The 245,099-nt window shown below is 36.9% G+C and overlaps 13 protein-coding genes and 1 pseudogene across 24 annotated transcripts in view; 8 read left to right on the forward strand and 6 right to left on the reverse strand.

Annotated features, from left to right (window-relative positions):
- The window catches only part of LOC135690632 (xylulose kinase), an 11,036-nt gene extending 3,964 nt beyond the window's left edge, over positions 1-7,072 (forward strand). The window contains exons 2-5 of the mRNA XM_065208236.2: positions 1-139; positions 1,550-1,823; positions 4,725-5,036; positions 5,453-7,072. The exon at positions 1-139 is cut by the window's left edge and continues 188 nt beyond it. Of these exons, the coding sequence (XP_065064308.2) occupies positions 1-139; positions 1,550-1,823; positions 4,725-5,036; positions 5,453-5,745 (1,018 nt within the window). The 3' untranslated portion in view covers positions 5,746-7,072. The remainder of the gene's footprint in view (positions 140-1,549; positions 1,824-4,724; positions 5,037-5,452) is intronic.
- LOC135690833 (uncharacterized) lies at positions 6,794-18,138 on the reverse strand. Its single transcript, XM_065208510.2, has 5 exons — positions 17,944-18,138; positions 13,376-13,447; positions 12,636-12,737; positions 12,242-12,370; positions 6,794-7,922 (listed from the first exon to the last, which is right to left on the reverse strand). The coding sequence occupies exons 1-5, from the start codon at positions 18,094-18,096 to the stop codon at positions 7,809-7,811; spliced, it is 570 nt and encodes a 189-aa protein (XP_065064582.2). The 5' UTR covers positions 18,097-18,138; the 3' UTR covers positions 6,794-7,808.
- A 12,272-nt stretch (positions 18,139-30,410) lies between these two features.
- LOC135690608 (protein CBFA2T2) lies at positions 30,411-59,950 on the forward strand. 6 transcript variants are annotated; one of them, XM_065208209.2, is made up of 9 exons: positions 30,411-30,559; positions 50,838-51,199; positions 52,522-52,611; positions 52,992-53,170; positions 55,490-55,548; positions 56,043-56,131; positions 56,774-56,921; positions 57,437-57,666; positions 58,317-59,950. In XM_065208209.2, the coding sequence occupies exons 1-9, from the start codon at positions 30,532-30,534 to the stop codon at positions 58,608-58,610; spliced, it is 1,479 nt and encodes a 492-aa protein (XP_065064281.1). In that variant the 5' UTR covers positions 30,411-30,531; the 3' UTR covers positions 58,611-59,950. The 6 variants fall into 6 exon arrangements, with proteins under 6 accessions (XP_065064281.1, XP_065064279.1, XP_065064284.1 ...); XM_065208207.2 differs by having other exon boundaries at positions 30,412-30,559; positions 57,437-57,693; XM_065208212.2 differs by lacking the exon at positions 30,411-30,559 and adding an exon at positions 41,330-41,845 and having other exon boundaries at positions 57,437-57,693.
- LOC135690609 (uncharacterized) lies at positions 58,403-73,954 on the reverse strand. 2 transcript variants are annotated; one of them, XM_089114199.1, is made up of 2 exons: positions 73,175-73,954; positions 58,403-64,760 (listed from the first exon to the last, which is right to left on the reverse strand). In XM_089114199.1, exon 2 carries the CDS (start codon positions 64,688-64,690, stop codon positions 63,809-63,811), a length of 882 nt encoding a protein of 293 aa, XP_088970325.1. In that variant the 5' UTR covers positions 64,691-64,760; positions 73,175-73,954; the 3' UTR covers positions 58,403-63,808. The 2 variants fall into 2 exon arrangements, with proteins under 2 accessions (XP_088970325.1, XP_088970319.1); XM_089114193.1 differs by lacking the exon at positions 73,175-73,954 and adding an exon at positions 69,526-73,153.
- A 10,181-nt stretch (positions 73,955-84,135) lies between these two features.
- Positions 84,136-85,931, forward strand: LOC148960286 (uncharacterized; annotated as a pseudogene).
- LOC148960287 (52 kDa repressor of the inhibitor of the protein kinase-like) lies at positions 85,824-88,525 on the forward strand. Its single transcript, XM_089116106.1, has one exon. It carries the CDS (start codon positions 85,954-85,956, stop codon positions 86,749-86,751), a length of 798 nt encoding a protein of 265 aa, XP_088972232.1. The 5' UTR covers positions 85,824-85,953; the 3' UTR covers positions 86,752-88,525.
- A 1,510-nt stretch (positions 88,526-90,035) lies between these two features.
- On the reverse strand, positions 90,036-111,041 carry LOC135691405 (solute carrier family 22 member 15). Its single transcript, XM_065209257.2, has 8 exons — positions 110,644-111,041; positions 106,581-106,684; positions 105,653-105,976; positions 100,500-100,715; positions 98,331-98,465; positions 97,945-98,036; positions 97,039-97,147; positions 90,036-91,192 (listed from the first exon to the last, which is right to left on the reverse strand). Exons 1-8 carry the CDS (start codon positions 110,953-110,955, stop codon positions 90,952-90,954), a joined length of 1,533 nt encoding a protein of 510 aa, XP_065065329.2. The 5' UTR covers positions 110,956-111,041; the 3' UTR covers positions 90,036-90,951.
- A 15,449-nt stretch (positions 111,042-126,490) lies between these two features.
- LOC135691404 (solute carrier family 22 member 15-like) lies at positions 126,491-143,567 on the reverse strand. Its single transcript, XM_065209256.2, has 8 exons — positions 142,820-143,567; positions 138,222-138,325; positions 136,863-137,186; positions 135,908-136,123; positions 134,233-134,367; positions 133,841-133,932; positions 132,900-133,008; positions 126,491-128,369 (listed from the first exon to the last, which is right to left on the reverse strand). The coding sequence occupies exons 1-8, from the start codon at positions 143,129-143,131 to the stop codon at positions 128,066-128,068; spliced, it is 1,596 nt and encodes a 531-aa protein (XP_065065328.2). The 5' UTR covers positions 143,132-143,567; the 3' UTR covers positions 126,491-128,065.
- Positions 143,568-149,195: 5,628 nt separating this feature from the next.
- LOC135691403 (solute carrier family 22 member 15) lies at positions 149,196-200,109 on the reverse strand. The gene is made up of 8 exons (XM_065209255.2): positions 199,098-200,109; positions 165,528-165,631; positions 154,236-154,559; positions 153,307-153,522; positions 151,562-151,696; positions 151,186-151,277; positions 150,578-150,686; positions 149,196-149,647 (listed from the first exon to the last, which is right to left on the reverse strand). The coding sequence occupies exons 1-8, from the start codon at positions 199,407-199,409 to the stop codon at positions 149,341-149,343; spliced, it is 1,599 nt and encodes a 532-aa protein (XP_065065327.1). The 5' UTR covers positions 199,410-200,109; the 3' UTR covers positions 149,196-149,340.
- LOC135690525 (uncharacterized) lies at positions 152,009-153,312 on the forward strand. Its single transcript, XM_065208110.2, has 2 exons — positions 152,009-152,032; positions 152,449-153,312. The coding sequence occupies exons 1-2, from the start codon at positions 152,009-152,011 to the stop codon at positions 153,013-153,015; spliced, it is 591 nt and encodes a 196-aa protein (XP_065064182.2). The 3' UTR covers positions 153,016-153,312.
- On the forward strand, positions 178,173-185,730 carry LOC135688639 (uncharacterized). Of its 2 annotated transcripts, none has more exons than XM_089116104.1 (16): positions 178,173-178,976; positions 179,260-179,371; positions 179,813-180,033; positions 180,192-180,241; positions 180,625-180,679; positions 180,967-181,143; positions 181,531-181,676; positions 181,775-181,889; positions 182,021-182,113; positions 182,644-182,824; positions 183,079-183,168; positions 183,517-183,600; positions 183,775-183,844; positions 184,086-184,157; positions 184,500-184,687; positions 185,020-185,730. In XM_089116104.1, exons 1-16 carry the CDS (start codon positions 178,650-178,652, stop codon positions 185,661-185,663), a joined length of 2,625 nt encoding a protein of 874 aa, XP_088972230.1. In that variant the 5' UTR covers positions 178,173-178,649; the 3' UTR covers positions 185,664-185,730. The 2 variants fall into 2 exon arrangements, with proteins under 2 accessions (XP_088972230.1, XP_088972231.1); XM_089116105.1 differs by having other exon boundaries at positions 183,517-183,597.
- LOC135688637 (uncharacterized) lies at positions 188,551-199,091 on the reverse strand. Of its 4 annotated transcripts, XR_016145302.1 has the most exons (6): positions 194,887-199,091; positions 194,503-194,667; positions 193,709-193,862; positions 192,694-192,887; positions 190,472-191,531; positions 188,554-190,118 (listed from the first exon to the last, which is right to left on the reverse strand). XR_016145302.1 is itself a non-coding variant. In XM_089116108.1 (4 exons), exons 1-4 carry the CDS (start codon positions 194,662-194,664, stop codon positions 191,397-191,399), a joined length of 645 nt encoding a protein of 214 aa, XP_088972234.1. In that variant the 5' UTR covers positions 194,665-199,091; the 3' UTR covers positions 190,153-191,396. The 4 variants fall into 4 exon arrangements, 1 of the variants encoding a protein (XP_088972234.1); XR_016145303.1 differs by having other exon boundaries at positions 188,551-190,118; positions 194,509-199,091; XR_016145301.1 differs by having other exon boundaries at positions 194,503-199,091.
- Positions 200,110-225,099: 24,990 nt separating the features above from the next.
- Positions 225,100-234,883, forward strand: LOC135691406 (uncharacterized). Of its 2 annotated transcripts, XM_065209260.2 has the most exons (7): positions 225,100-225,859; positions 226,021-226,152; positions 227,639-227,730; positions 228,543-228,858; positions 229,622-229,709; positions 232,364-232,598; positions 233,412-234,883. In XM_065209260.2, exons 3-7 carry the CDS (start codon positions 227,711-227,713, stop codon positions 233,806-233,808), a joined length of 1,056 nt encoding a protein of 351 aa, XP_065065332.2. In that variant the 5' UTR covers positions 225,100-225,859; positions 226,021-226,152; positions 227,639-227,710; the 3' UTR covers positions 233,809-234,883. The 2 variants fall into 2 exon arrangements, with proteins under 2 accessions (XP_065065332.2, XP_065065330.2); XM_065209258.2 differs by having other exon boundaries at positions 225,100-226,152.
- Positions 234,884-242,071: 7,188 nt separating this feature from the next.
- On the forward strand, positions 242,072-243,412 carry LOC148960288 (uncharacterized). The gene has a single exon (XM_089114797.1). The coding sequence runs from the start codon at positions 242,447-242,449 to the stop codon at positions 242,891-242,893; it is 447 nt and encodes a 148-aa protein (XP_088970923.1). The 5' UTR covers positions 242,072-242,446; the 3' UTR covers positions 242,894-243,412.
- Positions 243,413-245,099: the final 1,687 nt, after the last annotated feature.

Here is a 245,099-nt window from a genome sequence, read left to right on the forward strand (position 1 = left end):
ATGTGAAAGAATCTCCCTAGTCAGCAGTTTTGTTGCATCCTTATTTATTGGAGATTATGCACCCATTGATTTCAGTGATGGCTCTGGAATGAATCTGCTTAACATTGTGGATAAAAAATGGGATTCAGTTTTAGCAGAGGTACTCTCTATTTTATTTGTATAGTTGTCTCTAGAAAATAATTGTACCTGCCTGTAATTGATATGAATATAGTTGCAACTTTTTATTGGTCATGCATGATTGAATGTGGAAAATGGTTACCATAAGAATGGAGAACTTTACCTTTCTTCTATCAACAATTCAGCTTATTATGGTTTTCCTCTACAATACCTCATGGCTGGCACTTAAAGAACATAATAAACAGGCATATCCTCTGCAACCCACAACTGCAAAAAATGAATTGTCACACTTATCATCATCATGAGGTGAAATATTAGTGTTATTTCTCAAATATGTTTCCAGAAAACAACTGGAAAATAAGGCGATGAAAAATAGACCAACAAATTCCAATCGAGAAAAAAACTCAGTAGAAGCTTATTTTTGATACAATACAATAAATTTGCCTGTTAGAGTCCTGAAAACATTACGAATCTACTGTTGTGAATCTGAAGAAGGCTATCCAGTAATGCTGAAGGTTTGAAGCAAGCCATATCTTTAGAGGAATAGTAGACAAGCATGCCTGGTAATACATAGGATGTTCAGGTTAATGCTAGCCTGCTTCACAGACATGACACAGGCTAGTTAATGCTTTATATTTTAATATTTTAATAACAATGAATACTTGAAATAACTAAGTTTGTTCACGAAAGGAAAAAGAGAGAATATATCATCTAGCGGTCACAATGATTGCCTCAGTGCATATTCTATTCTAATTGGGAGAATTAAAAAAAAACCGTGGAAAACTTTGTGCAAAATGGATTACCAGTTCGGTACATTGAAAAATATCTGATCTAAACCGAAAAAAATGATATATACTTCGGCAAGCAAGGCATTTAATGGCTTGGGAAAAGAAATGAAGGAGCATCTGAGTTGACTAAAAATAACATGGATCTAAGAAATTGTTTTCAATTAGCCAAGTAGCCTCCTAGTGTGAATATGTTTCGATGAACCATATTTCATATCAACCATTTCCCAGATGATTAAAGTCTTGATTCAAAGTGTAGGAACCATAGATAGAATGCTGATATGTCTTCAAATTGGCTTAACTCAACCCAAGATGTGTCGGTGCACAAGCAATGCTCTGTGGTTCTGAAAGTAGAATGGGGCCTTTTGACTAGATTCAAAGTATAATCTGAGGGGCAGAAAACATGAGCTGCTACGAAATTTACATTGTTGTCCCGTTAGATTTCTATGCTGGGCCTATCATTCCAAGGAGGGGAGTGCGGTGATATTTTAAAATACTATCGAGGCCCAAAAATGTGGCATTTTTTAAAATGTTTTTTTACCAAACAAGCTGGCAAGTTATACCTGAAATTCTGCCAAACATTTTCTTTTGAAGTGTTACGCGATGTATTTGTTCTGTTTAACGGAGCTTAAAAACATTTTATGCAGGCATGTGCACCAGGTCTTCCTGACAAGCTTGGAACCCCAGTTGCCTCAAACACAAATATTGGTAAAATTTCACAATACATGATAAAAAGATACGGTTTTGCCAGTAATTGTACAGTGACGGCGTTTACGGGTGACAATCCATCGTCATTAGCTGGAATGAGGCTTCATAAAGGGGACGTCGCTGTTAGTCTTGGTACAAGTGACACGCTGATTTTCTGGCTTGAGGAACCAAGGCCATCTTTGATTGGCCATGTTTTTGTGAATCCAGTTAATGGTGAGTGGGATATTTTGTAATTCGATTTAGTTCGGTATCATTTGTTTATGAAAATGAACTGCTGGCAAAAGCAGCTTTAGCCCCCCCCCCTTTCAAGAAGATAGAAAAGATTGCAGCCCAAACTATAGAGGTCTTGCTCAAAATTGTAGGTCAATATTTCACATCTGTCTTTCCAAGTGTTTTGTTTCTTGTATATAGGTACACGAGTTCCTGTTTGAAAGAGCTCAGTTTAGTTATGTTAGCGAAGTTATGCTATATGTGCTTACTCAAGATTCAAAGTCCTCCTCTTACTGAAGTTAAGTTTTTGAATGCATGCCAATTTGCCATTTTTCCTATATCTGTTTTGACTTTGCTATGTCTCAAATTACAAGCTACGCTTTTCCCAGAAATTCTTTACGGCCTTCCTAAAATTATAACGAAAATCAATTGACTTAAATTCTTTAGTTTACCCTCTATTGCTGATGGTAGCCATTGGAACATCGCTAAAAATTTACCCGCACACTTAATCCAAACAATTTTTTTCATACCGAAGTATTGATATCTAAAGTCATTTATTGCTGCTTTATTGCATTTCAAGAAAGGAATTGAATGAAAATTTAGCTTCCTATGTTTTTCTTTGTACTAGGAAAAATATGATCAAAATCGATACAACCATCTGAAAATGGTTTCATTTAATCCCACAAGCTATCGTCACATCAGTTCCTTAGCCTGTGGTGCACCCCGTCCTTAACATTCAATCGCCACCGCTTTTTTTTGTCTCATGGTAAGCCTGCAAACCCTCTAGTCCGGTCCAATATCTGATGTTGTCTTGCCACACTCGCATTGGCCTTCCCTGGTATCTTTTACTTTGCAGTTACCCTGCAATAGTTTTTTCGTCCAACCATCCCTTCTGACCTGATGGCCAAAGAATGTCAGCTTCCTTTTTTTGATGGTTTCTACCAGTCTCTCTGGCATTCCGTCATTTGCAGCAGTAATTTTTTCCATCCCATTTTGGTTTGTCTTCTTATCTCGCCATGATATTCCGAGTAATCTTCGGTAACATTTCATTTCGAAAGCTTCAAAGCAGCTTTGAATCTTATCCGTCATCGTCCAGCTTTCACATGCATATAGCATTATACCGTTCACGACTGCCCTCAATAAATTGAATTTTCCCTTCAGCTTCTAAACCTTTTCTAACTTTGCCCGTGCACTCGTTGCTGCTCCAATTTTTCTTAAAACTTCTAACTCGCTCGTTATATTCTCAGTTATAGTTACCCCAAGGTACTTGAATTCTTTTACTTGTTCCAGAGCATCATCTTTAACCTAAATTAAGAATTTTGCTCTAATGTTTTTTTCTGTTACCATGCCTTTGCTTTTCTCTGTGCTTAGTTCCATCCCGAATCTGCTAGCTGTTGTGTCTAATTTGTTTGTAATAATCATTATTGGCAATGTGGGCAATCAGGTACATGTCATCCGAAAAGCGGAGGTTGTTAACTGTAAGCCCTCCGCAACCGATTCCACCATCATAGTTTTCCAGTGTGCCAGACATAATTATTTCGAGAAAGAGATTGAATAGGGTAGGAGAGAGAATGCAACCTTGTCTCACTCCTACAGTGCTCGTGGACCAATCACTGTATGTGTCTTCTACTAAGACAGTTGTTCTAGCTGTTTCATAAAGTTGTTTAATGAGCGATATAATGCCTTTGTCGATTCCATAATTTTCCTTAGTGTGCCATACCCCCGTGCCAAACTTTGTCAAATGCTTTTTTAAAATCTATAAAGTTATGGAACACGTTATTACTGCGATTGCGGTGGATTTCACAGATAAGGCGCAAGTTCAAAACGCGTTCTGCAGTACTACGATCTTTTCTGAAGCCAGAATGTTCTTCATCAAGATTATCTTCTACTTTTGACTAATTGTTCTGTGTTCACTGCATTTTTTGCTAACTTTCTTCTCGGGATTGGAATTAGTAAAAATTCCGTCCATTGTGTTGGTCACTTACCAGTTTTAAGAATTCCATAGCAAAGTGATAGCAAAATATCTACCATCGTGTCACCTCCTGCTTTTATAAGCTCCACTGGGATATTATCTTTTGTTATCTTTCAAATGTTTTACAGCATTTTCCACTTCTGTTCTTAAAATTTCAAGTGTATTTTCATCTTCTTCTACAGTTGGTTCTGCGAATATTGCGTGGTCAACATTGGATTGGTGTTTGTAAAGTTCACTGCAGTATTCATGCCTTCCCTCAGCTATATCTTTTTTGGTTGTTAGAAGTTTTGCGTCTTTGTTTTCAATGACATTGATTCGCCTTTTTTTTCTTGTGTTAGTGACTTAACAATGTTGTACGCTTTTCGTGAGTTGCTTACAAGACCTTCTTCGATTTTAGTTTCTTTCTTTTCTATCCAGTTGTTTTTGGTTTTATTTGTAAGTTTTTTTACGTTTCCGTTTGCTGTTTTGTATTCCTCAAGAGTTTCTTGACTGGTGAATCTCGTTTGTTTCTTTAGCCTTTTTTTCACAGGCCTCGAAAATGCCTTCCATCATCCATGGTTTTTCTAGTGTTTTGCCTCTTCCAATGTTAATGGTTGCTTCTTCTCTTACAATCTCTGTGAATTCATCGCAGAAGTTTTGTGTATTTTCATTATTAAAAGGTAGTAGGGGTACAAAGCGGTTGTATAAATTTGCTTTGTATTTTTCAGCAATTTCTCCACCTTTCAGTTTTTCAAGATCAAATCTGGTACGCTGAACCATTTATAGTGTTTTTTTGCTAACAGGGTCATGATCATTTCAAATATATGGCTTTTTGAAGCTCCGTGTTTAGTGTGTTTATAAGCTATAAACACTCTAAAAGATTTTGGTATTTTGACTTTTTCAGTAGTTGCCACTATTTTATGTACTAATACTAATTCATCTTTATTTTGTAGAAAATAGTTATATGGCGTTACTTTGTTACAAAAATGGCTCGCTTACAAGAGAAAAGATCAAAGATCTTTCAGTTAAGGGAAGTTGGGATGATTTCAATAAAGCTTTGCAGAATACACCGCCTGGGAATAATGGGAATATTGGTGTGTATTTTATTGACCAGGAAATAATACCGAATGCAAGGGGGATATATCGATGGAATTCTGATGATGAAGTTGTTGATTCGTTTTCTCCTGATACTGAAGTCCGTGCTATGATCGAGGGGCAGTTCATTGCTAAAAAAATACACGCGGAAAAGCTTGGTTTCCATTTAGGTATGTGGATGTAAATATTCGTTTATTTTTAGAATGGTGGCATTGAAAGTTTTCGTTAGCTCATTAGTTGAAATATTTTGTTGTAAACAGGTCTTTTCCAGAAAATCTTTTAAGTAAATTTAGTTTCAGATTCCAGACTTTAGGATTTTGCATAAGATTTTCGCAAAATATTATTGAGAACAATAAAAGAAAGGATTTCATATAGTACTCTTTATGTTTGGGATGGAATCCCTATCAACATAATGGAGCTCCCTGCTATCCATCAATTTTGAAAGAAACTTTAAAAAGACATTTGTTGGGTTGAGATCATAAAACATTGTTTTTCTGTTGTGTTGTAATCTCATTCTTTTAAATTTTAGCGGAATAAAAACATCAGCTTATACCAAAATAAAGGTCAAAAATTGTTTGTTTCTTAGATCAAAATTCAAGAATTCTGGCAACAGGAGGAGCATCAAAAAACCCAGAAATTTTACAAATTTTGTGTGACGTCTTCTGCTGCTCAGTGTATGCCATAACTGATACCGCAAATTCAGCATGCCTGGGCGGAAATTACCGAGCAAAGCATGCTTTATCTACTAATGCATCCTTTGATGAAACAGTTCAGAATGCTGCTCCTTATTGTCTCGTTGCGTCACCTAACAAGGATTCGCAAAAAATCTATGGAGAACTTTGCCAAAGATATGCCAAACTCGAATGTCTGCTGAAATAAGATTCTTAAAAAAAACTATACTCATATTTGATTTCCTATGACATACATCATCAATTTCTGCTCTGCCAGAGCACTTTGTTTCATTTTCCTAATGCAGAAGATCATTAAAACCGATTAACGATCAGGCTTACTATGTCTTTCACATATACACAATACTTATTTTATATTCCACGAATTGATCATCAGCATTAATTTATCATGCAATCACCTTGTTGTCAAATTCATTTAAAAATTGTCAAGAAAATACATACATAATCGTAATGTTAAGGCAAATATACTTTTCAGAAGTTTATACTCGGTGTACAGCACACAAAAATCATAGCGTTCAGTTGTAATGTTATCGCGGGTGCTTTGATGACATGAAATTAGATTTATCCAACGAATAGTATTATAGCAAAACGGGTGACAGATTATTTTTAAAATTGTGGACGTATTGTAAAAATAATTGAGAGTGATAATTCAGTTATTTCTAGTTTTTCTCTGCCATCAATCTTCATTGGAAAGTAAACCTCGAGTATATGTTGGTTATACTTCCAGTCCCTGTCGTCCTTTGAACGGACTGTGCCCCCTCCCCACCCTATAATCCAGTAACTGTCATCCTTTGAACGGACTGTGCCCCCTCCCCTCCCTATAATCCAGTAACTGTCATCCTTTGAACGGACTGTGCCCCCTCCCCTCCCTATAATCCAGTCCCTGTCATCCTTTGAACGGACTGTGGCCCCTCCCCTTCCTATAATCCAGTAACTGTCATCCTTTTAACGGACTGTGCTCCCTCCCCTCCCTATAATCCAGTCCCTGTCATCCTTTGAACGGACTGTGCCCCCTCCCCTCCCTATAATCCAGTCCCTGTCATCCTTTGCACGGACTGTGCCCCCTCCCCTCCCTATAATCAGAATCAAAATAGAACTTTGACGGTACTTGTGGCTAGTAATAAATGACAGGACCAAGAGACAACGTTGTGTTGTTGAACTTTTGTTGTCAAATAAATTTAACAAACCGGAATTATTAAAAGTATAGAAGAGAAGAATCCATAATGAGATACTTCATCTACTGATTGATTTTCAGCAATTTTTATCTTTAATTTACCTCACACATGTTACAAAATACAGAACTTAATTTTGGAGTTAATGACCCTGTAAAGAGTTAAGTAAGGCATCATATTTAGGAAAATACACAAATTAGAATACAAATTTAAAGCCGTTATGTCTATTTACAGTGCTATGACTCCCGTGTCTATTCGTTTGCAAAATATAATTAATTTGTTTTCAAATAATTAGGTAAAATTGAATATTGAAAATTGAATATTAAATTGATAATGTTATCCTAATATTATCTTTTGTTTCTGAATGATGAATTAAAGAGTGATGTTCTGCTTAGAAAGTTGGCATGGCACTAGACTGTTTATTCAAATTAGCTTGAATTTCGCTTAAACTTTTCGAATTTGAGGAAAAATTCTACAAAAGAAGGAAATGTTAAAATCAGGGCCAATCTTAACTTCAATTTAGGGGATTTTTGTCTTCAGCAACTTAGCGATGTTTTCTGTATTGTCAACTATCTTTTTAAAATAATGGTGCTTATGTCGTCAAAGTTTACAACCAAATTTGGCAATTAAAACAGAACAAGGTAACATCTTGCTAACATGTCAATTACATTATCGAGAATAATGCAGGGAAAATATCGACAATGAGATAATTCTTATTAATGCTAAGGTGTTGGAGGGGGGGGGGGGGGGGGCTGGGAGACTGATGAACAGAACAATTGTTTCAGGCAAAGGCAAATATTTTTTTTATTTATTAAAAATGAATGTGTAGGGGATGAACCTGAAGTAGCTGCACCATGCTTAAAGTCTTGTACACATGGGGGTGTATCGCGCCTCCCACAATATTTTGGGAGCAAATAGTTGGCCCATGTGTAATTTGGGGGCAAATGTTTAATGAATCAGTTTCAATTTTCAAGCAGGGCCAGTGAATCATAAGATGATGTCCTATCTTTCTTTACTGTCTGCTATTCCAAGTAGAACCAAATTTAACAGCTTGTGAAATAGAAACTCCTGTTTAATCCTTTTATGATTCGCTGTCGCCAGTCTCAATGTAATCATCTACTTTGAAAATCTGAGGTATTTGAGGATCTGTGTCCTTGACTTCTGCTTTCTGGTGGCTTCTAGCTTGCTTCTTTTGCTGTAGAGCAAATTCAAACGTTCAAATCTAAATGAATCTATGAGATGTAAAATTATCAATGACACACCTTGAAAAAACTAAAAATTCAGATAACATTAAGACAGTAATGTTTCAAGAAATTTCCATTCAAATGGACATTCTACCAATAATTTGTTGGTTTTCACTGAAAAGGATGTAACAAAGAGAGATTTAAGAGAAATCCACCATTTCTAAATTGGGGACAACATGGCGTCAACAAAGAGTTTTCATTTATATCATAGCATCTCTGTTCTGCCTATTTAGATAGTTAGTCTTTTAAATGATTTGTTCTTAGTATCGGAGTTTATATGTTTTCTTATAATTGGTTTCTTAATCGATAAATGTGACTTCTAGAAGTAGAACCTCCGCAGTATCCTGGGTATTAATTCCTTTGAAAAGTGCAAATGATATTTCTGTCAAAGTTTATTCCTTGAAGATTTTAATAGTAAATGCTCGTCCTTGCCCCACTTGCCAGGAGTTTTGATTAACTGTGGCATTCGTTAAGGGAAACAATATCCCCTTTGAGGTCCTAATGAACGGGGTTATAATGTACTACCGTTATACTATGCATAAATTAAAACTTTCAACGAATGGGACAAATCGCTGGTTGAAAATTTACAAAGGTGATAATTTTCTCTATCATTTTAAAAAACCAACTCATTTGCCCCCGATATCAAATCCAATGTTTCTGTTATTTCCTTTTGCACGTGTGATGTAATATGTTTTTATTCTTCGTAGCCCGGTAAAGCTCCTTTCAGAAATGGGCGCAGGCATAACAAGTAGCAGCTTCAGAACTATTATAACTTGTACTAAAAGCGATTTGTGATCTTTCGACATTTTCTTGGAATTCTCCCACACTTCTTTGAAAGAAGAGTCTTTGCTGCAGGCTTGTTTGCTCGTAAAATCATCAAATAAGAGGTTAACAGCTCTTTGTCTTAACTATCCTTGTAAAACGTACAGACCAACTCTAATTCTTTCTTAAAGTTGTCACCATTCCATGGGTGAGTCAACAAGTTCTTCAATTCAATATACTTTATGTAGCCATCCTGATCAAGTCATTTTTTTCTGGAAGAGGTAATTCAGTCTAAAGCTTGGTAGTAAATTTGTCGGCAAAATTCTGTATGAAATTCAGCACTTGCATTGCCTTCTTCATAACGAACAGGTCTCTTTCTGGACACATGGATTGCTGGCGTCAAACTGAGACTTCTATATCAAAGACATCATAAAAAGGGTTTTTAGTTGGTCTTATAACTGCAAGTAGCTTCCGTTTAAACTCGGATATGGATTGTGAATTTTTGATGTCATCATCTAGCATGTTGAAAGTAGGTATGCGAGAATCGAATAGTTCTGCCGACATGCTGGTCGTATAAACGCGAGTGTCTTAGGTTGTAAGATTGTTCGCGCTCTGACGGTATTTCATCAAAAAGGTACCCAGGTGAACCTGTTTTCCGTAGATTATAAAAATTGCACAAGCGTCTGTACCATCTTCTCTGATAGAGATCTTCTCAACCGAGTTCGTCGTATAGTCTTTGTCTATTTGTGCCTTTCCATGCTCCAGTTACGGCCAATGCTGCATGGTACTGGGTTTGTTCAAGTCGTTTTGTAACATTTAGTCTCATGTCAGGGTCATACCTATGATAGATTATGTCACCATAATCAAAATGGGGTCTTGCGTAAAGCTTGTAAACTTGATCAAGCACATTTCTAGAGACGTGTTTAGAGATGAACCTTATTATTCCGATCCCTTTTCTTGCCTTGATGATAGCCTCCCCGATTTGGCTTTGAAAACTTAATTTAGAGTCAAGAACCATTCCGATGTGTTTGGGCTCCGTTTTTCTATCAAACTCATCATTTCCTAATTTAAAGGGATCTTGATAGAGTACATTCCTTTTGGTAGCGAAAATCACTTCTTCTGTTTTGTCTGAATTGAAGTGCATTTTTCATTGCCATGACCACAATCGCAATCTCGCAAGATCCCTGTTTGGTTCCTCACTGCTTCTATTATTCCGAACAACGAAGAAGATTGAAGTGTCGTCAGTAAAAAGCGTAATATAACATTGAAAATAATCAACAATGTCATTAATGTAAACAAGGAACCACTGGAGATGCGGTAGCCCATTGTGAAAATGTTCCGTTTAACGCAACGCGTTGCTGACGATTAGTAAAAAGTTGCAGATTAAGTTAAGAGATCTCTAGATATCCCACTACATTAAAAAGTAACCCCTCATGCCAAACTCTATCAAATGCTTTAGACAGGTCCAGAAAGACTGCTCGTGTTTCTTTGGAAGGAATTTCCTCAAAAGCACTGTAAATTTTATGAGTGATGGATAAGAGTTGGTTCATCGTTGAATCACCAGGTCGAGACCCAGATTGATGTGATGTTCGTAGCCCATGGTAACAAAGATGACAATAAAATACGTCAAAAATGATATTTTCGAAAACTTTCCAAAAATTGGCAGTAGAGAGATTGGACGATAGTTCTCTTTGCTCTGCCTACTTTCCTTTTTATGAACAGGGATGATGTTTGCTTTCTTCCACATGGAAGGGTAGATTCCTGTTTCAAGGCATTTTCCAAAAATCAAGCACAAGGCTCGACGATGGAAGTATCGCAGATCTTAATCATTGAGATTTATATGTCATCACACCCATGAGCCGTCGTGGCGTCCAGTACACGAATTACTTTTTCCCAGTCTATGTCAACACTTTGCAGAAGAGCGTAACACACTGGTTGAAAGTTTGGAAGAGTGCTGCTATTCACGATAGTGGAGCACTGTTGAACAAAATACTCATTTAAGATATCTGCTTTTGTTTGTATGTTTGTCACAAAGATTCCATTCTCAAGTAACGGAGGGATATTAAAGGTTTTTTTCTTATTCACAAATCTGTTTAAAATAGTCCAGTAAGCCTTTATACCTTGGTAAGGATCAGACAACTTACGACCGATGGTCAAAAAGTAGTTTTCTTTAGCCTTGGTGATCTAAAAGTTTCATTTCGGACTTCTTTCATGAAATCCAGTCCTCCAACCTTCCGCAACGATCTTTGTATTTTCTGAAGATTCTATGTTTGCGTTTAATTGCAGTTTTTAATTCAGGAGTAGTCCATGGTGGATCCTTGTCATTGTAGTTAATGATTTTGTTTGGAATATTTGCAGAAAGAATTACAATAATGGTGCCAGTGAACACTTCCGTCATTCCATTCGAACAAAGACCTACAAATCTTGGTTACCAATCAATTTCACCTATGAGATGCCTAATCATCCGGGTACTAGCCTTTGAATAGTCCCATATCGTCCTTTTATATGGGGGTAGATGGGGTATTGACATGTTCAGTTTACCGTAGACTATTTGATGTTGACAGTGATCATCAAAGAAAGGATGGACTCCTGATTCTACAAAAATGTTGGGTTGGTCTGTGATTACAAGATCTATACAGGACATACTTCGCCCTTCATGTTAGTTGGCTCATCGATTAGCTGATATAAATTATTTGTTTCTAATAACTCATCCAGAGCAGTCCCCTCCGGATTTTAGACAACCTGCTGGAAACGACAGTTCTTTCTCGCTGCTTTTCGAAAAAATATTTCAAAACCCCTTTCCCTAACTTTGACGCGGTAGCTATTTAAGCAATGATTTGTAAAGGGTATTGATTTCCTGCCAAAATACGGTATATAGCAACAGCAAGAAAACCTTAGTTCATGCATGGCCCAGTAATACGTGTTGATAATTATCCTGTAGAATTAAAAGTGTCAACGATTTATATCGCAGACGCAGGTACACTAAAGGAGGACCTGCTAACATAAAAGAATTATCATCGTATTCTATAAACAGTGGTACATGAACAACGATGTCCCCTCAACCAGCTATCATAATGAGCCTGTAATTTTGAATTAAACATAGAAATATAAACTATGAAGTATATAGGCTCTGCTAGTATGGGGGGTGAAAATAGAAATTGAATTAGAGTACTTTATCTAATTTTTGAAGTACTAAACAATAATACAAATGTGTTTTACTCAGGGTACTTACATTTTTTTGGGGGGTGGGGGGATCATTTCAGAGAAAAATTATTTTTTGTTCTGCATCGATTCTTTGCGCCATACTATCTACAGGTATGGTTAATATGGAGCTAAAATTAGGGCACAATTGGTTCTAGTGAAACAGGGAACCAATTTCTGAAATTCAGCTAGGTCTGGCAGGGATGTTGCTTGCTACTGTAGGAAGTAGCTGAAGAGAAATTCTGACTGCATTTGCTTATTACAAATTTTGACAAATGAATTCAAATCACACAAATGAAAAACTTACAGCAAAAAAGCTGGGAATTGGAATTGATGACATAAATTTCTTTAAATTTTTATTCCCAAGTTCTTTTTCACCAAGTTGCACACTCTCTTCCAATTGTTCAACATTTGCTTTAATAACTGAAATGAATTCCTGGAAAAAGAAAGCAGTTGATCATTGTTTGAAGTTTACACCAAAAACCAAAGAAATTCCTTCATATTGAGGCATGGTGAAACATTTTGAAACATTTTTTAAATTTATAAACAGTATCCTTTGTCTTTACATTACAGGCACTCCAAATCATGCAGCTGTTTACATATTGAATAAGAAAACACCAAATGAGAATCTCACAGCAAACCTGAAAGCGCACACAGTTTCCATTAACAAAATAATATAATAGTGTGGAATTCCAAATTACCTCTAAACAGTCAATTTGTTTGAAAATGGACTGCATGGCTGCTCTCTTTTCATAAAATTCAGGTAGTGCCGCAAATAATAGCTTTTTCGATTCTTCTCGGATCTTTGAAGAACAAAAAGGAAACATGTGTCACAAAAGAATTCAGTCAGGTAGAAATAACAATGTAATCGCATAACTTTATAATAAAAATTGCAATAAACAGAATTACTATACAGAACTGGACAATTCTAAGTTGCTACTCTATGTTTCCCACTTAAAGATATTATTATGAGGTCATTTGATAAAGTACATGTTAGTTTGCTCATGCTTGGTGATCAAGGATCACTTTATCACCTAGTACCAACAAGCATCAGAGCAGCTTTGGGGCAATCTAAAGCAAAAATAGCAAAAACAGCAAGTTGACAAAAGAAATGAGGCATTGGAATTTTGGTATAATTGAATGGCTTCTGTTTAGTCAAATAGATTGTTCACTTTTGCAAGAATGTTATAATATCTTACAGCAGGTGAATCCAAAGCCTCTTTGCTTTTAATAATTGAATGGAAAACCTACAGATTGCCAAAAGAGAAATAAAAAGCACTGAGTCATGTAGCTAAAACTGAACCTAAACGAACTGCTGACTAGGAAACTTTACTATCAACTTTTTGCCTAAATCTAGTGCAATTTTCAAATTTCAGCAAATCTAGTTATCTATCAGTGAGTGTATCTTTGTACATAGAACTAAGATGTAAACAAAACATACTTGATCAGTCAATGCGCAGCATTCTCCACAATAAATCAGCAAGCTTTCAATTATGTTTTCCAACTCATCCAACTAAAATAAAAAAGGACTTTCATAATTCAAATACACCTTTTCAATTCATCTTTTTTCAAACTGCATTTTTAGAAATAACTTTCGTAGTTTCTAACAAGACCAAGCGTTAGCTTTGAGATACCATAAATCCTCAACACTTCTGAACAAGTCTCTCTCCCCACCCCCTCAAATTAATACAGAACAGAAGATATCTCCATGAAATTTTCTCAAGATTTTGTTCATGCTTCAAGTACACCAGAGGATTTGAAGAATATCAACCATAAAATTATTTAGGCTTCGTTATGAGAAGCACTTTGAAATTGCTTTCTGCAAAAATAACAGGAGAAGTTATCATGGAATTGCATCAACTGTTGGCTGCTTAAAGAACTCAGCTATCAAGGTGTATAAAAAGGTTTTTCCAAACAACAACAGTAAGGGATTTACTTGGGGTTGGCAGACCAAAAAAATTTAGGAAGCCAACAGATGAAAGGTCATAGAAAAGTAAGAAAGCTCAAAGGAACTGATCAGTTTAAGAAGGAAGGTATAAACAGAAAAAGTTTCACTATGTTCAACTTCCCAAACATGAGATTTCAAACCCTTTGGAATTTAACAAATTACGAGCGATTAGGACTATGCGTATAGCGGCTCTCCCATCGACCAGTCTGATTTTTTTTGCATAGAGAACATTTCCAAGCGCTAAAATCTCTACGGACTAAGAATGACATCTTTATTACAAAACCTGATAAAGGGTCTGGAGAGGTAATGTGGAACAAAAAGGACTACATCAAAAAAATTAGGTGATGTAGAAACACATGACAAAACAGCCAAACTAGAGCGGAAACTCCAAAAATGTTTGTTGGAACTGGTGAGCTCAAAAGTGTTGGCTACAGAAATTTATGATAGGATAAGACCCACAGGCTCTCAATGACCACAAATGTATAGCCTTCCTAAAATACACAAGCTGGGCGTCCCATTTAGACCTATCTTGTCTATGATTGGCTCAGCACAACATGAACTGCCTAAGTGGCTTTCTGAAGTTTTGGGCCCTGTTCTTCAAAAATATTCATAACATTACGTCAAGGATTTTTTTACTTTCGCTGAGCTCATGCAAAACTTGAACATTGAAAATGAAACATCTTTCATGTGTTCTTTCGACATTATAGTAGTCTTTTCACAAATGTCCCTTTGAGTGAGACCATCAAAATATGTGCTGATGATTTGTACCAGAGCGAGCTTAATAGCCCGCCATTCCCAGAGGAAGTATTCATTTAACTGATGGAGACTGCAACACGTTCAGTTGAATTCAGTTTTAACAATGAAATGTACCAACAAAAGGATGGTGTCGCTATGGGTAGCCCTCTGGGACCTGCATTGGACAACATCTGTGTTGGCTTTCATGAAGAGAGTTTGTTAGACAACAACCAAAGCCAGGTGTCTTTTTTCGATGTGTGGATGACACATATACCATTTTCAAAACAGAGGCTGAGTGTGATGTTTTTCTAAAACACCTTAGTAGCCTACATCCAGCCTTCCAGTTTACGTTTGAAAAGGAAGAAAATGATTTCTTGCCATTTTTAGACGTTTTGGTCGAAGAGTCTATCACTGTATTTCTTACCAGTGTATACTGCAAGCCTACTTTTACCATCAGTACATATGCTGAAATTCATTTTGTCAAAAACAAGGCAAAGTCAACCTTGTCAAACTTTAGTACATAGGGCGCTGATGATCTGCTCGAAATCTAAATTGCACTGAATCTAAACTGCATGCTGAACTGGAAAAACTTGAAACGATCTTTCTGGACAACGGCTATCCAGAAGATGTCATTTTATCAAGTTTTTTGGCCGTTCAAAAGTTTGGGCTGCAAAAGTGCCCAGTTTATTTGAACTTCCTTGCACTCCCTTGCGATTCAAGAGTCAGATTAGGCAATCCATCACAAAATGTTTCTTTGCTGTCAATCCTCCTATTGTTTACAGTAGGAGAGCCCTTCCATCCATTCAAAAGGATTGCGTTCCTACCAACCAAAAAAGTTATGAATTTATGTGCCAGTGTGATTCTGGCTACGTAGGACGCACAACCCAAAGATTGGGGGATAGGATAAAACAGCATGTTCCTTCCAACATAAGAAACAAAACTGTCCCTCAAAGAGAACTGCCTCCTTGATCTTGTAGGTCTAGAAACACTGTTAAATCAAGTGATTCTGCCATCGGTCAACATCTTTTAAAGACAACCCAGATTGTGCTAAACTCTTTAATGACGACATGTTTCTGATAATTAGCAGAGCCCTGTTGTCCTTCCATCTAGCAGTTTTGGAATCGATCTACATACATACAAACAAAAAAGCTGCCATTGTGTAGACAAAAGGAGTTCATTTTCTCTCTTGGACTCCAGTGGTAATTTTTCTATAGGCTCGCAGCACTGATTGGTCAACTGATTGGTCATCAGCATACAGACACGGTTTGGGGTTGCGTTTTTCAGATTGGCCTATTTCGATCCACAACTGGTATATTTTTCATTGTGTTCTTTCAGACCTTCATTCTGACAATTTATGCTCTGAGAAGTGTCAGACGAAAAAAGCTTTTAATCAATATGTTGCAAAATGTTTGCTTTTTCAAAGCCACTTTCAAGGACAAGTTTTCTATATTAAGACAATAAAACTTCTGGTTAATTATTTTACAGTCTGCCTATCCATATCTGTATGTTTGTACAGGAAATGGCAAGCTTGCTAATGGGTATTACTAAATTGTGTGCACCCTTTTGAAGCTCGAGTGTGCAAAACAAAAGGTTGCAACCAACAATGGGCCAAGAGAGGTTAAATGAATATTGAGCTTGACTTATTTGTCACCAAGTTATGATGAAGTATTCAGCAAAGTTGCTGACACATTATTGCTAAGGAGACTTCTCAGGCACTGAAAATTGTCTAGTTGTTCTTTAAGATCTGAAGATATGAATTATGAGTCCTATTAGGAGTTTTACTGTTCATCCATTGTTTGAATACGGATGCTGGCTTTTATCTGACCAACTAGCTTTTCTTTGATATCAGTAAATGTGATTCTGCAAAAGATACATTTTGTTTGCCATGTCTTTCTGCATTTAAAAAACAGAGTGTGCATGCGCTTAACGATGTCATTCTTTTAATTTAAACCTGTTGTCGTAAAAATTTGCAAGCTATGCCCCTCCTAAATCACTACCCACAACACCCCTGAGAACTAATGGTCTACTAAAGCATGGAATCTTAGCACCACTTTGCACTTTGCCTTGGGGCAAAATCCACAGTAGTGTCATAATCTTTTGTTAATTTCACCAATAGCAAATTCAGTTAAATAAGGTAGACCAACAAGATAACACTGAACAATAATGGCATCCAAGGTGGGTACTCCCATTGAGGCCTGACAGGGGGGTCCAATCAGGGTCAAAGAGAGCCAAAGCTCAAGTGTTGAAAAATTATCTTTTAATGGTAGTCTTTTGTGACAATAACCCTCAAATGGTGGCAGAAGCAATTGTGCACTTGGTAGCATCCATTTTTTGTGCTCACCTGGTCCTACTTTGACGAATTTCTTCTCCATTGCCTGTCGTCAATTTTAGGAAGATAAGATCTTGTTCATTTTTCATAATAAATCAGAAACTAAACTAAGCAGCTGATTAATAGTTCCCCCTTAGAGGTAGCAACTACTTGAAATACCCCCCAATTGGTAGTGTTTTTATCGGAACTGGGCCATTTGGTAAGACCCTGAAATTGACTGGACATCCCTGTCAGGCCTAAATGACCCTTAATGGTAGTACCCCCCGGAATGGCATAAACTCTTTTTCATAGAAATAAAATAGCAGGGGCCATATGGAAGGCCCTTCCCCCAAAAAACCAGGGGAATATTTCCCAAAAAGTTGTTTACATTATGCACTAGATAAACTTTAAATGAAAAACCTTTGATTGTTATATCATTTTGTTGAGAAACACTCGTATTATTGTTTTGGGTGATTGTACGCGCTTAATTGTCTTAAATCTGAATTTCAAATTGGGGCGTACCCTGCACCATCAATTCTTCCACAGGAAAAATAGCTGTTAAAAATAGTTGTTACTATCATTAGTTTATGTTTTAACTTCAATCCTTCTTTTTTCTTTAACAATTTTAGAATACATAAACATTATTTGACAGTGCCGTCGGAACAAAATTTATATTGGGGGGACTACAGTTTGACAATTATTGGGGGGCTCCAGCCCCCGGTTCTGACGGGCCTTTTTGATATAAAAAATATAAAAATCCGAGTCGTCAAAAATAATCTAACTCCTAAAAAAGTCGTTAGTCACCGTCAATAATGAATAATCTCATTTGTTTGCTTTCATAATTTTCCTACAACTAAATAAAAGTATTGTTTTCTCAAACAATGAAAAAATGCCGACGTCTGAAATTCCTTCCACACACCTAAAAATAGCAACATACGTAAGGGCAGGTTCGGACAGGCCAAATCGGTTAGAACCCAACCTTTTCAGTATCAGTGATAGATGAAAGATAAACACGCACCTGATACGATGGGTTAACCGTAAAAAGTTTTGAAAATCCATTAACGACATCAACAAAATCGAATACATGCTCATCTTTTGAGGGCTGGCTTTCTTTCTCCAGAATATTCTCGAACGAATTTTCTGCTGTCTCATGCATCGAATGATCCGCCATGATTGTTTTTAACCAAATAGAGGCTATAATGACATCACCTTCCTAGAATATCTGTCACATGCTACATGATGCAACGATTACAGCGTCATTGTGTAATTCTGATTGGACAAGAGATTCTGTCATGTGATAGTAATCTGAAATTTTTTCGCCAGGGTCCAGAAAATTTACTACATATAAAGCTGCTCTTGTCGAGGAGAGGACCACAGTTTTGACAACAGAGAGCAGTTTTATAACAGTACTTCAGTACAAAGAAGATAAGATGAAGGATTCCAGGAGACCGACAGAGGAAGATTACAGAAAGTCAAGAGTCAAAAACAATATTGCTGTACGAAAAAGTCGTGAAAAGTCAAAGAAAAAGATTGAAGAAACTAAGGAGCGTGTTGCAATGCTTAAAAAGGAGAATATGGAACTGACAAATCAATTAGAGGTGCTAAATAGGGAATTGAAATTCCTGAAAGAATTGTTTGATACAAAATTCTGCAACCACAAATGCAATGATTTTGAGGACATCTCTCTTGCTGATTTACCTGAAGTCGACAACATATTTATGATGCAAGCTCTTGATGTATGAAATGGCTCCTAGCCATGCTAGTCACACTTATTTTCCTCAGACCAAAGAACAATGGTCCTTGCTTGTGAAAGGTCGACGAACAATCTGAACCGAATGGTATTAGCGTGTATCAAGTGTATTATGGTCACTTTCGGACAAACTTTCCACGATATCTCATTCATTCACAGCTTGTTAATGTGTACAATTTAACAAAGTTCAATTATCGTATCTACACAGTAAAAAAGGAAAAGAGACAAAACATAGAAAGTATGGTTTGAGTAGAACACTGTGATTGTTAATTCAAAAACTAATAATGATGATCATATGACAATTACGTTGTGAGGCAGACTGGCATTTTCCGCTTCGCTAGAGTCAAAGCTGTGTAATTTGAACTCTTAGGGGATTGTAGAAATGTTTGAATGACAAAATGTTAGATTTTCAGAGATTTGAATTGTAAAGGTTTTTCAAGGGACCTGAGAACTTTATTCGAATTACACGAGAGTTTTATTCGAATTACACGAGTTCAAATTAGGCAGAGTTAACTGTATCTGTATTGACATGTTGTTCGTTTGCCATAGAAGAGGGTCATATCTGTATGCACTTGTATATTTCCGGTTTTTTGGTAGGGTCGTCGTACTGACCGAGTTTTAGGGGGGCGTAGTGATCGAATTTTAGGGGGGGGCGTAGTGACCGAACATACTGTATCATAAGTAAACACGAAACAGTCCACAAATGTAAACTTTTTCTTAAACATATTGCTTCAAAATATTTCATCTTAACTTTCTTCCAACCAATCTGATAAGTTAACAATTGATGGCCCCCTGGTACCCCGCTCCCCTTCGGCCACATATCCACTGATATTATGGTATGATCGTAATTGGTTATGACACGCTAGTTGCCTGAAAAGACCTTTTCGAATAACACACTTCTCTCTCCCTCCCCCTCCCTCCCCCTCCCCAACACTATTCACACTTTGTACAATTCGTTGTTTTATCAAATCCCAGACCCCCCTTTCTCCTCGAGTGGATCTATGTAGTCTCCCACAGAGTCATGCATGATTAATACGTAAAAAAGTAGTGGATGTAGTAATTAAATTGTATTTATATTTATAGTCAAACTAAACGCGCACCTACTTTTGTAACCTTAGCTCTTGCCGTGAAGTAGTAAAAGAGAAAATAGCCTAAACGTAAAGTGTATTTTTATGGTAATGAAAATTCCACCAAACAGCAATCGTTCATTTTTGTCGTTGCTGTGTTCCTCAAATTAAAACATTTTTTGCAGTACATATAATAATGCATACATAAGAAGAGCGCAGCGTTGCTAATGAGGGGTACCTCGGTATTCCTGTGCCGTTGTCGGCAAGCTGCTAATGTCATTAACAATATTATAGATTAAAAAGGGTTTAAGAATATGAACCGCCTCTACCTAATTTACTTTTATACATGTCTAGAACAATTTGGTGGATCATGTTGCGAATAAAGTAGAAGGGTAGTTATTTCTAAAAACTTCCTTTGTTGCAAACACTATTGTTTGGTGAATAAAGTAATAAGAAATTACGTCTAGCTGGAAAATCACCTGTTGCTTTAGATGATTTTAGAAAGGGGCAAATGCTTCACCTAGGTCTGTCTGATGTCACAGAATATAGAACAGCATTACTTGAAAAGCTTTATAATATACCTTATATTGTGCAAAATGTTTTAAATTGGTTACAACTCCCTGCTATACGGCTTTTCCCTCATTAAATCACAATATTTGATTCTTCGTTATAAAATCTATCAACCAGGCTAAAGCAGCAATAGCACATGTAACTACAAGGTCTTGATAGGGTTCCTCCGGTTATCTGGTTCAAATAAAACACTTTCGATATAACACTTAAGAATGTATTTTGTCAGGCTGTCTATATTTTGGTTAGAATTTTCATGGGATAGCAAATAGTTACAAAATAAAGTCAGAAACAAATAAAATGAAATATTATTTCAAGGATTGGATGGATATGTATAACGTTGCTTTATGAACAGCTACAGCATCTACAAACAGGTTTAACTCTTCGGAATGTAGAGCCGAACTGATTTTGTCGTTTATTGTTATCTAACTTGAAGGGAAATAGATAAATATTCCCTGTCCATTTACTAAGAATTATACAAATTTCCTAATACCCAAAAACAGTTCTTCTTTCTCTTCAAAGCAGTAAGTCTCAGTGGTAAGCTTTCTGAACATATGTATTCTAGGTAAACAAGAAAGTCCTTATGTGATCAAAGTTTGTGTCAAAAGCAGTGGTCCCAAATTGGCATAGACGTTCCTATTTAAAGCTTGCTACGGGTTTTTCTGAGCTTGTTGCAGAATTTTTAAAAGAAAAGGGATGATGATAAGGTATATCTCTAGCTCTCAAAGTTTAGAATGTCAGAGAAAAATAAGGTCATTGTGTGTCGTGTCATCGTGTGTCATCTATAGTGTATACAAATTCATACTTACGACACAGGTAGAAGCAGAGGTGGCGCCAGAAATCTACCGACAGAGGGGCTGGAGCTTCCGACAGGGGGGCTAAAATGACTAAAATAAGCAGTTTTCGTACGTTATTTTGTCAAATTTGCTCCGACAATAACCTAAATTTTCCTCCGATGGGGGGCGGGGCTAGATGCATTTGACAGAGGGGCTGTAGCCCCCCCTAGCCCTCCCCTGGCGCCACCACTGGGTAAAAGTAGTTCTTTCACGAGAGTGAAGTATACATATGGTTGTTTTCTGTTATTTAATGACAGCATATCTTGCATTCTCAATTAATTAGAACTACTGCCTTGCAAGCTCATTTACTCTGATTCGTTCTTGCTGTCTTTTTTAATTTAATTCAGAAATAAGCTTTCTTCATGTGCAGAATTTGTGAAGAAGTTTGTTTTCTGGAAATTGCATAAAACCAAACCAAACCAACGGTCAGTTATGTGAATTGTTTATGACACAAGGCCTTTTATGATTTAGTGATGGAAGTTAGGTTTTCTTTCATTAAAGTGTTTTAGATGAAGATAGGTGCAATTTTCATTGTCACTGTTCATTTTCATAAGAGTGTAAATGTTCATTGTTCATTGCATTGTTAACGTGAGATCTGTAAACCACAGTAAACTTTGGCTCAATGATGTCAATGCTATCATTGCTCCATTTTCATTTCTTTAAACCAATATTGTTACAAGCAACGTGTCAGATTTGTTTTCCTTATAGTATCAAGGGAACAGTAGATGAAGCAAAACAGAGGAGAAAATTAAAAAGAGGGGACAATGAAGAGATAATTCAAAATAAAATTAAAAAACGGATGCATCTACTGCAAAATGTATTGAAAATCGATCGATCAATCGAAGAATTTGAGCTTAAAATTCAACTTAGGAATTTGCTTGCAAACATTAATACAGTATAGCTAATGAATTGAATCTCTTCTGTCCACTCGTAAGCAGGTCAATAGAGGCTTTCCACTTAAATATGAGTCATAAGCATCTCGTGAGGCACAATCATTCTGAGAATGAAAGTTCCGCTTGGTCACTGAAGTTCCCCATTTCATTGGAAAATTTCGTAATATTGCATAAATGCCACTTGTCTTTAGATCGAGTCAGTCAGTATTTTTGGCACATTGTTTTTTGACAAAGTACATCGATAAGGGTCCTCCCAATACGATTTATCAGGGGGGGGGGCATATTATTGGCAGTTTCGGTGTTTTCCCCTCCCCTTAAGCAATCCCTTAGCCTTACGAGTGGTAAAAAGGTAATCCAGGTAAAAAGGATTGAGCCGTTTTGGTTCAATATAACTTTTCAGTTTTTCTTAATATGACAGATGGCCAATTCAGATAAAAAATTACTACATATAACCAGAATGGAAAATGCATAAAATATTTTGGACATGCTTTCTTTGAGTGTTTTCCGGTACGATATTTTAACATGTCTGCAGTTTATCATCTTAGGAAAAGTTTGCCAAGAATATTTTTTGAGGGAATGTCCAATAATGATTTTTGAGCAAATACCTAAGAATGATTCCTGAGTAAATATTGAAGAATGATTTTTCAGGGAATATGCAATAGCAATTTTTGAGGAAATGCCCAAAAATATTTTTGGGTAAGTGTTGAAGAATCAATTTTTAGGGAATTTCCAAGAAAGATTTTTGAGGGAATGTCCAAGAATGATTTTCGAGTGAACGTCCAAGAATAACTTTTGTTGGAATGTTATAGAATGATTTCTGAGGGAATGTCCGAGAATCGTTTTGGAGGAAATGTCTGAAAATGATTTTGTAAGGAAAGCTCAAGAATGATTTTCAAGGGAATGTCCGAGAATTAGTTTCGAGGGAATGTCTGAAAATGATTTTGGAGGAAATATCCAAGAATAATTTTTTAGACCAGTGCTTTTCTCATTAATAGACAATGAAAATTCATTTAAAATATTGTAAATCTTGTTTTATCTTTTCACTTCTCTTTTGCAAAAGTGGTAGAGTTCAAGCGCTGTTCCGTTTATTTCAAAATAGGGAATTTTGCCTACCTTCCGTTGCGTTACTTTGCATCAAGACATCCAGTATTTTGCCCATCTATGTATCACACTTTTGTAGTATATAACTGAGAATCAAAGAACTTCGGTAAAATTTCTGAGTATTCACATGCTTCCATCATCTGCAACATGCACATTTTAATTTCTGCAAGACTCTCTTTGTTTCCTTTCAATTTAAGCACGCATTGACTAACATTTACCTCTAACCGTTTGTTGCTTTGTTAATTGCTTTGTTTGTAAAATTATCTCGAAACCCAGTCTCCATAACTATATATGCTGTGCACACGTTTTTCGGGCGTTATATTCTGGTATATCCATGGATATATCCCTGAAGCAAAGTCATGAAGAGGTTAAAGTAAAAAGACACGGAGGATGTTGCTTCAAAGCGGAAGACTTATTTAGTGGGGGCACGTGTACATAATATAGTTGGTCATGCCTTGCAACTATAGTTTTGGAGGCAAATAGATTGTAAGTAATTTATTGTTCTTAATTATATTAGCTTTCGTTTTTTCATAAGATATTCGCTTTGTTCAGTTTATTCTACTACTTTAACTTGTTCGTGTATTTCTTACTAGGCCTAACCTATTTCATATTGACTATCTGCTTTTCCTTTTATCAACTGCTAATTTGTATTTAATTTTTGTTGTAGCCAACCATGTTCTGAGATTTATCAACTATAGTCAACTATATAGAATCCTGCAATATTGTAATTCTGGAGCGACATTCAATAGCGATGTAATATAAAATATTTAAAAACTTAAGTATCGTCTTTTTTCAAACTATGCCAATTAGAAGGGGAAAACTGATGACGATAAAGCAAGATATAAATAGCAATTGCACAGCAGCTTGAGAAGTAAATTTTAAACTGTCTCTGATTCAGTTGTCGGTCTGTTTGTTTGACCATACCACTGCAAATTTTAAATTCGAAACTGGTAACATGATTTATTTTTTCTCTGAATTTTATATGTTCCCTGATTAAACAAGGTCCTGCTTGAAACAATCAATTTCACTCTTCGTGTGTGTTTGGCTCTAACAAGATATAGCGACTATTATGTTTCGTAAAAATTACATTTCCTCAGCATTGAATATCTTTCCATATCTATAATTTCTATATCCTAATAAATCTTTGTTTAATCTTAGCGCCATCTTTATTATCTTTGTTGTGTTTCATCATTTAAAATTTGTTTGCTTTTTCTCTGCTAAAATTTCCTTAATTTCATGGTTATTGAGTAGAATTTTAGAACTGCACAGATTTTTCTTTAGAACTGCACAAAAACTTTCATAACTGGTTTCTTAGAGAAAACAAATCTAGTAAGTTTGATATTGTGCCACCATGTGATGGTAAGTTGTAGATTAAACGTTCTTTGTTATTATATTTTACAGCATTTGAAACCTCTTGGTATTGTGGTAAATGCAGTACTTCCACTAGGAAGAAAATTTCTTTCTATTCGAGCTTTGTAAAGGAAAAAATTGGAAAGGAAAATTGAAATAGAAAAAGAAGAAAATTATAAGAATAACAAAAATATTTGTAAGATATCATTAGTATCGATGTAAGATAAATCATTATAGACAAAAACACTGACGTTGATGTTGTATTTTGAAAAAGACACTTATTAACTATGTCAAAAAAACGAAGGAATAAAATAAGCAAGTTCTGTTTTTGCAAAGTGGAAGAACTGGATAAATTTAAAATGGGAGATACCCTCCATTGTTTTCTAGAAGGTGATTTAAGGGTGCTGCGAGAGAGAAATTAACACTGCATAAATTTAAGGACTTGTAAGGTTAAGTCTAATTCAATTTGGACAGGATTATGCTGAATCACTGATAAATACTTTTTTCTGTTTCAGCCTCAAGGCTTAGTCAGAGCCATTCTTACCATTAATCATAAGATCATAAGGAAATAAAGTGAAGTCAGAACGTCAGAAAATATAACAAGACACTATGCTAGGAAATTTATATACCAAGTTATGGATCGAAATAGGCCAATCAGAAACACGAGCACATGACTGTTGAAGTTGCCCAATCAGTGCCGCTTGCCTATTGAAAATGTTATCAATGGAGTCCTAAGGTCAAAATGAACTCCTTTCAGGGGCTGGCGGGAATTTTTATGGACCGGGAAAATCGTGTGCTAGATTGTCTCAAATTTGAATCTATGATAACTCTGAAAAGCTTTGCTGTGTCCAGATTGACTATAACGTTTACGTCAAGAAAATATCTTTTAAATTTCCTTGGGTGTACACAAACTCAGTAATGAACAAATTGAACATAAAGAGCCCAAGAACTGAAGATTGAAGAACACCAGATACTATGCAGATCTACTAGCCAAAGTACAACCTATCTTAACTCTCTGTTCCCTGTTTGAAAGGTAGCTCTGTTTTTAGATGAAAAGTCCAGGTTCTAGCGTTGCATTAGTAATTTTTGGCTGACACAAAGGAGGTGGTGTAACGAGATTGAGCCTTGTTATGTGCGATTCGTTCACTAATAAAACCATCCTTGACTAACGTGTCATTTCCAAACCCAGCGAGTCTTATTTTACGTGCAGAGAACACGGAGCCAGTGAGAGAGACAGTGTGTTGCCTGTGTAACTCTGATGTGAACTGAACTGAACTGAACTGAACTGAACTGAACTGAACTGAACTGACTTACATAAAAATTAACATGCTTATATACAGAAATGAATATCTAAAATTAACGCGAATGATGTAAGGAAAACAAAGGATAGGAAGGGCTAGGCTAAGTGTGAATAGTTTATGAATTGAGATTTAGGTAGATGTGCAGGGTTGATGATGGCCTAAACAAAAGAGAGGAAATGTTGACATAGTGATATGCTCGTAGAGTGTAGTGATGAGGTAGTGATGTGAAGAAATTACTGTAGGTAAAATAAACAAAGTAAAAATGGATGGCGATAGGTGAGGAAAAATTAGAATGAATGGAATCACTACAGTGGCTCAAAAAATATATAAAATTTCTGGGAGTTTTAACACCTCGCTAGTAAAGTTTCTTAGCCGTGAAGATCCTTTACTAGTACATTTTTACAGAGAAGCTTTCCATTAAAAAGAAGGGGTTGGTAACTAGTTCTATTTTCCATCAGCTGCAGATATTAATAATGATCCCTGTTGTATTTGAGATAGCAAATTTTTTAGCATTTATTTTGCCTGCAGATCGTGGCTTTTGGCTCGATTGTGGCTGCTTCCCTCTCCTTTCTTTAGAACATCAAAACACCCGCATTCCATAAATTGTTATGCGTTACATCGATTTGACATCTGTACAGTTTCTGACTGTACAACTCTCAAGTTTGATGCAATATTAAAGAGCTATTAGGAAGCTAGCTGGTAATATATGCATAATGCTCTAGACACAAAGACTGTATCTTGTCAAACCACTTTCGGCTCCTGTGCAGTCTCCTACAGCTAGAGTTGTCCATTTGTAATGCGCAGTGGAACGCGAGGTACCAGTACTGTGCGGCATGACTATGCTTGATAAGCTGTTTAAACATCACGTTATCAAGGTATGGTCATGCAAACTATGATTCATGATAAACTACGATTCGATGTATTATCTACTTGCTTTTCTTGGACAATTTAAGAACAATTTTCAGCTTCCACTTTTATCTATGACTGCTAACTTAGAGATAAAATCACATTGATGTAGATGATCTACTAATATTTCGATGTCGAGAAAAACATTTACAAAATTAGGTTTAAATATAGATCTGTCGTCAAGGTGATTTCTAAGAACGGTTCCCTGCGAGGCGAAATTCAGATCGGCTCTAGAGAATTCAATTCTAGTTGATTTTTTCCTACCTTCACTTTGCAACGATAATTTCTTTGGAAAACAGAAATATTTTCCCGTTCAAAAGCACTTGCCTTTTTATAATCCACTAGGAAAAAGTTTTTCTGCATTTTCAGGATAAATTTAAAGCTTCTTTTAAGTTTATTTGTGTCACCTTCACAAATTACAGCAATAATCTGTGTGAAAAAGTGTCAGGTAAATTTTTCACTCAGCTGAGACGATTAATTCGAAAGGATTTCGACTCTAGTCATCTCTCGAATTTTTCTTTGCATTTTGGTTTCCCTATCAAGGACTGTGTGAATTATTTAAGCATGTATGTCTTTTCGATTTCAGCGTTTCGTGCAAATTAATCCGTGGTTCAAAGAGCGATATGTTTTCTTTGATAAAGAGGTAAGCACGTGCATGCATATTTTATATTTTGTGCAGGTGGACCTTAATCTAGAGGCTATTAAAAAATTAACAACTCCATATGATAATGTTTACCTATCCAAGCAGGTTCTCTCTTGATTCAATGAATCGTGACGATATTTCGAGAAAGAGTGGACTATCATCTAACGTGTTTCTCACTTCTTGTCCTTTGTCTAAACTTGCATCAAGAATGCTAATGATTATTAGATTTTTGCAAGTGACAAATTTTATCAAATTAAAGTCATAGAATTTCACGATTTTTTAAAGAACAAGTATCCTATTGCCTTGATATCTAATTTCTGAAAGAAACGTAAATGAAGAACAGAGAAAGAATCAAAAAGAGACCAAAACTCAAAGCCTTTTAAATGAAAATGGGCGATCCAATATTTAAATTTTGGAACCACTGTTTTAGGTTTGCAGTCGACCTTCATGCCATTATCAAGGGTTTTCCATTAATGTCTTGAGAATATTCTCAGGCAAAATTGCACTTTATCAAAACAAAACAATTTGCTACAGTAGCCATCTTTTCAATTACATTCCAGAACTGCCTTTTCAAGCATTTCGATTAGGAACCTTGAAAATTCCCAACAATTGAACCCTTTGAAGACGGAATGTAACGTGTGATGACGTCCCGTTCTTGTGCTTTTGAAAAAGATGACAGTCGTATGGATATGCTTCTAGGTTTACACATGCAAAGAAGAAGCACCACTTGATTAAAATTTGATCTCCTATTGAGTATTTCCTGGCAGACAACGACTTCTTGCTGCACTGGATATACAAAAAAAAATAATCTTATTTGCATTCCGAGCTCTTTGCATTTTATGATATGTGATTTTGAGTATGAAATCTCACTATTGCAAATTAAAAATATTGCAACTTATAACAAAATCAATTTAGGATTATTGGAAGTGTTTTTAGCAAAGCTGCAGGGACAACTCTTCTCCTATTCACTGACTATTTTGTCAAACACTTTCGAAATTGATGATTCCTTTTTTTTGCATGCTGTTTAAATAAATTGGTGATGAACATGTCTGTAGCCAAGTTACAGATCAAATAATGTATTGTTCGGCAATTTAATACCAGGATGCCGTGCTTGCCTTTAGCGATCCCTGATTATGGCTCGATGTTTGCTGCATTGTACAGCTGCAATGATTTGGAATAGGCAGGTGGCTGCAAATAGCGAGTGAAAATCAGCAGCTGAATTTGCTAATCCTGGCCTGCAGTCTGAGCCTTCAGATTTTAACAAGCAGGGGGGCTAAGTATCCATAACAAGGACCAGTTTTTTCAATCAGTCTTTATTTGGTTGTGTTACAAATGAACCCATCATTTTGTCTTTGCTTCATAGTTTGTCTAAAATTTCAGATTAACGTTTCACTTCATATTCTGCTCAAACGTTTTTAAAGCCTTGACATATGCATATTTGACATTATTTTTGTTTTCCATCTTTTATCAGGTGTAGGATAAAATTATGACAGTTATCAGCCTGAAAAAAACTTTTCCATTCTGCATTAAGATTTACCACTTCATTCTTTCAGTAGAAAAGTCGCACCTTGAAATGTATTCAAATATTTTTCAACTAATATTGTCAAATGAATTGAAGTAACATAAATCATAAAGCTTAGAGACTCTAGACTTACAGCGTGAGTCTTGATAAAACTTTTGTGTAATATGCTTCTGGCAATAGTATGAGGGTAATAATAAGAAAAACTAAATGCTGCGCTAAATTTATGTTAAAGAAAATCAAGCCACGTTTCAGCTCATATCTAGCACCAAGCATCAAGAATAATACAGTAACGAGAAGACAGCTTCAAAAACTTGTGTCCAGCTTTTGACAACGTTTTGATTAATCAGGCTTTAAATCACATCTAGAACAAAGGGAATCATCGAATTAGCACGATCAACAAGCTTTACACATACCTATATTGAATCTAGTTTTATTGTTTTTGAGTCAATATGGTTGGAAATATGAATTGATTAGCTTTTACAGCAAAATTTATTTCTTTAATGTACTCTTTGGTTAAATAATGAATTTATCTAGAGTCATAGCTTTGTGAGTTGGAATATCATATAAGATTTACCACTAATGGTTCTTCACTGATCAAAATTATTCTTTCGTAACAAGTGAAAGGGTTTAAGAAGAACCATCTTAAAAAGGATGATACTCGACTTCCGTTTTCAAAGACACATCATCCTATTGTGATTCATTCACTCGCTTTTCTAAATAATCGTTAGACATTTTTCTATTCCAAATCGATATCCATGGAAACATTTGGAGTATCGAGGCAGCCAGTTGCAGATAATGACATCCAAGGATTTGAAAAATATATTACTGGTACATGTGCTGGTTTTCATTAAGCGCGAAAGATTGGCGACTACTTCCTTGCCCCAAGTATCTATATAATTGTGCTAATTCATTTTTCTTTGATGACTTTATCAAAACTTCGATGACTTTATCTATCCATTTTTTTCTTCAATCAGAAACGTTCATTGAATTTGCACAACTTGATTTTGAGCTGTCCAATTTGACTCGTAAATCTTTTGAGTGCATTGTTTTTCTTTGATTGGCGCTTCGTGATTAATTGAACTTTTGCTTAGAAAACAACTAAAATTGATATATGAATGGGCAAATCTTGGCCTACACTGGAACGAAATAATGTACGCTTGTACGCTTTGCTTATATTGTGAGTGCCTACATGATCGATATAGTTATTGATAAAGTGATAAAAATAATATGCATGTAACAAGATAATATTTCATAAAGTTAACCTAATGTTCGTTTTTGCACAGTAAAACAGAGAATCTATTACAAATGTTTTTTGTCATTTGTTGTTTCTTATTTCTAGTTAGCTATAGCATCTTTCTAATTTCAAAGATGAATAAATATTTAAAAGTAGCTTAACTATTTAGATGAAGCATTGAGTATAATGACAATATGATCAAACAATCTCATTTTAGCGTATATCACTTGTTTGTACATTCGTGGCAAAGTATTCTGCTCACATCTGACCCCCGTGAAACTCTTGACTCACAATCTCATACGGGTGAGAATACAATAGCCCATACCAGCTGTAGATTTAGTATTGAAGGATTTTACATCTCATCTTCCCCATACACAAACAACCTGGAAGAAGATAGCACGTGTTTTTATCGAGTTGGCCACTGCAGCAAGAGCTCATGATTTTGCGCCAAGGAATGCGTAAAGGTGTGTAAGTTATATTCTAAACTTTATCTCTACAGGTATCTAAAATAATTTGCATTTAGCCAATTCGTTTGTATGTACATATATAGCTCTTTAATTCATATTTTTGCATTAAAACTCGCAATGTCTTGAAATCATATAATATTGCACTCCGGTTGTACAGCTCTGATATCACATTTGTAACGAAGAAAAACTTTATATGTATACACGTATTACGTTTGTCATTAATTTATATTTAACATCTAACGAATTACGAGTACTAAAAATTCGATCAGTAATCTGTATGAATAACGAAATAACCCCCTTCAAAAATAAAAATAACAAGCGTTTGAGAAAAGCTCTTTACAAATGTTAAAATTAACTCTGTTTAATGATAGAAACCCTACTAGCTTCTACTAGATGTACCAATGAGAATTCATTCTATATGCTTCCCTGCGAATTTCCAATAAATAAACAAAAACATCTTGATTTAAAGCAGAAATCTAAATATGCATCTACATATATAGAAACCAGGCTAATTCTTGATGGAGTTCTGTAGAATGTTGGAGTTATTAAAAAATGATAAAGACAAAATTTATTGGCAGTAATAATAAAACATATTTTGGAACAAAATTCTGCTGTTGGTTTAGTTGTAGGTCATTAAGAGCCACTTTGAATCCAATTTAGTTATAAACAATTTGAGCTCTTATGGTTGATATCTTTCTTAGCTGCTTTTTAAAAAAATTCTGGAAAATTTTTAATATTCAAATACGTTACGTAAATTATCATAACATGCTCAATCTGAAACAGCCACCAGCAAACTACTAAGTTTCGTATGTATGAACATGTTTGTACAAGAAACCTAATTTTGCGGCCTTCAGTATATGATTCGCCATCAGCAAGCTGGTTAAACAATGCTCTACTGATTTGTGTGGACAGGAATTAATTGCTGTTTTTGTGTTCTTCTATGGTTTGCTATCAAAGCAAGAATAATCTGGTAATCAAGATTCCAATTTTTGAAATCGTAGAAATATAGCTAATTAAACTATAATAGCGATTTTGCCTGAAGAATATAATAATTAGAATGCCTTTGAAAAACTAAACTCGCAAACGAAGAGATTTGCAATGTAGCTAAGCTGCTTATATGAAAATAGCTGGACTTTTCCAGTTTTGAAATGCAAATGATTCTGTAGAAGTAAAAATATATGGAAAGATCAAAATAAGACTGACATGCGTTCAGATTATATTCAAGAAAAGGATGAATGACAGGTAGCCTAAACAGCAGTTGGCATCAAGTTATCGCTGAAAATCAATTTTATCTAGACAGCTCATCTTCTGGACCTTGCAAATGCTATTGTGCTATTCCCTAATGACATGTGCCCTACGCCAGAAGCCTGTGTTTACTTTCTATCATCTCATGCAATCTTGTCACTATTTCGGGACAATTACTTTAGCCGGTGTTGAAAGTTTAATGAATCTACCAGACATACAAGCTGGAGATCCATAATTTATGTCCATGCATATTTAATGAAGTATAACCTTTCACATGGTACATACAGGTTATTTCATCGTGTTCTTCACCATGTGATTTCAGCCAAGGAGGTCATATGTATGCACATCTCTTAAGCAATAGTACACCTGCATGACCTGCAATATAGAATGTGGATAGGGTAAATAAAAACACACCAATTCCCTTGGTGGTGAAAAACTCCAGTGTTTTAACTCAATGCACATTTAATCAGTATAGAGCCATATTTACACATTATTATCCACGAATTTCCAAGTTGACGTTCAGTGTTCAGATACGCTTTGATAACATAAGTACGTTAGCACGTAAATGCGGGCATTATTCGGAAATATTTTTTATGAAAGGTCATATACATGCCTTGCATTGATGCCGTTCAAAGTGCAATTCTTAAGTGAGATTGTAGCATGTAATTCTTATTATCTTTGGCAGGTTTGCTGTTAAATGTACCACCTTGATCAAGAATAAATTTATCAGGGAAAATGTTAACAGCAACATGTGCTTAACATTTTCAGTATGCACTATTAAATATCCCAACAATTGTTTGCGCTACAGGCCCGGGTCTTTGCTCAGAACTGGAGAAAACAAACGACACAGATGTTTCCTGATTCAATGTAAAACTTTGATTATTATAGTATGGTGATATCTACTCCATCATATGATGTCACCTGCATTCTACCAACAGTTATCTATAAATGGCCATAATGTTGCAAAAAATTGATCTTTTTACATCGTGTTTAATATCGAACACAGTATGCAATCAAATTTAAAAATATCTGATCAAAAGATATTATTTTTTTATTGTTCCGTCAATCGAAAGAAATTACCGTGTTTAATTTCGTGATATCGTTTTAGGTTCGTATCACAAATATGCCACTTTAAAGAGGGCCAACGCCACCAGGGGTCGGTGGGACTATGACCTCCCACTCCTTTGCGAATCATTTAGTTCAAAGCTGCGGTAAAAGGGGAAAGCCTTGCCCCCTACTCTTGCTAGCCTTGCTCCCCACTTTCAAATTCGTGGCGTAGGCCTTGTTAAAGCTAGGAAGATAAAGCTAAACATCTGTTTTTTCTCGTATTTTCAAGATACGCGATGCTTGGAATGTAACGGCGAATCCTTCCTGAAGATTTCCAGTTGTAACATATGCCATTCAAATTATATAGTTATCTAGCTTCATTCGTTTAAAATTGGCGAAAGAAATATAACGCATACTTAATACCACTGAGGCAATCTTTGATTTTGCAATTATCCAAAGACAACATTTAAAACACAAGCAAAAGACAGAGGTCCTCTATCAAAGCGACAAATCTATGCATAGGCGTAAGAAGAATTTCAAAAGTTGGGGGTCGGAGGAGTCAGTTGGCAAAATGAGGTACCTCTGTTGGCTGCAAGTGAGAAACTTACCTTTGTTTCTTAAGGGTACGTGCCTCCTGGTCTTCTTCTTGATTCCTTCATCCATGCATCTATGTGAAGGTTTGTTTGCAGTTGTCAGCCTTCGCAGGAGGTCTAAGATAACAAGTTCTAAAGTAAAATACTCAAGCTTGACATATGTTCCAAGTTACCAAACAAAAACCGTTAGTAAATAAGGGTAAGATGGTCCTCAGAATATTTTACCATTGTCAATCATACGACTGAAGGTGGCGTTCTCTCATCATTTTGACCATTTATCTTCAGCTATCGGTGCGCCAATCGCAAAGACTGCCGTGAATAAAAAACCCTAAGTGTTTTTTGAGGAAGTGAGAAGAAGAGCAATGGCCTTCTTTCGCTGATTAGCAAAAAGTAGCAAGCCATACGGCCATTAACTAATGCACGAAGAAAACAAATAGAAAGTTAACATGCATGTAAAAAAACCCTGAAAAAGTTTAGAATAAATGTTGGGTTGGTAGGGACGCGAAGTAAAAACTTTTCCTCTCCACAGTCCAACTTCAGGTGGTTTTGTAACGTGTGAGAATGAAACTATGCCAAGACAAAATTTATATACCCAAGGCCAATGCACACTTGCACGCTTGTTGCTTAAGCCGTATAAAAAACACAATGTAAAGCTTAATTGAGCACTGCTACAATAAACACAAACTCCACAATCGTGCAATTAGGGCATCAAAGGCGTACCCTGTCACATATCAAAACGTGATTAAATCTCATTCAATCAAGTTTTTTGCGAAAAATCTTATGGGTCAATGAAAAGAAAAAAATCAAAAACGTATATCAATTGATAAAATTAAAGATGCAATTAATGACCAGTATTTGTACAAAAAAGCCGGTCGTACGTTTTTAAAGAGCTTGATGGATGTAATCTTTTCCAAACTCAATTCCTTGACATGCTCCTGCGTTTTTTGTCAAATTCAAACCTTTAATTATATTCTTGCTATATATTGTAAGAATAAAATTGCTGTTGGGTCTACGATAAAGATAATAAAATCAAACACAGATGTTTGAAGTAAGGCTTTATAACAAAGCCTTGCTGGTGTTCTCTTCTCACATTTTTCAAAGTTTCATCGATTTTCTCAGCAATGATCATATGAAATGTTCTTGGAACATACCTACTCTCTTCGATATATGCACCCAGTATTTCCCGAAGCTATGAAGGACTTGACCCTCTTTCTGCCTGCTTTTCGTTTTTTTATATTTTTTTTTCTTTGCTTCTCATCTTTTAAGGGTCTCAAAACTCTGTTTTATCAGGGTTTCTGTGACGTTGAAGATATCCTCTCTTGTTGTCAAATTCATCGCTTTTATTTTTAAAGTCTTGCCATATTCTTTCAGATTCATTCATTTTAGAAGCAAATGCCTGTTGTAGCATGATGACGTTAGTTTTCGCTTTGCCAACAAGAAATAGTTTTCAAAAATATTTTAACAGCACAAAGATTTCTTCCAATTCGAATTTTTCTTTCATCATCTTGATCATCCGAGCTCCTATACCTTTAGACCCCTGATCTTCTATAAAGCAATTAATCGTTCAGGTTACAAAAAGTCATTTCTTAGACAAAGACATTGATATTAAGATTTATTTATTGAAAGATTTGCATTTTCCATTTGTGTTTCAATTTGTCCTTCCATTATCTACAACTTTTCAAAATAAAGAGAAAGATGATTTAATAGATTTAATAGAATGAATAATAAAATGAATTCATTTCTATCCTACAGAATAGAACTCTACTGTGCCTCTCTCTTTTACAAATAAATGTCAAATGCTTTAAAAAATGTACGGCCTAACAGATTATGCTACAAGATGGCTGTATAGCTAGATATCCATTTGCAAAAAAATCTATTCTCAATAAACTGCCAGCAGCGGAGCCTTTGAAGAGGGTCAGTTGGCATTAAAATCACCGTTGCTTGCTGATTAATCGCTATTACAAAGGACATTGTTAACGTCAAATTCCTTGCACCTTCAATTCTGCGACTGTGGCTATTTTTATTCTACAGTGACCATTTCGATAAACTCCACACACAGTTTTAATTGTGTCTACTCAGAGAGAGTTAAAAATTAGAAAACACATAAATTACTTTTGTCGTGACCCCCCCCCCCCCCCCCTCAATGCAAAGCTAAACTGTTATTTTTTGGAAATTTTCTCATCTTGTCGGAATTATGGCTTGGTTGTCTACTTTTCATCTAAATGTTACATTTTGCGAGAGGACGTTTTGAAGCTGAATATAACATTTTTATTTCAGTTTTGATGATGTGCTTATTAGATTTCTTGTCTATGATTTTTCCTATCTATGCGAAAGAGGGACTTGAGAGAGTACAGATCTTTCTTTCAAACAACATAATTATATAGGAAATTCTCTCCATCCCCTTATGAACAGAAAATTTTCTAGTAAGCCTCTATTTAGCAAAGAGTCCTTTCCAGCATAGTAGGGAAAGAATAAAACAGTATTGACTTACCTTAACAAACAGAAAATTTTGTTAGGTTACTGACTTGAAAATCCGGACCTATCAAAGTTCCTCGCCCCCAACCACCGCCCTTCAACATTGAACTCAAATTACACCCTTACAAGCCTACAAACCTTTTAACGAGTAGTGACAGCAAAGAAACATTTTGATAGCCTTATGTGATTTGAAAGTCAGGACCATCACAACATGTTTCTTTGCGGTCACTACTTGTATCGTATACCGTGCTAGGAGCGCCCTTCCATCCATTCGAAAGGATTGCGTCCCTACCACCCAAATAGTTGTTTACGAATTTACGTGCCAGTGGTGAGACTGGCCACGTAGGATACAAAACCCAAAGATTGGGGGATAGGATGTAACAACATGTTACTGCCAACATAAGAGACAAAGCTGTCCTTCAAAGAGAACAACCTCCTCAATCGTGTAGGTCCAAATACACAGTAAAAACTTGGCACCGCGCACCATTCTAAAAGTGGATGGGCTGAAAAGGGCATGGCCGAGATTTTTTGAGGTTACGCCCTTCAGAACAGCGGAAAACGCCCCTTTTAGAATGAACTTGCTTCTTTTCACTTGTTTTTTGTAAACAGCCTAGTAACAGTTACTATACAGATGGATTTAGCAACATAAGGCACCAAAGAAAATGAACAAAAGACGAACTGCTACTTCTTGGGATCGGCTAAAGTAAACTTTTCAAAGTTGTGTTAGAGTAAACTTTCTAAAAATATTCTAACCTATTAGGGCAAAAATATGGGGGGCTATAGCCCCTGCTAGCCCAATGGCTGCGCGGTGCCTGTAAAAGTAGTGACTCTGTCATCGGACAACAGCTATTAGACAACCCAGATTGTGCAAAACTCTATAATTACGACATGTTTCAGATAATCTGCAGAGCCCAGTCGTCTTTTAAGCTGGCAGTTTTGGAATCGATCTACATACAAACGAAAAAGCTGCCATTGTGTAGACAGAAGGAGCTTGTTTTCTCTCCTAGACTCTAGTGGTAATTATTATATACATGCACGCAGCATTGATTGGACAACTATGCCGGCCATGTGCTTGCATTTTTCTGATTGGCCTATTTCGATCCACAACTGGGTATATATTTCCATCGTGTTCTTTCAGACCCTTATTCTGACGTTTTATTCTCTGGGGAATGTCAAACGAAAAAGTTGTCGGTAGAATGTTGTGAATTGTTTGCCCTTTTCAAATTCATTCTCAAGTTCTGTACCGCCAAAAAATTGCTTCCATATATATGTAAGAGATAAAAATTGTATTCAATATCGTCTGCCGAATTGCGCATCAAAAAGTGTAGACACATACAGGAAACTTTTTTTGATATCTGTTTGTTATGAATTCTCAAAAAATCTTTTCTGCTGCTCCAAGGTTTGCTAGGAAAACCATACAGACTTTATTATGTGGTTATTACTTGAAGGGAGAAAATCCTCTGTAGTGGTTGCGCAACCTCAAACTTCACTCCTCCTCAGAGTTTCTTAACAGTTTTAAGTCTCATTTGCATTTTTGTTAAAGTTTACATGCTTTGATTTAGTAAGAGTTATACTTAGATTTGGAAGTGAATTCCAACTTATCTCGATAAACAGTTATTTTGCAAGTGGGTTGGCAGAATCTAAATCCTGTTTGCCTTTTGAAGTGTTTTCGTTGAAAGCGAGCATAGTTTGCAAATTGAAATTTCACACAAGCAGGTGTTGCGTTTGCCATTGTGACGAGCAGATGTTGCGTTCACAAAAATCATCAAGCAACATGGCCAAGTGAAATGTATAAAACATTTATGCCTTCATGTCGGTCGCTAAATATAGGCTAAGAAAATAAGTTCATTAAATCTCCTCATATTGAAAATGCGACCATTCAAAGCAGGAGCAGTACAGTTAGACAACCTTTGTTTGGTAATGTCAAAAAATATATTTCTTTCAGTCCTAACATAAGCATGTCAACAACTTGGCTCGAATATTATCAAAAATCTTCCAGTTGCTCTTAACAGCGTTTTGGGAAAAGTGCATATGTTTCTAGCGAGAAGAATCAAGTAATAAATTTCAAAACAAAGTAAGCAGCCCTCAATAAAATTTAAGAGCTTTAGAGAGAAGATAGCAGCTGTTAGAGACAAACCGAACAGATGGCAGATAGTTCAGCTAATTAAGATCTTCTGCTGCAGTAACTCTTTAGACTAGTTCTTGCTTCGCATGTTAAAGAAAATATCTTTGAAACAACGTAGTAATTGCCACACATGATTTACACATAGTTTCATCAGTAGCCTAATAACAATAATACAGAAGCTATTTTCCAGTGTCTTTATTGTGAAAAGGCGCTCATTGAAGATACTCCAAACAGTTACGTATGAGTTTTAGGCAGGTACCGCGCACCCCTCTAAAAGTGGAGGGGCTGAAATGGGTGTGACCGAAAAATTTTCAGGCCACACCCTCTAGAACGCCGGAAAACGCACCTTTTAGAAAATACTTGCTTATTTCTTCTTGCTTATATGGTTCCCAGTCAATGAGAACTGCCACTACATAGGAGTAAGCTATCCATAGTTGCGTTCCAGTAAACCTTCAAAAACTTTTCTAGTCTATTATTGCAAAAAGTGGGTGGGCTATAGCCCCTGCTAGTCCAATGGCTGCGCGGTGCCTGGTTTTAGGCCATCAAGAGAGCTTTGGCTCAAGCAAATCCGTCCTTTATTGCTGCCTAACCTCACGTTAAATCCAAGTACATTTATAAGACTAGATTATGTGAACTTGTACAATATATTTTGGCTCTTTCCATCATGTCTCTATCTGCCAGATTAACTAGGCAGAACAACTTTCCCTTTTAAAAACTACAATAGCAAGTGGGTGTTGTTCAAGTGGGTCTTGCTCAAGTGGGTCTTGTTCAAGTGGGTCTTGTTTGCAGAAACCTTTGTTACTGACAATGAAAACGCATTGGCATAGACTGGCAATAGATTCATCTCGGATCAACATAAATCCGTCGTGCAAAGGCTACGATTCCAGGTGTTATTGCATAATGGCAATTAAGTGCTTCTACGCCAAGCTTCAAATTCTTTCTTTTGAATGAACAGACTTTCTCGCGAGTCTTTCTCTCGTTTGATAGTATTGTCCTACAATGTTTTCTTCCCTTGCTATAATTGCTAAAATCATTATATGTGCGTTTACAATTACTAAAGATTTGTTAGATAGATTTGTCGTTTTTGCCAAACGTCCATACGAGTAGTACAAGTCTACCGTAGATATTCAATTTATGATGCTAAGTTATATGGTAAAATGAATGTGGCCAATTAGAGATTTTTGCAAATGTATCACAACATTACCGCCGAAATTTTAAAAAAAGCTGTCTTGCTTTATTTGATTTGCTTTATTCTCGTGTTTCATAAGATTGTTATCATCCAGGCATCAGTAAACGTTCTCAATTTATCAATTAAAAAAATCGAAAATTTGCGTCTTATCAGTTTGCCCATACGCCGCGTACAATCTCCTTGCGCAAATTCTTCAACATCAACTTTGGAATTTGCAACACTTGAGCACCATTAGGGGAACAAATTTTCTCTTTCTGCGTCTTGCGAGAAGAATTTCATTCCATCGACATGACGAGCGATGCTCAGGAAAGAGAGAAAGCAACTTTCTCTTCTACTCCAGGGGCGGATCTAGCGAAAATTCTGAGTGGAGCAGAACCTGAGGGGGTTGGGGGGCGGAGCCCCCGAACAATTTTTTATGACCACGCCCTTTAGATTCTCTGAAAACGACTTTAATTTCATGCGAATCTCAGATAAAATTTCTAACTAGCACAAACTTTTAAATAAAGCTAGTAGCAATTTAGAGGTTATAAAAATTTTGTTAAAAAACTGCTTGAAACTGTACTTTAGTTGACGGAATTCTTTCTCAACAGAAACACGCAACTAACTCGGAATTTTAAAATAATAAACCAAACTGAATCTTTTATCTTTTCACGGCAGTAAAATTTCATGACGTATAAATGACAAGTCACGAAAGAATGGAATTTCACACCAAACGTTTTTGTTGTATTAGCCGATTACTAAAGCGACATGTGCCCTTTAATCAAATTGATGCCTTTGAAAGTTTCCTTTGCGGTGGTTTTTCGCGGAAATAGCAGTTTGTTCATCGGTAGAAGTGTCATTCTTATCAGTTTCAAAAACACGCCTATGTAATCGTAATACTAAAAAATGCTAATGGTCTGAATTCAATCAACACAAGCTGCATTTGTGAATAGCTTTTATTATCTCTTAGATGAAGGAAGACAAACATCAGTTTGAAAGACAATTTATAGAGTATTGAAATCGATTATATCATATCAGTCATTAGCGACCCACCCAGATTAGCAACGTTTGATACCAATTCCTTTCTCTTCGTATATTCAAAGAAAATCATAATATTAAAATTACATAAAACTCCTGAATTCAGAGCAGAGCTCCGTGCTTGAGACAAACACTCTTGATCGAGGGGCAAATCAACAATTGAAACCCTATAGCTCTTTTTAAAAATCCCTAGAAATCTGTTTGTTTGGAGGGAAACTGGCAGCTGAAAGAGTGAATTGCCCCTCGCCTCTGACAAGAGCTTTGATTCTATTTATTACAGCTAGCTACATTCCCACAAGTATTCCCAGCGGCCAAGGCATAAGGACCTTTTGCGCTTTTAGATTAGACAAAACGATCTGTACCATTATTACTTCCAAATAACTTTGTGATAAGAAAGTAATCTGTTAAATAACATGACTTGCTTATAGGCCTAAATGAACCCCTATCTCATTGGGTTTATAAACGTCCACAACGACAGCATCAAAAAGAGGGCTCCCTTAAACGACATACATAATTAACATTAGTAAACATACCTGTTTTGCCGTCTCTCTTTCAAAAAACTCAAATCCTTGTCGTCAGTTTTTTTTCGAAGCCCCGTTACACACAGAACGTTACGAAAGCTCCAATTCGAAAGAGTGCGCTCCAACTTGCTCCCGATAACGGATTCAAACCAATCGCAGAGCTGGATTTTGCTCCAGTTGCTCAGTAGTTTGATTGGCTAACCAGCACTTCCTGGAGCAAATTTTCATCAACTGGAGCAAAATCCAGTGGTCTGATTGGTTTATTTGACCATGACGTATTTCGTGTGGAGCAAAATTGTGAACATCTCCTCCACAGTCAACACATAAGCAACTCAGACGACAAAATGTAAACCAGTTCTCTAAGGCACCTATCTAGTCCACAGGGGTTGTTTGGGGGGCATCAGGAAGTATTAATTGATGATTTATGAAGTAACAGAGCTAAGTTAATATCAAACAGGCACTATAATAAATTTAGAAAATTCTGACTGGAGCAGCTGCTCCGTTTGCTCCGGTCTAAATCCGCCACTGTACTCCTTAGGCTTTTTAACGAATGTTGTAGGGAATGTTAACGCAGCTGGTCTTTCAGCCTTTAATGTAACGAGCTTTGTATCCATGCCCGCGATATATTACGTAATCTGCGAGAGGAAGTCTCATCAACAGCCTCGACCCCATTCAGCGGGCGAATCCTTGCCATAAATTAAAACTCGTGTTGTGCGCTAAATCTGATTGCTGTTCAAATTGGTTTCCTGCAATCTTCAGATTTGGAGATTTCTTCATTTGTGTGTTTAATTATTGAAAGGTGTATGCGTGATTTATGCAGTATTCTTCTTCTGCTGATTAATTATAAACGAGTTCACTTAGACATTTGGTCAATAGAATGTATGAATTTAAAGTGCTTCGCTAAAAATCACAAATTCCCTGCGAACAGGTATTAAACGTGAGAGCAACACTGAACTGACAGCACACAGTTAGAGCTTAGATATCAAGAGGGCTCTTCACCGACATAAAGGGTGACTCGAGTCTTTAACTGTTGTAACTTACACATGTAATTGCCTTTGCAAGAGATTTTTGGTAAGTTTCTCAATTTCTAAAAGGTCAATTTTTCATTTTTTTACTATATTATTGCTTTCTCAGTATCGTGCATATGAGCACATGATGCTGAAAAATACCATCTTCTTAACAAGAAAGTCCAGTTTTATAACTAGATAAATACAAGTCCCTAACTTCCACTCAAACGGATTTACTTAGTTAATCAGTAAGACCAGGCATAATGGCTAAGAAATATTTCGTTTAGAAAAGGCTTTAGGATTTTCTACATAATAAGATAATTCCTACGATGTTAATCTTTTGGACTAAACAGTTTGCTTGCTATTTTGTTTCGTTTGAAATCTGCTACATGTGAATTAGATTCGTGTTGTTTATATTGTTTCGCAACAAAAAAATAGATAGCAACGTGAAGGTACGAAAAACGATTTTAGATAGGGTCGGAATAGTGTATTCAAATAAAATTAAACTTCGAATCGCTATGAAATACTTGAGAATGAATTGATCCAAAAATAGTTTTGATTGAGTTGATGGAGATAAATTGAGTGAACAGCTTCAGGACATTGGAAATTCAGAACAAAGTTTTTAGTAAGGAAAATTACGAATAAATTTGAGCTCTGGATCTTGGTAAAATCAATTTGAAGCTTATCCCATGATCGTTCCATTTCTTGACAGTAACACTTAATTTTATTCATAAAGCACATAATCCGGTGAACATCTGCAGAGATAGCTGGTGTTCGCACGAAAGCAAGCACATGGATTCAATTTTGTTTGAGTTGTTTTCCACCTGCCTCTCTCATCAAATGTCTTATTCTTAACTGTGTTAGCCTACCGCACTCGATCAAGCAGTGACTTCGATTTTTTGCTATAAATTTCGTTTCGCAGAGTACTTCCAAAATGAATACTCGTTTTATCTCGAAGATTAAAACATCGACTATCCCCTTGTCTCAAGCCCTGCCTCTCTTGCGTTGGTCAACATTTTTCAATTAAGAAAAAAGCTGAACACACGAAGTGGGATCTAATAAAGATACTTTGTACAGTGAAATTTTTTTAGCTAAACTAGGTAGATTTCCGTCAGCAAAAAATGGTAAAGAAATTCGCTGCATATACAATTTTCTTTCTGATAATACAAAAGCAAAACGCACCAATGCAATTTAAAAGAGCACAAATTCAAAAAACTATATGTTTTCCTTCTGATATTGCTTCTACGTGGTTTAAGGCCAGTTTCCAAATGGCTAACTTCAATCGTTCGATTAGTATGACAGCTTTTGGTCAATATGGAATTGTCAATATAACGGCACTGAGTATCTTTGGCCATCAGCCAAAAATTGTTACCCCGAATCAGCCGTTAACTAAGGACTTTTTCGACTATTGCTCTATCACAGCTGATTTCAAAGGTTATCAGACAATTTCAATGGCTAGAACAAACCTAACTCTAAGAATATGGACTAATGCAGGTGTTCTTCTGTAATCCAGGCGTTGTGAAGGAGCAAATTTTCTATTACAGTCACGTGACATTTACAACGAGGAGACCGCCATTTTGAATGTTGTGAGTTGGCATAAAGGCAAATCGGCGAAGGTGAAGGATCCGGTTCGGATAATCCGATTAACCTCGTGTCATACACGTCAAGGAGTTTTTTTGACTACATCAACGAATCACAGGTCGCCTAGGGTCAGGGAACACTCTCCTAGAAACATGACATCAAGGAAAACATGGTAGCTCTCCGGATTGTTCATGTCCGCCGGCAAATCTACTCTCTGGTTTCTGATGTATTTGATCAGCCAGTTGCTAATATTTGACAAATTGCTCGTAGTAGGTGTCTATAATTGGCTTTGAATCCTGATATGCTGAAGCTGGTTTGTTTATTCATCGGTTAGGTCAAAAGACAGTTTTAGTGGTGATAAGCGGGTGTCGAACATCGAGAAATAGCGAAGTGATATGCCAACAAGATTGTCAGGTAACAAAAAGCACAGTTTTTGTTTAATCGTTGTTGATGAATTAAAGTTTCACCCCAGAACCCAACCGCATTTTCCAAATGAAATTTTCATTCAAAGCTGATTATATTGTCAAATGATATTTAAGTGAAGCAATGCCTGACTGATAAAATTGTTCAACAAACATCTTTGTAAAGTGAGTTTCGCATTTACAAATTGAAAAAAATCTCAGAAACATTAGGAAGAACCAATCTTTCTGCACATCTTTTTACATCAATCACTGAAATATCTTCCTCCAAAAGCTTTGATGAGTTTTCTTGCTGCTAAAAATATTATTATTTTTTGCGATTTGTTCATGTCATAGTTTATTAGAAGAGATCTTGTCATATTGGCCAGGAAATGGACTCAAATTGATATCATGTTGAATGCTTACATCATTATAAAGTTATCTCTGCTTATAGTTACTCCACTTAAAGTGAGCTCCCTGGTTACAGTCACATAAAATTTAGTCCAAAATACGCAAAACTGTTAAATTTAGCTCTGTTTACTGTCACACTCTGTTTGTAGTCATAAATTTTCAAGCAATATTTTGGGTGACTATATTTGGAATCTACTGTGAATTTCTACAACATATATTCATTTTTCTCTTTGTTCCAATTTTCTACCATTTTATTATATATATTATATATTATGTAAATTTAAATGTGAATGCTCCATACACATAAAAAATGCCTGGCTGCAGGAATTGTAGCATCTGATCTCCTCTGTAGAGGCTGGTGAAATCGACATTTTGCCTCTAAAAGTAATATTTCCACACCAATGATAGAAATATGACATTAAATCAGGCCTGTTTATTTGATGCCATTGATCTTTCATTATCATGCCAGCATGCAAACCTAACCAAGTAAGCTTTTGATAGTTTGTGCAAAATGGTATGTTGATAGAAATAAATGGATCATTAAACATATTTCCACTCATCTTTTGTGACCCAAGCAAGTGTAGACAATACAAAGCAGGTATGTAAAAACATGAGTAAGCTGAATTGACCACATTTCAACAGAAAGGTGAAATAAAATTCCCAATTCACTGCAAATTTTTATGAATACTACTATAGGCACTTAGTATTTGAAATTCATTAACAGGCCTGGCCGTTGTAAATTACTCCCCTAAACAGAACATAAAGGAAAAATTGCCCCCTAAAATTTCCTTTCATTTGCCCTTTTCGTATTCACAGAACCCTGAAAACATGCAAGGGTTAATTGGTTTACTTCTGTAACTGCAATTTCTCTTGTCGTTGCATTTTCTGCAATCAAATTTTTGCCTGTCAGGCAGTTTTTGTTATGATAGTCAGGAACTTGTAGGGAAAGGTACCTATGCAGAGCTTAGAAATTTTTAATCTTGTGTAAACATGCAGATTCTTGATAGGAAAGTCAAAGAAATTGGTAAGAATTGTCAATTGGGGGATAGAATAAAACAGCAGGTCCTTTCCAGCATTAGAAACAGAACTTTCCCTCAAAAAGAACAGTCTACTCTGTCTTGCAGATCAAAAACAACAAATAAAATATGCAATTTCATTATCAAGTGTCAAAAACTATAATGGCAACATGTTTCAGATTATTGGTAAAAGCCAATTTTTGTTCCACCAAGCAGTTTTGGAATCCATCTATATAAACATGAAAAAGCTGGTACTGTCCAGACAGAAGGAGTTCGTTTTCACCTTATGATCTGTTGGTAATATTTTCCATAGGCAAGTGGCCCTGCTTGGGTAACCTCAACAGTCATTTGCTCACAATTCTGATTGGCCTATTTTGATCAACAACTAGGTATAAACATTTCCTAGCATAGAGTTTTCCATCTTTGTTCTGAGGTTTAGAAGTCATTTTGCTTGCTTTCCCCCTTTTGTCAATGTGCTCGTGTCTGTATCATCCAAAAGTATGTAATTTTTGGGGAATTAGGTTCTAGAATCAAAATCCCTCTCAAAGTAATTTTCTTCAAGAAGCTTTTTCTTGCTTTGTTTCATATGCCTTTAAAGGGAGTTTCAGTTGCAATCTTTGCATTGCTCTCAAGCATATTTGACAAGGAAAGCATTTCAGTTAATCACATCTTTTTCCCCAAGTACAATTCATCATGTTTGATAGAAATGATTGTTGATTGCTTTGTGTTTGCTTACCATTTTCATTATGACTTTTAATTATTATCAGTTTATTCAAATTTACTTAATATATTCAACCCTTTTGAAATACAAAATAAAATGAAATGAAAGTAGCTTCAGCCATAACTTTTGGCAGTTGTGGCCTGTTTAAAAAAATTAGTTTCCTTGCCTGTTAATAAAGTTAACTGTTCTGCTGGTCTGTCACCAATTGATCCATGCAGTAAAGGCATGTTTTTTGTGTAAAAAACAGGGCTGTTCTAAGTTGCTACCCTGCGTTTTGTTCTTAATGCCATCATCAGGCAACTGGTAAAACTGAACTCTATGGGTGCTATTATATTCTAAAAATGTGCCTTTTAGATTTTAAATGTAAAATTAAAAGATACCTGTTGAAGAGTTGTGAAGGATAAATTGAGTGTAAAAATGTGTGTTTAAACTGGTTCACTAGTTGCATAGATTGAAGATATCAAAAAATTGATTGATTTCCGAGTAAAATGATATTACTACCCTTCCAACTTATTTTCTTCCATTCACTGAAATGCCATGCAATATTTTTCTGTTCTCAATTGACACCATCCCAAGAAACATTGTGTGTGGCCAATTTCTTTCTTTATCCAATTATAGTTTGTGCCATTGAATAAAAACATCATTTAGAAGAATCTGTTTTTGAGAGAGTTAGAATTTCCTAGAGCACTGGTGGTTAAGAGTTTATTTGCAAAACAAAAGGTTGGCATAGCTTTCTATACTCACATTTATTTTTGTTTTCAGATGTTTATAGATAAAATATCATGCTGTCCCATGTGTGCTCCTTCATAAGAAATTTAAAAATCACTGTAACATTTCAGAAAGTTGTTGCAAAATTGTTTGATATTTATTTGGAACCCATCTGTGTTGCTCTTACTCACCAGGTCAACTTTTTTGTTTTGATTAAATGTTTTTTATCTAGTTGCTTTAAAGTAAAAAAAAATCAGCTGATATTGTGTCATGTTCACCCTTGAACATCGTGGAAATGTTTAAACATGCAGCGGTTTTTTATCTTGTCATTGCAACTTCAGTAGTAAGAGAATAGCTAAAATTTTCATTAATCACTGCTGATCCTGGTCTACGCAAAAACATATTGTAAGGAAAATACCTCTTTTACGGGTTTATTATATATTCTTACTTGCTGATGCTGCAGGGGGGGGGGGGGGGGGGTGCTGCACACACTTTGGACCTCCTGTAAGCAAAAAGTTCAAGTGATCCTCTGGACATGAAACCATCAAGAAAGTTAGGATTTAGCCCCATCCCATTTGCTCTATGCAATTTGCTACAAAATATTGATTGTGACACTGGCAGGTTGTTAAGGGTATTTTTGGGAATTTCTACTGGTATGGATTTAATGTAAAGGTGCATTTTTCTCACTTTGACTCAAATTAGGGCAAAAATGAGAATTAAATTCGGGCAAGTGTGCAGCATTGACTACAACAGGTGACACTGCAAATGGGCAATTAACAAATAAATAGTTTTTCAAACAATCTTCAAAAAAGGGGTTCACAAATGGGGAATCGTGGGCCAACAAGTAGGGAAATCAGGTCCATAGCCAAGGGTGGCATGGGCTGGCAATGCCACCCCTGGACCAAAGTACCAGCTGTTTGCCACCTCAGGAATTTTGTCTTCAAATTATTTCAATTGGGTTTTCGTCGTTGGTATTGGATTGCCATGACAATTTGGGCTGAGCAAATACTGGAGGAAGGGAAATGGTTTGTTGGGATCTCTTATTACCGACGTAGGTCTTAGATTGTGCTTAGCGCTAAAAAACTTTCACTGCTAGGCAGAAATTTGGCGCTACTTGTGCGCTTCTCAGAATAATTGCTGAAACATCTGCCTGCAATTCGTTGTTCAGGGCTTCTCAAAATCACAAAATATGTGAGTAATGAGTAAAGGTTTTTGGGACAATAAACTGTTGTATATAGACATGCACTGGCTTAATCAGTAGTTGTCAAAGAAGGAGTGTTATGTTCTGGTATGTTGGAAAACACGCGTTTCTTGATTAAACCTGTGGAATGATAGAATATTACTAAGCAAGCACTAAAAATTACCTTAAAATCAAGATCATTAAAGAAATTTAAGAAACGAAGACCGTAGCTTGGATAAAGAATTGCCTCATTAGCTAGAAGAGGATGAGAACAATTGGATGTTCATTTTTGTAAATTGACATTCTAAAGCCAATAAACATAGTAATGACGCAGCTTAAATCTTCTAGTCTAAATCTTTCACAGCGCTGTTTGTAGCTTAAGCAGTGAGAGAGGACCATAAGGAACGATGTGCAAATTTGATTGCGGCTCAATGCGCGAAAATGGTTGCTGATTTCTGAAAAATCAATCAAATACACTGAGGTCAGCAACATTCAGCGAAGAAGGGTCTTTTGCCCAAGCAATTTGATGATTTTGTCAGTACCGAGCACTCTTCTTCAGTCAGCGAAGTTATTTGCACTCCCCTTAGCGAAGTTCTTTGCGGACAGAGAAAGAGTGCACCCCCTCATGTTTGGTCTTTGAAAATAAGATCTTGATGGAAGGCACAACAATTGAACGTTTTCTAGCTGAATAGATATTAAGAAGGAGGAAATTTTTCAAATGCTGAAGATATTTTGCAACATTTTTCGCTTCTTTTCTTTCATCAACTTCAACCTCCCCCAACCCTACAGCAACTTCATTTTATACTTCGCCCAATTCGACATGGGCAAGGCCGCCGGACAGGTGCAATATACTCAACAAATGCCAAAGCTATCTACGTCAAAGCGAATTCCAGTCCTTATCTCTTACATTGATGCCTACACTTTATTCGAATAATGATTTTAATTTCTTATTTTTTGAGCAATTTATTCCCCTTCCATCCCTACGCCAGTTGAAACACATAAATCTTTCCCCTCCATGAAATATTCTTTGAAAGATACAAAAGTTCAAGTCATCTTCACGCCATTGGCCGAAGGTGTGGGCACGTTCTTCACAGCCATAGTAAAATAAATTTGCAATGCTGATTAGGTTTATCTCAACAGTCTTTTCTTTGTGTATCGAAAGAATCATGCAGTGGTTAAGTCGTCTTTGGGACATTTTTATCTCCCCTTAGACTTTGTTGCCAAAGACATACTGAGGACATTTTTCTTGCCCAAGTCTCCTCTGCATTCTCCTGACCATCACAGGGGCTTGCGCCTTTTGCATAATGACCATCTGCATCATGAAATATATTTGCATCAAGAACTTAAGAAAATTTCAGTAAATAGTTCTCCAACAATGCCTAGATTTAGATTTAGATAAGGCAGAATATCTGGCAGTGAAAAAATACATTTATATATTTTTCAAAAAGGGGAGCTTTTTTCACTTTTTGCAATCAAGGGGGGGGGGCCGGTGTCCCCGTGGCCCCCTGGGCCCCGGCGGCCCTGCATGGAGAGTTTGCCGCCCCTACTTCACAGGCCTTGCTACGGGCTTGAGGGAAATGTTAGGCTCTGGTGAGGAATTTCATAGCACAATAGCACTTGCTGCTTAGTTTGCACTTTTTCGGTGAAACGATTCAAAATTTAGTCGCCTGCAGCTGAAATAACTGCAAGGGGTGTATGATGGAATTCCTTTGTGGTAGAGAGCTTTATTTTGACCAGGTGTTTTGTTACGGGCTAATTGGTTTCAGTTTAATACACAGACAAGCGCACTTTTTCTAGGTACCCAAAGACCTCTCTATGTGAAGTACTAGTTATTTATAAATGAATTCATGCGCCTCTCTTGGTAACAGCGAATTCTTGTTGCAAAGGTACCAGTTGGCAGGCAGTCATTCGGAGCAAGCTGAATTAAAATTTAATATCATGCAAACAGTGCTAGTTGAGTCACAAGGTCATTGAATAGTTTGCTGGTGGTGAGATAGTCGTAATGCTGAACAATTTACTACTAGAATTTGCTTGATTCCACTACAAATCAAACAATGACAATTCAAATGGATTTAATATCACATGGAATCTTTAATCTTGCTTTTATCAGATTATCGAAACTGTTATTGTGAAGTTCGCGCAGTTTTTGGTTTTCTAATGTTGTGAAGGTGGGTTACGCGTGCAGCTGCTAAGGCCTATCGCCGTCCGTTGTGATGATTTTGAAAGTTGTATAACGGATAAAATCTACCGCGATAAAGTACAGGGATAAGAAAATTTGCTCTGTTTTTTATGTTAATAGTATTATATTCTGTAATGACATGAAATTCCAACGACCCTTGTGAGAAGCTAGGCCATTAAGACACAAATGTGCAGTCGCCTTTGGTGCGTTGTATTTGATTTCATGTAACTTCAATGTTTTGCTGTCATGAAATACCATAAATACGTACTTTGTTATTGTTCACAGTATAAGTAATTTGCTGTTTTGTTTGGACTCCAGTTTTCCAAAATATGAAGTATAAGACAAGTACGAATATTCAATGTTTAGGGCATTTCAACCTAATGTTTTTCCAGTGGCAACTCGAACAATGTTTTTTTCTTTTTATTGTACATCATGACCCTGCACGAGTTCAGTTTATTTAATTTGCATATTCCAATCTAGCTTAGTCTACATAAACTCAGATTTGTATTTGATTAGAATTGTCTCCTACTAGCTATGTTGCTTTGCTGCTGGAAGCAGGGGGTCTTAGGCCAACTTTTCAACTATCTTATTTGGCATTATAGAATCAGATGAAATGTTTTAACTATTTATAAAGTCTTATTTTCAAGTCATGGATGTCATACTGGTTTATTAAGTAGGGCATTTAATATCTGCAGTTGGTAGGTTTGATAACTTTATTGTATGTATGTAAAAATTTTCAAAAAGCAGATGGTTTGTGTATCTTTTTAATGAATCACATGTTATATAGATAACCATTACCCTTTTCACACCAAGCCATTTCCCAATTTTGCAGCACATAATTTCGATTCATATTGCATTATAGATAACAGGGAAGCAAAGATGCCTGATTCTCCTGCTTCCAATTCTACACCACTTTCGATGCCCAGTGCCTCAGTTGCATCAATTGCATCATCTCCTGTTAATACCCATCCACCAAACAGTGGCCCTGTTGTTCACGATGGTAGACCTGTAACATCAATAAACCCAACTATAGTAAATGGCCACCCATCAAGTCCAGGAAGGTCACTGTCTCCAAGCTTGGCTAATGGAAGTCAGCTACCCCCAACATGTGGAGCCAGACAACTGAGTAAATTGAAAAGATTTTTAACCACTCTCCAACAGTTTGGCTCTGACATTTCACCAGAGATTGGAGAAAGAGTCAGGAGTCTTATTGTCAGTCTTGTGGTAAGTCTAAATATGTAAATGTTTTAAACAAAAAAAACCAGTATTCCATTTAAATACTGTATTCTTTTTATGTTCCAAGATCACACCCTTTTACTGTCAGAAAACACATTTTATATCTTGAGCTGGGACCTGCCTTCCCCTAAATTTTATCCTCAGGTTTATATTGTGCCCCAGTGGCATAGAAAGTGTGGGGTCAGGGGTGGGCAAAAAAACCCTTAAGGAAATCTGCTATTTTGTTGGAAAATTTCTGAACTGGTCTGAAATACACTCAGTTGTCCTTTTTCTGCCAAAGTGTTGCATTTTGAAAGGAAAGATTTAAAAGCTGAATAAAACAATTTCTTCTGTTGTTCTGAATAAGATTGACAATTTTTTTTGATAAATAAAGCACAGATCTTTACGATGCCTTTTTTAGAGAGGAAGGCCAGAAAATCTTCAAGTAGTAAGTTTAACAATGATGTGGAATAAATGACAAGACTTTATTTTCTGTTTTATTTCACTTAGTTGTGTTATGCTCAGATTCATGAAAAATTTAAAATGCCATTTATGTCCAAAAATCTAATTTTTTTGCTCCTCCTATGAGTTTTCACATTTACGCCACTGTTCCACCCCAGTTATTGATTGAGGTGAACATTTTAAAACTTAGGCAAAACTATTTTTGTTCCAAATGAGTAGATTTCTTATTGGTATTGCTAATTAAGACAAACAAAATGTGTAATGTCCTTTTAGGATTGAGTGAACATATTTAATGGGCATTGGCACTCTAGACATTCTTGCATCCGATGCATGAGATGACAACCACAAATGTTTACTGACAATTTTTAATGTGTGAAATATGCACTTTCATAATCCTGCTCTGGAAATTTATTTTTAATTGTGGATATTAGCAAATGCACTGTTTCATGTATGGCATAATCTTTAAAGTTTCCTTTTTACACAAAAATTGTAAAATGTTTTTATTGAGCTTCACACTATTCTTGATAAAGTATATTTATCTATATGCTCCAATAACAGCTATGAAGGGTTACTGATCTCTCTACCTCTTAAAATAAGTTGCTATGTTTACAAGTCATTTTCAGGCATCAAGTAGGCCAGTATTGAAAAGTTAACAACAAAAATTTATATAAAAGATTTATTAGCTTAACAGGTTTAGACTAGCAAAAAAGAGCCATATTATTACATCATAGGTGGAAACTAAACTGCTTTAAGATTTGTGGAATATTTTTGACATGTTTTCTCTTCCAATATCTTGTGATGTTTAATTTCAGCAATGATCTTAGCTTTCAGCATCTGGTTTATAGCCAATACACTCTGCTTTGTTGTAGAATAATGCAATGACAGTGGAGGAATTCCATCAGCAATTGCAAGATGCTACAAACTTTCCACTGAGACCTTTTGTAATACCGTTTTTGAAGGTAACTGACATTTTTGTTGTGTTCTCCTCTGGAGTTTTTTTTCAATTTTGTATAAAGTTTTCAAATTTAGATCCTGGTTAAAAAGTATTTATGCATGCCCTGTAGCAACAAGCTAAATTACAATTCATCTGCTCAATATTTTGTGTATGTGTATTCTCTCTATATCTGTTCTGCATTAATGAAAATAACTGTTTACCAGTCTGTCATAGTACTCAACGCTTATAGCCATAGCTATACACACTGGAGAAACTTGGAGTTGCAACTTAGAACTGTCTTGCTCTATACCCCCTAAGTGTCTGTTAAGAACTATTTGTTGCCGCATGATATGTTGAATTCATTTGTCAATATATGTTTATGTATACCTTATTGTACGAATTTAGGCAAATCTACCCTTACTGCAACAAGAGTTGATTCAGTGCTCTCAGATGGCAAAGCAGTCCCCTCATCAATACATGAACCAGCATGAACCACTTTTACATGACAGAGAGAGACTTCATTTGGACCCAGAAGAGTTTGTTGGTGAAAGGGTTGGAGACAAGAGAAAGGTTGAACATGAAAGGTAAGAAGCATCTTTTGAATTTTAATGATTTGTTAGATTCGCAGTTCTTGTTTCCTCTTACTCTTACAAGGTAGCCTGCAATTCTTGTTTAAGAGCTGGTTGTTTCCAGGATTACCTACTGCTCTGATTCAATCCTGAACATCTCTCTTCCAAAAGATCAGGGAAAGGGGATTAATAGATACGGTTCTTATTTCATTGGTCTTTTTGGAACAGAGGCTTTTTTGAAGGGGGGGGGGGGGGCATTAACAGAGAAAGGTTTCATAAGAACTTTTACAGTTACGTCAGAAGTTAGAGATTTCATGCCAATTGTACATCTTAGTATATTTTTCATACTTAACATGGTCTAGATAGTGGGTTAAAGGATCTGGAGTTTTTAATGCTTGTTTTGATGCTGTGTTTTGAGGAAAAAATTTTACTCAAAGAACCATGAAGCAATATCAGATACATTATATCACTGAGCCTCTAAAAGACTCTTTTCTGAAATGCCTCTCTCAGAAAACTTATGGATACCTTTCTTGCCTTTGTATAGCACGACAACCTTGTTGTATTTTTTATCATTTCCCCTTTTAAACCATCATGTAACTTGTGCACTATATTCTTCAGTTTATAATCCCTCCAAATCTGCGGAAAGTTTTTTTAGTGAGAAAAACAATGTCACAACATATCATTTAGGTCTTTTCACAGAGGATTTTATTGATTGAAATGACTTCCCATTGTTATTACACTATCTAATATTTTTACCATGTTTTCAGTAGCAGAATCTAATATAAGTTTTTAATCTTATGTCTGCGTCTGAAAATCCTGCCATAGTTTCTTAGAGGGGACTTCTAATGGAGTAGGTCACATAAAAATAATCTAAGGAACGCTCAATGGCCTAGTTTATTAAAATTGTAACCCTGATAAACAATCCACATCGAGCTGACACGTGTCCTTCAAGGAGGTTGTTGTTTAATATAAAGCAGGTAATTTGTGTGATTGTAATTATAAATGAAAGAGTATTATGCATTGTGTCAGGTACCTGCTCCATTGGAGTTGGCTAGGTCATGCATTAATTGTCGTTAGAGTACTTCACAGCTATTTGGAATGTATTTTTTATGTTAAAATCACATGTTGGTGTTGTTTCTCTTTGCTAGTGGTGAGCAAAAACTATCACCCCGCTTATTGTTTAGAAAACGATATAGAATACAATAGCCTCGAATGATTATCGACACGCTGCAAATAGCACCGTAGGATTCCTACCAAGTAACAGTAACTTCTATTTATCAAGAAAAGACAAGACCGTGATGAGTTCAAGCGATCATTTGGCTAACGTTATACTGAAGAATTTTTCGACCACAGAAGTAGACGCGTTTTCGTTCAACTCAGTCATGCCTTTTGGATTGATGCTCTATGCTTGCAAATGTGGTACTCATGAAATGTGGTCAAGCTGTTCAGCTGCATCATAATATCAAGTTAATCATCCTAAGATCTCAATAGCATCCTAAATGCCCATTCATTTTTGCTGTTTCTTCTGTGTTTAATGACATAGTTGGAACACTTCTCTAGCATAGAAACGTTAGCCGTTGACACCTGTGCTATCACCATGGTTATGAGCTAAGCCAGAAGAGAATTTTGATAAGCAGGTGCATGGCACATGCTTCCGCTAATCCGGGTTTTCTCATTCCATCCACAAGTGTTTGATTTAATGCCTCTTTCTTTGAATGTAAATACAGTTACAGTCAAAACAAGTCATTTTTAATAATCCACATTGTTGTATGGTTTGAGAAATGTTAGTAGTTAAAAAGAGCACAATGAGTTTGTTTTTTAGTCCAAACAGCGACTTCTCTTCTCGCAAACAATTTATACCAAGAGATTTAAATTGAAAATTATGAACCTTAAGTGTTTACAAACCAGACATGATTCTTCATCAGAATCATGTGCACAAAAGTTAATTCTTGTAACCCCGCTGGGATTCGGTTGACCTTCAAAGCTTAGTTGCCTTCCTGTTTAGACACTTGGAAAATATTGTTGAAGATTTGCGTATGACGTGATTTGCTTTGCAAGCATGCAATTATCAAACTGAGATGAACTTAAGAGAAAAAGACAATTTGACAACTAGGTTTATGGCTGCTGTTTTTTCTTTAAAACTTCGAAGGAATGTCCTCATAAACATCGTTTTAATAGTTCTGAATAATCCAGACCACGGCTTGAAAAGCGTTCGTAATAATTTCATGTGCAGCTGGCCTCGGTGCAGGGATGTCAGTGTCACGTTAGAAAAGCCAAGTCTCTGCTTTTTGCTCTGTAAATTATGTGTTTTACGATTGATATTCTCCATTTTAGACCCAAAGAAAATGGAATACCTGATATTGGTCTATCGCCAAACAAGAGAAGTTGCCCAGGTTGGTGAAAGCCAATGACTAATTTAGCATAGTTTTAGTTATTTGGATTGCATTACATTAGGAACGTATTTTGTATGACTGTATGACCCTCTTTTAATTCGTTCAGCTCTTTATTCGTCTGCAGTGAAAAGTTACTCCTAGAGGAGGTTTTGTTGACTCAAAATTGTGTTTCTAACAAAGAGAGCCCTGGTAAAAAGAAAGCTATACTTGGCGTATATGAACAAACGCTCAGGACAGAGAGAAGGTGGGGGGGGGGCAGTGTGTATGCCGCCGGGGCCAGTGTGTATGCCGTTACTGCCGTTTGGGAAGCCCAATGTTCCAAACAATAGTAGTCCTTTCCTTTGCTGTTTACAATTGTTCCAGTATCATCTTCTTTTGCCAGCTTGCAATCTTTAACACTTTATTTCCGCAAATCTGTCGCGGAAGCTTTGTAGATCACTATTTTCCAATTGATGATTTGTGTTATCACATGTTGTAAATTTGTTTCTTTTCAGCCCCGTCAGATATGGATGGTTCCGTTTTTGCTGAAAGATTGCTCGAGAGCATCAAACAAGATTCTGATGATTGGCGAAACGTTGAAACGGTAAATGTTTAACATCGTATTTTATTTTGGAGGTTTTTGTGAATGTGAGGTCTTTGTATAGCTTGCAAATTGGTTGAAAACCTCTTTCATACAATTTCTACTGTATGAATCTAGATTTTAAAAATTCCTTTCCTACTAATCGGTTTGGAATTTAAAAAAGACTTTGAGAAAAAATAGCTGCAATGCCTGCCTAAAGTCTCGGTACACTACGCCAGAATTTTGCATATTTTCATTTGCATTTCCTTCTCCCCCTTGAAACAATGTTTGCTAGCAACAGTTTCTGAGCTTGAGATTCATTCTGCTCGTCTGGTGCTCGTCTCAAAGGTTTTTCACTGACTTTTGGCCTTGAGATGGAAAGGTACTGCAAATGCCAGCATCTAAATCAACAGTAAGTTCTGCAGAACAGAATTTCAAGAAACCAAAATCCTAAGAATAAACTATATTTGGATATAAGGTGTTCAAATTCATACACCGTGTATCCTACTATGGTATCTTTACCTAAAATATTCAAGACTACAATAAATGTTTATTGTGTCGCTATGAGCTGTGCATATAATTGACCCGAACTGCTTTCTGTTGTAGTTACTCAGATTGGCAGAATGTGTCTGAATTATTATGAATTTGGAAGTCATTTTCTTCTAGATGCTGCAGTGTGTAATGAGCATCATAGAAAAAGCAAAGCGGGCTGTCTCAGTTTTGCAAGAGAGGTGCATCCGCGATAGAGAGGAAATGGCCACCTGGGCAAGGAGAATGACTGACGAAGCCGAAGCTGAAGTGAAAAGAAGGGCAGGTGATGATGCTTTATCTCTAATCTTTATTTACAAATTATTCCAATATACCCTGAGAAATCTTTAGCTACAAATTTTAATCGATTGACAATTTATCTTCATCTCCATTAGTAATTTATCTATACGAAACTTTCCATCAAAATATCCATATGAAACGATTATGATATTGAAATAGGAAATTTCTAGCAACACCAAGAAAAATTACATTTCTTGAAAACTGTTCCCTTAAATCGAGTCATTTAATTGGTTTGCATTTAGAAAGCAGAGTTTGTTGTTGCTCGTGGACATATAATTTTCAGGCCCGTTGTCTTTATCCCATGTTGAACTGTGGACATTTTTTGTTTTTAATACATGGATTATCCATTGTTTACGCTGACTGACCCGTGTGTATTTAATCTGGGCAATCATGATAATGTTTCTAGCTAAAGCGTTTTTTGTATTTGTATTCTATTAATATTTATATCCAGTTTTAGTTAAGTAGCTTTACACTTGAATGACGCTCAATTTTTTTGTATAGCTGACTTAATGGCAAAAACGTTGAAACAAACAGAAGACAGAGTTGCTGAGGTAAGGCGAAGAGCCGAGGAAGCAGTGAGTGATGTCAAACGTCAGGCGGTTATTGAGTTGCAAAAGGCTGTCTGTGCTGCGGAGGAAAAAGCGAACGATGCCTTGGCACAAGCTCATCAAAGAATGGATAAGGCAGTGTCTGAAGCAAGGAGACAAGCAACTGACGAGACACTTAGCATGGTAAATAAGCAAGACAATTCGCGTGAGGTATGCACCGAGAGGTCGAAGGACTTAAGTCTGTCAAATTGGGCGCCTATAATGAAAACAGTAGCGTTCTCGTGCTTGACTCAACAGGGCTTTGCGACCCACTAAACATGTTGCATTTCATAGATACTGATATGTTGAAAGTGCGATTATTGGGAAGAATATGTGAACTTGAGATTGATGCCGTCAATTTGTTTTGGCAGAATTTGTGCTAGATAACTACACTATAATAGCGATTTTTGTTAGCAAAGCAATGTTTCACTGAGTCCTTTAACACTAAAGACAGTTTGACAATTCGACTCTTTGTTGTTTGCGTTACTGTCGTCCTGCTTCGATTTCAAGTATGATGTAATGTATAAGCTAGAATTTTGAAAATGCTTTGTTGGTATTTCTTCTATTTGTGATTGATAAAAAAATTAAAAATTGGCAGTCTTTCAAACGGACTATATAATCTGGCAAATGAATTAACCATACATTCTTGCAGGAACCAAAGACCTATAGATAGAATCTTGTAGTTATGAACTCTAACCTTCTTTGCTCGAGCTACCATTTCAGGAAATATTACGGTAAAATAATCTGTCTGATATTCTGTTAAGAAGCCAACTGCTATACATATCTTTCTACAGAACTGCTGGAACTGCGGTCGCAAAGCCAACGAGACGTGCAGTGGCTGCAATGTAGCGAGGTACTGTGGAGCTTTTTGTCAGCATAAAGACTGGGAAAATCATCAGAGGGATTGTGGCAAACAGGGTAGCTCATCCGAAAGGAAGTCACCAAAGTCTGGAGAACGAGCATCACCCGATAAGCGATCGAGTCCCACTGGCAGAGGAAGCACTACACCCGTATCGCCTGCAAACAGTGGCAATACTGACCCTATCACATCTCTTAGTGATTATGTGAGAAAGACCCCCACTTCCTAATCCTTGAACCTTAAACATGTAAAAAGTAACGACATGGGAGCCGCCCATTACTGTTTCAGTTACTACTTCTGCCACAACGTACTCCATAACTGGTGTGGCATTTTATCTGTTTATTGCGGGAGGTTTACGTGTAAATTTTCTGCACAAAGGTAAAACTCTTAATCGTTCAGTTTCTATCGGATTTGTAGGGTGCATAGCAGCAAGGCCGTTAGATCTTCAATGACTCAAATGCTTCGTTTATATGAAGTGTAGCATGATGTCAACAATTGTCTTATTCCGTTATCATAATGCTGCAAAAATATACTGCAGCTATAGACAATAACTGGTTTTAATAAACATTTAAAAGCGAAATTGGCATGTTCTTTGTGTATTTAGACAGCAATCTTATTTGTATGAAAATCTTACGTTTTGCAGGTTGTGCAGGTTGATATCTTGATGGAAACCGACATTATTTACGTTGAATTTAATCTTTATCTTTAGATTTTTTGTCAATATCAGAAAGGTAAATTGCTTTTAACAAAAAGCAGGAGCTTTGTAGAATGTAATTAGGTTATCCAACTTCTATAAGCAGCTAGAGATTCTCTTTGCTCTCTGCTCGGTCGGCAAGTGTTTTACTGACCTACACCAAACAAATAACTGTAGCTATCATTAGCCCATTATACAAAAAAAAATTGTTTTTTATTGGAAACATTAGACTTTCGAGCAAGACTAAAGCTGTCCTACATTGGGAATTTCTCTATTGTCAGTGCCCTTGAGAAAGTAAGAAGTGATCTCCAGATTCAACTGTAGAAGCCAAAAGATTGATCGCACAAGCGACTTTAGGAAGAGTACTGGTGAAGTCGTACAGTCTTATTCTGTGAACGTTCTTATTCTGCATATGCAATGGCTACTTTCCGATTTATTTGGATGCAGGTTTTCACGTTGATTTATGTATGTACCATTTCAAACGAGAACACCACCAGTTCTAAATTGTCAATGCCTCTCGCAAGTGGCCTTGTAGAATCGTGTCGTAAGCGACAATGCCCGTGGAGGTCTGTTCCTTTTTACAAGCAACCTGGTGTAATTTTCCATTCGATATTCGCTACGTTTTTATACAGTCTTGATTGCTAACTCAAAGTTGGGGTATTGTTTGTTTTAAGCTATACTAACGATATCATGACGTAATCGGGTGTTTCTTTTGAGTACTAGCGTAGACTAGCGCTTTCATTTATGTAAATAGATTATATTTTTATAACAAGGACTGAAACAAAGCAACACTACGCTGTATAACAAGGACTGTAAAGTAATGTCTTCTGTAGAGGTAATGACGATCAAATAATGTCGATGTTGTTGTTATCGAATTTGTTGCATTATTTCAATGTCCACTCTGCTTAAGCTGATTAAAAAAGTTTTTTTCCGCAAGCGACTTCGAACAAATAACGTTAGGCCATAGCCAAAAGAAATACTTTTAGCAAAGCAAGCGGACAGCTGAGGCACCATTTCTATATCAAACTTGCTTGTGCGCAACGTTTCAAAAAAATTGGGAAACTCTTTTTGGTCATTTTTGGGATTTTAGCGTTTTATTGTTTATTGTCTTTGGTCATAATATATTGTAACTGGCGAGACAATAAAGACATGAAAAAAAAACAGCACAGCAACAAAATATTATATCCAGGGAAGGTCCTTTATTTACTATCCAGTGTTTCAAATAAAACGATGTTCCTTCATTCATTGTAATGTTTGTGCAAACACAAGGTTGAAGCTAGGATCTACCATCGACATTTTCTCAAATCACACTAAAAAGACTGCGTTTTTGGGAAATTTACTTTGTTGGGAAGGCGTTTAAGTCAAGTCATTTTTCACAATTTTTATTGCCATTCATACCAGTTGAAGATGACCAGGTTTGATCATTTAAAGAATTTTTCTTTGTGAAATACTGCTTCGGCTTTAGCCTAAAAATGTCATCGCCCAGCCTAGCCCCCGTTGACTTATCCATTGCAAGTTGAACTTTGAGCAAAATTTTAAGCGGAAAGCCAATCATTTTGCCACCCTATATCAAACAACACTGAAGATGCCTCAACATTGGTCAGTTAAGTATACTGTTTTTTATACAGTAACACTTGAATTCATACATCTTTTCTCACTTCCCACTCAACTTCAAACATGAGAATTCATGCGCTTTCTTTCTTTACCATCTGCTCCTAACTAATGAACTTTTTATAAAAGAAAAGAATCTTAACTATCCCACAAAGCAATGTGGATATCAACGGGTTCGGTAAGTATAAATATGTAACAGGTTTATGCAAGCGAATGGAAAAAACAATTTTGTGAGTTTTTGCAAATAGCTCTTTATTCTCATACATCAAACTTCTCAAGTGCGTAATACCTATCTAAAGCAAATAATATAACATACCCCAAAGATCACTTTACAAAAAAATCTTATTCGTAAGAGCAAGTACTCGTTTTTACTAATAAAATAAAGGCGAATGTAGAAAATCCAATGCTCATCACTTATATACACTTTTTATATAAGAACATAATCTATAATATGAAGGCTCAAAATCGCTGTAATTTAGGAACAATACAAGACTTAAGCTTCATCAAGAGTTTAATTTTTTGAGTTTAAAACTAAATGTTTTGAAATAGATGTATCCGAGTCATCAACACTATAATGCAACTCGTTTACATTAAGATAAAATCTTAACCTCATAACAGAAATAAATTAAGAGTATTAAACGCATCACAAATTTAGGTATTCTCATATAAAAAAGTGTGTATCCTACATCGCTTCACAAAACCTATGGTATTTCAACATCATTTAGCCTTGTGGTTTAAAAGTTTATTTATTGGTTTTCTTAGCCATATTAAGATTGCTTTCCTCGATTTTAGACCTGGCGGAAAATAGGAGAATGGTCACCCGAGAGCGAAAATTAAGGGACTAAGTGCTTTTGATCAATTCGAGGGCGCTGATATCGAAAATCGATGTTATACAGGGATTTTCTTTTGAAGGGGGGGCTTTCAGCCTCTTTATCATGTTTGAAATCTCGTTTTTGCGAATATAAAGGTAATCAATGAGAAAACAGTTTAAATAGAAAAAAATTACAATTTTAAAGTTGACTAAGCATATTTCTTGTTCGAAAATGCTTAAACATGAATTTTGGTCTGTTAAGGGGGGCCAAGAGCCTCAGTTTCACAAGGAAATTGCTTAATCTTAAAATTTTCATCCTTGAATAGACATAAAAATAGTTTAATACATCTTTTGATGGGGCTAATTTTTGAATTGCCGTCCATAGGAAATATGCAGCGGTATTCATTACTAACTGATAAATAACAGTAAAGGAAAAACTACCGGATCATCTAAAAATAGCTTTATTGTTTCAAAGTTTCTTAAAATTGTCACCTGAGTTAGAGGCCATTTTATACTTCAGCTTGGATTTTCAAAAGTTCCCAGGAATGTTCTTGGTAACAAATATCACTCTGAAGATAGACGCCTCATTATTCCCAACCATGATCTATCTACTAGGAAGCCTAACTGAAGTATCAAACGACCTTGAAAATCATAGCGATTTAGATTGCATGCAGAAAATGCAGAATATGGATCTTTTGATTTTCTCTGCATGACAGCAAGAGATTGAAATCTATGATTCCTTTTTGTCTTTCGAACCTCTGCACTAAAAACTTAGATTTTCTTTAATTTTTATAAAACACACGACAAATTTCGCCCAATCATTGCCCGACTTGTCCATTCTCAATCATTGTGTACCCAAGCTCATCCGAGTGATCTAAAACAACCCTTTCTTCTGATTTCTATGTGAAATATTTATATTCTTTTTACTGAAATATTATACTAGACTTTGTACAAAAGAAGAAAGTGAACAGGAGCCCCTGCTCTGCTACACTCTGATTCTGCCACACCATTTTGGCTAAAGCTGTACTTGTTGTATAAGGCTGAAGTTCAAGTTATATGATTCTTATATTTATAGGTTAATAGCTTTATTCTAGAATGATGATAAGTGAAGAAAGAACGCATTGTAAAACAAAACTACCAACATTTCTATTATAAGTTGCAAATGACCTCTATACATGCAAAAATCTCGTTCTAAAGAATCCTTGAGATGCAGCAAAAATCTTGTTGCAGCCAAATCTTGGCCTAAACTGGTTGCGGAAAACACCTTTTTCAATGACTTTTCCAGATTCAAAAATGTATCTCTTCTTCCAAAGCCCACCCCTTTATCAAAGGTCTTCCGAATGAGATTGGGTACACCTGACAGTGTTGTCGGGATTGTCTAAAACCTGAGTGGAGTTAAAACCTGACAGTGCTCAATACTTGCCTTCTATTTAAAAAAAAACTGGAAATAATGTTGTTGCAACCTTCAATGACTCTTCAATAGAATTAGGTGGAAGATTAAAGAAAGAAACAACAATTTTAGGAGAAACACGTTTGGCCTTAAAGTTGTGGACTCGAACAAGAACATTGCAGGAGTTGATCTCAAGACAACGCTGTCGTATCCACTTGCACCTGTGTCAATGGCTCTCAGAACTGTAGATGATGCCATCGGAAGGACTGTTAGGGCTTCATTGTAAGGAACTGGCACAAGTGACCAACGTTAGCTCCGATGAACTATCGCGTGCGGATAAATTGAACAGGTGCAGCTTGGAACTTGGAAGATCTACCAAGGGACAAATGAAGACCGAAGTACTGCTACCATTTCAAACAAGTACACAAAGATTGTGACTGTCTTTGAGAAAAACAAGGACAACAGCATATAAAGATGGTGAAAGAGTTGAGAGAGGTGAAATTAGCTATACGTCTTAACAAGTCCTGATATAAGGTGTTATATGACTTTCATTTAAGGTGTTATATGACTTTAACAGCTTCCATATCAACGAAGAAAGGAAAGAAATATTGTTTACTCAACTCTTTAGCCGGACAGTGATCATTTCAAACAAATTGCAGTGTACTAAAGCTTTAAAAAACTGGGCCAGTGACAACCGGCATTCTAAAAGTGTTCTGTTTAGATGTTTAGATGAATTAGGTGGAACCAAGATTCTCATAGTCTGCTAGTTCAAAACCCCCACCCCCTCCGAACAAAAAATCTGCCGGAAACACTATTTTACTTGTGCAGCACTGCCTAAACTATAAAAATTTTACGCCATATCTTACACATAATCCATGAAAAATGGCAATTGTTATCGGTTATGGTGCTACCATCCTGGGCCTACATCTTCGTAATTGTCCTTGCCGTTTCACCATTTGTCACTGCATTAACCTCTTTTCCACAAAGGAGCTGCATTAATTTTGCTTTCGTCTGGCTTTGAAGAAACACATAGATCAGTGGATCGGCAATGAGATAGAAGCTCCACACAAGTCCGACTGCACGCTCAATCATTGGGTCCTCCCTTTCTTGCACAATAACCAAAGAGACATACACTGCATCTGGGATAGCCACAAATGTGATAAAACTGACGATTATTAGACCAGCTACGTAAAAGAATTTATTATGTCTCCGTTTGAAGTGTTTTGGTCCGCCACGCGAAAATCCTGACAGTCTCTTCCTTGCTGTTAACAATGCTCTAAGTATCGATCCGTATGTAATAAATGCTATAAGAATGATTGTCCCATCGCAAACTAAAAATACTATTTTGTAATAAATATCATACAACGCATCGTATTCAGCGTAGAAAAAAGGAATTATTCCTCCAGTTCCAACAAGCCAGGAGATAGCAACGGCTGTCATAAGTTTCTTCTTTGTTACATGGAAGTTATAAACCAATGGGCTGACAGAAGCTATGAATCTGTCGATAGTGAGAGTTATGACAGTGAGGTCGTTTATACCATAAAGACCGCCATTGATGATATCAATAACTTGATACTCTCGGTTAGTGTCTCCCTTTCCAAGGATCTCCATCACACAAATCACACTTTCTGTAATTGTTATTAATATCTTCAATACACTCAGGTTCACCAAAATCATATTTTGTCCAGTAATGGTAAGTCTTTGAGCATAAAGAAGGTAGATACCAAGAGAATTCAAGAAGAGAGAAGCAAATAGTATGAAAAAGTTTACAATGTAGAATGCCAAGCTAACGCTGTCAGTCATCCTTGCAAGAAATGTTATTCATCGGCAATTAAAAGGGAATAATCTGCCTTTAGAGTTGTCCTCGGGTTACCTGCATAAAAGAAATATGGACCTTCAAATAATGAATAATAAAATGAAGAATGAATGTGAACCTTAAAAATGTCAAAAAACAGAAAAGTCCTTTAAAATTTATTTTCTTATGGGATCCAGAGTGAGTAGCGAGGCCCTGCAAGGGGTACTTGAAATATGAAATAATTGCGATTTTTGGAGAAAAAATATAAATATTTAGGTTTTTTAACTTTGAAATATGAGATAATATTGATTCCCAGAATGAAATATCAAAATAGAGGAATAATGGAGTGTTTTATTAAATTCTGTGTGAGGATTATTAATTTGATCGCAGAAGCCACAAAACACAAAACAGCGAGTATTCAGTTGTTTAGATATTTGTCGAAGTCAAAACTCCGAGAAATGACGGGAAAGACAATATTCCTCTCCCTAAACTTAGAGTAGTAATGACATTCATGACCAACGAAACGTATTTGAAATTGGAGGGGCCAAAATTTAAAGATTATTAAAATCTTAAGGCCATCCCCATGGTTGGCCGCAAGAGAAAATAGGAAAAACATACTCTAGGGATGCCAGGAACCTCATCTAAGATAGATTCAGTGGTGTAACGTACGGTGTGCACCTTTAAGCACAAAACTAAAGGCCCAGAAAGTGGTATTTGGATGAAAGTAGATGTTTCTAAATGGCATTCACAACATCATTCAAATGAGTGAAAGACTGGGTAAGACTTGTGAATGTGAACAACCGTATAATAATGATGTAAGCTTTTGCAAGACAATTAATGCTACTATTTCATATACAGTACTGTATCACTGATGAATTATTGATGGGCTTTTGACAACATTGGTACACTAATAGTTATTTAAAATGAAGAACAGACCAGATTTTCTGACAATCAAAAACAATATGTACTCTGTAAAAATTAGGAACCTAACTAAGAACCTACTTAGCCTAAACTGTCAGAAAGTAACCCCATAATACAAGAACCTGTTTTTGCCAAACTATGAAAAAGTTGGTTCTTACACGCGGTTTTTACCGTATATAGAAGTATTCTAAGCCAAAATAGAAAAAGTGTCTTTTAAGCGTTTCTAGAACCCCAGCAAGCTATTCGTAGATGGAGTAAGTAGCAAGCATATACTTCAGTTTAGTTGGTATCAAAGAATTAATAAATCCAATTCCTTATTTGGAAGCAGGATGGACTTTTGATAATTTTGAAATATTTTATAAGTTAATTTTGAAATACGAAATAATGACAAGATTTCGTAATGAAATATGAAATAATGTCAACCCCCCTTGTAGGGCCTCAATAGCAGATGTTGATGCGGAAAGGGTCTGCATTTGTCTCTTAACAGTAAATATTAAAATCTTCATTAATTCTCAGTCTTCATTTCAAGTCTAATTGCCAATAAATTTATGCTCTAGGTTTTTTGCTTCAAAGAGTGAAAAGGCTGGCCATGGGTGGTAATGCCTGGCAAAGAACGAAAGCACAATAGACGAGCGACATCAAAGAAACATGTTCATAAAAACATGTAGAAGTTTGCAACCTTACAGCCTCAGCCAAAACAAGCCCTGAAATTTCAATAGAAGATAGAAATAATACCAACTATTTTTTTCTGCATGCAAATCAATCAACACAAGTCGATAAAATACAGGCACCGCGAAAAAGGGGGGCTGTGGGGGCTATAGCCCCCCACTTTTTGCCAAAAGTGCAAAAATTTACCAATGTCAAGCAACTTTTTATTCGGTTTTAGTCCCCCCATTTTTTTAGACCCTCACTTTTCTCAACGTTCCCCGGTGCCTAAAATATAATAGGCAATGAAGACACTTGGGAAACTATCAAGAATTTTAGATAAGTAGAAATTTTCCCAATCACAGGTTTGTTCCATTTTCTCTGGAACCTTCGCATCCTAAAGTTCAGTAGTACAGTTCTATGCAAAATATATTGAGACTCATGTTTATTGATGTATTTTTCCAGCGTTTGCTATAAAAAACGTTTTATTTTTATAAATGACATGAATTTCAACGTCACTTCTCTCTACATTGCAATGTTGTTTGGAAACTAAGTTTGACCATCCACTTATCCCGCATTACCAACATTTTCCGTTTTGTGGGTAAAGAGGAAAAGAATCAATGCGGTCTAACAACGTTTATAAACGGTTACCTTGAAATTATCTAGCCTTCAAACATTTCTTTGATTGTAGTATTTTGTTCTTGCTATATTAGTTGATGGTTGGTAGCGTTTAATGGAATGGAATCTATTTTTTTGAAAAAATCATATTCTAACTGGAAAACAGAAATTTAAATTATCTGTTTACTTTTCTAAAATTTTGTCAATTCACAGATCCTTTCTACTCCTTTAATTTGCTATATTTCACAGTAAGATAAATAAATATTTTTGCTGTTTCATCTTGGGAAGCATGCAATATGTAGAGGGGTTGGATGGAGGAAGGTATGGGAAAGTATGCAGTCTTTATTCTCATGTAATCAACTACAATCCTGGCCTAAAGTTATTAGACTAGCTGGCAAATTGTGGTCTTTTTGAAAAAATACGCTCCTCATCCCCACAGTCAATGTTATCTGTGTGTTTTCCATGTTATCTCTTCCATGTTAACTTTTTTGATACATTATCAAAACAGCCGACGTTTTTAGCTGTAAAATATCGCCGCGTGTCTAAATTTTTTTTGCTTTCACCCTAATAGTTGAATAACATGTTAACAGCAATTCAGCTTCATGTTTTAGCGAAAGGTTAAAACCACTAGCCTGACCCCAATTTAGGGTATTTATGCATTCTTGTATAAAATGTAAATAACATGCAAGTTTCCAAAAACCTTTCCGCTTTTAGGCATCTTGGGGTGACTCGTTGGCAAACTTTCGAAGTTGTCATTACATAAGGGATGGCTCAACGAATTAGCAAATGAGACCTGGTCATCTCCCGTGAACGAAATTGCTAGCGACTGAGAAGATACCCACTCAAATGCACAATTTGAGATTCTTTTTTGACTGCGAGCTACTCTACTATAGGTACTGCATGGTTTTTAACTAGTCAGAGAATCAAGACGTCCTTTAAAACCTTAACATTCCTAATTAAACAGTTCTGTTACGCTTACATGAAGACCAATAGGGGGGACCTACAAGGGGGGATGACATTATTTCATATTTCATTACGGAATCTTGTCATTATTTCGTATTTCAAAATAAACTTATAAAATATTTCAAAATTATCGAAAGTCCATCCTGCTTCCAAATGAGGAATTGGATTTATTAATTCTTTGATACCAACTAAACTGAAGTATATGCTTGCTACTTACTCTATCTATGAATAGCTTGGTGGGGTTCTGAAAACGCTTAAAAGACACTCTTTCTACTTTGGCTTAGAACACTTCTATATACGGTAAAAACCGCGTGTAAGAACCAACTTTTTCATAGTTTGGCAAAAACAGGTTCTTGTATTATGGGGTTACTATCTGACAGTTTAGGCTAAGTAGGCTCTTAGTTAGGTTCTTAATTTCTACAGAGTACATATTGTTTATGATTGTCAGAAAATGTGGTCTGTTCTTCATTTTAAATAACTATTGGTGTACCAATGTTGCCAAAAGCCCATCAATAATTGATCAGTGATACAGTACTGTATATGAAATAGTAGCAATGATTGTCATGCGAAAGCTTACATCATTATTATACGGTTGTTCACATTCACAAATCTTACCCAGTCTTTCACTCATTTAAATGATGTTGTGAATGCTATTTAGAAACACCTACTTTCATCCAAATACCAGTTTTCCGAGAATTGTCTCGGGAGCATAAAACTTTCTGGGCCTTTAGTTTTGTGCTTAAAGGTGCACACCGTACGTTACACCACTGAATCTATCTTAGATGAGGTTCCTGGCATCCCTAGAGTATGTTCTTCATATTTTCTATTGCCGCCAATTATGTGGATGGCCTGAAGACTTTAACAATCTTAATATTTTGGCCCCTCCAATTTCAAATACGTTTTGCTGGTCATGAATGTCATTACTACTCTAAGTTAGGGAGAGGAATATTGTCTTTCTCGTCATTTCTCGGAGTTTTGAATTCGACAAATATCTAAACAACTGAATACTCGCTGTTTTGTGTGACTTCTGCGATCAAATTAATAATCCTCACACAGAATTTAATAAAACACTCCGTTATTTTGCTATTTTGATATTTCATTCTTGGAATCAATATTATTTCATATCTCAAAGTTAAAAAATTTAAATATTTATTTTTTTCCTCCAAAAATTGCAGTTATTTCATATTTCAAGTACCCCTAATAGGGCCTCAATAGGCTTGCGGTTAGCTCTTTTATTCGATAAGTTATTTCCTAGAATAACCTAATAATTTTTTAACGATTCATAATAAAATCCAAATTTCACTCTCTTGATCATTTCTACTTATTTTGTCTGATTATTATAATAATTTGCAATAAGGGTAGTACTAGCATCTAAGGCCGACCAACTTTCCCTGAAATAATAAAAATATCAGACCAGCTGAATGGACATTGTGTAATTCACTATTTTCCGTATCAAACATCTTGACACAATTAGAACTGTGGGAAATCTTTCGTACGAATGCAGGGTATCAATTGAGCAGCTGCCGACAGCAAAAGAAAAAAATCAAAACTTTGTCTTCCCTTTCTCCATCGATTCAGTCGCTCAGGAAGTGAAATTTTCTGCTAGCAACTTGTATAGAGAATTCTCTGCGTGTTTCCCTCTACCTAATGTCACTATACGGATACCACAATGAATACTACATACCACACAACATACCTGTTTGTGAAAGGCACCAGCTGAAGTAAAATTATGTTAACAGGTTTGTCTTCAGATGGAGTACAAGAGCCCCCTTGTGACTGAAACTACTGAATATCAAGACTAATCTCGGCAAGAAAAATAGCGGTTTTGGATGGTTAGAAGCCTTTGTTTTGCTTTATTGACCCATGACCAGCAAGATTCACGATCTTGGATATAAAGAAGGGACTTTAGCATAATGCGAAAGCTTGCCTCCATTGCATTGATAATACCATAAAGCAGCTGAAGTAAATAATTTGAATTTGTGATTATAATCCTGTTGTTCTCTTCATCGGTCTTGTGCTGTCGCTAATCCAAGACAAACAATCAAAGCGCCCATTTCTTTTTGCCTTTTCCTACTATTCCTCATTTCATAATCCTAATCTGTAATCCTGCTAATTCCGACCTACCTTTTTTATTCTTTCGGGAGGGGCTTGATTCCTGGGGATGAGAGAGGGGGGCTAGGAAGCTTAATCCCCGCAATATATTTTGCTGCGTATATGAACATGTTTCATTGCTTTCAAAAAAGATTGAGGACTGTTGCCTACTGATTTTTAAAATCCTCTTGCCTTTGGATTGAAAGTTATCAACATTCACTGAAATTTTTTGACTAATATGTTTCTTCGTTATAAATAGAAAACGGTTTTCAAATTCACATTTGACAATGACTTATCAAATGTTTGTATGGCACTGCTCGTGTTTTCTTGCGCATAAAAGAATGATAACATCGCAGCAAACACAAGCAATCGAGAAATATTTTTGATCATGAGTCATTTTCTGGCCACACTCGAATCATGGCCTCTAAAGCAGGGAGCAGGGGGATTAACTGCCACCTATCCAATGCTTTTCAAAGCGTCAGATATCTGTCTCTTTACGTGAATGTCACTGATGATGTTTGTTCCCTTGAATTTCAAATCAATCTGTGTTTATGCAATTCCCCTTCAAGTTGATGTTGCCACGGATGTTTCTACATATATATCTCCTTCCCTCTTCTTCACTTTTTTCTTTCTTTATTTTTCAGACTACGAAATACACTATAAGGACCAAAGTATGCAACACCTGCGAAGACGATTAATGGCGGATCTCATCACGCAGTAGTTTTGGCTATTGTCTAATCAGCTAATAGTGCGTAAATAAGGCAGCAAATTACACGACGCGTGAATTCGAATATTCCATTTTAATTTTTCAAAATTTTAAATCAGCAGTTCTTGTTTCGAACTAAGAATATTTCTTGGATTACAATTCAGATCATGGTCATTGACATCAAGAAATATTCGCTTCTTAAGGTTAGGTCTTTATGCTATTTTGTTTTGGGTGTTCCAATACTTTTGTCTGGGTGTGTAGAGGGGAGAGAGAGACTGGTAGCAAGTCAACCACCATGGTCAAAGGAAAGAAAAACTTTGGAAATATTCTATTCTAAGAATTGTCAGAACAGGATCTAAAATTGATTTAGACCGAAGGAAAACCAAATACAAGGCAAAATTTTCACATGAAGTGGGAAAGTTATTGAAACACTTAAGAATAACCTTTCTAGTGCAGCAAGTGTAATAATTTTTTGCATTGAACACAGAACCAAAATAAGATGGAGAGGAGAATAAATGACGCACATTTTATCAATGACATAAGAATATAAACAAAAGAACTATTTTGCAAAATCTGATTGCAAAACTTTTTGGGCATTTTCCGCCAATGTAGGCCATTTTGGACTTTCTATCATGGCATTGGCAGACGAGGAAAAACACATTTTGCTACAACTTTAGCTGATCAGTTTGGAGGTTATTTATGAACCTGCAACCTAGTCCCTCGTATGCCCCCAAACCACAGATCAAGCACTAACCTAAACCAAAGAACATTAGCGGAAATGCGGTTCAATAATTTCACAACATGTTTTGCCGAGAATGGAATTGGAATTGATATATTTGATAATTCGAGAAATTCTGTTGCTTGTGAGGCGTTTGATCGTAAAAAATCTCATCGATTTCTAAATATTTTATCAACCATTGTTCCGAAATGAGCAAAAAAGTGGGAAGCTTTGCGCTAATTTTATCGATTTTATCTCGGCATTAGAGCAAGATTCAAAGACATCGCTTATATTATCAGGAAATTTAATAGGTTTTTATTGTCTTGGAGCCATTCCAAAAGAGGACTGAGTTCTTTCTCCGGTTCAGATTCTTGACAATCCTTGCAAGGGTGGTACCATCTTAATAGGTTACTTAGCAGTTCTCCGGGCGAATGGCCGTCAACAAAAAAGGCTTAGAAAAGATCCCTGTGGAACATGACAGTGTAATTTTCTTTTCGTGGGGAATCGCCATGGACATTGCGTAGCTGCAGTCTGCCCTGGAAACATGATATAAAGCAAATTTCTGCATATTTTTAGCAGGTTATCGCGATTTCCTACTTTACAGGAAAACAACTTTGATATTGTTGGCGAGAATCTTTTAATAGCAATAGGTTTCAGCAATATCGAGTCAAGTATCCTAGCACCATTGAAGTGAAAATATCATGGCTGGAAATTGATGAAAAATTTGGACATTTTTTCTTCAGAATGTCTTGCTCCTGGCCGACAACAATGCACCTTTTCAACTAAAAACGTCAAAGGGAAATAGGTCGAGATTTGAGGTGAAAGACCGCGCGTGTTCTGTTGTGATTCCTTGGGTCTATGCCTTGTGAAAGACCAAAGTTTGGTTCGTTTGTCTGAATCGAATCGAATCGTTGCAGTTCATCAAGAAAGAACAATTTTTAAAAACTAATGAAATAGATCAACGTTAGCAGTCAAAGTCTTCAAGTTACTTTGTCACTTTTGACATCTTGTCGAAGATTTCAAGTATGAAGATTTTCTGCGACCAGTGGATTTAAGAGGGGGCAGCTGCCCCTCCCTCGACGAGTTGAAGCAAATCTGGCGCCCCTTCTTCGGAAACTGTGCGCCTCTTTTGAAGAATAAGAATCAAGTGAAAAAGTTTTTCACAGTACCAGATTCATACTGCATCGGACTCATTTCTTACCGGATACACTTTCGTTACACCATTTTGTTTTGTTTGTGAGGAATGCAAGTGCGTTTTGTTTGTGAGGAATGCAAGTGCGTTTTGTTTGTGAGGAATGAAAGTGCGTCAAACAATTTTTTAAAACAAGGCTGCTTTTTCGAAACAGAGTTCCGGCGAAAAATTGCATTAGATTCGTGCATTCAAGTGAAATTTAAAGTTGTTCAATTTAATTCTATACCATCTTCGAAGCAGAGTGACTTGACTCCGCAAAAACAATGCGGAACAAGCGTCATTCTGAGAACAGAAAGACGATATGATACAAGGATGAATGAAATATCTGATATGAAAAGTGATCTGATATCAAATGAACCCAAGTCAGAGATATAAATGAGTTATGCCCATATTCAATGGCATAAGGACACTCTATTCGATGCGCACTGAAACTTTTACAACAAAAATTTCCATTGTTATCCCAGGTAATGAAGTTTGCAGCCTAATGTGACCTCAACATAGCCGCCCAATTTTTCTTGTATTATATTTTATTCATGCATGAATATCTTTCTGTGCACTTTACATGACTATCCGGGCTAATCAGAACAAATTAGAGAAAAATTTAGGGCTACACATCACCAAAGTAATTAATGACTTACTGTATATTTCTTTAGCTAGATACGAAAGCCAACTTCAACAAGTATCTTTAAGGTTGTTTTTTCCTTCTTGCTCAGTCCTCAATGGTTTTCTGGAGGAAAGACTTGCTTTCACAATTAATTATTTACAAATACTATTGATGGTACTTTCTGCGAAGAACAGGCTATTTCATTGCAAATGCGAATTCTTTATAGGAAAAGCAAATTAGCAATTTTTGATTATTAGGTGCCAGTTACACTATACCGAATTGCTATCGAAGCAGAGTAACTTTCATATCGGACAGTGGTTTGACATACGCTACGGCATACCAATCCGGTACACAACGCTCTGATTAGCAGAGTGAAAATCACTCCTTTCTGGAGGTGATACGAAATTACTCCGGAGCCTCTCCATTGCGGAGTGTTGTAGTGTAATCGCACCAATTCTTTTAAATTCCGCTTCGAAACAAAGAATTTCCTTATTGTTTTCTTTTTGAAACGATTCGATCATTAGTGAAAGGTAGGTATCCTGTCGCTATGTACGAAGAAAACTGGTACTCCTAAGATGCTGTTGAAGACAGTTGTGAATACGTCGAAATAAGTAAATATTTTTCGTACACAAAAATTCATTTATTTGTTGCAAAAATAGAAGAGATGCGGTGAATTTCTTCATCGACAGGTCCATCTAGAGTCAATGATGAAATTTATCTGCCTGCTTTGTATTTTTCTCAAGCATAGACTCGGGCAAAACCCCCCAGCTCGGGAAGTTGAAGTTTGCAAAGCCTGACAGGAGAGAGCTAGAAAGGGAAACTGGTTCCTAGAAAAATGGGGTCCCCTCTACAAGTTCTTAAGAGGGAACCAGTAAAACAATGAGCGCTTTACTAAAAAGAGGACGTACCTCCCTTGACTCCGGTTCGCTAACCCCTACTTTTGATGTGCTACAGTCGACGTTCTTTTGAATAATTTTTTTTTCTGCTGGTTATTTTTCAGTTTGTTAGGCTATGAGCCTAAGTTCCAGACCCCTAACTATATCGGTAGTAAGTAAGGCTCAGGCTATTAAACTATTAGATAGCTTGTCTGTAAAAGTCCTCGACAGAGCTTTTGCTTTTTTAATTAAAACTATAAAAGGTGCGCGGTGTGGCTTTAGTTTACTTCTATTAACAGTACTACCTGGATGCATTTAGGATTCAGTTTGAATTTTCAGTAATTAGAGTGCGTGCGGAGGTAGCTTCAAGGTAGGCGCACAGGACACTTATATGCGAAGAAAAACAATGAAAAAATTGAAAATTTTTACCAATCAAAACTTTATTGCCGCTATATCCGTATCTTAAATTACACGATGAGTCACATAGTGTACTCGTTCTTCGTACACAAAAATTGTGATTTCTGAGAGCTTGTTGCTGTTGGATAATGCCCAACGAAAATCGTCCCAACATTTCGTAGTTCAATTGCATCTCTTCCCAAATTGCATTGAAATGGTCCTTGACGAAACGCATGCTTAAACACATCAGATAGCAAAACAATCTTACTATCCATCCAACGAACCTCATCACTTAACTCTAAGTTTTCAGGGTTTTTTTTCGTCCTTTTATTCAGTAGTTATTGAAAACAAAATAACAACATCACACAGCTTTGAAAAGATCATCAACAAATAATTTAATCTGGTGCACTTTATGCATGAGTTTACAAAAGCACACTGCATTGTGTACCGGAAATGCAGAGGAATGTGTGTGTGCAGGCGTATGAGCGAGCGGTGCGTCGTAGTGTAACTGCTACTCCAAATATCACTCTAGAGTAGAAGTTACTCAGCTCTGCTACGCTCCGATAGGAATCCGGTATAGTGTTACTCTAGCCTCAGTTTGCCGCTTAATTGGCCATTTGCATGGTGAAATGAATTCTGGAATTTTTGAACATGTAATCTCAGTTTAAGAAGATCATTCAATAGCATGTAAAATTAAAATAATGTTATCTCACAAACTTTGTGTGAGTGCTATAAAGCGTTTACCTCACAAGGGCAGTAAGTCTTCTTAAGTGGAAACAAGAAATGCTCAACAGTTCTGCATTGATAAAATGCAAATAAATGGCTGCCAGCTAGAAATTTGCAAAGAAAGTGTAAACTAGGACCTGATTAAATGGAAGTTAAACATCCCACTTTACCGGTATTTGATGTTTTGCATCGGCATTAGTTAATTGGAAAATTTGTGGTTGTTAGATAATTGGACAATTTTGGTTGTTCAATGCAAAATTGTGATCGACAATTTAATGTTAGTCCATTCAGGATCCAGAAATTTCAAGACTCTGTATGAAATAGACACTAAGAATTTGTTGCGCGGTTACAATGAAACCAAAACCCTCAATCGTTTATTAGCTTACATTGCTATAGAAATAAACATATAATGAGATTTGGTTGGTTTCCTGGTTTTGAAGGAACTTTTTAAACACAAAAACGTTATAATTTTGTTTGGCACCCAAAAACTTTTAAAATTACAAAAAATGATTTCCTTTAAATTTCAAAAGATACAGGAAGAAGGGCTGGTTTTTATTAGTCAAATCTAATATGTGAAGCGTGACGAAAAAGGAATTGGGCGAGGGCTTTCATTGACGACTCTGAAAACGTAACCTTGAACGTAACAGTAAACTTGAGCACCTAAAAAAATTCCGTTATCAAAAGTTTACGAGCCAGTGTGATTCTAGCTACGTAGGACACACAGGACAAAAATTTGGGGGATAGAATAGAACAGCATGCTCCTTGTAGCATTAGAAAAAAGCCTACCCCCCAAAAAAACAGCCATCTCGGTTTGCAGATCTAAAACTACAACTTAGATTATGCTAAGAACTATAATTGCGACATATTTCGGTTTATTGGCAAAGCCCGACCGTCGTTCCATCTAGCCCTTAGGACTCCATTGGTTACATTTGCAACAGGCAAGCGGCACTAATTGGGCAACCTCAACAGTCATGTGCTCGCGTTTCTGATTGGCCTATTTCGATCCACAACTGGGTACATAAATATTTCCTTGCTTAGTGTTTTATTCCATGTTCTGACGTTTTATACTCTGAAGAGTGTCAGACTCAAAAGCTTAAATATGACTCAAAAGGTCGTAATCTTTTGGGAGCGGGCATAATCTAAAGGCCATTTTTAGCAAAAACTACATTGAAACCAATCTACCTTCTTCCTGCTATAAAATTTTTAGGCCGAAGTACTTCTGATTTTTAACAACAGCAAAACCCGACGGGAGGCGTCAAGAAAGCCATTTCGTCCAAAAATAAAGGCAAATTTAGTTAGAGGTAGCAGGTTTACAGCCATGCGGGGGCTGCGATCCAAATTGTTTTAAAAGCAACTAATTATGGTTCATGAGTTGTTGTTTTGGTGCCAGCGCAGCTACTCATAAACCTCATAGACCTCATAAAATAAAGGCGATTATTTGAATTTCAAAAGAAGCAAAGGAACAATATTGTATGAAAATTTATATTCATTCGTTTTCAACAGTGAATTTCAGTTTACAATAGATCATAAAATATAAAACACTTAAAAAGCACAGTTTTCTGTGATTGTGAAATGATTATGAATTTCAATTCTGTAGCCGTAGTCGAGACTCGTAAGAGAATACTTCGTAAATGGCTTTGAAAAAAGCAAACATTTAGTAAACTAAAGCTCTTCGTCTGACACTCTTCAGAGTTTAAAACGTCAGAACATAGACCGAAAACTCTACACTAGGAAATATATATACCCAGTTGTGGATCGAAATAGGCCAATCAGAAACACGAGCACATGACTGTTAAGGTTGACCAATCAGTGCCGCTTGCCTGTTGAGAATGTTACCAATGGAGTCTTAAGGTGAAAACGAACTCCTTTTGTCTACACAGTAGCGGTTTTTCGTGCTTATGTAGATAGATTCCAAAACTGCTTGGTGGAACGACCATCGGGCTTTACCAATAATCCGAAACATGTCGCCATTATAGTTTTTTGCACAATCTGGGTTTTAGTTGTAATTTTAGATTTACAAGACCGAGGTAGCTGTTCTTTTTGGGGACCAGATTTGTTTCTAATACTAGACGCAACATGTTGTTTTATTCTATCCTCCAATATTTGGGTAATGCGTTCTACGTAGCCAAAATCACACTGGCACGTAAATTCATATACAACGGAACTTTTTTGTGTGACAGGAACGCAGTCCTTTTGAATGGACAAAAGGGCCTTTTTCGTACTATAAACAAAACGTGGGTTGACTGCAAAGAAACAATTTGTAATGGCCTGTTTTATTTGACTTTCAAACCGTAGGGAACTGTCACCGATCCAGGGTAGTTTTAGATAGACCGGGCACTTTCGAGGACCAAATTTTACGTCGGCCGAGAAATTTCCTATCTTCTCCTTAATGTGAACTGAAATAAAATCCTTATGATGCCGTTCTTCAGAAAAATCTTATTTAGTTTTTCATGTTCCGAGTCGAGTTTAGACTTGGCACAAATCATCAGTGCCCTATGTGTAAGCGTTTTGATGAGGCTGATTTCTCTTTGTTTTGGGCAAAGCGAACTCCATCGAGTGTATAACCTCGAAAATGTGGGTTTACGGTATACACTAGTGAGAAATCCAGTGCCAGATTTTTGGTTGAAAACCCACATTTTCGGGGTTATACACACGATGGAGTTCGCTCAGTGTTGTTTCTTCTGCAACAGGATCACCAGCACTTCCCCATTTCATGTTTCCTGTTTTCAGCTTGCAAAGGTTTTCAAATCCAATGATGACATCAATTTCAAGTTCTCCGTCATTCGAAATATCTGAAAATTCCAGGTTCTTCAAATGATTGAACTTTTTCTTTAAAATCTGGGGCTTCACATTCTTGACAGATGTCAGCTTGCTGAGTGTGGACACCTCAGTTTCAAATTTCAACGTTTCTCTCATGTCTTTTACTTCTATCTTGTACACTGAGCAGATGTGTTGCCTTTCTCCATGCACAGTGTCCATGGCCCTTCTTTCCTGTCTTAATGACTTGGATTTCAGCAAATTAGCCATTTTCTGCAACATGTTTGTCTTATCACACCCTGTATCCAACAGACATCTGCAAGTAATACTTGGCTTTCCCTTGACATTCACTTTGGCTAACACAGTTTTAGACGCTATTCCACCAGGTGTAACAACATGCATATTTGGAACACTCTCTTCTTTGTCACATATCACAGGGTGATGCACCCCTTCATTGCACTTGCTGCAAGGCTTCTTGTTGTAGCCATCGTTGACGCGGTGACCTTTCTTCAAGCAGCAAAAACATCTCTTGTACCTCATCAAAATTGACTTCCTCTTCTTCACTTCAGTGACAACAGAACAGTCAGCACTTATGTGCTCTCCAAGACAGAAAGCACAAGTTGCATTTGGTGAAATAGCAAATGCTTTCCCTTTGTTAGGATTCCTCTCTTCTCTTGAATTCTGCACGCTTAGTGTTGCTTCATCCATACCCCTGAACAGGAGTTCCTCTCTGAGCTTGTTCAAAAATTCACTCATGGTCCAATCATGGTCTACAGTAATTGTTCTTCTGATGGTAAGTTAAACTTGGTATCTTCTTCATTAAATCTGGTACAATAACTAAAGAATACTGTTCTTCAGAGGTCCCTAATACAGATAATGCTTTTACCTTTGTCCCCATCAGTTCGCAAATCCGTAATCGCATGACAAGCAGTACCCTTAAAAGATGCCTTAAGGTAAGACATCTTGTCAACATCACACAATGAAAAATTCAAATGAATATTCCTTTCAAAAGAATCTTAGAAGTCCATCCAATTCATCATATTCCCATCAAATGACTTCAATTCAAGTTTTGGCAACCTTAATTTACTAGTCAAATTTTCCCCAGTATTTTTTCTTCCCATACTCGGTGAATACTGAGGTTGCCAGTGAGGGTGTGGGAGATAACTTTGCATATGGGGGTTAAAAGGCTGCCCCAAGGTTGGTACATAGAATACTGTCTTTCAAAACCTACAACAAGATACTGGCTGTGTCCTTGTTCATTTCCAAAACTTCCTTCATGGGGTGAATTCATTGAGAAAAGTGAATCAGTAGTAGTAGGCTTACCAGCTGCTTGTCGAGAAGAATCATTCTGTTTCTTCTTTGAACATTTGTAACATACCTATTTTTGCACCATACGAACGTCTTGTTGTGTACTCTCTTACCAACTCTGACTTAAATTCAATTTCTTCATTATCTCTTGAATATCCTTCGACACTGATTTTATATCCATCAACATTGGCTCTACAATCAGCTTTAACTCCATTATTCTTGACTCAATTTGTTCCTCAATACCATCATCAAGTTCCGAAATATCCTTTAGCTCAATAATAAAATCTTCCATTGCCACCATTATCAGTTCCCGATCTTCAATAAGAACTTCTAATTGATTCTTTAAACTATCTTCTGGTCCATCAATACAATAACTATCAATTTCTTGTGACGATTCATCGCCTCCTACACCAGCGCCAGTTCCTTCGTTTTTATCACCGGTTGATCCCATTGCTTTTAGCACTCCACTTCTCAAAATCATAACACAGACATCCAATGTCCCGTCGGAGGTGTTACCATGTCGTAAAATATCCTAATCAACACATTCAGAGAATATCTTTGCGATAGAGAAAAACATTTGTGCGAATGCAAGCTATATCGATCAACAAAAAACTATCAACTATCACAAAAAATGTGGTTTCTAATCAAAACGAGGCTATAACAAAATGGAGTTAGGGGGTCTAAGCTATAATTCAGTACAGGATGTAAAAAGCTATCGTTTCCAAGTTGAGATAACACACCACCCGTAGCATAATAACTAGCGTCAACTTCGCCTGTAACTGTTTCATTCAGCTTTAGGAATGCTAGAGCAGGCTGGAAAATTAATTGTTGGTTCAGTTCCTTCAAAGCAGATTCGCATTGACTGGTCCAAATTAAGTTGTTATTATCGCAGGTGAGTTTGTTAAGCGGTTCACTGATAGCTGCGTTGTTCTGAATAAAGCTCCGATAGAGATCCCTGACAACTCAGAAAGACGCGTTAATTCTTTTCCTGACTCCGGTGGAGGAAATTGATCAATAGCTGCGGTTAAATTATGCTGTGGCTGAATACCTCTACTCGAGAACTCATATCCCAGAAAATCAACTGATTCTGACGCAAATACACATTTTGATCTTTTGAGAGATTTGCAGATTGCAAACGATCAAAGACTGTCGCTAGATCTCAATATGTTCTTGAAACTTTGAATTAAAGATCATTATCGTCAATGTATGCCAAAACTCTTTCAGTAGAGAGACCAGATAGACACATACCTATCATTTGCTGGTAGGAAGGGCCAGCATTTGATAAGCCGTATGGCACTTTCTGCAAGAGGGATTGACCAGTACGCTGATGCAGCATACAGCCAGGAGCGGATCCAGACTAATGCAACTAAAGCATATGCTTTAGTCAGTTGTGGGAGGAAACTGCGGGGATGCGCGCACTCAATGCTTACTTGCGGAGGAGCATGATTCAAGTATCTGGTTAAATGCAAAAATCAAATGAAAACCTGTTTGCCTCTATAGGATTCCTCAAAAAAGTATAAAATCAGCTTTTTTCGTAGTAATGGATTCTAAAAATTTTTAAGGCTTGGTCAATTTGTTTGGAGATATTGGCTACATTCCTAGATCTCGCGAGCTTTCATTCCGTAAAATAATACACGTATATGAAAACAAGTTTGACCCAAGGATCCCTTAAGAGTAATCGCGGGATCGCGGGAGCATTAGTCAGGCCTGGATCAAACGTCGCATTTTACATGTGTCGAATACAATGCAATTTTATTCGACTTGTATGCCATTCGAAAAGGCGTCACGGCAAACGTCGAATTTATTGTGTCGAATAAAAGAAAATAGCCTTTCTGACAAGGTGCGCAGAATCGAGGGTAGTGAGAAACCATAGAATCTAGCCATGCGTAAAAGGCACCAAATTTGCACAGTACAGAACTTATACAACAACCAGCTTCGTTACGTCTTCCCTTAGATTGTTTAAAACGCTTCTAATCCGTTGTCTGTCATCCAGATAACAGTTTCTTAAAAAGTTTTATAAGTATTTAGCTCTCCCAGAATTTGTTCCGATTGACTTTGTGTTTATCTTGTTGAAATCTGTGGCAAAATGGCGCCAATAAATAATGTACACAGGGCCATGTTATTGCATATTATCAAAAGATAGACAGAAAATGATAGAACAAGCACTATATTGCGATTGTAAGAAGAAGTATTTTATTAAAACTTGTATAATGATCCTTTTAGCGCCGCAGGGCAAGAACACAGCACGGGTTTTATTATCCATCTTGCAGTTGGTGTTTAAAGATGGTGTGGGAAGATTACAGGGTGTTTGAAGATGGTGTAGGAAGAGTACAGTGAAAAGAGATTCAAACAGACATTTAGAAAAAACATTGAAAATATATCTTTCAAAGAATATTCAGTAGGCAACACATTTCGAAACGATCCAACCCATGGCGTCTTCAAAATGCAAATATCGGCAAACATAAAAATTCTCAAAAACTCAATTGGCAAGGACAATCAACTTTGGAGTGCTTAAAGGCCTATTTCCATTTGATATTTTTTGTGCGCGCTGGCGTAGCGCCCAAATCTGAGCATGCATAGTGATAATCAAGTGGTCTCGAATTTGGGTCCGTTGTGAGCGCCAGAAAGTTGATAGGGTCTCAAATTTTTTGTGAGCTCGGCCACTTAACAGTGGTTCTTAACTACGTATACTCGGATTTGGGCGGTTCATTATACAAAAAATTTCAAATGGAAATCGGCCTTAAGGCAAGCCATAGTACGCATGCTGAGTCTCGAGATCAGCTTGTAATTGATTATTCTAATGATGCACTTAATTATGCATTGTATTCGACACTTATAAAATGCGACCTTTGAATTGAAAGAGCACCAATGTCGCATAATGCGACAGGGTATGTCGAATAATATCATAATAGCATTTAATTCACTAATTGCATTCGACACATGTAAAATGCGATGTTTGATCCGGGCCTCAGATTCAAAAAATAAGATTCTCTCCAATCACAGTTCAAGTTGACTAAAGCTCAAAACTGGCGGGAGTATTTGTCAAATTTGAACCGAAGCTAGGCAATCATTTTCATGGCCTACTGAAGCTTGGTTCGGGCTTCTGCGCCGGGAAAGGGTGAAATTTCAATCTTGCATTGGTGGTCCAGACTAAAAAGCAAGGACTGCTGGTCTTTAATTCCTGTAGCTGCATGGCGGGAAATTTTGCGGCATATGTAATGAGGATGAATTCCCAGCTTTTATACCTTGAGGTACTTCTTTCAAAACCAGACAGTAGCAGTAAGACCGAAAAGATTAAAGAGTTGAGAGGTGTGTGCGAGACGTGGATGGAGAGGAAAAAGGAAGAGGCAGCGAGGAATGGGAAGAACTATGGCGCGGCGGTGCTGATGGCTTAGGCCGAGCGTTGAAAATTTGCAGTGTCGCTCAGCTACAGATTCCTAGAAGAGAAACAAAGAGAGCTGGAAATCGTTGTCCAGTTCGGTAAGAGATTGTTGAAAAATTATCCTTGCAAGTAGATTAATTTTGAAAGTTTGATCGAATCAAGCCTTGACCCTGACTGGACCCCCCTGTCAGACAAGAATATTCGAGGTAAACTCCTGGGGTTCGGGCAGAAAAATTAGACTGAAAGGGCAAGAAAGTAAAAACTTTCCTATTAATTGGCATGACAGAATGATTAGCTATTAATAAAAAACAAACTGACAATTAACCATATAGCCTTGTCATTCTAGCTTTATGTTGTTTTAAAGTAAAAATGCTCATAAAATTTTGGTTCAAAAAGTTTTGTCAATCAATATAAATTTGTAAACAGAAACGCCTACTACCACAGTATTCACATGCCTAACTGCAATTTGTTTACCGCGTCTTGCCCAACTTTGCAACCTAATAAATGCTTTCTGCCTGTTCTGCACTGTGACAAAGATTAGCATATATTTTTCATGAAGGATAGGATAATATAGTCTTTGATTAACATAAATGTCATCTCAAAGTCTGTAGTGAAAGTAATTGCATTGCACCAATTTTCAAGCCAGTATTTAAAATAAACTTGATAATGCTTTTCATTTATAAAGCATACCTAAATTCCAATGTCTTAAAGACATCAACCTTAAAATCAACAATTTAAGCAAAAAATATGTTTTGGAGATCTGTGTTATCCTTTTCATACTTGATTTCTGAGCTTTAGATATGATGTGCAACATACCTAATATGTTAATCAGGAATTGCAACTCTGACTACATTTAATGCAAACATCAGGCAATTGTATTTTTATAAATGTATCGATGAACATATGTAATAGATTATTTATAAAGGTTTTGTATCAAATCAAAGAATTGGTTTTGCTTCATTGTAAAAGAATTCATGTTTTGATTTTGACAAAAAGGAGAAAAGACATGCTATGTTCTAATGTGTTACTAATCCTAACTTTTTCTTTCTTTTGCTACTTTTTTCTTAGAATTTTTAACTATTTTTTGTATTTATTAAACATCCTAGAATTATCATAAACAGCAAAGGTTACTTTCTTTGATTGGTCAACCATACCAGTCTTGTGCTTGCGTTTTCCTGATTGGGCTATTTTGATCCACAACTGGGTATATATTTTTCATAGTGCTCTTTTAGACCATGATTCTGATGTTTTATGCTCTGAGAAGTGTCAGATGAAAAAGCTTTTAGTATGTCATAAAATGTTTGCTTTTTTCAAAGCCAGTTACTTTCTTTATTACATTTTCATTTTATTTTATTTTACTTGTCAGAAAAATGTCCACCTCACCTTATAAGCTACATCAGACATAACCTGTATATAAAACATAATATATATTCACATAAACATTCAAACACATTAACATTTATTGTTAAGCTACATTGATTTTCGTGCATAAAATGCATCATACACATCTTAAGTTTTATTTCAAGCATAAAATGTAGCACTTGATGTTAATATTTTTTATTTCAATTTCCCATTAATTTTATCTTTAGAGCAACTGGAGATGGTAATTGTTTATATAATGCCTGCTCTATTGCACTGATTGGCGATGAGACCTTGGCAACATGTTTGAGGTGTCTTACTTCCATTGAGCTCTATCAGTATGCTCACTTTTAAGCTTCTCATCCTGTTCTTGATTACCTTAAGAGTCAGAAAAGGATTTCAAATCTGAATAATACATTTGCAAAGATGTTGTCTTTCAAGGCTGCTGACTTATTTGAGAAAAACAACCATCTTCCATCTGTTTATAAAGAGGCTCTTCACATTGCCAAGAACTTGCTGTTTCTAGTGTAATTGGAATTCCCATCAAGACTTATTTTCCAACAAATGGCAATGATGAAATTTTGCAGCCGAATTCTTGTGAATCTCTATTTAATTGCACTGTGTATCCAATGATCTCAAAGTCTACCATCCATGAAAGAATTCATATCTTCCGTTGTGCATCTTTACCTGTTGAGTTCTTGTAAAGCCAGAAATTCCCAGAGGCAAAGAATTGATATGTTCCACTGATAACTGATATCAAAGCGGGAATTAAAAAAAATGTTGTTCTTCATAAATCTAAGAAGCAACAGGAAGTGGCAAACACTGGATCGTTACAGTCAAAAGAGGGTTTGCAAAGCAGATATTTTGTATCTGTAATGCCTAATGATTTGCCATCAACTAAAGCTGAATCCTAGATTAAGATACACAGTAAACCTGTAGCCTCATTAAAAAGAAAAGGCAACCTTGTGCAATCCACCATGCATTCTTTGGCTTTCAAGAGGCCTAGATGCTTGAAAGAGCAAACAAATAATAACAGTTTGGTAGATGTCACTATGCCCTGTTCTTCAGAAGAGCAGGACATTAACATTGAAAACAATGTTGCCTCCTGTACTAAAGATGTTGGAACCTTTTATCATAATGTCTCCTCTATCTCAGATTGCAAGAAATATGAGCTGCTATGCAATACGTGAAAACCAGATCCATCATTTGTTTTCCCTAGATGTTCAACAGGGTGCAAATTTCAGTATCAATGGCTTGAGACCTTTCCATGACTAAGATATTATGCTCTCTCTAATGGTGCCTTCTGCATAAATTGTGTGTTGTTTGTAGGGGAGACTACTCACAATTCATCAAAACTCATCAACTTATTCAAACTGCCACTTAATGACTGGGCAAATGCTTGTCAACGGCTTAAGGATTATCATTCCAAATCTAAGGTGCATGCAACCGCCACTCTCAGAGCTGGCCAATTCAAACAGTGCATGGAAAACAAGGTTACTCCTATTAATGTCCAGTATGACAAGGCTATCTCCGCTCAAGTGCAGTTGAACAGAGAAAAATTGAAACCCATAATCGAAGGGGAAAATAACATGTGGGCGGCAAAATTTTGGGCTTCGGAGTCACAGAGATGATGCAAAACACCACAACGAATCAAAAAACAACCCTGGGAATCTACAGGCATTGTTAAGTTTTCTTGTGAGATGTGGCAATAACAAAATCTTTGCAGATCACTTTGCGAATGCTCCACGTTCTGCAACTTACAAGTCTAAAACTACGCAGAACGAAATTATTAAGATATGTGGAGCCATGATAACTGAGAATTTATCAAGTGAAGTCAAGTCAGCAAAATATTTTTCAGTGCTTGCTGACCATTGGTAACGTAGAACAAATGTCTATTGTCTTGAAATTTGTTGACAAGGCATCACTAGTCCGCGAGTAGTTTCTTGGGCTTGTTGCTTGTGATGAAGGTTTATGGGGTGATTAACAGCAGCGGAAATTTTGGGTATTGACATGAGCAACTGTCGCGGTCAAGGTTATGATGGGGCATCAAATATGTCTGGGAAGTGTAGTGGAGCTGCTACGATCATTCAACGGCAATATCCACAAGCACGTTATGTCCACTGCAAATCTCATGTTCTGAATCTCACTGTTGCATCTGCTTGCTCTCTCCAAGTTGTTCAAAATATGATGACCCTCGTCAGGTCTGTAAGTGCTTTCTTCAATGTACACCCAAAGCGTTTTCAGTTGTTAACACAAATGATCCAAGAGATTTTGCCTACTGCCCGTCATGAGCGTCTGATTGATGTTTGTCGCACTCGTTGGCTTACAAGGATAGATAGCCTAGACGTTTTTATTGAACTTTTCGAGGCAATTGTCATTTGCTTAGAAAAGGTGAAAGATAACTGTGACAATACCAGGAGCAGTAATTATTTCAAAGATGCTAGTGGTTTGTTTTATGGGACAGTTGCTTTTGAGTTTATCGTGTGTCTTGTTGCCGTTAGCAGAATGTTAGAGGTCACCAGGCCATTAACAAAGCAACTGCAATCCGTCTCTCTCGATACTGCTGCTTGCGCTAACAAGGTATCATTGCTATATGCAATGTTGCTAAGAATTCGAGGTGATATTGATAAGTTGCATGATCAGTGGTATGCAGAGGCTGTTGAAATTGCAGAGAAAGTCGGAACCCCTGCTTCCAAACCACGCATTGCAAGAATCCAAAGTCTTCGTGCGAATACACCATCTGACTCACCATCTGAATACTTTCGTCGTGTTACAACAATTCCACTCGCTTCTCTGATCAAAATCTAAAACTTTTTAATGCTTATTACGCACTTCCGCAAAATCTCCAAGACTCCTACTGGCAAGAGAAATTCTCCATTTTCCTCTCTATGTTTAAGTCTGATCTTGCTGAGCCCCGCTACTTGTCTACGGAATTGAAATCATGGGAGAGCTATTGGGAAATGTTTCATGGAAGACGTCCATCAACAATCTCTGACCTCTTACCGTTTATCGACGAAATGATTTTCCCTAATATAGAAACTGCACTGCAGATAGCTCCTACAATTACTGTCACTACATGCTCTTGTGAGCGATCTATTTCAGTGCTGAGGCGTTTAAGAACAAATTTGCGAAACTCGATGACGGAATCTAGAAAGAATGGGATAGCTCTACTCCATGTCCATCGAGAAGTATCTCTTGATGTTGATTCCATTATAGACAGGTTCGCCCGGCAACATCCAAGAAGGATGAAACTCCTGGACATTCTGAACTCTGATCCTATTTAAATAGTAGTGTATGCTGTCCAAATTTTAAATAATGAGGAATAAAAATAATCTAGTCGACATTGATGAGATGCTGGGCTTTTTTTGTTGATGGGGATTTATTTTGTCAGGTCTTTTCCAAAAATTATCTCTTATTTTAAAAACAGATAATTTTTTGCAACGACTGAAAAAGCTTCTTTTCAAAACAGGCAAAATATCCATAACAAAACAAAACAAAGATATGCTTTTTCATTTAGCGTCAAGGTTTTACTGCTTTGTTGGTAAAAATTTGTTAGAATTTAGTTTAAAAAAGCTAACTAGCTATACATAATTGTAATATAAATTTATATAACCATGCGTGCCGATGTTTAGAATGTTTATTTTTCCTCCCTCTAGTTTAAAATGTTTCAATGCAAAGAGAAATTCCCACAGAAATGATTTTTACACAATTTTTTGTAATTATATAAGCAGCTTTTATAAAACAGGCATGGTTTAAATTAAAATTGGGCGTGGTAATGACCACGCCCTTGTTTTGTCTTGCTTTAGTTAGAATTCAGCCTGGATCCGCCCCTGGTCGAATCCTTCCAAGTAAATCTCTCCTAGCTTCAAGGACCAGCATCTGTTTTTGCTCTTCAAAAATGTCATGTGCCAAAACGTAATGCTTCTCTTTAAGTAGCAATTTTAGACCACTATCTGTCACTGCTTTATCTAAATTGAACTGATAGATGTTGGAATCTTCATCAGTATCTCCTCTGATGGGAACACCCTGGCGCAAAAGTGTCTTTACAGTGTGAAGATGCGAATTAAACCTTGCATCCTTAAATTCTGCTTTTCAAGCTTCAAAGATGTTATTGTTGATGCAATTGATAAGTTTGATTTTTCCATTGCACATACCGCAGCTTTGTGAGTTTGCCTTTTTTAATGCTCTTTCATTTTATCTTGTCCTTTTTTCAAATTGTCAAAGCCCTCACCATATTTGAATTAAAGTTTCCTTTCCGAGATTGGCTGTGAGATGTGCAAACTGTTGGGATTTTCCATTGATGCTAGCGCATTTAATATAGCACTGCAGTACATGCTTATCGTGTAGAGATTTGTTTTTTCTTTTTGTTAATTCATAGAGTTGCTTGCGTAATTAATGTTTGTGTAGGTATCCGTAATAGACTTGGTTAACGGCGTTTTGGGCTGACTCAGGCTAATCATAGGCTGACTCAAGCTATTCATCGGTCTAAACAAACAGCTTAACGACATTTATTAATCCGTATATGCATTTTAAAGTTATTCATAAAAAATCTTTGACGTAAAATTTGCATCCTGTTTTTCTAAATGCTGATTGGTAGACATATTTAGTTCGTGTAGATTAAAAGTATATAAATCGTCCGATTGTAAGGTAAGAAGCGATAGAGACGGCGATAGAGAGATAGGTAATCTGTACTGAGGTGTACAATGAAGAAGGATTGGATACAACTGTTGTGTTTCCTTTAGTGTTCTCTTGGCACTTTAACATTAAATCTTTGAACCAGCAGATAGTTCTGGTGTTGGTACACTAGATAATTTCTACACAAACTGAACAAAATGCTTTTTTCTATCTCTGTTATATGCAAGCCATTCAAATGCTGCAAACCAATCTGCGTGAAAATATCTTCCACTCCTTTCATTACCTGCTCTATCGTTGGAGGTAAAATCATTCTTTCTCTCGACCCAGGCTTCAGTGAAACTTGATGTATCATCTGGTTTAGATGTAATTTTTTCGCTTGTTCCTACAGATGATGGAGACAAAGCTGGTTGATCTGTTTCACGATACTCACCTCTGCTGATGGATTGGTGCGAAAAAATTGATGTTATTTTTGCCTGTCCTGGCTTTGCTGCTGCTTTCCTAAGTTCTTTTGCGACTTGTTTTTTGTTTCGATCAGCCTTTGGCATCTTGAGGCGCGTCATAAAGATTTAATACAACACAATTTTGTAAATCGAAGTCTCAACGATGTTTTTCATCGGAGATTCCTGAACCACGTCAGCAAGCCAAAATGATATAACACACCGCTTTCGCTGTTTTTTTTAAGTGATGGTATAATTTGTTTGATTTCCCAGTAGCTATCCTTTGTTTCAGGCTTCCTGTTTTTTTAGAATACTAAAGGCGGCTACAGCGAAGTCAGAGAAATATGGCACTTTACTGACTACTTCCGTTTGTTTTTGTGATTTGAACTTAACATGCGAAATCAAAAATTAATATTGCCAGGCTTCAAAAAGGCCTTTAGGGCCAGGTCAAGCATTGGTAAAAAAGTGAAAGTTCTTCTATAAAGGGCACTCTTGCTCCCCCAACTAAAAGGCAGGATGGGCGCTTGCTCCCCCCTGCCCCCCTCTCCGGCGTGCCTGAGCCTACATTTGCATTTGTGGATGTAACCGCGCACGAAATAATCTTTTGCTAACGTTGGGCGAGTCTCGTCGTTGAAGTCTGGGTAGGATAATTTCACCAATTCCATTAAGTTGTATGCATAGGTTACGCGGGCGGTTTGAAAGTTCGAAGATTGCTTCCTCTCGATTTAATTGCCGATCTCGAATTTTTTTAGAAGCTCTTCTCTTATTTTGTCAACTTTCTTTCCATCCTTGGTAGATAAACGCATACAAAAACATCGAAGGCAGGCCCATCTAATCTGCTTGTCAAATATTGAGCGCATTTCTATCCGGTATACCCTTTCAATGAAAAATTTCGCTCGACCTTAACGATAAATTCCTTCACGTTTCCTTGTTCGTTAAACAATTCAATTTTATTTTCCATTTTGATTCTGTAATAGAAATGTAGCCGTAGTCGAGACTCATAAGATAATACTTCATGTGGCTTACTCACAGAAAGATCCATTATAGAATAACAAAACATACAAGACAACGAAATATAGGGGAATATAGTCTAACAAGCAATTCCAAATTCATGCAAACTTTGGCAGCTGCTAAAGATTCTCGAAACCTCATCACCATTGTTGTAGGTCATGTTAACCTTGGCATTAAAACCGTCCGCTTCTTTTTGGAAATCAAGTAAGACCCCGTAAACACGAGAGTGGATCCGATCTGGATCAGATCCAAAAGAGTACTAGAAGGCTTTGCGTTTACACGGGAACTGGTTGAGCCGTATACTTTTGGATCCGCTATACGAACACTTTTGGAATCGCTTTCAGAGGTGATACCGTATGGATCCGATCTTGACCGGATCCTGTGTAAATAGGTGAATCTGGTCCAGATCGAATCCGTCTACGTTATTTGTCGAAAGTAAGACAGAATATTTTTCAATTCAAGGTAGTTTGAATATATAATCCGTGGCTTTTTGGCGCCAAGAAAACCGAACAACAAGTTCACAGACTACTGTGTTGTAGAATTATTAGGAAACTTTGACGATATGTCATCTTTCTTCGTTTCATATTTTACCAATTTGTTCACCTGCAAACTTTGCAATTTTGTAATCCAATACTACTTTTAAACAAAGCGCAGTTTCTTCTTCAGTCCAAGAAAATTTACCCTTTTTAGCATTCCCTACCTCCATGTTCAGGTTGAACTGTGTTTTGATCACGCATCAAGACGTGAAAACGTCATATGCGCGCCAATTTTCGAAAAGCGCATGTGCGTAACCTGTTGAATTCATCTGGATCCGTTCCCGTGTAAACGCAAATGGTTCTGGATCGGATCCCATGTAAATGCATTGCCATTTCAGGAATAGGATCCTAAAGTATACTGGTACTTGTGAATCTGATCTGGTCCAGGTCTATGTGTAAACGGGGTCTATGAGTACCTTGCTTTCATCTTCTTTGTCCCAGAACGTTTCGGCAGTTTTCATCCCTTTGGTCTCTGGCAAATAAAACAACATAGCAACGGCAATCAAACTGCTTCCTCCCATGACAATGAAGGGCAACGAGGCGTGTACCGGCCTCAGTCCGGAAGCAATCCATGGTGCCCCTGCGGATCCAATTCGACTTGCTATTTGCAAAAGTCCAAGCCCCTGTGATCTGCGCCAAATGAAACATGGTTTCATTAAACAAAAACTGATTTGGTGCAAAGCACATTTCCTTTAAACGCAGAGCTACATTATAATTTGATCGAGGTTAAATTAAAAAGAAAACGATTCCTAGAAGCTTTGTTAGAATTTTAGCTATCCTGAGCAAAGTATCGGCTCAGATTTTACGTGAATGAAAACTCTTATAAAACTATAAATGAAAATTCGTAAGTTGAGCAGTTACTCGGAGTTTGTTCTCGGTGAAGGAGCTGAGTAATTACTAATGGTAATAATGCTAACTAATATTTCAACAGGTTGACTTGGTCACCTGAAATACCATCTGTTATCATCCAAGGACCCCTACAGTGCTTTTCATCAGCTGGTATCGCAAATTTGGTTACCACAGCGGAGACTTTTCAGAGACTCATTTAATTGCGGATCGACTAACGTTATATCATTTTAAGTTGTAATATTGTCATGCTACGTCTTATTGGAGTTATTGTGTATGCAGCTCTATCATTTTATTAGGCAAGCAAAGAACATGTTATCGTCCTTTGCAAGAGTTCTAGCTTGGCATTTCTTTGCATCGAAGCATCGAAAGTTGAAAACATATACCCAGTTGTGGATCTAAATAGGTGGAATGACGATCGGGCTTTAGCAAAAATATGAAACATGTCGACATTATAGTTTTTTGCACAATCTAGGTATTCCAGTAAATGCTGCCTGATAGCAGAATCGCAGGTTTTAGTTGCACTTTTAGATCTGCAAGACCGAGGTGGCTGTTCTCTTTGGGGATGGGTTTTGTTTCTAATACTAGACGGAACATGCTATTTTATTCTATCCTCCAATCTTTGGGTGGTGCGTCCTACGTAGCCAGAATCACACTGGCACGTAAATTCATATACAACGGAACTCTTTTGTGGGGTAGGAACGCATCCTCAGACAGACCGGGCATTTTTGGGGATCAATTTTACGTAAGCCCAGCAATTTGCTCTCGTCTCCTTAATGTAAACTGTAATGACATCATGAAAGTCAGGTCAGGTTTTTGAAACCTGCTACTGGTACCACGTAACCCAGTACAACCTGCCGCGGGTCGATTGGCCGGCGACTAAACCGACTCCCCTCAATCACAGCACACCAGTGTTGTGATTGGGGAGGGATTCTAGCATCCCAGCAGGACTAAAAAGAACACCTGTCAAAGGGCGGATGAACTCTTCAAAGAGTTAACGGCCAGCTAGATAGAGATGTTGTCTCAATAAAAACACCCTTGGGATGTCCCCGCGAGTGCCCAAGTAACCAGCGACTTACCTTCCACAATGGCAACACCAAAACCACGGCCCTCAGTCCCGGGCACTCGAAAGAGAGAGGGTGCTAAGAATCTCCCGGTTGAGAAGAATTCTTCTCTCACTTCAGTTGCTACTTGGAATGTGAGAACCTTGAATGTTGATGGAAAACTTGAGCAGGTGATCCAGGAAATGGCTAAGTTTAATTGGATGATACTTGGCTTGTCTGAGACTCACTGGAATGCAGGCATAGAAGAAGCTTTTGAAGAAGGGGATCATGTGGTAATACAATCATCCAGAAAGGACAATTTCTGTAAGCAAGGGGTTGGCTTCATAATTCATAAGACAATATTCCAACAACTCACACATTATGAATGCCATTCTGAAAGAATCATTAGTGCCACTTTCAAATTTAACACCCAAGAAGTCACCTTTATACAAGTCTATGCCCCAGACAGCACATACAATGATAGTGCGATTGATGGCTTCTATGACCAGCTGCAATGCATCATTAACAACACCAACAAAAAGGCTGAGATCATCCTTATGGGAGACTTTAACGCAAAGGTTGGAGAAAACTCCCACAACAACTGGCCAGAAGTAGTTGGTCATTATGGCTTAGGATCCATAAATGAAAGAGGCAACCTCCTATTACAATTCTGCTCAATAAACAACCTGATCATAACTAACACCATGTTTAGGCATAAACACAAGAGACGTGCCACTTGGCTTTCCCCAGATGGTCTTACCTTTAACCAGATTGATTATATCATAGTTAAAGAAGATCTCAAACCAAAACTAAAGAACTCAAGAGCATACCACTCAGCTGATGTCTACACCGATCACTTCCTTTTGGTTGCAAACCTTGACATCACCTTAAGTTAACTTCATAAAAGGAAGAAACCTACCACTGTAAAAAGGTTTGATGTAGACAGGCTCATAAACGACCCTACATTAACAAGTCGTTTTGAAATCTCTTTGCAGAATCGCTTTAGTGAGCTTAGTGATTCTGACTATGAAGACATAGATAGTCTCTACTGCTCGTTCAAAGACTCAGTAAATACCACTACCCTTGAAATTACTGGTGTTAAAAAACGAAAGCACGTAAATGGACTAGATGCCGACATAGTAAAACTATGTGACAAAAGACGTCTGACAAGAAAGGAGATGCTGAATAAACCAGACAACAACCATCTAAGAACACATTATAATGACCTAAACAGGCAGGTCAAGAAGTCTGTCAGATCTCAGAAAAAGGCAAACTTGGAACAACTAGTTGAGAGCATGGAAGAAGATTTCAAAAGAAACAACACGCATAATCTATTTAAAAATGTAAGGCGTCTTGAAGGTAAAAAGAAAAAGCCCATAAGTGCCGTTAAAGATACCACAGGTAGCATCCACACAAACACAGATGTTATACTTGACTGCTGGAAGAAACACTTTGAAACGCACTTAAACACAGAGTTTCCCCATGAAGAGGATGCCTATGACTCATTACCAGATCCACCTGATGACGTTGAGCCACAAGATGAGTTTACTCTTCAAGAGGTTAGAAAAACAGTCCAAAAGATGAAAACTCACAAGGCACCAGGAGTGGATAATATCCAGCTGAAGTTCTTAAGGCAGGAGGGGAAACAATGATCAACATGCTCCTCAAAATTTTCAATATTGCCTGGAAAGAGAAAAAAGTGGCAAAAGACTGGTCCAGGATGATCGTCACACCAATCCACAAAAAGGGGGATAAATTAGACCCAGCAAATCACCGTGCCATATCCCTTCTTTCTATTCCAGGTAAAGTGTTCTGCAGCATATTACTTGACAAAACTAAAACGGCAGCGGAAAAAGCTATGAGTGAAAGTCAGTTCGGTTTTAGACCAGGTAGAGGAACAGTTGATGCCATATTCATTCTCAGGCAGCTGATAGAAAAGGCTAAAGAACATAAAGTTCCACTGCACTTTAACTTCATTGACTTTAAAGCTGCATTTGATACCATTTGGAGAAAAGCTCTTTGGAAAATGTTGCTAGCAATAGGAGTTGACCCAAGCATAGTCCATCTTATAGAAAACATGTATAACAACACTGAATGTGCAGTCATTATAAATGGGCAACTTACAGATTGGTTTGAGGTAAAGGTTGGAGTGAGGCAAGGGTGTCTGCTTTCTCCAATCTTATTCAACATCTTTCTAGAATTTGTCATGAAAGAACTTAAGGACCTCACCAACAATTCACTTACTCTTGACAACAATTTAAGCAATAATCTACGGTATGCAGACGACACCACTCTTATTTCCTGCATATTTGATAAGTTAATGTTACCTTCGGAAGCACTTGAAGAGGCATGCAAGAAGTGGAGTATGAAAATTAACTCAGCCAAATGTAAAGTCATATCCCTAGAAGATAACAAAGTTATTACTATCGATGGAGATCCTGTTGAACACGTTGACAACTTTGTGTTTCTAGGCAGCAATATACCAGGCTCCACAACAGACATAGACCGAAGAATTGGTATGGCATCCTCTGCATTCGGCCGGCTGAGATCTACGGTCTGGAATCAACTGTCAATTTCACATAAACTAAAAGTCCGCCTTTATAATGCACTTATTCTCCCCATTGCACTTTATGCCTCAGAAACCTGGACCATTACTTCTGTTGATCTACGGAAGCTTGAAACTTTTGAAATGCGATGCTTGAGAGCTATCCTTGGCGTCACCAGGTACGAAAGACTATCCAACAACTATTTAAGAGATAAGCTTAAGGTCCAGAACATAGGCAACATCGTCAAAATGAGAAGGCTCAAATGGTTCGGTCACATGGCAAGAAGACCAGGAGACAACTACATCAAGTCTGTTTTTATCCAAGATTTTCAGGGAAATAGGGGTAGAGGTAGACCACCTTTGAGATGGCAAGACCAGGTTAGAAAAGACACTGGTCTTCCACTAGCAACTGCCATGAGGCATGCTCAAGATCTCCTCAAATGGGCTGCCATTGTGAGAGGTGCCAAGGGCCACTAGGCCTACGCCTTTGATGATGATGATGATGAATGACATCCTCTGGATAGCCGTTCTCCAGAAAAAATCTTTTTAGTTGTTCAAGTTCCGAGTCGAGTTTAGACTCAGAACAAATCATCACTGACCTATGAGTAAGCATTTTGATGAGCCTGATTTTCTTTTGTTTGGGGCAAAACGAACTCCATCGAGTGTATAACCTCGAAAATGCGGGTTTACGGTCTACACTGGTAAGAAATCCAGACCCAAAGCCAAACTTTTTGACCAAAACATCTAGAGATGGCAAGGAGTTATTTTCCTCCCTTTCAAATGTAAACTGTAGGGCTGGGTGAAGGCCATTAAGGTATTTTAGAAAAAGCATTGGATACCCTCAGAAGGTTCATGAAGGTTCCCGAGGTACAATTACGTCAATAAAATAAATACGAGGCTACGTGTTTACAATAGGCCTAAATAAGCTAATATAGAGAGCTATTCTAAGGGATTACACACGAAGCAAAAGTTCCTAGTATGTTCTAGAATGTTCCACTTTTTCGAACTAAGTACACTGTTTGTTAAAAATCTTGAAAAAGTCTGAAACTGGATTTCTTACCAGTGTATACCGTAAACCCGCATTTTCGGGGTTATACACTCGATGGAGTTTGTTTTAGCCCGGAAAAAGGTAGACCAGCCTCATCAAAACGCTAACTCATAGGGCATTGATGATTTCAGTTTACATTAAAGAGAAGAGAGCACATTTTTTCGGCTTGCGTAAAATATGGTCCCCAAAAGTTTTCGGTCTATCTGAAACTACCTAGGGTCGGAAACAGTTCCTTGCATTTCAAAAAACAGATAAAACATGCCATTTCAAATTGTTTCATTGCCGTGAATCTACGCATTGTTAACGGTACAAAAAAGGCTCTTCCCTCCATTCAAAAGGATGGCGTTCCTACCTCAGAAAAGAGTCCGTTGTATATGAATTTACCTGCCAGTGTGATTCTGGCTACGTAGGACGCATTACCCAAAGATTGGAAGATAGTAGATTAAAACGGCATGTTCTGTCTAGTATTAGAAATAAAACCCATCCCCAAGGAAAAGAGGCACCTCAGTCTTGCAGATCTAAAATTACAACCAAAACCTGAGATTCTGCTATCGGGCAGCATTTACTGGAAAACCTAGATTGTGCAAAAAACTATAATGGCGACATGTTTCGTATTATTGGTAAAGCCCGATCGTCGTTCCACCTAGCAGTTTTGGAATGTATCTACATAAGCACGAAAAAACCGCTATTGTCTAGACAAAAGGAGTTCGTTTTTATCTTAGGACTCCATTGGTAACAATCTCTATAGGCAAGCGACACTGATTGGGCGATCACAACAGTCATGTGCTCGCATTTCTAATTGGCCTACTTTGATCCAAAACTGGGTATATATATTTCCTAGCGTAGAGCTTTCGATCTATGTTCTGACGTTTTAAACTACTCAAATGTTTCCAATTTTCAAAGCCATTACCAGTTTTGTACCACCAAAAGATTGTTTAAAAAAAATAACAAAGAAAAGAGAAAAATGTAATTGACTATTAGCGGACAATTTTACCTGATGACTGTCGGGTAAATTTCAACTGCCCAGGTATATATACTGTCAAAAGATGTAGCAACGCCACATTTACCAATCATTCCAACAAGAATCCGCAATATGGATAAGCCTGCAAAAAATACATTTATTAATTTAGGTAGGGCCAGATTGAGTATGCAATAAGACCCGCATTCTAAATGGGAAATTGTTTCTAAAACCTCTCACACATTTGATTTCTTACAATTTCTATTGCCAAAACCCCTTAAAAAACCTTTTCCTTACATTATTAGCGGGGTTCTGTTACAAAGAGAATCTCTTTTGTCATTTGATTGACTGGGCGCAGGGCCAGGGCCCCTTTCAAGCATTTGAGTTCATGGATTGATACCATGAAATGAATTAAGTGAAAAGTTGAATAAGCTGTTCTGGCGAGCGATTGGTATGGAAAGGACAAATAGAAAAGCTTTGGAGTAGACCAACGCTATCAAAGAGCCTTGAATCTTAATAATTTTTCAGGGGATGATCTGAAAAATTTGGTTTTCATTCCAATATTCATAGGCTAAAAACTGCATACCATAACAAATGTTACGGCGACATGGCATTTGTAGAAGGGTTCCTTGCCGAAGAAAGGATCTCAGTTATATCGGGAAAACCATACGGAACACTGATCTTTATCTGTCTTATCATAAGGGCTCGTTTTACTGTGGAATAAACCCAGATCTCCTCAAAACGATATAGAAAATCAAGGTCGCTTTGCTGTTCAAGTTGCTACACTTGAATTTATAATTGTTCTGAAATCACATAACCCGAATAAAGAGCTTGCATGTGAAAAGTTTCCTATGAAAGCTCATGACTTATTCTTAGCTAATCAAGGCTGTAACTTGTAGTAGAATCTTTTGAAAGATTAAAAAAGGAATTAGTCGTGTATACCTTTGCCTTGATCAACGGGTATAGCTGGAATGAGAAGACAGGCAATGCTGGCGGTAGCTAACGAGATAATGACTGTCTTTTTTCTGCCAAAACTACAAAAAAGGTCAAAGCAAAATATACTTAGATGTTGGGTTGGCAATGGTAAGGCGTACAAAAATCTGATAAACTCTTCGAGATAACGGATGAACGATCTTTTTGCTAGACAAAGCCTCCATACAACTTTTCTGCGACAAGTTTACAATTCTAATAAATTTTTTTTGCGCTAAACCTTTACCTAGAAAATCACAAATCAGCGGTTGTAGTTATAAAACATTTTTATACACTTCATTTCTTTGACAAAATTACCAAAGATGCAGCTATCTGTTAATTTTTGAATACGAACTCACGCGTTGCAAAAGTATATGGCGAAGACAATGGCAGGAAATTCCACCAATGATGTAAGGATGAAATCTTGGTACATAGCTCCACTAAGGGCATCCGAGGCAAGCGTAACTCCATAATAGACAAGTCCATTTACCATCCTGGCACAAAAATATTCATTAAGCCACAAGTTTCACTCATTATTTCACTTATGCATATCTTTCTTTGCAAGGTCTTTTGCAAAGACTTCTAAGCAAGAAAGAAAAAACAATGTCAAAAATACTCGCAGAATAAGCAAAATATTGCAAACTTTGGTGTGATGGAGCAATGCGTTAAATCAATGTTATCTTCTCTCCATTTATAATGTTGTGGGCACGTATTAAGGATAAATCTAGTTCAACTCTTTGCAAAAGGTTTAGGCCGAATATTCTGCATATTATTTAACCTTGTGTGTGTAGCAAGCAAGGGCAGGAAATACCCCATAAACTTATGTGTCTAGAAAGTTTACTCAAAAAACGTTTTTATAGAAGTACCTAATTTCTGCAGAGCCTTAAATTCCGATTATTCTTAAATTTTTATTAAGCGACATAAAGTGTAAATTCGCTATGACGATCAGATAAAAAAATCAAACTTTTGTTGGTTTACTACGTCATGACAAGAAACAGATAAGATAAGAAGAAAACAGATAAGAAGTGGACAAAAAAGCAGAGCAGAGCAGAGCAGAGCAGAGCAGAGCAGAGCAGAGCAGAGCAGAGCAGAGCAGAGCAGAGCAGAGCAGAGCAGAGCAGAGCAGAGCAGAGCAGAGCAGAGCAGAGCAGAGCAGAGCAGAGCAGAGCAGAGCAGAGCAGAGCAGAGCAGAGCAGAGCAGAGCAGAGCAGAGCAGAGCAGAGCAGAGCAGAGCAGAGCAGAGCAGAGCAGAGCAGAGCAGAGCAGAGCAGAGCAGAGCAGAGCAGAGCAGAGCAGAGCAGAGCAGAGCAGAGCAGAGCAGAGCAGAGCAGAGCAGAGCAGAGCAGAGCAGAGCAGAGCAGAGCAGAGCAGAGCAGAGCAGAGCAGAGCAGAGCAGAGCAGAGCAGAGCAGAGCAGAGCAGAGCAGAGCAGAGCAGAGCAGAGCAGAGCAGAGCAGAGCAGAGCAGAGCAGAGCAGAGCAGAGCAGAGCAGAGCAGAGCAGAGCAGAGCAGAGCAGAGCAGAGCAGAGCAGAGCAGAGCAGAGCAGAGCAGAGCAGAGCAGAGCAGAGCAGAGCAGAGCAGAGCAGAGCAGAGCAGAGCAGAGCAGAGCAGAGCAGAGCAGAGCAGAGCAGAGCAGAGCAGAGCAGAGCAGAGCAGAGCAGAGCAGAGCAGAGCAGAGCAGAGCAGAGCAGAGCAGAGCAGAGCAGAGCAGAGCAGAGCAGAGCAGAGCAGAGCAGAGCAGAGCAGAGCAGAGCAGAGCAGAGCAGAGCAGAGCAGAGCAGAGCAGAGCAGAGCAGAGCAGAGCAGAGCAGAGCAGAGCAGAGCAGAGCAGAGCAGAGCAGAGCAGAGCAGAGCAGAGCAGAGCAGAGCAGAGCAGAGCAGAGCAGAGCAGAGCAGAGCAGAGCAGAGCAGAGCAGAGCAGAGCAGAGCAGAGCAGAGCAGAGCAGAGCAGAGCAGAGCAGAGCAGAGCAGAGCAGAGCAGAGCAGAGCAGAGCAGAGCAGAGCAGAGCAGAGCAGAGCAGAGCAGAGCAGAGCAGAGCAGAGCAGAGCAGAGCAGAGCAGAGCAGAGCAGAGCAGAGCAGAGCAGAGCAGAGCAGAGCAGAGCAGAGCAGAGCAGAGCAGAGCAGAGCAGAGCAGAGCAGAGCAGAGCAGAGCAGAGCAGAGCAGAGCAGAGCAGAGCAGAGCAGAGCAGAGCAGAGCAGAGCAGAGCAGAGCATATTTCTAAGAGTGTAATAGCTACTCTTCTTTGTTAATGATCTCTAGAGATTGAGGAAACACTAAATTTAATGTTTAAGATTGTAGTAGATTGGCAGTTGCCAAGTTTCAAAATGCTATTTGGTAGACTACAGTTACAAGTAAGAAAGAAAGTCAATTTTTCGAGTTAATTTAAGGGGGCAATTAGTAGCAAAATACCATACCGAAAAGGGCAGGTCCCTGACCCATTGCCCCCCCCCCCCGACACCTTTCACATGACTTCTACAATAACATTCACCTTCTAAACTAAATTAATATTTTTGAATCTGTCCTACCAGGCATAGCTTTGTACTAGACTCTGCAAAGCCATTTTGGTTGGAACAAAGAGATCAATGGGATTTGTTTTGACTTTTGGACCAGTACATGGAGCTTTAAGTGTTACATTTTCTGGCAGCTGTTTCTTATTGAACTTTGCAATTCTTCGCAGTAGTTTCATTGCTTCCTCTTGGCGGCCATTAAGGTTTAACCATCTTATTGACTCTGGAACGAACCTTGAAGGTAAAAATAAGTATTATTTAAAAGATTATAGCAGATTGAGAGAAAAGAAGATTTCAACTCTAGTTGCATGAAGCGATGATCCTAGAAATCTTGCTGGATCTGGTGATCATAACTCTCTGGGAAAGGAAGATGGATTCAAACGAAGTCATTTTTTTGAATAATTTTGAATTGAACATGTAGGAGAAACTTGGAATTGTGCTGTTTTGTAAACCAACGTTTGTAGAGCTTTGCCTTCAAGGTAACGAGGACTTTACAAACAGATCGGTAAATAATTTTGGGTATCGAACCAGTTATGAATGTGAAAGACGAATGAAAAAAATTTGAATGAAGATATTATTGCTTGAATATAAAAAGGTATAAGAGTATCGTGCAGCAAACAGAGAATCAAGAAGCGAATGACTGAGTTGCAAAACAGCATCGTCTTCTTCTACACACCAAAGCTTGCACTGCTTTGCCTGAACTTAATCAATTACCTTTAAAGAGTGTTTGTTCTTTATCGAAGAGCTAACATAAAAGACCTTTGGCATAAATCCTTTCGATTCTGGTAAATTTATTTGCTCATAATCAACTTTCTTTATAGAATATTCGAGAAAAGCTAAGCAGGAAAATCAGGTGTCAGGAGAATTTTCAAAAAATCGAGGAACACTTTAGATAATCTACCAACTAGAGTTTGACACATAAAATAGAATTTTACATACGATTTTTAATAATTGTATGGTAATAGAGGGCCTGTTTTGGGTTTGCGGCTTCATGGCCTGGACCCTATTTTTACGCGCGGCCTCCGGATTCAAACATGGTTCATCTACGGATTGCGGTTCAACAAGAGATGCGTCTTGCGTCTTTCGGTATAAACTCGCATTGCTTCATGGCTTCTATAATACGGTTGCGGCTTTCAAATGAAATAACGGTCCGCGGCAAGGCTTTTCACTTTACACCAAAGGTTTTGAAAAGAGCTCCATGTCGAACTGGAGTAACGTGAGAATGGACAAGCTACTGTCAGTCATTGCTTTCAGTTAGAACAAGAAAGGAAGAGGAAATGTAAACAACAGTGCCCATATCAAAGATGTAGGATAACACAGGGATATAGTGTAACTGGCACCTCTTTGGCTGTGTAAGCAGGGCCGTACTTCCAACTGGGCCAACAAACAAATTAGACCCCCAAGGAATATTCAGGAGTTTTATATGGTGTCATAGGGAGCTCTTACACGAGTCCAATGTTTTCGAAGAACATTGTCTCCGCAAGGTGGACAAAATATCTACGTACAGTTTTCAGAATGATTCATGGGATGGTCAGTCCCAATTAATTGATAATAATAGAGATTGACGTAATATTCATTACTAGTGAATTTTCTAAGGATACTTTTACAGACAAGACAATTAGATCTCCGTTTGTAACTATTGAACTGGATATCATTAAAAAATTTAAACAATGAATAAATCATCAATCCTTATGTTGTGGACAATGTTGTGGCCAAGGTAGCAGTTAGCCCTAAAACATTTTGAAGGCTGAGGTTTTATATGGTGTCATAATCTGATCGTAAGAATAATGGGCTGCACAACATATTTATAAAAACAGAATTATAACCAACTTGTGCTTTAACAGGTTGTTGGAACCATTCTTTACATTACTTATCACTGCGCGAATGCACAACCTTTACATGTACAAGCTGCGGAAATGTATATAGATGACTCTGTCTAATATGAACTTTCATAGTTCCCTAAATTCACGAAAGCTTCTACACAACCTGATACAACTACCAAACAATATAAAATCATCAAATGTCTTTGCCAAAGACTTTATACAATATAGTATACTGTCAAGAGAAAGAAAGTATTTAAAATCTTTATAAGCAACTAAATATTTAAAATTAGTATGAGGGGATGAGATTGCCCAATCATGTAAAGTGAAAACGTTGGATCATAACGATGATATGGTCAGCGAAAACATTGAAACAGGTTTTATAATTCAAGTAGCACAAAGACTAATGTACCAAAGATATGGTCTCCCCTATGGAGCTTTTCGGCAAAACCAATTTCAGCATTTATGGAAATGTTCCTTTTTTATTCACAACTTCCAGCCTTCCTTATTAGTCTCGATATTAAGACTTTGTCCCAACCACTCAATGTGAGGGACTTTGTCCCTATATGACTAGAAACCATCCAATATTTTTTTCTAGGGCAAAATTGCTTCGAAAGGCCCATCTTTCATTGAACTGGAATCACTTATAATCAAAAATATTTTTTGTCCTTCTACGGCACCCATGGTGCTATCTCGGGTAACAAAACGTCGAGACGTTTTGTTAAGATTAGGGACGCATAGTTGTAAATTCTAATTTTTCATATACATAGCAATAAATGTATTTTTCGACTTATGCATTGGATTTTATCTAGCTATAGAGGCAAATTTTTCAGCTTTTGATTAATTTTTCAATAACTCATGAAATTGTTTCTATTTCTAAGAAGCGAGAAAAGTGATGCAATGACGGGTCGAATAGCAAGAGAGGCTATCTTCCTTGTTGGCTCAGAGTCAGAGCACAGTTTGGTTGCGCAGTGAGGTTGAATAACCGATTTATTCAGTAGAGCTTGAGTAGGGCTAGCTTTGTTTTTTGAATTTTGATCCATTCATATGATTCAGGGTACACACTTGTTATAAGAAAATAGTCTATAAGAATAATAAGGCTCTAAATTGCTGAAATTTAAGAATATTTTGAGATTAATGCAACGCTCAAGATTCACCAAGAATCAAATTTTTGGTTTATTTGAGTTTTGTTCAAAGCAAAAAAATGCGAATTTCACGCTATGTCTTTAAGTAGACGTATTTGGCCTTGGTGCCTTTATGACACTACCATGCGACTCAGTGACACCTTGTACTTTAAGAATATTGTGGCTCAGCAAAAGTAAGGTATTCTAAAAAAAGGTGGGAATGTCTCAATAGATGTTTAAGAACGTTTGGATTGATACAATGATAGCTTGCTGGGAAACATACTGAGGACCATAAGAAACAGTTAATTCTTATCCCCCTTATCAAGTAGATGGCTTTTGGTGTCTTGTGACGTTTTGCGAGGCCCTATAAGAGGGAACGATATTATCTCATTATTCATGATGGTATATTACAATTTATTCATATTTCAAATTACCAAAGCAAAGTATTTCGAAAATATCAAATGTTCCATTCCTTCCCAACGGTAGAAAGTTTTTAAGGAGATGTCAGAACACATTGGACCGACTAACATACAAAATAGACTGAGTCTTCAAAACCAAACTTTGCAGATAAAAAAATTGAAAACGTAAAAAGAATATGTTCAGGAATAGCCAAAGGGCCCCATACCTAGGTAAAAATAGGGAATTGATTCTCTTTGGAATTGTAGAAATCATTTGGTACATCTTTGTTTTGCTCAACTTGTTCTTGGGGAACAACAAAAGAAACTTGAAAAACATACATGTATCAAAACTGATAGTCATAAGTCTTTTGCGTGGAGGATACAATCTGAAGGGGCCAGTTATAGACATGCCTGGGAGAGACAACGTGCCTGAAAGGTTTTTGAACTTTGAATTTTAGGACATCTGATTTGGCTCTACTAACCGTCAAGAGTCCTAATAACCAGTTAATTCAGTTGTTTAATCGATTCTTCATAATACAGTCATACTGTTTTTTCTAGTCACTTACAGTCTTAGATGCATAAGAAAGCAAGAAGTAATGCTAAAATAAAGTTCCAGCGAAGCTAAAACTAAGCAAAAGCCACTCTTTCGATGTCCTCAAGATAAAATCGTTATAAATACTAGAGAATGCTACATGTGTCTAAAGAGTAGATATTTTAAGTGTCTTTTTTAACGGCTACTCGTCAAGTGTGAAAAAACGGGAGCTGTAGTGGGCCAAATTCTCTTTACGGCTGCGTTTACGTGGCTTTTCCTTATAGTTTGATCAAAATCTCTAATAATTTTTAGGATTGTTTATTGGTGCCAGATTGAATTAAAAAGTATGGCCAGAAACATTATTTTTCTAACCTCTTGAGGGATTGGTTAATTGCTTCTCTCAAGATGGTTTACAAAAGTGGTCTTAGAAAAAATTCATAGTATAATGATGTGGAACAATTAATATAGATTAAAACATTTTTATGATGCTATCTGGTGTTGTCGTCTATTTTATTGAGATAATATAAGCCAAAACTATTTGCGGTAGATTACATGCTGTTGGCATTTTTACTAATCGTGAAGTATGACAAGCCGCCTTTTCTTTTAAGCACCTCCTTTAAAAAAATGCCCCCAAAAGTTTGAAAAATTTGAACGAGCAACCCAGGCGTAATGTGGTATCTTAACAGCTCTACATATCAAATGTCCCTTGAGTCAATGCTGTTATCAAATAGATAATTCTAGCGCAACATCAAAAGATGCATTCAGTTATTTTGTTTTTTAATATTTTATACTGGGAACCAAAGTATTTTCATATTTCAAAACCAAAAAATTTAAATAGCTATATTTTCTCCCCGAAAACTTTAATTTATTTCATATTTCAGTTACCCCTTTTAGGGCCTCTTTTGCTATCGAGGCCGTGCTTGATTTCATTGCGGATTGCGGCATTTGGTTGATTTTTGCACGGTTTTGCGGCTTTTGCTGGGATTTTTTACGAAGAATTTCTCTGCGAAATAAATTAGAATGAGTTTAACTTTTTTTGCTTCTTGCTTGCGAAATCCTTCAGCAGCCAATCATATTCCGTATCCCTTTGTCACGCTTCCAAACTTCACATTCCAATGTCATGAGGTCAACAAAAGCATTAAAAGGAATTTGTTTGCGTAAAGTATTTCTCAGTGAAATTTCGCAAGACTTTTTCTCACTGGAGATTGGGCTTAATAGCCTAATAGACATCTAAAGAAATAACTTTAACTCTATACTTTCTTTGTATAAGGCAGAAAATTTTTTTGCTTGTACTTACTTGGCGAAAGCAAGTACAAAGATATATGGGACAGTGGATATAATGTAGAGCTTTTTCCATTCGCGAATAAAATAGGCCTGTACTCCGAGAATAATCAGCGACACAGCATAAAACGACCACAAAATGATTCCACTAAGCGGTCTGTATTTTGTACCAACAAACTCTGAAGCAATGACGAACATTTGAACGCCCGTGCCTGGTGTGAAGAAACCAACAATGATTCTGGTAGTGAGGAAGACCCAGAAATTAGGTGAAAATGTGCTGAGAAATCCAACAATGATTATCACAGCCAAAGATGGAAACAGGACCTTCCGACGACCAAACCTGTAAGGTTAAAAGAGAATGGCTTATTTCACTTGAAAATAACCAAAGAGCAAACGAGCTGAATCGGCATGATAGGGGCCTACATATCGGAACATGAAAGTTAAAGATATTTTCCTTTAATCATAGCTTTATCGAGCCAGAAATAGCTCCAAAGATTACAACTTCCTTTTAGATTGTCTATTATTTATTTATTTATTTATTTATTTATTTATTTATTTATTTATTTATTTATTTATTTATTTATTTATTTATTTATTTATTTATTTATTTATTTATTTATTTATTTATTTATTTATTTATTTATTTATTTATTTATTTATTTATTTATTTATTTATTTATTTATTTATTTATTTATTTATTTATTTATTTATTTATTTATTTATTTATTTATTTATTTATTTATTTATTTATTTATTTATTTATTTATTTATTTATTTATTTATTTATTTATTTATTTATTTATTTATTTATTTATTTATTTATTTATTTATTTATTTATTTATTTATTTATTTATTTATTTATTTATTTATTTATTTATTTATTTATTTATTTGTGAAAAAGGTGAGTCATTGTAAATCGTAACTGCGATTTGTGCACCTTACCTGTCAGCTACGATGCCAAGAGCAACAGCACCGACTGCCCACCCAATGAAAAATAACGACGTTGTCAAATACCCGTAGATTTCTTTGTCGCAGTAGAGGTCAAACTGAAAAAAAATAAAAGAAACAATATGAAACGTGATCATTCTAAGTACTTACATATTAGATGTTTTCATACAATGAATGTTTGAAATGGTAGAAAAAATACGAAATTGTTAATGTATTCATTTTTTCCGATTCCTACCCACTCTGATTTCGCAAACTATTTGGCCGGACCAATGAGGTGGCCGGACAAAAGGGAAATTAGCTGGATTGACATGGGAATTCTTTACCAATTCAAATCTTATTTTTAAACAAAAAACCCAAAATTGTCTTTGAAACAATAAACGGCCGACGTTTGAAGGTCTAAATTAATTCAGTTCAGTTCATATATTTTAAAATTCCTCTACATACAATATCTTACCAAAACACTATCTACATACATACAATGACTCAGAATTACATAAATAGACTTATCATAAGATACAATAAAAAACAATTACATAAGATATTGCATGCAGTTCTTGAGGAGGACCTCTCTCAATAGACAAACTAATCAAGGAGAAAGCACTCCCTTTTAGAAGATAGTTCTGAATCTTATTCAATCATTAATCGAGTGAGCAGGACTATTATTATCACTTTATAGCCAACTTTGATAGTTTTTCATAAATAAAATGGCTCGAAGCTTTTGACGAAAACTGAAAGCAGATGACGATCTTTTTACATCAACCAGAATATTGTTCCAAGTTCCTTGCATGGCCACAAAAACTTTTTTTGGATCAAGTATCAAGTAATTGGCAACCAGGGCTTGATACAAATGAGAGCTAATAGAGGGCTGAGAGATAAGGTAGCTTGCTACATAAAAACAAAGCAAAGGAAATTTTCGTGTTAATTTCTAGCCTTGCTTTGCATTAAAGCAAACTTTTCACAAAAATCAAATGTCGAAGTTTTGCTGTTATAATGTTTATTTATACTTTCAAATTTGTTTTGTCTATGGTACAAAGGTCTTGTGGATGTAAGAGATTTTTTCTGATCCCTTTCTCATAGTCTCACTAAATAATCTCAATATTGTGTGAAAAAGATCAAATTTGGTCCAAAATCCAGGTATATTTACTGGGGAGAGCTTGTACCTCTCCTTTTGTACACTAAGGGACTTCTTAGCAACTCTGAAGATTGAAAAACCTAGATATTTTAAGCAACTTTGAGGACTGGTCCTAAATTAAGTTGTTTCCTTAAAAATTTGTTAAGCATTTGCTGGCAGGTCAAGTGTCATATATTATCAACATCAATCTTTTCTTAATCTAAACCATCAAAAGAAAGTACTTTATCAGGTTGCTTAACAACGAAAGCATGGACCAGGTGTTATCATAGCGCGTAGAGATCTTTAGCGTCGAGGCAAGGCCCCTTTTTTGTTGAAAATTCAAAGTCACTAGGTTTTGAAAAACGATGAAATATTTTAAAGGAAGGAGGAAATTGAAAGATCTGAGATACTCTTTGGTAGCTAAGGATCTGCCCTTTCTGCTGATATAAGTCAGATTTTGTTACCTCAAATGCAAGGATACAAAATACGTTATGAAGGTGGTACATTCATTTAAGCAATAAATTTGCCTGGAAAGTAGCATTTTACGATATTTGCCAATTATTTGATATGGTTGGATTCACCAAACTCTTGTTCATCGAATCGTATATAGTTTAATTCGATCACATTAATAGTTTATCTTTTAGAAAGAGAAAACTGTGTCAGAAACGTATACCGTAACCTTAAAGTCAACCTTGAAAGGAAAATAAGCATTCATATTGTGTCACCTGTTACTGATGGCCCGGGGCAAAGTTGCCATCTTATACTTCAATTTCATTGACACTTGAAATTGGCAAGGAAAGACAATTTATATAAAAGACAAGAGCACTCTAATAATCTTACAAACATGTATTGGAGGCAGTGAAGATTGTACACAGGCAGTAACTGCATAGCCAACGAGAATCAATGTTGAGTATTCAAAGAAAAAAATTGTTATTCAAATTCTACTACAATAATAGTTGTTAACAAAATACTGATGATAATAATATAGAAGAATTAAAACAACAACACAATGCAACTAGGTGGAGTAGAATTCTTAAGGAGGAGCGCTCAAAGTAGGTAAACTAACGAGATGAGAGCCCCCCCTGTCGTCTATAATGTTTTAGACGTCGCAAGTGATGTTTTAGATTCTTTTTGAACAAAAATATTCAGGGAGAGTCTCGGATGTCACCTGATAGGTCATTCCAGAGTTTTGCTCCCATATATCGAATGGACTTTAAGCCAAATTGAAGCATATTTTTTTATCTAGATAGATATCTCCTCGGAAAGTCTGCTTTGTTTCATAGTAATGGACTGAAATATTTAGTGTGAAGAAATTGTTAAAGCAACTCGGTGTTAGTTTGTTTATTGATTCAAAAACAAATGTTAAAAGCCGGAGTTTAAATATGTCATGAAGTCTGAGTAGCTTAAGATGTTTAAAGATCGTGTTGAATGGGAAAAGGCCTTTTCATGTGAAATTGCTCTAACAGCTCTTTTTTGCAGTTTGAGAATAGGGTCAACGTATGAGGCAAATGTTTGACCCCAAACAATGATACCGTACTGGAGAAATGACATAAATAAAGAATGGAAGATGCATATTACAGAATCGGTTGGTAAAAAAAGTCTGATTTTGAAAAAAACTCCGCATGTTCTTGCCAGTTTTTTGGAGAGTTCAGTTTCGGAGAGTAAGTAATTCAAAGGCAAGGGTAAATAAAGTTTTGAACTATTTACAAGAAGATTCATCAAACGCACAAATAATCCAACATATTAACAACAAAAGGCTAACAGGGCACAATATCAGATGAGACCAGGACATCAGTTTCTATGATGCCACAAATGAAAAGTGCGGAACAAATGGTAAGGTGAACAGGAAAGCACTGAAAATGTGCCATGCAGCGTACGGCACAGCAGAGGGACAATTCTCGTTTGCAAATTGCGGATTTCAGTGAATCCAAATGGACTTATGTGATTTCCAGGTAAGGCCATAGGATTTCAAGCATAATGTAATGTAATTTGGGACTTTCTCGGGTGAAGTAAAAAATCACAGATTGCCATGTAGGTGGCTTTGTAGGCTCTTTTCCTACCTTGATGTCATGATGTGTTCAAGAAAAAGATATATTTAAGCTGATTATTATAGGAAACATTAAAGTTTCTTATGTGCTATTTGCTCAGCAACAAGATGCGCTCAGAGGAATTCTGAATTTAAGTGTTTTCTTTCTAAAGAAAGATCGAAGCATCCAAAAAGACTATTAAAAATATTGAACTGAATCAATGTTTGGAATTAAAGTACCATTAACTTTTCTAGAAATTTTCTTATCTCAAGAGTTTTTTACTACTACTTATTATTTGTTAATATATGTTCTTGTTTTAACTGTGTTTTCGTCACTCGAGTATCTAAGTAATGACAAAGAGATGTTTATGAATCACTAGATGTACAGACGATAGACCCGAACTCCCTTTCAACTCAAATGCGACAAACACAATTATTGATCCTTCTTCAAATGCATTCATAAAATTAAAGCTTCCAAAAGGTCACCTTTTATTCATGGTTCACTTCTCTGGAGAAGTTCGAAAATTTTTGCCTGTATTTGTGATTTTCCAAGACTTTTTTCCGTGATTTGTGATGCAAACGGATTCTTTACCACCCTCTTGTGCTGGTAACAGTATTTAATGGACTTTATGAATCCTTGAACTTGTATTATTTTAGAGCTTTACGAAATGAAGAATGCATTGAGTGGATCGAAACAAATACCTCGTGCTTCCCTGACTAAGCTCTAACTAGCAATTTCTCTCTAATAGCATGGAAAATGTGTTTTACAGAAGATGAACGCGAGGAAACCCCAACTTGTACGATGGTGACATAGTTGAGTGTTGCAATTAATTGGATCCGCTCTGTTCACTATTAGCAGTGACACTGATAGCTGAAAATTAAGAGAATTGAAAAGAATAATAGATAAAACAGTTACAAACCTGAGTCATGATTGAGTAATCTTTTGAATAGACAAACTCCCATTCTTTTCTCTCCAATTTGCATCTTTCTTCATACAGTGAATCACCCAAGATGAATGTCATATTCTGCGGAAAAGTGCAAACCGTGCTATTGTGTGTGCAACGCCATGGCGAGTTGTGCGCAGCAAAATACATCATGAATTCTTGAAGTGCTTGGGGTATAATGGAAATGCATAGCAAGGCTTCTAGAACATATTGAAAGCGAGAAAATTCTCCAACAAGTGGAAGTATACTGTCCACATCAAGCTCTTGCATTTTTCCTTGAGATGCCATTTCTCCTCGTCTAGTCGCTTAAAGGCATTTGACACAGGTAAAAGTGGCTTAAAGCCACTTGATCCCCAGCGATTGACCAATCAAATCAGTGGCGGAAATTGAGCATTTTCTGGAGGGGGGAGGGGGGTTTTTCAAAGACACTCAATAAACCAACAAAAAATTTGCCCACATTTCTAGCAGGGAAGTAGTCGTAAAATTTTAACAGGAGGGGGGGGGGGGGGGGGGGGCTCTACGAAATTTCTAAGTTGTTTTTTTCATGTTGTAATTGCAATTTGAGCATGACGAAGGTCGATATTTTTTCGGATCATGGTTTGAGCCGCCAGGAACATTGATTATTTGAGCGGGCAGCTGAGATCAGAACATTGATACCATGGAAAGAGCCGGGGGAAACTTCATTGCAAGTGAGGGAGAAATGTTTATATTGGTCAATGGTTTTGTGTAGACCGCCACCATGGTTGGCAGCGAAAAACTTTTGAAATATGACATTCTAAATATGGCCAGAAAATGCATATAAAATATTAACAGCATTTATAAGAATGAACTTTTTTTAAAATTAATAACCCATTGGTTGGATTTTGAATAGACACATTTTTGGTTGGCATACTTTGTCCTTTTTGTATACTTTCATGCATACAAACATTGCAATGCGTTTATATCTGTCAGTTGTTCTTTTTTCTTTTCTGGTTTAATCGTCAATAGCTGACCTATAGTGAAGTAACAATTATTAACAGCTTTCTTTGGGTTACATGGCTCTTGGCTATGTCCAAGCACAAGCGGCGTCCCCCTGAGCCCCCCCCCCCCTCACCGCTACTTCCCTGATTTTTTCTTCCATATAATAACTTTTTGAAACATTCGCAAGGTCCCCCTCTCGGCTTATTTATTTTGTTGATGAATTTTTTATTGCGGATATGAGTTATTCTGGGTATGCTAGCTTTTGGGGACATCCAAATTTCACAGTTGTGCGACTGGATTTGAGTTTTGCCTTCTCTCTGCTGAACCTCCTCCCTGATGAGCGCTTTGGCCATTCTTGGTGTAGAAAAACAGTATAAGGGGTTGTTAGTGATTGACATACGCACTTGTCTCCTTGCCGATAAGGCAAACGTGATTGTCAAATCAAAAGCTGAGAAGCGTTAACCTGCGTTCCAGAGCCCTAAATTTCGGATTGCCCGAGGGACTGCCAAGGTTTGCAGTCGAAAACTTTAGCCATGAGCAAACAAAGTTTGTTTCAACCAAAACCAGATTTAAATTTACCGACAAAGTCTAAGATTTTCCGACAAATTCTTACCTGGGGGCGATCGCTCCCCCCACACCCACACAAATTCCGCCACTGAATCAAATTGCATACAGAAAATACGTGGGAACAGTTTCCGCCTTTCTGCAAATCGGCAAAACCCTAAAGCAAGCAACACACAGTGGTTTATAGTGAGTAGTTTCTTTTCAAACGCGCGTGCTCTGACGTATTTTGTTTGGATTCGCTGTACTTATGCATGTCAAATGCCTTTAAGGTGAAAATCGTATCAGACTGGAACAAAGCACCAAACTTTTCATGGTGAAACCGGGGGTCATGGAGAACATTTCCAGAAGGGGTGCTGGTTTCTATCGATTTCGGGAGGTAAGCTACAGATAAAAACGGTATGCAAGTACCGTGGAGATTGAGAAAAGTGGGGGGTTTAACAAAAGTGAGGGGGCTAAAATCTTAAAAAATAGCTAAAGTCCCCCCCTTCCAGCCCACCTGCTCCACGGTGTGCCTGGTATGACGTCAAAGAAAGATCTTCATTATACTTTCTTGGAGATAATGTATGTATGATTGTATCAATGGATAAGATTTAGATGATTTATTCATTACTGTACATGACCCATATGTAAAGCCGCTTTTTCATCTTATTTCTGTGCATTTAAAATTTATCATAACCGGGGGTCAGCAAAAACATTGCACGCTAATTTTCAAGCATTTGCGGCGTTGAACCCACTTCTGAATGTAGATTATTTCAATTTAGAACATTGCAAGTTAATGAAACATCAACGATGCTCTAGTTTAGACGTCTTAAAATATCAGGCCACGCCAGTTTCACTGGGATGACTCGCAGGACACGTCCGCCGGTTTTCGGTAAGATAGACTTTGTAATTCTCTATATTTGATGAGAAATATCGGGAAATTCGATTCTCCGAATTCGAAACTGCCAAAAACGAATGCAACAAAATTAGTCATGGGTGTTCCTTTTCGGTAAAATTTGCATTCCTGGTCGGTAACGAGGTCAGCTGAAAGAAAAAAGGGTGTAACAGGAGGGCAGATATTGCAAGTTGGTTGTCGGATAAACTGTTAATGGATGCAAGATATTCTGACCAGTTGATGTAATCCTTTTCCTAAGTATTTCTTTTTTGCAGCAAAGGAATTACAGCAATAATCCATCAATCTGTAGTGCTTTCTTTACTTCTAAATTAGTCTTACTTCCTGGAAAGTCAATTTTCAACTTAGGAGTAAGGCACATTATTTGCTGAACAACTGCATAAATATGCGGGAGGTTGGAAATTGATGACCTCGAATTGGGGCAAAAGTTGATGGGGACCTGCTTGTTTTTGTGAATAAAATATACGAATGTTTGTTTCTTGAAAAGACCAGTTACTTAAGTGGGATTATGGTCATTATTGTCAAGCGTACAGATAATGAAAAAGCCTTTACTTAAATTTACAGGGCACACAATATCACATTCTAGACTTCGGCCTTGCAAAATCATAACACAAACTTATTCGCTTATTCATAGCTGACAAAGTCAGTGGCAAGGACGGCTTTTTTTGGGAGGGGGGGAGGGGGGGGGGATAATCCTGGCCAAATGAACAGTGTCTTTGAAGTCAGTTGCCGTCTTTCTAAGTTGGCAATCAAATGGTTTAGTTGAGCAACTGTCAAGGGCTCCGGAAGACAGAGAATAAAAGATGCATGCTTCCTGATCATGAAATCCAACAAGTTTTTGATTGGACCTTCTATCTTCGCTACGGTCAGCTGGTTTTCGTTTCATCTAATAAACTAGGGCGTGGTTAAGTTTCCATTGCATTATAATTGATCAATTTCTAGGAATCATAACATAGCAAAGTTGAAATATTGATTACACATAAAGGCTAATCACTCTAAAGAAGAATTAACATAAAATAATAAAAAACATCCTGTCTGACTTTCATTTTGTTATTCTTTGACTGTTTGAACCCGAAGATCTATAATGTTTTCATTTTATTAAACTGTTCAGCAACACATTTTTTATACTTCTTAGCACTGAAACTTAAAGCCTATCTTCTCTCGTAGTTACTTTACTTTAATTTCTTTAACTTTGGGAAAAAACTTTTGCAGTTGACTTAAGTGACTGAGAATGTGCATAAGACCTTGCAAGACAAGCAAGGATTGTCTTAGGCCCGCTTTTTTGTTGTTTTTTTGTTTGTAACCTTATTTTAATTCGATATTTCTTCTAGCTATACATATATATATGGATATATACACATACAACTAAACCAAATCGAATCTACTGTATAAAAAATGAATAGGAAAAAACTAAGGAAATAAATACGTACATACATAAGCTAAATATTTGAAGCAACTTGGATATGAATGGATAATATTTACAGGATATCAATATCATCATATTTGCAAACGTCTAAATGCTTGTGCTGTCTAAATTTCGATAGCGCACCGCACATGGAACTATGTCCTTGCAAGCAACCTTGCCTTGCTCTGTTGCGCTGTTTGTTCTTCAACTTCTGTATAGTTGCCTTTAGTTTTGCCTTTAGCGATAATACTTCTTTTTAGCTGAGAATAATTTTGCTCAACAGAATTAAGCTTATCTATTTGAATTTCTACGTCAACTTGCAGATGCTTTCACCAATTTTACTTTTCATACAACTGCACGAAAATGTCATATCTTCTCTTCATAACTAAATCATACTAAGAAGTTTTTCCTTGAAACTTTGGTAATCATCTACTGAATAATTGTGTTTTTTGCATTTTAAGACATAAAGGATGCTTAAAGCGACACTTTCCACAAAAAGGTTTAGGCAATATTCTTACGAAAATCAGTTTAATCAAATGCCAACACAATTTACATTTAATTTTTTGCTTGCCTGTCCTCCTTTCTGAAAACTACTCGTGCCTCGAAGTTTTACGTAGTTACTACACGTTGGCATACTATTTTTCAAACTCGCCCAGAATGTGCAATTTTCTTGTCATCGTTTGACAATAATTAATCATTTCTTGAGCATTTTTGTGCAATTCTTGTCAATTTTTCATTGCATGCAGGAATACAATTTCCCTTTCCTGCTTCATATTCAACAGTAAAGCGCAAGCAAAATTAGATCGTTCGGAAGAAGAAACTTTAAAACGGTTCTGATAGCACTTCCTTATCTTAACACTATGGCTTCAGTAAAAGAAATAGGTTTTTACTTAAATGTGATATTTTTAGCTGTTATAGAGGTATCGTTAAACGCAAATCCTTTGGCCCTGCAGCATAATAGCAGGGCCAAAGGAATCCCCCAAAATGGCATGGGCTACAAAAGGTACTGACTTCACAATACACAATACACTCGATTAAGTTGCCTGCACTCAATTAAAATAACACATATCAATTAATCATTATTATAAGCAAAACGTAGGAACATTTGTTTCTTTACGCAAGCTGAAAACTGTAAACGTATACATATTGAAAGACTTACATCTTGTCTCTTCTAAGAATAAGGGGTATAAGGAGACCAAAAGCCGCAAAACCGTGCAAAAATCAACCAAATGCCGAAATCCGCAATGAAATTAAGCGCGGAGACACGGTCGCGATAGCAAAAAAGGCCCTAAATATGAAGTGAATTAAAGTTTTCGGGGAGAAAATATAACTATTTAGATTTCTTGATTTTGAAATATGAAATAACTTTGGTTTCCAGTATGTAATATGGAATAACGAACCAACTGACTACATCTTTTAATGTTGTGTTAGAATTTTCTATTTGATAACAGCATTGACTCAAGGGACATTTGATATGTAGAGCTGTTAAGATACCACATTACGCCTGGGTGGCTCGTTTAAAATTTTCAAACTTTTGGGGACATTTTCTCAAAGGAGGTGCTTAAAGGCAATCTGTCACGACGTTGATTGATTATAAGAACAAAAAGATTTTTATTGTTTCCAGTCCTCCTTTAATTTATCGCATTGTAAAAAAAATGGCGGAGCGCTGGAATTGTTTTTAGGCTATTGTTCCAGCTATTGTTCTCGTTAACCAATCCACAATGAGACAGATTGCCTTTAAAAGAAAAGGTGGCTTGTCATACTTCACGATTAGTAAAAATGCCAAAAGCATGTAATCTACCGCAAATAGTTCTGGTTTATATTATCTCAACAAAATAGACGAGAACACCAGATAGCATCATAAAAGTGTTTTAATCTATATTGATTGTTCCACATCTTTATACTATGAATTCTTTCTAAGACCACTAAAAAACATTTTTGTAAACCATTCAAGTTGCAGGATTGATTTTTCTGATAAAATCTGTCATCTAAATCTCCAAATTTCTAAACAAATATTGTTCAATTTTCAATCTTTTTAAACGAGGGTAGACATGTTTCCCGCTAAGATATTCTTATTTTAAACAAATTAGACCAAGCAGTCAGTGCCTAATTTAGTGTGTTCTTGTACACTAATAGTGGTTTTGAGAATCCAAATCGTGGTCTTGAAATCAGGAATAAGTGGGAGGATTCAGCCTTGCATTGCCATTTAAACAGCTAAAGGATTTCGGGAACATTGTTTTCAGATTGACATAATGTCTGGAGTTGAATTGGCCAATATTTGAAATGACTCAAATATAGCAGTCCATTATTTACTGGTGAGCAAGTCAGTAATTTTATTAAAACACTGGAATAACATTAAGACAGGGTAATTTAATATTATTCTGTGAACAGGCCACGGGCTATATAATATTAACAAACTATTCTTTATCTGCCTTGAGTCTGCCTCGTTCCAATATTAAGCCTTGTAAAATGCCTTCCAAAAGTCTTGGAACACTGACGTCAATTTCCAAGGTCAAAATCAATCATCCCCCTCTCCCCTACAGAACAATGTTGGTTTACTATCAAACGGGTTAGGATTTTAGGAAGCACCTTCTTTTGCGCTTCTTTTATGATATTTCTCTAAATCATCAACATTGTTTTAGGGGGAAGGGGGCGGAAGTAGTATTTTTTTTCATGAAAGGAATGAAAGATATCAAATGTAGCGTAAATTGCTGGGTGTTCCAAGTACTTTTGGCAGGCATTGTACTTGCAATATATGTCGCCATTTGCCATTTTCGTCATTTCCTAGAAGGACGTAAATTTCACGTGCTAACAGATCACAAACCACTCACGCACGCTTTAGCCTCTTCATTTGATCGTTACTCACCACGAGAAACCCGCCATCTGGACTACATTTCACAGTTCACCTCCGACATACGCCACATGAAAAGAAACGACAACCTAGTCGCTGATGCATTATCTCGCCTGGATCTTAACGCAGTTTATACCTCGTCCTTACGTAAGCACAACAAAACGATCCTCACATAGTTTCCTTAAAGTCATCTTCTTCCCTCTTCCTGCAATATGTTCCCTTGCCATCGAGTGCTGGTACCATACTTTGCGATATGTCTACGGCCACACCACGCCCTTATGTGTGACTTTTATATATCGCCGTCACATCTTCGATCAGCTCTATAATCTTTCCCACCCTGGTATACGCGCATCTTAGAAGCTCATCACAGACCGGTTCGTCTGGCCTAGCATCAACAAAAATGTCCGAAACTGGTCATGCTCCTGCAAACAGTGTGAAGCAGCATAGATTCATGACAATACTACAGCCTCAATCGGAACTTTTCTTCAACCAGATGCTCGTTTTGATCACCTTCACATTGATATTGTCGGCCCACTTCCACCATTACAGGGTTTTCGATACCTTCTTACCATCATTGATCGTTTCACTTGTTGGCCTGAAGCAGTTCTTATCCCTGACATTACTGCTGAATACGTGGCTCGTGCTCTCGTGACACGCTGGACCTCCGCCTTTGGTGTTCTTTCCACCATTACAACAGATCGAAGTGACCAATTTGAATCTTCATTCTTATTTCATCTCACCATGTCCCTTGGCATCAAGCGAATCCGCACCACTGCTTATCATCCATGCTCTAACGGAATGATAAAGCGGTTCCACCGACAGCTTAAAACCTCCCTCAAAGCAAACCACGATTCCAATAAATGAACTGAACTTCTACCAAACATTCTTCTCGGTATTCGTTCCACTGTCAAAGCTGATTTGAACTGAACCCTTACCCAACTTGTTTATGGAACCACTCTTCCTTTACCTGGACAACTTATCAAAACAATCTCTACACTAGCCGATTTTGATCCAATAAATTATTCACATCGCCTGGAACATGCAGATGCAATGCAGACAAATCAACAATTCAACAATTGAGAAACTCAAACCTGAAGGAAACAGTGTTTAATGTTTGTGGGATCAATTTGTAGTATTAAGCAAAAATGCACCAGAACTTCTTGATAATACTGTACTAATCAGCACTAAAATAAACTTTCACAAGCTCATCTAACAACTAAAATCTGCAAACTTAAGGTTTTGAGTGAAGCTGAAGTAAGGCTAACTAAGGGAACAGAATGAGTTTACGGAAAAAGTTTTGGACTTTCAGAACTTGAATAAAGAACAGATAAATCTGTAATTTTTCTCGAACGGGCGTTGATGACGTAAGGACGTTGGCGTATACTTCATATCTTCGACTGTAACTATTCTTTAAGAATTTCAAGCATGGATGTAGATGCAGAAATTCAGGAGGTGAGGTAAGCTTCATTGAGATAGGACTGAAATACGATAAATTTTCTGCATGGTTACAGGGTTTCTTAACGTGCAGTTCTACGCAAAATGTGCAGTTCTAAAAGTTTGTTTTACAGTTCTAAAGAAAAATCTGTGCAGTTCTAAAATTAAAGAAAGACCTATTGGGATAAAGGAATTATAGATATAGCAGACTTGCTATATATATATAATTCCTATATCCAAATAATTCTTTGTTTTATTTGATGTGGAGCAAATATTATTTTTACGAAACTTCATAATCGCTATATCGTATTTTAGTTACAGATACAGGAACTACGAAATTGATAGCTTCAATAGCTACAGTTGTATGGTCAAACGAAATAGACAGACAACATTTACTTCTCAAGTTTTTTTGCAATTGCTATTTATATCTTCAATGCCTGCCAAAAGTCTTGGAACACTGATCAAAACCAATCATCCCCCTCTCCCCCACGGAACAATGTTGGTTTACTATCAAACGGATTAGGATTTTAGGAAGGACTTTCTTTTGCGCTTCTTTTATGATATTTCTTTAAATCATCAACATTGTTTGAGGGGGAGGGGGGCGGAAGTATCAATTTTTTTTCATGAAAGGAATGAAAGATATCAAATGCAGCGTAAATTGGTGGGTGTTCCAAGTACTTTTGGCAGGCTTGCTCTATCGTCATCAGTTTTCTCCTTCTAATTGGCATACCTCGAAAAAACGACGATATTGAAGTTTATAAAGCATTATATGTTACATCGCTATTAAATGTCGCTCCACAAATACAACTTTTTTCAAGATTCTTTATAGTTGACTTAGGTTTCTTGTGATACTATATAAATGGCTTTGAAAAAAGCAAACATTTTACGACATACTAAAAGCTTTTTCGTCTGACACTCCTCAGAGCAAAAATGTCAGAATAAGATACTAAATAACCAAGAACTCAGAATGGTTGTCATATGCTTGAAATATTGGGTTTGCTGTAATAATGTACTTCATAGTTTTGCTTCCTAGGTGAGTTAGAATCTACTTGCTTTTTCTGCAAATTGATATTACATTATAAATCTATTTCGAAATACTTTTTTAAAATAGAGTGTTATCTATAGGCCTAAGTTATAGTACCGATGAGCATTGCAATTGAACATGCTTAATAACAATGTCTTATTAACAATAACAAACCTCTATTTTCGAGTAAGGGATCTGGAGCAGTACCGTAGCGAGGGGGATAAGGGAGGGGGCGGCCCAAATGCACAGAAAAGTGGAGTCTGAGAAAAGTGCAAATCTGCACTAAAATTAGTATCTCAGGTGGATGAGGGGGGGGGGGGAGTTGATATTTCGAACAAAATTGGAACGTTTTAAATACTGCAAGCCAAGACTGCAAGCAAAGACTGCAAGCAAAGACTGCAAGCAAAGACTGCAAGCAAAGACTGCAAGCAAAGACTGCAAGCCAAGACTGCAAGCAAAGACTGCAAACCAAGACTGCAAGCAAAGACTGCAAGCAAAGACTGCAAGCAAAGGGCTGTAAGAAATATTATGAAGTTTTAAGCTCATCTAAAGGGAGTGGTCACAAGTTTTCTACTCGCTCGCAGGGGACCCTCGTCTGTACCTCTGCTGATTTGTTTTCCCCTCTTTTTAAAGTTTATACAGAAATGTCCTACACGCTCTTTAGAAATTCCCGATGAAATAGAAACTTAAAGACTCATTGCTAACAATAAGCCATTGCGCTACGTAAGCATCCCATAATGCTTTTTTAGACTGTCTAAAATCAATTACTGCCATTGTTTGGACCGTCGCCACGCTCGCAAAGGCCCATTGTTAGCAATGAGTCTTTAAGGGCTGAAGCACTTCAATCCTTAAAAAACAGGATTCTGAAATGCTGAAGAATAGTGAAGGAAATAGACAGTTGTAGAATGGCCGTCAGCCACAAAAAGCTACATAAGACGCTTATTGTGTTTGATCATTTTGATTAGCCAACCATTGCCACACAAAAGGCCATGACTTTTCAAAAAGCATTTACAAAATGGGGCGTTTTCCCAAATTCTTGAGGGTGTGGTCGACAGAAATGTTCCCGGGGGTAAAGACCCGGACCCTCTGCTGTCGGACTCCTCTTTGTCCCTCAAATCTTCGAACCCTGGCTACGTCACTGGTCTGGAGCACAAGCTACCTGTAACAGCGCATCATGTACATTTTGCTTATACTTATAAGAACAAATAATTTTTTCTTCTACACATCGCTCCCGAGAAAAATGTGTAACTCTAAATTTTCCTTCAAAAAAAACTTGCCTTTTTAGGGAGGCTGCATCCCTCTTAGCTCTTATGTTTCCTACGATTTTGCCAGACAAAAGTAAACAGTTCTCTATCAGCAAAGGCTTCAGTAACTAGAGTGTTTCGATAAGATACCAAATCCGGTGTAAAAATGATATAGATGGATTCGTAGAAATGATGTAGAGCAGAAAATGCTTAAATCCGAAATGGCATGCCAATGATATCAAAATATTTCTTACAAACAACATTACACTTATAGAAGTATTTAGACAACTCAAATAATACGAGGAAGAAATAAAAGAAATATACAGAAAAATAAAGCTCTTCTATTTATACATTTTTAACTTTTAGATTTATGGTGCAAAACCGACATGTTTTCAAAACCAATTCCTATTCTGAAAGAACCCAAAAAATATTAATTAGATTTTGAATGGGTGGGAAAGAGACCTGAAGTGAAGTTATCTTTGCTGTGCGCTGATCTGGAAAAAATGAGGTGTAAGGCTAACTAATATAAAAAATAACATTGCTGTATATCAAATGGCTTGGTTGTCAAAAGTTTCCAATATAGAGAAAGATTCTTCACGCGAGTTTAGCAACTGCAATGACCTTTCGAGGGGCTATCTATAGCCTAAATTTCATCAAATCAGAGCCAGGTGGTTTTCCTCTTATATCTAAAAGACATATTTTATGACGGAGCTATCAAAACTACCAAAAAGTTTGAAAGGGCCTGTTTATATGAGTAAATTTGTCCCGCCTCTCAGCCCGTAAGGTGGAAGGTGGGATGAAATCATCGAATGTTTACATGTAGATGATTACGTTTCACACAGGCTTGATGGTGGGGCGATTTTCTCCATATAAACAGGCCCTAAGACCAATCCATTCAATATTTCAGCGCAAGAGACTTAGTAGAAAACGTAGAAAGGTGTTAGCGGAAGTTTTGGATGAAATTGATCAGTTGAATGATAATATAAATTAAGACGGGGTATGGAATAATATACACATGACAAAAATTCCACTCAAAAAAATATCAGCGGATTCCTTCTTAAAAAATTCACGGTTTTCTAGTTAATATATTTTGGAAAAATGAAAAAACCCTTTCAAGCAGAAAATGCATGTTATGTTTTGAGTTCATCTCCGAGCATTACCACGAAATCTTACACGGCAAAGTACTTGGTCTTCCTTTAAATCACACGATGCTATTGATTAATAGGCTCTATAAAACCCTCAAAAAAAATTCGAGCAGGTCTTTGGATTTTCATTTCCAAATAAAGGAGGAACATCTAATAAACTCTCCTGCTTTCAATCATGTCAGTTTATCATGTAAACGAGAAGAATAGACTTTAAAGCCCAGAAGCAGCAACACGTCCAGAATTGAAACTTCAATTGATGTGAATTGATTACTGATTGATACTCGAAATAAAACCTGAAATGTTGTTTTATCTCGTTATTTGGTAAAGAATTATATTCTGTTCATTTCAGTTTTAGTTTTTTATCACTAGTCCTAGAGAGACACAATGAATCGAAAGTAGTTTTAAAATTCAGTAACTGTATTTTCTATATCAGATAAACTTCCCAGTTATAAAAAATGTCATTTTAAAAAACAGAAAAACCGTCATTTAAACTGTAAGGAATGTCAGACGAAAAATACTTTGTATATTATGTTGCCGCTTTGCTATCTTCAAAGTTTGCAGTACCAAAAGCGTAGTTGGTGGTTAAAAATCCTTCTCATAAAAATATACAAGCTTGATGTTTCCTCCCTCTTTTCCAAATTTCTTCTCCTTTTCCTTAACATTGCCAACTTACAAAAGAAATACGGCATATCTGCCATCTTTGCTCTGTGGGAACATGTGTTAAAGGCGCAGCTATTGAAATACCAAAACCTCAATCAAGTGTAAATAGATACGAGGCTGCACATGTTTGTTTATCTTGCTTCTCGCTATTCGTTTTATGGCCTAAATTGGATTTCTAATCTTTTTTCTTCATCATTCTGCCACTATGAAGAAATGAGTGGTTGCAGACAATTCTCTCTATCGTAACAGAGTGATCCAAAAGAATTAGTTTAGCAATGCGTAACTATTGCATTTGACGCCATGGGGCCTAAATCTGGCAGCTGCTTTTAGCTTTCTTGAATCTCCAAGTGACAGAACTGTGTTGCCGTAAACACTAACGAAGTGTCACCAAAAAGATATCTCCCATGCAGATTTGCATGTTAGGCCTCTGTCACAACATTCTATGGTTACAAATCAACAAATTTCTTAAATGACCATATCTTTATTGCGGAATCTCTAGATCAGTGCAGACTTCATTTATAGCATACCTAAATCTAAGTACAATAAATTATTGCACATTTCGCATGAAATAGGGTGGAGCCTTGAAGAAACGTTGTTTCCCATGACCGTTATTTTTTCTATCAATGTGAGCAACCCCCATTTGCTACAAAATACTAGAAGAAAAATTTATCAGTGAATTTTTATAAATGCCGTAAGTATAAAAAGTCCTAAACAAGAGCACATTTTGTTCTAGACCAATCAACGGGTTTGTTTACAAAATGTCATTAGCCAATCACCGGCCTCCATTTCGAGCTTGATTTTTGAATGTTTCAAACCAAAACACAGTTGCTGTGGAGAAAAACCTACCCCCATACTTTTGCCCGGGAAAAAAATTTACGTTCTTTAACCTGGAAGATTTTTCAAACTTAGTTTCTAGAGTATTTGTTTCGTACAAATCTCGGAGCCCTAAGCAGAAACACAAACGGTGTCTAAAATATCTGCACTGAAACATCACCTATTGCCCACCAGAGACCTACCTCCAAAAATGGCCAGCCCCTAATTTACTTTATATGAAGCTTTCGTTAATTAAACAAGGAAAAATTTTAAGATTTAAGTTACCTGATAGTTTGCGCAAGCAAATCACCCAGCTATCACTTGGAAATAATGTATTTTCTTAAAAAAACTAGGCTTTATAATTGCCTATTCCCTCCTCTACACTACCGCACGGGATGCCTAGGCCCTTTCTGAACATTCCTCCTGAGCACCACAGTCAATGAAACTCAAACCACTTTTGTGAAGCCATTAGACATCAGTCTATAGTTTGAAGCCAAAAAGGCCAAAATATTGGCAATACTTTCAATTCAATTTTTGAGGGATATCATCTTTTTAAAAAGTAACAAAGACCCACTTTTTCTAGACAGTCTCAAAGCCTTGAAACCTTACTGATACCTGCTAAAATGTTTTTAGAACAAGGCACGATAACTTTAGAAATATCTTTGCTAAATCAAATTTGGTTGTTTGAGAACCAATATGATCAAATTGGCCTTGAATTTTGTGGCAAGTGATACATTATCAGCCTTTGGTCGTTTCAAAGCTATTTTCAGCCGAACGTCCTTTCAAGGCATTTGAGGCACGCTACTGCCAATAGCGAAAATTTTATGTTAACTCACTCTCCTCACGAAAGTATCTGGAAAGTTTCGAATTTACAATTTGTAGATTTTTGATTGCAAAACTGTTTTCTGAATTTCCTTGAATTTTTCTATAAGTTTCTTTGGCCTTTGAACTGTTTATTTGTGTAACTGTTTATTTGAACTGCTTATGTGTAAGTAAATGTTGTGAGGGTTTTTGTCAAGCTGGTAGCGAAGGAAACGAAAATGAATCCCAGTCACCTGACATTTGACATCCGTTGATTTGCGTAAGGCAAGTAGCGCAAAGGTTTCTTATTTTAAGAAAAATATATAACAGATGAAAAGAGCAGAAGTTTTGCAACAGTTTGATGACTTGTTTCATTTTGTAGGGGTTTCTCAAAAATTATTATCACTAAATTAAAGAGTCGTTATCATCAGCCTGAATTTGTTTTTGTCCGAAAAGGAATTCGATTGTTGAACTGTCCTGATACTTTTGTGAGGGGAGTGTTTGCATTCAAGGAGATGAAGTGTGGTTTTGACAAAACTGCAGCATTGGTTTTCCGTGCACTGGATTGAACATTGCCGCAATGAATTGATGGACTTGGAAATTTCGAAAAATTCGAAAAGATAGGCTTTCGAAAAGATGGACTTGGAGGCTTTCGAACAATTCTATATGGATTGAGTTCTCTTGTAACATACACACAATGGTCTCCGTTGAAGTACAAAAAATTTGGACCAAGATGTTTGACCTATTTTTTCATAACATAAGGAAATGAGCAGTTCATTAATAACACAGAGGGAAATGCGCAGTCTTAGACACCCAAGCATAAAGCTAAGTATCTGTGAGTTTACATAGAAATCTTACAAGGTTGTGCAAAGAAAGGCTTAATTTATTGCAAGTACAGGTACTTGTAGGTACAGTGTACATGGCCCATAAAACATAGTAATTTTTTACAAGTTTACTCCCTCTTGAGACAGATAGTTTTGAAAAAAGAGAAATTCAAAGTGTTTTCTTTCTGTTGGGATAAATACATGCATGTATAGGTGTCACCGACCGATTAGAAAACAAGCATAGCATTTGGTAACATTCTAGCAGTTCTGAAACGTTCCTACAAAGCAGAAATATCATTTAGAACTATGGTCATAAAGCCACAGAATTCATTTACAGAGGCAAGTCTTGCTGAAGTAAATCGGTACGAGAATAAATTTTAACTCACGGCCAATTTGATCATGTTGGTTCTCAAACAACCAAATTTGATTTAGCAAAGATATTTCTAAAGTTATTGTGCCTTGTTCTAAAAACCTTTTAACAGGTATCAGTAAAGTTTCAAGGCTTTGAGACTGTCTAGAAAAAGTGGGTCTTTGTTACTTTTTAAAAAGATGATATCCCTCAAAAATTGAATTGAAAGTATTGCCAATATTTTGGCCTTTTTGGCTTCAAACTATAGACTGATGTCTAATGGCTTCACAAAAGTGGTTTGAGTTTCATTGACTGTGATGCTCAGGAGGAATGTTCAGAAAGGGCCTAGGCATCCCGTGCGGTAGTGTAGAGGAGGGAATAGGCAATTATAAAGCCTAGTTTTTATAAGAAAATACATTATTCCCAAGTGATAGCTGGGTGATTTGCTTGCGCAAACTATCAGGTAACTTAAATCTTAAAATTTTTCCTTGTATAATTAACGAAAGCTTCATATAAAGTAAATTAGGAGCTGGCCATTTTTGGAGGTAGGTCTCTGGTGGGAAATAGGTGATGTTTCAGTGCAGATATTTTAGACACCGTTTGTGTTTCTGCTTAGGGCTCCGAGATTTGTACGAAACAAATACTCTAGAAACTAAGGTTGAAAAATCTTCCAGGTTAAAGAACGTAAATTTTTTTCCCGGGCAAAAGTATGGGGGTAGGTTTTTCTCCACAGCAACTGTGTTTTGGTTTGAAACATTCAAAAATCAAGCTCGAAATGGAGGCCGGTGATTGGCTAATGACATTTTGTAAACAAACCCGTTGATTGGTCTAGAACAAAATGTGCTCTTGTTAAAGTCCTATTACTGCACACTTTAACTGTTGCTTGCTTCACAAAACCGTTTTGTTACTACACAAAGTGGCTATCGATGCACCTTAAAATTAGGTATGGTTTATAAAGAAAGTCCCGCCTTAGACATCTATGAAATGCAAAAGGCCAATATCGGTATCAAAGCTTAAGGTTAATTAAAAAACTACAGGATTTTTTTGAACGATAAATATTCAAAAGGTTTTTTAAGTTAGTATTCTTGACTTGTAATCATGTTGATTTCAGCTCTTTGATATTTGATTTTCTTTATATTTTAGTAAGACTTTTTATTTCGAAGAGAACTTCTATGGATAACATTCTTTCTTATATTGAAATTACCTCCATGTACATGGACACCAAGTTGGACATTTGAAAAATGTCTACTTTGTCAATCGAATTCTCCTTGTGATTTGAAAGTCAGATCAAATAGACCATTCCAAAATGTTTCTTTGCTGTTAATCCGTGTATACGTATGGTACCAAAAAAGGACCTTCCATCCATTCAAAGGAACTGGGCGAGGGCTTTCATTGATGGCTCTGAAAAAGTAACCTTAAACGTAACCGTAGACGTAAGCAGCTAAAAAAGGTTCCGTTATCAAGAGTTTACGAGCCAGTGTGATTCTGGCTACGTAGGATACACAACCAAAAAATTTGGGGTATAGAGTAAAGCAGCATGCCCCTTCTAGCATTAAAAAAAACCCACCCCTAAAGAGAACAGCCACCTTGGTCTTGTAGATTTGAAGAAACTACAACTAAATTATGAGATTCTGTTATCGGGCAGCATTTGCTGGAAAACCCAGATTATACTAAGAACTATAGTTGCAACATTCTTCGGTTTAGTGGCAAAGCCCAACCGCCGTTCCATCTAGCACTTTAGGACTCCATTTTTTACAGGCAAGCAGCACTGATTGGGAACCTCAACAGTCAAATGCTCGCGTTTCTGATTGGCCTATTTCGATCCACAACTGGGTAATATTTATTTCCTAGCTTAGGGTTTTATTCTATGTTCTGACGTTTTATACTCTTAAAAGTGTCAGACGAAAAGCTTAAATGTGACTCAAAAGGTCGTAATCTTTTGGGAGCGAGAATAATCTAAAGGCCACTTATACAAAAACTACATTGAAACCAATCTACCTTCTTCCTGCTATAAAATATTTTGGCCGAAGTACTTTTGAATTTTAACAATAGCAAAACCCGACGGGAGGCGTCAAGAAAGCCATTTTGTCCAAAACTAAAGGCGAATTTAGTTAGAGGTAGCAAGTTTAAAGCTATGCGGGTGCTGCGATCCAAATTTTTTAAGAATAACTAATTATGGTTCATGAGTTGTTGTTCTGGTGCCAGCTCAGTTACTGATAAACCTCATAAAATTAAAACGATTATTTGAATTTTAAAAGAAAGCAAAGCAACAATGCTGTATCAAAATATATATTTATTCGTTTTCAACAGTGAATTTCAATTTACAGTAGATCATCAAATATACAACATCAATAAAGCATATTCTTCTGTGATTGTAAAATAGTTATTAATTCCGATGGAAGCTTTGGCAGCTACTAAGACTTCAAAGTGTTTTAGAGTCGCGAATCCTCATCAGCATTGTTGTAGGCCATGTTAACCTTGGCACTGACACCGTCTGCTTCTTTCTGGAAATCAACTGTGAATTCCTTGCCTCCATCTTTGTCTCCAAGCGTTTCGGCAATGTTCACCCCTTTGGTCTCTGGCAAGTAAAACAACATAGCAACGGCAATCAAACTGCTTCCTCCCATGACAATGAAGGGCAACGAGGCGTGTACCGGCCTCAGTCCGGAAGCAATCCATGGTGCCCCTGCGGATCCAATTCGACTTGCTATTTGCAAAAGTCCAAGCCCCTGTGATCTGCGCCAAATGAAACATGGTTTCGTTAAACAAAAACTGATTTGGTGCAAAGCACATTTCTTTTAAACACAGAGCTACATTATAATTTGTTCTAGGTTAAATTAAAAAGAAAACGATTCCTAGAAGCTTCGTTAGATGTTTAGCTATCCTGAGCAAAGTATCGGCTCAGATTTTACGTGAATGAAAACTCTTATAAAACTATAAGTGAAAATTCGTAAGTTGAGCAGTTACTCGGAGTTTGTTCTCGGTGAAGAAGCTGAGTAATTATTTATGATAATAATGCTAACTAATACACTCTTTTTTTATAAGAACCAGTAAATTTCAGTTCAGGCTGACTGTTCGTAATTTTTTCGAAAATCTGAGGCTGGATTGTTCTTAATTTGTTCTTAATCTAATAGGGTGTAAGCAGTGCGAGTGCTAGCTTTTTCGCTCTAGGGAGGTGTTCAGGCCTCATTTGCCAACTAAGTGAGTGAGACAACCTTCATTTTCCGAAAAGTTCGTATAGTCGATGAAAAAGCACCCACTCATCGCTAAAAATCCTCGATTTTAGAAAAAACGTTGTTCAAAATTGCATTTTGCAGAAGCTCAGCCTCAGCTTGTTTTTAATTTGTTCTTAACTTTTGACCTATTTTGAGGCTCGTGTTCTTATAAAATTGTTCTTATAAAAAAAAGAGTGTTTTTCAACAGTATGACTTGGTCAACTGAAATACCATCTGTTATCATCCAAGGACCCCTACAGTGCTTTTCATCCGCTGGTATCGCAAATTAGGTTACAACAGAGGAGACTTTTCAGAGACTCGTTTAATTGCGGATCGACTAACGTTTTATCCAGAGGCGGATCCAGAGTGAGTTCCTTGGTGCACAGAACTCAATCAGTTTTCCAACATATAGCTAAAGATAGTGTTGCCTGAAACAAGTGATATTCAAACTAAAAAAGTGAAACCTAAAAATTTTAAGTTTCGTCACAGTCTCTTCAAAATCTTAAAATTGCCAGTTTCTTCTCTGTCATGATTTTGTAACGATTTTCCAGACGCTGTGGAGGACAACAGCAGTCAATTCTAGAACTCGGAAATAAACGTTTTGTGTCTCGGAAGTGAACGAATTGAAACAATGAACTTTTTGTTTGGAACACGGATGGAACTCAGTCAACACAGCATCTGGAAAGCGGAAGTGATACCATATTTGTAAGAGCGCTGTAAAATAGCCATTGGTTTATTGGCTATCTATTGTTTCTGTTCTGTTGTCGAACTGCAATTTGCAGTCTGCAAAACATTGAATCGCGACCATCGCAGCATTCTAGCAGATTAGTAAGTGTTTGATAAGATAGGAGATATCGTTAATTTTCCAGGAGTGTTAACTACCTTTGCTTTAAATTGCAGTCTTTGATGGCACGGAAAACCTATTTTCAGAAAGAACACCATATTTTGATGAATAGGCTGGTGTCTACGGAGGCAAAACAACAAATTGCGAACAAAACAAGAAGGAAAAACTTTGCTATGGCATCGAAAACAACCAAAAGGGTATCGAGAAAAGGAGGGGTTTACCATAATTCTCACAGAGGCACTGTTTTTTGTCGGCAGAAAATCGATAATCTAGATTTAGTGAGTAGATAGTATCTACCCCCCGCCCCCGCCCCCCCTCAATGGTACCAAAATACATAAAAATGAATAATAATGTTGTCTTATCCACAATTATCAATGCATTATTTGAAAGTCCCTAGCCTTTGCCTGGGACTCATTCAGATTTTTTTCTTGGATCCGCCCCTGTTATCATTTTAAGTTGTAATATTGTCGTGCTATGTCTTTTGGAAGATATTGTCTTTGCAGCCCTACCAATTTACAAGGGAAAGAGCATGTTATCGTCCTTTTAAAATGTTCTAACTTTGCAGTTCCTTGCATCGAAGCACTGAATCAAATGTATGGCCTCCCTAAAATACATAAACCGAATGTTCCACTTAGACAAGTATTGTCAATGATCGACTCAGCTCAACATGAATTGGCTAAGTGGCTTTCTGAAGAGTTGGACCCTGTTCTTCAAATATATTCAAAAAATTGTGCAAAGGATTTTTCTACGTTCGCTGTGTTCATGCAAAACTTGAACATCAAAAACGAAACATATTTCATGTGTTCTTTTGACATTAGCAGTCTTTTTACAAATGTTCTTTTGAGTGAGACCATCAAAACATGCGCCGATACATGTACCGGAGCGAGCCTAATAGCCCACCATTCCCAGAGTATTAATTGAACTGATGGAGACTGCGACACGTTCAGTTGAATTCAGCTTTAACAATGAAATGTACCAACAAAAGGATGGTGTCACTATGCAGTGGCGGATTTGGGGGGGGGGGCAACTACGGGCAGTTGCCCCTCCCTGGACGAGTTGAAGCAAGTATGGCGCCCCTTTTTGGAAATTGTGCCCCTTTTTTGGAAATCAGCCAGGTGTCTATTTTTGATATGTGAACACAAACATTAAAAGGCAACAAATTTCGGACATAAATATTTCGGACAAAACATTTTCTGACGTTTTTGTAAGTTATTTCGGACGATTCCAGAGAAATTTCGGGCGAATGCAAAAAAAACATGTATTTAGTTGTTTTTAATGCTTTTAAATAATATCTTAAGGTTACTCTTTAAAGTTTTTTTAAACGGTTCATTACTGCTTATTAGTGTTTAAATGGGTCCTCGTCAGGAACTTCAATTATGTTTTGCATGTGATCATAAAAGCTGATCAACCAACGTGCAAGCACAGTTTTGACGATGATCATGCTGACGAGGACTATACTATTATTTTAGAGAATGATGAGGCTGATTTTGGTTAAATTTAGTTTCAAAAAACAATTTTGTATCACTCAGTGCCTCTCTCTACACTTTCTTTCCCTTTGTGCGGTTTGTACACGTTTTTTATTTGATAAGAAACCTAGCTCAGGCCCTACTAGTAGAAGTTTCTTAAATTTGCTATTGTTTTGTATTGTTAATGAAAACAAGAGAACAAAAGAATCTATTGTAATTTACCCTTAATTCTACTAGAAGTTTTGTTATTTTTTATCTAAAGAATCTTAGATAAAATCTTAGTTATTTTTACCCTAAGTTCTACTAGTAGGTTTGTTATAAAGCAGTTTCTTATATATCAAAAATATATAAACAAGAAAATACACATCTTGAACACAAAAATTACACAGTTAAAACAAAAAAAATGTCTTGCTATATTTTTCCGTGTTGCAAAAAATATCGGACATCAAAAATTTCGGATGACAAAAAATTTTGGACGTTAAAATTTTGGGACGCCGCAAATGTCCGAAAATATTAACGTACGGAATTGTTTGCCTTTAATCCTTAATATATCCTATTTCCTAAACTGAGGCTGAGTGTGATGTTTTTCTAAAATGCCCGAATTGCCTTCACCCAGCCATAAAGTTTACATTTGAAAAGGAAGAAAATAGCTCTTTGCCATTTCTAAGTGTTAAGGTTAAGAAGTCTGGCACTGAATTTTTTACCAGTGTATACCGTAAACCCAAATTTTCGGGGTTATACATTCGATAGAGTTCGTTTTGCCCAAAATAAAAGAAAGTGAGCCTCATCAACAACGCTTACACATAGGGCACTGATGATTTGTTTCGAGTCTAAACTTTACATTAGGGAGAAGATAGCAAATTTCCAGTTTACATTGGGGAGAAGATAACAAGTTTCTCGGTTGACGTAAAATTTGGTCCCCAACAATGCCCGGTCAATCTGAAACTACCTTGAATTCGTAACAGTTCCGTGCGTTTTGGAAAACAGATAAAACAGGCCATTTCAAATTGTTTCTTCGTGAATCCACGCTTTGTACACAGTAAAAAAGCCCTTCCCTCCATTTAAAAAGATTGTGGTCCTACCTCACAGAAGAATTCCGTTGTATATGAATTTACGTGTCAGTGTGATTCTGGCTACGTAGGACGCACTACCCAAGGATTGTAGGATAGAATAAAACAGCATGTTCCATCTGGTATTACAAACAAAATCCATCCCCAAAGAGAGCAGCCACCTCGTTCTTGCAGATCTAAAAGTGCCACTAAAACCTGGATACCCAGATTGTGCTGCCCGATAGCAGAATCGTAGGTTTATAATGGCGACATGTTTCGTCTTAGTGGTAAAGCTCGATCGTTATTCCATCTATCAGTTTTGGAATCTATCTTCATTAGCACGAAAAAGCCGCTTTTGTGTAGACAAAAGGAGTTCGTTTTCACCTTAAGACTCCATTGGTAACATTCTCTATAGGCAAGCGGCACTGATTGGTCAACCTTTACAGTCATGTGCTCTTGTTTCTGATTGGCCTATTTCGATCCAAAACTGGGTATATTTATTTCCTAGCGTAGAGCTTTCGATCTATGTTCTGACTTTTAAAACTCTGAAGAGTGTCAGACGAAAAGATTACGTTTACTCAAATGTTTGCAATTTTCAAAGCCATTACAAGTTTTGTACCATCAAAAGATTGTTTAGAAAAATTAACAAAGAAAAGATGAAAATGTAATTGACTATTAGCGGACAATTATACCTGATGACTGTCGGGTAAATTTCAACTGCCCAGGTATATAAACTGTCAAAAGATGTAGCAACGCCACATTTTCCAATCATTCCAACAAGAATCCGCAATATGGATAAGCCTGCAAAAAATACATTTATTAATTTTGTCAGTTGAACAACAAGGACGGTAGGGCCAGATGGAGTATGGAGTATGCAAGACCCGCATTTAAAAATGGGAAATTGTTTCTGAAACCTCTCACACATTTGATTCCTTACAATTTCTAATACCAAAACAACGTATAAAACCTTTTTCTTTTATCATTACTGCTGTTTTGTTACAAAGAGAATCTAAAAATCTTTTATCATTTGATTGACTAGGCACAGAACCAGGGCCCCTTTCAAGCTTTTTGAGTTCAGGGGGTACCTGGATTAATGCCAAGAGATTGACTAAACGAAAGGTTGAATTAGCTGTTCTGGTGAGCAATTGGTATGGAAAGGACGAGAAGAAAAGGTTTGGAGTAGACCTACGCTGTGAAAGAACCTTGAATCTCAATAATTTTTCAGGGAATTGAAAGAAAAAATTGGTTTTTATTTCAATATTTATAGACTAAAAACTGCATATCGTACATACGGCGACCCTACATTTGTAGAAGGGTTCCTTGCCGAAGAAAGGATTTCAGTTATATCGGGAAAACCATGCAAAGCATTGATCTTTATATGTCTTATCATAAGGGCTCGTTTTACTGTGGAATAAACCCAGATCTTCTCAAAACGATATAGAAAATCAACGTCGCTTTGCTGTTCAAGTTGCTACACTTGAATTTATAAATGTTCTGAAATCACATAACCCGAAAGAAGAGCTTGCATGTGAAAAGTTTCCTTTGACAGCTCATGAATTATTCTTAGCTAATCAAGGCTGTAACTTGTAGTAGAATCTTTTGAAAGATGAAAGAAAGAATTAGTCGTGTATACCTTTGCCTTGATCAGTAGGTATCGCTGGAATGAGAAGACAGGCAATGCTGGCAGTAGCTAACGAGATAATGACTGTCTTTTTTCTGCCAAAACTACAAAAAGGTCAAAGCAAAAAGTACTTAGACGTTGGGTTTGCAAAAGCAAGGCGTACAGATATCTAAGTATTCAGTATTCAAGTATTCAAGATAATGAATAAGCGACTTTTTGTTAGACAAAGCCTCCATACAACTTTCCTGCCACAGGTTTACAATACTAATAAATTTTTTGCGCTAAACCTTTGCCTCGAAAATCATAAATCAGCGGTTGTAGTTATAAAACATGTTTATACACTTCATTTCTTTGACAAAGTTACCAAAGATGCAGCTATCTGTTAATTTTTGAATAGAACTCACGCGTTGCAAAAGTATATGGCGAAGACAATGGCAGGAAATTCCACCAATGACGTAAGGATGAAATCTTGGTACATAGCTCCACTGAGGGTATCCGAGGCAAGCGTAACTCCATAATAGACAAGTCCATTTACCACCCTGTCACAAAAATATTCATTAAGCCACAATTTTCACTCATTATTTCACTTTTGCATATCTCTCTTTGCAAGGTCTTTTGCAAAGACTTCTAAGCAAGAAAGAAAAAACAATGTCAAAAATACTCGCAGAATAAGCAAAATATTGCAAACTTTAGTGGGATGGAGCAATGCGTTAAATCAAATGTTATCTTCTTTCCATTTATAATGTTGTGGGCACGTATTAAGGATAAATCTAGTTCAACTCCTTTCAAAAGGTTTAGACCGATTGTTTAACCTTCTGTGTGTAACAAACAAGGTCAGAAAATACCCGATAAGCTTATATGTCTAAAAAGTTTACTCAAAATACTTTTTTATAGAAGTACCTATTTTCTGCAGAGTCTGAAAACTCCGATTATTCTTAAATTTTTATTAAGCGACACAAATTGTAAATTTGCTTTGAGCAGAGCAGAGCAGAGAGCAGAGCAGAGAGCAGAGCAGAGAGCAGAGCAGAGAGCAGAGCAGAGAGCAGAGCAGAGAGCAGAGCAGAGAGCAGAGCAGAGAGCAGAGCAGAGAGCAGAGCAGAGAGCAGAGCAGAGAGCAGAGCAGAGCAGAGAGCAGAGCAGAGAGCAGAGCAGAGAGCAGAGCAGAGAGCAGAGCAGAGAGCAGAGCAGAGAGCAGAGCAGAGAGCAGAGCAGAGAGCAGAGCAGAGAGCAGAGCAGAGAGCAGAGCAGAGAGCAGAGCAGAGAGCAGAGCAGAGAGCAGAGCAGAGAGCAGAGCAGAGAGCAGAGCAGAGAGCAGAGCAGAGAGCAGAGCAGAAAGCAGAGCAGAAAGCAGAGCAGAGAGCAGAGCAGAGAGCAGAGCAGAGAGCAGAGCAGAGAGCAGAGCAGAGAGCAGAGCAGAGAGCAGAGCAGAGAGCAGAGCAGAGAGCAGAGCAGAGAGCAGAGCAGAGAGCAGAGCAGAGCAGAGAGCAGAGCAGAGAGCAGAGAGCAGAGAGCAGAGAGCAGAGAGCAGAGAGCAGAGAGCAGAGAGCAGAGAGCAGAGAGCAGAGAGCAGAGAGCAGAGAGCAGAGAGCAGAGAGCAGAGAGCAGAGAGCAGAGAGCAGAGAGCAGAGAGCAGAGAGCAGAGAGCAGAGAGCAGAGAGCAGAGCAGAGCAGAGCAGAGCAGAGCAGAGCAGAGCAGAGCAGAGCAGAGCAGAGCAGAGCAGAGCAGAGCAGAGCAGAGCAGAGCAGAGCAGAGCATATTTCTAAGAGTGTAATGGCTACTCTTCTTTGTTAATGATCTCTAGAGATTGAGGAAACACTAAATTTAATGTTTAAGATTGTATTAGATTGGCAGTTGCCAAATTTTAAAATGCTATTTGATAGACTACAGTTACAAGTAAGAAAGAAAGTCAACTTCTCGAATTCATTTAAGAAGGCAATTAGTAGCAAAACACCATACCAAAAAGGGCAGTCCCCTGACCCATTGCCTCCCCCCCCCCCCCCCCCCCTGACACCTTTTACATGGCTTCTACAATAACATTCAACTTCTAAACTAAATTAATATTTTTCATTCTGTCCTACCAGACATAGCTTTGTACTAAGCTCTGCAAAGCCATTTTGGTTGGAACAAAGAGATCAATGGGATTTGCTTTGACTTTTGGACCAGTACATGGAGCTTTAAGTGTTACATTGTCTGGCAGCTGTTTCTTATTGAACTTTGCAATTCTTCGCAGTAGTTTCATTGCTTCCTCTTGGCGGCCATTAAGGTTTAACCATCTTATTGACTCTGGGACGAACCTTGAAGATTAAAATTAGTATTATTAAAAAAGATATAGCAGACTGAGAGAAAAGAAGCTTTCAATGCTCATTTTTTATCCAACTCTAGTTGCATGAAGCGACAACCCTAGAAATCTTGCTGGATATGGTGATCATAACTCTCTAGGAAGATGGATTCCAACAAAGTCTTTTATTTGCATAATTCTGTTCTCTAAATCTGTTTTCTGAACCAATGTTAGCTCTGCCTATCGAGGACAATATAACAGATCCGTAAATAATTTTTGGTTTCTTACGAGTCATGAATGTGAAAGGTGAATGAGAAAAATTTGAATAAAGATATTATTGCTTGAATAAAAAAAGGTATGAGATTATCATGCAGCAAAAAAAGAATCAAGAAACGAATGATTGAGTTGCAATTCAGCATCGTCTTCTTCTGCTGCTTTTACCAAAGCTTGCACAGCTTTGCCTATACTGAATCAATTACCGTTAAAGTGTATTTGTTGTTTATCGAGAAACTATAGATAAAATATTTTTGGCATAAATCTTTTCGATTCTGGTTAATTTCTTTGCTCATAATCAACATTTTTTATAGAATATTTGAGAAAAGCTAAGCACAAAAATCAGTTGTCAGGAGAATTTTCATAAACTAAAGTTTGTCAAACAAAAAAAACTGTACGCAAATAAATATCTAAAGGAATATCTTTTGATTCTAAATTTTCTTTGCATAAGGCAGAAAAATATTTTGTTTGCTTGTACTTACTTGGCGAAAGCAAGTACAAAGATATATGGGACAGTGGATATAATGTAGAGCTTTTTCCATTCGCGAATGAAATAGGCCTGTACTCCGAGAATAATCAGCGACACAGCATAAAACGACCACAAAATAATTCCACTAAGTGGTCTGTATCTTGTACCAACGAACTCAGAAGCCACGACGAACATTTGAACGCCTGTGCCTGGTGTGAAGAAACCAACAATGATTCTGGTAGTGAGGAAGACCCAAACATTAGGTGAAAATGTGCTGAGAAACCCAACAATGATTATCACACCCACAGATGGAAACATGACCTTCCGACGACCAAACCTGTAAGAATAAAAGGGAATGGTTTATTTTATTTGAAAATGATAAAAAAACAAACGAGCTGAATCGGTATGACAGGGGCCTACATATCTGAATATATCAGTTTTCCTTTATTTACCTTTAATTACAGCTTTTCCTTTGACTTATCTATTGATCTAATCATTTATTTATCTATTTATTTATTTATCTATTTATTTATTTTTTAATCTATTTATTATTTTTTATTTATTTTTTTTCATCTATTTATTATTTTTTATTTATTTATTATTTTTCTATTTATTTATTTATTTATTTATTTATTTATTTATTTATTATCTTTTTATTTATTTATTTATTCATTTATTTATTTATTTAAAGTTTCTTACAAATCAAATTTCAAAACTGTTCTAGGTTAAAAGTAGTTTAAGGAGAATTGTATGAAGATCTTCTTTAATGAAATGAAACAAAAGAATTAAGTTCTTCAATATCTTTTGATTCAAATCTGCAAAATTTGTATAACCTATCAGACACAAAAAGATTCTAAATAAAGGGGGTTGGTAGACCGTTTTATCGAGTCCAAATTTTTATAAACAGGCGGAGAATAAATAATTGGAGGGGGTGGTCTCATTAGTAGCGAAGATATTGCTGAGATTAATTGCAAGGACATGTTAAAGTTTCACAATTTCATTCGAAAATTCGCATGTTTCTCTATTCTCGACCTCAGAGTATGTTGCATCAACGAGGCCATTTTCTATTTCCACCAATTGCACAAAATCAGCCACGCGTTGGGGAATGGTCAAAGAAATCATCTGTGAGCTATTTGGGTGGACTTATGCTCTTTAGCACTTCATAAAAATTGGATATATAAGATAATGCAAAAGGATTGATTAGTTAATCACATTGACTCTTTGGAGATAGCTTAGAGAGAAGAATGTTATTCGTCACATGATTTAACTATATGATGACAAATTTAGCCTGGGCGCAGAACTTGTTAGTTGCAAGTGACCAAGAAAGGTGAGTCATTGTCAATCGAAACTCATGGCCATTTGTGCACCTTACCTGTCAGCTACGATGCCAATAGCAACAGCACCAACTGCCCACCCAATGAAAAATAACGACGTTGTCAAGTACCCGTAGATTTCTCCGTCGCAGTAGAGGTCAAACTGAAAAACAATAATACCAACAATATGAAACGTGATCATTCTAAGTAATTGTATATTAGATGTTTTCATACAATGAATGTTTGAAATGGTAGTGTTGTGTATTAGGCATAAACCATTTTATACTAGCCTTTGATTAGAGTTGATTGATTAGATTTAATGATATAGAAGCGCCGAAAGCGCTAGATGTCTAACTCACAGGTACGCTGTGAGGCAAATTTGTTTACTTCGGCCATTTTGAATAGTGGCAAAAAGGAACTTGCTCCATACTGAGCCCTTATAAATTTGGTAAAAGCAAGGATTGATTTCGTTCTATGTGAAATTTGGTGAGTGGCCTTATATTGTACTTAAATTTTTGAATTGATATTTGAAAAATAAGCCGTCATTCGCAAATTCCAAGCATTTACAGTCGCGGTGCTTGCTGTGGTGTTTTCTGTCTTGTCGAAATTCCAGAAAATAATGAATGATCTGTTTTAAAACGGATCCAGCAACAATGTTTAGCCACTCAATGCATACATTTCTTAACACAGCTGTACAAAGATGTAATTTAGTTAATTTTTCTTTCTTTGTTTACAGACACTGCTATGAATTATCTAGGCCCAACTCTAGAAAAAGCTAAAATAAGGCATAATTCAGTGCTTGGTTATTAATAACAGAGTTCGAATGTAGTAACCAAGTTTTGATTTCATATAATCATTGATATTTTTCAACTATTTTAAAACCATACTCGTTGCTTGTAATTATTCTTCAGCACAATGCACCACTCCCCGTATCTTTAGGCCTATAAAATACCTTCGGGGTACATTTTCATGACAAAGATAATTAATTTTGCCTTACCGAAGAGAAAGAAATTTGATTCATATCAAATTTCTTTTCTGCAAATTCAATTTGACAAACTACATATAAAAAATTCGCACTTTCCTACTCATGCTATTTTAGGTTCCAAACGATAGACGGACAAATTCAAGAATTATATATTTAAAATGGTCTATATTATAAGACAATAGACTCATAAAGTTCTTTCTAATTTATATGAAGATGAAAATTGCAAGCACATAGTTTTCAACTCATAAAAACACTACAGGCCACTGCTATGGAAGAAATCATTTTTTTATTTTCTGAATGCAACAGGTATTCAAAATGATAGCCAAAAGAGGGCAGCACTTTTGCATTTTTTAGGAGATGAAGTGCAAGATATATTTGAAACATTAGGTGAGGTAGGCACAATATATGACCAGGCAGTAAACAAGATAGATAGTCATTTTGATATCAAGAAGAATAATCCATTTGAAAGATGTGTATTTCATGAAACAGGTAAAGAAACAGAAAAGATTCATAGATTCATATGTCACTAGGTTGAAAAAGTGAATCATTCATCGTGAAAGTGGTGATGCAGCAAAGGATGAGATAAGAGATCAAGTAGAAGCAAAATGCAAATCAAGTAAGCTTCGAAAAAGATTGCCACAAGAACCAGATTGCCACAAGAAATAAAATGGCTCGAAGCTTTTGACGAAAACTGAAAGCAGATGACGATCTTTTTATATCAACCAGAATATTGTTCCAAAATCCTTGCATGGCCACAAAAACTTTTTTTGGATCAAGTATCAAGTAATTGGCAACCAGGGCTTGATACAAATGAGAGCTAATAGAGGACTGAGAGATAAGGTAGCTAGCTACATAAAAACAAAGCAAAGGAAAATTTCGTGTTAATTTCTAGCCTTGCTTTCATAAAAATAAAAAGTCGCAGTTTTGCTGTTATATTGTTTATTGTTTCTTTTTAAATTTGTTTTGTCTATGGTACAAAAATTTTTTTGTGGATGTTAGAAATTTTTGTTGGATCCCTTTCCCTCTGTCTCACTAAATTATCTAAATTTTGTGTGAAAGAGACCAGATTTGGTGCAAGTTCCACTCGGGAGAGCTTGTACTTTTCTTTTTGCACACTAAGACACTAAGCAACTCGTAAGCAACTTTGAGGTTAGAAAAACCTAGATGGCAGCTTTGTTATGCAGCTTTGAGGACTGGTCCTAAATTGAATTGTTTCCTAAAGATATGTTTAGCATTCGTTGGCAGGTCAAGTGTCATATACCACCAACATCGATTTTTTCTTATAATGTACACCACCCAAAGAAAGTACTTTATTAGGTTGCTTAACAACGAAAGCATGGACCAGGTGTTATCATAGCGCGTAGAGATCATTAGTTTCAAGACAAGTCCCTTTTTTGTTGAAAAAAATTCCTTTTTTGTCCAAGTCACTAGAATATTTTCAAAAGAAGGAGGAATTTGACAAATCTGAGACACTCAGTGGTAGTTAAAGGATTCATGCCACCTATTTTTCCCTTAATTTTTTACTGACGAATTCGGTAGAAAATAGGTCAAAATTGAGCATTTCAAAGTTTTCCGACAAAAATTTCATTTGGAGGGGGCCGTAGACGCAAATTAACGAAGTATCACGTGACCGCTTGACGTAAAGTTGACAAGCGGAGACAGGCCTACACTTGAAATGCATAGGCTTTTTGCTACTCGCGTGCAAAAAGTTGATTTATTTTGCAAAAATGAGTAATTCAGAAATAGATTTTATCACTACACGTTGTTTTGGGATGTCGTACATTTTAGTTTTGAACAATGTATAAAAAACGGAAAACACAGCAAATAGACTAATGCAACAACGAATTCATCAAAGGAAGGAAATAGACGTAGAGGTTGGGGAAACGGGATGACGCTCGAGCAAAGGGAATGAAAATACTGAGTGGGGAGTTTTTTTACTCGTTAAATGGAGAAAAAGGTTTGATTTATGAATTATTTGCGGTTTTCAACTCTCTGTCCTTCACCTATTTTCGATTGAAATTTAGCTAGGGTAGGAAGGTTGCTGGAGCAATTTTTTGTTTTTTGCTTTGTTTTTATCGTCTTATGGGCTAGTAATACAGTCGATCCGTTTTGATAAAACAGTTCCTAAATGAAAGATTCCCGAGAGCTTCTTCGCCAGTAAGCCAACGGTCAGATGCCACAAAATATCTCCGTGCCCCCAAAAAATCAGGAATACATACTTTTTGGCTTTCCATATAAATACATTGGTTATGCTTGCAAATGCACTGCTTCAGACATTGCTATCTTGTATTTTCCTTGCAAAAATGATTTATACAGTGACATGAAATTTCCCCTTCGAACCCCCATATCTTGGGAACACCTACACGCACGCCCGATCAACATCCAGATTCAAAATCCACGCCTAAAACTACCCCATGAAAATCATCCAATAATTTGTACTCTCAGGGGCAATGCTGCCCATTAAGCAACTAGTCTAAGTGCAATGCTTTCAATGTCGAGGTTGTCAATTTCTACGTCCAGCATCACGTGATACATTTCCCGCCAAAAGTTAAATAGCCGTTTTGGGGCTCTTACAAACCCTAGATCGTGACAATATTTTGGAATCATGTTCACATGGCTTTTATTTACAAGTTACAAGAGGAAAAAATTTGGCGCCAAAATAGGTGGCATAAGTCCTTTAGGGATCTGCGCTTTCTGCTGATATAAGTCATATTTTGTTACCTCCAACGCATGGAAACAAAAAACCTTTTGAGGTTTGTACATTCTTTTAAGCAATAAACTTGCCTAGAAAGTATCATTTTACGATATTTGTCAATTATTTTGATATGGTTAGAATCACCAAACTCTTGTGCATCGAATCATATATAGTTTAATCCGATTCCGTTAATAGTTTATCTTTTAGAAAGAGAAGACTGTGTCAGAAACGTATACCGTAACCATAAAGTGAACCTTAAGAGGAACATAAGCATTGATATTGTGTCACCTGTTACTGATGGCCCGAGGCAGAGTTGCCAATTTATATCGTAATTTCATTGACGCTTGAAATCGGCAAGAAGACAATTTATATAAAAGACAAAAGCACTATAATAATCTTAATCCGATAACGATGGAAAACGATCTGAGGATCGAATCAGATCGTGTTGTTCTGATCCGTTCCGTTCGATCCGAGGATCGTTTCAGAGTACATGTACAAAATCGATGTTTTGTATGTTCCGTAAGTATGCTTTCAAAAGAAAGTTTTGCATCACTCGTGCGTGGGCATTACTCTTTATCACGCAGTTGCCATGGTATCTAGTGGACTTTATTAATACCCATCCTTAGTTGCATGCCAATTTCAACGCCGTTCTGCCTGAGGCTTTGAAGCTCCAGCTTGAACTTGTATTATTTAAGAGTTTTACAAAATGAAGAAGATTGAGAAGATTATTTAAGAAGATTGAGTGGATCGTAACAAAGACCTCGTGCTTCCCTGACTAAGCTCTAACTAGCAATTTCTCTCTAATAGCATGGAAAATATTTTTACGGAAGATGAATGCAAGGAAACCCCAACCTGTACGATGGTGACATAGTTGAGTGTTGCAATTTATTGGATCCGCTCTGTTCACCATTAGCAGTGACACTGATAGTTAAGAATTAATTGAATTGTAAAGAATAATAGATAAAACAGCTACAAACCTGAGTCATGATTGAGTAATCTTTTGAATAGACAAACTCCCATTCTTTTCTCTCCAATTTGCATCTTTCTTCATACAGTGAATCACCCAAGATGAATGTCATATTCTGCGGAAAAGTGCAAACCGTGCTATTGTATGTGCAACGCCATGGCGAGTTGTGCGCAGCAAAATACATCATGAATTCTTGAAGTGCTTGGGGTATAATGGAAATGCATAGCAAGGCTTCTAGAACATATTGAAAGCGAGAAAATTCTCCAACAAGTGGAAGTATACTGTCCACATCAAGCTCTTGCATTTTCCCTTGAGATGCCATTTCCCTTAGTTCAGTCGCTTGAAGGCATTTGATAGAGCTAAAAGTGACACGCGAACAGTTTCAGCGTTTCTGCAAATCGGCGAAACACTAGACCCCAGAGTGGTTTCACGCGAGTAGTTTCAAGTTCCTTTCAAATGCGCATGCCCCAATCCAGTTATTTTTGGATTCGCTTTACTTTTGCATGCAAAATGCAAAACTTGAAAATCATGACAGACTGGAACAAAGCACCAGACTTATTTTCGTGATACCTGGGGGCATGGAGAGCATTGCCAGAAGGAGTGCCGTTTTTTTCGATTTCAGGGGGTCAGCTGGAGATAAAAATCGTATGACTTAGATGACTGATCTAGATGACTGATTTAGATGACTGATTTATTACTTTACATGATCCATATGTAAAACTACTTTTTGTTTTATTTCGGTACATTCAAAACTTCTCAAAACCGGGGGTTAGCACATAACTTTGCACGCTAATTTTCAAGCATTGGTGCCGTTGAACCTACTTCTGAATGTAGATTTTTTCAATTTAGAACATTGCAAGTTAATGAAACATGAAAGATGCTCTAGTTTAAATGTCTTAAAATATTAGGCCACGCCAATTCTTTATATTTGATGAAAAAATATCGGGGAATTGATTCTCCGAATTCGAAACTGCCAAAAATCAGTGCAACCAAAATTAGTCATGGGCGCTCCATATCGGTAAAATTTGCATCCCCGGTCGGTAACGATGTCTGCTAAAAGAAAATAGGTGTGGCAGGAGGGCAGATATTGCAAGTTGGTTGTCGGATAGACTGGAAATAGGTGCAAGATATTCTCACCATTTGATGTAATCCTTTTCCTGAGCATTTCTTTTTGCAGCAAAGGAATTACAGTATTAATCCATCAATCTGTAGTGCTTTCTTTACTTCTAAATTAGTCTCACTTCCTGGAATGTCAATTTTCAACTTAGGAGTAAGGCACATTACTTCCTGAACAACTGCATAAATTTGCTGGAGTCTGGAATTTGATGTCCTCGAACTAGGGCAAAAGTTGATGGGGATCTGCTTGTTCCCCCATTCTCTTTTTTTTGTGAATAAAAAATACGAATGCTTGTTTCTTGAAAAGACCAGTTACTCAAGTTGGATTATGGTCATTATTGTCAAGCGTACAGATAATGGAAAAGCCTTTATTTAAATTTACAGGACACACAATATCACATTCTAGACTTCGGTTGCAACCGAACTAGATCACTAGCGAAATCATACAAACACTTATTCGCTTATTCCTAGCTGACAAAGTTTTTCTTCCAGCATATAGCGGCAGGAAGGATTTCAGTGGCAAGGACGGTTTTTTTATGGGGAAGGGATAATCCTAGCCAAATGAACAGTGTCTTTGAAATCAGCGACTGAGAATGTGCATAAAACCTTGCAAGACAAGCAAGGATTGTCTTAGGCCCGCTCGTGCTGTCTAAATTTCGATAGCGCACATTGAACAGTCCTTGCAAGCAACCTTGCCTTGCTCTGTCGCGCTGTTTTGTTTTTCAACTAATGTATAGTTTTTTTCATATTCCACTAAAAATTTACAAGACAAGTTACCTATTACGCTACCTACTAAAATTACTCAACAAACACTACAAGGACGTTGATACCACGGGGAGCAATAGACTATGACAGCCCCGTGAAAGATTGACATAGAAAGAATAAAAACTACCAGGTGTATCAGGAAATATGCACCACCCGCCCACAAAGCCGCACCTGAAAAGCCACCAACCGACACAGATAATTGGATTCGAATTAAACAATGCTATAAAGATTATGTCCCAGGCCTCACTTGAGGAATTATTAGCGATTGTGTGGCCCCCACCACGACTTCCCAAGCATGCAGCACCCCTCCCCCGACGCACCGATCACATAAAAATACAAAAAAGAACATAAGAATACTACAAAAGAATTAAATTTACATTTACTAGACGGAACTTTACAAACAAGATGCTCTACAATGACGTACTTGGTGGTTATGCGAGGTATAACAAACTATGCTGCAGTCCTAATGAAATCGACCAGTTTCATGGACGAATCCTAGAGTCAATTCAAGAATATTTTTGTTAAGATCATCCGGGAAGTCTTTGTCATCATATAATAAAAGATGTGTTAAGAGCTCGTTTGGTGGTCGCAGTAATGTGAAAGGAAGGGCAAAGCAACTAAAAGTGTTCCGTATTCTCAATACCATCTTTCGTAGGGCACATTGGGTTGATGGTATCTCTAAAATTGTACTTGAATTTGTGAAAATTCAACTTGCTTGGTCTAACTCTGAGTTGAGTAAGATAGGATTGTCCGATTGGGACATGAATCCCAAAGACAGACTTAGCAGGGGGGCGGATAATGGACAATAGCTTTTTTCTTAATGGTTGGTGCAACTCTGACCTCTTGACATTGATCATTCCAATCAAACAGACAACTGGGATAGAAACTAGATTGAAATCTCTCTGTCCTTGCTCTAATTTGCCCAACGACATCCTGTTTGCGAAGGAATATTGCGGCTGTTGAAGTTGGGGGATAGGATCTGCTGTATATACAGGGGACATGTTATTTATTATTTTATAAAACAATGTTGGGCGTCTACTCCATCTTCGGGAACTTAATGACTCCCAACCAAGCTCAGCGTACAGCTTTTCTCGTGAAGTTCCCCTCCATGCCCCTGTAACGGCTAGGGCTGCAGAATACTGAACGGACTTTACCATAAAATTTGGTAAATTTGTATTGCCGCTAAATTCACACACTTTAGCCGGAAAATGGTAGAGTAGATAACATCCCCGTAATCGAGATGGGGTCGCAAATAGAGCTCAAATAGTTCGTAAATGTTTATGTTCTTCAACTTTCGTCACTGGTATGTTATTAAAACGAATCACTGGATGGTGAATTTCACAGCTTCTTTGTGTGGATCAGGATTAAATGACATCTTCCAGTGGCGGATTTAGACCGGAGCAAACAGAGCAGCTGCTCCAGTCAGAATTTCCTAAATTTATTATAGTGCCTGTTTGACTTGAAACTTAGCTCTGATTATCATAAATCATAAATTAGTACTTTCTAATGCCCCTCCCCCTGCGATCCCCGTGGACTAGATATGTGCATTAGAGAACCGTTTTATATTTTGTGGTCTGAGTTGTTAATGTGTTGACTGTGTAGGAGATGTTCACAATTTTGCTCCACATGAAATACGTCATGGTCAAATAAACCAATCAGACCACTGGATTTCGCTTCAGTTAATGAAAATTTGCTCCAGGAAGTGCTGGATAGCCAATCAAGGTACTGAGCAACTGGAGCAAAATTCAGCTTTGCGATTGGTCTGAATCTGTTATCGTGAGCAAGTTGGAGCGCACTCTCGCGAATTGGGGCTTCTATAACGCTCTCTAATGGCTCTTCAAAAAATAACTGACGACGAGGATTTAACCCTATCCAGACTAGGGGGGGGGGGGGGCACAAGGTGCCCCCTTAGTTGGTTTTTCTTTCATAACTTCAGGAGTTTCAAAGCAATACCCCTCAGACCTCCTGACTTTTAGTTTTAACCTATCTGACACATGTTCATATAAAGAGATCAAAAAGAGAGTTTTTAAAAAGAGAGATTCATAAAAAGAGAGTTTTTTATTATAAATCAGGGGGTTGTGTAGGGGCGTTTTCAAAACTAGTCAAGTAAAAAATAGTTCAATCTGCCACGGATTCGCAACAAAAGTAGATATATTGATGAAAATTAGTATCTAGGCATTAATTTGTGCTCTTTTCGTGATTCTGACCAGAAAATTTAAATTCAACATCCTTTTCTTTGATATTTCTGCTGCGCATGCGCACACATTTGTTGACATATTTATAGGTATTATATTAATAAAACTGCAAGTTTAGAATAATTTGTCTGCTAAGGCATTAAAAATGAACTCAAACATGACATTTGGTTGTATCGATCATTTAGTTATATAGAAAAAACTATAGCCAAATATGTTGAGTTCTTTTGTTAGGAGCGTTAATAATTTTGAGAAGTAACATTAAAATTATGTCAATTTTCTTGTTTCTATTAGAAAATGCATCAAATTTGCTTACTTTAATATCTTAGCCCGATGCTTTGGAATTAATGAATATTTGAAAATTTTCTAAAATTTTCTAAATTTTTGCTTCACCCGGCCACCATTATGATGACGTCATCGTGAAACCACGTGACTTAAAAATTGAGCAATAATACCAAAATGTGGAGAAAAGATAAGAGTACCATCCAAACAAAGTTCATTGTCCTAGCTAGAGGGACAAAGAAATTACGGAGGGGGGGCACTTTCCCCCCCCCCCCTAGTCTCCCGAAAGTTTCAAAAAGCCTAGTCTGGATAGGGTTAAGTGTTCTGAAAAGGAGACGAGAAAACAAGTACGTTTACTAAAGTTTATTATGTATGCCATTCGAGGGAGCCCATTTTTTGATGCTGTCCTTGTGGACACTCATGATCCCAATGAGATAGGGGTTCATTTAGGCATGTAAGCAGGTCATGTTATTTAACTGATTACTTTCTTACCACAAAATTATTTCGAAGTAAAAATGGTACAGATACTTTGTTTTAATCATTTTATCTAAGCTAAAAGCACAAACGGACCTTATGCCTGGGCCGCTGGGAATGCTTGTGGAAATGTAGCTATAGAGTTTGACAATAATTAATCATTCCTTGAGCATTTTTTGTGCGATTCTTGTCAATTTTTTATTGTATGCAGGAATACCTTTACCCTGCCCTGCTCCATATTCAACAGTCGAGCGGAAGCAAAAATGAGAGCGTTTGGGAGAAAAATCTTCAAAACGGTTCTGCTAGCACTTTCTTATCTTAACGCTATGGCTTCAGTAAAAAAATAGGTTCTTTCCTACATGTGTCAAATACTAACGCCGAAATCAGTCTTCTAAACTCTCCCCATTGACAAAGCATAAATTATCTGACATACAACCTGGCATGAAAGAGCTCCAAAAACCTTGTCGGATTTTTCCAAAGAGTATGATGTCATTATATGTTTATCTCTAACTAACCATCGAAATCGATAGAAAGCGGCACCCCTTCTGGAAATGTTCTCCATGCCCCCAGGTATCACCATGAAAAGTTTGGTGCTTTGTTCCAGTCTGTCACAATCTGAAAAAAAATTGGAGTTAAGCGACTGGACTACCTCCAAACATTCCACATAATGGAGGTATATTTAAATAACTTTTGCTTCATGAGAGTGCCGTCAACACGTCACCCAGTTTTTCGAATTCTTCCTTGTGATGTGATGTGATTCTGGCTACGTAGGACGCACAATCCAAAGATTTGGGGATAGAATGAAACAGCATACTCATTTTAGCATCAAAAACAAAACTACAACTGAAAATTGTTATTCTGCAATCGGGCAGCGTTGACTGGAAAACCCAGATTGTGCAAAAAACTATAATGGCGACATGTTTCGGGTTGGTGACATAATAGATACAAAGAGCCCAATGGTCGTTCCAGCTAGCAGATTTGGAATCTATCTAAAACCCGCTATTGTGTAAACAGAAGAAGTTCATTTTCAACTTAGAACTCCATTGGTAACATTTTCAATAGGCAAGCGGCATATGCTCGCGTTTCTGATTGGCCTATTTCCATCAACAACTGGGTATATATATTACCTAGCTTAATGTTTTGATCTATGTTCTGATGTTTTATACTCTGAGAGTGTCAGACATAAAGCTTGGGTAATCTTTTGGGAGCGGGCAAAAGCTAAAGGCCACTTTTAGCAAAAACTACATTAAAACCAATCTACCTTCTTCCTGCTATAAATTATTTTGGCCAAAGTTTTTCTGAATCTTAACAACGGCAAAACCCGACGGGAGGCGTCAAGAAAGCCATTTCGTATAAAACTAGAGGCGATTTTATTTAGAGGTAGCAAATTTAAAGCAATGCAAGTGCTGCGATGCAGATCGTTTTAAAAACAACTGATTATGGTTCATGGGTTGTTGTTTTTGTGCCAGCGCAGTTGAAGATTCCCGTAAAACTTCATAAAATAAAAATGATTATTTGAACGTTAAAAGAAGCAAAGCAACAATGTTGTATCAAAAATATTATTCATTAGTCTTCGACAGCGAATTTAAATTTACAGTAGATCATAAAATGTGCAACATTTATAAAGCACATTCTTCTGTGATTGTAAAATAGTTATGAATTCCAATGCAAGCTTTGGCAGCTACTAAGACTTCAAAGTTGCTTAGAGTCGCGAATCCTCATCAGCATTGTTGTAGGCCATGTTAACTTTGGCATTGACACCGTCTGCCTCTTTTTGGAAATCAACCGTGAGTTCTTTGCCTCCATTTTCTTTGTCCCCGAACGTTTCGGCAGTTTTCACCCCTTTGGTCTCTGGCAAGTAAAACAACATAGCAACGGCAATCAAACTGCTTCCTCCCATGACAATGAAAGGCAACGAGGCGTGTACCGTCATCAGTCCGGAAGCAATCCATGGTGCTCCTGCGGATCCAATTCGACTTGCTATTTGCAAAAGTCCCATCCCTTGTGATCTGCGCCAAGAGAATCATGGTTTCGTTAGACAACAACAGATTTCGCGCAAAGCATTTTTCTTTTTAACACAAAGCTACACGTTAATTTGATCGAGGGTAAATTCTAAAAAACTAACGATTCCTTGACATTTTTATTAGACTTTTAGCAAACCTGGCCAAAGTGTCGGCTTATGAATGAACGTGAATGAAACTCATATAAAGCCACAAGTGAAAATTTGGAAGTTGAGCGATAACTCGGACACTGATCTCAAAAAAGACTGGTTCGAGCTTCTCAAGCCCAGCGTTGATCCCATATCGGTAGCGTCCATGTTAGGACCTTGCCGTGTTGATGACACTAAAGAGCAATCAGGTATATTTCAGTTTGACCTGCTTTTTCATAGCAAATTCAAAATAACGATTGAAACACGAACTTGCAGGATTTCTAAGCTTCTTTAATAATTTTTGCCGTGGTATTTAGTTTATGTGAGGTAGAATCCACTGTTCACTCATTTTCCTAGGCCTGCTGCCTCCTACATTATCTAAGAATTCATTAATGCAGAACTAAAAACGTAGCAATGTGTATGTACTTTTTCTACCCATGGCGAGAGACTTGATGACTTCCTCGTGCTGGTGGAGGAGAACAATAGGTTTATCGATCCATTTTTTTTAAAATCAGTGTAGCTTGAAGTTTGATACTTGTGACAATGTCAAATTTCAACATTTTGTCTCTTAATGAAGTAGCTAAGTTATGATTTTCACCGGTAATAATGATAATTAATATTTCAACAGGTTGACTTTTCAAAGAGTTCTTGCTTTGAAGTTCCTTGTATCGATGCATCGAGAGTTGAAAACATGTCAACTGATGTAGATTGTCAGCCTTGTTAACTAAATATGGAAAAAATTAACAAACAGAAGATGAAAATGTAGTTGATTATCAGCGGAGAATCCTACCTGATGACCGTCGGGTAAATTTCAACTGACCATGTATATATACTGTTAAAAGATGTAGCAACGCCACATTTTCCAATCATTCCAACAAGGATCCGCAATATGGATAATCCTGCAAAAAATATATTTGTTAATTTTTTTCAGTTGAATAACAAGGACGGTAGGGCCAGATGGAGTATGGAGTATGCAAGAACCGCATTTACAAATGAGAATACCATAACAAATGCTACGGCGACATGCCATTTGTAGAATGGTTCCTTACCGAAGAAAAGATTTCAGTTAGATCGGGAAAACCATACGAAACTCTTATCTTTATCTGTATTTTTGTTAGGGTTCGTTTTGCTGGGAAATAAACCCGAAAGATCATCAAAAAGCACCTTTCAACGTGCGACGCAAAACAGTTTAGCTGTTGCATTGACAACCTAAAATTAGCAGGTCTGTGAAAAGTAAATTGTAGTTAGTAAAACTCAATCAAGAGATTAGTATATTTTTCAGTCAAATTTTTCATTCACTGTTTCCTATGAAACCTCATGAAGTTTTCTGTGCTAAACAAGGCTGTAACTTGTAGAAGAATCTTCTGAAAGATTGAAGAAGAAATTAGTTGTGCATACCTTTGCCTTGGTCAGTAGGAATCGCTGGAATGAGAAGACAGGAAATGCTGGCGGTAGCTAATGAGATGATTATTGTCTTTTTTCTGCCAATGCTACAAAAAAGGTCAAAGCAAAATATACTTAGATGTTGGGTTCGCAATGGTAAGGCGGACAGAAATCTGTAGCAAGTATCCGAATAAGCTATTTCTTGCTAAACAAAGCCTCCATACAATTTTTCTGCAACAAATTCACAATTCTAATACATCGTTTGCGCTAAACCTTTGCCTCGAAAAACACAAATCAGCGGTTGTAGTTATAAAACATTTTCATACACTTCATTTCTTTGACAAAGTTACCAAAGATGCAGCAATCTGTTAATTTTTTAATACAAACTCACGTGTTGCAAAAGTATATAGCGAAGACAATGGCAGGAAATTCCACCAATGATGTAAGGATGTAATCCTGGTACATAGCTCCACTGAGGGAACCCGACGCAAGCGCAACTCCATAATATACAAGTCCATTTACCATCCTGTCACAAAAATATTCATTAAGCCACAATATTCACTCATTATTTCATTTCTGCATATCTCTTTTTACTAGATCTTTTGCAAAGAATTCTAATCCAGAAGAAAAAAAGAATCTCAAAAAATTGCAAAATTTAGTGGAATAGAACAAAGCAGTAAGTCAATCTTATCATCTTCTCTCCATTAATAATTTTTTGGACACGTATAAAACATATATCTAGTTCAACACTTCTCAAAAGATTTTGGCCGAATATTCTGCATATTATTTAACCCTGTGTGTGTAGCAAGCAAGGTCAGGAAATACCCCATAAGCTTATATGTCTAAAACGTCTAATCAAAAAGCTTTTTTATAAAAGTACCTAATTTTTGTAGAGCATCAAAATTCCACTTTGTTTACTTTGAGCCTGAGATTATTCCTAAATTGTTCTTGAGCGATACAAAGGGTAAATTTTCTTAAATACCAGAGAAAAATTTTTTTTTTGATTTACTAAGTCAGGAGAAAAGCAAAACGAAGAGAACAGAAGAAAACACAAAACAAGAGAATAGAAGAGAACATAAAAGAGGAGAACATAAGAGAACAGAGGAGAACAGAATAGAACAAAAGGGAAGAGAAGAAAGCAGAAGAGAAGAGAAGATAAGAGAAGAGAACAGAAAAGAAGATAAGAGAAGAGAACCGAAAAGAGCAGAGAGAAGAGAAGATAAGAGAAGATAAGAGAAGTGAACAGAAAAGACCAGAGAGAAGAGAAGATAAGAGAAGAGAACAGAGAAGAGAACAGAAGAGGACAGAAGAGAAGAGAGCAGAAGAGAAGAGAGCAGAAGAGAAGAGAGCAGAAGAGAAGAGAGCAGAAGAGAAGAGAGCAGAAGAGAAGAGAGCAGAAGAGAAGAGAGCAGAAGAGAAGAGAAGAGAAGAGAGCAGAAGAGAAGAGAGCAGAAGAGAAGAGAAGAGAACAGAGAAGAGAACAGAAGAGGACAGAAGAGAACAGAAGAGAACAGAAGAGAAGAGAGCAGAAGAGAACAGAAGAGGACAGAAAAGAAGAGAGCAGAAGAGAAGAGAGCAGAAGAGAAGAGAGCAGAAGAGAAGAGAGCAGAAGAGAAGAGAGCAGAAGAGAAGAGAGCAGAAGAGAAGAGAGCAGAAGAGAAGAGAAGAGAAGAGAAGAGAAGAGAAGAGAAGAGAACAGAAGAGAACAGAAGAGAACAGAAGAGAACAGAAGAGAACAGAAGAGAAGAGAAGAGAAGAGAACAGAAGAGAACAGAAGAGAATAGAAGAGAACAGAAGAAAACAGAAAAGAGCAGAGAAGAGAACAGAATAGAACAAAAGAGATAAGAAGAGAAGAGAAGAGAGCAGAAAAAAAAGAAAAGAGAAGAGAACAGAAGAGGACAGAATAGATGTGAGGAAGAAGAGAAGTTTCAAAGTTTTATTTGATTGACTAAAGTTAATAAGTAAAAAAGAAAGTCAACTTTTACAAATTCATCAAAGGAGGCAATTAGTAACAAAATACCATACCGAAAAGGGCAGGTCCCTGACCCATTGCCTCCTCTCCCCGACACCTTTCACACGGCTTCTACAATAGCATTTACCTTCTAAATCAAAACAAGATTTTTGAATCAGTCCTACCAGGCATAGCTTTGTACTAGACTCTGCAAAGCCATTTTGGTTGGAACAAAGAGATCAATGGGACTTGCTTTGACTTTTGGGCCAGTAAATGGAGCTTTAAGTGTTACATTGTCTGGCAGCTCTTTCTTATTGAACTTTGCAATTCTTCGCAGTAGTTTCATTGCTTCCTCTTGGCGTCCATTAAGGTTTAACCATCTTATTGACTCTGGAACGAACCTTGAAGGTAAAAATAAGTATTATTAAAAGAGGCATAGCAGATTGAGAGAAAAGAAAACCTCAATGCTCATTTTGTATCCAGCTCTAGTTGCATGAAGTGACAACCCTAGAAATCTTGCAGGATGTGGTGATCATAACCCTCTATTACAATGGATTCCAACACAGTCTATTATTCGAACAATTCTTAATAGACAAGTGGGGTTAACTTAGAATCGTTCTTTTCTCTAAACCAAAGTTTGTACAGCTCTGCCTTCAGAGAATCGAGGTCTGTATCGAAAAAATTATGAATGTGAAAGATGAATGAAAGAAATTTATTCAACAGCAAAAGTACTAAAAAATGAAGATAACATTAGTTGAATATATAAAGGTTTCAGAGTATCATGCAGCAAAGACAGTATCGAGAAGCAAATGACTGAGCTGCAATTTAGCATCGTCTCGTTCTTTATAACCAACGCCTGTACTGCTGTGCCTAAACGGAATTAACTGGGCATAAATCTTTTCGATTTCCCAAAAATTTCTTTAAAGAATACTCGATAAAAGCTAAACAGAAAAATTAGGCGGCAGAGGAATTTTCATAAAATGGAAGTACATTTTATAAAATTAACAAACTAGAGATTGCCACACAAAATAAAATTGTATGCAAATTAAAGAAATTACTTCCAATTCTAAATTTTCTTTGTATAAGGCAGAAAAATTATTTTGCTTGTACTTACTTGGCGAAAGCAAGTACAAAGATATATGGGACAGTGGATATAATGAAGAGCTTTTTCCATTCGCGAATGAAATAGGCCTGTACTCCGAGAATAATCAGCGCCACAGTAAAAAACGCCCACAAAATAATTCCACTAAGCGGTCTGTATTTTGCACCAACGAACTCTGAAGCCATGACGAACATTTGTACTCCTGTGCCTGGTGTGAAGAAACCAACAATGATTCTGGTAGTGAGGAAGACCCAAAAATTAGGTGAAAATGTGCTGAGAAATCCAACAATGATTATCACAGCCAAAGATGGAAACAGGACCTTCAGACGACCAAACCTGTAAGTTTAAAAGAGAATGGCTTATTTCACTTGATAATAATCAAAGAACAAACGAGCTGAATTGATGATAGGGACCTACATATCGGAATATATTAATTCAGGATATTCTCCTTTAATCACAGCTCTATCGAGTCAGAAGTGACTCTCCAAATTACAACGCAACTTTCTAGAAAATTATCCACTATAATTGCTATTTCTTAATTTCAAATAAATGAATCAAATCTTAAAACTGCCTTAGATTAAAAGTAGCGTAAGGAATATTGTTTGAAAATCTTGTTAAATGAAAAAAAAACAAAGATATTAGGATCTTCAACATCATCCATGTCTCTTTTGATTCAAATTTGCAAAATTTGTATTTTTAATTTGTGTTTTAATTTGTATTTGTATTTATAATCAAAATTTGTAAATTTGTATTTTATCAGGTCTAAATTTTTTAAACAAGTGGGGCTTGATCAAATAAATCAACTTTTAGATATCTAGGCAGAGAATTTTGTAGAAAAACTAGCAAACTGCCTAACCTCATATTTCATTTCACATACCAACTTTATCGACCATGGATATTTCAAATCCAAGATGGGCTATAAAAATTTTACAAAAAGTTACTTGTTTTTGATGATGTCATGAAAAAAGGATAAAAATTATTTAAAAATCAGCCAAAGACTTGACCTCAACTTTTATTGCATTTATCAACAAAGCAGACTATGACTATACATCTGAGATTAAACGGAAAATATTTTGAACAAAACTCACATTTTTTTGATGACGTCATCAACTTAGGAAAATTGACTTTGAACCGCATAAATTGTTTTATCGCTACTACTTTTGTCAACCAAGTTCCATATTTGAATAGCAAATATTCAGTGCTTTTAAAGGATGTGTAGAATTACTATTTTTTTCTACTTCTAATCGTTTTTGCATGACGTTATCATCATTTTATGAAATCATAATCCTTCACAGATAAACGAGAGTGAGCCTAAAAAATGTTTAAATAGTAGAAATTAACATGACAGAAGTAAATTTTGTTGAATAGGAAGTTCTATGGAATCCATTTTCGTTTTAAGTGTCTTCTTTTCTTGAAGTCCCAAAGAATATGAGTTCAACTCATCTTCCTCTGCCTCAAGTTGATCACTGTAATTTCCCATGACCTAATCTTCACTGTTCATGAAATCTTCTGCAATTTCATCACTATAGAACTGCATATCTTGCTGCTATTTGGCCGTGTATGTCTAGGGCCCCTTTGAGGATTAAAATAAACTTTGTGGAAAAGATTTCAGGACTTTGGTGGCTGACTCAAGAATTTTCTGCAGATATTCACTGATATTCAGCTTCCTTAATTTAACAATCGAAAATTTTTCGGGGTCAGGATGTTCAAAAACTTGTTTCTCTGTATATCTTCTCAGTACCGTTTCTTAGTTATTCATTAACCAATATATATATATAAATATATTATATAAGAAATACATTTATGTATTTGAATTTGAATAAATAAATAATTTTTTCTCCTGCAATCCAGGCTTGTCCAGCGCGTGGCTCGTCATGTTGTCTAATGTGGCCCGCGCTTGGGTCAAAGTTGATAAAAACTGAATTGTATTCATTCAGGTTGTAAGAGAGAAGTTAATTCATATTATTCACGAGATCAAATAAAAGCGCACCCACTTTCACGCGCGTACACTTGGCGACTTCAAGTTCAACGCAGGGAACCCAACACCCTATTCTGTGCCCAAATCATGAACACGCCGCGCTTGCTTGAAAAGTTCAAGATTGGTACAAGCCATGTTTCTAAAAAGCAGGGAAGAGGGAGAGATGTGAACTTGGGAAACGCAATTTAAAATTATCGTCGACAACCATAGCAAAATGACTTTGTTATGTGCTTAATTTGTTTGAAAAAATCGCAGTGCGGAAGGAATACAATATTGCTAGGCATAATAGCACTAAAAATTCATGTTATTATAAGCTGGAAGGCCAGCTACATGTTGATAAATTAGATGTTTCTTGTCAAGAATCTCTAAGGAAATCAGATTTTTCAGTTCGGATTGCGCCACAAAGGTGAGCATGCCGTGGTCTACTTTTCTTTTTCGGAGTACTTACAAATACAAACAAAAATTGTTAAAATTGATGGCAGAAGCAGATTAAGACCTGGTTCGCACCGGAAAGATTGCATACTGTTACAATGTCGTTCAAAATGATTGAACAAACGGGAAATGAACTATTCAAGCAAGAACGAAACGATCACGTTCCAATTGTTTCTTCTCTTCACGCGGGAAGACAATCGCTCCGTGCTACTTTTTGTGCTAGAATTTCAAAAGTTCACCAATGCGCATATGAGTATTCCCATACGAACAATGCAAGCATTTAGCCAGATCAGTAATTATTCTCTATTTCGGACCATTTCACGTGTTCACACTATTTTGAACTAAACCTTCTATTTTGAAAATAGAAGCACTTCTTGCCTTGACAAATATAGGGCTTAATGACTGATCATTAATGCCCTATTTCCGTAGAATTTATATTCTAATTATAATGCCCAATTTCATAATGCATATAATCACAATTATAATGCATAAAAGTAATGCAGAGAGATTTGAAAATTTTACCATTTGAAATAATTTTTATTTTTATTATACAAGACGAGAAACAAAACATTACTTTACTTTCTTATGCATCAAGAATGCATTTCAATGAATGGCAGTGGGTTTCAATGGGTATGTGAGAGGCCGGTGCGGTGATGAGCCAGTCTGCAGAGTGTGGCATGTGCACACACAAGATTTTTTCAGAGGCTTGTCTAATGCACATAAAAACATAGGGCTGCGCACAGATTTTCCAGGGTACTGGAAAACTCTTTTAACGGATCACCCTTTTTGAAATGTTGCTAAACAACGTTTTCTTTGAAATTTTGAAATGCTGATGAATTGGGATTTTGGTATTCATAAAACATCTTTAACTTATGTTGGTTAACATCAGTACCATCTGATTTTCACAAGTTGAAAAATTTGCTGTCTATAACTAAATTAGAGAACATGTACCACTGTTGCTTTGTGCATTGTATGAGCAGATTGAGTTTCTCTAGATGATACTGTCCTCCTCATTTGAAAAGATCTGACATGCAAATGCATTGAATGAAATATGAGGCACAGCCTTTTTCAGGGTTGCTCAATGAAATCTCAAAGCTTTGTGAGGTTAGAAGTAGGGGATCTGGGGGTACTCACCAGGAAAGTTTTTTAGGGTCACACCCTATAGATTCCCGCAAAATGGCCCGGGAGTCATCTTATATCTCAGTGTTTTGATTTAATATTTTGAAATGAGCTATGCTTGCCCTAAAGCCATTGATGAAATTAAAATCTAATGACTAGCATATTCCAATTCTCTAAGAAACTACAGTTTTCGGTTTATTCTCATTTCCTAAGCGTGGGATGGTATGAAGAGGCCTTGCCCGTTACTAACAAGCGGCATAAAAAGGTCTTAATCAAAGAAAGTGAGATTATTTGGGAAACTACAGTACCCGACTTGAGCTCAATCATGGTTATAAGGTCAAGAATTTACTTTGTAGAGATCATTCTGTGGACTGGATTATGTTAAAATCAACTGACTGAGATAACTTTTAGGGGGTTACTTCAACCCCACACCCCCATCTAGAAGTTTGGCTAATTAAAGGAAGGGGGTCAAAAAAATTGAAATTTAATCATACAAAATATATGATTGACCCCATGCTGAATTATATTCTTAAGTCAAAATTTGTGGAATGCTTGGAAGAGCATTTGCAGGAAATAATTGCTATGCACACATTGTGAGACAAATTGACAAGTATTTTGCCCATTAGAAGCTTGCTGCACGCATTGGATCAAAACTGAACAGTGTGCACACATTGCAAACCTTGTCAGCACTCTTGCACACATGCACACATTTATATTGCTCTTCCACACACAAGATCTTGTCGAGAACTACTACGCTCTGGGTGATGAGGAGGACCTGACCTACTGAACTGAAGGCCAACTTCTCCCCATCCGCCGCCTTTACCTGCATCCACTCATGTTGCTTTGCACAAAAGAAGTTTATCCAGATATAAATAGATCTGAAGACTTCAAGACGCGATAAAACTGGCTAACTAATAAGCTGTGAGATACTGCAGCTGTTCTTGAGATGCCTTTTGCAATAGCAACAACAACAATAACAACAACAGCAAAAACAGTGATCAGTGAAAACAACTGAGGACATCTCATATTTATTACAACTGTGCTTTGGTTGAGATTAGCTAAAGTAAACACCATGATTAGATGGCTTGAGATCGGGAAAAAGAGGCATTGTTGTGACCAACGATGAACTACCATATGATAAGAGGGCAGTTGCCCTTTACAAGGAGCTTTTAGGAGGTCAAATTCAAATTATCTATCTAAAAGCTCCTTGTAAATAAAGATGTGTTGATCAAATTGAATGTCATGCTTTTGGAAGCCAGAAAAGCAGTCTCGATGCAGAAGATGAGAATGAAATTGCTGCAGAAGAAGGTCAACAACAAATAAGAGAAAATGAGCATCCGGAAAATGAAAGTAAGGATCCTTGCTTCAATGATAATGCTAATGAAAATTCTACCCAGAATTTTAACCAAACGAAGTTCATTAAGCACTTTTATACAAATGGTCGTCATTATGTTCGTTGTGACCCATACTCTAAGGATCCGAGTGTTGTGAAGATGTTCAGCAGAAAAGCAAAGGTGCCCAAGAGTCAGGGACTATTTTCAGAGAACCTGTTGTTGCAAGCCACTGCAGCATGCTAATTCCCAGTTAGCAAACTGAATTGGCGGCCTTACGCTTCGTGCCTATCATAGTACCAAGAGACTCTCTCCGCAAACTCATTTCCATCGAGGGTGGTGGTTGGTTCCTTGTCAAATTCCTTGCATTTCATTAATTGGGATCCAGGAAACATACCCATCGATTTGCAGTACTTATCACCAAATGGCCACAACAAGCTTTTGGACTGCATTGTTGCATCTGATAAGGGTTTTTTATCAGCAAAGCTTGAGGGAACATTAGCCATATAACTTTGATGCGATGGATCCGTTGATCGGACGCAGATGGACAAGATTTATCTGATGGCTAAGATAATTTCAAAAACTGGACTGGATAGCCAAGTTTTTCTTGGAGCAGCTGAGCCTAAATTGAAAGGAGCAGAAGGATTACAAAAAAACTATGATTAATGCGTGCTCATCCACAATTGCAGATGGAGAAACAGATGAGAACGTCGAGGGCAAGGGAAATTTTTCGTCATACTTCCTCATTTGTGACAGATGGGGTTTCGGTAAATGTAGAAGAACGAAATGGCTTTTGGGCACTTTTCGATCGAGATTTTGGATTAAAATCTTCGGAATATGGAGAAAGTCCTATCCAATGCATGAAAATATGATGTGCCGCTCATCGTTCTCAACTGGTATGGAAGACTGTTACTACGTCAACAAATGAAGTGAGCCACATAATTCAGAAAATTACAAAGATATCTGTGACATTATTAGCCTCGTATTTACGTTCTGTTGGGCATGCGCCCGTTTCGTTTTGTTATGTTCTAGGAGTGAGAATACAAAATGGAGTATTGAAACTCGAGTTGGGGTGTTCTTCGTTGTTATATACCGGATAATCTTTACATGGTGTCAGGTGAAAAACCCGTCTTTGATATTTAGAAGGTAAATGATTGCTTTGCTGGTTCTTGTTTCGCGATGATAGATCCGAATCCAATCGTGCCTGGGCCTAGTGCTTCCTCTGAAGGAAATAACGAAACATCATCGTTCATCTCTAAGGTGCCATTACCCCCACGATTAAGCTTAGAAGGGAATTGGGCAGAGAATTGGAAGCAATGGAAGCAAATTTATGATGCATACGAAACTGTTACGAATTTGAAGTCTAAACCAGACAATTTTCGAGTGGCTGCTTTCATCACTGGCATAGGACCGGAAGCTCTTCGAATACACAATTCACTTCCGTACCAGGAGCAGGGTGAACGTCAAGACATTGAGCGAATCTTCGAATTATGGAATACTTACTGTATTGGATAAACAAATGTGATTTACGAACGCTATAAATTCAAAAATTGTTCACAGGGACCTACAGAGTCAATTGAAACTTATGCGGCCTCTTTGCGTGCCTCGCAGCCACATGTGCATTTGGAACACTTAGCTAATGTTGAGTTGATACGTGACCGAATTGTTTGTGGCATTCATAACAATTATGTGCGACGTAAGCCACTGCAAGAATCAAAACTGACATTATCTAAATGCATTGACTTATGCAGGGCCACAGAAACAACTACTGCTCAAGCAGAAATAATGGCTGGCCAAGCTGATAGTCATGTCATCATGGCAAATTATTCTGTAAAGCAAAGCAGTTCAAGAAAGACCACTAGAGACACAAGAGGTTTTATTCCAGATTGCAAATTTTGTGGACGTAGCCATAAAGAAACAAAGAGAGTTGCCCAGTCTTCGGCGGATATTGTTCCGGTTGTGGTAAGAGAAACCATTTTGTTGAGAAATGCAGCTTGAAGCAATTACTAGCTATGCGAGATACATTTTCTAAAGCCAAGATAAATACAGTGAAGGAATAAAACACTTCTAGTGATGATGAAAATCTCATTGTTGAAATTTCACCCAAAATAATTTGGCAATCAATGCTCTGTCCCGGTCCCTTTCTAAGAACAAAATTTTTGCCTCCATGATTATGAAAGGAAGGCAAATTTGTTTTCAACTTGACTCAGGTGCTACCTGTAATGTTCTTCCAGATCACTCTTTGCGCATGTACAGTCAAGCCTTATTACCGATAAATGGTATTTGTAAACTTAAGGTAGCGAACCCAAAGAACCAGACTGAGTACTCTGTCAGATTTGTTATTGTAAAAGACTATGTATCATTATTAGGAGCTAATGCAGCACAAAAGATGGGACTGCTGACTGTTAATTATGTTAATATCTTTAACGCAAATGTAGGTAATGTTAGCTCTAACAGTATTCCTTCAAACAGCACAAATCAATAGGCACAACCAACGGTTGTCATGGAAACAGTTTTATCGACTACTGCAGAGGCTTCACTCAGTATTGCAGATACAGAGAACCGTTTTGGAGATGTCTTTGAAGGCCTGGGTCCCATGTCAGGCAAGTTGCACTTAGATGTTGATAAGTCAAAAACCCTTGTTGTCATACCGCCTCGCAGAGTACCAATCGCTCTTAAAGCAAAACTCAAGGCTGAATTGGAAAGGCTGGAAAATCTTCATGTCATTCAGAAAGTTACAGGTCGAACAGATTGGGTATCAATTTTCTTCATTGCAGAAAAACCAATTGGGAAACTGAGGGTGTGCATCCATCCCCAACACCTCGACAAAGCATTGAAAAGTAGTCATTATCCATTATTGCTCATTGAGGAGGTGCTACTGAGGAGGAGTTAGAAGGTGTCAAGGTATTCAGTAAAATTGATCTGAAGACAGATTAACTTTCAAATAGAGCTCGACGTAGAATCAAGCATGCTCACAACGTTCCAGACACAAGGCCAGGTTGGAGGTACCTCAGGATGCCATTTGGAATTAAACCAGCTTCAGAACATTTTAACGCAAATTTGATCAGTTTATTGAAGGCCTATCTTGGGTGAATGCAGTCGCTGACGATGTTCTTGTTACCGGAAGAGGAGAAACATACGAAGAAGCTGTCAAAAATCATGACATGAACATGCTGGCACTTTTGAAGCGATGTCAACAAAAAAACATCAAGCTGAACAAAGACAAATTCAAGTTCAAGTGCGAAGAAGTTTCCTTCATTGGTCATACTCTAACACAGAATGTTCTTAAGATAGACCCTGCAAAAGTTGAAGCCATCACAAAAATGAGCAAGCCCAAAGATGTCGCTAATGTACAAAGCATGATAAAATACCTGGCATTGGCATGATAAAATGAAGTATGCGAACCTCTGAGAAATTTGACTCACAAAGATGCACCATGGGTATGGGGAAAGATCATGACAAGTCTTGATCTGATCCACTCGCAAGAATTTGCGAGGCACCAGTTCTAAAGTATTTTGACCATAGGGCAGCAACAGAAGGCCAGGCTGATGCATCATCAAAGGGTCTTGGTTTCATGCTCATGCAAGGGGGACGTCCAGTGTCATATGCGAGCAGAGTCCTCACCCCTGCAGAGCCCAATTACAGCCAAATAGAGAAGGAGCTGCTTGCCCAAGTATTTGAAGTGGAACATCACCATACCTATGTCTATGGCAAAGAGATCACACTTTGGACGGATCGCAAACCACTTGACTCAATCATCAGCAAACCACACGCCTCTGCTCCAAGGAGACTGCAAAGGTTGCTACTAAAATTGCAATCATACGATGTTAAAATCTGCTATAAACCTGGCAAAGAAATTGCTCTAGCAGATACACTCTCTCGTGCATACCTGCCGATAAGTGAGAGACAAAAGTCCAAAACATAAGAAGAAGTCGAAACTATCCAAATGTCAAAATTTTTCTCTCAATTTCTGAGCCACAGCTGAAGGAAATCTAGCGAGAAACCAAATGTGACAGCACTTTAAAATCATTGGTGAATGGGTGGCCAGAAATAAAAGAGACCATTCCTCGATGTATACATCCATACTTCTCAATTAGAGACGAGCTAGCACCACAGGACGATGTAATATTCAAGGGTCAGAGAGCTGTTGTTCCAGAAACACTGCGCAGAAAGATCCGGGAGAAACTGCATGTAACATTCACAGAAATACAGAGCTGCCTTAGAAGAGCCAGAGAAGCAGTTTATTGACCTGGCATGAACAAAGATCTTATCGACTTCATCTCGAAATGTGAAATCTGTAACACATTCCAAAAAAACCAGGCCAGAGAGCCCCTCATTCCTCGTGAAATCCCAAGCCACCCATGGCAAAGAATTGCTGCGGAAATTTTCACAGTCAACATGAAGCCATGACTTACGTGAGACGTCGTGTTTTGGCTATTCCAGGTTTTTTTTAGACTTGTTGCACTGAATATACATTTTCATTAGTTGAAGCAATTTTGGTGTCGTGAAATGCACTGGTCATTTATTTCAAGGAGATAACCGTCCCACAGGAACAAGGTTTTTTAAGCTGCTTACGAAAAAATTTAATCTTGATCTGCTTGCTTTTGTCGCAGATGTGCTCACTGTGTTTTCTCACTACCAGAAGCAATTACAATATGACACAGTTACATTGGAAGATATGGGAGACTACACCAAAAAAGTGACAAAGAAACTTCAAAAGCTGATGCATGTTCCTCTTCTTGGTGGATGGACAGAGGCTCTGAATGAACAGATAGCCCAGTTAACAAGTCCAGAAAATCGACGCAACCGCCAGCATCATCTGTATGTCACAGACCAAAGAAATATAGATGCAATAAAGAATGATGTAATCGAATGGTGGAATTTCTGCGACAAAGGTTTGATCAAAACGAAGAAGATATTGCATTGCTAAAACACTTTGTTCACATGAACAGTTCAGCAGATCTGAAACAGTTGCACGTTAGGCTTTTAAAAGATCTCGACCTAGTGGAAATGGGACAGGAGGATAAAGATCTGATGTTATTAGATGATTATGAGCATTTCAGAGCACAGCCATTGTCAAGTCGCTTTAACAGGCTATTGATGTCCGAGTTGTTCCCTAACCTGAAAGTTGCATTTGCTAGAATTCTTGCTGCTAAGCCTCACAGCACGAACGTTGGGAGGCTGATTAACTCGAATGTTGCCCTAAAATCGTCTGGCCGTTAACGGATGCTGCTAGAAACTGAAAACAAATACCTTTATGTGCATCACAATATGCCAGCCCTTGACCAATGGGACCCGCAGTCGGCTGTGTTGGAGTGGATTAAGGCAAAAGCTCGTCGGAATAGAGAAGGACCCAATGGAAAGCAACAGGAATATTTTAAAGGGGTTTTCAAAGAGGCATCAATTGAACATAAAGAAGCGCTTTCCGTAGATGAAGAAAACTGAAGACTAAGAAGAAGAACTTTTAAAGTGAAGTGAAAATATACCTTTTGAGAAAATTATGTTTTTGGAACGTTTTTTGAAAACTGACGAATTTCAAAAATTTGACCAAATTTCTACCCGCTCTGAATTTCATGTAATAAAGTAAAGTCCTTACTATAGAATGTTTTTTGATGCCTGTAATTTCCCCAAAAATTGTTTGTTTAATTCAAATGCCATCTTTCCTAGCTTTCATTAGTTTCATCGTTCGTTTAAGTGTTCTTTCTCCTTATGTCTTTATTTAACAGTTTTATTTATTCATTTTTTCACTGAAGTAATAATTTTACAACTGCACAGACTTCTCTTTAGAACTGCACAAAAAGCTTTTAGAACTGTTCATTTTGTGTAGAACTGCACGCTATAAAAACCCTGGGCAATAGTAAATGATCTTCCCAGTGAGTCTCTATGTGGCTGTAGAACTTTTGTGACTTGTTCTTCCTTGCCTTGCATAGCTTTATTCTTATCTGCACAAGCGTTTCATAACATCTGCCTTTTTGTGATAATGTTTGCACAAAGGTGGTTGCATTCGCGATAATTTCTTTGGCGACTTCATTGCTCATCCAAACTCCCTCGAGCAGAAGAAACCAAAATTTCAAAATTTTTAGTTTCCTTGCTTAGAAATGTTCTTACTCATTTCTTTACTTAAAATAGTTGCCGATTTTGTTATACAGCCAGTAACTGCTTGTAAATACTTGCCGGCAAAGATTCAGAAATATCTTCTCCCAGGTAATTTAAGGCTTCTATGTATCAACGTACTTCTCGTGCTCAATCTTTAATAACCCCTGTCTAATTTAGGTGAATTTATGCTTCTTGACTCTTTAATAGAATTGAATGTATCAGATCATGTAAAAGGATTGATTAGTTAATCACAATGACTATTTAGAGATAGCTTAGAGTGAAAAAGCCTATTCGTCAAACGATTTATATGATGACATATTTAGCCTCATGGCCATTTCTGCAACTTACCTGTCAGCTACGATGCCAAGAACAACAGCACCGAATCCCCACCCAATGAAAAATAATGACGTTGTCAAGTACCCGTAGATTTCTTTGTCGCAGTAGAGGTCAAACTGAAAAAATAAAAGAAACAATATGAAACGTAATAATTCTGACCACAAACATTTTTTAATCAAGGAGGGGGTATCAAATACCGTGATTCCGCAAGAAAATTTCTCTTTTACCGTAATTCCGCAAGACTTTTTTTATTTTTACCGTAATACTGTTTTTTAAAATTAAAATTACCGAAAAAAATTGCAGTTTGAATTTTGAATAACTTCATTTAAGTTTAGAGTTATTTCTTGGGAAATCTTCAAAATTCAAGTATGTAATATATGCCCATATATAAGCGGAAAGTTTACGAAATATCCAAAACTCGTCCGCCCACGAAATATTAAGCTTGTGCAGGTCCCTTCTTCATCAATCTTTCTGAAATAAATTTTCTGAATATTTCATCATATTTAGCAGACTTTCCCTTCTGACCTTATACTTGTTCGGGAGATGAATCATGCCCGTCTTCCAGACATGCACTAGCCCTCGTTTCGAGGTCATTGCACATGCGTATTATCACTTGAAGCCCTGGCAGGAAGTTCAAGAATTGGATGCTCGCAGACAGAACAGCTGTATGAATACTGTTATTAATGCGCATGTGCTATGACCCCGCAACACTGATTGGTTTTAGACGGTATTGTTTCGAAACAAAGGACTGAAGGTTTTGTCTCCCGAAAAAATACCCTTTCTTGTTGGGGAGATGAGATGCAGCAAGTTCTTGAGTATGAAATGAGTACCCCCGTTTTGGGGCCATTGCACATGCGTATTATGCGTATTATATATTCTGAGTCAAAGAGGCATAGAACCCCCCGAGAAAGGAACAAACAGAACTTTGCGATTGAATTTCAAAACTAAGTGAGCGGTCGGAGCTTATCATTCACATTGACATGGGAGTTCGATCATAGCAGAAATATCTTTCATACTGAAAAACCTGCCTGGATTCTCTGTTGTTTTATGTTATTGTTTGTATTAAGGCCCACTTTACTTCCAAAGGTAAGCAAAAATATCAAGAATTTTATGACGCGGCCTAAGTGTTTACAGAGAGTAGACATTCGATTTAAACAATACAACCTGATTTTAACTGACCTCCGACACTAGAGCCAGGCCAAGGCAACTAAAACAACAGACAACGTACCTTCAATTCAATTATTCAAATTTTTAAGGCGGAAATCTTCGAATTTTGATCTTCCCCTTTTGACTACATCTACAAAAAGTTCCGAGGAAAACCCTAAATGAAAAATATACGAAAATACGTCCTTAAATTATATGCGTAAAACTCCTCAGAAATTACTAAAATTACTGTTCTAGACACGTTTGCGAGATCTCGTTGTGTACTCTGGCTTTTGGTGTTTAGGATGCTCGGGATATTGTAGGGATAATTCGTTAGAATACGCATGCGTCCCTGCCCCTCGACGTTGATTGGCTCGAACAAATCATTAAGCCTTTTGTCTCAAACAATAGGAGTGAGATCTCATCTCCCCAACAATTTCAGAGTCTTTTTGGTGGATAGTGGATACAACTATTCTTATTTCTTTTGTGCATTGCAATGACGTGCTTGGGTTGAGGTCGCAGGGGGGGGGGCAAAGGGTCAAAATGGCGTCCCTCATTCAGCTTTCTCCAAATTTTCCTTCAAAGTTTTGGAAAATTTCAGAAAAGTATGAGAGCTCGGAAGCACGCAGATCTGTATCTATCTATCTGTGGGCAGTGGCGCCCTCTTAGAGCTGGTCAGAAAATGCATCAAAATATTTACAACATCGCTCTAGACCAATAATTGTTTGAAATGGTGCCTAATCAGAACTTTTACTGCCAAGCAGGAAATTTTCGGCTGGTTCCTCAAAACACCCCGCAATTTCCACCTCGGTACGTCCCTGGTATCTACTTTGTGCAAAAATCATGTAGATTTAGCGTGAGATCTTGAGATGATGTTGGACGATCGTTGTTAAGCGCATCAAAGTTTGTAAGGAAGATTTTCGTTTTTTGATAATATTCACAATTGCAAGATTTAATTTTAACAAGATATATTATTTCATCATGATTTCAAGGCAAGTAAAAAAAAGAAATCTGTTAACCAAACCAGGAATTGTCATTTTGAATTCTAAAAGAATGGTTTCGATTTCTTGCCAAACAGTGGACCTTCATAAATTCCTCTAGCTGGTTACAGCAGGACATAAACTTACTGAGTGTTGCAAGATTTGAGTGAAATTAATGCGGTGAATATTACCAAATAATAGTAAACAAGACAAATTTACGAATAGGCCCAAATAGTTACCAAGATTGTCAAAAATGGATATCGATGGACGAAGCCTCTTATCATGTATACCAAACAAACCCAATTATTAAAAAGTGCAAATTATGACATATGAAATCATCTTATCCCATTCTCTAAAGTCTTCCATTTTATCTTGATAAAGTTCTCACTCTATAGATAAATATATCATGTATAGGGCTTTAAGAGTTCTATGAACTTTGCACGTCAAAGAGAAAATATCTTCGACATTTCTGAGCTTCCTGCAAAGAATTCTCTCCTGCTTACTGCAAAGTACAACTATCACTTTACAACTATTTGAAATGGACTTTTCGCTTGATCCATTAGCAAAAAAGCGGTGATCTGTCTTCTCCGGGTTAGCTAGGCCAGTCGAGAAAAATGAGCAAATAGTTGGCGAAGCGTGTTTGAAAAGCTTTGTTGAAAATCCATAGCACTCTTCCATACGATCATCAACTTTCATTGATCTTCAGGTGCTGGTCTCTTCCTGTTTGAGCGCTTAAAACAAGCTCTCGTCATCGTGCAGTCAAAGCCTCCACGAGGGGCAAATCACTACTGAAAATGGTGTACAAGATTAAAAATCACGAGATTAATTTGATTTCTTTGTGATTAATTTGATTTCTTTGTGATTAATTTGATTTCTTTGTGATTAAAGTGATTAATTTGTGATTGATTCATGACGTTTTAAGAATTAATCACATATTCGAAAGTGCTTTCAATAGATTTTTGTGCAATCAAACCCGTTTGAAGAGGCGACATAGGGCAAGATACATAAACAAAACGAAAATACATAATGGTAAGCCAAGTCATAGGTCAAATAAAACTAAAGTATTTCGTGAATCATATGACAACCTATCATGACAGTTTGGCAGAGATTTTTGTTACGTAGATCAGCAATCAACGAGAAATTAGTTTAAAACAGGGACGTTGTGGCCCCTAGAAAAGGGCCGGGAGAAAATGGCCATAAGGGGGCTCGCTCATTCGTATGACATCTCAAATCACAAACCACAGGTCGCCAAAAATGGTACGTACCAGGAAACCATACACCTACGAAAAAAATTAAAGGTGCCAGTTTTTATCATCTTTAAAGGTGCATTTGCCATGTTTGTTGTCATGTGTCCTCTTTTCTCTAACCACAGTCTCTTTAAGACTGCAAAAAATGTGAAGCAAATCCACATAGTGCCTATCTGATACAAACACAAACTTGACAGAGCACTTAGGACTGTGAGCGAGGCAAGCAGAAATTTTTTCCGGCCACGCCATTTAAATTAGCTTGAAATACATCTCAGAATGTCTTTTACAGTCGTTTACCTCTCTTAACAACTTTCTAGGCATACTTTGTTGCGTTTCGTTAAAATTCCTGGCTTTAAGTGGCCCCCTATACCTCGAGGCCTTGGGGCAGTTTGCCCTTCATTGTCTCCCTCTCGGCGGCCATGTTCATATTCCACGCATCTCTTTCACGGAGGTCTGTTTGTCCTGGGTTTTACAAACTTTCTTGAAAGGGGCCCATCGGGTTTCCCGCCTAGCCCCAGCTTGGAAGTACTTAGAAATCGGCAACAAAATTATGTTTTATCTTGTAGTTGTGTCAGCGACCCCGGCGTGAGAACGAGGCCTTCACTTTTGCTCATGTTCTCGAGTGTGATGGCAGATTTTTGAGCATGTACATCAAAGTGTGGAAAACCTTGAAACGGACATTTAATTTTTTTCAATAACATAGGCGAATAAACTTTAGCAAAGATTAAAATTTTTGCGCTTAATATGACTGGTGATTTTTTGTGATTAACATGATATTAACGCGATTAATGTGATTTTTTGTGATTAATGTGATTAATTTGTGATTAAAGTGTCATTATTTTTGAGAGCGAACGTGATTTTAAGCAGTGATTTGACCCTCGAGCGCCATTATGAAAACAGGACGGTCAGCGGTTTAAATAAGTTCCAATGAGCTCGTGAGATGGGTTCTAAGAGGGGGCTTTTGCTTATAGCGAAAACAATATAATACAATCGATTGCCATGGCTTCGACAGGGTTCGTTTCTTAAATAATACAATATGGTACAAAGGGTTGTCTTGGCTACGACAGGCCTCCTTTCTTTAGAGGAATATAATATGTTACAAAAGATATAGCCATGGCTACGACAGGGTTCCTTTCTTTCACAATAACATATTTAAAGAGCAGCAAAGGTTTTGTTACAAGAGGCCATTTGACGTAAGTTGTTCGAAAGTAAAGGGAAAACTGGTGTTATGTGTCTTTGGAAAATTCGACAGGGTTCCACAACCCTTGGAACCCAGTCTGAATTTTCGCCACTGGGGATCGTTGATAATGAAAGAATATTACACCAAGCAAGTTATTACAGGTATGACACTTCATCGTATTACAGGAAGCAAGGAGACGATAAAAATTCTCAATTAACTTAATCATACAATACCCTATGATTTTGTAAGAGAGCCAAACAAGTTTTGGGCTGAGCAGGTCAGAAGAAGCTCCAAAATTTCTATTAACTCAAAGAAAGGAATTCCGACCCATGCGACCCTTGATAATAACGATGGTAAACAAGAAACTGCAACGGGGGAAAGGAACAACTCACGACACTAACATGACGATATTTCAACCAGTCTTTAAAGGTACGTAGATGATAGTTGTTTGCTATGTCGAACATAATCGGATGGATTTTGTTAAGACTGGACAGAAGAAAGTTTGGGCATTTTTCTTAGGGATGAAAAGCGCTTTTTAGTGTCCTGTTCAATTCGTTGATACTCTTTGTAGAAGAAGAGATCCTGTTTTCCTGGCAGCTTTCTCGATCAAACGAGAACTCGTTTTGTACAAATTATTAATAGGAAAAGAAAACTTTCGACTCCAGGGACTAAAGAAGGAACTGAAACGACCCAAATTTATTCCTATTTTTGAACCAGAAATAGATTTTTAGTTACTTCTTTATGCAGCTAGAACGCTTTTAACGCCCCAATGCTGAAAAAGTGCTGCTCTGCTATGGTGATGGTTTTTTAAAAAACAGATGCAGTTAGTAGCAGCATCAGCGTGAAGAAAAAAGGGGGTAGGGCTAAGTTCCAAGCAAATCCTATAGAACAAAGTTCTGAGTAGGATATTTCTTCATACACATATATAAGGAAGACACTAAAATCTTTCTGTATTATGGAAGCCCAACACGGATGTGTTTTGATAATATTGTACTGTTTTCCATAGTAAAAATTAAAAACATGTGACCTATTCGTACACAGTAGGTATGTCAAATTAAGTTGCCATTGAGAAAAATAGAGGACCTCTCCTACCTGTCCCCACCTGAAGTCGAGTTTACATTTTATAAATGACATTTAGTATATTAAATATGAGAAAAACGATAAATGCTTTGCTGTCTCCAGCGAATCTGCATTTTAGAATGTGAGAAAAACGAAGAGGAAAGAAGTGATTATGAATAATCCAAAATTAAATCATGCTCATTTGCAGTTGCAACTTCAGATTTTTCAACCAATGCTAAAGCCATTTAAAGTTTTTTAAAGTAAAAAGAGAATAAAGAAATTAAAGATTTATCGGCAAGAAATCCCGAAGGCTATAACATGGATACAACAAGATACAACCAGCGCTAGCATATTTCTAATTAAAATCGCTAGCATATTTCTAATTTCCAAGAAGATACGAACTGTCTAATATCAATAGCTAATTTTATATCGCTGGCATTTGAATCACGGGAATCTTTTAGGAAGTCCTCTAAGTGCATATCCTCGTAACATAAACTTTCTAGCTCATAATCATTTTTCATATGTTTATCTTTGTATTAGCTGTTTGCTGTTTTCTGAGATTTATTGTTAATTTGAATTATGTTAACTTGTGTGTATGGTAACTGTGTTGGCGATGGGCCATTTCGGCCTACAAGCCTTATTGTAAAAAAAATAAACGCCCTCACGTGTAATTTACTAAAATCGACCAGGGTTACATCTGTCAGTTTAAGTGTGCCTAGTATCGAAGCAGGAGTAAAAAAGAGGTCTTGTAATTTGGTGTTTGATACCTTGCAAGACAACGTCTGTGATGCAATGAAAGGTTACTTTGCTACCAATGCTCATGGGAGAAATACTAGAAACGGGCAACATCTCGTTAAGATTCCTCAAGTGAAAACTGAATTTGGACGCAAAGGTTTTTATTATCTGGCAGGGAAAGAATTTAACGACTTACCACAAAGTGCCAGAAAGATTGAATCTAAACTCCTTTTAAGACGATTTTTAGAAAATCATTTTATATGATTTTAAATTATTTTATCTCTAAATTGGACTGTTAGTGGACATTTCTATTTAGTTTTTCGATCTTTTACCATTAATTTATCAGTGCTTAAATATCAGGACACTAATGTATTGTACTGATAGGTCATCTTGTCAAAACATTCGCTTATTATTGTTTTAACAGGATGTTAAAACAATGTTTTGTTCTGATGACCATCTACCTGGCTTGATAAATCTTTTGAATATAACTCCCTGAACATACAATTTTTTTTTCTTAATTTAAAGTTGGTACAATCTGAGCTATATTTAAGCTAAATAAAGCCAACTAATTTAACTTACCAACGCTGCATATAATTTGAATCAAATATAACTGATCTTGCATACGTATTTCTTGTCAAAATCACAACAATTGAACGATGAAAATTCAAAAAAAAATTCTTTTATTTTTGTAAAGTTGGTGATTGTACTTATTTCGTTAGGAACTGAGTTCCATATTTGGGTCGATCTGTTTGACAAAAGTCTTGAGAGCAGAAGGAAGCATGTAATCTGATATAGATATAAGTTTCTGGCTTCATTATGTATAGTGCCGCTGAGAAGTTTGGAGGCCCTGCGGCAGAATCGAAAGAGGAGGCCCTTTGCTAGCGAAGCGAGCAGAAAAATTATGGCGACAATACCCTTCAGATTACCTAAAAATTCATTTCAGAATATTTTTTGCAGTCTCCTTACAATCGTTTAAAAAGTGGCACAATTTTGTTATGTCATAAAAATTGCTTTCACAAACTGGAAACCTCGCGAGAGCCCTAAACCTCAAGGTCCATGGCCAATTTTCCATCGCCACCACCTTTGGATAACCGTTTTTGTGAGCTTGTGTTTTGGTGTCATTAAAAGCAGATCGTGAAGAAACATTTTAGATCATCGCCACAAAATGTCACCTCTTTGCTCATTTCGTATAGGACTCCTCCTCGTTCGTATAGGACAACTCCTCAAATCAAGCAATTCAAGGGTGAGCTGCAAGGGGCAGGTAAACTGAATTTTGGAAAAAGGGGTACGTACTCAGTGTGCCCCCCAGTTCCTACGCATTTGCTTGAACTTAAGACATCATCGATGGCTTGACTGATATATCGAACATCATGAAAGTTAAAGAGAACTTATCAAAAAACATATTTCTATTGATCAAATTTTTGCAAATCGTTCTTCAATTCCCATTAAAAAGGAAAATATTGACTTTTGTCTTGCATGTAGGTATCAAGAGATGCTTGAAACCTAGATTTTATTAGCATTCAAAATATTCATATGAATTAATATAGCTCGGAAATCAATTTCTTGAAAAAGGGCACTCTGCTGCCCCAGTGCTGCCCTTCACCACTAGGGCTGCAGCTGCCCCCGCTGCCCCCGCTGCCCCCGCTGCCCCCGCTGCCCCCGCTGCCCCCGCTGCCCCCGCTGCCCCCGTGGCTCCGGCGCCCTTGCCGAAATATCGCCCAATTTTGAGGAAGATTACCGAATTACCGACAGGGAAAAAGGCAAATACCGCAATACCGTCAACCCCAAAGAGCTGGATTTGAATGAAAGCAACTCAAGGGCTGAGAGATAATGTAAGCAGCTACACAAACACATTGCCAAGGAAATTTGCTTGTTAATTTCTAGCCTTGCTTTGCAATAAAGCAAACTTTTCATTAGAATAAAAAGTCGCAATTTTGCTGTTATATTGTTTATCATTTCTTTTAAATTTGTTTGTTTTGTCTATAGTACAAAATTTTTTGTGTGGATGTAAGAAAATTTTGTTGGGTCCTTTACCTACAGTCTCACTAAATTATCTCAATATTTTGCGAAAGAGAACAGATTTGGTGCAAGTTCCACTCGGGAGAGCTTCTATCTTTCCTTTTGCACACTAAGACACTAAAAAATCGTTTCCTTAAAAATGTGTTTAGCATTCGTTGGCAAGTCAAGTGTCATATACTACCAACATCGATTTTTTCTGAATGTGCACCATCCAAAGAAAGTACTTTATCAGCATGGACCAGGTGTTATCATAGCGCGTAGAGATAATTAGCGTCAAGACAAGTCCCTTTTTTGTTGAAAATTCCAAGTCACTAGGTTTTAAAAGATGGTGACATGAATATAGGAGGCATGGATGGTTACACGTTTATCTTGAATTAAACAAAATTTTCCCCTTGTTGATAGCAGAGTTGGTTGCTTCTGTTTTTGTACTTAAGGTCCTTACAGATATTACAAGTCTTCAAACATTTCAAATGTTTGAAAATAAAACAAATTATGACTTTTTTGGTCCTGATTCAAAGCCTAAATTCAACTAGCCAATGATTTGAATGTTTTTACTTTCAAGCTACAGCCTTTTCATAATTACGTTGTTGAATGTTTTATCAATTGTCGTTTCACTTCAGTACTTTTGGTTTTAATTTACTTTTTATGATTGTTCTTGCAGTAGTGCTGAGACAGTGTTTTACCTCATTATTAGGTTGTGTATTTGCATTTACATAAATAAATCAAATAATTAATTGATTAATAAACGAACAAATAAGTAAATAAACGAAAAAATAAGTAAATAAAACAAAAAATAAAGAAAACATGTAGCTTCCTAATCTAGTTTTCTTCAAAGCATTTGATTTGTAAACTTTCATTTTCCAAAACCAGAAATCTTGTCAATGGATTTCAAATCATTGCTTAAAAGCCAGCTCGTTATTTCGAAAGTCTATATTCCACTACATTATGCTGTATTTATATTCCTTATAATTTCTGCTTAAATCAAGTTGTTGTAAAGTACTGCGTAGCGGCGTGCGCAGCAAATTGCAGCTCAGCACGTCGGCGGTGGATCAGATTAGATTGGAGTAGGGAGTAGGAACACGCGGTGATGTAAAGTGAATGCAGTTATAAATATATATTAAAGTTTTGTTGATATACATATGGAAATTTTTCGCTCTGCATTCTGCATAGCCCGGTCCACGGTTTAAAGTTTATAACACAAGTGTTTTATCTTGATATATTGCTTACGACATTAAGAAATTTGTAGGTTGCCCTGAAGTAATGAAACAAGTAGATAAAAGTTTTTCGGAGGTAATGCTTTGCGCTCGGTAACCGGCTGCAGAAAAGACAAAAAATCAGCCGAAAAATCAGCTGGCTTCCCGCAATGGAAACCATCAGAAACAGTGCCCCCAGTGCCTACGGGCCTCATGGTAAAGGTAGAAAATATTGCTCCAATGAGAGTTTGTACCCTTGTGTTTGAGGTAGCAAAATCTGACTTATATCAGCAGAAAGCGCAGCTTCTCAGCTACCAAAAGATGTCTCAGATTTTTCAAATTCCTCCTCCCCTTGGAATTATACCCTGTTAATAATTGGCAAAAAAATTTTCTTCCCTCTCATAGCTGTATTTTACTATAAAAAGGGACCAGAGCAAATACAAAAATTTTGAGACTCCCTTGTTTACCCGATATCTATCCTGGCCGTGTGCAAAGTTTCGAGCCATTCAAATGGGTACAAAATAGCTTTTTCGTACCTCTATGTAGAGGAATTGCAAGTCCGGAGAAAAAGAGATTTCCATGTACAGCTGTGTTTATTTAAACAAGCTTACCGTAAATCCTCGAATTAGCCCCCGAGTGCTTATTTATTTTTGATATTTTTGGACGGGGGCTTTGGACGGGGGCTTGGTAATTCAATAAACAACATAGGCAACCTCAGATGGCAAAAGCCATCAAATTGGGGGGTCCAATTCGAGAATATAGATAGCAGTGGGGGCTTATTCGAGGGGGGACTTATTGACAGTTTGTACTTTTAAAGTGGGGGCTTGTTCGAGGAGAGGGCTTTTTTAGGGGGGCCAATGCAAGGATTTGCGGTATTGATCTTGAAGACTCCCGGATTACACTGTGGTTTACGAGTGTACCTTGCAAGTGCATGGATGTGCCATGCGACCACAACCGCAAAGCAACGATAACAGGTCAAGAGATTTTCAGGCCTCAAATAAAAGTTCTGATAGAGAAATTATGGAAACCTTCGTTTACATGGGATTTTTTCAATTTTCAATATATCTGTTAGTTTCAAATTTGTATCATTGTGTGCCTTGAAAATTCAGCTACTTGAATGTGAAAAAATCGAAAAATAGATGCTTTCATCCAGAAAACGTTTACCGTAACCTTAATAGGTGCTGGTTTCATCACAATGTGAACTCGCCATTATAAAACCAAAGGCTGAGAGACGAATCTTATATCGTGGTCAGGTGTTATACACTGGGGGTCACAAAAGTATAGAAACGGTGCTAAGAATGGCGGCTCACAGAAGCCAAAGACCTAAGCCGACACGTTTTTAAAACAGTAGTTCAGCGCTAGGGGGTTTTTGTAACAAACGCTTTCGCCACAAAATTTCTAGCGTAATTCCAATGGCTTTTGAATCAAATAAATTTGAAAGATTACCTTACTGTTTCATGGGTAAAAAGTCAAGGAAACGTTGGACCGATGCTTCAGGAAATTTCTGGAAAATATTTTCGAAGGATTCACAAAGAATGCCTCAAAGTACAGAAGAAACATAATAAGCATAAGAATATTTAATTAACCTTGAAACTTAATACATGCACCTTTGTTCCGGCCTTAAACATCTTATCGAGAAGATCATTTTGGCCAAGATATCAGGCTTCAGGTTACTCAAAGTGATATCAGTTGAACAATTTCTAAAGCTGTCATTTAGTGATCAAAATAGTTTGCTTGCTAAATAACATAGACGCTTTGGCTGAAGATGATTTTTTCATCAATTTTAAAAGCAGACTAAAAGTTGAACCTTTTGCTTTAATTTATTGATTGTCATGTGCTTAGATAATGAGTAAATCATAATTTAAGATTAATAAGTCACTAACATCAAATGCAGAGCAACTCAGTATTGAAACTTTAAAATTGAAGTGCACGTCACTGTCCCAGTTAAAAGTTTTTCATGAAAAACAAGCTTCAAGCAGTTTGCTTCGAATTTCAACATTATTCGATCACGTTTCTTCAATAAATTGACACTTCGTGGTCATTTTTCATGAATACTCAGATAATCTTTCACAGAATTGTTTTGAAGCAATGCTTCAAAGTTTTGCTGGATTTTCCCCCTCAAATCAGCGAACCAATCATTAAATTTTCTTTAAGCCGAAAGTCGAAAGAATGGCGAATGCATTTTCCCGCCATAACCTATCGTTTCCAAGCCCCTTCACCTCATATTTCTGATTTTGAAATTGGTCGGCTTAGGCCAGTGGTCACTGTGAGCCGCCATTTTGACCTACCGTTTCCATACTTTTGCGACCCCCGTGTAGTTTGATTGCCCGTGCTCATGAGATGAATCGTCGCAAATGCTAAGTGCCTTGTTCATTCCAGACACAGCCGTGTTTAATAAGCAAAATATGCTAGCTAGTGTCCCAGAACCTATTATCACATCTACCCACTTCACTTCGACCTAGTAGTGCTGAAAATCAAAAACACTTGCTATCGACATATTGGATCAATGTTGTTCCTAGCCTCTTCTCTTTCATAGCAAGCCACTATTTTTGACTATTTGAAATTGGATCACAAGTTATTCGAGGTGAATTTTGTGGTAAAATGGAAGCTCAAAATAACAAAAATGGAACAAAAGTCAACTTTAATGCTCAGCTTCTAGTGATTTGCCCCTCAGCTTCTTTCCTTTTGACAGAAGGAGCAGGTTCGTTTTACCGTTTCGGTCCACAAAAAGGGGTTAAATTGAATGACGCTCTAGTTTTTCTGCAGGCCAAACATTTCATGTAACTAACCTGATCTCATTTTTTCTTCCTCTGGGCAAGACATCAAATTATGATGCTGCTTAGCCACTTAAAAAAAGGATGAAATTTATCACCATGCTGGAATTAACATGAGAAGAAGCCATTTGCTGCGGGCTTGCCCGCTAGGCATTTGAGAACCTATGGCGTGGCGTGGGTTGATTTCATTTTTAGAGGCTGATTATGGCAATTAGCATAATTGCAAATCTATGATTTCTGCTCTTGGAATAATTCTGGTGCGATATGATGGTTCTTTTTCGGACCAGTTTATAATAAAGGTAAGAGCAGAGGGGTAGTGCTAACACCGGTATAACACGTTCTAAATAGAGATTATCCATATTCTAAAGTTTAGAAGATAGACAATAGCTACACCAGATGATCATCTCTGCCATCTGGTGATTTAGAATTTGGACAAATAACCATGTTCTAATCATCTCACACAATCATAGTTCCACACATGTTAGCTGCGGCGCTGTTTTCCCTGGGGCTTTTGAGTTGTCAAGGCGCTTGGCAATTTGTTCGTAGCGAAGCGAACACTGTAGCACAACCACAACACAAACATCGCGCTTGGGTTAATGGCGCCGGTTCGAAAAAAGAGAAATTATTGCCGAGCACGTATTCCAACAATTTCAGTAAAGGTGGTAAAGTGCAATGGATCTTCAAAAGTGAGAAAGATTCCACTCACATGCAATCGTCCTGCTCTGACTAATTCTAAGAAAAGGGAAGCTGAGTGGCCTAATTTACGTCTTGACCAGCAACCACCACCATCAGAGAGCCTTCCACATGGATATGATATTGAAACAGATATCATTGCTAACAGATGTGCCCAAGAAAAATCACAGGCCACTTCTTATAGCACCAGAAAACGAAGGGAAGAAACTGCATGGAAAAATTCTCGCGAAAAATTACAAGAAGCTTTCGTGTCACAGCAGTTTTTGCCTAACAGCACAATTTGCACTGCATGTGAAGATTTTGGAAGGCGACTGCCAAACATGCCGCTGTAAAGATTGTCGCTGCAAAGATTGTGGCTGGAAGCAGGTTTTTTGCCTAAGCTGTGCCACATCGATTCATAGCGACCGCAACCTTTTTCATGTATTGGAGATATGGAAGGTGAGCTTTGCATTTCTTGTTCTCATATTTTTGCATCCTTTGGTATCTACCTATATGATTAGGCAAGACAACAATTTCACCTGTACTTTAAAGCAAATATTCATTTAATATGCATGATTGAATCACACTTCAAATCGTCATTTTTTCAAGCAGTACAAAACTTCTGTATGTTCGATGTTTCACACAAAGTTGTTTAAGATTTTGTATCACATTGTTTTTAGTTTTAAGATTACTGGTTTTGTATGCACATTATACTGATTGTAGTTTATTTTCATACTTATAGGATGGTGCATTCATCCCCCTGTTTCCCAACACAAAAATTTTAACACCACCAGGTCATGGTTCATGTGGCACCATTTATGACATCAGAGAAATTATATTCTTAGACTTGCAAGGTACTTTTTACTAAGTTTTGCTAAAGACAGAGCTGGCATAATAGGTTTTATAGACACTTGTTATATTATAATAAAGTACAATAATTTTCTAAGTGTTACAGAGACTCTTAAAATAGTGCCATGATTTCTCCATCATGCCAAGAAGCATGGAAACAACAAACATCAATAAATTTTGCAAGAATTGTTTAAATTACTTATAAATTGTAGTTAAATGTGGTTAAGCTGTTGAGCAAATGAAATATGCTATTTTTGCTAAAGATAGTATTTTGAGCCATGTATCAGTGAGTTTAAATGAAACAACGTCATAAAATAGTAGTGTTTTTCATATGATTAATCAATTAAAAATGTATGCTTATGTGAGTGCAAAATTTTATGAAATGCATTACTTATGCACCATTATTTTTAAAAATTTTAAATGTAACATTATTATTTTGTTTACAGGGCGACAGCATATTAAAAAAGTGCAGTTTTGCTCATGTCAGTCAGATGCAGAGGCTCTAGTGTCCATGGGATTTTGGCCTGGGACAATAGAAAGACCAAGAGTTGCTTTTGATTTGCAACTAATGGACCTCTTCAGTCAACTTCTTTTTGAATGCCATTGCTCGCTTGATAAGCTTTGTGCAATGATCTCATTGTGGAGACATCCTTTGCTACCAGTTTATGTAAATATTTAATTTTATCCATACTGGGAATGTGTCTCATACTTTTATTAACAGGGTATGAGCTTCTATCCTTTTTTGATTTTTTGTCCACTTGTGATTTTTTGCTTCATAAGAAAAGCCCTAGTTACACTTTATTTTATTTTATTTCATTATTTCAGGTACAGCATATCTACCCAGTTCTCAACTCTTCATCATTTGATGAATTTCGGTAAGTTTATGATCTTTCCTCTTTGACAAGGATGGAATAACAGTGTGCTGTAAAATGTGATTAAAGTTGAATTGTTTTCTGTTCAGAATGAAGACAGTTTTTCTATTGCTGATGTTTTTAGTAGTAATGATTTTTGGAACAATTTAGTTTGTCAAACATAAACTGAGAAAATATAAAGAGAGCCTGGTCATCCCCAGCTTTCCACTTAGCTTGAAAATATGCTGAGATCAAGTTCTTACCTATCTGTACCCCTGCTTAAAATTTGCAAACAATTTGTACCAGCAAAAAATAATTGTAAACATTGTCATTTTAAGTTGAAATTTCAACTGCAACCTATTTAATTATAATTTGATCTTATAATGAATGAAATTTCTTCATTCAAGATTTTTTAAAGATTCTCTTGGTATTCAAAAAGATGATTGCGTCTTATGTCCAAGGGTAAGTCAAAATATATTATTTATTATCCTTTCACCCTACAGCTTTATAGCTATGTTAATTCAAGCTACTTATGAATTTATAATTAATGATTTTGTTATATTTAAGTTAAATTATGGCAATATTCAAGATGTTGAAATTTTAGCTTATTAAGCCCTTTGTAAATTCTGTCACGACTGCCTTATTAAAATAATTTGAGATGGAAGGATGTTGTTTGCTCAAAAGAAGAAAAATTTTCTGCAGATTTCAGTCTATATTTCTCCTCTTGAACTGGAAATTTTATTCTTCAGCCTGGTGATGATGGACCCCTCATAGAGATAATTGATGCATGTTTTGGTTTTGTGAGAAAGAAGAGTGCTGGTACCAGTTTCAGTTGCCCTAGATTTGAAACCAGAATGTTTGCAGATCAGAATGATGTGGACAACTTTGTTTTAAAACACTCAAAGGAAATCAAAAAGTCTGAAAATGTAATATTCTCAAACTTAACTTTGCTTGTAGTTTGAATAGAGATTTTCTATTAAATGCCTAAAAAATAAATTTAGTGATAGCGCCACACAGCTTTTGTTATGTTTAAAGAAATAGCCATATTCCAACACATCTTATGAAACAGAATAATTACATAAATAATTAAAAAATACTGCCAAACATACTGTATGACTCTTTGACATTAATTTCAATATGATTTTTTTATCAAATTCAAAATATGTTGGGAATATTTTTTTCAATATGATTTTTTTATCAAATTCAAAATATGTTGAAAAAAGAAAATACAAAGAACCAAACATGTTAGTTTTGCTTATATATGACTTTTAGGCTGTATAACCTGCTTTATTTATCGTGGCTCGTTTTTTTAGCCATGTAATCAATACAAAGCAGGAGAAATAACAGATTCGATACGATCAAAAGGGAAGAATGCAAAATATGACGAGAAAGCAGTACTTGGTCGAATTTGTCGACATGGTCACCCAAAAGGCTTCATCAGTCTCAAGCATGGAGAACGGTTAGTTGAGCTCATTTTGGTTAACTTTAACTTCACAATTATAAACATAAGATTTATTTTTCTGATAAATATTTGTGTCAATTTTCTTTTTATTTCAGAATTGCTTATGCAGTGTATGAGCTGAAAAGAATGGTGGAACCTTACAAGAGTTCCCCAGAAGTGAAGCTAAAATGCATGTATGACATTGCCTGCATACTGGATGTGCACTTGCAAGTATGTTTTTAGAAGATATTTACAGCTGGAACTCTCTGTTGCAACTTGTACCAAAGTGTTTAAGTTTTGTAAGATATATTTTGGAGATGTTTTCATACTTTTTCTGAAAATTCCTTTGTCCTCCCATTTAGAATAATAAAGATTATGGATTGGAAGATATTTTTGACAAGATACAATTTGGAATCCCAATTTTCCATTCATATGTCCATAAATCTAGATGTCAGGTAAGTGACACAATATATTGGTGTGGACCAGGCCTGATGTTTTGAGAAGAGCCATAGATAGCTCTTGCTCCCCTCCAGGCTCTCCTCAAATGCTCCCCTCCAGGCTCTCCTCAAATGCTCCCCTCCAGGCTTTCCTTTGTTTCTATTCTTATTTATCTACAAATAGCTCACCTGAAAGTTACTAGAAGAGCTGTTTACTCCTCCCCTGTTAAAATTCTTATAGCCAGGCCTGGTGTGTACTTCTTCTCAGTTTAATATCAAGTCTCAATGAACTTCTTATATTGTAAACAAATGAATTGTTTACTGCAGTGTATTTACTTAATGAAGATGCCAGCCACTTAAAGAAAACCCTAAAGCACTACATTCTTTGGTCTGACAATCCTTTGAAACTCTTCTAGTTAACAAATATTTGATTGAATGACCTGTGTTTTTTCTACCTTCTGTGTAAATGCAAAACAGCAAAGAGCCAATAACACGATTTCTCTTCTTTATTTTCTTTTTATTGTGTTTGCTTTGATTCTTCATCTAAGGTCCTGTATTCTCCTCGACGTTGTGATGGATTAGGGCTAACTGATGGAGAAGGAATTGAACGATTGTGGTCATATCTTCGAAAGTTTTCATATATGACTAAAGAAATGAAATCTAATAGAAGAACTGACACTCTGACAGAGGCATTGCTCCATTATGCCAGACGCATGTTGAATAATCAAGGTTAGACAGTAAACACTTAGAGAAATTTGTGGAAATTTGAATGATGACAATGGTTTACGCAAATTCTTTGTTATGACTTCTAGCCAAGTTTTAAAATCTAAAAAGCTAATGTGACTTTTTGAGCAGTTTAATAATCTTTGTGTGAATAAATGATGTCTTTAATAAGAAAATGTATACTTCAAAACAAATTGGTGTTAATAAAATGGGTAACGAAAATAAATTTGTTATCAATTATTACCCTCAACATTTTATAGGTAAAACGATTATTCGTTCCTTGAAAAGAGCCAAAGAAATGAAAAGTAAAACGATTTGTGAATTAAGAGATACTTTTACTTTGATTCCAGGTAAGGAAATAATGTTTTTATGCTTGCAAACTCAATTATTAGTAATGTTGCTTGTTTTATTACTTAGATATGTTCTTTGTCAAATCACAATATCTTGTATGTATGTGATTTTCATCACTTCTTTTGCCACAATAGCTTTAGGAATTTATTATGAATTATGAATTTAATATACTTTGCTATTGCTTTTAGAAACGAACAACAAATCTTTCATTGCCCTTACTTATATAAGTATAATAGATATGTGTTGTTTCGTGATTGAACACGCTTTTTTGAAAGTATATTCATTATAGTTCATTTATCCATTTTTATGCGAACATTGCAAACATTTTTAGAACATTTTCTTCATAGAATTGCCAAAAGAAATTACTGCAGACACCGTAGAACAGTGGAAGGATGAGGAAATCCAATTTTTTTCCAAGAATTCAAATGGTAGTCAGTAATTCTCATTTTTTCGTTGATGATTTTTGATTATAGATTTGTAAATTTGTTTTCATGTTCTGTTTATATTTTCAAATTACTTGGGAGTTTATTGTTTATTGTTCATAGATAGAGACTACGTCAGTTTTAATGTTAAGTGATAAAACTATCCCTATTTTCTTTTAATAGTTTCCCAAGAAAACGAAGATGACTGGCGATGTGATTATGCTTCACTTCTTTGGAACCATTTTCTTTTGAGGTCAGGGCCTTTTTATAATGATGGACTATAGACATTTTTACTGCATATTTTTTTAAATTTCTTACATTGATGGAGAAGTGTCGTTAAAGTAGACAAGATGTTCCATCTATCCATAGATTGCAAGATGCACGTTTTCCTAAATGATAATCATGTAATATAATAGAAATTTCATTTTGTGAAACAATAGCCAGAATATACAAACCTACCATATTCAAATTGTCTTTCTCGTCATTTTGTGCAGGAATTCCTTAGCAAGTTTTGAGATTGTTGATGAAAATGAAGGCTCGAAGTCAATTATTTCTAGCTTGAAGAGGTATTTTTTAGACCTTGTTTTGGTTTGTATATCCCAACCGTTATGTGTAGTTTTTATTCTTGTGGACGGCTTATAATTCTTGTGTATGTTAATAAAACTGCAATGGCATGTTGTCCTGTCCAACGGCAGCTATTGAATATCTGTATGTGGTTTAAGTTATTTTTTAATCATTGACTCAAATGAAATATTTCTTTCTTTATATTGCTCCTATCAAAGTGGGTAAAAATAATTGAAACACTTTTGCGTATCTACAGGTTGGTTGCTCATTTCCCCATGCCTATTTTTCATAATTAATTTTTCTTAACTACAAATTGACAGCACATATCATAAAATTCCTTTCAGGTCAGATATGAAGCTGAAATTAATTGAGAAGAAAAGAAATGTAAAAACAAGGTGGAAAGTTAATGACCTGTCATTCATTGATGCAATGAGGTTAGCTGAAAAGAGGAAGTCTGTGGTTTTTCTTGAGCAATTGCATTCAATGACAGTTGAGCGACAGATGCAAATTTTGCTTAAAGAAAAATATTCACGTAAGTATTGTTATAGAATGCATTATTTTAGTACAATTTAAAATTTTCTTTTCTTTTTCTATGAAAATAGATAGTGCATGTTCAAAGCAATTAAATAGCTTTTACAATATATTCATTGTCAATATAAAGTTTTCCTGGACACCATCTTTTCTGTTTTTATGTTTTAGCAAGTTTAGTACACTTTTTTCACTAATTTATTACTCAAAAAGGGTCTTTAAAAAAACTATAGTTTATTTACATCTAGATTTTTTATTAACACTCTATACCCTTTGTATCATTTGCATTATTACTAATGAAAAACGTATCTTTGTAAATGTTTTTATGTTTTTCAGATGGACAAAAACAGGCCATTCGCTTGTCAAGAAAGCTGTCAAAGCACACAAAGAGGATGAAAGAGTTCATCTCAAAGTACAATGCAAGGTTGTCTGTTCTAAATGAACATGTGCCTGTGGATATCAAACAGATTTCTTTCGACGATGCCAAGAATGTGCACTCAAAGATCTTTCAAACTATTGCTAAGCCTTATCTTGCAAACACATCACAAAATGCATCACAAATCCCATTTGAGACGAAGAAGAAGATAATCGATTTAAAGGAATTAGAAAAGAGATGTATCGAGGAGGAGGAAATGCTGGCGTGTGAATGCAAAAGGCTATTGAGCCACAAATTATCATTGATGAAAGATATCAAAGAAAAGGTCAACGTTTTGCAGAAAAAAGAGAACGCATTTTCCTTAGGACTGTCATCTGTTTTATCAACTCACTCTTTGGTCTTATCAAAACAAATTTTTTGCGAGCGTGAAGCTTATAGCTCTTTCTCAATTGAGATACCAGAGTTTTGTGTAGAGCCAGAACCGGAATACATGGTTCAAGTATGGCATAAACACAGACAAGGGGAAGACACCGAAGAGAGTGAAGACAGCTCATCCTCTTCTGAATCTGACGAAGAATATATTGATGACAATTTTGAATATTAGCTAATGATGCTTTTAACTTGCTATATAAAAAGTAATTTGTGTTTAAATTATGATGGTTTAAAGTTAAGCGAAGTGCATATTTTGTTCTTGTTATCGGTTCTTGACGTTTCCACTTGAAAACAGACATGTATCAATTTAAAATTATGATTCCTCGAGAGTCGTTTTGTTGCTGTAGTACATTTATCCTTCAAAATGCTTTAGAGTTCTAATTGACAAGTAGCAATATCCTATCTGTATAGTTTTACGATTTGATAACACCTTACAACATAAACACATTAAGGCCTTAATGTTGAAGATCCTCATTTTGAAAAAAGACATCTACTACAGGGAAATAACCAACGCATCATTGATGAATTCAAAATTTTTCTGCTAAATGTATTACAGTTTTTTTGAAAGCATATTTAAAAAGAATATTCATAATTTATTTTCAACTATCAAAATTCATAAACCATTTTAATAGAGAGTTAAGGTTTAGGACTGACTAAGCCTTTAAATAGAGTTATATTCTAGTGAAATAGAAGGAAGGGGAATATCAGTGTTGAAGTCGAAGGGTACATGTGGCGGCCCTTGAGCAAGCCGTGTTCTAAACACTACAGTCTAGATTTTTACAGCAAATGAAAAGAACCAAAGAAACAAAAAGAAAGTGTCATCTATCTTATCCTGTCTTCCATCCACAACCGTATGGTTCTCGGGAATCAACGACCAGAACACATCTCAATCAAAGCACCAAGATGCAATTAATGGCTCTACCAAACACGATGATCCAACGAACAAACCAACATCAACCAAATAATACTAGAAAGTGTTAAAGATAATATACAACTTATAATAGTTGCATTTAGAAGAAATGCGATGAACTTTTAATGACCAGATAGGTTGCCAAAGAATCAGTTGCGAAGGAGTAACTTCTTCAAATTTTAAACTGTTACTTACTATCTGCTACTTCAATTCATCAAAAAGATACGATTTCTTAACGAACTAGCACTTAAACGGTAAACGCGTTGTACGCTTGTTGCAAATGCTAGTTGACGAAGTCCTTCATTAACGCGGAGTTTCAGTTATTTAAGATTCAAAATACCGTAAGTTCTCTTTTAAGCCCCCCGGATAGGCTTATTATTTTTCAAAACTTTAAAGAGGAGCATGTAAAAGAGGGGGACTAAATTTAAAGAGGGGCCCTTAATAAATATTTTGTAATAAAAACCATTTACAGTGGTAAACTAATTTTTTTTATTTGCGAAATAAAAAAAAAATTAAGCCGTCTGTATCAATGGTATTGTCATCGTCATCAATTATTAATTTTAAAATATCTTCTTGGGCCATGTCGCCTTCGGAAATCGAGCATTCGAAAAGGTCGACTTCATCCCTCGGGGTGCCAACGGCTTGAAATTTTGGTAAAAGGCTCTCACATGGTCCATGCTTAAATGCACATTAAATCTTTGTCTTCGGGTCTGTCGAGACTTGAAGAGACATGGTGTGAGTTTTGATTTGGTGCGAAGTATTAAACGACTAATATATAAACGGTCCCAATTTGAACGGTACATGTTTATAGACAATATTTGGCGATTTTTAGAGTTTTCTCACTGAATCTCTACCATTTTCAAGAAAAAATAGCAGTTTTTTCTGACTCGCCCCAGACCCCTTATAGTAAATTGGTGTCCATAAATCGTATGTAAACTGCATAATTCTCAAAAAAAGACACTATAGATTCTATAAGTGCGAAAAAGTTTTGTTTGAAACAAAAGATCTTGGATTATTGGGCAAATGCAAGAATTTCGAAAGGAACTTGGATATTCCATGTTCGAAAATGTTATGAAAAATTAATTGTCAATCGACTTTTACAAATTTGTCCTGAAATTGTATCAGACCCGTCCCAATTTGAACGGTACATGTTTATAGACAATATTTGGCGATTTTTAGAGTTTTCTCACTGAATCTCTACCATTTTCAAGAAAAAATAGCAGTTTGTTCCTGTCTCACCCCAGACCCTTCATGGTAAATTTTTGTCCATAAATCGTATATACACTTGAAAATACGAAAACTCATAAATTGAGAAATTTTTGTAACAACTTCGATTGAGATTTTTCTGTTGCAACTTTTATATGGTTATGCATTCACATACCGATTCAATGGATTTTGAAAACTTTGTCTTAATTAACATTAAGAAATATAAATTTTCAAAACAACAAACGAAGGTTGCCTTTTTGATGCTTTATTTATCATCGATATACTTTTCAGTTATGATAGTTAAGTTACCGTAAATTTTCTTTTAACCTTTTTCTAATTGATGACGATGAAAATATTTTTCGGTTTTTTTATAAATCTATTTCAAAACATTCCAATTAAAAGCCCTTTGAAAAAAGTTAACTTGCCTCCATAAGTTTGCCTCCTCCTCCAATCTCCATATGGCCCACAACTAGCCCTTTCAGATTTCATAGGCCTGAATTACCCCTGGGTTCAAGTGACTATGTTGGTTTCCTGTATGCCCTGGTAACAGGTCTTTTCCCCACACATTGTAATATTTCAATAATTCAATCAGCATATTTTTCATCTTATGATAAACACACGAAGCCTGCTCGGATCATCATCTCCTTTGAGACGGGGCGCTGGAAACAGGCTATTGGTAGCGTTCGTAATGCATTTTTGTTTCCCTAAAAAATGTTAAAACGGCACCTGAAATCATTTACATAACGCGCCTTTAAAGTTGTGGTGCACATGTGATAAACTATATTGCTCACTATAATTGAATTCACAGTACCTTGCGTGACATAAGCCTTCTTTGCTTTCTATGTCAACTACTGCTTCCATCAATTTTCAAAAAGTGGCGCAAAACATAGACAACAGTTTTCAGATTATTGGTCTATATAGATACAGAAGTCTTCATTTTTTTATTGAAACATGAACATAAGTCCAAGTTCATATATTTTTGCCTTGATAGGGTTTCGACTTTTGGTATTGCGAGAGTTGGGGTTTTTGCATATTCTTATTTATTTCTAAGCATTCAACTAACTCTATACTTACTTTCATACTTTGTTTTTTAATTGCTGGTTGGTTGATCAAGAATTACCTTTACCTTTTAATTGCTGGTTGGCTGAATTTTTCCACTTCTAATGAAGTGCTCTACTCTTTCTTTGTTGTTGTTTTAGATCTCCTATGAATATATATTGCTTTTTGAAGTTTGCATCATTTAGCTATAGTTTCTTATTTCAGTCCTTACTATTTCAGCTTTAAACATTTGTTTTCCTGCCTTCTGACAATTTACTAGATGCCAAATGTAATGCTTAGGGTGTTGGTGTAAACTTTTTAGGCTTAATACAAAATTATTTCATTGACAGACAACAAACGGTGAATCTTAGTGGCTACTTTCATACTAGCCGCTAGTCGCTAACGGAGTACACCATTGGACAATCCTTGTACCTTTCTCCTTCAATTCTTGTCAAAATGACTTTTTCTTTATCAACAAAGAAGTGTCTTTCTGAGCTTTGCAGATGTTAACAAAACATATTGTCTGCTAGAATTACTAAAAGGTTGTAAGTTAGTAAAAATTGGCACACGCAAAAGCAATTAGGATCTCGTTCCTCGATGTTCAGTAACGACTTGACGAATAACCAATGTTAGTGTTTTGTGTTTTAATATCTGTACATTTATATTCATTACATTTGAAAAAGGTTATTAATTATTAATTTATTAATTAATAAGGTAACAAATAGTAAGATCAATTGGTTACAAAAATGTTTCAACATATCATTTAAGACTAACAAATTTAATCAGATAACGCTTTTAAAGACATCTGTACATCTTTCACAAAGTCACTCTTGACTTCAACAATGTCATCATCATCCTCAAAGAAATGACAGAAAAACAACAACAAGCCATCTTTATCGGAAACTATGTTCAACTTCTTAATTGAGGTTGGCTGTGGCAAAAGTTTGTATCTATTTCCAGTTTTGTTGTCTAACCATTTTCCTGGGATGGATGCCTCCATTTCTGCATTATCAATCTCAGAAATATTCCCTTCATAATAGAAAAGCCAGAACTTGCCTTTTCTTTTTGTGTAAATTGGAAGAATAACCCCTCTTTCAAGGGACAAAGTACTAAGTAGGCTATTTATGGCACTTTCATCAAAGAAGTGGCCAAACTGTTGCAGCAATAGTCTTGATTCCTCGTCTCGTAACTTGACAATAACATTAAGATCGTTTTGAGAAATTTTCCCATTACCATTCAGAGCTCTTTCTGCGACATCTGCATCCACGAGCTTCAAAAGACATGGGGGAATCTCTATTTCCTTGTCTTTCACACCGATCCCTGCTCCTTGTGATTCATTGATTTTTACAAGAAATTTTATTTTCTTGTGATTTTCCATGATCTTTTGTATCTGACCATGACCATGAAGTCCTTCTATTTCGAAGGCGCCATTCAAGTATGGTACTCTGGCATTGTCAATTTTTACTGCTTCAGCTATAAATTAACAATACTAGAAAGTCATTATTAAGCTTATAAAGTTTAGCAAAAACAACTTTGATGACAAAATAATTGACTTCTCAATATTCAATGAAACCTTCAAGAAAGGATAAAAATGCCAGATAGGTAATTCTTTAAAGCTTAGTAGACTGATTCTGTGATAATTTTGGTAAAAATGCTTTTTGATCAACAAATTGCCAATCAAAAGTTTCAGGTTGTGAAAACGTTTGGAAAGAGTGACAGAGTAATATCAAATTTTAATTCGTTTTGAAAGGGATTCTCTTGGTTAGTATCTTATGAACATTTATTATCACTACATCTTTAGTATCTTATGATTCAATGGTTATTACCGTAAGCTTCGTTAAACACGGCTTGTAAATCCTTGTATGTATAGGTCTTCTTTTCATTCTCATCGCCCACATCTAAAATGAACAAGGATTATGACGCAGCTATATTTCAAAATAAATTTACTAGAATCCTGTATACACCACATGAAATTATCAAATTGCCCCCGTGTGAAGGGTAAGTTCCAAAACTCTGCCATATTGCCATGTGAGATTTGATTAAAAATTGAACAAAAGTAATTTTAAAAAACATTTGATGAAAATATAACTATTTTAGCTAAAAATTTGATGAAAAATGAAATATTTCAGAAATGTTATTACTCTCGAGTAGCGAATAAACGTGGGTTAGAATAATCGAAGGGGTGATGGGGGTGGGTTAGACAATTAGGGGAGGAGGTTGGCAAATTGAAAATTGTTGTTTTCCGTTTCATTGTTATACACCTATCATTTGATGTTAAGCGTGAACAGTTGCCTGATGACTAAGTGAGAAGAAACTCGAAGTAACAACTTAGAACCATCCAGCTCTATACATTAAAGCGTAAATTAGTTATGTTACTGATGCATTGAACTCGTGATATCGGGTTCTGTTGAACGCGCTTTTTTACATTTCTGCTTGCGTTTTGACATGAATTCTCTGACAGAGTTCTCGGTAAGTTAACGTGACAGATGTTTTACGCTTACGCTTATCATGTTCAAAATAATTTCGCCTATTAATTAACTAATAGAAGGGAAATGGAATTAAAAGGGGGTAGGTGGAAAATTTTTCAAAAGCTAGTAAGGTGGGGAGAGTGATTATTAGGTACTCGAGAGTATGCTACAATCTTAGAAAGCACGATTTCTTACCTACCCTTGGTGCCACAGCCTCACAGAGAGTCAAGGGATGAAGAACAGGCAAAAGTACTCTCTGAGGCTCTGGCACACAGGGTATTTCTTACCAAAAATCTGCATTGAGAGATGGGTGTGCATACAAGAAAGCCAAGCCTCTAGCTGATCCAAAATTTTCAAGTTTAGGCCCAACAAGTAACATGATGGACATTTCTACTCCAAGACTTTCCAGGGTAGATATCTAACAAACAAATTTATCATTCAAATCAATCATTAACCACAATATTCAAACATTAAGCTTATACCATTTGCTGTTTGTCGTGACCAATGGGTGTCGCAAAAATTGAATTTGGTGTGCAAAGTATATGTGCCAAATCTACCCAATCAATACACACATTTACTTAACAAGATAAAATTTCAAGTGGAAAATTTTGGTTTAGAAGAAAAACTATAGCATGTCAAAAAACAAAAATTGCATACATTAAAATATTTTATTTTTGAGCAGTATCTTTGTTTTCATTCTAACTCTAGACAAATCATAGAAAGCCATAAAATCAAATTCAGATCAACAACTTTCTTTCATGATCCATCTAGGGACTTGAGGGGCCCATACAACAAATAGATTTTAGTATACTTTATATAGTAGAAACGTGAACAGAAAAAATACCAAACTTTGTCGAAGAAGTGTATGTTCCTGACTGATTGTTTGACTGAATAGGCAGGTAGTCTGCCAACTGAGAGTACAAGGTTAAAGTTACGGTAAACGTTTCTGACACAATATTTGGCTTTCTCTCTCTTAAAGCCAAACTATTAACGGAATCGGATTAAACTATATATCATTTGATTCACAAAAATTATGTGGTTCTAACCATATCAAAATAATTAGCAAATATCTTAAAATGAATTTTTCCAGGCACATTTATCGCTTAAATGAGTGTACCACCTTCAGAAGCTATTTTGTACACTTGCGTTTAAGGTAAAAAAGTCTGACTTATATTAGCAGAAAGCGCAGATCCTCAGCTACCAAATTGTGTCTCAGATTTTTCAAATCCCTCCTTCTTTTGAAACAAAAACCTTTCAAAATTGGTAATCAATTTTCCAACACCCCCGCAGTTGTATTTGGCTATAAAAGACGGACCGGAGCAAATACAAAGATTTTGCGACCTCAACTAAAAGTTTTGATAAAGAAATTATGGAAACCTTTGTTTACATGGGATTTTTCCATTTTTAAAATTTCTGTTAGTTTCAAACATGGTACCATTGCGTGCTTTGAAAATTCGGGTTCTAGAATGTGAAGAAATCAAAAAATGGATGTTTTCATACGGTAAACGTTTACCGTAACCTTAAACTCAATTGAAGAAGCTATGTTTGAACATTAATACATACGAATGAAATTTATAAACCTGATGCAGTAGTTTTTTCTTGTGTTGTTTCACTAGAAAAGCCATCTCTTCTTCATTCATTTCATTTAATTCATATCTATTAAACTTCTCAGCCTCCTCTTCCATTGTCTTTTTCATTTCATTGTCAGCCAGTTCCCATTCTCTTGCAAAAAATTTGTTTCTTTCTGCATTGTTCTTGAATCCTTTCAACCTTCCTAAATAACAAAGGGATATTTTGCAAGATACACAAAAGTCAAATAAGAACAAAAATTGAATATGTATATATCGGTAGCGGATACCTGGGAGGCAGTCACCCCCAATATTTTGGAGGACAATAGTCCTTGGCTCTAAAACAATGGGAAAATATGATGTCATCTTATAAAAACAATAGGCTTGCTCCCAATATTTGACGAAGTATCTACCCCTAGTATATATATAAAAAAGAAACCATTTTTCAAAACAAAGAACGGCCTCAAAATCAAAAGGCATACAAAATTTTGTGATTTTCAATCAATTTTGTTGACAATATAGCTGGAGACAAATCAAACAAAAACCTCCAAAAGTCTCACAATTCTCAATAACCAACTCTGGAATATTTTATGTAAAATAAAAAATTATCCAGCATAAAAAATACTTCTGCTAAAAGGAACGGCCAACAAGCATCGGTTGTGAGATTGTGCATGTAGTGGCATGTTTATCTTTTGTGTCGTTCTCTTTGTCAAATGACAAAACAATTATTTTTGAAACAATAGGACCTCAACAGGTGTTTTCATGTTTAGATCTGCAACCAAATGGAGTAGCATTGTTCGTCAACCCATAATTTCATGGTTACCAATATGTTTCAGCAATTTAGCTATTTTAAAACATATATAACCGTCATTTGTCTCTAAGATGCTCAATAGCAACAATTAATTTTGGCAGCACTTCAAGACAGTTCAGTACTTAATGTTGACCTTGTTTCTAATACAAATGGCTGCATTTCCAATTTCATCTACATCTAACTAGTATAATACATCACATAAAAGCAAACAAATACCCTCTCTTGACAAATTGCGATAGAACATGGACCTGGCTGAAATTTTCCTCTCCCCTTTGAATCTTTTCTTTTCCGCCTCATTATCTTCCCCTGGATCTTCTTCTCCCCTACTTGCCTTTCTAATTTCTTTTGCTTTGTGATTCCCAATCCATTTCTACATGCATAAAAGATAAATTTATGATATCTAAGTTACGATATCCAAACCAAACTAAATAATATATGCATTATATAAAAAACAGGATTCCTCCTCAATCAGTGTGATATAAACATAAAAGTCAATTGATACATTTATATATATAAATACAATCAGAAGGCTGATTTGGGGAACATTTTTTCACAAAGGTACTGCCCAATTGCATTTACTGCTGTTGGTAGGAATGGAACTCAAGTTTGCTGCATCAAAAACCAAAGTTAATTTTCACCGAGCCAATGAAATGAGGGAAGGATTCTCGAAGCCAATACTAGAGATGTAGGCTGTTGTTTCTTCTATTTGACTACAAGCCTTTGTCAGACCAATTCCAACCATAGATACATAATTAGGCTATAAATATCGTCATATTGGAAATGGGGGAAAATATTAATAGCAGCCGTTACTTTTCAATGCCAAAGACCGCATGTTTGCCTCTAATTTCATGTTCGAGTACATTAAGGGAAAATTGAGCTCAATTTAAAATTGGCGCCCACTCTTTACATTTTAACCAGCAATGTTATTCGTTGTTAACGTTTTCATTGACAATATCTTTCGGTATTGAATTGGAGAATCCTATTCCTATATTCTCATAATCGTAAATGACCTTTACTCTTTGGACTGATAAACCAGCTACTTTGGATGCTTCGCTTATCTTTTCCGTGTCCAAAGTCGATCTCATGCCATCATTGAAATATTGAACCAAGATTTGTTTTTGGTTGTCTGTCATCAAACAATAATTTTCGCCCCTTTTTGTTCCTGAATTCATTTTCTATAAGAAAGTGTATAGAGGTTTAGAAAGGAGCCAAATAACGAAAATTCAAACGCAAAAAAGTTTCGAAAACGATTAGATAAGGCCTAATTTGTACCTAAACAATAATTCGTTTCAAAACATATTATCATCAGGCCTAGAAAAAAAATACTGCAGTCTACCGTTCCAGAAGACTAAGTGAATGTAGATTTATAAAAAAACAAATGCAAAATAACTTACCTTTCGCTTTGAACTTGAACGGCTACCGACAAAACTTTCAACCAAATTTCTGCTGTCAGAAATGTTTCAGTAATTTGTTATAAAAAATTGCCAAGCGCCTTGACAACTCAAAAGCCCCAGGGAAAACAGCGCCGCAGCTAACATGTGTGGAACTATGATTGTGTGAGATGATTAGAACATGGTTATTTGTCCAAATTCTAAATCACCAGATGGCAGAGATGATCATCTGGTGTAGCTATTGTCTATCTTCTAAACTTTAGAATATGGATAATCTCTATTTAGAACGTGTTATACTGGTGGTGCTAAAGGGTTCAGTCCCCCTACCTTCCCCCTCCCCCCTTAAATAATGCCAAAAGCTTTTTAAAACACCAAACAACTTCTTTTCCATTAAGAGTACTTTTCTAAACATATATCATGATTCACCATTTTCATATTGCTCAGAATAAGAGCGGCTATTAGTCTCTCATTATTGACAACTTTTGGATAAGAGGTTTAGGGATTCAACCATCAATTTCCAACCTTGTCAATCTTGCAAATACCGTACAAGGTTTGACCAAGACTAAATGATTTTAAAGGATTTCAAAACAAGACAATAAGATTTCTACGAAAGGTGTAAGAGATTTCCCGTGATTCCCCCTTCGAATGCTACCATTGAGATTGACCTCGTTATCAAGCGCACAAGTTTCAAAAAAAGGCTGACACCATTTCGCACATGTAGGGAAACATAGCGAAATCATCTGTTACTATAACCGATGTATTATTTATTATTTTAATCAAACTAAAAAGCAAAACTCTCGTCCAAAAGAGATGCCAATCGTGCCCTTTTCAGCTATGTTTGAAATTTTTGAACTGAGTTCTTTTACATTAATATCAAAGAACAGTCAGTCGACCGTACATAGCCAAACAATATTTCATGTGAATCATAATTGATACGATATCATCTTTCAGAGCCTTTCATGTTGGAAAGAGCATGAAGTGCAGTTTCAAGCTGTAACTTTTAGCTATTCGTACGCTTTGAGAGAACAGGGGACCAAGGATGACACCAAACAGTCAAAAAATAAAGACTTCCAAGAGCACCTTGTCTAAGGAATAACATATTTAAATTAAAAATCAGTCCAACTAGCAATTAAAGTGAACTTCGACAAGAAGATAGGCATTGATATTGCATCACCTGTTACTGATGGCCCCCCTTATTGCATCAGACTGACTGCTGTTGTCATCAGACATTAAACTTCAGTGACTTAAAGCGAAGTTGCCATTTTATACCTCAAATTCATTGACACTTGAAATTGGCAAGTAAAGACTATTTCTACAGATGACAAGAGCACTCTAATAATCTTAGAGACTTGTGTCGAAGTCAATGAAGATGGTACACAGGCAGTACATTGCATAGCCAACGAGAATCAGTGTTGATTATGAAAAGAGTAAATTCATCACTGATGTGCAAGAGGGGGCTTCGAAGTAGCTAAGTAAACCTAACTTAAAAGGCGAACTTAACATGATTCAAAGGAACTCTTTTCACATTCCTGTTAATCTCAAGCACAAGAAAATTAGTTCAGTTAGATTAAGAGAAGCAAAGGCAAGGGTAAATAAAGTCTTGAACTATTTACAAGGAGATTCGTCAAACGCACAAATAATCCTACATATTAACAACAAAAGGCTAAGAGGGCACAATATCAGATGAGACCAGGACATCGGTTTTTATGTTCGGAAATAGCCCATTCATTGAAAAGAATGTTTGAATTATGATTAAGTTTTTCTAATCAGCTTAGAATCTTGGCTCAACTTAACAGCAGAAAATTTTCACAATGTATCTAACTCGAAACATCCCACTTACTTGCAGTTGCAGTTCGCAAGAGATCAGCTGAGCGAATAACACAATGGTAAAGTATTGTCTCAAAGAAACATCAAAATGAAATACAAATGAAAAGTGCGGAACAGGTGCCAGAAAGCGTACGGCACAGCAGAAGGGCAATTCATTCTTGCAAATTGGGTACAAGATTTCAATGAAACCAAAAGGACTTATATTATTTTAAGATGAAACGATAGGATTAGCTTGGGGATTTGCTTCTCGGGTAAAATAACAAATCACGTGTCGTTTTGGGCTCTTTTACGTGTATCCCTCTGCTACGATCTAATATCATGATATGTTCAAAGGTCAATATATGGTTTAGTTTATTATTATAAGAAACGTTAAGCTTCTTGTGTGTTCAGCAACAAGATGCGTTTAGAGGAGTTCTGAATCAAAGTGTTTTCTTGCTAAAGAAAGAAAGATCTAGATTGGCACGCTTGAAGCATCCAAAAAGGCTATTAAAACATCGAACTGAATTAAAGTACTATCTACTTATCTAGAAATTTTGTTATCTCAAGAGTATTTCGTTACTACTAATTATTTGTTAATCTATTTTTATTGTTTTAACTGTGTTTTTGTCTTTTGAGTATCTAAGTAATGACAAAGATTAGTTTTATGAACCACTAGGTGTGCAGATGATAAACCCGAACTCCCTTTCAACTCAAATGCGACAAACACAATTCTTTATTATTCTTCAACTGCATTCGTAAAATTGAAGCTTTCGAAAGGTCACTTTTACATTCATGATTCACCTCTGTACAGAAAGTCAAAAAATTTGGCCGGGGGTTGTGAGTTTCCAAGACTTTCTTCCGTGATTCATTATCTAAACTCAGTCTTTATCACCCTCTTTCTTGGTAACAGTACATGAGGTTTTTCAAAATGAATGAAAGTATGTTTTGGAAAGAAAATTTTGCATCACTCGTGCGCTTATGAGTTAGCCTGGGTTCCAGACCCCAAACTAGAAGTCTATTTGGAGTCTGGGGCTCAGGCTATTATGAGTGGGCATAAATCTTTATCACGCAGTCGCAATTGTATCTAGTGGACTTTATCAATACCCATCCTTTGTTGCATGCCAATTTCAACACCGTTCTGCCTGAGGCTTTGAAGCTCCAGCTTGAACTTGTATTGTTTTAGAGCTTTACGAAATGAAGAGTGCATTGAGTGGATCGAAACAAATTCCTCGTGCTTTCCTGACTAAGCTCTAACTAGCAATTTCTCTCCAATAGCATGGAAAATATTTTTTACGGAAGATGAATGCAAGGAAACCCCAGTATGTTCGATGGTGACTTAATTCGGTGTTGAAATATATTGAATCCGTTCTTTTCACCATTAGCAGCATAGGTGTGCGGGACGGGGATTCGAGGGGGCTGAAGCCCCCCTTTTCGATTCGGGCAGCCAATTTTTTTGGGCAAGAATCGAACAGGAGCCTTCTCCAAAGATAAAAAGTATCAGAAAACTACATTGTGAACACGTCTATAAATCTCTGAGATGAGTAAAGTGACCGTAATCATGAGCGCCTCAGTAGTAATGGAATAATGTCGAAGAAACCTGTTGTGTTAAAACACAAAAAAGCGACACGACGTAGCCTGCGTCCCAGTCCATAAATGCTACCAAATTTATGAATGCAGCAGCATTTGTGGACTGGGGCACAGGCTAAAAAACAGCAAGTTTTTCTTGTTAGCTAGTGTAAGGTGAAATATAGAGCTTCAGTTGAAGAGCTTTAGAAATTTTGGAAAGTTATTTGAATTTGAGCAAAGTTTTAGAAATATGTACGTAAAAGCATATTGGGCTTCTTTTGTTCCGGGGCCCTTAGTTATCAAACTAAGCTATCCTAGACTGCCTGGCATTAGGGAATGCAAGTGTGAATGCTAGCCTTCCAACAGAAATCATCAGAAAGGATGTATCTTTATCCAAAGAAATTCTGCAAATCAAATAGATCAAACAAAAAAGTGTGAGGATTGCTTAAAATGATGCATGATTACAATGTCTAAAACAGCAAAGACTTGACAATGTCGCCATCTTGAATATCGAGCCTCACTGTTCAAATTATGTTCTTGAAAATAATATCGATAAAATAGTCGACTTATTTCGTCGCCGTCGTGGGAGAGATTCGTATTTCTTTTAATAAAACCTCGAAAGCTATTTGGTAACGTGTCATGTTTTTAAAATGCTAATTAGTTAGCCTCATTTTAATGATGTTGTGTAAGAGCATTCCCCCGTAAAAAATGGATGTTAGTATTCTTCGGGCAAAAAAATTGAGCATCTCCCTATGTGAACTCACCCCATACGCCTATGATTAGCATTGACACTGCTAGCTAAAAGATTATTGAAAAGAATAATAGATAAAACAGCTACAAACCTGAGTCATGATTGAGTAATCTTTTGAATAGACAAACTCCCATTCTTTTCTCTCCAATTTGCATCTTTCTTCATACAGTGAATCACCCGAGCTAAATGTCATATTCTGCGGAAAAGTGCAAACCGTGCTATTGTGTGTGCAACGCCATGGCGAGTTGTGCGCAGCAAAATACATTATGAGAACTTGAAGTGTTTGGGGTATAATGGAAATGCATAGCATGGCTTCTAGAACATATTGAAAGCGAGAAAATTCTCCAACAAGCGGAAGTATACTGTCCACATCAAGCTCTTGCATTTTCCCTTGAGATGCCATTTTTCTCCAAAACTTCTCTTCTGTTTATACGGTATCTACGTCAACATGCAACATCTACGACACCGGAACAGCAAATCCAATTCCTGTTTTCGTCTAGTTAAAAAGTCCCCTGAGAAGATAAACTTTCTAGCCAATCAGAGATCAACAAAACGTTCGCAACGGGTTGCTACGATCCATCACAATCCGGGGGATGGGAGGGTATCACGCAGACTTTGCTCAACCCAGGTGTTTCAAGCCAATCGTTGAACAATGGTGCTTCCACAGCAGGGTCTCTAATCCAGCTTGTTCTTGAAAACGTCACAGAGTTTTTACGGAACGAAAAAGATTCGTAAGGTCGTAGCTACGTTGAGGGTGCAGGGGGTGCGGAAACCCCTGGCCAAAAACAGTCGGTGAATCAAGTAAAAAATTACCTTCAGTCGGCAAATTAGGAAACCACCTGAATTCAGTAGAAAAAGTTTTCAAACGTTATAGTAAAAAGCTTGTCAACTTTAATTTGCTAAGGATTTTGTAAAAAGAACATTAAAGCAACAACGTAGGCTGCTTGTCATGAAACCAAAAACATATGAAACCGGGTGTCGATTTAAAATGCTGTAGATTGAAAGTTGGACAAATATTTTGCGGATGTATGTGTCGACAATTAATGAATTTCTGGTAAATTTTTTAATCAGATGAATTCGTTGTATACAAACATCCCCCTCCCTCCAAATAAGGCCAGCCTCTGGACGGCCCAGAATTACCCTTTTTGGAATAAGATCAACTTTTGTTTTAGATATCGTCAATGGTTACGAGAAATGTCAATCAGGAAAATTGATTCTCTCGACAAGAAGCTCATGCATTGAAAAGCCACGTCAATAATAAGCCACGTCAATCAGTCAGCAAATTGAGAGCGGCAGAAGGGGAACTCCTGCCTATCAGGTTTAGCCCAATGAGGTAAAAATAAACACTAGAGTGCGAACTCCTAATCGAGGCCCGAGGCCAGCATGCGCACGGCTACCATTTTGAATGCATGGCAAAAAAGTTCCATGCAGTACGGTAGTCATTACGCGTCGCCAGCTTTTCGGCAATATTGATGTTTCTAAACCGCAATGGTAATTTCGTGTACGGCGTACGGATGCCAAAATAGATACGGCAAAAATGTTTTGAGCAGTGATCCTTCAATGGATCCTTTGGGAAACGGAAAACCTATCGCGTTTCATAGGTACGGTATGCCATGCATGTTTTGGCCTAAAAATGTGAAATGTCATACTATGCGAAGAGCCTCGCGGCTGGGAATTTTTTTATCGTCCCTATTTCTATATGGTGAACTTTAAAATGGTTTTGATATTCTTTTGTCGGCGGAGAAAATACAACTTTTCTTTAATGCAAGTTAAGTTTTATGTATGTATTAATTGGTTTGTACATGGCTTTTGCTAGAGGATTTTGAAAAGCGTTTAGTAAATAAATCCTAATAAAGCAAACTTCGAAACATCTAAAATCCTTTAAATTTTGTAATTTTATGTTTCAAAATTTCAACACAAAAAATAGTTGAAATTAATATGCATTGCATTATACTGCAGGTTTCCAGCCAATGAAGCACTCCGTTTGCAATGGGTTAAAGCTATGAGGCGTGATAAGTGGGCCCCATCAAAGTACAGCTACATTTGCAGCGAACACTTTTTGCTCACTGACTACACTGTCCCCCCTGGTCAGCCTTACACAAAATTAAAAAAGTCAGCTGTTCCATCAAAATTTAACTTCCCCCCTCATTTACTACCAAAAGTAAAAAAGGCCCGCCGCTCCATTATCTATGCAAAACCAGTAAAGAAGAAAGCAAGCCCAGCAAAAAACACAAAAAATGCCACATTTAATATCAAGGAACATTCTTATTGTAAAAAAGCTGAAACAAAACAATCACCAACAAAATTAAGACTTAGAAGGAAGATTAAAACTCTACAACAAAATCTAAGAAGAAAAAACAAGAAAATAAAGTCATTGAATGATTTAATTCAAGCTATGACAGACAAAAATCTCCTCAGAGAAGAGCCAGCCAAACTTCTGAAAGACCAATTCTCTGGCCTCACTTTGACAATGTTTGAAAATCAAATAAAGAATTCAAAGCGAAAAGCTGGGGGTAAGAGATACCACGAGGAGATTAAGAAGTTTGCCTTAACCCTTCATTTCTATTCGCCTAAGGCATATCTATTCATGAGGAAAGTCTTTGACCTACCACATCCATCTTCTTTAAGAAATTGGCAGTCTTCTGTGAACTGTGAGCCTGGATTTTTCAAAGATGTTCTAGAAAATCTTGCTGCTCAGCTTGCCAACAACACAAACATGTCTGACTGTGCCTTAATGATAGATGCAATGGCCATAAGGAAGCAAGTGATTTATGACAAGGGCAATCAGAAATTTTCAGGCTTTGTTGATTATGGAGGTTGCATCCCGGAAAACAGTGAAGACCAAGCTTCTGAAGCCCTAGCATTTCTTCTTGTTGGTCTGAGAAGTCACTGGAAATGTCCAATAGGATATTTCTTTACAAATAAGTTAAACGGGCAAATACAGGCATCACTAGTTAAGAGTGCATTGTCCTTGGTTGCTGATTATGGCTTTAGGGTTTGGTCACTAACTTGTGATGGCACATCTGCTAACCTTGAAACACTTAGGTTACTTGGTTGCTCATTCACACCAAATTATGATGGCATGATAGCCTCTTTCCAACACCCGACTAGGCCATATGATGTTTATGGAGTTCTAGATGCATGCCACATGGTTAAGCTAGCGAGAAATACATTGGGCGAATATGGGAAATTTTCTACAAATTCTGGGGATATTATTTCTTGGGAATATATTGAAAAATTATGCAAGATGCAAGAAGAGGAAGGTTTAACTTTGGCAAACAAAATTAATGTAAACCATGTGCATTGGCAGCAGCATAAAATGAAAGTAAAATATGCAGCTCAGACACTGAGCTCATCAGTTGCTAATGCATTAGAATTCTTAAAGACAGACTTAAAACATGCTGAATTCGAAAATGCTAGTGCAACTATTGTCTTCATAAGAACAATTGATAAAATTTTTGACATCCTCAATTCACGGTTTGCATTTGCCAAAGGCTTTAAACGCCCAATAAGGTTGCAAAACCTTGAATATATCGAGCAAACTTTTGCCCAATCAGCAGAGTATCTTCTGTCCTTGAAATCCAGTGAAAGGCAATTGCTTGTGTTCAGTAGACGCAAAACTTTCATACTTGGTTTTCTAATGACAATGAAATCTATTATGTCAATTGCAAAGGAACTCTTAACTGCACCAGAAAGGCCATTTAACTATGTATTAACTTACAAGTTTTCCCAAGACCACATAGAGTTGCTGTTTGCTTGTATCCGAGGACGAGGTGGTAATAATAACAATCCAAACACCTTACAGTTTAAGTATGCCATAAGGAATTTGCTGCTTAAGAATTCAATTGTTGCATCGAGCCAGGCTAATGTCATGTCATTTGATGAGAATTGCACAGGTTCTTTATTCAGTTTAAAGTGGACAAAGCATAGATCTCCCATATGCGAATATCCAAGCAATGATGATGAAATGACTGATGAGGACGCAAATGCTTTGTCTGAGAGTCTTGATAGGATTTCCTTGTCAAACTTCTCTGAAAACATCATATACTACATTGCAGGATTCATTGTTCGTCGTATCATCAAAAAGCTTGATTGCTCTCAATGTTCTGAAGCCCTCATTCTCAATTGCATGTCAGAGGAACATGACTATGTGACAGCACCATTTTCCCTGTTTCTGGATAGAAAGAACAATGGAGGGCTTATAAAAGTATCATTTGGGGTGCACAAATTAATCACATTATGCGAGAAATCATTCCGGGAGAGAGTTAAAGGTACAAGGAAGGGAGACATGAAAATCAATTCACAAGTTGGATTGATACGGAGAATGACGAACGGCGTGCTACGAAGTCAAGGCGAAAACCTAAGCAAATTATTTCCATCGTTTTCCAAACATGCACACGAAATCGACCCAGTCTTTGAGGATGATCATCTCACACAAGTTGTGAAGAAAATTTGCGAGAAATACTTCCTTCTGCGTATGCAAACTTACGCCAAGCATTACACAAGGCAGATAGTAATGAAAAACACACCAAGTTTACGACACCGGATGAACAAATTAGTTTTGTTTAAAAACACATAAACTTAAAAAACCATAGCTTTTGCTGTTTGCTTCAAATGTTTCGTTTAGAAGTTTTTCGCCAAATATTAAATCCTTCATTTTAAGTGAAATATTTTATAAAGTAATTCGCTTCGAAGCTAGTTTGGTTTATTAAGGTAGGCAATGCACTGAAGCCTATGCACATTCAGTGCATTGGACGTGTAGTTAAAACAACTTACCTCCCATAGAAATCATTGCAAAAGGTCTTCCTCGGCACTGCTTTGCTTAAATTTGCACAATTTTGTCGAAAATGAAATAAAAAAAGCCTTTTCCTTCTGTTTCTCCAGTAGCACAAACAGTCGTCCTCCACACTTATTTGTTGTCTTTTGCCATGCATTCAAAATGGTAGCCGTGCGCATGACGGCCTCACTCGCGTCAACGGAAACCAATGGGAGTTCGCACTCTAGTGTTTATTTTTACCTCATTGGTTTAGCCTGAAAAACTAGCGCATGCATTAACTTATACCAGGCTTAGCATGCATCTGTCGGGGAAATTTTAAAAAAGAATGAAAGTAACTTTATTTGAGACGATATGCCCCATGATAGTGAACAAATTCAATAATATATCATAATTCGTTTATATCTGATTGATGAATGATAATTTTTAATGGCTAAGTTCGTCTAAATCGAGGTTAAAGGAGAATGAAGGAATTCTATTGTTGACTCAGGCTTCAAAAACAACAAAGGAACCGACTAGAGTTCCCTTCTGCCTATTTCCTATTCTGTGGCTTGACATATCTAGCGACGGGGCCAAGTTCAATAATTTGAACTTGAACTTAATGTCTTAAAACAGAAAAACAAGGCCCCTTTTAACATAGAGACTGAAGGCAGATTCACCTCCACCCCCAGTGATAGTGTTGATAAGATAGAGACATTCCCAATAAAATAAAAAACTAAAATGCTGAAGTAATACAATTCTTAAAAGAACTGGATTCTGAAATGCTTCTCGTGGATTTTGCTCCAAGGAGAACGGTTGGGAAAATGTGGCTGCTAGCCCCTGACCCTGGCTTTGTTCTTGACCTTTCCTTTTTATTTACATGCTATCATTTATTGAGTTGAATTTTTTCGTATGATTTTGATTGACAGTGATTGCTGCATGGCTTTAATCGAACGTGATCCAGGAGTGAAAGGTATCTAACGAAGCAAATTGAAGGAATTGAAGCAAATTGAAATTACCTTAAATCCGCTCTTGGTCTCAAGAACGTGAAGGACTTTTCTTAACAAATCTCAAAACGAGGGAAAAATGTTGAACATTGTGCAAAGACACAGACGAGGGTTTTCTGCGAGCGAAGCGAGCAGACAATTTTCGCGACGACGCTCTTGAAATTAGCTTAAAATAAACCATTCCCGGGTAACGTCCGCCATGAAGTCTGGGTAGCAAACTGAGCTTTGGACTCGATGACCGTCAATCGTAGCGATGGTGATTTCCGATACATTAAAGCCGTAATTTCACAACCACGCTATTCTAACGTCATGTCATTCACTTATCGATACTTACTCACCAGGCACCGCGGAGCAGGGGGGCTGAGGGGGCTTCAGCCGGTAGTTAAAAGTTTTGAAGGATGTATAACAGTAAGAAGAGCGGTATCTGTGAGCCGCGCTGTAAGCAACTAAAATACGGTGGTGGAGCTTGTTGCCAGAGCGTCTTCAGCTGCAGATTTGGGTTTGCCTATCGTGATGACTAGCTCCATAAAAATAGCTCTGTTCTCGTAAATTCGGGCCGTAAATTCTAGGGGGGACGGGGGACTGGACCCCCAAAAAAATCAGGAGTAAAACGATTTTTTTAGGAAATTTTCATCATTTTCCTTGAAAGAAAGAAATCCCTGGTAGCTGGGACAGGGCCTTTTTTAACATACTAACTGCGGGAACAATTGCCCTACCATCCCTCGACTTTCCCTCCTCACTCAAGAGATTTTTGACCCCAGAAAATAGTCCCTTGTTTGTCGCCTTCACTTGGTAAAACTGTGAGGCACACTTGCAGGAGCCATAAGTAATAGAAATACGATATCATAAGTGTTTACATGGTAGTGATTTCATAAGTTTACATGGGAGACGTTTATACAGTCGAAAACTAAAAACTTAAGATGTTTATACAGTCGAAGATGTATATTGGCACCCTTTAGTATAGGACCTAAATCTTTAAAAAATAAGGCCCTTAAAATTACTGTTTAATTCCTGTATCACTGTGGTCATTCATTTCAGATTAATAAAAGCAACGGCACAGAAAATGTAAGGGGTCAGACAGTAAAATTAGCTGTGGAACGTGTTTGTCTACATTTAGGTATAAATTTGTGCCACAAATTTGATTGTGTTTTTGGTTTGCATGATTCATCCCAATCCCACTCATCTTCGACCAGTTCCGTTGGAAAGAGATTTTTAGCACAGTGATTTTTTGGCTTCTTATAGTGTCTGAATAATTCAGGCAGGGGATCAAGCGAAAAAGTTTTCAGATAACGTCTTCGATACTTTTGCTGATTTCAGACCAAACAAGACTTATCAACGAGGATTTTATACATGCTTAGAAGAAGTACTGGACTCGTCCAAAGTTTGCTGTCTGCCATTATCGTCCTATCACCTGACAGCATGACCGTTGATAGAAGTGTTTCTGGAATGGCGTCCCAACATCAAAGTTTGACACATGGCCAGCCATAGCAAGATATTTTCCGAAAACATATCGTCGTGAATCATAGCCAACTATAAAAACTTATAAAAACAGCTTTTTTAATGGATTAACTGGGACTTTGATTAGACATATATTTTCACTTTTGAATGATATCTTAACTTCATGTGTCAGCCCAAAGCTATTTCATTTAATTTGAAATACGAAATGAATTTCTTTGAAGTATGGGATCATAAAAGCTTTCTAGAAAATACTCTTTATCTCCCGTTTTTGATATCTCCCGCTTTTGCTTGTTTATCCCGTCCTATTTCAAAAACTGCCCCCCCCCCCACTGCCCTCGTGAATCATAGCCAACTATAAAAACTTATAAAAACAGCTTTTTTAATGGATTAACTGGGACTTTGATTAGACATATATTTTCACTTTTGAATGATATCTTAACTTCATGTGTCAGCCCAAAGCTATTTCATTTAATTTGAAATACGAAATGAATTTCTTTGAAGTATGGGATCATAAAAGCTTTCTAGAAAATACTCTTTATCTCCCGTTTTTGATATCTCCCGCTTTTGCTTGTTTATCCCGTCCTATTTCAAAAACTGCCCCCCCTACCTAAAATTTCTTAAAAAAGGCACTGAGCCGGGCTAGAACCAAACTACGTTTTTCTGTGTTATTGCAACAAGCTGTGTTAATCCTTTAATGGCAGTCTGTCCCCTCAATGATTGGCTAATATGAACAATAGGTCTTCCCGCCTGAACGGATTTGGCTGGCCAAGCTGCGGTAGTGGACGGCATTTGAAATTGCGAGCAAAAAAACCATCGGGAATGGCAATAAGATTTAATTACTGGAATTGACTATTGATAACGGAAGCATTTCCTTTCGCTGTTGACATATCTCTCGCAAAAACAAAACAGGGAACAAAATTTTTCTACCCACAGCCAGTGGCGTACCCAAGGGGGGGAATAGGGGGGTCCGGACCCCCCACTTTCCTAAAATATTGTCCTCGAGATTTGTCCAAAAACGATGTAAAACTCATTGGGGGGTGGTAGTATACTGTATGCTTGTGTCAATAACAATTGTAAAATACTTTTTACCGAAGCTGAAATGAATCAAATGATGGGGGAAAATTTTGCAAAAAGCGCATTTCCCCGCATTTGCGAGTGTTTGAAGGGCGTGGTTCAGAAAAATGTCTGGGGGCTACGCCCCAGATCCCCCCCCCCCCCCCACTACTGCAGCCCTGGGTACGCCACTGGCCACAGCTTCATTTCAACGAGAACACAGCCATTTGATTCAACAGCTCTGGAATCCATGTTGTCTCTGATTGGTTTAAATCGTTTAATTATCGATAAAGCTCAGCGGTGCGTGGATTTCACTCCCGTGAAAATAAAGTTGAGTACAATAGGAGACATACTGCTTTTAAGAGTGGTTTTCATCTTTTTTGCAAGATACAAAGTTTTTACTGTTTTTTACCATTTTATTTTTGAAAACTATTTAAACTATCTTTTGAAAACTATTAAAACTATTATTTTTGGAAACTTTATTTTGCGTACTAGCATGGGCTATAACCCCTCCAATTCTTTTCAATAATAGGTTAGAAAAGATTTTGGAAAGTTTTCTCTTAACTATGCTCTACCCTACATTGGATAGTATACTCCTAAGTAGTAGCAGTTCTTCTTCACTGGGAGCCCTTTTTGTTCATTTTCTTTGTGTTTTCTTGGTGTTTAAATTATCCCAAGCTGATTTTGTCTATTTTCTAGCTATTGAAATCTTCTTGAACCAGACTGTTTATAGAAATTCAGTGGAAATAAGCAATTTTTTTCTAAAAGATGCGTTTTCCGGCTTTCTAGAGGGCGTGGCCTAAAAAACTTTTCGGTAACACCCTTTTCAGCCTTACCACATTTCACCTGGTGTGCGGTCCCTGAAGCTGCCAAACCTATCGTTATTTGAAATGCCCTTTTCCTAAGTGAAGATCTTCGAACAACACTCTGGTTTTGTCAATTATCTTGTGCAGTTAGCCACAGAGTAGGATTTGAGTTTCTAGCCGGTCTAGGCTTTCCATCAGGAGACATGTCTACCCCAGTTTTTTCAGAAGTCAATTTTCTAATTTCTCGTAATCCGTTGAAAAACCTTGGGGGGGGGGGGAGTTTGGCTGATCAGATCGATTTCGATTTTTGCACTGCAAAAAAGCCACCGTTACGAAAAATGCTGCTTGAAATGTTGCTTTTCCATATATTTCAAAATAGCTAAAAAATACTAAAAAACGGATTTTCCAGGAGTCTGAAGGGCGTGGCCGAGAAAATTTGTTTTTGTCCACCCCAGTTTTTTCGAGCTGGCAACGCCACTGACAACATCGATCGTGTCTTCCCATGCTACTCTAAATTAACGCTACACTAGGAAAATATAACAGCTTGTATCTGCATGATAACACTTAAAACAATGCAAAATATTATAACTAACGGACAAAGTTTTTCTCTACAAAACAACAGGAGCGAGCTCTTCGAACAACTCACAACAATTAATCATTAATAAATAGCTATCGTGGCTAGACAATGAAGAATAATAGGCGAAATTCAAAGGATAATTATGAATGGCATGACGTTAGAATAGCGTGATTGTGAAATTACGGCTTTGATGTATTGGAAATCACCATCGCCACGGAAGACGGCCATAGACTCCAAAGGTCAGTTTGCTACCCAGACTAAATGGCAGACGTTACCCAGGAATGGTTTATACATGTCACAATATTTCCCCCAAACTACGCTACTGACGAGAAGATAAATGCTGATAAGAAGAAAAAGGAAAATCTTGGCGTTACTTTGTTACTACTGACACAGAAATATTGGGTTGGGGGCTGTCGCGCCAGTATTCTCAATTCTTCCAGATCCTCTTTGGTGTGGAGCTTTACCCGGTGACAGTAGTTATGTTCAGCTGTAATGGGGTCTTTATTGTAAAAGGCATTCAAATCTTAATTCAGTACCTTTGGTAAAGTTGTTCTTGGCTTTCCTCTGAATCCTTTGGCTTCTATGTTTCTGAAGTACAATTCCACGGCTTTAAATGCTGGTATATTTCTGTCTCTTCTCAAGATGTGACCAAATATGACTTGGCGTTACAAAGTTCTCACCTCTGTTTCCTCATGGTGTATGATAGTGGTTTTTCTCCCATCACTTCATACAATCTCTCATTTGATATGCATATTGGATATCTTATTCCTAGAATTCTACGTAACTGCCTCCGGTGATATGCATCCAATCTCTGTTGTACATTGATGAAACTCCCCATGTTCCACAGTTGTAGAGCAGTACTGATGAGGCCCTATGAGGGGTATTTTAAATATCGAATAATTGCAATTTTTGGGGGAAAATATAGATATTTAGGTTTTTTAGCTTTGAAATATGAAATGATATTGATTCCGAGAATGAAATATCAAAATAGCGGAATAACGGAGTGAGCTGTTTAGATTTATGTCGAATTCAAAACTCCGAGAAATGACGAGAAAGACAATATTCCTTTCCCTAAACTTAGAGTAGAAATTATGAAAACACACACTCTAGGGATGCCAGGAGCCTCATCTAAGATAGATTCAGTGGTGTAACGTACGGTGTGACCATAGCGGTCAAATCTTTGATTGGCTGAGAGCTCTGTTCGCTACCATGTTCTAAGCCAATCAGCACACAACAAAATCGCTTCGGAGCTAGAATTAGGCCCATTTTCGCCATTATAGCGTGTTTTTACCACATTGTCTACAAAAAACATTGCAAGCGGGATGGCTTCAGGCCAACGAGTAAAACGATCGATACAAGTCAGTAAATATTTATTGCCTCGAGATGGTGGCAGAGGTCCGACGATATCAATATGAACATGGGCGGAACGAGCATCTGGTGTTGCAAAAGTGCCAAGTGGTGTTTTTGTATGGTGTGTGATCTTTGACTGTTGACAAGGAATGCAAGATCGAGTCCAGTAACGAATATCTTTGTTCATGCCAGGCCAAACGTATCATTGACTAACAAGATGCCGCGTAGCAGATATTCCAGGAAGAGCAAAACAATGTAAGGTTTCAAAAATGAGGCGACGATATGGTAGTGGAACATATGGACGAGGTTGAGCAGTGGTGGTGTCACAAAGAATGGTTCCAGCTGAAAATGGTAGAGGAAATTCTTTGAGTTGAAGTGAAGATGACCGTAGTCTAGGTAACTCTGGATCTTCCTGCTGAGCCTTGGCAAGGACTGCAAAATCGAGAATTGATGAAACGTTTAGAGCACTGATTTCCACCCGAGATAGGGTATCTGCAACAATGTTCTTTGTTCCCGGAAAGTGACGAATATCGGAAGTGAATTGCGAGATATAATACAAATGACGTGTCTCGCGTGGAGAGTATCGGTCAGGAAAAACAGATAAAGCATGGGTGAGTGGCTTATGATCAGAAAACAAAGTGAAATGACGTCCTTCAAAATTGTGGTGGAAATGGCGTATGGCGAGGTAAACAGCAAGCAGTTCACGTCCAAAAGTACTGTACTTTCGTTTTGCAGGTTGTAAACGCTTTGAAAAGAAAGCAATGGGTTTCCAAACGCTATTGAAGGACTCCAACAACAGTGTAATAAACCAAATATTGAGACGTAAAATGACTTCAAAATATATTTATCTTCATCATAATCGTACATACAAAAAAACTGACTTACAACACGTGCTAACTGGAATAGAGGCTAGATATGATTTATGCACATATTTTAATACTATTGTCCACAGGGGATAACACTATCCCCCTCCCCATCTCTCTTCCTATGTTAGTGAATGTGAACGAGTTCTGTTTGGTAGTATATTTGCAATGTCTACTCTGCACCAATTTCTGTTGATCATGTTGTTATTATCTTCTGGTTGTTCTCCGTGGTTCAAGTCCCCTGTATTCCCTCCTCCTCTTGCACCCTCGACGTGTACTCTATCATCAATGAGATTTGTTGTCTTGGTATTGGTTAGGTCAGCAAAAATGTCACAGACTTTTTTCTTAGGAGGTTCCTTTGCAGGTAGGGGGTCAGTTGCTTTTTTGAGTAAGTGGACTGATCTTGGAGGTATATACTTCAGTTGATTGACATGAATAGTAGGACTGGCTTTGCCACTGGCGTCAACAAGCTTACAATTCAGATCTCCTATCAAGTGGGTGATTGTCCAAGGCCCCGACCACTTTGGTTGAAAACAACGTGAAATACCCTTTTTCTGAGGTGGGTTCCATAACATGACAGTATCATTGATCTTATAATGATGTTGGGTAGTTTTCTTATCGTACTGTTGTTTCATTCTTTCTCTGCTCTGGTTGAGGATACTGCGAACATTGGTAAAGGAGTTTTTAAGGCACGTACCGATGTCATTGGCAAAAGCTTGAGCCTGTTTCACATGGTGTGGAGCAGACTGTTGAATCTGTTGCTGTGGTGATTTATTAAACAGCAACGCAGTTGGTAAAGAAAGTTTAGCACCAAGAATAAGTTCAGCAGGTGTAACTTTAGTGCTATTATTAACACTTGAACGAATGGCGTAGACAGCTGATTGCAAGAACGTGTCCCAGTTACGGCCATGTTGATCAATTTGTTTCTGCACACAGGACTTAACTAGTTTTACCATTGCCTCAGAAAGACCATCACCTTGTGGGTGGAGACGCGAAGACTTGGATTTACCTATACCCAAGATTTTGGCGACTTCCCGCATAACATTGCCATGAACATTTGAGGCACCATCACTGTGCAAACGTTGCATAATCCCATACCGACAGATCCATTGGTCGTGAATCGCTCTAGCCATAGTAGGTGCCGATATCTCTTTGAGGGGAACAACTTCAGGACATTTTGTAAAGTGGTCGACCAGGATAAGAGCATACTTGAAACCATCTTGAGATGCAGGCAGAAAAGGTCCGGCTAGATCGTAGCAAACAAGTTCGAATCGTTCAGTAGACTTTATTAGCTGTAACTGATCTTTGTGGTATCCTTGAGGGGGTGGATTAAAAGAAGCACAAATCTTGCAACTTTTCACCCAGTTGATCACATCCTGTTTGGCATTGGGCCAGAAATAGTGTTCACAAAGGCGAGACCAAATTCTGTCAACAGCAAAATGACCAGAGGATGGGTGGTCATGGCAAAGTTTCAGGACGGTTCCACGTAAATCGTCAGGTACTACAGTGCAGTTGTGCCAATGCAAAATGCCATCCTCAGATACAGAAAGTTTATTGCGATATGGTTTTAAGGAACCTAGACGGCAGACATCAAAGTTTCGTTTATCAGAAGACATGTACTCGATTGCTGCTTGGATGTGTTGATCTTTTGTTTGGAAATCTCTGATTGCAGCCACTGTAATATTAGGTTGTAATTCTTCCAGTGAGTTGACACTGTGCATGCGACTGAGACAGTCGCTTATGGCGTTGTTCTTGGATGGAATGTGTTCTATTCTATAATTGAACTCTGAAAGTTGCAAAGCCCAATTCAGCAATTTTCTACTCTTAGGGTTGCGTTTGGATTGCAGGAATGAAGTTACGCGATTATCAGTACGCAAGAGAAAGGGTTTACCAAGAAGGTAGTGACGAAATTTTTCGGTAGCAAAAACTATAGCATGCGCCTCTTTTTCTACAATGTTCCACCTTGATTCAGTTTCATTGAACTTTCTGCTGGCGTAGGCGACGATGTATGTTTTGCCATCACTTGTGTTATAGGCTTTAAGACATGCACCTTCACCTCTGTCTGATGCATCGACTTCTAGGATGAAAGAGTCTGTACTTGTAGGAGCTCGTAAAACTGGTGCGGAAGAGAGAAGTTGCTTTAGTGCTTCAGAGGCTGCTTGAGCTTCAGGTGTCCAGACAAACGTTGAAGTCGGTTTTGCAAGTTCGTGTAGAGGAGCAGCAACAACAGAGAAGTGGGGAACAAATCGATCACAAAATTGTGCCATGCCTAAAAATTCCTTCAAGGATTTGGCATTGGATGGCACTGGAAAATCGGTGATGGACTGAATGCGAGCTGGGTCAAGGCGAATGTGTCCCTTGTCAATGAAATGGCCTAAATACGGCAAACTTGTCTGGAAAAATTTGCATTTCAAGGCGTTCAAAGTGAGACCAGACTGTCGAATTCTTGCTAAAACTCTACGAACACTGGAGAGATGATCTGTGAAATCTAATCCTTTAATAACCACATCATCGTAGAAGGGTGGTAGAATACAGTCGCTAAAATCAGAAAATGTTTGTTCCATGGTTCGTTGGAACAAAGAAGAGGCCGGTTTGATACCTTGAGGCATAACGTTCCAGGTCCATTGACCAAAACCGTAACCAGGAGAAAAGGCAATGATCGGTTTGATTCTATCAGCACACGGAATTTGGTGGTAGCCACTGTTGAAGTCGATTGAGCTGACATATTGAGAGCCGCGAACAGAGTCAAGACATTGTTGAAGGGATGGAGAAGGCCAACCTGAATCTTTGATGGCAGGGTTGAGAAAACGATAGTCAACTACAAGTCGAAAACGATCGGTAACATCACAGCTATTTGAAACATTCTTCTTGGCAACAAGGACTGTAGCAGCACGATAAGGTGAATCAATATGTTTAATTAGGCCATGAGCTTTATAGTGTTGTAAAAGTTCCTTGACAATGGATTGTTGATGAAGTGGCACTCTGCGTAAAGGCATTGAAATGGGCGTCGAATGAGCCAAATCAAAGTCAAATTCTGTCACGTTGGTTTTGCCAATTTTGGTGTTTGATAAAGAGAAGACATCAGAAAATTCCATCAGTAAATTCTTGGCTTGTTGAAACTGCGAGGGAGACAAGTGGGTCAACTGTGAAGTGAGAATCGTAATAGGATCGGAGGTTTGAGTAGAATTATCTGTGTCCTGAGTAGAGAGAAGATTAATTGTGTCTTTAGGAAGAGAATTCTTCAAAGTCATACGTCCCTAGAGCAACCTTGGTGCCCTTTTTGATGGTCTTTGCGACGGCAGAAGTATTAACAAGGACGGTGGGAACACATGAGTGTTGATGAGAAACCTTGTGTAAGTACGGAACAACCTTTACATGCAGACGTTCTTCAAAGGGTGCATGTCCATCAATCAGTGCAGTCGGTTCTGAAACTGGGCGGAATGCATGAAGGGAGGGCCCATTAGCAACTGTCTTAATAGTCAATGATTGTCCGGGTAGTATTGTGTACTTGTTCGATGTTATGAAAGCAATGTTATCTTGAAGAGAAGGCTGAGAAGATACCAATACCATGGATTGATCTAGATGAAGGAGTTTCTTGGAGTTGTCAATGCCCCATTTGGTAAATTTATTTAGAAAACTCAAACCGAGAATGCAAGAATAAGGCAATGCATCAATAATCATAAATTCAACAATGTGAGATACAGCAGGATGCCCTACTACAAGAGGGGCTTTAATCACACCAAAGGGTTTCATTATTTGTCCATTTGCATCAAGCAAACCTGGGCCAGTATAACCCTGTAATGGTAGGTTTTGCAAGTAAGGACTGCCAGTAAAACATCTTTTGGCAAGACAGCATACGGTGGCACCAGAATCAAGCATCATTGGAATTTGCTGTCCATGTAATGTTCCTGTTAGCCAAAGCAAATTAGGTTCTCTCTGCAGAAAAGATTGTGATTCTTCTTTGTGGGGGGTCAATGAAGCATTGTCGGCTTTCCCAGTATGACCCTTTACTGGGGGCCCCAAAAGTTTCCCGACTGTTGAGGAAGATTAGCTTGCTGCTTGTAAGCTAGGCAATCACGTTGGATATGATTTAAGCCGTGGCAAAAATAGCACTGAATAGGTTGCCGTCCGTCTGGCCTTGCGTTTCGAGGCTGAAAATCCCTGCCAAAATTGCGTTGAAAACCATTGCGTGATTGCCTACGGTTGCTCTGCGGGGCAGAAAAAACAGGGGCACCATGCTGATGTTGAAGTTGCTGTGAGGGCCTAAACGGAAGTTGACGGTTGAGTGCATTGATTTGGTCTTGTTGTTCATCAAGCTTCCGCATTGTGAGTTGACTTTGGTGCTCAAATTTGGTGGACAAGGCAAGAATGGCGTCCAGTGTTGTATCAGATGGATTTGCAGCAGTTAAAACAGCATCAGAAGGTCCAGTGACAATAGCACCGTTGATTGTCGCAGATGGTAAGGAAAGATGAACTGATGCATCGCGGCAAGCCTTGAGCAAATCTTGATGGGTAATTTTGTCATCATACGGGTTGGTGCAAAAGATGAATATATTTCTGCGAAGTGTATCAGAAATCCCTTGTAAAAACTTGCGTTTCACCGCATGGTTTATAATGTCAGTTTTGGCTTTTGGATTGGCGGCTCTGAATAACTGTAAAAGGTGGGTCATGAATTCTTCTTCACTTTCATCGATCTTTTGAATGCAGCGTTCGAATGCAGTCATGTGAGCTTCGCGATCGGTTTCTGAATCGAAAACCGCGGCGAGTTGTTCCTTAAGCTCGCTGTATTTCTGGGGACTGCCTTTCTCATCTTCAAATTGATCCAAGATGGCTTTAGCACGGCCATCAACACAAAGCATTAGAATTTGGCCAACCACGAGGTCGTCAGATTTCTCGGCAATAACACAACATCTGTCGAAGTTACGAAGCCATTGGTGCAAATTTATGTCCCCGTCGCCGGTGAACTTCTCAAGTTTTGGAAAAATTATGTTAAAGGATGACATTGTAAAATGATGTGGGTCAAAACGCTCCTGTCACCAGTGTAATAAACCAAATATTGAGACGTAAAATGACTTCAAAATATATTTATCTTCATCATAATCGTACATACAAAAAAACTGACTTACAACACGTGCTAACTGGAATAGAGGCTAGATATGATTTATGGGGTTTCCAAACGCTATTGAAGGACTCCAACAACAGCAACATAAGAGGCGCCTAACATGAGGCAATACACTGCAATTTGAGATGGATGTACATAAAAAGTGACTTTGGCGAGGGCAGCTTTGATGTTGATGAAAGCAGATTAAGTATCAACAGTCAGCGGGAAATGATCGTCAATGTTGCATTTAAGCGACAAGAGATCAGCGAGCGGCGTTAAAATTGTTGCACAGTGAGGAACAAATCGGCAATAAAAGTTGATCAAACCAAGGAATTCACAAAGCTTGCTAAGAGATGTTGGAAGTGGAAATTCCTGGATGGCTTTTACTTTGGCAGGCAGGGGTGAAATACCGTCTGCAGAACTTTTAGAACCCAGAAAGTCCAACGAAGAGACACCAAAAACACATTTGACAGGGTTAATAGTGACACCATACTCTGATAGTCGGCTGAATAGAATTTCTAAATGCTGTAAGTGATCAGATTCCGTGGAACTCGCAATTGGTAGGTCGTCTATATATGCGTAGACAAAATTAAGACCGCGAAGTACCTCATCCATGAAACGCTGAAACGTTTGAGCTGCATTTCGAATTCCAAAAGGCATTCGTACAAATTCAAACAAACCGAATGGCGTGCTGATTGCAGTCTTTGGGAAATAATTTGGATCCACAGGAATTTGATGATAGGCACGGACGAGGTCGATCTTGGAAAAAATGGTTGCACCATTTAGATTGGCAGAGAAGTCATGAATGTACAGAAAAGGGTAGCGATCAGGAACTGTTATGTTATTAAGAGCTCGGTAGTCACCGCAGGGGCGCCAGTCACCAGGTGTAGGTTTTAGAACCACGTGGAGTGGAGAGCTCCAGCGACTTTCGGAAGGACGGATGATTCCAAGTTGTAGCAGGTGCTCAAACTCAGCTTTTGCAACAGGCAAGCGATCAGGAGCAAGACGGCGCGGACGACAGAAAACAGGTGATCAGAGCTTTATAAGGAGAAGATGTAGTTGGGAGGCAAAACATCGGACGTGGTGAAAATAACGAATAGTGAATACCGTTAACAGACAATGTTGTGTTCGTGTCAATGAGTTTCCGATGGCGCATATCCACATTCAATTTTACGCATATCCAAGCTAAAATTGGCCAGAAAATCAGCACCAAGGATCCCTATCGGTTCATCCACAATGATAAAAATCCAATGGAAATCACGACGAAGTCCCAAATCCAGAGCCATGGACTTTTCACCATAATTTTTTATGGTTGACTCGTTTACAGCTTGCAACATTACAGGTGAAGGATGACATTTTTTAGAAAGAGAAGGAGGGATAACACTCACATCAGCGCCTGTGTCAGCGAGAAATCGTGTACCAGTAGGACGAGACTTGTCGCCTCTAGTCGCTGGCGGGGCAGTTTTCCTGCAGTTGAGTTGTGGAAGAGAAACTGTATGGTGGAGTGCAATTGGGAGCAGCTGAGCAAAAACGCCAGTGGTACCAACATTGAAGACATGTATGACGACTTGCATTAGAGGACCGTGGACGAGAAGAGCGAGGTGGAGTTGGATATGGACTGCAGGAACGAGAACGAGGCTGTGAATTGAAACGGCTTGTCAGGGTTTGAACTTGAGAAGTCAATGTGCTAATTTGTTTTCGAAGATCAGCAAGTTCGTTGGACGGAGAGGAAGATATACCTGAAGAAATGACAGCAACTGGCATTGAGGGTGTAGCAACTTCAAGAATTTGGTCAGCAATGGTGGCTAATTTTTCAAATTGAAACGGTGTAGAAATTAAGAACCTAACTAAGAACCTACTTAGCTAAACTTTCAATAAGTTTCCCATAATATAAGTACCTTTTCTGCCAAACTCTGAAAAAAGTAGATTCTTTCACGTGGTTTTTGCCGAATATAGAACTGTTCTAAGCCAAAGTAGAAAGAGTGTATTTTAAGTGTTTCCAGACCCCCACCAAGCTAATAATGGTTAGAGCGAGTAGCAAGCATATACTTCAGTTTAGTTGGTGTCAAAGAATTAATAAATTCAATTGCTTAATTGGAAGCAGGATAGACCTCTTGATAATTTTAAAATATTTTATTTGTGAATTTCAAAATATCAAATATTGGCAAGATTTTGTTTTGAAATATGAAATAATGATACCCCCCCCCCCCTTGTAAGGCCTCACTGATTTTACTAATGCTCTATGTATCCTGATTTTCTTCTCAAGCTTAATTTTATCTTTTTCTTTAGATATATTGCATTGATCTTGTTCATTGATGCTGTGGCTAACTGCTTTCTTCTATTGATGTCTTCCTCATCTCCTAATGATGAACCCACTTTCTTTGCACTTCTCCATTCTTCTTTCTTTTTTGATTTCTTTCTATTGATGGTAGTTTATTCCGTTTTGTCGTTATTGACCAATAGTTTATACTTCTTTAATACTTTGCTTATCTCGCCATCTCGCCCACATCTTTATGTTTTATCATACTTGTAATGTCGACATCATCTGCATAGGCCATTTCTGTTGGTAATCCTTCTTCTATTCTATATGGCATTTCTCTCAATGGCATTTCATTTGTTGCTCCTTCTATTTTGATGGATATTTTGGTATCTCCGAACAAGAACCTCATTAATCTCGTCTCATCTTCATCTTTCTGTCTATTGTATCAAAGGCTGATGGCATATCCATTCCTGTTATATGTATGTTTATTTCTGAAAAAGCTGTTTTTGCTGCATACCATCTTTGAGTCCATACTATATCAGAAGTGTTTCTGAAGACCAATATTTTTGAGAATCAGCATAAATGTTAAAGTTCAGCTATACTGTATCAGCTTGCCATATTCATTTTGAACGTTTTAAGCTATAAATTTTTCTGGTAAACGGGTTTTAAGATTTTTTCAAATATTTTAATTGTTGCGGTGTTCGTAAAGGCACTGGCCTAGACAATGTTTATTTTTTAAAAAATATTTTTTGGGCTTATTTAAAACAGATCATTTATATGAGTAATATATAGTTTGGGTTTTTATTGAAGATAGGCGTGCAGCATTTCATCTCATGTGAACATAGAATGCTATTTTATTATTCTCTTATTTTCTTTTTATTTTAAATAAGATTCTAAAATAGATTTATATTCAAAGTTTTGATAAACAATGGAAAAATTTCGAATGTTAAAAACATTAATCCCTGACTGATAGTTCAATCATACGGCTCACTGGTGATGTCAATTTATTGGCGGCGCAAAAGGGGCTTGGGGCTGCAGCCCCCAACAATTTTTTACAACTAAAATGATTTTCAATAGAAATAAAATTGACTAAAAGAGAATAATAAGCGAAATAAATCTTTTCATAGACTTGATTTCAATGGAATCAGGCTATTCGGGTTTGGTTTCGTTTATATTCATTTCAAGACTTTCACATGGAGTTTAATGGACCATTAGATATAAACAGGGTCACATCTTCCATTGGGGTACATTGGCCTACAAACATGTAGATGCCCCAGTTTTATATGGTGTCATAGTGCCCGGCGCCCGGTGGAAACATTTTTAAGCTAGCACTCAGGGCCAAAGCCACGAACTTGAAATCTGGGGGTATTATTTAAATTAGTATTATTAAAAATAAAAATGAACAAAGCAGAAGAAAAAGAAGAATTGAACAGAGCAATATATTATTTTTTCTTTAATTCTTTGTTCGGGATCTATGTCCATTATTTGCATCAATTCAGCAGCTTACTTTCTGTACTATTGCAATTTCTGCATTTTGGATGTGTAAACATGGCCTACTGAAAATGCTCGAGACAAAGATGCACATTACTTTTCAGGAAATAAAATTAGCTCAATTAACAACAAATTTTCACCGAATTTTCGAAAATATTGAATTATATTCAAATAATATCCAATATAATCGGCTAAATCAAAAAATTTCCCATATGGTTGCAAGTGAGTAAAAATGATCCTGTCTTCGGTCCCTCCTCTCTTTGGTATACATTAACGATCTACTCAAATGTTTGAGGTATTGCTGCTATTAATGCCTATTTTGCTGCGTTGAAATTGTGGCTACAAGGAAACAAATTATCTTTGAAAGTTGCAAAAACCGAAGGCATGATTATTAGAAGCCGTTGAAATGGGTGAAAATACAATTTACTTAGGAGTTCGAGTACCTAGGAGGAGCAATTAAGATGGTCATCCCAACCATCCTCAATGATAAGTAAGGTTTCAAAGGGTATTGGCATCTTATGGTACTCTAAAGGATTTGTGCATGCATCAACTGTTAAACAGACTTATAACAGCCTTTTAGAGCCCTACCTTAGATATTGCTGCCCTGTTTGGAGTGATGTTGGTAAAAACTCTCTAGATAAACTTCAAAAGTTACAAAACCGTGCAATCAGAACAGTTAAAGGATGTGGATATGATCAACCAGCCTTGTCAATCATTCGTGCTCGTTGATGGCCCACAGCAGTCAGGGAGTTACTTGATCTTGAAACCCTCAAGATGGTTTTAAAATCCCTGAATGGTGAGGCGCCGTCCTATATCAGTGACATGTTCACTAGAGTAAGCGAAACAACCTTTCGTCACTCGTGTATTGCGGAACTCTTAGAATTGCGGAGTTCTTATTAACTTAAGAACTTTAAAGTTAAGGACATCAGCTGGTCAGAGATTTTTTTCATTCAGAGGGGCAAATCTTTAAAACGGGTTAAACGATACAGCAAAAAGTCAACCAACCCTGAGGAAATTTAATGAAGGTATAATAAATTCCAGATTTAATGAATCCCAATAGTTCTTTTAAATGTTATTTTTTTAATCTGTTTTTTTTATCTCATTGTATCATATTGTATTTATTATATTTAATTAAGCTTGAATGGTATTTGAATGCATGACCCCCTGTAAATCAGCTTTTCTCTACCTGAGGGGCTACCATGCCTAAAAAAAATGAAAATGAAAAATGAAATGAAAATAAAATGAAAGTGAGGCACGTGAACACAAATCATAAGAAGTGGTTTCTTATGTGACGTCATTATATTTAAAGCTAAAAGGTAGATTTTGGTAGAAGCAGTAAAACTATTTTACAGAAGCGGACTGGTCCACCGGGACACCGGAAAGTTTTTCGGTGCACCTTTGCCTCAATTTATATTTTTCAGAAACCTTGAAAACTTTCAAAAGGGGAATAATTTTCGCGAATAGGAAACATTAACACCGAGATTTTTGTGCTTGAAATACATTTTGTCAAGAATCTTGGCAAGTGACTAGCAGTGCCCTTTCTTCTCCCTGTTTCGCAGAAACACTCAAAAGCCAATTCTGAACTTCTAAAGCAAGAGCCATGAAAATAGGAACCACTTTATTCCGATGTTGTTAAGATTAAACCAGCGCTTTCGAAAAAGATGGCTCAAATTTGCAATTAGCTATTAAGGTATTCCAATCTTTCCTCAAACTTAAAGAATTATTCTTTAACCTTTTTACCAACTACCAGTAAAGCCTCTTCTTATAAGGTTTTAGCTCCCTTACTTAATTCCGCATGCTGATGAACTGGCATCATATCTTTTGTAAATGATTTGTAACTGTTGCGTAGAAGCAGGAGCAACACAGTCAAGGCTAGTAGGAGCTAACGCCCATCTGTACTTTTTTCAAAGAAATGCTGGAAAATTTCTGAAGATTGCGAGTTTAATTGAAAATGATATCGCCTCCTAGGTTGGAAAAGTTGCTTTCTTTGTGAAATTGTGGAAGAAAGTCTTACTTTCAAAATCTAGAAATCATTTGCGAGCGATACATCATTTGACATCTTTCATTTGAAATTTATCACATTTGTCGACGTTTCAAATACACTTAATTTGACTGAGAATCTTCTTCTTCTCAAAGCAAATTGTGAATAAAAAAGACTTTGAATTTTAACATGGGGCATTTTTTGACGTTCTAAATAGCGTGATTCAAATAATTTTCTGGGAACCAGTCCCCATTTTGCTCGCAATCTAATTCCCCATTCTATCCTGCATTGCGGTCGGGTTTTAACAATGAATTGTGACATAGTCTGCCGTAAACTGATTCGCCGCTACACAATGTTTTCTGGACAAGGGATGTTGTCGTAATATTTTAGCAAGAGGGCTCTATGAAATTTCTAAGTTGTTCTTGTCATGTAATCATTGCAATTTGAACATGACGATGGGGTGATGTTTTTCCGATCATTGGTTGAGCAGCCAGGTGCATTGACTGTTTGAGCGGAGCTGAGATCAGAACATCAATACCATGGGAAGGGCACGAGGGAGAGGGGAACCTCATTGCAAGTGAGGGGTGCCAAATGTTTGTATTGCTCAGGCGCTTAGTGAAAGCCACCATGGCTGGCGGTGAGAAAAATTTTGGTATATGACATTCTAACAATGGCCAGAAATGCATCTAAAATATTTACGGCATCGAGGAAGAACTTTCTTTTAACTAATAATGACCCATTGGTTGGATTATGAATTGAAACAATTTCTCGTGTTTACAAAACAGGGGAGATTTTGGCCCGAGTTACACGACGTCGGATTGGGTTCACTTCGGATTGCTTTTCACTTCGGATAGGGGTTTCAGTTATACGACGCTGAGGCAATCGGAAGTACTTCGGTGGGCGTAACCGGAGTGAAAGTCACTCCGCTCTGGAGGTGAAGTGAGAATCATTCCGAAGTACTTCGCTTCGCATTCTTTCTCATGTATTGAATAAACACTGAATCCGAAGTGATTTTCACTCCGAAACCTCGTTCCAGATCACGTTGTCTCTGTGCAAAATATGCGCGTTTTTTGAAGAAGAAAATACCCAGCATAAACATGGCTGAAATGAAATTGTTAATCAAAATTTTTCTTGGCATGCTTGAGGGTTTTACCACTTTATTGCAGCAGAACAGCATGTTATTTGAGTTCATTACTCACAACTATCTGGCACGAAGAAAATTGTTAACGAAACAAATAGCTATTGCGTCAGGAAAAGGTGAAAAATTGAGGTCCAGCGTCGCTTCTGGCTTAAGCCCGGTGGCTGCAGCGGCTTGTGGTCAAATCTAAATAACGGGTTTATAGAAGGTGATGAAGAGTGGCAACTTAACCTTCGTATGTCCAGAAATAGTTTTAATTTGTTGTGTTATGAACTGCGTCCATACATTGAAACATAGCAATCCGGCATCGTGTAACAGCGAAGCAAAGCGGAGCAAAAGTCAATCCGAAGTCGTGTAATCACTTGGAAAAGCGAAGTTCATCTGCTTCGGATTGGGTTGGGCAATCCGAAGCGAAAACCAATCCGACGTCGTGTAACTCGGGCCTTCAGCTAATGAACAGTGCTACTTAAAACGTCACACAAAACTGCTATTCAGTGGACTTGGAAAGTATTCATAGTTTACAGATAAAAAAATATCAATTTTGAAATAAATATAGCTTTAAGAACAACCGTGCCTAAAATTATCCAAAAATTTTCTAAAATTTGGAACATGGATATAGCCTATTTAGAACAATATAGACGGGTGTTCTGAATGGAAAGAGCAAAGAGTAGTATCAAGCGAACTCTCTTAGTTTTTAGATAAGAGACACTCGATATAATTCGCGTTAGTCGTAAGTAAAAAAATGAATATCGCTAGTCGTGAGTTTAAAAAAATATTAATCAGTAGTCAGTTGGCAAAACAGTCTTCTATTCACCTAGTCAAAATCACCTTCTATACACCCTATACAGACATGGACTTGACATAAGGGCTACAGACACACGGTTTGCGCAATTGCTTGATAAATTAAAAGTTAACCAGGTTTGTAGTTAGTGTTGCTTTTTGGGTGATGCCTCAGTTATGATACTCCTGTAAAAATATGCTTTTCAAGGAATTCGTAAAATCATGCAGCATTTGCTGATCAAACTTTCGCTTTTTATAAATTTTACAATAACAATAATCTGTTTGTAACTGATTTGGAAGCTGGGTTAAAAAATTGCTAGCAGAAATTAAATCATTTATGACACAAACACAATCATTTAAACCAAACCCTGAGACCTCATTATAATTGTGTTGTAGAAATCTAAGTAAACAAACGATTATTAACAAAATATTTACTGGATTTATCAGTACTATATTGAAATGAACCAACACCAAAAAAAATATTCAGACAAGACAAGCACCTTCCGTTCGTTTGTACAGCTTGCCACCAGAACAAACTCTAAGCAAAATATCACTGAACAATGTCGTTAAAATCTGAATCCCCAGAAGCCCAGAAACAAAGCTTTCGTATACAAAGGATTGTTAACCAATGCTGCTATCAAAATACGTTTTGTATACGGTCTTAACAGTTTCTGGATATGCCAACTCATAACATATCTGACAGACTGGACAAAACTCCAACCTTTCATGTATGCAGTCTGCAGTTGGGTAGCTTGACCTTCCAGACTAGTCAAAAGTTAATTTTTCTGACGAGGATATAGATGAAGAAAAATTTAGGTGTTGTTTCTGTTAACAAGCTGAAGAAATCTAAGGAACAACTAATGATGAACTGGGGTATCGCACCCCCTACAACCCCTGCTAGCTACGCCCCAGACGGTCTGCATTACATATTTAAGATGAACTTTTATACTTATGCACAAGTGATGTATCAAGCTTCAAACTGTTTGCTGGAGCAAACAAACGAATCTGCGAAGAGCAAAAGGACAGTCGTTAAAGGTGCAAATGGTCCTGATCAGAGGCAGGCATACCCGCTTCCTAAGTATGGCCTGGGAGACCTCCCCCAGAACATTTGAAATCTAGATTCTCGGAGGATGAATTTTTGAATTTTCACACTGGTTTTCCATTAACAAATATAGTCAACAATAATAATTACCTTCTACGCAATTTCAAGTTCCAAGGAAAATGATTTGCGAGGAGATATTCCTGGAAAGAAAAATACTTTCAATTTATCAATTAGGCATGCATATTTTCGGGTCAATCTAAAAATTCTAATCATTGCAAAGTAATGCTGCTAATCATGACTATCGAATTTTTCAATAATAAATTCATCATGTACCAAAAGGTATTAACCTCGATTTTATCAATCTTTTTTAATGCTAATTCAAAAATAAAGATGGTATTAATCTTTTTATATTTTGTATGTATAAATGTATATATGAAATATGTAAAAAATCTGTCTGTTGATATTTCTGTAGCTCAGAACTCAATACGTTTGCACGTAGAACGTGATATAGCATGGAGATGAAAAAAATAAGACTACATGTTTTATCACTTCAAGCCTGTTTCAAGATAAACTCACTCTTCAGGAGGATGAAATGTATATATGTATATATGTTTATATATAGTACATATTTATAACTAGATTTTTGTTCTACAGGAAGCAGTAGTGCTATAAACAGAATGTGTAGGAAATACAATGGCAAAAGACAATTCATTATTTTCCGGAACGCGTTTCATCCTTTCAACGAGGAATCATCAGCCTATTTCAATATATACTTAAATAAATATACTTCATTAGTTTTTCATTTTCTATTGCAAAAGTGCTGAATCGGCCGAGCACTTTCGAATGTAGATCCACAATTGCGTATTTCGCGCTGTTTTTGCTACCGATTGACGTCAGCCTTATTTAGTGACTCAAAGTTTCATCATTACCCGTCCAGTTTGGTAACTACAATGTCGAACCATGTCGTATGACTACTTCACTATAAGATCGTATGTGTGTTTCCGGTGCAGTGAATTCTGTGAGTGGCTTGTTTGAACAGATGTTTTCACTTTAAAGGTGGAAATACCCCCGAGGTTTAAGGCCTAGTCACCCCTCACCCGAAGGATAATCGTCTGTTTCCTTCAATGTTATATCAACCAGAGGTTTACATGTCATATATCCAAACTAAAAAACCTACAACGTCTAGATAGCAGGTAAATGACAATCATGAAAGTTCAGCAAACAATAATGGCATTGATATTCTGACACAGCCTGTTTGATGAAAACAGGTGATTCTGTTGCTAAGGCTTCTTCTCCTTGTGTTGCGTCTGAATGGAAGAGTAGCTTTATCAATTCCGCATTTGTGTTATTGTAGTTCGTCATAGAATGCAACTGTCAAAATCACTGTCGCCTCAGTGTACAAAAAACCAAGATTACGATGTTTGGGTACTCCAGTGTTGCTTGACCCCAAGTTGAATAAGGTGTCAAGTAAAACGGCCTATCAAGGGTAAGTAATATCTTTGTTTCTTATATTCTTAGTACATATACCAGAGATATTTTGTTGACAAAATCAACAAAAATTGTGAAGATCTACCTAAGCGATTTACAGTTTGACTACGGCCAATGCAAAGTAATTTCTTAGAAGTTCCGCCATAAATGATGGAATTGAGCAGCCTGAAATTGAATATGTGTTCTACAACATTATGATAAGGTAACTGGATTTTATCATTTTAAAATGTGGTCGGAAAAACATGCTTGCTAAGAAAAGAAAGACGACAAATTTATCTCAATTTGTTGTTATGCTTCAGAAAAGTGCTTCTTGAGAATGTGCTGAAAATGAAAACATGCGTCGGAAGCTATACTTCGTTGTTTTCTAGAATACTTCTGGATTGCAGAAACTATTATATGTAGAGTCAATCGAAATGCCATTCGACAATCTACGGTTGTAATTTGTGAATCTTGGTAAGAGATTTAATCTTAAAGATTAAACTTTTGCATTGGCTTTCGAGAGATTGATGCATTCCTGTCAAAACACGTTGAATGGAAGTGAAAATAAATTGCTCATTTCTATTAATGTTTTGCGTAACCAAATTTCTTATATATACATTGGATATATTTAATGGTAAGCAGTATCGCAAATGATAGGTGTATCAGGTACATAAGGCTTAAGTGAATGAGTTAGAAGTGAAACCGTCGTTGCGTCACTGGAACCTACAGCAAACTGAACACAACCTTCTTGCCAAATGTTTAAAGAATCTGGACTGCTGTTTATGTAACGTAAAAGCTTTATTTGTCATCGCAGTGTGGTAAGATCAAACGACTCATCGCAAATTTAAGTTTCTTTTTAAAAAAAATCGAAATTCAAGCTTTGACTAATATTTTTATAGTATAATTTTATGCTGTATCATCACATTATTATCGGTTGCTTTAAGATTGTGGATTCCTTGGTATTTTTTTTTTGTATTTTGCAACTATTCTTGGGATATTTCACCAAACTTGCAGTTTATAAATTTGGGCGATTGGACTCTTAATTTCTATCTAGCTCCTCGGGAATCTCTGAGTCTTGTGTAGTCACAACGAGCTCCTCTATAGACTCTACCCTACATCCACGAAAAGGAACCAATTGGTCCGATTATCTCAAACAAAAAAACAATATTCTTCATCCTATTAGTACCATCTGCAACTGATTGTAGTCTGTTCGCTTAATGATAACTACCTTATGTTTGGCACTGTAAAAAGCGTCTTAAAAACGATGCTTTTACTTTACAATAAAGTTAATTCACTCTTTGGCTATTATTTCAGTCTTTTCCAATCGCTCTTTGCATGCTAATCACTCAATGTAAAGTTGTTGATTTAAAATTTTGAACTCATTTGCAAGCTTTGTTCTTCTCTGAGACTGTTAAAAAATGATGCTAAAATTTGATTTCTTTAAACCTCGAGTAAATATTATTAATTGGTATGTAGTCATCTAACTATCTTTGTCTTCGATTCAGAATTGAACAAGATATAGTGAACTAAAGACGAGCGCACAAATATTTGACATTGGACTGCCTGCCAGTCGAAAAATGGATTGGCTTTACGCGTTGTAAGTAGCTTGCTTGAAATAAGCATGGAATAAAATGATGGTTAAGCTCTTTGGGTGCGGTGCTGTCATTGTTTTTACTTTTTCTATTCCTTCACTTAATTTCAAGATTGACATACTCCTTGATTTTTTTCAACAGTAAAATTCAAAAGTCATTCAATCCTTTTGTGGTACTTCACCATGGGAAATTAAAAACATTTAAGAACGAAAGTTAAAGAATTGGTGTAATCTATCTGCACCGATTTTCACCAGTTAAGTAGTAATATAGAAAAAGGTTTTTGAAATTACAAAGTCAATTCGATATGTCAATTTAGATAGGTAAATCATTTGCAGTCTGAAAAGTAAACCTTTTAGGCATATGCGACAAAGTTGATAGAAAAAAATTAGATATTCTTATTTCGATCAGCCAACATTAACAGAACTTATAGGAAACACAACGGTTAGCTTTCACATCAAATACATGATTCACACATATTTCTAGACATACCTCCAAATCTTTTATTGTACATGCATATTTATAAGGCAGCTGTACAGCTGATGTTGATTTATTTCATCCAAAAATAAAATATGAATCTAAATTACAAAATGACGCCATTTGTCTAAGATGAAAATATTTATAATAAGCAAGTTAGTAAAAGTAGTAGAATTACTTCTTAATAGATTTTATCATAGTAAAAGTCCATTCAAGTATTGAGATTGGTAAACAAAACATTCCTCTGTTGATTTGATTGCAAATGCTCCTGGCAGCACGTTGATTATTCAAAAGATCTCTGTATTTTGGTTTTGCCACAATAACGCTTTATTTTCTTTTGCAGAATTGAACTTCTTTTCCTTCACACCTTCCTACTACATTCAGAGATACTTCGCTTGCCCTGTTCCACATTTGCCAACTTCACTGAAATGCACAGAGACAGTTCTATTTCTTCATCCTTTAAAATCATCTACAATGTAGATGTTAATACTTGTAAGTTCGAATGTATAAGAGACAGAAAATGCAAGTCCATAAATGTGAGTGAGGATGACGGTGCTTGCGAGTTAAATGCAAAAGCAGCGGAAGATCCAAAGGATAGGATCGAAACACATCCCAGATATGGATGGACTTATTACTCCACTCTTTACAATCAAACATCGGTATGAAATTAGATGTTTTCAAACCTGATTATCCCTGCAATAGCTTGATAGATGGAATATGAAACTTATGAATTATGCAATATTTATTTCAAAAATGCATTTTGATGTCAAAATTAAAGCCGAAACAAATTTGCAGTTATCGTATAATTTATTTTCCATATCAACTGTTTCTAAATAACTACGCAATTCTTTTCTTTCCAAAAGACCAAATAATTAGGGAGCATAAAATAATTTTACATCTTCCTTTACTGAAAAAACATTAAGATAACCATCAAAATTTGGAGAACAATCTTAGGCAAAAGCCAATCAAAGAAGAGAAGGAGAAGGTTTTCTCGTCCAACATAAATATGGACATAAGGGAGCACTTGAGTCCCCTTCCACCTTATTTTTTCGACAGGGCTACAGACTCTACCTGAAGACATCTGTCCGGGGATACAATATTGTAGACAGCTGCGGTGGCAAAGAATTCAAAAATATTTTCTGTAACTTGTCTCTGACTATAATTCTGCGCTTAAATAATTGAGACTCTGGTACCCAGAATACTTGACGCCATTCCGCCGTGAAGCTTTTTTTATTTATTTCTAATGTGATGGTATCCATTCAAGCTTGTTCAATCATACCATTCATGATCGGTATGACTAATCCAGGTTGTCTCATCAAATTTCTTTATCACCAGTTTGCTACAATGAGCTACATCAGCTGCAAATTTAAAATATAATTTTGTTTGAGCTGTTTGGTAAAGAACCTGACTCTTATTTGATAGGTTGGTCAAAAATGCAGCAAAGATAATAGATGCCCGCCTGGAAGAAAATGTGTTGATACATGCATTTGTCCAGGCTACAGGTGCATAAGTGAGTATTTTTCAAACATTTTATAATTAATTCAAAGGGTATCTATTAAAAGTGATAAACGTTTGCCAATTTTCATTGTCAAAGCTGCATTTGCGCTGTACAGACAAATATCGTGTTATTTCAATGTTTCTGCCACTATACTATCTGCCATCACAAATATCACTTGTCTAGCATGAATTACTCGATCATTGATAGTAGGCAGTAGGAGCAGCAGGGGTTACAGGAAGAGCAGAGATAGCAGGGGGTGCAGAGGCATCAAGGGGAGCTGGGGGAGCAGAGGCAGCAAGGGGAGCAGGGGGAGCAGGGGGAGCTAGGGGAGCTGGGGGAGCAGGGGAGCAGGGGAGCAGGGGAGCAGGGGAGCAGGGGAGCAGGGGAGCAGGGAAGCAGGGGAGCAGGGGGAGCAGGGGAGGAGGAAGAGCAGAGATAGCAGGGGGTGCAGATGCATCAAGGGGAGCTGGGGAAGCAGAGGTAGCAAGGGGAGCAGGGGGAGCAGGGGGAGCTAGGGGAGCAGAGGCATCAAGGGGAGCTGGGAGAGCAGAGGCAGCAAGGGGAGCTGGGAGAGCAGGGGGAGCTGGGGGAGTAGAAAAAGAAGGGGGCAGAGGCAGCAGAGGGGAGCAGGGGCAGCAGGGGGAGCAAAGGCAGCAGGGGGAGCAGAAGCAGCAAAGGAAGTATTGGCAGCAAAGGAACCACATGAAGCAAAAGAAGCAGAGGCAGCAGGGCCGGGGTAGAAGGGAAAGCAGTGGGAGCAAAGAGAGCGGGGAGAGCAAGGGGAATTGGAGAAAATTTCAACCTCCCTCTCAGAATCTCCAAAGGATATGTCATTTTATGAGGCATGGTGATATGGATGCTACAGGAAAATCAAACAAACCTTTCTCTTCTTCAGAATACTGTTAGGGCTTTGCTTTGTTACTTCTAATTTTAGAAAAAAATTCCAAGTAATAGTCTAATCAAGTAATAGTAATAATTAAGAATTATCACTCTATAATGATGAATTAAAAAACCACTATTTCCACCATCTGACCATTATTTTCTTTACCTTTTTTTTCTTTTATAGAAAAATCACGCAAGTTTAAATTTTTTTTGTTATACTTGCGCTTAATTGACCGATATCCAATTTATAAGTATAATGCGGATTTTTTTCCAGAAAAATCGTATAAAATTTGGCTGTCGCAACATTCACATCGAACTTTACAAAAATAATTTTGCGAACATTAAAAGTTTCTTTCAGGGTTTTTGCTAGAGTTAGAATTTTGCTCAGCTCTATAACATATTTCTACTTAATTATTGATCTGCATCTTTTATGTTTCTCAAAAAAAATTTCTTTCAGAAATCAAAGTCCCTTGATTTTTGGCTTTTCCCGTTTCACGTCAAACATTGATTTCCAATACCTAAAAAATAGTTTTTGCTTGAATAGCTTTGAATTATCCATCATATGCTAGCTATTATTTCAGCCATAAACAAGGCCATGTGTATGATGATCAAATTAATCTCTAAGATGTTTGTTTTTTAACGTTTGGTAAAACAAAGAATACTCCCGTTTAATTTACTTACTCGGGAATGAAATACCAATGCAATGCAGTTGGGCCGTTGGTGCATCGGCGCAAATCTCTCCACCAACGATAAATCACGTAAGGAAAGGGAATGGACATGAAAAGTCTATTTTCCCCACTAATAGCCGATGCACCAGTCATACATAATAGCATCAAAAAAATGCTTGATAGCTTAACAGGTGCTTAAAGTTATGAGAGGTTTTAAAGATGCTGTAGAAGAAACTCGACACGCAAAGCTATACTAAAACGGCATTTTGCATAAACAATCAATATAAGGGAGGGTGGTCTGGGAAAGTAAAACAGCTTTCTTGTATTGTGGCTTCTCCAATCAAAGTGAAACCACGCTATGCCAAAAGCTTAAATACCCCTAGATTAACCAAGGACATGAGGACGCCACGAAACAAACATCTTACCCTAGTTTTACAAATCAAATTCTTAGGAGGTCGAAAGACTCCATATCCATTGCCCTCGGTGGGAGGGGGTACCTTAACACGCTTGAAGGTACGGGGATGTGCCATTATTTAGGGATACCTTATATCTGAAAAGTGCGCAATTATCAGTATCAGTTTTTGAAATATGTGCGGAACTATGGGTACCATTTTAAGAAACATGCAGAATTATGGGCACCATTTTGGGAAAATATTGCAAAATTATTAGAAGGGATATTTAGCATTAACAAAATGAATGACCAGTTAGAAATAAAACTATGAAGTCTGTGTAATATTGAGATTTTGAGGCAAAGGACGTGCAAAATTCGTTTAATAATTTCTATGTGCTTTAAAAGTTTTATTTGCTTTGCGGAATTATGGGAATAGCTTTCATCATGTTTGCGGAATTATGGGTCACATTTTTTCAAACATTTGTGGAATTATGGCTCCAAATTTTTAACCAAAATGGCACGTCTCCGTCATAAATTAGGCTTAATTTAACCCCCAACCCCAACAGCCCGTGAAATCAACTCTAATAAAATTTCATTTAATCGTCAATAGTGAATTATGTTGATGAAAAAGATACAAGAATGGCTCAAAGCTCTTTATGATTGGGGTACCTTCTTTCTTTGATACCCTTTCTATAGCATGATTATTTTTCAATTCTTTTTGTCAGAGTTGGATTCTTGCTCGGACTGGTACAGAAATGGGGCCAGATCCAATGGTATATATTACATTTTCGACCATTATAACAAAACAAATAAAGTTTTCTGTGATTTTGAGGCAAAGAGAAGATATATTTGGACGTTGGTGATGTCTATTCAGTTTAAAAACAACAACCTGGTAGATACGATACCTCTCACTTCGAATTTTTCACTTAATGAACAGAATCCAAATTGGATGCTATACCGGTGAGAATTTAAATTCATGATTTTCTGTTTTGAAAAGCAATTAAAAATTATCAACTGAATAACTGGAGTAGAGAATCCTCTGGGAAATCACATTCGATATAATCAATGTTAACTACAAAAATTTCTCAGGAACTATTTCTTAGTTAGCATATTTGCAAAAGTGGTTTCTTTTATCGGTAACAAACGATTTACATGCATTTTCTTGGCAGGAGTTGAGGGTTTGATAATAGAAGCTACGGGTTATGAAAGAACATAAAGTTCTTGTCTTCTATTTTATCATTATTTACATACTTTTTTCCCTGCTATTTAAATTTTTTCTGGCTTTAAGGTTGTGCTTTCTCGAGAGGGTGCTTTTTTGAGGGTGGTCGCTTTCTAGATTTTTCGTCATTTCACCAAGTTAGTTTGTTATCAAAAATTTACTTTTTGTAAGTTTGACAGGGAAACGTAAGCGTGAATTTGGCTTTATAGTTCCAGAAAAGTTTCAAGTTATGACGATAGATGCTAGACAAGCAAACGCTTTATAGGACGAACAACAAAAACTAACACTTTTTTTGAATTTTCATATGAAAAAACGTTATAGATAAAGTTCCATGATTTATACAAAAGTAAAGTGACAAATTACAAACAATTCCTATGCTGTTTAGATCGATCAAGATTTTTTAAGGGAAGAGTTCGAGGGTAGGCCTCTTTCAAATTGTTGATGGTTAAGGGGGCGCTTTTTCGCGGGTTTAAGCTTTTTAGAGGATATACGGCAATCGATTTTCTTGTTTTTATCTATACAAGAATTTCTCATTTTCTTCCCACCGTTCATAGACTTTCCAAACCAAATATGATGAGAATCAGAAACACCTCGACTCACTGGCGTGGTACTTGCAATGCTGGCAAGCGTCAAAACACTACTGTGGATTCTATCAGAGTTGCTTTAAAAGAGCTTGATCCTCCAAACTTCAATGGAGCTGATGAATGTAAGAAAGTTGAGTACGTCAACATCAGGGGAATCGAGGGATACAATGTATCAGTGACATTTTGGCAGGTGACCAATATAATGCTTCACGTGGACAGTAGCGAAACTGGTTGTTCTTTCAACGCCACGAAAGGATCTGTGTTCAGCGAAGACAACTTTGGCTACTACCTCAACTCTAACCCTAAATTCAGCTGTACGGAAAGCAAAAATGCAACCACGCAAATCTGGTTCGGAGAAATTCTTTGAGTTTTGCTGTTTGGCCTGCTTTTTTAAGACTGTTAAGAAAGCTACAGGGGTTGATTCATGGTATTCACTCTAGGAACGTTTGAAAAAAAGCAAGAGGGCCGTTTCCATCCTAGTTAATTGTCTAATTTAATACTAGTTTGCTCTAATTGCTAAGCTACTAATTGTTTCAATTTTCATCATTCTTGACAAGATTGATAAAACTATCAAGATATTGAATGGCTCATACATCTAACATTATACCTGAATATGGTTGGCAGTTTACAACCTCTTCAGTTAATGGAAAATGGTTATGTTCACGTTTTCGAAGAAAATAGTTGCTTAGCCTAAGTAAGCAGGTTTAATTTAAAACTAATTGAGAACTTAACAGGTCCTTTGTTGATAGCAGAAAATTCTTTTTACTGAACAAGTTTACATGTCAAAATATAGTTATTCTTGTTGCTGTTATTAAACCTCATGAAGATAATTTGAATACACTGTCTGCATTAGTTAAATATTGACTTTGAAGATTAATGACCAATTTCTCTGAAAATTCTCTGGAAATCTAAAAAAAATGGACGAAAGCTACAGGCTTGAAAACATTTGTTGAAGGGCTAGTAAAAACTCCAGCCTTACTGAATTTTCATTTATACTTTTTATGCCTACATCATACGAGCACATTTTATAAACATTCGTAATTTTTGAATGTCTAAATACATTCATACATTTCAGTAAGAATTTTTACATTTTAATCAAACGATAACCACTTATTGAGGCGAGCAATGGTTGCAGAAACTCTTCGTTTGAAATATGTATCAATCAGCAACAAGATTTAAAACTTTGCAAATTAAGTGAGATTATATTGAATCATCATTTTCTCAATCAGAATGGCTGCACAAAATAAACAAATTTTCCAAACCATATAAAATAAAAGCATTATAGACGTGTCCGCTTGGTAACCTCTTCATCAAATATTTATACTTTATCAGTGAATCCAGTTGTGGGTCGAAATTTTTCTTTAGTACGTTTTGTTGTTTACTTAAAAGACGTGATCGACTCTCAATTTTATTGATTTTGTTCAAGCAAGTTGAGAAATGAATTATATTTATCTCTCTTATGTACATCTATCCGCTTTCAATGCTTCTTTTTCAAGTGAAATATTCAATATAACGAAAAAGTTGTTTAACCGTCTGAGGCAATTCTTTGTTTTCCTTCCCAATACCTTTGATATTGACCTCAAGTTACTTTGATAAGCACCGTTCTTGCAAATGTTTCTTTCAGAATTTAATCAGTTGATTAATTCTTTTTGAAATGAAGCTTTCAACTTTTGGGCTTCTTTTTAATTAAGGATTCAAAACGTTTGTTATTGCTTTTCACATTCTGCTAATAATCATGGAGAGAGTACAGTAGGGGATTAAAGTCCTTGGGTTTAATGAAAACGTCAACTTGCATTTCTTCCTTATTTATCAAAGGAATAGAACGATACTTTAATCCAATATAACTAGGCACAAAAACATTTCTCTTTGAAAGCTAGTTATAACAAATAAAAACAAGTTCGGTACCGTTTGGTTGCCGAATTTTTGGAAGAAAAGCTGTCTCGAATAGAAGTTGCCTCGAATAGAAGCCGCGTCAAATAGAAGAAGCCTCGAGTAGAAGTGGCAGGAATCTTGGAGCAAACATAAATAGAAATCCTTCGTTAATAGAGAACGCAGTTGGGTAGAAACCCTAAGATAATAAGTCTCAGCTCTAAAGCAGACACTTGTAAAAAGAGAGAATTTGTCTAAAATTTTAAGGGCACATGTCACTTGTCGCAATATGATTGGTAATGAGTTTAATCTGATAGATTTTGATGATTTGAATTCGAAAAATGGCAAACTATTGCTTAAAAAGCAAGAAAGGTTGCACTTGATTAAATCACTTTTTTTATAAAATAGAAGCCACGGCTTCTTTTGAAAACTGCTCCTTAAATTCTTGAAGGGCATGTGCGATTGATTGCTCTTATTGAAAACATCGCCAAGTAATGTAAAATGATAATACCGTATTGGACTTTGTAAAACCGAGCAATGCTCCCGTACGAAAATTCAAATATGAAAAAATCATATTGGTACCATATACATCCCAGTGTTCCTTCAAATTACACTTGAGATTTCAATCAGCCACAAAATGAATTTCTAACTTATAAATGTGCCAAACGATTCCCAGGTATTTTCAAAGTAGGCTTAAACCAAAGCTCAAATCCAACCTATTCCTAACTCAAGACTTTCAAATAATAATAAAACTAATCTACTTTAACTCAATCAAAACACATTTTACAGGACATCTTACAATAATGAAAACAGTAGTAATACAGATTCCCTCGCTGCGCTTTGCTTTATGTTCTCTAGCAACACGTCTTTTGAAGTCACACTGGATTTGAACTCGTACTTGTGAGCAAATCAGATTTTACTATAAACCATGACAGATAATGTAATATATTGATATTGACTTAAATTTTCTGATGGAAACTGCTATACAGTGATTCACTGCGAGGTTTAATCTGAACTACAACTTCAACATTACCTTGAATTGAGTCTTAGCGAAAAGTCATCAAATGTAGCTTGATTTGATGGAAACTTTGGTTAGGTATTTACAGTAAGTAGGGAAATGTCTTTACACAACTCAGTTCATAAGACCACGATCGCACCTGACCCGGACTCGGTCGAATTTCCGATAGGACTCGGACGAGCTCCTTCTGTCTACACAATAGCGTCCTTTTTATTTGTAGGGAAAAGATTTGCAAAATATTTGGAAAAGATTTGAATGTTTGTAAAAGACTTATCATTTCGTAAACATTGAAAGCCATTTGAAAGTACAAAATGCTAGGAAATGCTTCTTGTTTGGACAATCAAGAATTATCAGACAAAAACACAAATCAGATGCAAAAAAGAGGTCAGAGACCTGGGCAAGAGAGGCAACAAATGAAGAAAGACTGACCCGGTCGCGCTGTTTCCATGATGTTTGCTTTGTGCTATTTTGTTGTCGCTAAGATTTCCCCATTTCGTGTATTAGAGGAAGAGATCACAGAGAGAAGAGCCTAAGACAACATAACAATCATGCGCCGGTGAATTGGAAGATTGAAAGTGAATAGCTTAGAAGTGAATAGCTTAGAAGTGGATAGCTTAGAAATGGATAGCTTAGAAGTGGATAGCTTAGAAGTGGATAGCTTAGAAGTGGATAGCTTAGAAATAGATAGCTTAGAAGTGGATAGCTTAGAAATGGATAGCTTAGAAGTGGATAGCTTAGAAATGGATAGCTTAGAAGTGAATAGCTTAGAAGTGGATAGCTTAGAAGTGGATAGCTTAGAAGTGGATAGCTAAGAAATGGATAGCTTAGAAGTGGATAGCTTAGAAGTGGATAGCTTAGAAGTGGATAGCTTAGAAGTGGATAGCTTAGAAGTGTATAGCTTAGAAGTGGATAGCTTAGAAGTGGAAAGCTTAGAAGTGAATAGCTTAGAAGTGGATAGCTTAGAAGTGGATAGCTTAGAAGTGGATAGCTTAGAAATGGATAGCTTAGAAGTGGATAGCTTAGAAATGGATAGCTTAGAAGTGGATAGCTTAGAAATGGATAGCTTAGAAGTGGATAGCTTAGAAGTGGATAGCTTAGAAGTGGATAGCTTAGAAGTGGATAGCTTAGAAGTGGATAGCTTAGAAGTGGATAGCTTAGAAATGGATAGCTTAGAAGTGGATAGCTTAGAAATGGATAGCTTAGAAGTGGATAGCTTAGAGATGGATAGCTTAGAAGTGGATAGCTTAGAAATGGATAGCTTAGAAATGAATAGCTTAGAAGTGGATAGCTTAGAAGTGGATAGCTTAGAAGTGGATAGCTTAGAAGTGGATAGCTTAGAAGTGGATAGCTTAGAAGTGGATAGCTTAGAAGTGGATAGCTTAGAAATGGATAGCTTAGAAGTAGATAGCTTAGAAATGGATAGCTTAGAAGTGGATAGCTTAGAAGTGGATAGCTTAGAAGTGGATAGCTTAGAAGTGGATAGCTTAGAAGTGGATAGCTTAGAAGTGGATAGCTTAGAAGTGGATAGCTTAGAAGTGGATAGCTTAGAAATGGATAGCTTAGAAGTGGATAGCTTAGAAGTGGAAAGCTTAGAAGTGGATAGCTTAGAAATGGATAGCTTAGAAGTGGATAGCTTAGAAATGGATAGCTTAGAAGTGGATAGCTTAGAAGTGGATAGCTTAGAAGTGGATAGCTTAGAAGTGGATAGCTTAGAAGTGGATAGCTTAGAAGTGGATAGCTTAGAAGTGGATAGCTTAGAAGTGGATAGCTTAGAAGTGGATAGCTTAGAAATGGATAGCTTAGAAGTGGATAGCTTAGAAATGGATAGCTTAGAAGTGGATAGCTTAGAAGTGGATAGCTTAGAAGTGGATAGCTTAGAAGTGAATAGCTTAGAAGTGGATAGCTTAGAAGTGGATAGCTTAGAAGTGGATAGCTTAGAAGTGGATAGCTTAGAAGTGGATAGCTTAGAAATGGATAGCTTAGAAGTGGATAGCTTAGAAGTGGATAGCTTAGAAGTGGATAGCTTAGAAGTGGAAGTAGAACTACAAATCCAACATTGAATCGAGGGAAAAGGGGGGATTCGAATTTATATGGGCAATGAAAGTAGAAAATTACAAAAATTGCATTTTGGCTCAACATTTTTGCCCGGGATTGTAGATCGGTAAAGCTGAAGTCTGACTGTTGTCCAATGGTTCCACCGAAACTGAGCTTCTTCACTATGGTTGTTTTCGTTTTGTCAATGACGAATGCATAGGGCCCATGGTGCATAATGCCATCATATTCATGTGACAGTCCAAGAGTTGTCATATCATTTCTTTGCTTTTTCTTGAATTGAATCCTCCTTTCTATTAAGCAAAATCAACGAAATTGCCATCAGAGAAGCAAGGAGTTTGGTCTAAACATAAACAATGCATTGGTTTGTTAAAGTACTAAATGTTTTATATTTAATATAACAAAACAAATGTGGAATTGCCTCTGAAAAGTTGGACGTGGTGAATCTTTTGTGAGCGATGTCGAAAACGTGAACACCTGGGGCATGAGATCCTCAGGTTGCTAGAAAATAACTCCTTTGCTTGGAGGGTTTCAATGCTAGGGTACATGTACGGTTGAGATCGTCTGAACTATTCCATGAGTGACCTTTCTTTAAGACTTTATGCCAATCTCTACTCGACGTCCTAGCCTTGTGCAACTGTTTCCTTAGCGCAATCATCTAAACCAGTGCGTTTTTAGACGAATTTCGACCAAGTTGAATAATGAAATTTAAGCTTTGAATTTAAAAAACACTTTATAAGGCTACGCAGTTCATCAGTGGTGCTCGTTGTGATTCAAAGCAACGAACAATCATCAATTCAAGCACTAGCGTACTGACTTCTCTGTATCTGCTCCACTTGATCTGAATCCCTGTCATATCGTGATTGCTCATGGTAAAACCCCAAAGCATGCATTATTTCATGAATAGGGATGCCCTTTATAGCACATCTATGTCAAATCGAAATGACCTGCATGCGCCCGCCCTTTTCATCGAGCTTTGAATAACAACTACAACAAAATAACATTGTTTGGATTTATGCCGAAGATTATAGTTAAAGTTACAAACTGGTTTATCGAAATGTAAAGAAAACGGTGGTTGATCGACCCCTAGAAAATAGAAAAAAACCCTAGTTTCAACGGAAGGATATCAAATTAATTTACCGGATGACAATGCTAGAGATTTTTGAGATGATGAATTGCAGATATGCTTTTGATATTGATGATACACGGCCGATATTTGGTACGATTACACTATGCGACATACTAATAGGATTAGATGCAGAACCAACTTCGAAATTACCCCTCAAAGCTTTTCTAGACTTGGTTACATGTACCCAGTCCTCTTTTGGGTCTTCCTCCATATCTTTCAAGATATGGAAGTCACTAACCTGAAACTTAGTTTTCTGGTGTATTACGATATGCTCATCAAGATGAGACAATATTGTCATACATATACTCAAAAGAAAGATATACTTCTTTACGTATTTTTTATTATAACTCCTAGTTGCATTGTCAGTCAGATTCTGTCCTTACCCTTTTCCATGAAAAAACTTGATATAATGTCTTTTGCTTTTTGGGGTGACTTTCACCAGGCGGATACATGTGTAAAGATGGAAGTCTCGAATGGCATTCTTGATGGCCCTCCTTCCGCTTAGAGCTTAGAGTGCAATCAGACATTGTATGAGTTAATGAAAAAACATAGGTCTGCAATCTCAGTGTCTCTTCAGACACTCAAAGCATGCAGTATTTAACAAAAAAATTCTTGTTTTGTGATTAAATGTTAACATGCAAAGGCGTCGTTGGCTATTCAGGGGAGTAGTTGCTGGGGGGGGGGCAGGGGACACGTGCCCCTCAGCATAGACCATTCGGAAATTGTTCGGTGATCTCGTATTTGTTCGACTGAAGAATATTGGTCGTTCATAGAAAACTATGGAAAGTTAAAATGAACTAATCACTAATCAGCATGAGAAGAAGATTGCTAAGAAAGATTGAGACTGGGAAAACTTTGCGAAGACAGTAAAAATAACAGTGTGCCTATCCAAATCTGTACACTTTGTACACGATAACTGCAACCTTGCCAATTGACTCTGTTAGAATTATGAAGCGTACCCCCGTGCGCCGAAATTATATCATGCCTTTAATTAGATTTGAGAGTAACCACGTGTGAATATCTCAACAGTGAGCATCGTGCTAAGGACTCGTCATGGAGATTTCATGAGGGTAGACGAGAGAGTCATAGTTTAGGAAAGAAAAGTGTAACCGTATTCTCTAAGTATTATATATAAGAAGTTGTTTTGTTGTGTTATCAAAAAATCGTCAAAATTCAATTCTTGCCTTCTTTATCGTGAAATCCTGAAATAATGGAAGCTTACAACAGACACTTCCAAGTGTGAGCTCATATTTACAAAGCTCAAGTATTAAAAAAACAGGCTGCGATCAACATGGACCAAGAGAGGTTGATCTCTCTAAAATGATCATAAAGGTTGAGCGTTAGTTATGATGAAGTAATCAGCAGCTTTACTTACACACCATTTCTATGGAGACTTTCCACGCTCCTATAATCATCACGTTGCGTTCTTTAGAACTTTATGATATTAGTAACCAATCCATTGCGTGTTTTACTGTAGATGATAAATACTGCTTATTGATAATTACTATCAAACAAAGGTCGAATGCGAATGTTAAACTACTGTTACAAAATACACATACTGTCTTACAGGCCTCATAAATATCTTCTTCTCAGTAGCAAACTAATTACCAGTTTAACTTTCCTTAACGCCCATGCGGCTGTTTCAAATTCTGAAAAGGTCATGGTGAATTAAAGGACCTTTCGAATGCTGCGTTCCTACATGTTGGGTTAGCAGGGCAGGTTGCTTTTATATCTTATTGTAAGATCCAGCAAGATATGTTGTGACCTAACCTCTGAGTCTTGATTAGCTTGCTAAATTTAACCAAAGTGTGTAAACACGGAATATAGTGCTGTGCAACCGTTTTTGACATGACTATTGATACAATGAGAATGTCGAGTGCCATGAACAAAGCCATATAAAAAGAGAAAATACTTTAATGAAAAATGTTCTTACTTGAGTAAGGGTCTAGAACATATGGCACCACTCTTGTGTGCCATAATTTTATCCTGTCCCTGAGTGCCATAATTTACTCATGTGTGCCATAATCATCGTTTTCGAAATATTAATGCTCTTGGAATTTCGTGTGATATACCTTTGAAGCGTTAGTTACAAAATTGTCACTTTCGAGAACACTTTAGGATAGTCTGAGCATTTTTTCTATCATTCTTGAACAACTTTTTTGTATGATGCTGCGCTATGGAATATTCAAAGGACGAAAGTTCACAAGTCAACCCTACGGAGGAAAAAATATTGCACTCATCACGTTCATTGCCCACGGATATCAACAAAATCAATCGCCACTATCCTGCTAACTTTGGGTCATTGCCAGAACATGCTGGTTTTGCCTAATTTGGCTCAAGGCCACAACGAGAGTGTAGAATGACTGACAAAGGCTTGGCATATTGGATAGAAAATCAGGATCAGAGGTGTGAGAATCAAAGCTACTACAGCGAGATTATCGATAGTCATATTATTCGTATTCAGAGTTTAATGGTTTCAACGGCAAATATCGATAACGTCAAAGATTGCTTGAATAAAGTTTTATGTGCGTATCGAGGTTTTTCTCGCCAGTTTGACAATGAGAGCGATTAATTAAATTAAATGAGTTACGTGTCACAAAATGGCTACAAGATGTTAATACTGGCGAAGACACAGTTTCAAATTCGTCGAAATCTTCAAGGGGTTCAGTTCGATCTAAAAAATCCAAAAGATTAACGTTATCTGGAGCACCTAGCAGCACTCTGGACTACGTCATAAGAAACAGAGCGAAAATCGCGAAGCTGCAAGCAAAATCAAAATACCTTGAAAAGGAGAAAAAGGCAGAAGCAGAACTCGATAGAACAAGGTTGGAGAAAGAGTTAGCTGTAGCACAAGCAGCTGACAAGGTTCATAGAAAATTATTAGGGGATAGTTATGTCTTAAGCCCTTCTAAGAATACTGGCGATAACAATATCCGAATGAAATCAGAAGAACATATGGATTTTGCTGATAAAGATGACATGTTCTTTGATAAAAAAGCAAATGCTTTAGATGCCAAAACTCCATCGTTTGTACCAAGGTTCATACCATCTGCCGGACTACAGTTTACACAGAGATATATAACTACACCAAATCCACCTACGTCCCAACATGCCCATGCTATGTTTGCAGCACCAGAACCTCAGGCGGTTCGACCTACTTCTCGAAATACAGCTCAAACAGAGAACAGATTATCTAACCAAGAGAATATGGAAGCAATTAAGATGTTATATCTATTTATAGTCAAACAAGGAGAGTGTTTCCATCGGCAAGGAGCTTCAAAGCCCAAGCTTGAAAAGTTTGGTGGAGAGCCAATGAAGTATCAATATTTCATTAGCATGTTTGAAACAGTGGTTGAGGCGAGAGTTAAAGATCCCAGAGATTAGTTTTGTTAATCCAGCATACATATGGGGAAGCAAAGTCTAAAATTGAGACTTTTTTATATTTGGAAGAATCTGCCGCTTATGAAAGAGCTAAAAATTTGCCAGAAGAAAACTATGGAAATCCTATCACGATTGCAAATATGTACATGGAGAAACTGAGACAATGGCCACGTATTTTGGAAGGTGATGGAAAAGGGTTTCGTGAATTCTATGTTTTCTTAATCAAATGCCAAGGTGCATTGTGGGATCAAGTTTACGTCAATGAATTAAACACCAGCTCTCTTCTACAGTCACTGTGCATCAAATTGCCCCAAAGATTGCAAAGAAGGTGGTCAGAGAATGTGTGCAAGACTTTGTCAAAAGCGCAAAGAAGAGCAACTTTCGTTGACTTTGTTGAGTTTGTAAGAAAAGAATCAGAAGTCGCCAACGATCCGATATTTAGTCGAGTAGCTCTGTCTAAAGTGATTGACAAAAAGCCTTTAAAATTCGACCAGTCCAAAGCATTAAAAGGAGGTTCAAAGCCAAGAGTAGTTTCCTTTGCAACTAGATCAGAAGATTGTACCTAATACCGGCAGTGAAACAGTTGTAAAAGATCTTCTTTCTCCTTGTTGCAGTAAAGAACATGATTTGGACAACTGCAAAGATTTTCTTGCCAAATCACCTTATACTCGTAAAATGTTTGTGATTTCAAAAAGGCTTTGTTTTGGATGTGTTTCTTCAGATAACACTGTCGTTGACTGCCCACAGAAATGAGTATGCAGCAAAGAAGATTGCGGTGGATTTCACCCGTAAGGAAAGCATGGTACTCACAAGTTTAAATCAAAAGCCAAGAACCACACCTCAGAAGTAAAATCAAGTGACCGTAGAGAAATTAGTAATGGATGTACAAAAGCTAATGAATCAGGAACTTCTTCCTTGGGAACAAAGAGTACTATAATGTCAATGAGTGTGCAGCCAATGCTGTTATTTCACAAAACGTCTCCTGACAAAGTATTAAAAGTTTATGGCATGCTTGACAATTGCAGTTAAGGTTTATTTATAAATCAAGATGTGTTTGATAACTTTGACATCAAAGGTACTGATACGAAAATCTGAAATCTGTATAGAGACCATGGCTGGCACAGTGTCAGAAGATTCACAAATAGTGGAGGGCTTCATGGTTTCTGATGTCAACAACACAAATACGATAAGTTTACCAAGATTATTAACCCGCAAAAGTTTGCTCATTGACAAAGATGAAATACCTACAGTAGATAAAATGAAACATTGGCCACACCTTGAAAGTATCGTGAAAGAAATTCCTGATATTGATCCTGATGCTCCAGTTGCTTTGCTTATTGGAGTCAACTGTCCTACGGCACTTAGACCGTTACAAGTGATCAATGAAGAAAATAATGCCCCATTTGCTCAAAGAACTCCTCTTACATGGTGTATAGTTGGTACCCTCACCAATACGGAACAGCATATGTCAACATTACGGTGCAATAGAATTGCAGTTTTGGGTAGCCCATCAAATAAGATTGCACAGCATTTCTTTAGAGTTGAAGAAACGCTAAAAAATAAGGATTTGTCTCAAATGTTGGTAGAAATGTACAAAGAAGATTTTAATGAGGCAAGCCCAAAGAAAATGAGAAAGCTCAAATATCTCAAGCTACTGAAAGAAATCAACTTCCTAAAGAGACTGCTAACTCAAAAGAAGATAACAGATTTTTAGAGAAAATGAGAACTGAGGTTAAGCTAGTTAGGCAGGTCCTTTGCACTACTTCCATCCGAACTTCGCACTTTAGTTGCTCTAGGTAATTTTTGAATCTTTTGGTCACTGAGCCTAACGCTCCGATGATAACTGAATGATGAGAACTTTGTTGACTTCACCTTTATAGACTTTGAATATCTCGTACTTCAGATCGCAATAAGCATCTTTCTTTTCCATTCCTTTCTTTTTTCTGGTATCGAAAGAACATGCCACGTCTATTATATAACATGTTTTTGACTTTTTTTCAATGACAACTATACCTGGTCTGTTATGTTCGATATTAGACCCATAGAAGTTTAACTGCTTCATTTTCTAGTACAGCAATTGTGTTATCTACAAAGTGTTCGTAGTTCTCTGATCCGCAAGGAAATCCAAACTTGTGGCACAGATGCCAATGTATCACAGCAGCCACTTTATCATGACGCCCTTTCTTGTACTCATTTTGTGCCAGTTTTT

This window comes from Rhopilema esculentum, chromosome 4, assembly GCF_057945365.1.
Source record: "Rhopilema esculentum isolate cy_ngs chromosome 4, ASM5794536v1, whole genome shotgun sequence".
Lineage (NCBI taxonomy): Eukaryota > Metazoa > Cnidaria > Scyphozoa > Rhizostomeae > Rhizostomatidae > Rhopilema > Rhopilema esculentum.

Excerpts from the sequence above, each read along its gene's own strand:
- LOC135691405 (XM_065209257.2), bottom strand. The coding sequence starts at position 110,955 with ATGGCATCTCAAGGAAAAATGCAAGAGCTTGATGTGGACAGTATACTT. Across the intron at positions 97,148-97,944 it reads ACCCGTTGATCAAGGCAAAG|GCTTATCCATATTGCGGATT; the intron begins GTATACACGACT and ends TATTTTTTGCAG. Across the intron at positions 91,193-97,038 it reads ATTTACCCGACAGTCATCAG|ATCACAGGGGCTTGGACTTT; the intron begins GTAAAATTGTCC and ends CATTTGGCGCAG.
- LOC148960288 (XM_089114797.1), top strand. The coding sequence starts at position 242,447 with ATGAAATCAGAAGAACATATGGATTTTGCTGATAAAGATGACATGTTC.
- LOC135690609 (XM_089114199.1), bottom strand. The coding sequence starts at position 64,690 with ATGACTGACAGCGTTAGCTTGGCATTCTACATTGTAAACTTTTTCATA.
- LOC135691406 (XM_065209258.2), top strand. The coding sequence starts at position 227,711 with ATGGATTGGCTTTACGCGTT. Across the intron at positions 227,731-228,542 it reads ATGGATTGGCTTTACGCGTT|AATTGAACTTCTTTTCCTTC; the intron begins GTAAGTAGCTTG and ends TTTCTTTTGCAG. Across the intron at positions 228,859-229,621 it reads CTCTTTACAATCAAACATCG|GTTGGTCAAAAATGCAGCAA; the intron begins GTATGAAATTAG and ends CTTATTTGATAG.
- LOC135690525 (XM_065208110.2), top strand. The coding sequence starts at position 152,009 with ATGTCTAAAACGTCTAATCAAAAA. Across the intron at positions 152,033-152,448 it reads CTAAAACGTCTAATCAAAAA|AGAACAGAGAAGAGAACAGA; the intron begins GCTTTTTTATAA and ends AGATAAGAGAAG.
- LOC135690833 (XM_065208510.2), bottom strand. The coding sequence starts at position 18,096 with ATGGCGGATCATTCGATGCATGAGACAGCAGAAAATTCGTTCGAGAAT. Across the intron at positions 12,371-12,635 it reads AACAAATTGACTGTTTAGAG|GAATTCATTTCAGTTATTAA; the intron begins GTAATTTGGAAT and ends TTCTTTTTCCAG. Across the intron at positions 7,923-12,241 it reads CAATTCCCAGCTTTTTTGCT|CAAAAGAAGCAAGCTAGAAG; the intron begins GTAAGTTTTTCA and ends TTTGCTCTACAG.
- LOC135688637 (XM_089116108.1), bottom strand. The coding sequence starts at position 194,664 with ATGAATTCAGGAACAAAAAGGGGCGAAAATTATTGTTTGATGACAGAC. Across the intron at positions 192,888-193,708 it reads TCGCAATTTGTCAAGAGAGG|GAAGGTTGAAAGGATTCAAG; the intron begins GTATTTGTTTGC and ends TTTGTTATTTAG. Across the intron at positions 191,532-192,693 it reads AGAAAAAACTACTGCATCAG|ATATCTACCCTGGAAAGTCT; the intron begins GTTTATAAATTT and ends TTTGTTTGTTAG.
- LOC135688639 (XM_089116104.1), top strand. The coding sequence starts at position 178,650 with ATGGATATGATATTGAAACAGATATCATTGCTAACAGATGTGCCCAAG. Across the intron at positions 180,680-180,966 it reads ATTGCGTCTTATGTCCAAGG|CCTGGTGATGATGGACCCCT; the intron begins GTAAGTCAAAAT and ends TTTATTCTTCAG. Across the intron at positions 181,677-181,774 it reads AGTCTCAAGCATGGAGAACG|AATTGCTTATGCAGTGTATG; the intron begins GTTAGTTGAGCT and ends TTTTTATTTCAG.
- LOC135691404 (XM_065209256.2), bottom strand. The coding sequence starts at position 143,131 with ATGGCATCTCAAGGGAAAATGCAAGAGCTTGATGTGGACAGTATACTT. Across the intron at positions 134,368-135,907 it reads TTAGTACAAAGCTATGTCTG|GGTGGTAAATGGACTTGTCT; the intron begins GTAGGACAGAAT and ends TTTTTGTGACAG. Across the intron at positions 133,933-134,232 it reads GCCATATACTTTTGCAACGC|TTTTGGCAGAAAAAAGACAG; the intron begins GTGAGTTCTATT and ends ACCTTTTTGTAG.
- LOC148960287 (XM_089116106.1), top strand. The coding sequence starts at position 85,954 with ATGAGCAACTGTCGCGGTCAAGGTTATGATGGGGCATCAAATATGTCT.
- LOC135691403 (XM_065209255.2), bottom strand. The coding sequence starts at position 199,409 with ATGGCATCTCAAGGGAAAATGCAAGAGCTTGATGTGGACAGTATACTT. Across the intron at positions 154,560-165,527 it reads CTTGGCATCGTAGCTGACAG|GTTTGGTCGTCTGAAGGTCC; the intron begins GTAAGTTGCAGA and ends TTAAACTTACAG. Across the intron at positions 149,648-150,577 it reads ATTTACCCGACGGTCATCAG|ATCACAAGGGATGGGACTTT; the intron begins GTAGGATTCTCC and ends CTCTTGGCGCAG.
- LOC135690608 (XM_065208207.2), top strand. The coding sequence starts at position 30,532 with ATGATTTTGCGCCAAGGAATGCGTAAAG. Across the intron at positions 51,200-52,521 it reads GTCTTATTGTCAGTCTTGTG|AATAATGCAATGACAGTGGA; the intron begins GTAAGTCTAAAT and ends GCTTTGTTGTAG. Across the intron at positions 53,171-55,489 it reads AGAAAGGTTGAACATGAAAG|ACCCAAAGAAAATGGAATAC; the intron begins GTAAGAAGCATC and ends TCTCCATTTTAG.